This window comes from Chelmon rostratus, chromosome 2 (assembly GCF_017976325.1).
Source record: "Chelmon rostratus isolate fCheRos1 chromosome 2, fCheRos1.pri, whole genome shotgun sequence".
In the NCBI taxonomy this organism is placed as follows: domain Eukaryota; kingdom Metazoa; phylum Chordata; class Actinopteri; order Chaetodontiformes; family Chaetodontidae; genus Chelmon; species Chelmon rostratus.
In genome coordinates, this window is record NC_055659.1 from 7,710,226 (window position 1) to 7,998,583 (window position 288,358).

General features: G+C 43.1%; 5 protein-coding genes across 15 annotated transcripts; 1 reads left to right on the forward strand and 4 right to left on the reverse strand.

The window, feature by feature from the left end:
• Nucleotides 1-12,487: 12,487 nt before the first annotated feature.
• Nucleotides 12,488-21,376, reverse strand: im:7151449 (complement decay-accelerating factor). Of its 3 annotated transcripts, XM_041955904.1 has the most exons (14): nucleotides 21,221-21,368; nucleotides 20,219-20,452; nucleotides 18,399-18,584; nucleotides 18,223-18,322; nucleotides 17,687-17,757; nucleotides 17,275-17,457; nucleotides 15,970-16,005; nucleotides 15,723-15,815; nucleotides 15,491-15,562; nucleotides 14,090-14,128; nucleotides 13,963-14,004; nucleotides 13,821-13,872; nucleotides 13,068-13,143; nucleotides 12,488-12,805 (listed from the first exon to the last, which is right to left on the reverse strand). In XM_041955904.1, exons 2-13 carry the CDS (start codon nucleotides 20,385-20,387, stop codon nucleotides 13,086-13,088), a joined length of 1,101 nt encoding a protein of 366 aa, XP_041811838.1. In that variant the 5' UTR covers nucleotides 20,388-20,452; nucleotides 21,221-21,368; the 3' UTR covers nucleotides 12,488-12,805; nucleotides 13,068-13,085. The 3 variants fall into 3 exon arrangements, with proteins under 3 accessions (XP_041811838.1, XP_041811843.1, XP_041811847.1); XM_041955909.1 differs by lacking the exon at nucleotides 13,068-13,143 and having other exon boundaries at nucleotides 21,221-21,371; XM_041955913.1 differs by lacking the exons at nucleotides 15,723-15,815; nucleotides 15,970-16,005 and having other exon boundaries at nucleotides 21,221-21,376.
• A 2,638-nt stretch (nucleotides 21,377-24,014) lies between these two features.
• On the reverse strand, nucleotides 24,015-147,304 carry LOC121616852 (membrane-associated guanylate kinase, WW and PDZ domain-containing protein 3). Its single transcript, XM_041951683.1, has 21 exons — nucleotides 146,562-147,304; nucleotides 65,151-65,267; nucleotides 57,255-57,374; nucleotides 51,862-52,068; nucleotides 48,915-49,083; nucleotides 46,389-46,468; nucleotides 45,509-45,566; nucleotides 44,205-44,311; nucleotides 39,431-39,622; nucleotides 38,023-38,670; nucleotides 35,529-35,560; nucleotides 34,674-34,836; nucleotides 34,452-34,546; nucleotides 34,100-34,307; nucleotides 33,443-33,625; nucleotides 32,947-33,132; nucleotides 32,600-32,696; nucleotides 31,692-31,797; nucleotides 31,365-31,502; nucleotides 29,009-29,147; nucleotides 24,015-27,369 (listed from the first exon to the last, which is right to left on the reverse strand). The coding sequence occupies exons 1-21, from the start codon at nucleotides 146,866-146,868 to the stop codon at nucleotides 26,291-26,293; spliced, it is 4,431 nt and encodes a 1,476-aa protein (XP_041807617.1). The 5' UTR covers nucleotides 146,869-147,304; the 3' UTR covers nucleotides 24,015-26,290.
• Nucleotides 147,305-149,429: 2,125 nt separating this feature from the next.
• lrig2 (leucine-rich repeats and immunoglobulin-like domains 2) lies at nucleotides 149,430-166,761 on the reverse strand. Its single transcript, XM_041956269.1, has 18 exons — nucleotides 166,096-166,761; nucleotides 164,470-164,544; nucleotides 163,975-164,109; nucleotides 163,264-163,407; nucleotides 162,907-163,050; nucleotides 162,492-162,635; nucleotides 162,035-162,178; nucleotides 160,333-160,413; nucleotides 159,884-159,955; nucleotides 159,605-159,673; nucleotides 157,960-158,123; nucleotides 157,335-157,646; nucleotides 156,858-157,139; nucleotides 155,954-156,394; nucleotides 155,630-155,782; nucleotides 154,204-154,344; nucleotides 153,365-153,634; nucleotides 149,430-152,494 (listed from the first exon to the last, which is right to left on the reverse strand). Exons 1-18 carry the CDS (start codon nucleotides 166,293-166,295, stop codon nucleotides 152,262-152,264), a joined length of 3,204 nt encoding a protein of 1,067 aa, XP_041812203.1. The 5' UTR covers nucleotides 166,296-166,761; the 3' UTR covers nucleotides 149,430-152,261.
• Nucleotides 166,762-168,438: 1,677 nt separating this feature from the next.
• padi2 (peptidyl arginine deiminase, type II) lies at nucleotides 168,439-179,613 on the forward strand. Of its 2 annotated transcripts, none has more exons than XM_041953891.1 (16): nucleotides 168,439-168,743; nucleotides 171,174-171,345; nucleotides 171,907-171,976; nucleotides 172,206-172,267; nucleotides 172,709-172,826; nucleotides 173,245-173,397; nucleotides 173,513-173,706; nucleotides 174,916-175,019; nucleotides 175,297-175,408; nucleotides 175,869-175,976; nucleotides 176,244-176,395; nucleotides 176,528-176,675; nucleotides 176,846-176,939; nucleotides 177,023-177,102; nucleotides 177,841-177,981; nucleotides 178,098-179,612. In XM_041953891.1, the coding sequence occupies exons 1-16, from the start codon at nucleotides 168,589-168,591 to the stop codon at nucleotides 178,329-178,331; spliced, it is 2,097 nt and encodes a 698-aa protein (XP_041809825.1). In that variant the 5' UTR covers nucleotides 168,439-168,588; the 3' UTR covers nucleotides 178,332-179,612. The 2 variants fall into 2 exon arrangements, with proteins under 2 accessions (XP_041809825.1, XP_041809833.1); XM_041953899.1 differs by lacking the exon at nucleotides 168,439-168,743 and adding an exon at nucleotides 169,270-169,484 and having other exon boundaries at nucleotides 178,098-179,613.
• rap1gapb (RAP1 GTPase activating protein b) lies at nucleotides 178,598-237,931 on the reverse strand. Of its 8 annotated transcripts, none has more exons than XM_041953837.1 (25): nucleotides 237,628-237,931; nucleotides 227,381-227,416; nucleotides 211,222-211,315; nucleotides 203,517-203,552; nucleotides 201,385-201,432; nucleotides 198,513-198,551; nucleotides 198,202-198,387; nucleotides 197,668-197,771; nucleotides 194,772-194,850; nucleotides 194,632-194,685; nucleotides 194,449-194,532; nucleotides 194,255-194,355; nucleotides 193,635-193,764; nucleotides 190,418-190,573; nucleotides 190,170-190,241; nucleotides 189,981-190,067; nucleotides 189,504-189,656; nucleotides 187,787-187,918; nucleotides 185,446-185,555; nucleotides 183,518-183,634; nucleotides 182,564-182,675; nucleotides 182,027-182,126; nucleotides 181,474-181,583; nucleotides 180,890-180,937; nucleotides 178,598-180,796 (listed from the first exon to the last, which is right to left on the reverse strand). In XM_041953837.1, exons 1-24 carry the CDS (start codon nucleotides 237,669-237,671, stop codon nucleotides 180,929-180,931), a joined length of 2,193 nt encoding a protein of 730 aa, XP_041809771.1. In that variant the 5' UTR covers nucleotides 237,672-237,931; the 3' UTR covers nucleotides 178,598-180,796; nucleotides 180,890-180,928. The 8 variants fall into 8 exon arrangements, with proteins under 8 accessions (XP_041809771.1, XP_041809763.1, XP_041809754.1 ...); XM_041953829.1 differs by having other exon boundaries at nucleotides 181,474-181,580; nucleotides 182,564-182,693; XM_041953820.1 differs by having other exon boundaries at nucleotides 182,564-182,693.
• Between the last annotated feature and the right edge of the window lie 50,427 nt (nucleotides 237,932-288,358).

The window sequence follows — 288,358 nt, forward strand, 5'->3', positions numbered from 1 at the left end:
CCATAGGGGGTGCTGTTGAGTAACACAAGCCTTGGGCTGAATCATCTGCTGTGAAGGGATGTTGACATACAGGTATTCCTCCTCTCCCTCCTGAGGGCTCGCAGATTTTACTTTTCACCCCCTTTTGTACTGACGACATGAATAAATACAATGCGATCATTTCACCAAAATAAAATCTTCAAGCAGTCTCTAATCAAGTTGTAGTCTTGTAGTCCCCGAAGCGGCTGTTGCTGTGAGAGAGCCATTTAGCAGATTTGTTGTTGTAATGCACACCTGCCAGAGCACAATGGGACGCTGACACACCTGATGTGATAACACGGCTGCAGCTGACGCGCTCGCCGGCCTCTCGTACTTCCTAATGACCCTCGTGAAGGAGGGTGTGGCCTCCTGCTGCTTACCTGCCACAGGGACCGGAGACAAAGTGCCTCCTCGCCTCTCAGAGCTTCCGAGGTGAAAATCAGCCACACAGGAGGAGCAAACTCCTTACTGCCAAGTGGATTTGTTCGGTCAATTGGTGAATCAGCAGTAGACCTCATGAGGTGCTAAACCATTGGCAGGGAAATGGAACGAGGGAGAGAGAAGAGGAGGGGAGGGGAGGGGAGCTTTAGAAATTTAATTATGTGTACTGAATAGAAACTTGACTCTAGAGGGAATGTCACTATGGTAGTTTTAAAACAAACAGGTAAAGGTCATGGGAGGAAGTACAAGCAGATCACTGAAAGAGAGTCAGGGATGGCCTTAGAGCCAAGCCTTTGTGCTTATTTGCATTATTCCGAGAACCTGAAAACCCAAAACCTGCTCATCAGAATAGATTTACTGACTCTGAGTAATGTTTACCGTGTCTTCTGAGGCTGACCAGTAGAACAAGTGACCCACTTTCCCCGACAAGGAAACGTGACCTCAATAGTTATTTTGCAGGGAGGAGCGCTGCCTCTCAAGTCAAACAAACAGAAGAGCTCAGGACAAGTGGGCTAAATGCGATGCATTCAACCCAGTTTTATTCAGAGGTCTTGGAGAAATTTCACAATGATGCTGTTATTGAGTGCTAAAACAACAACAACAACAACAAAAAACAAGAACGAGCCCTGCTTTTTCAGCTGGGGCAAATGCAATTCAGCAGATGCTGTCGGGCCAAAGCTAGACGCAGCAAACAAGACTCCTGAGGAGAAGTGGTGAGAGTCTCCTGATGGATGTGTTTACAGCGGGGGGCCAGCATCACCTGTAGCCCACATAAGACTTCAGAGGAAACAGCGAGCGACCCACTGCCATTTAAAACCGATCCCTCCTACACACAGATTATAGAATAGGAGGTGGCACCGAGCCAAGAGATGACGGTGCTAAAATTAAACTCGGAGCACCGCTCACCTCGCTAGATGATGATGTATTAATAGACGAGTGTGAGGCAGCATTCATTCACAGGTATCATTAGCAGCTAGACACCTAACGTGCTGTAAGCTGCTGTGCTGAAAAGCAGAAGGTACCTCTCCTTACTGCCGGTATTAATTCCCTTGATATTTGTGCAGAGGTTCGCATTAACTCCTGCAGATATTTCTCTAAGATGAAACTGGACCGTCTTTGTCCAAAATGACAGCTAATCAGTGGAGAACATCAGCCAGCCTTTCTCTGTCTTCCTGGAAACCTGATCTGCTTCACGACCCTACAGCCGCATTTTAAATCTTTATGCACAGTTTAATCTCCAGTGATTTTACTCATAAAGCCGCCCCTGCTGCCAGCAAGACATCTGACACTTCCCAACAGGCAGAGCGGGAGCCAGGAGAGGGTGACAAAGTGTAAATCAAGTCTTACGTCGTGGCCTTCTCATCTATTTCCACCCACCGTGCTGCACACAGAACAAACAAAGTGTCAGGCTGATCTAAACACGTTAAGGCCCTCGCATCTCCGAACATTTCGCAATTTGCTGCTCCGAAGGGAAGATGATGCAACGGAGAAGGCAATATCCGAGCTATTACATGATCCAAACACAAATGGTACTTTTAGGACTTAGGAAATGAAGTCTTTGCCACCTTTGGCTTTAATTGGTCCAATCGAGTGTCATGTGATTTCACTCCTTCAATTGTAACACATGCATCCATACATCCCGGCATACTCTATTTATACCTACTGCGCATATGTACTGTACATCGTAACAAAACTTTATATGCTGCATAGAAATACAGTATTAACAACATTCGGAGAATTTTGAACCAGGGCGTTCTGTAGTTTTTCCCCGATCGCGCCGGCGTTGAGAGGTGGTTTAAAAACACATTACCTCGATGAGTTTGCCACTCTCACTCCTGATAAATTAGGACCTCTAATCTGTAAGAGGATTAACCACCTACCCTATTTGCACGTGCACGCATGCACACAACCCCACCCCCGACTGTTACGCACGCACACACACTGTGACACACAAACAGGCATTCAGTGTTCATTTTACGTCACCTGCTCTGATACGACCCAGCCGTCTGCTGAGCCTGATGCACGGTGGGATGTGTTATCTCATATTTGTAAACCAAATGGATGTTACATGTCTCTTAAATCAGAGACGTTAGATTTTTTTTTTCTGATTGATGAGTTATTTGCGTTCTTGCCTTTTGTTTAATTTCTTTTGCAGCAGCTGTTACTGCGTCCTGTTGCTAAAGATGGACGGTGCATAAAGTTCGATATTGTGGCCCTACATTAAACCAGTTCATTTATGTTTTGGTTTTAAAATGGGTTGATGCGCCTTTAACAAGCAGTAAACGGTCAGGTGACTAGGCAAAAAAAAAAAAAAGCTTTGATGCAGAAAGCAGCCTCTGCACACAATAGTCAGCGAAAGGAGCTCGTAGTAAAAAGAACAAGAGAGCAAGAGGGAGGTAGATGCAGAGTTCACAAATAGCAGCGTTACATGGGAGGAGTCAGGATAGCGGAAACAAGGAGAAGACGGATGAAAGCAGCCCTCATACTACGCTGTCTGCCCGAACACTTCCTGAAGCTGACTCTGTTGTCATGTAAATACTGGGAGTGCTTGTCGAAAACGAGGATATTTTAAGCCTTTTGTTAGGGTCAGAGCACACGTCCGTAAAACAGTGCCCATCATATGTGCCCAAATTTGATTATCAGTGGTGAAAATACAACCAATCAGGACTGTTGTTTTAGAATCCAAGACACTCAACTAGCGGTGAAGAGGATTAGCGAGTGACAGACAGGGAAATTGTCCCCGAAAGACACATGAAGGTTTTGGATTAGTTGCTACGTCACCTTTTCCCATCAACAGGACAGCAGCGTGAGACACTGACATGGCACTTAATGCCAGTCTTTTAATGCCAGACCTGCAAACAGAATCCAGTGAATTTTCCACATTAATCGTCTCGGTATGGTGCTGTCATTGCAAAAGATAGGAACAGTAATAGAGACAGAGAAAGTCTCGAATGAGCTCTCCGTAGACGTACTGTACTGCATGCCTCATAGGAATGGACAACAGGGGTTCACACCAATGAATCCTCACCTATTTTAGGATCTGTTTTTTTCCATCTTCAAACACAGTCAACCCCTCTTGGACCAGGAGCGGGACTGGATGCCTGAGGCAGACCCAGGAGAGGACACAATATCCTATTGTGCATTACAAAGAAGTCTACAGGGACATCTATTTTTCCCCAGTATGATTCATAGACAGGTTTTTGTTGGGGTTCATCTCTGGTGCCAGTCTGCTGCCGTGCCCTTTCTTACACTGAGATCTTGGTCATCTGATGCACGTCTACTGCAAGGAATTGAGATGCTGTGTCACTCTTAGGGGAGCTGGCCATGACTCAGTGGTTCTTCTCATTGGTCTCGGTGCCAGCGACGAGTCTGCGTCTTCCAGAGTTTCTGGTTGCTTCTCAGTCTCTCTTTGTCGGAAAGAGCTGTAACTCCAAGTTTTAAGGCAACAGTATCAGCTCAAATACCCATCAATCTATAGTTTAAAATATGCCGTGTTTGTAGCACATAATAGTCTTTGTAGTCAGTCAAATGTGGTTCTTGGAAATCTTTCCCTTCGCAGTGTGTGTGATAAAACAGGTGGGTATTCTGTTTCTCATTAAATAACCAAAAGTTGAGATGATGGTTATCAAACATTCTTTTATGCAATCTCAACACCAAAACCTAAACACGAAGGCAGCTTTTCAAACAGACTGCAGAGGTTTTCATCGGAAAAAGAAATCAGACTTCTCCATATCAGATAGCCATGACGAGAACAGATCTGCGGCCCAAAGAGTTGGAATTTGTTTTTATCTGCAAAAACAAATCGGTTACTCAGCTAACTGCCTGCGTAGCATTGTTGTACTGTCGTCCAGGCTAACATACCACTACCGTACCTTGTCTCAAACCCATGTTTCTTTGTCTTTAAAATATGGTTTGTGCAGATGATGGATCAGTATGGACGTCCTTTATCCTCTAAGACGTGTTCATCATTACAAAGCAAAGCAGCGAGTCTATTAAGCAGTTTGGCAAGACACTGGAAAAGAATATCTGTGTAATGGCAAATGAAATTAGTAGAAATTACATTATATTCCCTCACATAAATCAAATTTACCCTCTGATGAGATGACCCACATTTTATTGATAGTATTAGAATCAGTTAGTTGGTAAAATGCATGCAACATGTTGATTCATTTAGACAGCAATGTTTTGTTTTTTTTTCGCAGAAGGACGTGGCTTCCAAAAAGCGTTTTATCTAAAGGCATCCTCCCCAGGGAACTGGTTTCAGATGGTGTCTTAGAGTATAAAATCCCATCTAGCACCATTTGAAATCGGTGTTCTTGAGTGGGAACAGACTTCAGGAATGACAGCAGGGACACCCTCATTCACTGCAGTTTGCTGGCATTGTTTGCATCCAGATGTACGATACATTCAGTCATGAGTATATGAGGATATCCACTGATGATTCTGTGTCCACTGGTTCCCTGGATCAGTTCTCTGTACAGCTCACGCTCCAGTGATGAGAAGAGAAGACGGTTCTGGATGAGTCCAGTCTTCTGACCACCTGACCCACCTCCCCCTCTTACCAAGGCTGACCGTTTTCCTCTGGTGTTCAGAGTTTCCATCATGTCTAGCACCATTTGAAATCGGTTACAATGTGGAGGGACTATCAGCAAAGCCCAGCTGCACGATGCATTCCCCGAAAGTGCCAGAAGATGGCAGCATTGAACCGCCAGCCATGCTCTCATCCCAGGCACCAAGTTTTTACAATCACAGAGGAGGTGAAGTTTTAACTGGATGACCCCGATCTGCTTTTGTTTGAGTTCCCTTCTGTTGGTGTGTTTGCTTTTTTAAGAATTCAGTTTCTTCTTGAATCATCTGTGCAAGGTCCAGCCACAGTTATCTTGTACTTTTCTTCCAGGAACAGATGATAAAAGAGAGATTATCTAGTTAAATGCGTCACTACTACAGAAATTGTCTGTCCACCCCTTGCTGAGCAGTCAAATTCATGGGATTTTTTCCTGTATATGTAAATATTAAAATAGTTCAGAATTTTAGTAAATTAACACGTCCATACTGTGCTTCCTTTAATAAAGAAAAACTGGTATACTGGTACAGTATTTCATTTGTCTCATTGTGTCATTGAAGCAGTTTTGGCTTGGCCCTGGTGATGTTTTTTGGTTTTATTTTAAAATGAAATGGTTTTTGTGTGTTTGATATAACTACGCTAAAGTTCAGTATGCTTTTGAATTATTTAATTGTCTCCACCACGTCACCTCTGTTCGCAGACGGAGGCTGTTATTGAGCCTTTTCTAATTACAGCCTGTCACTTTCTCTGACACCAGATCACAGAGGCAATTCTTTTGAGTTTTTGTGCTTTAAGATGAAATTAATTATAGCATGTAATCTTTTAATACATGCCTGCCTGATTACATGGAGACTAGATGGGGAATTGGGGCCAAAGTCGGACTGAAAGAAATCAAGCATGTAGCTGTCAAGCCTATTACCCTCTGCATGACACATCTCTGGCATATATATTAATATAGTTGTCTTTTTGAATAAATTAGTGAAAATTCTTCATTAAAATTTATGAATGATTAACCCACATTGTCAAGGTTAACAGGAGGTTAACAGAAAAGGCAACTCTGCACCTCCGCTCAGTTGCCAGTTTAGGCAGACCAAGCAGTCTAATACAACAGTCTTGTAAATCATTAATAATAAATTTTATAACCGTCAAGAAGGTTAGAAACACCTCCCCCAGTGTCCCAGTATGTATTTTAACGTAAACATATGTGTAAATGACCAACAAAGTTAGAAGTATAGTCACTGTACCAGCAAAGTGCTATTTAGCTGATACTGTGAGATATGTGCTGTTTTGGCTGCGAATTACAGGTCTGCCATCCCTTACAGCAACATTTCACACTGTCGCGCCACCAGAAACTGTCTCCTTCTGCTCCTCTGACATTTTCTCCGACAAGACACCAACAGGTATCTGCTAGGTAGCGTCGGCCACCACAGCTTTTACTAATGACTCCCCGCCACCAGCTGACCTTCTCAAACAGAGGGACAAGTGTTGTGGAGCTTTATCAAAGCTAAACTGAAAAAGCTTAAAATACTGAAATGCTATAGCCTTGAAAGGGTTAGACATCTCCACCCCCAGCACCGGCTTATTTTTATCTGTGGCGTCTGCGAGAAGCCAACCTGGCGAGTGGCGGAGGCTATATTCATAGCGGAGAGTGTTGCTATATCAACAGCAAACAAGAACATACCCATTTGTCAACCTCTTTGATGTCATTTCACTTTGGAGTAAATGTGAGTCATAAGGAGTGTCTCAGTTCAGCATGACATCAGCAGCAGCATCATCAGTCCACCCGGCCCCGCTTTGACTGTGTTGTGGCAAGTTTGACTGGTATCTGTTTGACTGGTATTTTCCTTCGACCTCAGCAGATGTGGGAGGACGGCCGATAATTAAAATTACAGATTGGTCGCAGCAGACATGAAGATTAGAAGCACGGTTAGAATAAACAGAGGAAAAAATGAGTTTTGGAAGAGCAAGTTTGTTCTCTCAAAAATGAGAAGTAGAATTTCTAAGCATTAAACTACACCCTCTCTCTGCTCAGTACTCTCAGAAGTTGTGCTGCTACAGCTGTAATTGGTCTGGGATGACCAGTGGCGAACAGTATACCGGCTGGTGTTCGCAAACTTTATATTTTATACATTAATGAGCCAGTTTTCTGACTTCTTAACCTTCTCTACTTGTGCTCCTGTTAAGGTTGGACTATGCTTGAGTAGAGTTTGAGACAGCAATGCAGATTTCTTTCCTGGAAGGCTTTGAAAGAATGAATAAAAAAGGTTTGAGGGAGTTCAGATCCCCCTCGCTCCACACACCTGGTTGACACCTGTGTGAAAAAAGAGTGAGTATCAGGCTGATACTCCGCTTTTCTCAACTGTTGAAGTCGCTCCTCTATGCTGCTTTTGCCATTGTTCCATAACTGGCGCTTAAAGCTGAGGTGGCTGCAGTTAAGCAACATCGGGTAGTTTTAAAGTGACACTATGCTCCTCGAAAACCAGAACCAGCTCAACACTGACAGTCTGTTAATGCTGTTATTGCATGCCTGCATCACGGCTGTCAGCATAAGATCTGTCACTGAATGGACAGAGTTATTCAGATGATGTTCATTTTTTCTTTTACTGACGTCGGCTGCGAAATCAAAAATGATTATCCATATTGGCGAGGGTGCTTCCACTAAGAGCAGCTCTATTATAAGCGTGTAAACATTTAATTTGAGATCGCTGCCACACTGATGGTAGGGTGTTCACACGTAACATCTGTTTCTGGTCGAATGGCTTCAGTGGGAACCGTTTATGTCTTGTTTGTCTTAAGCTGAAAGACCTCCATCCGCCCTAGTCATGAGAACAACTTTAAAGAGGCCTTATAGTCTTTCTTTCTTGTTTTTCTTTTTTTCCCCTCACAGCAAGGTCTATTGTGCCATAACCACTCTCACCACATTGTGTGCAACCATGTCAGGGATGCAGGAAAATTACATAAACAAAGCTACATGTGCCACAGTGTGCGCTCCAGCCAGTTTACCAGGTTTACGCTGGCATGCCACATAAACATGAGTTAGCCTGAGTGTGTCTGTGTGGTTTTCTTGTTTATCTCGTGTGTAAAATTGCATCACTTCCTCTTAGACGACCCCCCCACACACACACACAGACACACACACACACACACACACACACACACACACACACACACACTGGTCAATGCTTACCCACATGGCCCGGAAAGGGATAAACAGGGGGGATTCACGCAGGGCTAATGGATGAATTTCCTCCTCTTTGTGACACACTACAAAGACTGACAAAGATCACCATCTTGAAGGGTTAATGTCATGGGAGCCAAATAAAAGTCCAGCTGTAATGCATTGCATTTGATTTAAAACTTCCTGACAGAGAATGATTTTTGACATTGAAATGATCAACATCAAATTTAGATGTGACACTTCAAGGAAACCTCCATAAATATCTGTAAATATGTAGCAACTGTCATAAAACTCACTTACATGCATTTGTAAGCACATTTAAGTGTTTTATCTTAATATTAATACATTTACAAACAATCAGTTAGTGAATGTTTTATGACACATACAAAGCCTATAGCTGTATTATTCATCCTTTTTAAGTGGCACAGTTTAAAGGGAGTTTGATATGTGCACAGACTCCAGTGATCGGAGAAGCATCAAGCATTAGATAAGCTGCAGGTCTTGTGGAAGGTTAAAACTTGTTGTGTTGCAGCTTACAGGAACAGATCAGACACCGAAACACATGGCGGGAACGTCGAAACTTTAACAACCTGGCAGAGGAACGACGGATAGATAAAGTAAGTAAATAAAGTACATGAGTGGCTGATGAGGGATTGAGGTGCAGGTGGGGAGATGAGGCTCGGGTGGCAGACTCGAGTGGCGGGATCTGGAGTGGAAAGAGAAAAGTCAGGTTCCCAGGGGGGGGCCGGGAAAGTGGAAATGTGGCTGAAGAGGGACAGGGAGGCAGAATTAGGAGGAATTTACTCAACTGAGGCTGACATCGTGACAATATCCTTACCAGCTAATTCACCACCTCCTGTCAGAATTAAACATTTTCACTCCCCATGAAGAATGTGTCCATTCAAAACATGTATTACATTTAATCTATGTGTACAAATGCTTAATGGGAGGAGCTGCAAGTCTTTATAATTGTGTGCATAAGTACCTAAAACGTGCATGCCGCTGCGTATACATCAAATGTTTAAACACGCTAAAACACGTGAACTAATGAAGGTCCACAGTTGTTTATACTGCAAAAGCATGTATAGAAATCGCTGCCACATGTTCTTTCAACAGCACTTAAAGCATGAAAGCTTTATGTTATGTCATGTTATGTGAGTACAAAGTAAACTCCTGTAATAGGATCCCCACAAAGAGGACGGACGGGTCTGTCATTACCATGTTCCTGTCCTTCACAAACAGGATGGCCACTCATGGAAGTTCAAGGGAAAACCAGCGGGTGCTGAGGAACATATTGCTGTTGTCATGTGAAAGCCTCTTATCTCCAATTTTGGTCATTTTCACACTTTTGAAATTGAAATTTTGGAATGACGGATTACACTGAAGAAAAGTTGGGTCTTATAAAAGCCTTTTCAGATACAGTTGGATACTTTTAAAAATACCAGAATGAACATGTTTTTCGGACAGTGATGATACAAGGCAGGATGGGTGTGGTGCTGTACTTGTGCAGTGGAAAAACAGAGTTTGAGAGAGGAGGGGGGATCAATGCTTCTGATTGTAGCAACTGGAAAACTTGCTGAGGCAGGGAGGACACCCAGCATATTTCCTACTGTCAGGATTTTTGCCTCTGCACATCCTGTGTTAGGCCACATGTGACGACGGACTGTGCAGGTGCAGTCGAGGACCAGTAAAGCTGGTTATTCAGGATAGTGTTATATAAAAAAAGGGTCATTAGTATCATATTAGCTCTTTATTAGTCATTATAAAGCACTCATTAATACCTCATTATAGGATTAGGGGTTTCCTTATTACAGTTAATAAGCATAGTAGTAGTTGTAGAACATGGTAATCAGAATAGGCATTAATAAGTGCTTTATAATGACTGTTAAATAGGCAATAAGCTACTAATATCCATGCTAACAAGCAGCTAATTAATGGTGAATGTGTGTACCTTAATATCAACATGGCTGTTATGGAGCCAGAGGGTGGTGTGTATCAAACAGGAAGAACTATTTGGATTGGATTATGATTTTATGGTCATGGACAGCGTGGTACAGACATTTAATCAGAGGCATTAATTCCTCCTCCACTTTCAAACATGTTTTCAATTGCTCAACTACGGGACCACACCCATCCTGGCCTCTTCTGCATCATCACTGAGATATGGTGCATCTCCTACACATCATTTCTTGTTCCAACTTGTTCTGACACTGAACAGCATTTAGTCTGAAAGGGATCAAATGGTCTATAAAAAGAGTTTTATCAGGCCCAAGAAACAGAGGATGATCTCTGCTGACTTTGGCAATATTCCGAATTTTCATTTAACGCCACCAAGAGGTTGACTTTTGTGGTTTTTATTGAAATGTCATGACAACTATTGGATGGATTGCTCTGAAATTCAGACATTTATGTCCTCCTCAGGATCAACTGTAACAACTTTAGTGATTCTTTTATTTATTTATTGCATTGTTAGCACCATCATAGCACCAAAAACCTGAAAAGACATTCACATCAGCTTCAGCTGTAGCTTGTGTTCAGTAATAATAACCAAATGTTAGCATGCTAACACGCTAAACTAAGATGCGTTAGCACTCAGTTCAAAGCACCAAAGCGCAGCCCCACAGAGCAGCTAGCAGCTACTTTTCAACATTCGCAGCCTGTCTGTGGTTGACAGCCTCAATCCCATTCATTCAAAACACAGTCACAAACACTGACTTTCACTTCCTTAAAAAAAAGCTACATCATTTCCCAAACTAGCTGGGCACTTTAAGCTGTTAGCAAATAATCAAGCTGGACTAAACTGTACTTTTGTGAGGAACTACTTTCTGCTGTGGATTTATCTCAAGACTCAGTATTTGCAGTGTGTGTGTATGTGTGCTTGCCTTAAAACAACAAAAGAAAAACATAGTTTTTTGTGGTTTTAAAGCAAAGTGTCATCTACTGCAACAGTGTGATCCAGTGCTGTGTTTTTAATAGTGTTTTGGGCAACAGCAGCTTTTCAGAAAATACTTGCTAGCAGGATTAATGCATTGTTGGTTTTGGACTTTTCTTGCTGACAAAAGAAAAATACAGAATATCACCAGATTTATCTTTTAAATCAAAAGTATTGATTTAAGTCCACAGACTAATGGATGTGGCTCCGACAGAAAAACAGAGCAGCGCCATAAAACCTTCTCTTTTTTTTTTCTTTTTCCAGGGCTGGGTTTGGAGGATGGTTGATGGCTCCTACAAATACCACCACTGTCTCTCTGAGAAAAACGGTAAACCCCTCCTCTCTGCTGTCCACATAACTGAGACAAATAACTACGATGATGAGTGCATATCCTGCTCACGGCCATGTTTTTCTCCTCCAGAGGATTTCGCAAGTTAATCAAAATATCCAGCCGAGGCCCCCCCCCCTTTTTTTAAAAGTTATAAAACTGAAATAAACTGTAAAACCAGACCAAAATGATTCACTGAAACTTGTGAATTCTTTTGAAGTAGACATAAGAAACCCTCTCTTCTGATCCCAAACAGGCACAGTTCAAGCCTTGTGGCATGACAGCAGACCAGAGTACAATGAAACAGTGGAACCACATTTTATTATGAGGCTTTTCTCTGTACTGGTCCACACCCCTGCCAGGATAATGATTGGTCCACTGCTGCCTGGTGAATGCAACCATTGAGTTTCTCCTTTAAGCAAAACTGTAAATAAAGTGCTTCAAAGGAAATTCCTCTGAATAAAGGCTTATCTCCTTTATGTCGCGTTGTGCCATGGAGCACAAAAATGACTTATACTGGACATCTTCTTTCCGATCTGGTCGCTACAGGTTAATATAAAACAGCCTCCACCACATATCAAATGAATGGTTAACAAGCTTGTTCAGGTTTGTGCTCCGGTGGCTTCACGAGCCCATTCAGTTACACTTTTCAAGGTCAGAAACATTTTGATCACTTTCCTGAGAATTTCCCCTCACGACTGATGTGCTAGCTCCTGTTACATGGTTCATTGATGGTAGGCGCTCTATTGGATTCTTTTCTCAGGAAAGAAGGTTTTCCATTATTCTGCACAGCTTACGAAAAGAGCCCCAGAACAATAGACAATGACGAAAAGAAAGTCAGGAGGCGAAGAATGCAGCTGATTGTATCTTTATCAGTCACCATTTCAGCCTGCAAGCCTGAATAAACCACATTGTGTGCCTCTTAAATCACCTTTTTCATGGCCCTGTCCTGACAAAACATTAGAAACACATAAACTTATGGCTTCAAGACTTCTCAAAAGCTCGAAATACTTCATAACACACGGCTTGAATGTTAAAGTGTTTATTCCAGTTTATAACATAAATAATGTACAAAATAATAATACTATAGTGGCATTAAATATTTACAGTTGTTAAAATAAAGTGGCAATAAAAAAATACATCATCTCAAAAAGTTCTTTTCATCATTGGATGTTCATTTAAATTATGATCCTTTTACGTCTGATTATCTGCTACTTGAAGTGCAATAACATTGAAGTGAGTTTATTCCCACACTGACTCAGAGAGGCGCTGCTACAGTTTGCTGGAACGTCCCTCCTGGTCACAGATGCTCTTTAACAGATAGGCCTGGTTCCGTTTGCAGAGCTGGTGTTACCGAGAGAAAAAAAACAGAACGGTTTAAGCGGAGCTTCATTCACACAGTAGTCCAAAAAAGAAAAAGAGCACACCATTCATGCTTTTTTGTCTTCAGTTGTAACATCTATTTCATGTTTCCACTTAAAAACTCTATGTTAGCTTAGTTTTAATAAGAAGTGAACACATAAACAATACTTCAGGATGGTTTTTAGAGGTATTTTGGCTGTTTTATGAGCTCTTGCTAACAGTAAATACACAGGAATTGAGGTACCTTAGTCAGGCAGGCAACCTAAAGATTTTGGAACTGTAATAACTCCGGCTTCAGGTCTTCTCTGGTGTCATATGAGCTATAGTGTCATCAAATAAGGAATTTGTGTCAGAATTGTGAATCATTTGTGGGTTAAAATTTTGATTAGTGCACCAAATGGTGTTTTATTGCATATTTAATTGGCATTCCGCAATGTTAGTGTTAGTCATTGCAGCTTTGAGAGAATAACGAGTTTTTATAAGCTCAATGCAATATGTGTAGCTTTCATATGATTACATATTTCATGGATTACAAATTAATTTCTCAACATTAATATCATATTGTTGTTTCTTGGTGAAGAGTGCCTTCATCTCTGCACATATAAAATATGTCCTCCTGTTTCTGCACGGGTTTGACTCCTTGCACATTTATTGCACTTCATTATTAAAGACATCCTGATTCATTCCGACCTGAGGGCAACTTTTTCCTGATGCTGATTTCTATGTCAAGGCCGGTTTTATTCAAAAATTTCCTGTTTCCGGAAACAAGGACATCTAGCATCTCCTTAAGCAATTCAAAAGCTGAAAAGCTGAATCTGAGTGTGATCTGCTGCAGAGCCACACATTACTGCACAGAAATATGTGCTATAATTGACCTGTGTGTTACTGTGCAATTAAGGGCAGAAAGTGCAAAGAATAAAAAGCAACAGGAGGATAAAAAGCATATTCAAGTATGAGTCATGCATTAAAGAGTTAAGAGTAAAATACTGGATCTCACCCTTTTCTCTTCAGCAGAAACTTGTGTAAAAAGAGAATTACTATGCAAACAACTGCAAAGAAAAAATTGATTTAATGCATCGTGTATTTCACTTCCAAAATTGAGTTTAAGTGTGAAGTGCAAAGAGAAAATTGTACATTACCTAAAGAAACGCATATCACACTGACTATAACAGGTATGTATCCTGAAAGACACACACAGAGTTAAATGCAGAACATGAAAAAGCACCCATGTTAGCATCTGGATAGGACTGGGGCTCAATAACTCACCGTTATCCTTGTTAGCATCTACAGCCTCGTTGTGCCTGTCTGCAAATATACAACAGTATGATTAGTCAGCAAACTAGTTCAACTGCCACGGACAACAGGACTGACTCAGACTACATCATCAGCTCATCCTCAGGTCTGAGCATCTCATTTACTGCCATTATGTGACAGACTTAAAGCTGATTACAGCATCCGTCTATTTGTCTTGCTGGTGTATGTTTTTGTATGTAGAAAAAGTTGCATGCAATGCTTTGAGCCCATTCATCTCAGTGTCTCCACGTCGGATCAGTGAAGGGAAGAAGCCCAAAAACATGAACTTATGTTAAGTGGGACAGGGACTAAAGGAGAGAGCATCACAATTCTCTTCAGTCAGTAAATTAAAGCCATTGTTATTTGCAAACAACAAAAACTCGGAGCAATAAGTTATAGTGTTAAAGGAGTAGTTTGACATTCTGGGAAATGTTTGTTCCCTTTCTGCTGGAGACTTAAAGAGGAGGAGTTTGATGCCACTCTCACTCTCACTCCCTAGTTAGCTTCTCTTAGCATGAGGACTGGGAGACACAGCTAGCCTGACAAAAACCCCTTTCCTGAAACTCACTAATTACACGTTGTATCTCATCTGTTTAATTCGTGTAAAAAAAAAGTGTAAAAACACAATTTCCCATTTTACAGGAGGGTTGTGTGCCGCATTACATCTTGGCTGCCAGCGGTGGCTTCCTGGAGTGTCAGGGCCAAGAAGAAGCCCAGCGCATTACTCCAATAAACGGCAAATTGTCAGTTTTACACTTCGGTGCATCTGCCAGAAAGCTAATAAGCCTTTTGAGGTGACTTTTTTAGTTCCAGTATTGCAGGAAATGTCTTAAAAGGCGACGAAAAAACTAAGAATCCCATTCAGTGAGCTACAGCATGAGCTCATGTGTATTGTAATATTAGCCAACCTGCCTGATGGTTGAGGGTCAGCTGTCCACACTGATGATACCTGCCATTCTCCTTGTAAATGGGTTTGTGTATCCGAGTGTAGCACAGGAGTCGCCTTATTTTTTCTATATTTTCCTCTGCTAACCATTACTTTCCTATTATGACCGGTTTCATAGTATTAAATCTATCATTTCACAAAATTTAGATTATATATTTTTCATCCCACAGTGAAAAACCTCTTTCTTCCCTCCACTGAAGCAACCAGGAAATTTAACTGAAACGCAAAACTCACAAAGTTAAGAAAAGTACATCATATCCAAACTGCAGCAGTGTGAGGATTGCTTTGGGAGGCATCTGCTCACGGGAGGCACAGTAAAAAATCCATGCAACAGAACTCGGTTACTAAACTGAAGCTTGTAATTGCGCAACTCCCAAATGGAAAAGACGATTTAAGCTCGACTGCTTTTTCATTAAATTGGTCGATACCTTGAAATGATGTTGTTGACGTTACGCTGGTTGTAGCGGCTTCCTCCTCGGCTGTCAGAATGCCTCTGCTACCTTTAAACAGAATGACCATAATGATTCTCGATTCAAGTTCGGACGGGATAAAAGTCGGCAATCTGATAATCCATTCACGCTGCCAAGAGCTGTGAGTGGAAGATTTCCAGCTGAATTACGCGCTGAAAGTCTCGCTTTGAGACATTTTTTTTTTCTGTACCTGGCGCTGAAGGTGAGGCGGCTGGTGTTGCAGTGGTTGTGAAAGGTGCATGAGCTGTGGGTGTGGCAGATGAATCTGTAGAAGTGGAGGCCTCTGTGACATGGAAAGTAATCATCATTGTCAAAATATAAAGGGATTCCTTGTGGTGAGGGAGATAAAGTAAAAATGACTGAATGTGTATCAGTTATTCCATTTAAATTCCTCAGCGTAAGAATATTTGAATGATGTCTGTTAAATATTTCTATACCTTGCGCTGGAGGCGTAGGTGTCGCTGTTAGCATTTCTGTTGAATAAGAACATGACTGAAGTCATCTGGGGTTAAAATAAATATCGCTCATCAGCCTCTTATGAGACTGTGGAGCATGCAAACAAATTTCATTTCACATGCAGAATGCACTAATGCTGTGATCGCAAATGACAGTTATGCATCAGTAATAGCACGAACGGGATGTATTTCCCACGCCAGCCTTGTGCTTTGTAATGTTTAACCATCCTCTTGAAGGAAACTATAATCGATACTTGTGTTATGTGACTACTGACCGATGACCACTTCTTTAAAGCGAGGTTGCTCTAAGGTCAAAACCCTTGTTACGCTGTTAATGAGAATATGAGCGTGGCAGTTAGTGCAGAAACTACTTAGGGTGAGACATTCACAGACATGAATGGCGATTAGGAAGAAGCTTGAAGGCTGCTTCACAAAAAGAGGTGGGAGAGGAGTGTGTGGCGGCGGGTTTAAGTGATGATGCTGCTCACTGCCAAGTGTCCTCGGTGACACCATAGCAACACCTACAGTATGTGCACTTTAATAGAACACACTTGGGTGCTTGAAAGCGTTCTTCGAACTAGCTACTGATCTTGCAGGATTGGAAAGTGATTACGTGACCACATCTGTGGTTTTGCATGTTTAAGCCTGTTCACTGCAAGTCTTGCACGTTCCATGACAGCATTTCAAAGCGGAACTGAGGTTTTCTGACTGATTTGTTGCAGGCAGGCAGCCAGTGTTTGGATTCTTCTTGCACTACACTATGAAAATCCACTTGCAGAGATTTTAAACTTGCTTAAAATGTGCCTCATTCGGGCATTCACAACTCACGGCCCGCTGATTTGTGAGGCTTGAGAGCGAGCAGCCGAGCAGCAATGTTTTTAATGACAGAAAATATGTAATTCAAGTGGTCTTGAGGTCTTGTTCTTGGTTTAATTTTCAGAAAACGTACCTCAGCTGCTATTCACTGTCTGACTCTCACATATTTGTCTGAATGTCCTTGAACACACCAACCTGGACAAGCTGCAAGCCGATTTTCATGTTGCAGTGAAATGAATGAATGAATGAAAGCAGCAGCTGCAGGAAAGACGGGAAATCTACCTACAAATTTACTGAATGGTTTGAAAATGGTCTGCAGTGATGCAAAACCTAATACAGGGGGATCAAACATGCAAAGCGACCCGTCTGGTCCTCAAATACTTCAACAATACTTGATATGCATTAAGCTTGGCCACCCCAGCCTGCATCATCATCAGCGAGAACAGAAAGCTGCTGCTGGATGGTGCTTACCTTTGCATTCAGGAGGCTGAGAATCGTATTCACCGGTCTCGCTGCACACAATGCTATCTTTCCCAACGAGGGTGTATCCTTCATCACAGGTGTAATTTATGATTTCTCCATACGCTGGGACATCCTCAGAATCCCACGAGCTTCTGCCATTGGCCACTTCAGCAGGCGTGTCACATGTCACAACTGAGGAATCAGACAAGCAGGTGTTTCACACGCATCTTTGAATCAGATCATCATAAGTGTGCTGCTTGCTGGCTGGCATAAAGAAGGGCTGCACTGCTGCCACGTAATAAAACAACTCATGCAACACAGGTCGTCTTTTGGAAAGAGCTTTTGTTGAAGAAATGTACCAAACAGTTGTTTTATTGCTTCTGGTTGCGGCTTCCAGATATACAAATAAAGAGACACTTACTTTGACACTTGGCTCTTCCACTCCACCCTGCCGTGTAGCACTGCTTGTAGCTCGACCCGCTAAGCTGGTAGCTGATGAGAGAAGAGGGAAAATAAAGCAGGGCTGTTTATTTAAGGAAGAATTAATGCTGTGGAGCCATGATTTTGCAATGCAACAGGGAGGTAATAATCATCTGTGAAACTTAATTCTTGCTGAGTTTAGTGAAGAGCTACATGTACGTATCAACAACAAGCTTCTAATCAGTGAAACCGTGACGCAACACTTTCTAGTCACGGCTCTATTTGTCTTTTTCTTTAGAAACCTTTTCCATTAGCGAATCCACCTTGACTGCAGTCGTATCCGTCTATTTGCAAGCAAGTCTGATGCACAACCGCTGCCAGTGCAGCAAAATGACTACATTGACTACTGAGGGCTCCCTGTGTGCTGTCACTGGACCTGCATCATGCCCACACTTGCTTCTCTAAATTTAAGACATTCATTTTCAGCCAGGTAGCGATTAAATGTGAAGACTTTAAACCTTTTTCATGTATACTCACCCTTTATCACAAACTACTCTTATTACGGCACCAAACAGAGTACCAGCACTGGTGTTAAAGCTCATATTCGGCTGAGATTTAGGGAGACCACAGTCCCTCTCTGCAATGGAAAAACAAAGAAGGTGACATTGATGCTGGACTCTCTCAGCGTTAAAATGAAAGCGACCAGGACTCACTTTGGCAGATGAGATCTGGTTCATTCCAGTTCCCGTCAATGCAGGTTGTAATCCCAGAGCCACTTTCTTTGTAATACCCGTTAGCACACTCTAAAGTGACGACAACGCCCTCTGGAAAATCGTTCATTAGGAGCGCTTCGTTGGTTAAGACAATGTTTCCTCTGCCCTGAGGTTTGGGACAGTCGGCTGGGGGGCAAAGAGACGAAGAGGCAAAATCAGCAGCAGCATCTTTGTGTTACGCAATCATCTGAAGATAATCCAGTCTCAGTCAGTAATACTGTAAACATGAACGCCTGTAATGTGATGAAATAATTAAATAAATAAAGCTAACTTCTAGATTTATGATTGTTTAATTAGCAGCATTATTATTGATTAATAAATCATTTAGTAATGTTACAGTCTGTCTTCTGTCCCACCCCTCCAGCCACATTGCCGTCTTCCATCCCTCCACCAGATGCCCTCTGTCTTTCCCTCCTTTCCCCATCACCTGATGCCCCACCCATCGACTCACCTGCTCCCACGTCCCTCATCAGCCCTGCAGGTACCTGATCTTCCCTGCCCACCTGCTCACCTTTCCTCACCCTCCTCATCAGTCCTCTGGATATGTAACCAGCATTTTCGTTCACCCCTAGCTGCGCTGCTAGTCTCTTGCTTTGTGATCTACCTGCTTAGCTGCCTTCCTGTTAGCTGTCAGCCTGCTTGCCTGGACCCGCCTATAAGGTGCATCATCAATAAGTCACTGAAGTTATCATGCTGCTTCCTTTGTCTGCGTCTGGGTCCTTCCCCTGCTGCCACTCTGCCTAAACAACTAATGCAACAACTAATGAATCACGGTTATCACCAAGTCATGAAGTCAGCAGTCACAAATGTCAATAAATCATTAATAAAGGGGTTTCAAGCCATCAAGCCGTCTGTACAACTTAAGTTGTTAATGAATGGTTTTCAGTCCAAGTAATTGGTTCAACCAGTGGAAGAGGTTTTCCATAACATATAAGGATCTATGAAACATTACTTACAAACAAATATTAAAGCGTGGCTTATTAAAAAATGGTGGCAAAAAAAAAGACAGCTCCTTCCTCCAAAAAGTACAGTCTACTGACACTGATATCTTCATAACTGATGGAACTGTCTTATCTCCAAGGAAATTACAGCAATATTTCTAAAACATTCAGATGCCTTTACAGGAGAAGATTTATCTCTTGTCTTGACAGTTCGTCTCACAAAAATAGTCCTGGAATATCCCTACAGAGGCCAAACTGGAGCGGCAGTGTTGGATTTACAGTTGGATTACAGTCTCACACGCTCAGTAGCCACTTCATCAGGCTCATCTGTTCAAGGAGTAGGTTTATTACAGAGGTCATAGTTAACGGTGATGTACCGGACTATACTGTACTGAAAGCTGTTTACATACAACACTAAAAAAAACATAAATAAATTAACATTTCTATGACACCATCAACAAAGACAGGATGTTATAGGCACCATAAAAGCAGACTTTATGGCAGGACAGTTGTGTGGATTATATTAGGCTTTATTGGTGTATCTAATAAAGTGGACAAAAAGTGTGTATTTATATTGATATGAATCGCATTGAAAATTGTTCATTTTTATGTTGATTTGGGGCTAAAACAGTCAAATTATTGTAAAAAAAAAAAAAAAAAGTTTTACAAAACGGGCGAGATTTTTGGATATAATATCACATTAAGCGACAGTTAACAGCAAATACAGCCTGGCTCTTCTCGCAGGGACTCTCATGTGACTTAGTACGCTGATAAATATTATCTCATTAAGCACATTGCCAGGCTGATGTTACCACTGACCTGTTGCCTTCACGACAAAGAGGCATAAGAGCAGCAGAGGTCTGACTCCTCGCCGTCCACAGGTGTCCAGTAAAACTTCCATGCCGGCCCGAAGTCGGAGAGAAAACATCCAGATCCTGAGTCGCTCCCGGTTTAACTTTCTCAGAGACACAACCCCACTGCCGGTCATCCGCAATCCTGAACGCACCACTACTAGCCAATTTGTCCGCGGTCAAGTTATCTTCAATATCCAGACTGACAGGAAGTGACAAAAGAATTACCTCCATAATAAAAGCACAGTCGTAATTAACACGATCATGACTAAAAGTACTATTAGTTGCATATAAGTTACATATAAAAGAAATTGTATGTGACAATACATATAATTGGTCAATTGCACTCCTAGTATAAATGAATTAAAAAAATATCATATATCTGCAAATATATTCCTATATTTAAAGGTAGGTATTTTCACTGACTTAGTTTTGTATATTTTAGTTGTTTTATTTCTTGTATTTATGTGTCACTTTAATTATTATATAGTTCAAGTGACTGTGCTTCTGTTAATGCTGCAATTTCTCACTTGAAAAATGAAAGGTACGACTTAGCTGTCGTCCGTGTCTTATTTTGGAAGGTGAAAAAGGAAGTGTCGCTTTTGAAACTGTCTGTCTTGACATTAATGTATTCCAGCGTCAGCGTAGACAACAGGCGCGGACAAAGGTTTCAGGGTGAACAAAGAGCAGTAAACACAGCACCTGCACTGGTAGATGGCAGTGTTGTCTTAATGGTCAGTAGATGAACACAAACTTCTGGTCTGTCCACCAGTTAGAGCAGCTCAGTTGTTCGACGTCAGAAGTGGGGATGTTTCCCCAAGCAACAGCAAAATAGTGGAAATCTAATGGGTGTGTCCTGGATTAAAGGGGGTATTCCCTCTCTGAGTCCCCAAAAAGGGGGAATCCTTTCTGTTATGACTCACACCCACAAGTTTGTAGAGTCTCACCAACAGAACATGGTAAAACTTACCTTAAACTACTTCCTTGACAGAGCCTGACTCACTTTTTGGGGTTTGGGTTATTGTCATGGATACTTTCCACAGTTTTCTTCAACAAGAGGGCTGTGCCTCATTGCCTCACACAGTCTGGGGTAAATTCCAAGGAACACCGCCACCCATTTTCAACCACAGACGTTTGTTGACAAGGGCCCCATCTCGCTCCTCCACCCTGAGTTGCCTGAGAAACCCACAGACACACAATCCTGGCAACAAAGAGCAAATAAAGTTTAGTAATCTGTAACTCTCTGTAGTGATTTTGAACAAGTGAAGAAACATCAGGATGGGGGATATTTTTGGTGATGCACATTACATCATTAAAAACTATAGGGTATTAAAGGAGTCTTGAGATCTTATTGGATTAGGTGCGGAAAACATCCCAGAATACTCAACTTGACGTAAAGCCAATAAAATGTGCCCTGTGGTGCACCCCGTGTCCTTTTAAGGCCTTTAAAAAACTGGCCTTAGCTGGTAACTAATGCTCGTTCACCAGGCAACTTCTCATGTTCAGAAGCCTCAAGAAATGTGGCACAGCCTGTGTTTCTTATCTCTCCAAACACCCTGTCCGAGTGAAAGATTAAGACACCTCCCTTCTCGACAAGCAGCCCAGAAGAATGCATCTGCTTCTCTTCATGTCTGATAATGGATGGAAAAAAGGTTAGCGCTGCTGCATAGTTCACCTGCCTTTGTCCTGCTCAGTCGTACCAAGGATGGGATGTATGAGCACACACATGCGGCATGTCTTCACACGCATATGTCTCTATGACATAACAGATGTTGTCGTACAAAAGACGTAATGATCTCTACAGAAATCAACTTCCAACAGAAACCCTAACCCAGACAACTATTACACCTAATCCTACAAAAATGTGTGCCCCTCTTAAACCATGTACATTGAACATGTCCCTGCAAATTGATGCCATCTAGTGGTGCAAAAGATGAACTACAATAAAAGCATCCGGATGCTCTTTCTAATAGGAACATTTTCATGTAACAATATACAGATCATGTGATTCAGTACTATTCTTAAGGTATCTGTCAAACTGTCATTATTAAGTACTGCATCAGTTTTAAACAGTAAAAATATGCTTTGCATATGTGTTGGGTGGTGAACGAACACCGGGTGAAGCAGTGCTGACTGTGCTGCAACTCTGAGTGACAGAAAATATTTATTCATGCCCATTTACATCTCTAACTTTCCATAAGTCTAAGCTATAGATATCAGCAACTGCTTATAACCTTCTTCGTAACTTTGCATTGATGCAAAGACAAAGATTGCTTTTTATCTTTCTCATAAAACATGACCCACGTCTGAGCTTTTGTTCCACATTCATTCTGCAGAATGTGACTGTTTTATGACAGAAAAAGCAATCAAAACATGTTTGGACAAGAGAATCTTAAAAGTCAGATCTTCTTCCTAGTACGTATTTCTAAAACCACCGGGAGTGTGACATTTCCTGAAAATAAATTATAGTGCAAGTTAAAAAAGAAGGTCAAAGACAATAGCTCTTCGCAGAACACTTACTTCCGCGATGAAATTGTCGGTACAATCCAGTTCTGCACATCATTTCATGCCTGTGGCTGAAATAGAACATTTGTAATATTCCAGCCATTTCTAAGCAATTTAGTCAATTATCCCACCATGTGCAATTACCAGTCGTTCTGTCGCCATTAAGGCAGCTCTTCCAAGACTGTATCAAGCTCTGAATGAGTGAGCAGGTCTCATCCAAACCAGAGCAAAGTCGCTAACATAATGAAGGTGCAGAGTCTTAGCAGTCGTTCCCATCAATAAAGCGTTCAAAACAACTGTTTCGACGCCCTTAACTGCCCTGCAGGAGCTGGTCAGTGTGGTGGCGTCACACGTCTCTCAGGTGTGAATCTCTACCTGCATGAATTTGATTTGATAAAGAGCTGCGCGAGATGCACGCACATCAAAACATTCCTGAAGCAAATGTTAGGAAGTTTAGAAAATTAATCTTTGGTCTGTTCCCCCGACAAGAGCTCTGCAAATGTTCAGAATTTCAAAGTAAACTTGGATGAGTCTTGATTCGAAGCTCCCTGCAGATAATCCAATTTTGACTTACAAATGTTTAAATCCCGCACAAGAGAGCAAATATGTGCTGCAGAGCCTTTGACAAACAGCTTTTAATTAATCTTTCACAGTTACACCTGTCTTGAGTCATTTCTAATTCAGTACGTGTGATTCCTTCATGTGTCTCAGCTGTAAGTAAAATATACAGTGGGGTACTTCACCAGATTTATATCTTATATAATCCTTCTATCACTCATGCGGCTGGAATTTCTTCGGGGATTTGAAGCCGGTCTGATAGTTTCATCTGGGCTCCGAGCGAATTTAATTTGTGTTCTCATTCCAAGTATGGCCCCATGATTCATCCCGTCTTCTGAAATATGGATATTTAATGGACACGACGCATACACATACATAAGATGCTTCTGAGCTTTCTCTTATAATTGAAAAATCATCTACTTTGTGCAGTCAAGCTCCCTTCGAGCCGTCGAGAAAAACAGTCGGCTACCATGACAACTGGAAATCTGCCATAGTAACAGTGGCTTATGATGCTTTGTCATATGAAAGGAAGTATTGTGTGAAACAAATGAATGTAAACATGGCACCTGAATGATTATTCCGTGGATTCTGACTGTTTTGGCGACACAATGTGATATCATACATAGAATAGCACGGTTTTAATTCAATTCTTATAATTCATGCGCATTTTACTTCCAGTACAAAAGGTCCAGAGGGTGTTTTCAGTAAAACTTTATTTTTCAGTGCATGAACGGAACACCATGTCAAGGTCATAGTCTATCCTTTTCAATCCATTTTTAAATATTTTCTCTTTTTTTTACATAAAAAAATAATGGAGCGATTTAATATACCTCTATTTTTTCCCCCAGAAAGAGCACTCAGCAAGTATTTATAAAGGTGCTGTACAATGTACAAACATTTACAACTACTGTTCCTACAGAATGTAGAAGATACCACAAGGATTGTTTGTCTAATGAAGCGATGCAAGGCCACAGTATGATACAGAGATGAGACACGAAACGGTCAAAATAAAAGCGTAAAGGAGTACGACAGTGCAGGGGACGAACAAAAGGGCCTTATCTGATTCACCAGACTGAACCGCCTGTACCTGACACTCAGGGTCGGGTTGACTCACTCAACCGACCAAACTATTGCACAAAAACCTACCACTGATTGGCTCAAAGCGCACGATCTAGTTATCTTTAACCTGAAAACTCCCTTATACAATCACAAGCTCTTGTCACAGTCATTCACAGACCTTAACCACCATTTCACTGTCCCTGATACTGACTTAATCACACGTTTGCTACTATACTGCGTTCCCTGAGCTCATCTGATTATGTCTTAATCTCATTAGCTATAGCTAGGTACTGTATGTTGAGTGTATTTCCTTTTCTCTCGATTTTTCAGCAGAAGCTTCAAAAATGTAGTAAAGTAACAGTGAAATTAGACTTTATCCTCATTTTTGACTCCTGCATCCGATTGTTTATCTGACATCCATCAGCTCAGCTTCCCTTAAAAATATGGAGGAAGGTGGGGTCTCTGTATACCTGTCTTACATCACCAGCATGCTCAATATCTCACTAAACCACCACATCGCTCCCTAAGCTCCATTATCCTTCAAGCTACCCGGGCACATAATCACACTGCAGGATTGACAAAATACATTTAAAACCCTCATTTTTCTTCTTTCAATAGGCAAAGGTAAAACCATCAGGGGCATGACTCAGACCTTGCACAGTATTATATAAATTGCCATTTTGGCCTTAAACGGTGAGTCTTTTAGAAAAAAAAAGAAACAGCTTTATAAAATAATAATAATTATTACAATAAAATGTTAATGCATTAGTAGCAAGTCAACATCACGAATTAAATACAACTTATGGTCATTCTGTTATGCTACAAGGGCAGATGCAGTGCAATGGAATTCAATAGATATTTGAAAGTTAGAATCTGCAAAACATGACACATTCAAATATATATATATCATATTTCACAATGAGACACGTTTTGAGCGATTGCAAACATTTGGTACAGCGGTTTGCACGCTACCTATACATTTCATGAACTACAAGATCCATGGTAATTCCTACCACTGAAGTACATCGGAAGAATGGTGAAAGCTCAAATAACATGGGACGAATCTTTGAAGTCTATATCAAAATGTGGAATGGCTTGGTACAGCTACATATACACATATCAATGTATTATCTCAATAAATTACACACAGCTTGGTTTATCATACACATGGTAAACAAGTTCTCAAACCACAAGTTTCTGGTCTTTTTAATGATGCTGTCTGTATGAAGGAGCCGTGTCTATAACCATAAGAACAGTCTAGAGTCCCCGGTAAAGTGAATGCTTGCTGGGTTGTATTAGAAATCGGCCTGGTGTTCAGAATGAGAATTATAAACAAGAAACAGGATCATCCTCAGTGATGTGCAGAACACATGCAGTAAAACAAACAGAAGGACCGACTGCATGCAGTTGAGCAAACTTTGAAGAAAAAGACGAGTCAGAATGTCCCACAATGAGACCGAGAGCAAAATTAAACCCGAGATGACAGTCACATGTGGTGTACACTACAGGCGAGAGCCTTTCTCCTTTTCTTTGCATATGGGTCATTGCATTGTAATGGGCGAAGCGCTGTTGGTAGTCGATGTTCCACAGGAGGCTCCCAGGATTGGCACATATTCACATTTCAGAATGTCTCGTCTGGCAAGGCCCCGAGCATGCTGCACATGCCCAAGTCCCACATCAAAGATGCCGAAGCAGCGGACAAGGCAGAGGGGAGTTGCTACACGCCACGTCTGATGTCACAGGACTCCCAAAAAAGACCTCGTCAAACGACGAATCTGGACATGGTCCGAAGGTTATAAAAGCGGCACCATGTTGCACTTCTCTGTTTTATGGAAGAACTCAGAAAAAAACACAATCCACTGAGGGCACTCTTAAATATTCCATGGCACAACTCAAGTCTGGGCAATTCAATATTCTATCACAAAGGCTCACGGAGGACCTCTGCCTGGGAGAGGATTTTGGCTGAGCTGGGCACTTTCCAAGGGCCGGGGCTAAGAGGTCCCTTGGGGCTCTGCGGGGTCCCTGGAACACTGTTCACAGAGGCCACACCGCCTTCCTTACTACTGACGTCTTTGGAGTAAGAAAAGGTGTCTTCCCGTCCTTTTGCCTCTCTTGGCGAAACCACAGAACCCTTTCGACTCCATTTATCTTTAAAAGACAGCAGCGATTCTCTTCTGTTGATAGCCTCGTTGCTCGCATTCCTGTCGTCCGCAGATTTCCCATGAGCGTCTCTCTGCCTTGAGTCTTTCTCGCTCTCTCTCTGTGAAGATGTCCTGTGGTGGCGAGACTCTGCCGCCGCCCTTCTTTTAAAACTTTCCTGCTCGCGGTCGGGCCTGCTCCTTTCTCCTCTCCCTTCCGTCTCCCTCCCTTGTGTGCATCGCCTCATCTCAAGATTCCCCGCTTTGCCATTTTTCTTTTCCTGATCCAAGCTTTCTCTGCTGGAAGAGTCTTTTAATCTCCTCTGGGGGCCTTGCTGATGCTCTGAGCGCTGCAGGGTCGAGGTCACTTGCTGTCCAGCTTGAGGACACTTCCTGGGGCTTGTGGGTCGTGTTGTTGTCTGTGTCTGAGGTGTCCTGCCCTTGCTCAGTGTTTCTTCCTGCGCCTGACTCTCAGTCTTTTTGGGAGTGTTATGTTGCTCTTTGGCTTTAGGAAATGTCTCCCCTGTTTTCTTTGGGCTGCTTAGCTCTCTGGAGTCCTTTGTGGGCCTGGTCCTCTTGTAGAAGTTCATATGCTCAAGGGAGGCGGGAGAGAGCCGTTCTACTTCCTTGTCCACCCACTCACCAATCTCCTCCACTGAGCTTAAACCCCTGCTGCGGGGCTTGAGGCCTTGTGGGGATGTGGTGCTCCAGCTGCGGGAGTGTTTGAGTTTGCTGGAGAAGGGAGAGGAAACGAAGATGGAAGCCCCAGTGGGATATGGAGAGGACAGGGGTGATGTGTCAGAGAAAAACACCTCTCTGGAATAGCTTGTGGGTGAAATGCGTTTTTGATCATGTTGACCTGCAAGAGAAGCACACAGTTTACACGGAGGCACAGTATGGACACACGGATATTAGATGTTCCACGCAAAACAAAGACATTTAGAGAAAGAAGCAAGAAAAAATATCAAATCATACTGTCATACTGAGAGATTAGCAGAGGGAAGGTAAGTGAGAAAGGCCAAAATTACCAAGGTAAAAGAGAAGAGGCCACTAAAAGCAGTGAAGATGTTAGTGTTGGTGCTCAGTGTAGTAGCACACAGTAGAAGAAGCTGTACTACCTGCATCAGGGGCAAGAGAGGAAGAGCCAAAAGGAAGAAGATGGTTAGATTAAATGAATACATAAAAAACTCAATAAAGAAAGTACATTCAAATCAATATGGGCCGGCTTTCCGAAATAGGCTCCATCAATTAACAAACGGATCATTATCGTTAGCTAGACATCAGGGCGATCTGTGGATTCAGTGTGTATTGAACCACTCAGCGTCCCCTCCTTGTTAACCAGTAAAGACTTTGAGGAAATAAAGCGAATCCAGTTGTAAGTAAACATTTATCAAACGTGACGGTTAAAACTTGATAGTAATTGACATGCTGTTAAACATTTTGTGAAATAGGCTTAGACGCTTAGAGTGAGATGAGAAGATTGATACCACTCTCATATTTCTGTGTGAATATGAAGCTACAGCCAAGAAATGGCTAGCTTAGCTTAGCATTTAGACAGGAAACAGGAGAAAACAGCTCGCAAAATCTGCCTACCAGCACCTATAAAGCTAAATAATAACAGGTTGTATCCTGTTAATTTGTACAGAAAACAAAGTGTAAAAATTACAAGTTGTGGTATTACGGCAGTTATGTGCCTGACTTTTTCTTGGTGGCGCAGTGATGTCTCGGAGCCTCGTTGAAAGACAACCAACCAGACCCCAGGAAGTCACTGTTCCGAGCCAAGAAACTGTCAGGCACATAACCCCTGTGAAAGACGACATGACATCTTCAACTTTAGAGGAGCTCGTTGGTTGATTTGGATACCTTGAGACATAGCCAGGTTCGCTGTTTCCTACTGCTTCCAGTCTTTATGCTAAGCTAAGCTAATAGTGCTAGTATATCAATCTTTTCGTCTAACTCTATATAAGTGTATTGCTCAAACATTTTCTTAAAAGAGTTGTGTGAAACTCTGTGTAAAACAATAAGAATAAGAACAGAATGCAATCATTTACAAAATCATGATACTATCACCTGTTACCAATCAACCTGTTCACCTGTTCACCAAACAGGTGTTTTTGGAGCGTTCCACAACTTTCCCAGTCTTTAGTCTCTCCCATCCCAACTTGATTGAAACATGTTGTTGCATCAAATTCAGAACAAGCAGATATTTGCAAAAATCAATGAAGTTGATGAGGTGAAACATTAAATATATTGTCTTTGTGCTGTTTTCAATTGAGTATATGTCAAACAGGATTAGCAAATGATCGCATTCTCTTTTACTTACGTTTTGCACAGGGCCCCAACGTTTTTGGAGTCAGGGTTGTAAATGTCATTTCTAAATCTGTTTATTGACAATCACAGATTGTTCAATTTGTAAATGTAATTTAGCTAACAATGAAAGTTCCCAAATCCTTCACATTGTACCAAGGTTGAATGAATTGTGTGCGCACAGTACTTACTGCCGTCTTGAGCCAGGCCTGCCCCTGGTCTCAGCAGCAGTACCACCTTATTTCCTCCAGCCTGGATCAGTTCAATAGCCCGAGTATGGGAAATGCCGCGTGCCGCCTCCCCGTTAATCTCCACTATCTCATCTCCAACCTGTCAGCAATACAGAAAATGCAATTATGAAACAGAGACACACCTTTCAAAGCTTAGCTCACGTCGCTGTGCATGCATACACACTTTCACTCAAACATACAGATGCGCATAATTAAAGAATCTGAATTTCATGCCACACACACGCGCCTGTCTTGTAATACCCTGGAGGTAGCATCTATTATTGGAGATGACAAAATAACTCAGGATAAAGCATGTAAACATGTCAGTTTGTTGGGATCTAATCAGTGTTGACATTCCTTTCCACCCTTGGATAGGCAAAGTCATGCCCAGAGACCACAGGCTGGCAAGCCGAAGACTGATTCTTGCTAGGAGCTTCAATTCTGTTCCCTCACTGCACCACCTTCCCTCTCATCCTGATCATAATAATAATAATGTGATAACTTAATCCCCGTGGGGAAAGCCTAATTTTGCTGAACCTTTTCCATAGACAGAAAAAGCACAGGGTCAGCTACAGTATGACCTTCCTGGAAATGGTCAGTGTCATAATTAAGGACACTAAAGACAGACTGAGGCTTGTTGACATGCATGGACGGATAGACAGTCAAGGATGCACAGCAGGTAAGAAACACATCCGACACACATCAAATCTGAGGCTGAAAGAGACTTCGAGACCATCTTCCAACTCTTTGTATTTGCTGTGTAGAGACTGAGCTTCGATTACTTTGCTAAATGAAAACAAAACAACTGCAAACACATTGTAGCTGAAAGCATCTGCAGTGCAACAGTGTAACTGGCAGTTATTGAAACACAATTCATTCGCTTAATCTCTGGTGCATTGAGCATGCTGCAACAGAAATTATATTTTTTCTGAATTACCTCTCCCCTTCATAAACTAGTAAATGTGCAGAATTAGATTTCAGCAGTGTAATGGTGTATATAATAGCACACCAAACTGTATCTAACGATATTGAGTGCAGCTAAATGAGCTTCCCAAGACTGCATTGACTTCTATTTAATCAAGCATCAGATATTTCTTGTTGGCTGAATGCCCTGCGGATGGCGATGTCTGCCTGTCGGTGACTTGGTCCGTCTTCGTCCATCCAAAACTTTCAGCTTGAGACATCTCAACATTACTGCTAATTGCTGGTGGGGAGTTCCAGGCATTTATCTTCTTGCAGCATCGTTCACACCTTGGGAGTCGTCGAGGTCACATGCGAGTTGTTGACCCACCTAACCAACAAGTGAGTCGTTAGGGTCACCAGAGTCGGGGTCTGAATGGGTGTTATGTGAGTCGTTAACCCAACCGGCCAAAATGCGAGTCGTTCCTGTGACCTCAACGACTCCCAAGGTGTGAACGATCCTGCATGAGGATAAATATCTTTGTCTCTCCACCAAAGTTAGCTAGAACTGAAGAAACCCCTTGAACGAGAGACAAAATTTGTTTTAGAACCTCAAGTAAGTCCAGTTATCCTTTCACGCACTTAGCAGTACAAAGACCTGGATGAATGAGAATCTGAACAGTGTGGATATTATCCACACAGAATAAATCCTATTGGTTTTGGTGACCTCTGACCTTTCTTGTAGCTCCACCACAATTTAATTTTTTTAAAAATTCCAAGTGCTTTCCTTTAGCTCAGCTGCACATACAAGATATGTCATAATCTGATATACCAATTTCAGTGTAATACACCGAGCACATTTATTAACCCTTTGGGATGATGACCTTAGATATTAATGACCCCATGACCTTTCTTTTAGCACCACCCTGAAGGCAAACTGCTATGATGCTAAGAATAACAAAATTAGCATTGCCATCCAACCCTGAGTGTTGTGGGATGTAACTACTAATGCAGCCTCAGCCTAAGAGCCACTGCTATTCCTTTACACATTTTTAGTCAGCATCATCTGGCCACAGCGCCAACACAGACTTTCCAAAGGTCAAAGTTATCATTGTCAACATTTTCTAACCAGATTAAAAAAAATGTAAGTATCAACAAGCACATCTTTAATGTCCCTCAGAGTATCTCGAACTATAGTCTCGTTCACGTCATTCCAGCAATGACAGACCTTTTTTAAAATCAGTACTTTGTTGAAGAAAATGCAGCAGCATGTTGTACACAAACAGAAAAGCATGTTTTGATATTGTTCTTCCCCAAGACAGAACACCCTTGTTCACACCCCATCCCACAGGCCTTGAGGAACCATTTCAAAGGTAGACCAAGAAAAAAAAAAGTTATAATAAAAGGAGTCACTCACATGGATTCTTCCGTCCAGCTGAGCAGGTCCATCCTCAGCCAGTCTCAGGATGTACAGGCCCATGTTGTACTCTGTTCCCCCTCGCAGACTAAAGCCAAAGCCTCTGGGACCCCTCTCTAACTCCACTGTCAGACACCCCTACACAGCGCGAAGATGACACTCATTAATACACTCACATAGAGACACACAAAGACAACACATATGCAGTACATTATATGTATTCATACGTGATATTTGAATAAAAACGTATGTGCATTATGTAAAAGCCTTGAGCAGATTCAGACAGCTGCTAACACACAGTGGAAGGAATAAGAGGATTATTCTTACCTGGTTGGGTCCTGTCACACACAGCGTTCCCTGCTCACTAAGCGAAAGAGTTTTGTGGTCGGACCAGTTGACTCCCTCCCTTTTCTCCTCCACGTCCAGGTTATAACTAAAACAAACAACAGATGTATTTCTCCAGTAAAACATGCTCTAAACAGCACGCTGCAGGCCACAAACCCAGAAAGCCATAATGGAAAACTTCCAACCTAATTTCATGCTAGATATTAAATGCGAGGAGGGAAGCTTTTTCACACTTGGATATTTAAATTTGAAAGCTGCATATGCTCTATACTGTACACATTATTATCTTACACACTATTATTATTATTCTCTCTGTTGAGAGCACACACACACACACACACACACGCTTTATATCATGTTTCTATTAGTTTTTTGTTTCAGGAGAGCATGTGTCAGGGCAGGTAGCAACATCATTGTATTAATAGCGCCATAACCGTGCTATAATGTCATTTAATTTTCAATTTCAGAGGAGTTTCTTGTTGCATTTCCTCTCTGCTTCAGTGTTCACTCTCCTCAGGCCAGAAGTGGGGGTGGAAGCAGTAAGTCAGAGCGCCAACAGTGAAGGAGTTGGCCAGATAGAAAAAAAAGCATAAAAAAGGCAGCGCAGTAATTCTCTCAGTATTGCCTAATGTAGCAAGTTTTAGAAATGTTTTGGTGACTTGTACTTTTAAGGCATTTGTTCCAGACGTTCCGAAACCTTAATTAACTTCTATAGGGTACTGACCCTGGGACAGCTGTGCACTGGGTCGGTGCAGTCAGAGTGTAGTTAGAGCTAAACTCTACCAGTATGCACAAGATGTTTGGACAGTTTCAAAGGCCATTTTCCCCTTCTGGCTGAAGGCTCTGACTTTGCTTTCATGCTTTTCTTTTGTGTGAGAGCAGATCCTTACCGTTCATCCTGCAGCGCTGACCTTTGCCCCATGGCTCTGTGCTGGAGAGCTGGACTCGCTTTAGCTGAACTGGCTCCAGATGGAGGGCCCTTGTATTCTAAAATACATTTGGATATTACAGCGATGAGTGTTAAAATGCCCATACAGTATACAGAATCCCATGTTTCGTACACGCTTTAACATAAAAAAAAATCAGCATTTAATTCTCTTTAACTACTGATACTAAAACATTCATATGTTCTTATTGCATACATGGTTGATTGCTTTGATTTCCTGGCAGAAAAAATCATCACAATAGCAACATACTACAATACTTAATGCAGACGTGGACACACAAAGACACCCACCGTCCTCTGGAACCACAGTGAGCGTGACAACACTGCCGGCATCCTTGATAAGCTGAACAATGTCATTGTGCGAGAGCTCAATGATGGAGCGCCCGTTGACCGCTGAGATACGATCTCCGACGTGCAGGAGGCCACAGCGGTCGGTGGGACTGCCTTCAATGATTCGGCCAATTTTGTGCGGAATAACTGAAACGGCAGATGTGAGGAGAAATGAGACATTGAGACCCCCACGGAGTGACTATTATGAAAACCTTGACATATATCTTATATAAGCCAACATAATGGTAGACCAGCAATACTGCTGTGTTCCTGTTTAACTAAAATCTATATTAATTCCTGCCATGATGCCAGAAAACCAGTGATCAATAAGTCTTTCTCTTACAGTCTTTGATGTGTGTACACTGCTGCATTTTCTTAATGATTTCATGAAAATCTGGATCAATCAGGTGTTCTGATATAAATTAGAGAAAAAAAAAAACGTTGACAAAACTCTAACCTCCATACGGCGGTTTACTCTTGGAGGTGAGGATGACAAAGCCGAAGCCTTCAGTGTCTTTACGGTGGAGCGTGATGTCGAAAGACTCGTGGTCCAGAGCGCTGGGCATCGGTAGGCGAGGTAGCTTGGGAGAGCCGTTCACCAGCACTGGAGCCATTTCCTGAGCCTCTTCCTCTGTCGCATCTGAAAACGAAAGGATACGGATGCTGATGGCTGGCGCGACTTTGTTTGTGTGGGTGGAGTTTCTGTGGGTTCGTGTACGAGAAATATGCAAACAAAAGTAATGAGGCGGTGTCTTGTGAGTGAGTCTTAGAAACAAAGTCACAGGGCAGCAGCATCGTCTCCAGAATGTGGATGCTGACGCTCTGTGCAAGGCCTCTACTCCCTGTTGTACACTTTCCTTTGGTTATATTGGTCTGTTTATAACCATCAAACTGCTGTTGCTTCTGTCAAGATACAAGTTGCATCACTTCCTGTGTGTGAGAGGATTTTTCTCAGGAAAGCCCGATGAGACACTGGGTGTTTCGAACAAGCTTTCATGATCTAGACACTCACTGTTACTATATCAGGAGACAGCCGAACATACCGCCCATTTAGCAATACAGCAGTGCCACAAACATCCACATTGTGTCAGGCGTTGTTCTGGTTGTTACTCACCTCTGTAGATGACCTTCCTGCGTACGGTCAACATTACTTGACCATTACGGGCGGCGTTGGTCATCAGATCCAGCACCTGCTTGTGCGAACGACCTTTCACCATCACACCATCGATGCCAATGAGCTCATCTCCCGCCCTCAGACGGCCATCCTTCTCTGCAGCTCCGTTCGGCACAATGGCCCCAATGTACACCTGGGGAAAGACGTTCTGATAGAGGGTTAGCACACTGGAGAACTGGCCATTGAAGACATGGAAAGACTAATAAAAATTAAGATTTCCACATCAACCGCCTTCTTAATAGAATCATCTTTACATAATAGAGATTAAAATATGCTTGCTATATATACTTACTGGCTGTTGTGGACCTTCTCCCCCCAGAACGCGGAAGCCAAAGCCCGTTTCAATGTCTCTCTTTAGAAAAACATCAATGTCTTTGGTGTGAGGCTCTGCAGATGAGTAACACTCTATCAGTATTGAGCTGGGGGGGGGGGGTCAAGGTTTCAAGTTGAACAGGACATAAGATTGAATTGCAAAGTTCTGAGAAGAAGTGATGGCGCGTGGGTGTAGACTTACGTCTGCTCTCCAGCAGGGCTTTGGACTTCAGGTACATCTCTGTGGCGTCTCGTTTGGGGGAGTCGGCGGAGCGCAGGGTGCTCGTGTTGGAGTGGTAAGGCAGGGCCTGGGGGGCTGAGTCTGTGCCGTCCAAAGTCTCTGTACTGGCCGTCATTTCCTGTCTCTGAGAGGAAATATATGCACAATCAACACCACCTACTGCTCTGAGCGTCATTATTTGCAATATAACTACAGTTCCAATCTCAGATTTTCAATCAATCACATATCCTTCGGTATTCAGCTATGAAGGACATATTTTAGTGATAATCTAAGCAGCTCATTATCCCAGACAAGTGGCTGAGCATCTAATGGTGACAGATGACCTAAAGCAATAAAGGTCACCTCACTGGCTCTCTTGGACTGTTTTTACTTTACATCCCTCCGACTATTTTGAAGGCTAAGCAGCGGAGGGATTTGAATGTAATATAGCATCCACGGGAGAAACCAAAGATTTACCCGTGGTTGTGACAGACCTATTCAGGCAGAAAGGGCAACTTCCTTATCTAAAACTGTTGTATTAATAATACCACCATATCTGAAGAGGCTCATCCATGCTTCATTACCGTTGCAATCCCCTGACAACAGCCCTAAGAATATGAATACTGAAAGGAAGTAATTAAGACCGTTTTTCAGAGCAAACAAAAGGAGGCGCCCAGAAACATAATCAATATTCAAATTTATTGCTATCATTTAATTCGATGCAACACAGGCTTACTGGTTAAGATGAAGGACAAAAAGCTTTGAAATTAAATTGCGGGATAGGTTCCCATGGGGCAACGATAGTGAGGAAAGAGCAAAAGATATGTTTTTACTCACAGGCTTTAGACTCTTCACAGGGGATGTTTGACCTATGGAGAGACATACAGAGACAACAGGAATGTGGGAAGAAATGCAGATATGAACTGGAACAACACAAAAATCACTGTACAAGCGTCCACCAGATGGCACTGCCTCTCTGACTGAGACACAGCAGCAGCGAGCATAAAAATAAACCAGTGAGCTGCTCTAAACTCAAGAGGTGTACTCACTAAAGAATGCTCCATTAGGGAATATACATCCATGTGCGATGAAAGATACATAGGGAATATAAAGGTAGTACATGTGCTGGAGTGCTGACTACATGGAAGCCCACTGCAGAGCTATGGAAGCGGGTGAAGGCATTAGAGATTCATGCATATAATTCAATGACCGATAATTCTCTTCCCTCTCTCTGTTCGTTTTACAGCACACCCACACGTTGCATCTCCAGCGCTCAGATTGTTCCCTACAGATCATCTCTTACAGCCCCCTCCTCCCCTCCACTGAACTCCCTGCATAAACTGGATTAACAAACACTCCTCTGGAGCCCGCAGCCATGTGGGGCCGGACCAACACTCGCCCTGATGAGGGGTTAATGGAGCCTGATGTAAAAGGGGAGACACAGCCGCATTTTTCCGCTTCGCTGCCGAATTCCCAGTCCGACGTTAGAGGCATCAAAGGGATGAAAGAAGTGCGCCGTGCACACACCTGAAACGCAGCACTGTTTTCCTTCCATCCTTTCTCTGAACTCTGCTTTTCGGTTTGGTGCGGGCCGCCACCATTCTCTCTCTCTCTCTCTCTCTCTCTCTCACACACACACACACACACACATAATACCCCTATAATTTTTTTGGGATATTACATAGACCATAGCCACTACTTGCCTAACCCTTATCCTAATCCTAACCCTAACCTTAACCCAAGTCTACACCCTAAAATCAAATGATTTACATTATGGGGACCCTCATAATTTGACTGTGTAAACAGAATTATGTCCCCACAATGTTAGTAATACACACACACACACACACCCCTTTTGGGGACTTTACAAAGACTTAATTAATTTCCTGAAGACTTACCCTAACCATAACTGCTACATACCTAACCATAACTCCAGTGTTCACTGTAAAATTTAATGATTTACATTACGGGGACTTGTGTTTTGTGGAAGGCCAGTCCCCACAATGTGAGTAATACACACAAACACACACATACGTGTTTCCATCACTTTTGGGGGCAACAGGGACAATACATAGACATAAACAATACATAGAATTACATTAATTTCTTGGAGACCCTGGCCGTAACCTAATCCTAATCCTCACCCTAACCTTAACCCAAGCCTTCACCCTAAAATTGAATGATTTATATTATGGGGACTTGCATTTTGTCCCCACAAGGAAGGAGAGTCCCCACAATGTCGCTGTGCAAACTCATTTATGTCACCAACAACGTGAATAATCCCCCCCACCACACACACACAGGATCCTATTCCAAGCCATCGGCCATTGTGTCTAATGAGGGTTAAAGCTGGCATTAGCTCTTCAGTTGGGCAGTTGGGCAGTCTGGGTGAGGCTGAGCCCAGTTCTGCTTTGACTGTGGGGTCATGCAGTGCGTCAGTGGAGCAGCACATGGTGATGGTGGCGCAGCAGCGAGGGTGAGCAGTGTGGGTGTTTGGGAGAGGAGAGAGGAGGGTTGGGGAGCAGCTATGGGGAGGAGGCCCCTGGGGACCTTCCCTCTATAGACATTTAGCCATGGCTCTTTAAGGGGCCATGGATGTAGAGGCATGCAGAAATCGCCTGCGCTCTGCTGATGATCAAAGCCAATCCGGGGTTCATCGACTTATGCAGTGAATCCCTGGGGCGGCTGGAGATGATGTAGGAGACATTTGAAGGGTGCATACCCTCCTCTCTCTCTCCCTTGGAATCAAGCACATCCCCACACTTATGTAATTCCTGCTCTCAGACTTGTAACAGGCTGCATTATGCCTCAACGGGAGTCATCACAAACAGAGGCGGGTTGAGTGGAGACACACAGGAGGGGTGTTTGAGAAATGCTCCAGATGCACAGTTTGTAAAGGAGCAACATGTGATGGCGGCTCGAGTCTGTATGCAACAGCTACTGAGGTGCGGGTGGATCTGTTCGGCTAAAAAAGGCAGCAGCCTCTATTGTGGTGACCTTACACAGACCGAAGACACAGTGGCATCACCCAGGCTTCTACAGAACAACAGTGTGTGGTCAGTCGATGCCCCCCAACCAGCCACAACAGCACCTCACCTCCTGTCAGTATCAGCACGCTGACCTCACCTCCCATGGGCACTGTTGAAATTGTATTGACAGCAACAGCAAATTACGTCACACAGGAGACGGCATCAAAGCACGAGAATAAAGGATAGAATAACATGGATACGCAGCCACTCAGCCGGCCAGATGAAAAGCTACACAGACAGACTGACAGGCGGTGAGTCGGCCAGACAAAATCCAGAGATGAGTTGTTCTTTCAGTCTCTCACCTCCTCGCAGCACGAGCACGTTGACCTCGCTGCCAACTGGCAGGTCTTTGAGAATGTCCACCACTTGGGCGTGGCTCAGCGTTTGGACATTTTGCCGGTTGATCTCCTTGATGACGTCTCCTTTCTGCAGGCCACGGCACCACTGGGCATCCAGGATCATCTTCACCTTCTGGCCCAGCGGGCAGTCAGCAATGGCGAACCCGAATCCCCCCGGCCCCTTGACCAGCAGCACGCTCACCAGCTCCGGCTGCAGCATCGCGGTCGCCACTTCGCCCCGCTCCCCCTGCCTCCCGTTGGGCACGGCCGCCACGACGGGCCGACCGCTGGCATCCGTCGTGACATAGTGGAGCTCCTGAGAGGAGCCGTGGAGGACGTCGCCTTTCACGAGCAGCGGCTGTCCGTTGATGAGGGGCACGGCCGTCACCACCTCGCCCCCGTGCAGGGCCTGCTGGGGCTGGGTGGCCGGCGGGGGAGGAGGAGGTGGGAGAGGGTCGTCGCTGTCTAGATCCACATCCGGAGGAAGCGGGTAGCCCCGGCAGAGAACCATGTCCACATACTGGTTGATGGGAATGGATTGGAACATCTGCACCACCTCTGGATGGGTTTTCCCCAGCACAGACATCCCGTTGATCTCAACAATCACATCACCTAAAACACAGAGAAAAGAAGGAGACAGGGGACGTTTCACTTCTAGAATTCAGACATCACTTCTCTATATTTCTTTGGAAAGCACTCATTCCTTCCTTTGTCACATAGATCCTTCCTCTAAAATGTCCCTTTCCTCTTCACTGCTCTCTCATTTTCATTTTGGCAGCTGCACCTCTTCCTTCTCCTTTATCTATAGCCTACCATTCATTCTTACTTTATCCCTGTCCCGCCTTCGCTCGCTCCAGTGCTGAACAGACCCAAACGCTCTCTGATACAACTACTCGGAGGGGGGACGGGTGTAGGTTTCTGTCGCACTGTACCCATCACGCACTCACACATGCACAGAGCTCACAGCTGTTGGTTTATGTAGACGGCCGCAAGGCAACAGCACAATCAGAAAGTAAAAAAAACAAAGATGCTAGATGGCTTCACACCCACCATAATCAGACTGTCTGCTATAAAACCATTCCCTTGACGGAGCTAGAGTTGTTGTTATTGCCTTGTTGAACTCAAGGGACAGTGTTAGGTTAAGTGAACACTATGGAGGTAAAATTAATACCTCCAGGTGCGTTGTTTTAGCACACTTGGTAGAAGTCGGCTGCAATATAATATTCTGTAATATTGCAGAAATTAGCGGCTATAAACTCATAGATCTTCCAGCCAGCTGAAGGAGATTTTAGTATCTGAACAGGAATAACCTCTCTACCTTGTCCACTTCTGTGGCGGAGATGTGTGTGCACGTGCAGAGGTTTTTGCTCACCAGAGGCCATCTTGTTGTCGTGGGCAGCGGGGCCGTCGCTGAGCACGTTTTTCACCTGCAGAAACTCGTCTGTGCGGTCGCCTCCGATGATGGTGAATCCAAATCCCTGGGAGCTCTTCTTCAGCGCTGTGTGGTACATCTCACCCTTCAGCTGGCTGGGGTCTGCAGTGAAGCCAGACGCAGCTCCCTTACCTGCAAACAAAGAGTGCATGTGAGCATAGGTGTGTAAAAAAGCGGGTGGAGAGAGAGGCGTAGAGAGAAAGCCTGAGTGAATGACAAGCTTTATGAAACACAAGTGCAAATCTCCAAACAGACCTCGGCATCAAACGCAGCAGCGCCGATTAATAAATTCATATCCCTCTTGAAAGACGGTAAAATCCATCCATGTCTACATTGAACCTCAATTATACGCATTATGTGCTGAGGATCAACATAGTAATTAGTCATTTCTAATTAACAGGCATGATGTACATGCCTAAAACTAGATAAACCCATCAACAGAGACCTTTTTGTACAACCTTGCTGAGAAAGGAGCACAAACAGACAGATGAAATGATATAAAATGTTAGCTTTGGATGCTAATTCACTTGCTAACTTTAATGTGCTTGCTCCTATTACAAAGCTATAGAGCAGAACACTGACAGAACACCTCTGACAGTGTCCAATTTAGCACAATGTCATCTGTTATCCCCTCCATACTGCAGTCAGCGGCTCAGAAAAAATGGGTTTGTCAGTGTGGACTTTTTATAACTTGAGTAAGGAACAACTTAAGGTCAGTGGCAACATCAATATGGACCTGCAGCTCGGCTGTGGCATACGCAATACACTAGATAACCAACTGTCAGGGTCACACTGCATTAAACTGAGCAGCTCCCCTATCTGGCATTACTGTGGTATCAGCACTTTAGATCATGGACACACCATTTTTCCCTTGCTGCCTGATGGTCTCTGGACCGGGCTACAGCTTCAGCTCAAAAACAGTAAAACTGAAGCCAGCCGCTGACAAACGATGCACATTCCTGCTCCTGTGCAGTACATCGAGAGAATGTGATGCGGCCGTCTGTCTCTGGGAAGCCAGAAGTATCACTGTATGTTTAGAAAACGGTCTGCCATCACTTTAAACAGGCTACCAGTTTCTTTTTATCTGAAGGTGAACGAACTGCACCAAAACAAGCCAAAAGAAAAATAAGCATCAAACATACTTACTTACTACTTCTGCTAAGTATTAATTATCATATCTGTGGGAATAAAAGATGTGAGGAGATACTGCTGTTGTTCAGAACATACAAGAGTAAAAAATAATTGCCTCTGTGCACCAGCTTTAGTGCGTGGTGCACTGAAGCCACCATGCCCTTAGCTCCTCAACATCCCCAAACTTTGTCTTCTCTTGACTTTGAGTGTGTCACACAAACGAAGCACCTCAAGCACCGACAGAGAAAAGCAGGCAGGCGAGAACGGGAGCAGGTGAGCGTCATGTAGCGCCCCCTGGTAATGCTGTTTATTTAGAGCCATTATGAATCTCCAGCAGAACCTGATATGCAGAGGGCAGTAAAGAGGCCCGGCAGCCTGTGAGAAGTGCTGGTGTGCAAGAAAAAGCCACGATACACCAAATAGTTACAGGTAAAAATGCTGGTTCTGTGTACAGGTGAGCGCTGGCAAACTTTAAGCACTGATAAAATATTAAATTAGCATTAATTCAGTAGATTTCAAACAATAATTTCTGGTAAAAATAACTAGAGGTGGCCTAAAATATTCATCAACAACAGTTAAAGGGCAAAGGTGGCGTTATTCTGTGTTTTCTTTTTGACTACAAATTCCATAAAAAGACCAAAACCAAGAATGCTTTAGTCTGTCCTCCAAAGCCCATTCACTCCTACTGAAGATGGAAATATGTGCAAAGGGCCAAAAAGGGTCATAGCTTCATTTATTTAAGACTTAGTAGCAAAACTTGCTCAAACAGGGGTGAATAGTGCATTCGCCAGGGACTCTTTTCAGCCACAATTGTCGCACTAATGACTATTTATGCCACCCGTATATGAATGTGGGATTGACTCAAAACATTGTCTGTGTGCATCGTAATGAAGGAACAAGTCACTCAGTGCAATGGTGTGGCTTACTCATGTGTTTTTAATGGTTTCTGGACAACAACTGAGGTCTATGCCCCACAGGAATAAGTGATATTAGGCTTGGGCTACACAGACAATACTTGTTAATGGCTTTTGCTGACAGAATTATAGAAAAGCAGCAACCTTATTCTTTAAGGTAAGGAAAAGTAAGAGTAGAAGCTCCCTGTGGTTAAATTTACACTTCCCATTTCTATGCGCCTTTTGAGATCTGCAGCTAAAATTGGATTTTAGGAGACTGCATCAATGTATGTGTGTGCCTCACCTGAAAATAGCTGCTCTGTGTACGTAAATCTAAAGCCGCAATCTGCCTCTTTATCTCTTTCTGATGCACACGCTGATTGAACAGCGACTTCCAGTATTTCCATATCTGCTCTTCAAAATCACAACAGCAGCTTTCTAGTTTGTCTGGAAAGTAACAACTGCACATTTTCCCTCTCATTTCCCTCAGTTTTAAAAACTGCAACTTTTGGAGCTGTGCGTGAGGAATTTAAATGCAGACACTCTCATACTATCAAACGGTTCAGCAGCCAGAAACATCCACTGCAGACAAGAACGGGTGTGAGTGAGTGTAACTTATCACAGTCGCTGCGGACTCCAGATGTCCACGCTGTCGCATGGATCAAGCGAAGCTCATTTACATAATCACATTCAAATTGCTTGATAAACTCAACATGGAATGTTTTTCCTTCGTCCACAGACTGAGTGCTGAAATAACCGTTTCACCGCACGTTTGTGTGTGAAGAAACAGACAGATGTAATGGAGTGAGAATGAAGCGGAGGGAGGAAATGAGTGTGGCGTGTGCGAGACTGCACTCGTGTGGGAGAGTCCAAGGAAGGTCTCTGTGCCAGTGTTTGTGGGTAGAGTTTGAAAGCCAGAGGCGGACGAATCCGTCGGCTCCACCGCATCAGAAAGCCACGCTTTTTGATTTCTCATGTGTGACTCAATTGCGCTGTAAATCTCAATGACATTATACGACATAATTGGGAAGACATCTTTCTTACTACATCAACGGAGCAACAAGGAGTGCAGAATCTAAAAACAATCGTCACCGCAAGGCCAAGAGTTGACAAAAAGGGAAAGTCCCAAGCATACAATGTACTCTCTGTACCTATCAGAGCAAAGCAGACCTGAACACGTGTCGGCACAATTAAGCCTGGTATGTTGGCTAACTGACAAAAACCACAGTACTGTCTCCTCTGCAGGTTTAGCTGCTGACTACAATGCAATAGTTAAATAAACACCATGAAATAAAAATGACAAAAGTGGGCATTTTGCAATAAAAATACTATGATGCAATAAAAATGATTTGTCAAGTAAAGCAGTGAAAATAAGAATGATCAAATACCATTTGATCAAAATGAGCTAGATTTAATAATTCATTGAATTATTCCACAACATGCGTGTGTTGGTTTATTTCCTGAATATCTGCACACACTGTATTCATATAGTGTATTTTTGCTTTAATAGTTGTAATTATCATGATAAAAAAACTTCTTGGGAAACTCATATCTTAGAAAACTGTGAAAATCTGAATTCTAGCCTGAGGTGTAACCGTTTGATGATGCTTTGGTTTCGTCATAGCAGCCGTCTGACAGCTCACTCGGTTGTGTAATCGGCAATCAGGGGGCGAGATGGCGGTTTCCTCTGTCCCCCCACACCTGAGCAGAGAAACGACTGATTATGCTTGGCCTCTCTGACGTGCTGTTCCACCAGCTGTTGCCACATGCACCGCTAAAAGCCGGCCTCCTCCCCTGCGTTCCCTCTCTCACTCCCTGAAACCCTGCCAGCGCTACAAGCCTGTCTATCTCCACTGCTGCGGCACTGTAATCTATTATACAGCCATTGTAATGAAAACATGCTTAATTCATAATGTTTATTGCAGGAGAAAAATGGCTTGTCAACCTAAAGAACAGACCATTACTGCAGCGCTGACAAAAACCTGCATTATATGAGCAAACTAGGGGGAAAAACGCTAATTCTGACAATCTATTATTGTTTGAGGCAACGAGAAGGTTGACACGTTCAGCTGACCTTGCATGAAAACGACGTCCGCTTTCTATTCCCAGAAAACAATATTCATCACGTCACAGTGACTGAGGGGAAAGGGTCGCCCTCTGCACAGAGCATAAGCCAAAGTAATTAAACTACAATTATATTTTAGACAATTAGCCGATGCTCATGTCCAGAGTGATTTACAGTGAGCACAGAAATAGAACAGGTTCAGAGAAAACCTTACACGACTCGTATAGAGCCAAAATACTCCTGTTGCTCCTGAATATCACACATAATAGAAGTACTAGATCAATTAATGAGATCATGAAAAGGAAAGAACGAGCACACAGACAGATTCATCGTTTTAGATGACGTCAGTCCGAGTGGAATTTCTTGTGGTGCTCTGTTTAGTCACAAAGCCCGTGGAAGTAATTATAGCCACACATGTACTAGCATGTCTTATAAACCCGAGAGAGACTTTAAAACCCACGAGAAAAGGTGCAGCGCCTCATGATGTTTTCAAAGGTCACTGTGTTCGAGCAGCAATGTGGCAGCTGCAAGTTGCAGAATCTCATTCCATGTTTCCTTTACTCGATTTATCTGCAGTTATGACATGCTGGAACAATCCAAACAGGATCTGCAGCGCTGCTGTTACCTTGGGAAGGTGCTGCGGCGGCTTGCTGGATCGCAGCCGTCTCCTGGCTCAGCTTCTTCTTTGCCTCCAGGACTGGGTTCTCAAACTGGGTTTTCTGGTTGATGTGGCTGCAACACAAAGAGGCTCAGATTTAAGAGACTTCTCACTGTGTGTATGTATACGCATGTACGTGTGCACGTGCGCACGCACACACACACACACACACACACACTTTTGACTTATTGAGCTTACTGCACCATTTTTCTGCAATTAATTATGTATGCACCTTCCCTATAAAGGAACCATGATTTTCTAATAGAGGGATGCTATAGTGGCGCCATTATAAATAAATTCATAAACACAGCATACATACAGTAAAGGCTGGCTTGCCTCCCCTTTATGTGGGGAAACTACTACGGCTTTTAGCAGTTTAATATTGTAGGAAATGAAGCTCCCGACTGCCAGCAACATCCTGTTCCTCTGCAACAAGGTAAACAGCCTGTTGTCCCCCTGGCATAAAACCACGGCCATTGTTTCATAGTGAGCTCATTTCAAGCTAAAACACTGGCAGCTACAGGCTCCATCTATATGCCATTGACTCTCCTTGTCCAAACAGCACGAGTTTCTCTCTCATGTCACTTCTTCCTAGGAGGGATCCTTCTGCAGTCTGAGCAATAAAACAACGCCAGCGTTCCCATTTTCTTTTCATCACAACAGATTGCTACCTCGCCTTCCAGCCCCCACTCTCCTCCCTCCATGTATTCTTGCTGAAAATCTCCCCACTTCTCTCTACTGCTGCTACGATGGCCGTGTTTCACTGATTTCCTGCCGGGGTGGTGAGCACAAAAAACACATTTTGCATGGACAAATTTGCAAACAATATGCGGAGACGTATATACAGACTCATGTTCTACTTGATACACATGCTTAGTACACAAACACTGGCAGAACGCTGCAAGAGAACAATCAGCGTCGTGTTCACATACAGGTCACTACAATGCAACCCGCAGAGGTTCATTTTGCCACCCACTGATAAACAATACAAAAATCCTGATCAGAATCCTCAACAGTTCTCCTCACACGAGATGAATAAAATGAGCCGTGTGCTACATCCATTTGTTTATTTTTAGACAGTATTGATTTATGCCGGTTCACTGCTAATGTACACTAAGCAGTGTAATATGCACTTGTGCTCTGATCCCTCTGGTGAAATGTGTTTGTGTTACATGCATCTGCGAGGTACAAGCGTGATAAAACAGTTTGCGCTGATGTTGGCAGCTGGAGCGCTCGGAAACTGCACGTATCAAGAAATCGATAAAACTTACTCAACATAGTATGTGCCATACTGCGGGTCATCAATTTCCTCCCAGCCGTAAGGTAATTCTGCAAAAGGAAAATAGTGTCATTGTGTCGTGGAAGGATGCAAATAGCGAGCGCACATGAAGATAACGGAACGGGAGAACGAAGCGGAAGAGCGGGCGCAATATTTAGTAGACAATCATCTGGGAGCTGTAACTCATTCAGCATGGTGGTGAGGTACAGCAGTAGTTACCAGTGTATTTTTTCCCCCCGACTGGGATGTTTAGCATAAGAGAGTAGCCATGAAAATAGGCTACAATAATTCAGTGAACATTTCTGTGGTTTCAACAAGCAGGCCGGCTGGGATGGCTGATGTACGTCACGCCCTGATGAACATATCAGGCAGAGGGAGAGAATAAAAGAGGGACAGAGAGAGAGAAAAGAGCTCTTCACGGACGACAGAGCTTTGGAGTTGCTTTTCAGAAGCAGCACACCAACTAGCTTTCTGTCCGCCTGTAAAAATCCATTAAAACCCAGCTGGAAGGGTCCCACTCTTTCAGCCGTGGCTGCTCTCTGTCTCTGCTTGCACTTAAGCCCACATTAGCATCCTGGGGATACAAAGGCACGTCTGGAATTACTTAAAGTATACCCCAGCTCTAGATTTCCGAAAAATTAGGCCACTTGACCGCGATGCCTCAGGTTACTCTTAGGTGACATGTCATTTCAAAGAGAAGTTACACAGTCATATTTTACCCTGGTTGGTTATTTAATTAAATGTGTGAAGTCATGTGCAGTGATGGATCATGTAATGTGGGCATATACAATAGAGGTATGCCCTTATGTAAATGGAGCTATAATTAATGGAATATCTGCATGCTTGAGTAGACCAGCTGCGTAGTGCAGTACCTCCGTCCTCACACTTCTCAGGGGGCTTCGCCTTCTTTGCCAAGCGGGGGTCCAACCACGTGGTCGTCTTGGTGTTGTGGCTGCGGAGCACAAACAGCAGCCTGTGAGTATCAACAATAACGACCTGTGCCAGCAGAGAAACCGCTGCTGAGGCACAAGTAGCCAACAAAAGGACAAACGACAACCTCGCTCCGCCGTGCAGCGTGCCCTCGTGCATCAGGGTTACTGCATTCATCAGCAAACATCTAATCCATCGGTTTACGTTCAGCTGTCACTTTACCATGTTCATGGTTAGGTGGCTGTTTCAGAGGGGAGAGAAAACCCCTCTGAATGTGAAACACGACAAACTTGTTTACCCTCAAATGTGTTAAACAACTGGGGTGTGTAATCAGGAGGAAAATCACAATGGTCTTCTGATATCTTCAGAGACAAGAGGCTTGGAGCCAAATATGAATAATAACACACTGGCTTGCACTCACACACACACGTGCACGTATGCACATACACATAAATGCCTCTGAGAGAGGTCTGTTTACTCGATTGTTCTAAAATCAAAGTATTGATTGGTTTAGCGAGAGAGCTCTGCTTGTCTTTATGTTAGGTAAACAACTGTGGGAGTCACTGGGTAATAAATCTGAGCATTTCTGCCATCCTGAAGCTCTGAGCTTTATTTAAAGGGTTAGCTCCGGGTTTTTGAAGTGGGGTTGTGTGAGGTACTTATCCATCGTCAGTGTATTATCTGCAGTAGATTGCGGTTGGCACGCCTGTGTTTGGACAAGCGGACAGGAGTGCCGGCGCTGAGGCTAAGCAATGCACTGCTGTGGACGGGGGCAGCAGCAAAACGTATTTAGCTACCTTAAAAAAGGCCCACGAGAAAAAAATCAATAATCCGACGGGGACCTGAAGCCCTCTTCAAAGCCACCAGACTCCTTTGACGAAAGCAGTTGCTGCACTACTGCTGTCTCGATTGGTCAATTCGTTCGTGTTATGCTGTTTAGTTCGGACCAAAACTAACATGTTAAAACACCAAAGTTAAATAATAGCACGCATAAACTGACCAAGCGAGGCAGCGGGAGACCAGCAGTGAGGTAAAGATATAACAGCTTCAGTCCCCAGCCAGAAAGGGATGTCTGATGGGAAGATGAAGCAGTGACAATATTCTAAATATAAGTTACACAAACTGATATGAACTGTTTCTAGGCATTCTTATAGGTGCCCTAAATACAATTTGCTGCTGCCCCCATCTACTGCCATACATTGCTCAGCTTCTGTGCCAATACTCCTGTCTCTCCAAACCCCAAACTATCCCTTTAAGCGCGGCGCCTCAAATCATTTAAACTCCTGTCTGTCAAGTCTGTAATCATGAGAGTATCAGTATTTGTACATCTTATCCAGTTCACTCTTTCTTTCTCTTGTATTTGAACATGGTGTTTTTGAAGTGCCATTTTTTAAATCATTCAGTGATGAGACATGATGCGCATTGTGGATCGCAAACCCATCATTACACATCCAGGATCAAACCTAACCCCACTGCTGGGCTGATTAGATGCTGACAGAAACATTTATCTGTGTTTCATTATGCATAAAGGAGACAGCGGTAAATACAATGCTGTGTGACATCAAATATACACACAACACTTTCATTTTTAACATCACATCTTGCAACACACCTCGCTGCAGTTGTAAGACGGCCTAATTAACAACAAGTAACAACACTCAAGTCGTCAGCTGCCCCAAATTTCAACTGTGATCATCCAGCATACAGACTGTGGGACACCTAATCAAGATATATCATATTTACATGCAGCCTCCTTTTACTGTTTCAGCTTCTGTTATTCTATATTTTCTTCAAAACCCCAAACCCAGTGACACTAAATCAACAGCTCACAAAAATATTGTTTAATTCATACAAGAAAATGCTAAATAATTTCCTACAATACTTTTACTCAAACAGAAGTCATTTCCATTTTTTGAGGACTATTTCCAGCGGCAGATTAAAAAACATTATTTGCACGAACATGTATTATTTAGTATGTTTAGGTCTGACACGTTCAAAGTATGACTGAGCTTTCCACCCAGTGCACTGCTGTGGCTCACTGATGTGTTTTTAATAGTCTTCGGCAACCGGCTGCCAGGGTTTGACCACACCAACACACTCCAGTGCAACAGTCCTGCATTTAATCCTACCTTCAGGAAGGTTATAATGTTCATTTTAAGTTTAGGTAGTTTTAGAGAGGTCTTGATTGAACTAAATGATCATTCTGTAGGATGTACCTTGTGCTGCAAGGTGTTTCTATTATTTTGTCCACCCCATTTCCATCAATAAGGCTATGCTATATAAAAACAGAAATACTTCTCTGAAAATGCAGTATGGTTCAACAGCATAAACAGCTGAGATAAGCCTCATACTGGAGGAGGATGGAACCACAGTTCAGTTGACGCTCACCAATTAGCCTGACTAATTAGCTGACTAATTGTTTCAGCCTTAAATGGTCACATGACCTGTGGGTCGTGTCCTTCACTCACTCTATGAAGTAGACCATGCCGGTCTCAGTATAAGCCATCTCCCAGTTAAGGGGCAGAGGCTCCAGGCTGTCATCGCGGGGAAGAGAGCTCCACGTGCGGAAGTCCATGGTGCTGCTGGACTGGGTGTAGCTGGGCACCGCTTTCCTCCAGTCTGCCCCCTCTTTGTGGTCTGGATAGTGAGAGAGAGAGAGAGAGAGAGCAGTTAAAGGGTGACAACTGGGGGAGAAAACAGAGCAGAGCGGAAGGTTAGCCTGCAGAGACACCTCTGCCTTCCTGTTCTGCTGCTGCTGCAGGCGAGTGGAGGGAGAGCCCATGTCACTCACAGGATTTGCATGAGAGTGATTGTGAGCATGTGTTTGCCAAAGGGCTGTTTTGCATTTGCATGTGCACACAGTGTTAATGCTTATACCAATGCGTATATGTACCTTCCCTTTGGCTTGCAATGATAGAGCCAGGGATTCACAACAGAGAGGGCCATTTGAGCCCCGAGGCAGCTTCTTTATGATAATACTTCACTGCTGCTCTTCACATATATACACTGCATTTGTAGACACTCCCCTTTAATGAGAAACCGCTCTACAATGAACACGAAACATGCTACAAAGGCCCTGCTAATTCACTTAGCACTTCATGGCTTCCCTCAGAAGATGGTTTTAAAGGGATGAAACACAAGTGCTTTTCATCCCTTTCTTTTTTATGTGGCGCTAACCTCCTCACAACAGAGGATGATGCCAAAAGATATTACGCACACCACAAAAAAGCATTTCTGGGGGATGTGTTTCCTGATCATGGCGCCTGAATTTTAGATTGAATACATAATTGCTCAAAAATCAAACCACAGAGCCCCTTCAGCAGCATCAACGCGTTAGTTATTTGCAGCATCTAAAACACACGTTCCTCTTTCGCCTCGCTGATCAAAAACACACACGTGCTTCGTATTTAAAGGCACAAACAGAAAATGCATGCGTGTTAAAAGATGTTGTATGTGCTCTAGCATTGTAAACACTTGGGGAACCAGCCTGAGGGCAGAGCCTGAAGGAGAGCTGAGGTCCTCAGGTTCACAGCACGGTGAGGGCCCACTGCATAATACCAGTCAGATGGGTTAAAGAGGGACAGGAGGGGAGTGGGGAGGAGGGTGTGTGATAAGGACAGTCTGAGCAAAGATGGGGGAAAGCTGCAGTCAAGAGTTCAGAGACTTAGAGCTCACATTTTCCATTAACCTCTTTTTTCATTCGACCATAACTCTGCCCATCTATGGCTGGTCTGAGACTGCGCTGCCACAGCTGTGGGCTGCAGCTGAGCAGTCATTTGTGACTGGTTTCTTTCCATAAAAAGAACTCCTGGATGTCTGGGCATCGGTTTGTGTTTGATTTCAATATGACAGAGCGGTTGGGTAAACAGACTTTGGATTTATGTGAATCCTTTGTACAGCTGAGCAAGCAGTGTTTGAGCCGTGACTGTCAAAACAATGTTTCATTCTGTAAAAAAAACAAAAAAAAAACCCAAACAATTTCAGCTTGGCCTTGCCTCGATGTTAACCCTGTTCCCTTACTACAAAAACCAGGTATGGTGCACAGTATGTGACCTATTTCTGCTGCAGGGCTGCTCTCCTTGTGAGCATTAAGGACAGATTTGTTCCTCAGAGGGATGATGAGTTGTCCTGATTGATCACGTACACAGTGTCCTGCTCTCTGGATGAGACTTTCTCAAGGTGACCTGCGGTACATTATATTAGAAGGTAACAGAAGCGGCACTGCCAGCGGAAGATTTATCAACAGTGTAGCCAGCGCATTTGAATATGTATGCAAATACTGCCGCTTTGGAGACAGCATGCCAACCATGCACAGTCTCTAAATGTGGCTTCAGAGCAGATCAGATTCACCAAAATTCACATAATAAGAATAAGAATAAATTGTGGTATCAAGCCATCCAGATATGTTACGTTTCATTTGCTCAGGTTTTGAGATATAAGTGTTGACAGTGAGGTCTGCAGATTATCGTCAGAAGAGCTGCAGCTCCCCATTACTTTCATTACTGTCTAATCTGCTGATTATTTTCTCACCATTTAATGCAAGGCAAGAAAAAAGCAACAAATCCTTACAGTACAGAGGCTTGGACCATTAACAGACGGGCACTTTTGCTTGAAAAATGAGAAGCGATTAACTGATTTATCAAAATTGTTGCCAATTAATTTTTTGTTGCTGTTGAATTTTGTGGGACCTAGAGGTCTTCATGGGATTGCTTGGCTACTAGTAAACTACTGTTCTCTCTCTATTGGGGTCAACTGCTTTTGGAGTGGATCTAGTTATCGTTGGGATCTGACGGTCTTTGGTTATGTTTCTTCATTTGGAAACTCATTTAAGCAGGTCCAGACGGGGTTTCATGGTTTTTGTTTCAGAGCGGGTCTAAAATACTGGATCCCGTCTACTGATGGCACCACAAACAAAATTCCGCCCCCTGTATTGAGACGGATACAGAGAGAGATACTTAAAAACCTGGAGAAACAAACCATAACTTCCTGCATTGCTTAATATCAGTGGTAAGTTTCAGTAATATGTTTGGTCAAACACAAAAAGTGAGTTTTTAAGATTTTGCAAAAGTAGTTACAATTTCAAATCAAACAAATCTCCTTCACCTGGAAAGCAGTTTTTTTTTTTTTTTGCACCACTTGATGTGCATGTACAAAATACTGCAACCCCGACTCAGGAGGGTGTAGTCAAACCATCTTTTAATGCCGTTTTATGTGACACATTGAGATGTGCATGGTACTGTAGTGTCCTCAAACACCCTCTGAGCCCATCGAACAATCTGCAACAAGCCGAAGTCTCACAACAGAAACAGACAGTGACACTGACCTAATGTGGCAATTCCACAACTAAAGGACAAACAGAGTGTAGTCGAATCTCCGTTATTTAACATGACATTCTGTGCTTTGACATTTACTGACCAGGCAATCCATTGACCAGCGGTGGCCTCTCATCATCATCTTCCTCCTCGGGGACCGCGCTGTCCTTCCTGTCCATCTTACTGACTGAGGTGGTGCGTTTCCTGGGGACCTCGCCACCGTAGTCTTCATCAAACAGCACCTGATCCACCAGGTCAGGCTGCACCAGGTTGGGCTCCGCCGGAGGCTTCGGGGTCCCGTAGTAGTTACCTTAGAGAGTGAAAGATGGGAGGATGAGAGGCTTACTGATAACATAATGCGACCGCAGACAGATGAAGAGCCGCAGAAAAGGAGTGCAGGCCAACATGAAAGACACAAGTACAGCAGTGTGCCATAATATGTACAATTTCAATGCATGTTAAGTGAGGAGGGGAGACACAGTCAAAGATCACCCGCCACGTCGAACATCACTCCAGTTCACCGCATTCAAATCAAAAATTAAATCTCTAAATGTCACACACCGGCACTCGACTTTGACTATTTACAAGTTTCGGCGGTCTGCTTCGTCTGCATGATCTTCACGTCTCTTAACCCCCTGCTTTGTTTCCCCTCGTTAACTGTACCACAGGCCTGTCATGACTCATGTAACATTAAAATCACTTCACTTGAAATTTGCCAGCAACTAATTACACTGATCACTGAATACAGCAATTATCTATCTCTCAGCTTGCTTTTCTTGCTAATGAAGAAAAACCTTGTGTTACGGATTATAAATATTCAGAGGGATAACAGCGCACCGTAAAGAGAGGGGGATAGAGTGCAAAACTTTGTTAAATTATTTGCTCATTTGGCTCAGGGGATGATCTATCTATGTACGGCTGGTGAGCAGTATGTGGAACTCAATTTAGGCGTAGAATGACTAATTATTCAACCTCTATTAGGATTATAAATAATGGTTACACTAATTTCCATCCCTACCATTTATTATGATTATTTGTTCACTAAATGCTGCTCCGTCGGATGTGTTTTCGCAATAATATCAATCCACTTGTTAGGTCAAATATTTACTCGCTTTTTTACAATAAGAGATCATCAGATTGAGCCGACTCAGCTAAATCATGATTTATAATTAGATTAATTAAAGAAAGGGGAGAGATACCGCTGGGAAATGGGGATTTTCAGCGATTTAATTAGCCTCCATAAACTTGAGCTTATTTTCATTTGGACCCAGCTGCGTACGGGACCATTGTGTTGCGAACCTTTGATGTACTTAAGCGTGAACATGCAGACATCACAAATGCAGTACTGTAAGAGCAGCATTTATCAGCTCCAGATCTTTTTATAGCTTGGTACAAAGAGGGAAAGCTGACAACGGCGTGCATGCCAGGGAAAACAGAGGGCTCTGAGGAACACATCACAGTCATTCCTGCAGCTTTATGGGACGACGCGGCAGCACCACCGAGTTCGCCCGTCTCGAGCACGGCCTCGTCTCGGTGCCAGCTACAATAAACAGCAAACTGGGTTAATGCAGCTATGCTCGTCTTCGTCAAAGCGGCGGGAATGTTGGGGAGGAGAAGGAGGCAGGATGAAAGCCTGAACCCCCCCCTCCCACCCACCCCCATCGCTCCACTCTGTGTTTACTAAGCGACACACATCCGCATTTGTCAAAGATGGCTTCATTAACAGGGGTGGCACAACGATAGCAAGGAAAGATTGGGTCTGCTGGCTAATCCCCGCCTGTCTCCTGCCACACGCTGACATTCATCAGCCAGACGCTACCCCTGTGATTAATTACTTACAAACATGTCTCTTGGCCCCTGATAAATGTGTGTCGCAGATATAGAGGTGTGTGAAAGCGGCGCGTCAGTGAAGATTTGTGGCACCATTTGCTATTATAAATGAAGGGAAGCCTCATAAGCTGATGAGCAGAGGAGCTTGTCCGACGCTACTTGTGATCCTCGTGTCATGGGGTTGATGAGCCAGGAAGAATGAGCCTCCTCTCTCAAAGTGCGTCCAAGCAATTTCATGGCTAGCGGTAATGAAAAGACTCCTGTTGTCAAGGGCACTATGCATAAGCTACACAAGGTCAGGAGCATACTTTCATCTTGCCAAGATCCCGTACTGACAGTGTGACACAGTCACACAACCGCCCGCCCACCACACATTGCTACTAATTCATGAATTCTGCACTCACATTCACATCCAATTTAATCTCCAGGTCTGTTTTCCTTCCTCGTTAAAATCCGACTCATTATCACAATAGGGATCCCAAAACAACAGATTTAAAGTGGATCTCGATTTGGCTGAGTCGTGCTGTCCCCGGTTGCAGATTAAAGATGTCATTTGTCAGAAAAAAAAACCCTCCTCTCTACGTACAGAATTTTATTTTCCTGGCAGCTGTCCCTCCAGGGTTGCACTTTACTGCACTGGACTATTCAGTTCTTGTTTGGCTGCTCTGTTCTGCTCTCAGAGAGTGACCCAACCTGAACCTCAGAGGCGCCGAGACTGAGCGGGGACCAAAAGCCCAGGAAGACTCGCCCTCAGCGCCTGCCGCAGATGGCTGATGTGTCTGCTTGGCAGGCAACCTGGGACCCTCCGGAGAAACACGGAGCAGCCAGCATGTACTCTACCAATCATACAGAGCCCACACAAACAGCCTCACCCTGGCGAGTGTGCATGTGTGTTGAGTCCTGACCTCCAATCAGCCTTTTCTTCAGAGGAGGAGGGGGATAAACACACTCGTGGACGGCAGGAAGATTGATAAAAGAGTTGAGGAGAGGGCGTTTAAGTTGAAATTATGTGCACAAAGCATTAAATAACTCCCACATATTTTCTAGGTAGAGAAAAAACATTATACATGACCCATTAACATAATGAGTATTCAGGCAAGTCATTTGGGACTATTAGTGAGACCATTATGATTAGCTAAGAATCCCATTAGCTCAGTACCTTGAGCACAACTCACTGACTGTACACGCATGAACTGAAGGTAACTCATGGGCTCTTCACAGAAGGACTATAACCCACATGACCTATACAAGAGGATGCCTGTCCTTGTTTATTTTCCTGTTTTTAAAGAAAAAAAAAAGACTGCACTTCAAGCACAACCAAGTGGAGTAAATCCCAGTCCTCAATCCAATTACTCCCAGCTCCTCTTTGACTTCACTGTGCTGCTGAGAGATCAACACTCTCTGCCACGGCAGCCATGCAGCACTTGTGCTGACTGGGTTTTAGGGGAAGGGGAGGGGTGGGGGCAGCTGCTATCACAGTGTTCAGTTCTCTCTCTCAGGGAAAGCGTACTGAAACGTCCAACTTTTGAGAAGCTAATCCACGCATCTGCGCGCAGCCAAGGCGGCCCTGCTTCCACTGCAAAGGGGGTTTCCAGGGGGAGCCGAAGAGCTCAGCGCGCCTCTATATCCACTCTCTCACTCCATTATATGCTCTTCCTCAGTACGCTCTCCATTTCTCCCTCCCTGCCCACGGTCAACCTCTCGATAAAAGGTGTAAATCCCACCTGGCTTTGGCTCAAAGACGAAGGACAGCTCGTGGGCGACTTGGCAGCTCCTGAAACCTGATCTTGGAGTTCTTAGATGATCTATCCCGACACAAGGAGGGACGGGATTTGTTCAGTGTGCACTGCTAAGCAGGAGTGTGTTCATACAGTAGGTGTGTGTATCGACGTCTGTGTGTGTGTCTAATATCATTGCTGCCAACTTTATATGAGGATGAGGGGTGAGGGAGGGGTACTGACAACTTATCACAGGAATCAGAGACTGTTGGAAGAACCTCCTTCAACAGGCAGCCAGCACAGGTTAAAACACACTTCACCGTCCATACATGCACAAACACATACACGCAGAAACACACTTTTCTCGGCCATTGGGACATTTCTCTCTGGATTAGGGTTTGACTCCATCTTGAAATTATATGGAAGCAAAAGACGCAGCTGAGTGTGAATGGGAGGACGGTGCAGGGCCAGAGGTTGGCCCCAAAGCGTTTACAAAAATCCTCTCCCATTCCACAGCAGCCTGGATTTGCAGTAAGAAAGAATGAGCTTAAAGAGAACGGGAAGATTATCATGTTATTGCCATAATCATTGCGCAACATGAGAGAAATCCTCCATTCCAATCCCCTCACAACACAAATGCACTGCGACCGTCTGACTTTCCAGGACCTCTCAATGCAGGGCGAGTGCTTACGCTCCATTGTAGAATAAGGTGTTAGAAATGGTAAATACTTCCGCTGAAATATCTCTTGCTGTGTAAACACCTTACTGGAAAGAACATGTGCTTGCTATTGCAAAATATCAGTCGCCACTGACATGTCTACTGTAGCCAGGTGCTGCCAAATGAACATTCACAAAAGCGTCATTTTGTGAGAGCGAGGAGAGGAGAGGAGCGGAGAGGAGAGGAGAGGGGGAGGTCGGGCTCTTTAAATAGCTCTAAAAGTTCAAATTTTGGATGCTTGTGATGAGCCAAAGCTTGCCGGTTGTGTCTGCGAGAGGAGAGAGGGAGGGGGAGAGGAGGAGGCTGGTTTATCCCATGAATAAAGCATGACTTGAGAGTGAGAACACAAGTGATGTGTGACTGTGCAGCCAGCCGGTGGGATCAGCAGGTTGACTGGTTTACATAAGGTCACCATCAGGTGCTACGGCTGCTTGCAAGCTCACGCTCTGTTATGCGAATATCTACTGTACATTAGCAAGAATGGATAAAGATACGGTGGAGGGATTTCAGAGAGGAGAAACAGGTGCTTCATTTAGAACATTTTTAAATGCTGACTCTATAATGACTGGATTTTTTGGGGGGGAATTTCATGCTACTTGAAAGGCAACAAGTAGGGCCTGTTCTTTCCTTTTTTGTTGCATGCATGAAGATGTAGTTAGCAGCTCTTTTACATTTGCAAATCAAAATATGACCACGATGGTGGCTACAGCCTCGTTATTCACTGTTTAGCTCACTAACTGTTTGAATGCCTGCAATAAAAAGAGACATGTGCACCTGCAGACCACATCTGTCATTATCTGCTGGTTATTTCTGGTTCTGAAAAGCTTGCTGGTATTTGCTCTTTGATAAACTTACGGTTTATTTTAATCCCTGCTGACAACAGAGGTTCCGCCCTTGTCCTGATTTCTACAGCATTTCCATTTCCATTGAAGCACTGCATATTTCCCTCAGCGGCTGAGTCCACACACAGCGTGGAGAAACTGAACAGTTCATCTACACGGCTGCAGGTATCGCTGCTAATCTGGCTGTCACCTCCAACAAGTCTTTAATCATGTTTCACTGATCAATACATTTCATCCCACTTGTCACATTTCACTAAGGCAGGCTGTAAGTCATAATGACTGTGAATATCGAGCTAACACTCACTCCATTATAGCCAGCTGTCAGCGTGAATAGCGTACCAAAACGCATGCAGGTTTCTCATATCAGTCACACTGTGGTGAGACCTACCATCATAGGTCCCACTCTCCAGGAGAAGTCCACTCTCCTCCAGGATCCGGAAGTCTCCGACACTGATGAAGTTGTAGTCCACTCCCGGCACCTCCCCGTCTCGAGGAAGCCGTGTGGTGCCTGGAAGAAAACAAAAAGAGAAATTCATAAACAAAACCTGCTTTAGATAAGAGACGCAAGTGTGGACAAGTGTAGATATGACAGAACTGCAGAAAATGTCGCCGTTGGGTGGCGTTAACGTTTGAGAATCTAAGAAACAGGCTGTCTTTCAGATAATGACGTTACGTCATGCAACATGTTTGAAAGGACAAGTTCTGAACTGAAACACTTTCAAGGTTTTGGCACAACAAAAGCAAAACCGCTCAACTTGAGTTGTTTATCAAACACATTCTTCCTCCCTTCCAGTGCAGCAACGAGATGTGTGATCAGCTTGTCAATGAAAGGATTTATTTCAACGCATGTGTGCATATTTGACCACCACCTCTAACTGATACAGAGGATTCAGTTTGGAAGTGTTGTCGTGATGCACCTCTGCACAAGACTGCAGCATTTTTCAAGGGTGGCGATCTCATTTTGGAACGAAAGCCCAAAAAGACCTTGGTGGCATCCTGTGAAAGATGGATAATTGATGAAGGACTGTGGAGCACTGAGGGGTGTAATTCATTTAATCCTCTATGAGCAACTACAGCTTCTGCTAACAGGTTATTATTGGGAGGTCCCTGATGTACTGGCTACAGCTGAAATGAAGCAAACAGCTGAGTAAATCAGGGATTTGAAATATGATGGAAGCAATGGCTTGTGTAACCTCCTGGTGGGGTTTAGGTCCACTCAGTCCCACAGTGTGCTGCATCAATGCAAATGACAGGAGGCCATTCGGAGTGCAGATTCTGCTCCTGTGGTGAAGCCACAGTCCATTTCAATGCTGATGGGAAGCTTTTTTCCTTTCACGGCGAATATCCACAAGGCACAAATGGACACCACATGATTACATTAGCATGAGGATTATGTAAACCATATTCCATGAATAAATAAATACGACTGCGCCACTATTGCACTCAAGGCTAATTAGGTGGCGTGTCACCAAACTTGTAAACTCCATAGAAATAACCCCAGCTGAATGGGAGGCAGTGCAGCATTATTTATTGCATTGGAGGCTGAACAAAGTGCACAGCATGAACCAATCATCACTGCTACATTCCATGGCAATCTCTGTCACCTAAATTTACTGTCACCCACGGTTAGGGTGCTGATTCATCCTTTAGATCAGAATCCATTTCAGGGTCGCGGAGACAATGGGGTGAGGGTAAGAGGGAGTCTGAGAAACACCCGGGTAGACCACCAGCCTATAGCGGGGGCTGCCACGGTCATTTACATTCATAAAAACAGCCGATTTAAAATTTCAAATCAACCTGACTCCGGCGTCGGAGGAAATGAGAGCACACTGCAGCAGCACGGAGAGGAGCTGACATTATCAACTGAAGCCAGGAATGTCTTGTTACGAGATGAGTCAGAAGCAGACTCTGTAATAGGATCAGAGTTTAATGACTGATCAGTCTTTCACACATTAAAACAATGGAACAACAGCATCAGTGTTTCTTATTAATTACGCGTTAAGATCGCTTGCTGATCTGTTCGATAACCGGATACATACTGTGTTGGACTGAAACAACGTTAAGTAGCGCATTACTCTACAGCTACGATGGGCTCTCATTGAAATACGTTGTTGCATCTTCTTAGTAGAATTCTTGACACTTGTAGAGTCTCTGTGCCAATTAGCAGTGAAGCCGCCGTGCAGACTGCGGTGGCCCAATGGCCTATTAAATAGCTTTATGTTGCCATTCCCTTTTGTTTTTCCACTCTTATATTTTCTCGCTTAATTGGGCTGTGACAGCTTCCCTGCACCCGAGCAGAGGAGTAAAAGCACAGTTTGAAAAAGGAAAAAAAACAAAACAAAACATCAGAGCAGCTTCCTTCCGCAGCGCGCCTTGTACCGCAGTTTATGTTACCAAAAGCAGTTGACATTGCATCGCGTGTGAGAATGCCAGACTCTGATGCTTCTCATTACTAACTTGCCTGCTCGCCGTCGCTGGCTTTGGTCACTCAGAAATGTCCCCTGCAGACCAATTACTTGAGCCACAGTTATGTATCTCCCCGGGCCATCATCCCGGATGTCACACTGATACATACCACAAGCCTCCTATTGTGGATCGGTCACCTACAATATAATGAGGGCTTGCTGAGCTTTGAGGGCACATTCGAGTAAAAGCAGCGGATCTTTCAGAGCCGGACTTTGTAACGTCACGCCGTACTTTCCATTTCAATGCAAGCGCTGACACTCAAAAAACCTGTTGGAGGCAGGTCTTTCAAACAAAGTGTACATTGATGTCAGCGTATGTGGGAAAAGGTGCGGCCGATACGCTGGAGTTAATTAAGCCAGACAGCAACAGAGGAATGTGGATGTGGAGCAGCTTCATCAAAGAAAAAAGGCTTTGTGCCAGAATACAAAGTTAAACACAGCGTTGGTGAATACGACAGGGGATGTATTTGGGTTGTGCAGTCCTGGGAAAGGAGGACATGTAACAGCATTAGGAATATCTCAACATTTTGGAAAATAATAGCTTTTTTGCTGAGAGATGGATCAGGGGATAGCCCTCTCAAGTCTCAACAGCAAATATGTAGCTACAGTTAGCAACCTGTTAGCTTATCTTAGCATGTGGACAAGAAACAAGACAAAATCTGCCTACCAGCACCTTTAAAGCTCACTGATTAACACATTATGCTGTATCTTTCTTTAATCCATGCAAAAAAAAAAGTATAAAAAAGGAAATTCAGAGTTTCTGCAGGTTGCCTGGCAACCTCACAATGACGTCAAGACTTCAGTAAGCCACTAAGTGCTCTGCAAGGAAGGAGACTGTTACAAAACCCCTCATATAAACCAAAACTTGACATTATTTTACGTTTCAGTTTTAGTACAGATAAGCAAACAAGATATGTGCTAATTAGTCGGCTTTAGAGGTGCATGTTTCTGTTTCCTCCTTTTTCCAGTCTTTATGCTAAGCTAAGCTAACCCGCTGCTGGCTGTAGCTTTGTATTTACTGGACAGACAAGAGTCTGTACGTCTTGTCTTGGGAAAAAAAATGTCAGACTGTTCCTTTATTTTTTGGGCCATGCACAGCATTTGAAGCCACTGTGTTCACATGTGTCTGTCTCTCCCGGACCGAAAACAAATTGTCACTTTAGTCTTGCAAGGTCTCACCCGTGTGCACTGCTGAGACCTATTTTTCAAACCAACTGGACTGAGAGGACGTCACAATGGGAATATCAGAGGTAGTCAGTCTAGAATGGCAGGCCATACATTTAACATGGTGATATTGCGCATGTTTGGTTTTTTTTGTTGGTACAAGAAGAAAAGAGATGGCTTTGCGGTTGAAATGGTGAGAAAGAAAGAGGGGACAAGAGAGGAAAGAGGATCATTACAAAGCCAAAGCCTTTTGGTCCTTTTGTAGAGTGTTCGCTTTGAAGACACTGCGGCAAGCTCTGTCATATACGTAGCTTACTCTACTGTTGTCATGCCGGGAAAAGCATAGCTATTAACATTTAACAAAAAATACAAAACAACTTATGCATCAACATTCTACCATTATTCTTTTATCCTGAAATATAATAATAACTGAGGAGCAGAGGGAGCAGAGGGAGAAGAAGGAACCTGCAGCTGAAATGAAGAGGCAGAAAGATCACAGCTGTATGTGTACCAGCTCATCCCTGCATTTCTGGGCACGTGCACCTACACTGTACATCAGTGCAGTGTGTGTGTGTGTGTGTGTGTGTGTGTGTGTGTGTGTGTGTGCAGGAGTGACGCTGACAGTTTGTGTGAGATCAAACTCTTTCTGCCCATCTCTGATCTCAGCAGGGTGTCCCAAGGACTGCTTGTGACCCGGAGCTCTTAGAGAAATCCTCCTCCTTTTGTCCTCTCCGGAGCTCTTGAGAGCCTCCACCAGCGTTTTCGTAAAAGTCCAAATGAGATGAAGGCCAGCCCGAGACCCAGTGAAGGAGACTCTGGGATTTACCACACACAGACAGTAAAGACCTTGCTCTCTTTGCCTCCCTGCTCCTCACTTTCTCTCCTATCCCTCCATGGCAGACCAACCTCACTGCCCGTCTTTCTTTCGTTTTAATTTGAACATTCCTGTTTCAGGTTTCGTAACTGGCCTAAAAGTAGATATTAATACCTTCATTCTGGCCGCAGAGTGCTGTGGCTCAGCACTCTGACCCTGTGGTGTTGATCAGATCAGCTGCACTTGTATGTGAGTACAGCAGTGTGGCTGGTGGTTAAGTAAAGTGGACCTTTGGCGCAGTGACACAAACGGCCTCTGCTAATCCTCTTGCCGTCTGTGTGATTGTCACACACATTTTATTCTATAAATCCACCCTCAGATATGCTTATTTATAAGCAATACATGACGTTCAACACATTCGAGAAATGGCTATGTATTGTAATTTGTAATTTTGCGGCGTGCCACCGCTCCCTCTGCTGCCATGTGTACTTCTACCTCAAGTATTGATTTCCCACAATGAGAAAATAACTTCTCAAGTTTCTTCGCCAAAAAAGATGAGGAGTCGAGCATGTACGGCACGTTCGGAGGGTGAAGCTGCGAGAGCAAAACAACAGCGGTAAGAGCAGGAGACAGAGGGAGTTTTGGGAGTTGAGAAAAAGCAACAGACAAGCCCATTACTCAACAAGCAGCTTGTCTTGTGTCTGCATTGTGCTGTGGTCCACTGTGGTTAATGTCAGTTTGGCCAGTTGTCTGCAGGAGGAAGTGTAATACAAAAAACACCTTTAAATGCATGTAGATGTTACATTTTTATTACAAAAGCAGAACTGATGCCCACATGCAGCTGATGTTTGGATTTCAAACTTAGCATGTTTGAAGTATTCAACATATTTAGGAGAAAATATAGACACGCTGCATGTTAATGTGATTTGTTAGGGTTCAGCTCAGAGTTCAGACCAACAACTGCTCTGGATCAGTTAAGATCGACACAGCAGATATATAGGCACCTGCTAAATGGTTTAATGCATAAGAACTTGGCACCTGTCGAAGGCCACTTCAAACAAGATACTAAATAATTAACGACTGCTGCTCACTATACTCTTTACGATCTTGGGCTAAAGCTACTCGCTGCCATTAGCTAGTTAGCTCAGTTAGCCGTGCAACCAGTAGCCTTATTAGCTCAGTCTGTCCCGACTGAGAGCTCAGAGCTCCGGGGCCTTGTTGGTGTTTACACTGCAGGCAAAGAAACCGGCTCAACAGCCTCCCGGCGAACACAACCGGATCAGCACCGAACACTAAGAGCCTCAGAGGCCGGCAGAGGCCGGTTTGACGACAGGGCCTCCGTCCGGGACTCCGATTCCAGGGACGATGAAGACATGACAGGCTGAACTATTGATCAAGAGAGCAGTAAGAGAAAGGTCGCTCATCAGCAGCCTCTAAAGCCGGAACATTTTCCCATTTAACTCGGAAAACCAAACTAATGTCTATTCATAAAAGCACATTTCAAATTTTTCCCATTTTTAGAATTGACGTGGAAACAAAATCAACTCATAAATATGAAGAAATCTGCAAACAGAAAGGAAAACGTGGCTAAACCAAGTAAAGAAAAAGGCAGGCGAGGGTAATTGAAACAGAGGAAGAGTGAAAGTGAAACAGAGAGGGTGAAGGATGGGAGACTGAAAGCCAGCGAGTGAATGATGGAGGTGCCGTCACTGTGCGAGTCCTGGCCTCTTGCTCATTAAGACAGTAATTCAAGCTGGGGATTAGAGAGTCAGACTCATGCAGCGAGCCTACTGGCTGCTGATGATGAATGGTGGTTACGGGCCGTAAAACCTCAACGACCGCCGCTATTGTACATGAAGAAAAAACAGAAAGCCATGTTCCCAGCGGTAGTGAAGATCGGGGTGTGTGTACAGGTGAACGGAAAGCAGCGTGGAGGAGAGAGAGTGGCTGAGAATGACAGGTTGCAGTGTCCTTGGAAGAGAAATTACTGATGCATGGGTTTTGTAAAACGCTATAATCATCCTCCGTCCATCTACTGTAGCTGACCTGAGATAGGCGGCGTGAACTCAACTACCCAGGAAATAGCAACGCTCAGAAGTGCCGGGTATATGAAGGGAAGAGAGAGCGAATAACCGCCTAGTGACACTGAAAGAGACAAAGGGGGGAAGAAGAAGGAGAAGGAAAATAAGTGGTGGGGCAGGGGGCTGTGAGAAAGTTCCTCCACCTCCAAGATGAAAACAAACAAACAAACAAACAAATTAAATATACATGAAAGGTAAGCAGCTTACTTCCTGAAAAATGTCACACTTGTGCATTCAAGTCTCCTCTGAACAAGCAACTTCCAGCCCTCGGGGGGTAGAGAGCAGAGATGCTGCTTGTTTGTGACAGTGCTGTGCCTAAGAGTCTGTCATCGCCTCAGGAGGAGTCGCTCTGCATGTGACTAAAACCTTGACTACACTCAATTACGGCGCTCCTCCGAGCGGAGTCACTCGTCAACGGGACGTGGTAAATATTTAGGCCAAAATATCTGCGCGAACATCGTCGCAGTTTCAGAATTACAGACACGGCGCCAGTCACGTCTCCTGTTGATGCAATTTCACGTCCACGCGTCACCTGGTGCTTCCCAAACGCAGCGCAGTGGCTCTTTAAAACATCAAGTGGCATCACTTTAGGAGGGAATTCAGCTGGTTGTTCAGCCCCCTATAATAAATTACCTTTTTAATTTGATAATCATCTTTTTGTGTGTGAATTACAGCAGGAGCACAGAGATGCTATTTACTCGAAAGACATCTGCACTTCTAAATTTGGACGCATTTGCACCATTGTGGCGAATAACCTGCATTTCTGCAACCCACACAAACATCAATCAGGATATTAATTTGCACCTTTAATGTACTAACAGCCTTATCACTCTAATTCTGGTAATTTTTATGCTTTCACTTAAAAGATTACAATATCCAAGCCTATAAAACCCTTTGAGCAACCCAAAAAGAAAAAAATTAAAGGAAATAAAGTGGCGTCAGACAAAAAATGCTTCTTTTTTGCTCTTGGAATGTGACATTTTACAGCTACAAGGTTTATGTCTGCATGGTGACATCAGTAACATTTCCACTCTTTGCAGTGATAAAGGGCGCTATTTCATTCAGATTATTAGATCAACAGCTGTTTTGCAATGATAAAAAGGGGGCAATCAATGGGCGTTTCCATTAAATATGAATTACAGTTGCTCTGAAAATGTACACAGCTGCTGTTCTTTGCGGCGGTTCTTGGCAGTGCACGGTACCAACCTTTTTATTTACCACTTCATTACTGATTTCAGCAAAGAATAATAGTTGGTGTCGGCCCCGCTGAGCAGAACGTCAGCGAGGGAAGGCAGAGCAGCAGTGGGACAACGAAAGGTTATTTATGGAAAGAATATGACTTTGATCACTGCGATGATAGCATACAGAAGTAAATAAGTTACATGGGGGTTAGAGAGATGTCCTTGGTCGGGTTGCTATGGTGACACTGAAGTGTGCGTGTTTTGTAAAATGTGCGACAGAGGGCTGTGAGAGGGTGACAATGTGCGAGTGCAGTAAGTGTGTGTGTGTGTGTGTGTGTGTGTGTGTGTGTGTGTGTGGTATAAGGGAGGGAACACATTAATCTGTTTCCAGTGGTTTGGATTTCCAGCTGTGTGACGCACACAGAACATCCTCATTGTTCCCATAAGGTGCTTCAGATAAAAGCATATATGTACTGAAAGTAGGCCATGCTGTGCATTCCTGGTTGTCTTTGTGCTTGCAGGTGCTTGTCAGCGCAGTGAATGAGAGTTAACATATGCAGTCCTGTGCGATGCACTCACAGGGGATGGTGCGCAGGTAGAGGTTGTCCCGTATGATCTGTTGGAGCTTGTGGTCCAGCGAGCCCTTCTGAAACTGCAGACTGAGGTAGTGACGCAGGTCCGTGTTCAATACTTTACCTGCAACAACAGAAGCAGAGGCATGAAGGGTCAATAAAAGCATAGTGGTGGTCTCTGTGAAGGGTTTAGGTCTAAAAGGACATCTATCCAAGTGACATGCACCCTCCCAAAGTAATCAATACCACAGCATAGATTAAACTACTGTTGTACGTAGCCCTTGATAGCACAGATGTGTCACTTCATGCAGTTTCACAGATATTGAGTGCTTAATAGCATATATTATATATGTATAATTATTTATATATAAAATAATTATATTCAGCTACATTCAGTTCAATACAAAGTTAGCCTTTCCAAGGGGGCATGTTAAAGGCTGTGCAAACAAAAGTAGAGAATAAAAGCCACATATTAAGTACAAATGGGTAAACTACAGGTGCATTACAAGAAAAAGGGTTTTATTCTTTTAAAGTTCAGAGTTCAGCAGTCAGTTTTAGTATGCCACAGTTATCCAGTGTTAAAATCCATCACCATGCTGACCTAAAAATGTCTGTGAGACCCCCTCACAGCCTTTCTGATGAACTCAAAGTGGTCAGAATATATATTTTTAGATTTCATATATTTCAGACAAGGTTTTCCACAGCATTACACATCAGTATACTGTGTATATGTACAGTGTGTATGACCACCTGTTATTTCCAGCTAAGTCCTTAAATCCTTGTTGATTTACTTTTTAATCACTGAGGGTCAAGTCTGATCTCTTCTGTTAAATCCACTTCAATCATTAAAGGTAAATGGAGATTTAGGGTAGGAGAGAGGTTACAGAGGGATATTTGGCCTAGAAATACTTCAAATGTGGGGTTGAAAAAAGAGCATGACGCTGTATTGGACTGCTTTTCTGATTATTTTGCATTCTGAGTGAAGACAGCTTGTCAAAAATTAAGGAACAAACTGGACTGAATTCATCGTCATCACCGCCTCAGTTCATCTGAAGCAACAAATCTGAAATCCAAACTGCTAAGTGACAGCTGATGGATGCCATGCTCACGCTCCACTGCTGCTACAGTTTCAACAAGCCTCAAAAACTTTTCACCAAAGATGCGCAATGCCACAACCCTCAAAAGTGAGGCGCCGGAGATTTTCATGAGAAAATCTGAAAAGATTTCGCCTTTGCTCTCAACTCCCAGAAGCCTTTGTAAAAACAAAGGAAGTTCATGCAAAGTTTGAGGCAGAGGAAGACTTCAGACTCGTCATACACAAGCAGGGAAAAAAAGTTTTTCTCTGAAAGAACATGATGAGGAGTTTGGAAAACAGGAAGAGATCTTCGGTGTCTGCCTGCCCTCAGCTCCAGCGTGAGCCTCATCTCTTGACAGAAAGGGGAGAGTCGGCTTTGAAACAGTCTGACAACAGAGAAGTAATCACTTTTTTCCCCATTTCTCCCCCCTATTCTCTCTCCGTCTCTCTTCCCCTCTCTGTTCATACACAGACCAAACTCTGCTCAGCATGAATCGTCTCTGCATTGCTATGAATACCAATCAGCAGGACTAAAGATGAGATCTTGCTACTGTAGAAGTACTGTATGTGCTAATAGAGAGGGGAGATGTACTCCACTACAGAGGCGCGATAGAATAATGATGAGCTGTGGGAATATTCCAGCGAGCTTTCTCAACCCTCAAATCCTCTCTTCCTGCTCCGCTCATGACAGAAACCAACACGGGCCATTATTGTGACGCTGCAGCAATCCGACTATTTTGCGCTCTAAACTTGCTCTCGCTTCAGGTTTTGGAGGCTGTTGTTGACTCACATCAAAATGCCCCTCATGTCCACAGTCCTCGCTGCCATCTGACACTGTTTTAGGAGCCGTCATCCCGGCGGGCCTGGCTTTTCAGAATAAAGGTTGCATGTTCTCCGTCTGCCTCTCCAAAGAGGGCTGCATCACAGCTGGTCTAACAGACAAACAGACTGAGGCTGGGGAACCAAGGCCCAATCTGGCAACTCTATCTCAAAACTGTCCCAGAATATCCCTTTTTGTTCAAATTCAGCTTGCGCACGAGGGATTTAATAGGGAAAAAAGGTCGTCCCGACAAACTACATGTGCCCCATATGCTTTATGGAGGCTTGTGACGCAGCATCCAAAGGAGGATTCAACACAGTTTGAAATCAGTCAATCAATAAAATCCTCATGCCAACTTCTTGGCAATTACATTAAACAATAAAAAAGAGACATCTAACATTGTGTGGTTGTGTCTTGCAGCATGTAAGCATATAGCACATAGCATATAGTCAATATGTCAAAAATAAAAGCACCAAAGCTAAGCGTACAGTAGCTAAGACCCTTCAAATACACTTTCTGGTTCACTTTTCGTATTGATGCAGATGCTTCAGGCTCAGATTCGAGGTAGACGACTCACAAAGTATCAAATCCGGAGCTGTGTGACGGGAGGGAAGACGCGACTAGTCAGAAATTTAGCACCTGCCACGCCACTGGAGCTGAAATCGGATGGTTGCTCTTTGATCTTGGATCTTTTCTCCCAGATGAGCCGTCTTTTTGTTTTTTCCCCCCAAAGTTCTAGAAATGTCTTTTTTTTAAGCTGTTTTCCTTGTTTTCTTAAAGAGCTCGGGCTGGGTCAGAATCACTGATGCTGAGGGCCTTTAAAGCCCATTGAGACGTTGCATCCGAGGGCTTTGGGGTTCACAAATAAACTTGATCTGACGAGTTTTTCATCCTCTCCTGTTCTCATAATCTCCCTGAGCACGAGCGGTTCACATCAGATACCGCTCTACATATTGAACCCGTAATTGTGGACAAAAACTTTACATTCGCAGTGATGAAACTCGCTCTTTTGATGATGAAAGAATGATAACATCTTCTTGCAGGAGTTGAGTGCTCTCTGTAGCTCACACACACACACACACACACACACACACAACGTGCCTCAACAATCAGTGGGCAGCAGGCCTCGGCAGTGGATGTTTGTTGGTGTACAGTCGAGCCACCAGGTGTGGACAGTGTGTCCCACTGTGAGACAGTATGGCAAGCATGCTCAGTCACACTTCACTGGATAAATAAAAGAAAAAAATGCATGCACACACACACACACACACACACAAAGAGCCACATACTGCTCTGATCTGTTCATTGCGGTACATGAGTGCTACAGTGTGGTCTTTGTGGCTTCCTGGGTCCTGTCAGAGGCTGTTAGTGAGGCTGTCACATCAGAGCTCCTCATTCCTCCTTCCCACAGATAACGCCGCTGTTGTAGCAGGCCTCATTTTTCTGTGATGAGGACTCAATGGGCTCTATTGTGCCCAATCAGCCATCCACTCACTTGTAGGTTATTTCTCTACAGCCAGCCGGGGAGACGAGCACACCGTAACCGTCAAAAATCACAACGGCGGAAATTTGGTCTCATTTCTGTCACATTTCTTTACAAAATTCTCTAAGTTTCTCAACTTTCACGATTTCTATTTCATTTTATTCATGTCATTCCCACCACGCTGCAGCCGGTGAGAAGGCAGGAAATTTCCCGTCATTTGTATCATGAGCTGTATCCTCAGGCTTCCTCAGAATTGGATGAGACTAATCAAACTGATTCCGTTAAATTAAGCTGTTGCTGCTCCTCCGGAGACCCCCCGCTCCCCTCTGCTATGCATGAGGCGATGGCAGAGGATGTGTCAGAGAAGAACAAGGTCACCCAGGGGAATCCATCGGCAGCGTGCTGCCATTTCACCTAGCATCAGCAGTGCTCCCGCTCTCAAAAACTGGAGGCTCGGCGAGAATATCTGCAGCGACGGAAGCTGTGGCTGGCACCCCAGCGAAGCAACAGACTGTTAGCGTCCTCACTTAGACCAACACCTCACTCAGAAGCCACAGAATTAGATTAACACTCCGAGCTCCAGACAGAACTCTCTCACACGAGCACATGTTGTGCATCTGAGACTCGTTCTGCTGCTTGTATGTCACTAAAAAATGCACTGATTCACTTTGCGAAACTGTTCATGTGAGATCATAAATTTGAAAACAGGTCATGTCACTTCTAAACTGAAGCACTGATATCACTGCTAGCAATAAGGAACGGGGGAAAAAAAATCTACTACCAGTTATGTTAATTTGTTGAGTGGTGCTCCAACTTTTCTTCAATGTGCCTCATCTACTTCTAAATCAGCTTTTTGCTAAAATTCCCAGAACTGATGGAGAAGATGTGCTGTTTTGAGTTTGTAATATCACTTTATCTTATAGCTGCAAATCAATTTGAATTGCATTCATCACAACTGCACTTTCTAACCAATTATCTAATTCTGATGCAATCACTGGATTGCAAGTTAGAGGTTTTCTGATGAGACAAGTAAAAATACATTTATGCCCCAGCGTGAGCCGCCGAGGAATACAAGTCTTAAAGGAGGAGGTCAACATTTCGTGAAACATGCTTTTTTGCTTTCTTGCTGAGAGTTAAATGAGAAGTTAGATACAGCCTCCAACTGTAAGGTTATGATGAAGCTACGGCAAGCAGCCACTTCTCTTATAGTAGCTTAGCAGAAAGACAGGAAACAGGTGGAGGCAGCGAGCCTGGGCCTGTCTGAAAGCATCTACCAGCACCTCTAAAGCCCACTTATTAACACATTATAGTGTTGTTTGTTAAATCTGTACAAATAAAGAAGCGTGTGGTTTAAAAAGAGGTCTTTATGCTAAGCTAAGCTAACCGTGTGCCGGCTGTAACTTCATATTCACTGTACATACATGAGAGTGGCATCAATCTTCTCACCTCACTCTCAGCAACCAAGCAAATGAGCATACTTTTGTTGAAGTAGACCTTGAAGCAGCACGGCCGCGTATGGAATTTTTCCTTCTTTCCTCTTTTGTGGATCTTTTTCTAAACACAGTGAAACGTGAGCAAACAAACGCCGGGTGTCTACTGCGACATTTCATCCTGAGGCATTCTCCCCGAGGCAGGTGGGACGTCTACTGGGAGGTCATTATCTCTCTTGTCTGACTGTCAGCTAATTAACAGTCCTCTGAATAGGGAATATGTCATCAGGTCTGTTCCCTCACACCTTTCTCAGTGCGCTGGGCCATCTCATCGAGGCACCGAAGGCAGGAATTCTACATATTTCACCCGAAGACGTTTGAAAAGTCACAGCGTGCACATGTGCTGTGTGCTTGGGCGTGTGTGTGCAAAAGACTGCAATCTCTGTTCCTCACATGTAACACGTTTATTTGACTGAACCCCCTGCTTTCTTTTTTTCTTCTTTAATAGACACTCATGGGACTTCCAGGCACTCGCTACATACGGCATGTTTTGATCCAAAGATCTTTACTGTGTAACAAGAGGATCATTTTGAACGGATCTGTCAGATTTCACTTTACAAAAGGATAAGTTGCTTTGTTATTTACTTTTAAGAGCAGCTGGTTGTATCACTTCTTAACCCTTAAACCTCTCTGACCTACAAGTGGGTCAGGCATTATGAGCTTAGAGTGCGCCGTGCAGCTGAACATCAACAAGTCCAGCAAAACTTGTCCTTCGTAATCGCCCACCAAAATGACCGATCTCAGGCTCAATAACAACCGTGAAGGGTTAGAGAAAGATCATGGTCTGGGTTAAGTAATTATGATTGTGGTTGTGGTTGAAAGAAACCGATGTTGACTGTAAATAGGAAACGAGAAGAGGGCAGCGGTCGCCGCTCTGGCTCCATAGCAACGTCACAGTACTTCCTCGTTTGCTTCCGATAGACAAGCGTCGTAACTCCTGCGGCCACTAGAGGGCTTTGTCATGTTTTCTGGGCTGATGTTGTCACATTTCTTGCAAGGATAGTCTGTGAATATGGTTCAAACCCACAGAACTTTATTTCAAAGTCCTAAAGTTTCCAAAGACACCAAGTGTGTCAGGCTGAATTGTGGGAAAATGTGAATAAAAAATGATGAAAACAGGGAGTCTTGAATACTGAAACTATACAAATTTGTCAACCGTAAGAGATATTTCCATTCTGTTTACAGAATGGTAGACTTCCCTTTAATAACTCTATGGGCTGAATGGTGGACAGAGTTGCAAATCAGTGAGCGGGATTGATTTATAGCAATACTGGATCTTTTATTGGATTGTTAAAAATACCCAGTTCTGTTTCCACACACACAGCTGGAAAATCTGAGCTAAATCATCTGATAACTATTGCAGAAACACTGATATGATGCATTTGAAACGAACAAATTATACATATCTGCTCTGCAGTAATGGACAATGCCAACATTTAATTCTGGCGGCTGGGCTGCACCACAACCCGGCTCAAGTCTCGACGAAAGAGGCGAGACCACACATGAAGCCTCAGTAAAAATAGGAATATTCTACATAACAGAAGAGAACTAAACACAAATTTAACATAATCAAACAGCGTGGAAGCCAGGGGAGAGGAAAAGAGCGGCTGAATGACTTATATAGCAGCCAGTCAGTGCAGGTGAGCTGAATATCCCTGATGATCCATCTCAACCCATCAGATATCTGCAGGGGGAGAGCAGGAAGTCCAAAGCTTTCTCACAATGTTGTGATGTTGAAGTTATAATTAGGTGATCGGCCAACCCTCGCTTGTATAACTAAGTGGAAGAGGCTGATATACTGTCATAAACAACAAATTAAAACAACAACACAAACAAAATAACTGAAAACCAATGCATTTTGTAAGTAATCATCATAAATATGTAACCCGAGCACTGCAAAGCATTACCCAGAGCAACAGGGCAGCCATCTTTGCAGTTTTTTTTTTTTTTTTTTTTGGGTGTTTGTTTTTTTGGCCTCTTTGTACGTTTCTGGTTTTCTGCTTCCTCCACATTCTGAGATTTTACCCCGAGGTGTTTCTTACACTCTGTGCTTTTGAATCCCTCTCTGTAATGCTCTGCTTCACCCCGCACTCACAGGCAGACAGATGCTACTGTAGCCCCCCCCCCCTCAGTCTTGTCCTCCCTCTACATCCATCATGTGGTTTGTGACAGGTCACCAACATCCTCCTCATCAGGCTCTCCTCTTCCCCTGTGGCACTCAGTCAAACGACGGCCCTCTAAGGCCCCAACACCTGCAAGACCTCTGCTTTGCTTCCTCTCATCACTCTCCCGGCCTGACAGCAGCGACCCCCCCCTCTCCCTCCACCACCCACCTCCATCCTGCTCTAAGCTTGCTGCTTCCTGTGGCCATTTTAGGGGACAAAATTGCCCAGGGGCACCTTTGAGTGGCAAGGTTACAGCAGGGCGTCCGCTCCATTTTTCAGACAGCTGTATGCGAGGCCGGGATCACGGGGCATCTCGCTGACTCTGCTGAGAGAGGCGAAGAGTGTGAGTGTTGTGCCATAAGCCTGGCTTATAATCTCACACCTCATGCAGTACCGTCAGATGAATTCTCTTCACTTATATAACTGGCACGGCAAGTGTTACTACGGCTGGAGGATCGTGCATTAGAGGAGCGGAGCGGCTCGCCTGATGGGCCGCTGCGTAGCCGTGTTTTCAGTCTGTCTGCTCGGCTGGCTGGCTACAGAGCTATGCAAAGTTAAACAGGCAGTGGTCTCACGCGCCCAAGCCTCCCTGTCTGCACACTCTGTCATTTCACCTCGTTTTAGTGGCCGCGGCCAGAGGTCTGGCGTAAGCAGCTTAAAAGGATGAGCTAAAAGAGAGAGGGAGGGAAAAACAACAAGACAAAATAAAAAATCCACAAAGGTGATGAGATTTGTGTTTTTGATGCTGGCGTGACTTCAGCAAATTAAAGTATTATGAGGTAATTATTTCTGAGGCCAGACAGCGTGCAGGCAGAGAGTGTGTGTACTGTTGCACCTTTAAATACAGTATTACTCCAGACTGTGTGTCCACAAACCTGCAACATCTTGGAGTGAAAATAATCTGGAATTAACAGCAGTGTGTGACTGGTTCTAGCAAAGTCAGATGTTTTAATTATGCAATAAGTGTTTATTCTCCTTTAAATCCCTTTCCACCAACACTGTAAGCCATATGTGCATACGTCAGAGCCACAGCCCCCGCCCGCTATAAAGACTACAAATATTCCTTCATATGATCATAGCATGACACATTTTCCAGCCCACTGATCTAACAAGTACACATGAAACATCTGCCTCCGCATTAAAGTTAACTAACCATATGTTCCCTTCTCCTGTCCGCTGTCCCCCCCCTCTCTCCATCCATCACCACTCAGGAGATGGAGGCATGACCTTCCTCCTGTAAGGTAAAGGCGAGATCAGCCCAACTCAGCAGAACTGCAGGGGCGGGGGTGGGCTGGGGTGTGCGAATTAACAGCAGCATCAACAGCAGGAGTGCCAGCACCGCTGCGATAATGCGAGGGGAGAGAAGAAGCCCCGGTCCCAGAGAGACGGTGAGACGGCGGGGAGGAGGGAAAGGAAGGAGGCAGAAGAGGTGGGGAGAGGAAGGAGGAGCGTTGCCCTGCAGGTGCTGACTCATGCTGTTGCTCTATTTTGCGCTGCCTTTTGCGTACCTCCACTTTCTTGTTCTCAAACCGTCAGACTCCACTTCTAGTTCTCTCTTTTTTTTGCTGTCTCATGCTCCTCCAGCCTGGCTCTTCTTCATTTCACGTCTCTTCCTCGGCTCTCTCTGTAATGAGCAGTCTACGGCCCATGCCTCTGTTCTATCATTAATGTGGTCTGTGCAGAGTGAGACAGCTGGAGAATGAACTCACAGCCACAGACGCACAAACACACGCACGCATTTTGCATCCCATGTGGGTCCCCACTTAGCATCTGGCTCAGACAACATGTCTGCAAAACCTCATAATAAGAGAGCATTTATCCATCCAACCGAAGTTTGCACCACACTGATAGTCAAATCTGAACTTTGCGCTCCCTCGCTGTGTGTGAAAGTGATAATTACAGATACCTCACACCCCCAACAAGTAAATCAGATGATTTTTTTTTATCAGCTGGTGACAATATTGGGGAAAACTAGCAACAAAGAAAGCAAAATAATATTTTCATACATTTCCCATTACTTTGTGCAAATTAACTACAGCCATGCCAGTGGCTCTTTGAGGCTGATGATTTAGCTCGACTTATGCTTTGAGCTAAATGCCATCATCGGCATGCTCGCAATCAAAATGCTAACATGCTTGTATTTAGGTGTTCACCACGAGCCCAAGTATTTAAGCATGTGTAAATGATCCGCGGGTGGCGCTGGATGAAAAATCAAAAATCATCAGTGTAATCAGCTAACGGTTATTTCCTCCTGAGGGGGACACGATCGTCTGTGGCAAATTTAATTGGGACATTTCACTCAAAACCATGCAAACCTCATGGTGGCGCTAGAGGAAGGGTCACCAAAATCAGCGTCAGTCAGTAGGATTCATCCTCTGGGCAACATGAATGTCTGTGCAGAATTTCCTTGCAGTTTATCAAATAGTTGTTAAGATATTAAGACAGATATAAGTAGACCACAGATTTAAAAAACACAGATTTCACATGCATGAGGAGCAGACTCATACTTTAGATTTGACAGACATGTTTGATCAACATGCATCGCCAGTTTTTTTTTTTCTCCAGTCAAAAATCTGTTCATCTTGTACTTTACATGTTGTTTTGATTTCTGAATAATCTTGCTAAGCTGAATCTTGACAGCCTCTCTGGCATCAGCGCACTCTTGTTTATTTATTGTTCCCAAATGAATCAGATCCATTCAGCGTTTTATTCCAGTGCACACTGCTCCCTGCAGTTATGCACGCCCTCCCGGCTTTGTGCACACACGGTCTGGAACCACTACTAGCCCCCTCTCTCCACTCTTACCTGTCTTACATGCAAAACTAAATCTGGCACAAATGCATGCAAACACTTCCTGCTGGAGAGGAACGCATTTTCAAGTTATATCTAAAAAAAAAACAAGTGTGACTCAAGTGAGCTGTGTTGTTCGGGCGCTTGTGGGAGGGTCTGTCTAATCCCCAGCTTGTTGTCAAATCTTGTTTCCATAAAAGTGAAGTCATGTTTTTTGTGGAGCAAGAACTCGGCCAGACGTACTCAATTATTGAGAGCGGGAGAAAACAGTAAGACAGGGAACGTATTAGCCACTGAAATGAGGTAGAAGCCGACCAACATGCTCAGGCGGTCGAACACGAGACAAAACCCTGGTTCCTAATCTCCCACCACCACTTACATCTGCCTCAGACCTGATGGCAGAGTCTGTTTTTCTCTTTAAAATGTCACGCCAAGGCACTGTAAACACAAGTATCTCACAATGTACGCTGGGAAACACACTTGCCGGCACTCTAAGTGGGAAATGCAGCTACCTGAAAGAGGCTCTACAAAGGATTGCTTCAAAAACTGTTTACTGTGTAACAAATTCTGTGCATTATTTCAACTACAGAGCTCATCAGGCATTCCGTTTGATGTTTAATGAGTGTACAATGGGCAAAAAAGGCTGAGTCATCCTTAGCCGGCGACTGCTGCCGGGTGACGTATTCTGCGGTTTTGCCATTAATCCCACCAGCCGTCAGGGAATGATGAGACATATGGGCTATCGCAGTCATCTTCCTCAATGGCGGCAGATAGGAGCGAGACGACAAAGTGCTCGTTAATTCAGGCCGTCGCGGGGCAGAGGACGGGAATCAGGGAAATCTCTGGCTCACGGTTTTCTCTGTTTCTGTCTCTCTGTGAGGCGTTTAAGTGACTGACAGCTTGACAGAGGAGGATCATATTATTAATTCAACAACACGCGCACCCAGGCAAAGATAGGCTTGAAATAGAACTGTAATTGTTGCTGTGGTGATGAGATGTGCTAGCCTTGTTGTTTTCAGACAGCAGCCTCCTCGCCAGATTTTGCAGAGGAAGAAAGCGAAAGAGAGCAAGATGGGGTGTGTGTGCGTGTGTGTGTGTGTGTGTGTGTGTGTGTGCCAGAGCAGAGACAGTGAGAATTTGTGTGCCGCTCAGCACTCTCTAGTCCTCCATTATGTAGATTTTTACAGTATGCTATCATTAAAAGTAACTTCCCAAGGACTGGACTGAAGGACAAGTCAATCTGAATGTGTTTGTCATCATACAAAGACTCAACAAAAGGGGCAGCTCAGCGCCTAATTCTACTCTCCGGGCTAAGAATCCTCTTCCACTTTCTCTTTTATCATCTCGTGGAAGGCAAAGGCATTTCCGTGCCGCCTGAAATGCCAGTCCATCGCCTCCAATACCATGCATTTTATTGCTGAGTGAGCAAAGAGCACCCTGGGGGCAACGGGGCATCTTATGAAAGTGCATTGTGTTAAGAGAGCATCACACACACATACGTTTCGCCTCTTACACGCAGATACACACACTCCCACCCAACTACAGCGCCGTTGCCCAACAGTCCTCAGCAGTGATTATATCCATCAGTTCCGACACACGCTCAGGTATTTCTGACATAAAACATTTTTGAAGTATGTTAAATTTAAAGGAAAAGCCTGCTCTTCCATCTTTTCATCAAATCCATCACACTCAAATGTTCCACTGATAAAAAACACAAAAACAAAACAGCAGATGCTTCAAGTCTTTTTTTGCTTGCAGCCTCTTAAACAAACACTAATGTCAACTGTTTCTGAGATACCTAATTAAAGTAAAGCCCTAAACTGTAAAAATGCACAGTACAAAAAACAAATGTTAGAGAGAAGTCAGAAAAACAATTTTACTTTTCTTACTTCAAATCCTGCTAATCCTATGATACCTCACATTCACCTAATCCCAAACCTCAGGTCGAGAATTTATAGAGGACAAAAGCAGCTCTGCCACTGTGCAACGTATATGACAGCAAATGCACCACATAAGTGTCTTGCTAGAGCACTGACTGCAGGACTGTAGGGTGTAGGTGTGTCAAAATAAGATTTATGTTTAGATCATATACAGAAGCCAATAAAATCTGATTCTGACAGAACACAAAGTTGCACCCACGACAGTAGACGATGCTTAAAGGTGGAGTTATAAAAGGTGGATGCTTCACACGTGCCTTTGACCCAGGAGCACTGAAGAGTAATACAATCGCCACAGTTTCAAGGTGCTTCAAGGCTCCCAAGATTAGTTAGTGTCACCAGCTCTGAAATATGGTGAGACGCTCCCCTCCTGTTCCTGAGTTATGCTGCTGAACAACGTGTTTTTGCAGAATAATCTGATGTCACAGTGACACTTTTGGATAAAAAATGTCATTTATGTGAAATCACATAATCACATAAGCCAAAATCGTGACCTTTGACCACCAAAAACAGTTCATCCTGGAGTCCAAGTGAACTGTTGTAAAAGATGTGAAGAAATCATCATGTTCACAACAACGAGACAGACGGATAACCCGGAAACACGACGCCTCGGGCCACGGCTGCTGCCGCGGCGGAAGAAAAGTGGATCTTCTTGAACATCTGTACATATAATGTTCTGCAGATGTGTGCATTCAGCAAATGCAGCGTACAGTGCAGCTGAAGGAGCACTGAGGTGAGAAGTTCATGATGAGATATCCAGAGGATAATGATGGCAATTCCAATAACTCGCCTCGCTCACTGCACACCCACTCGCTCACTGTGCAGAATCTTAATCCTGGACTCTAATCCTGCTGACTGAGAGGACCCAGAGAGCCATTTATAACAATGCAAGTAATAAAAAGGACAGTACACAATACATCCCTGCAGTGTTTATGACAGGACACCCCGATTACATCAGCTCTGACACCAGGAAAATAACTAAAGTGCAACACAGCTTTATGCAAAGCCTTGTTGGTTTATGTTATAAGATGCCATTAAGTCTCTGCATCAATGTCCGCTTAATGCATATTTATGTCCACAGCAATGAAAGCATTTTGCTGTCTGATTCCATTCTCAGTCTTCCACACAGATTATGATGATGCTTTTATTCAGACCTTGACCTGCTGCACTGCAAACGGATGAACGACGTGTCGGCACTGTGCCAGGATATTACACTGACAAAGAGAAAAGGTGACGGAGGAATTTCATCACAGGTGAAAACAGTCAGCTGATTAGAGGTGCGTTTGTGTATCTGCAGCCGGGGATTAGCTGCTCGCCCCCATCATGAGGCTGTATTGGCTATAACTACCATTTACAGCGAGGGGGTCTGCAGGGAAGTGGTTGGAAACAGAACCTAATTGGCAAAAGGCTGAGGGAGTTTGAGGGATTGCAGGATTTGGGTGCTGAAGGATAGAGACTCTGTTGGTGGCTCTCTGAAAAATTGTTTCTGTCAACCAAAAAGCAGCCACAGGAGCTGTGACTGTGCTAGACTACCTCGATTCCTCTGGCCAGAAATGCTGCTTATATATAATGCATGTACTGTATGTATTCAGGTAGGAACACAACTTAACTGTACTCCCTAGAGACTGTGCAGAAAAAGGATAATTTTAGGTTTTTGTACTTAGGGATCTTAGTGGCACAGAAAATTTAACATTATACCCCGGTCACGGGTTAAAGCTACTGTCTAAAGTATCATGTATCTCCAAAATACCAACTTTTGTGACAGCTTTTAAATCTGTACTTCACGAAAGCACTTAAAAATGACCAAATGTGGGTTTCACTGGATAGCGATGATATGGAGGGTCCTTAAGGAGGGCTAATCCATTAAACATTTTTATAATGAGAAATAAAAAAATATATTTTCTTATTAAACTCTGGTGGCATGGAGTGTGGAGGTTTTGTTTGGCCAGATTGTAAGACATCAGTCTCTGAGCCTCCCTCTCTGCCTGCACCTCAGTACAATGGAGGTGAATGGAATTCTACTAGTGCTGCTTACATAACTGAAAAAATTTCATACAAAGAGCGTCGCAGTTCAGAACCACTTTCTGCAGAATAAAAATCTCCTGTTAAATTCTTGATGCAAGGTTTGTGAAATATACTGAAAAAAAGATGAAAACTTGAAAAACTTAAATTCTATTCATCTTCATTGTATATTGGCAGCAGCAGAAATCTCTGACATAGACATCAAAACCTGCTTCTGCTTTACGAAAATGCAAAGTTTTTTATTGCTTTAGTTTTATCATTTGACTGATTTGGCTTTTTGTCATTTGTATTTTCATCGCCATGTTTAACTGAGCTTCCTGTTTGTGTTTCTTGGTGTTCAGAATCTTTTTCCTGTGTTTTTGTTTTGTTTAATCGGCTAAATTGTAAATGAGATCTCCACTTCAATGTATTTTCAAATTAAAATAAAAAGGTTGAATGAATAAATGAATGAATGAATAAAACATGAATAAAATTGTAAAAACTGTCCAACACAATTTCCCAGAGCTGAAGGTGACGCTTTCAGATTGCTTATATAACAGTCCAAAACCCAAATACATTCACTTTGCTATTATATAAGACTACCAAAAGCAGCAAATGTGTCATTTTTTCTTAAAAAAGGACTCAACTAATCAACGACACACACACACACACACACACACACACACACACACACACACACACACACACACACACACACACTATACATATCCACACTGTGTATGCATATTTTTTTTTCCTTTTGGTGATTTGGCTGACCTAACAGAAAGCAGGAGAAGAGAAGAACCAGAGGGAGAAGAGCGAGAGTGGAGGCAAAAAACAAAAAGACTACAAATGTCTGTAGGATGTCGGGCTGACTCGCTCCGCTCATGTGACCGAGGGGGAGCCAAAGAGGAAGGAGTGGCCAGTGAAGTAGAGAGCCTGCTGCAGAGGCCGAGGGATTTCTGCCAGTTGTGTTGACACTTAACTGGGCGAGAAGTCAATGGAGACAAGCATGGAGGGTAAGCTTTGACATGTCTGTGGCTTAGGGGAAAGTTAGCTCTCAGACACACTCCAATGCGGTCAGGACAGAAGGGGGAGTGAGTCAGCACAGCCTGGAGCTGAGTGGAGGAGGAGGCAACACGTGAGGAGGGCAGGAGAGGAGAACTTGTTAGCGGCGGCCGGGGATGTTGACAGTTCGCATGACGACCCCGTGACAACCTGGCTCAGGTGTGTGCCGTGACCTGTTCATAATCCCACGTAGGCTGTTCACATGAAAAGCTCAGATGCAAACAGACGTATAACGAAGCTCTGGCGTCCCAGCAGGCTCAGAATGATATCCGACTGTGATAAAAATCGCAGATCAAAAACACATTTTTGGCAAAGAGTCTCCAAAATCTGAGAGAACTCTCAAAGAGCTGCGATAAAGATGTCTGGGACGGAATATTTTACTGTGCATCAATAAACTTTATTATCAAATATGAGAATAATAGTAAATAGAAAAGGACAGTAAATGTTTAATAGTAAATGTCACTAGAATTTAAACAGCTGAAGAAAAATAGAAGCCAAATATCCAAACGATGTATCCCATAAAATATTTATTACCGCATTTTACTGCAAATTCTTCTGGCATAATTGCAGCTCATGTCAATACAGCCAACATTCAGATTTTCCATTAGAGCTTAATCTGTTTCTTAGACTAATTAATTAATCAAGAATCTATAAACTGTCAGAGAATAAAGAAACAAACGCTCATCTGTCTTCAAACTGCTTGTTTTGTTGTTTTTACTAACCATTTGGCTCAATGAAATCATTCATGCTGATATATATACATACATATATATAGATATATATATATTCATGCATCTGCCCATACACATGCACACAAAATCTCTACACAAAGCACAGATGAGGTGGTTTGCAGCAGCGGTCTGTGAAGTAGAAACAATGTGTTTTCATAACCTCTCTAAACCAGTGGCTGTGCACAAGACACCGGATTCTATTTTTTCTCCCCCATTTGCACATGGCCCAGTTCAAAAAGCATGCAAATCCATTGCGGTGTGAATCCCTTCTCTGTAGTCCACGGTGAAATCTGCGACGGATACATTGATTCTGGAAGACAGACAACCTCAGGTATGTGCGCGGAGTTGAAAGCAGCAGGGGAAAAAAAAAAGAGAGAGAGACCACATCTTCCTGCAGACAAATTATGTAACAGACAGACTATGGTATCCAAACCTGAGGAGTCAAACCTGAAAGGCATTTCAGGCAGGATGTCTGCTGAGCAAGTGGATCATGATGTAACGTGATGAATCTCCGGGGAGACACGGAGTAAGGATGTTAGGGTCTGCCGCTTTTCAGACAGCAACCTGTACCGCAGCAGGGTTGCATGACAAACATGGCGCACAGGCTCACATGCATGCAAACACGTCCACGTCTGCATAACCACATGCAAATGTTACGAATGCAAAAATATATTTATTTAGAGGTTGATATAATGGGCAGTTTTAACCATAATGGTCGTTATTCATGTACACTTTCAAAAGAAGTGCTCACACAAAATTGATCAACATTTTCAGACAGATTTTACCTCTTTTATTGTATTCTGTTTTTTAACTGATTGTTGTTTTTTTAAATCACAATTGGTTGTTGCCTTGGCAACAATCACTCCACCTCAGGTCCATATTAAAAAAAATATACTATAATCCAATAATTTTTCCACTTTACATACAGCACATCTCAACCTTTTCAGAGACTCGATTCAAACTAAATAATATTATATACAAAACAATAAATGGAAACTACTGATCATTTGTAAAGACTGATAAAAACAAACATTGATCATATATATATATATTAAACATATATTCTAAAGCTTATATCTGCAGAAATCTTCAGGAACAGCTGATTTACAGCCGTAGCCCTCGCACAATGCAAACATACATACTCCACACAAGCGCACACACCTTCCTGGTACCATAGCTGTGGTGCACAGAGGGCAGACAGAAAAGCCTCGATCCTGATTTGCTCCAAAACCTTGGACCTTTCCAATAATCGTACCCAGACAAGCGCTCGACACCCAGGATGATCACAGCTCTAATCCCCATACTCATGTGGGGTAAAGCTACCAATTGTTGCTGTAGAGTAATTGCTCTGCATAGTAATTATCCTCCATAAACACTGTTGCTACATGCCCCCCTGAAGAACCAGCTGTAATTATTTCCTTTGAAAGGGAATTTTTCATTGCCTTAAATTAAACCACTTAGCGGATGGTAACTTTTAAGGTTTTGCAGTTGTGTAATGAGGGGATATTCTTGTTAAATGGAGCCTCGGCAGGCTTCCCTTTGAAAGGGTGGTATTGGTTAGAAGGAGTGTGGGAGAGAAAGAGAAAGAGGGAGAGATTATGGGAGGGTGGGAGGGATGGCTGTAGGCAAAGAAGTGGAAAGTTTATCGTCATTTCAAGGTTATGTTGCATCCTATCCACCTGTGATGCTTCATTGACCACACCGCTCTTCATGGGCTATAAACAACAAACTAACAATTGCCTGCTGGCCACACAACCACACACACACAAACACACATATGCACGCACACCTGTATTAACACACACACACACACACACACACATACACACACACACACACCTGTATATACACACTAATTCTTCCCTCTAATGTGTTCTGCAGCAAATCTCCGCGGCAGCATGACGCATGTTGACACCTCTATATAAATTATGAAAGCACAGACCAAATCATGCATTACTCTCTGTCTAGCTCGAACAAAAGCACACTGAGGCCACCTTCAAGCAATCCAATGGTGAATTAAAAAGCGAGGATAAATCAAGCTGTCAAAGATTTTGCATCGACCTGCAAACTGCCAGATTAAAATGGTCTCTGTGCCTACAAAAGCTTTGCCAATAGTCTCTAGACAGCTCTGCCACCCACTCTCTGCGGTTGAACAGCACCGCCTGGACCACAGGACCCACCCCTCCACATGAAGCGAGAGCACACCACCCCAAATTATTGATTGAATTATGCTGTTTGAGGATGTTATTTATCTCCACCGATATCCACGAGGAAAAACCATAAGGGGTTTTGGAGGACAATGATTAATTTAATCAAGTGTGAGTGAACTTTCTCCAAAAATCATGCCGCTCCGACAGATAATCCGCTTTCCCTGAAACGTTTCCAACAGGATTAGCCCCCGAGGGAAGCCTGGATGCATTTTACAGGGGAGAAAGGGAGAGAGAGGGAAAGCAAGAGACGGAGAAAAGAAATAAACGGAGAAATGAAGACACAGACAGGGAGATACAGAGAGGAGAAAGAAATAGAATAGAAAATAGAGAAATACAGCAAGACAGCAGATGAAGATGGAGGGCGATGCAGGGAGGCAAAATACAGGGAAAGGTTTGAGAATAAGATACAGGGGAAGAAGCAAGACATGTTGGAAAAAGGAAAAAATCCAAATATATCAGTGTCAAGGTAGATTAGTTTCAGTTTTTAAGGAGCAGAGATAAAGTAAAAGGGATTGAGAAGGAACGCTGGACAAGCATGCATGAAGTCATAATCTGGATGTGAATAAGCAACACAATTTCATATATACACCTATATGTATATATATATATATGAGTATATATATACATATATGTATGTATGTATGTTGATATATGTGTGTACGTGTTTATGTATATATATGTGTGTATGTGTATATATATATGTCTCTGTGTGTATGTGTGTATGTATATGTGCATAGATGCACGTGTATGTCTCTGTGTGTGTACATGTATATGTGTGTATATGTATGTGTGTATGTGAGCATATGCATTTGTGTGTATTTATGTGTGTATATGTATGTGCATGCGTGTGTATGTATATGTATACATATGTGTGTATGTATTTGTGTATGTCTGTGTGTGTGTGAGTGTATGTGCATTTGCGTGTGTGTATCATCTAGGTGCACAATTTTTCATGTCTCGAGCAGTTTGCAAAAACATTTTCATAAAACCTTGTTGAATTAAAAAAGAACGCTTTACAATATGAAAAGATTCAGATTCAAGATTCAAGATTCAAGAGTCTTTATTGTCATTGCACATGTCAATGAAATTTTCATTGCAACCCCCATGTTAGATGGTAAGAAAGATAAGACTAGAAAGAGTGAATACAATTAAGATAACTACAATAAAATAAAATAAACCAACATGCAATAAAAAAAAATATGCGTGAAGCAATTAAAAATATAACAGAATGAAAATATACTTAGGCAATAAAATATACTAAACAATAAACAATAAAATATGGAAGTGAAATGTGCAAACAGAATAAAATATACAAGCAGAATAAAATATAAAATATACACAGTGAAATGTTCCGACAGAATAAAATATGCCAATGAAACTGAAATGTGCTGATATACTAAAATGTATATAAGGAGGCAGATCTTAAAATTTCCTGAAAAGCTGACATTTTGAAAATGTTATTTTTTCATCTTGCAGCAACATTACGTTCCACAGCCCAGAAGCTGCAGGAAAAGAGATGAAACGAAACCATATTATTAAATAATATTCAAAAATCCACAATTGTAGGCAAATATCCACGGAGCGCTTATAGGCAAATGATCTCCAGGAAAAAAAAAAAAATGCAGCATAAATCAGAACTGAAATAGATCGAGTGGTGGAGCTGAGCTGAGAGTCTTTACGGCAGCTTCAGGAGCAGCTTGTATGGTGCAAGGTGTCCTGACTGCTCACCATACGAGCTGAGAGGTTTGATGAATGCAGGATTTCTGAATTGCGTTGCAATCTCGAGAATCTCTCGGAGCACACGCGGCTCTCCAAAGACCGCCTCTGGCCTGATAATTCAACTTCCTATTTAAAATCTATGTTGTGCCAAGCTCGAGGTTACAACTGCCAATGGGGCGGCGCTGAGCCGCACTGAAAGCTGTAGCCTTTGATTAAGCACCTCTATTCCAAGCCTAATGCCCTGGCCCTGAATTATTCACTGAGTTGGTGGAGAGGGGTTGTGCATGCTACAAGCTTGCTAAGTGTGTTAGCCTAAAAAAACATAATGCAATAAAGCTCATCCATGCATAATGGATGGAAGACTGAGGCTGGGTGCTCTCTGTCGTGGGAAGACAGAATTAGAGAGAGGGGATCAGAGGGAGGCAGCTCAATGCCGACGTTGCCAAATCGGCGTCCTCCCATGCCAGGGCACTCTCCGGCCACAACCCCTCCCCTCCTATCTACCGCTTTCTATTTCTATCCATCCAGCAGAGCTTTAGCACAGCTTCTTTCAATTTGAAGGGAAATGACAAGTGGAGGACATCGCTACACAAAGAATTAGAAAGTCAACAAGGGTCACAGACGAGTGAATGCAGCTCAGGAAGTGATTACGCTGAGGATTTTTTTTTTTTTTTTCAAATTTGTTTGAGCTCTTTAGCCACCTTAAGCAAGACCATAATGAATTTTGCTGGTTATAATTAATTCAAACACACTAAGATAATGATCTCTGAGTCACATGATTGCATGCAGAGTATTGTGCAATCAACACCACTCTGGTTTTAGCATGCCTGCACGGCTCTCCCTCTTCGCAATTAAGTGAAAGGGGAACTGACTGTCCCTGGGGTGTTGCATGTCATACAGGCTCATTTATCACTTACGAGTGTAGCATCGCTTTAAAAGTCCAATTCACACCTTCAGAATCTATCACTCTCACTGCGAAGGCTTCGCAGGCCTAAAATATTCAAGGTTACACAGTCGTGAAGGAGAAATTCGATGCGCGCCTCCAATTCAGCCTCCATACTGATATTCTGGGTGTGTGGGATCCAAGAACACATTTTCCCCGACTCATATGACTAATCAACTTTAAATCTCAAACCTTAATTTCATCTCGTTCATTTGACCGAACATATTTCAGGGTGAAGGCGAGAGGGAGGGACGGCAATGCTAGACGCTGGGAATCTCAAGCCCCGCCAGGCAGAGCTCCGAGCAGATAAGGCTCGTTCCAAAAAACAAGTCATCTGGAGGTTTGCTACCGGTGAATGTTGAAAAACAGAATGAGGATGAAGAGTTCTCATGTTTCCTGTTGGTTCCATTTAGCTTCGTGAGCTGGGATCTGGCAACCAAGGTTGGAGGAGTGTGTGATTTGCATCTTGCTGAGTTTGTGAGGAGGCAGCATGTTGTGTTAATAAGCCAAAAGAAGCAGAGCGCTACTCAGTATGCTCCTCGCATACTTTATTTTACCAAAAAAATAAAAAAGTTGGTCTCCACTTCGAGCTCTAGCGTAGTCGTAGCTGCTGCTGTTCTGCAGGGACCAGCTCATAAGCGCAACTTTTATTTCCACGATTGGACAACGCGTTTGATGCAAGCGTCCTTCGGCACGATACTCCATCGCTGGAGAGGAAGATGGAAAATGTATAAATTTAAAACGTGTATGTCCTTTTCCAGCCTAATTCCTACAAAAATAAACGTTCTGAAAGCGGTGTAAAATGGTTAAGAGACCCATTTTGTCTGAGTCAGAAACCAGTCCCCACTTCCAGTCTGAAGGTCGGCTAGAAAAAGGAAAAAGAGAGTTTTATGTGAACAGATACAGTGTGTAAATAAACTGCTAAAACCAAGCAGAGTGCTGTTAAGCATGCATAAGCCCTCTGAATTAGTCTTCCTGATCTGCCTTGGATGACAGCCGTTTGCGCAGGCAGAATACGATATGAGAGCATATCACTACAACACAGACTGTTCCCTTATGTCAACTCTTCCCTCTCCGCACAAAAAGCCAACTCTGGGGTTATTCAGTCATCATTCGACACCGCCACTAACATGCAAACTGTGACACGGAAGCGATGGGGCTGTGGCTGAATGATTTTCGGGGCATTGTTCAGGGGGGAGCGATGAGCCGCTGTTATCAAGGCATCCCGTCCCTTCAGTGTTTGTCTTCGATGTTATAACAGTAAATCTCCTCCGAGGCACTTCAGAGCTCTCCTGCTCGGCCCATTCTGCTCAGCACCGGCAGAATGCAAATGGCTTCAGGATTCATTAGACATCACGTCTCATAAACCAGACCTCTGTCTTTTTACAGCTGACTAACCATTGATGGTGCAGCATTAAAAACATCCAGTAAACCCCCTTATAAATATAAAATAAAAGGGGGAAAGTGGAAGCAAATATTGAACGCGAGGCACTGTTAAAATCAAATATCCACACCGTCTTCCTGTGTATTTGTCAGGCTTATAAATAAAATAGATTATTGGCACTTGAAATTACAGTTTGTCACCCTGCAGTGGTTCCAACAACAAACACAGACTAGCTAACAATAAAACCAAATGAGTCAGTGCTACTGAGTGGAGACATTGTTGGATTGAAGCGTCTCCCGGCACTCTTTCAGCAGGGACGAGAGGGGAGTAGGAGGGAGAACAGACCGGCTGAGTTCAGAGCAAAAGACCACCCGTGTTTCGCCCACTGTGGCGCTGATGCTGGCAGACAGATGGGGTTGCCACGGTGGCTGATGTGTGTCACCGACACTTGCGGGTGTGTGGTATTGGAAGCTGGTACGTGATGCTGGTCTGCAGCTTGGGGGCTGAGGAGTCACAAACGCACAGATTTGGGTCAGTCTTTGTGCGTATTTATCTGCGCGCATCTTCCCCATGTATGCACGCAGTGTGTGTGTGCAATCTGAACATGTGGCCTTTGCATGCCGTTGTCCTCATGAGCGTGTGTGTAAATCATGGCCTGCTACAGGGCCGTGACACAGCTTGTCATCTTGTCACAGCAAGAGCCCGGCTGCTCTCTGAGAAAATAGCTGTGGGAGAAGAAACAAGATGTCATGGTTTAGCAAATATTTACTCCCTGCGCTATCAGTCAGATGCAGATTCACAGAGGAGAACGGAAGGAAGAGCATTTCTTTTAAACTTCCTGCTTATCTTGCACTTTAACCATTTAAAAAGACTGACATTCTGTGCAATGTGTCAGGAGCGAGGCATAATTAAAGTGTATCTAGAGTGGCGATCCATTAAGATGATAGCGGGCAATCTCGCAGCCAGCAGGTGATGTGGTCAAAGCAATTGACCTGAGATTATTGAGGTGTGATACAGCAAGGGCCTGACAGCCGGCTGGAAAAGGAAAAGGTCCCCAGCAGAGACAGGCTGTCGTCCTGTTAGTGTTTACTGTGTTCATTAAAAAAGGTCTCTCTTCACGGTCTAGTGGTGATAAAGCAACATGGGCGACAAGATGTGTATGTGTGTGTGTGTGTGTGTGTGTGTGTGTGTGTGTGTGTGTGTGTGTGTTGGGGGCATGACAGGGCAGAGCGAAACAGTGAAAACAACTGAGAGAAGACGACTTGTTTACTCTAACACTGTGTCATCATCTGTGAATGTGTGGTTGTGAGAAAGAGGCCGACAGAGAAACTGACACTGGGAGGAAAAAGAGGCTTTGAATGTGAGCACATGAAGCAGGTCTGAAGCGGTTGATCATACCGTACTGGCCAGAACATAATACGTTTTTTTTTCTCAAAATTACATTTGTCATCATATTGCATTTAACGACAACCCAGCGGCATATGTTCCCTTTGAATGGTGCCAGCTCTCGTGCTGCAGTGTGAGCCTGAGAGTCGTTGATATGGGATAAAAATGGGTTTGTAGAATCATGATCAAAATCTCCATCGACTGTGTGTTTGCACTGAATGTCAGACTGCCCCTACAGGCAGGGCAGGGTATCGTTCAAAGTACCAGTACTGATCCTTTGGCTTTACCAATTTTTGATTATCAAATCATTAAAGCACTAAAATCACAAGAATAAAAAAGGAGGAAGCATCCTAGGAGCAGCTGGAGAAACTGCTTTTCCTCTGCGCACACAGTCAACCGGGATAACAGTAAAGGGCATCAATACGTCATTGTAGCATCTAGTCTGCCTGATCCAACATGACGTTTCCGGTATTGGGAAATAGTGGCAGAGTGAGACCTCTTACTTTCTAGTGCTTAAGAACAGCTAACCTCTGTAGCCACAGAAATGAATCATGAAGGTGTGAAAAACACCAAAAAACCTGCTACATCCTCCCAATCTGTTCCAAGACCTGGACAGAGGAATGCTTGAGTGTGACAACAACAACAACAACAAAATGAATAAAGCAAAGCGTATGAGCAGAGCTGATGTTCAGCTACAAGCTCTGAAAATGACCAAACAGCTCGTTTAAAGGATAACTTTCGTTTTTTACAACCTGGACCTTATTTGTAGCATTAAATACGCCCATTTACTCACCCAGACAACTTTGGTGGCATTTGGAGTCGTTTTGAAGAAATTAGCCCCAGTGGAGCGGCGCATATATCCGTATAATGCAAGTACTCGGGGCACCCATGCGCAGCCTCTATATAACGCATAATCTGGGCCGAGACTCGTTCATATTCCAATATTTTGTTATGATATGCTGGTGCTATTCCCCTCTGAGCCCGTGGTGGCATGTTATCAACATCCGGCGTCTCTAGACAACTACCTCTGACGTGGATGATGTTAAGGCTTTAATGCTGATCCTCTTCAATGTAGTGAAACTGACATGAATGAATGAATTGAATTGTAGTTACGTTGTAGTTGTATATTTCTTGCTCATTTCATTTGAATAGATGCCCTGAGTTTTGCAGTTGTGACGGAGATGTGAAAGCTACTGTGTACTTTCGGCGTTCAGGTACGGTCAGTGTTACAAACAACAACTGCTGTTGAGGTCTAACAAATGTGTTGAACACATTTCTTTCCCTACAAAGAGAGTTTTTTTTTTATTCGTGAAAAGTCTAAAAGTAGATGCTGCAAAAAAGGGATTTTCATGTGTGATTAGAGGAATGTGTGTGTGTGTTCGCTGGTCGTTGTTAGGGATCCATAGTCAGAAACAACCCATCACACCTATGCAGCAAACAGCAAGAGAAAATTATACTCTTTCAATAAATTAGTGAATCAATTTCAATAATAAAAACCATAACTCATAAAAAGACACCCCTCGGCTTTATTTGTGTATGTGTACAGCTTTGTACGTTGCTGTGTTGTAATATATACTAAACAGATCTTCACACCATCATGATAAAACAATATCTTGAGAATATTTTGCCCGCAGCACATAATAACTCATCGCAGGTTTTTGATGTGAGCAGTAGTGAAGGCTTTTTTCTCGCTAGTGCAACGATTCAAATGTTTGAACAGAGGTGCCAGGTTTGTGCCGAGCTGCGCATGAGGCTGATCGAGCCCGAGGCCGACTTTGGAGAAGAAGCTGAAGGTGTGAGCGACAGGCTGCTATACTGTTACAGACATGAGCTCTGTCCCTCTGCTGCCCGATGCGCCCCTCCTGTTGGCGCTGCGGCACGGCGCGCGCACACACACACACATAAGTGGTCGAGCCCCCGAGCTGCTGCCAGAAAACATAGCGGCGGAGGAAGCAGGAGGAGATGACAGCAGAAGAAAGGAGTAAAGGACGACAAGACTGTCTGTCAAGCTTCAGCATCCTCCCACCCCCTCCGGACTGTTTGCTCTCACCATGACCGCAAACAACCTCCCCTTCCCTTAAAGCCTCTGCTCCTCCTTTACGCCGTGACCTTCTATCTCCAGCCACCTTCTCCACAGCCAGGCACATGCGTAGCTCCACGGCGGCCGATGGAGCGTCTCTGTGCGATAGTGAAGCGTCTGGAAAGCGGGGATATTGAACCGCTCGGCTTTCTCACTGTAACCAAAGCGCTTTAATGGAATTCACTACGACCGGCTACTCTGGCTGGATTGCCAGCGTTAATGCCTGGCAGTAAATCACATTCATTGTCTACGCACTTGTGCAGTGAATGATGGGGAAGTCATAGAGAAGGAGTGGTCGGCCTTGTCGTGGCCCAGAGGTAATGCTTTCAAACTGGCTTCTTACTTGAGAGTCTCTTATCTGAAATAATCTTCCCAAATTGGCAGTTAGCAGCTTACCTCTGCGATGTGCGCCACAGCATATCCTGAAGTTTATTCCTCCCCGCATGCCTTAAAGGAACTCGGCACTGCCAACATAACACTGACGTCACCACGTGTCCACTAGCAAACCCCTACAGTGTTCCGCTGTCATTCATTTGGTTTCCTGCTGCTGACCTATCTCCTCATATTAAATGATGTCTGCTGCTGTAGCACGCTGCTCTCAGCAGCACCAGCTGGCAGCTAAGCCAAAAACCCACAGCGCTCCACTGTTTATCGTAGTATTTCAGCATAAATGTAGCCAAATCCCCTCGACCCCTCCTTGAAAGTCAAAACCAATTCGGCATTCTACAGTAGCACTCATCCTCTGAGACAGACGATAAATCACGGCAGCGAAGCATGCAGTACAACAAAGGACTGCAGTGCTGCACTTTAACCCAACCCAGTCACAAAGCGGCTCGCGGTGCTGCAGCCGGCCTCCTCCCTCCCTCGCTCGCGTTTGATTACAGGCAGAGAAACTTATGGGCAAGAGCTTGATCATCATCTTCTGAAAAGGCCGAACATCCCTCCTTCCCTCCTCCTCCTTCACTCCTCTCTCCTCCATCCTTTCCACCTCTAAAGCCCTTTACTCCCCTCCATTACACTAATAAGGCTAATCACCCCTCCGGCTGGTGCAGCCATGGGCCTGGGAGAACATGTCAGCAAGGGGAGATCAATGGACTACATCAAAGGGCTGGAGCAGCACACAAACCACCCCAGCACAGGGCCCGAGAGATAAGGCTGCTGCTCCCCTACATTTTTCATGAGATTATCCACTACTGTTCTGTTCTTGCCTGTGGTTTGAGTGCGGGGCGCTTTTAATGAGCTGGGCAGCACCAGATACTAACGCTGACGGCGATATCCAACATCTTGGAACCACGCTCGTGCAAACACGATAACTCACACGTGCACCGGATCGGACATGCACATGTGGCCGTGCAAACGCCAGCGCATGCATGGTTGATGCAGCGCGGCTGAGGAACTGCACCCAAACACCCACGCAAGCACAGCCGTGTAGTTATTTCTACAGATGCATTAGAGGTTCATCCATAATAGATTAGTTGCTAATTAGGGGATAGTTTGCCGGTGCTAAAGTAATGTTGAGGACAGAGAGAGGACTTGGAGTACATCGCTTTGCCAGCTAGCTCAGCAGCTCGCTTCCTCACTTTGCTCTTCCTGGAGGCCAAGCAGGGTGCTAGCTCAGCCTCCTCGGAGGAGCCGGCTGGCTGAGGAGCTGAGACGAGTCCAGAGGGCCCCGAAGAAGGAGGATGTGAACGAGAGGCTGGTTTCCTTCAGTTAAGGGGAAGGAATGAGGGAATAAAAGAAACGCTTAAGCTCTCGCTCAGCAAAGTCTCCAAGAGGAGCAGGGATGAATATGTATGAGGAGATTTGTAAGGGAGGTGACCTTTAAGGCCGACTAAGGTGTTAACTGGCTGATGCTGGCTGATGCTGGCTGAAATGGGCTGGGACCCCCGGCCTTCACGTTCCACATGACATTTTCCGTGCCGGTGGACAAAATAACATCCATTCTGCAGAAGACAGAAAGAGTTATCTGAGGCTTATGGCAAGTCACAAAAACAACAAGCGCTTTACACAGGTTTTACGTTGCCGTCGTGGTGCTCGCTATAAAACTAGAATGATGCAACGTTGCTCTGTCTAGACAGCCTATCACTTCAGCGTGAAGCGCCAACGTTTTTAAAGTAGCTTTCTGAGTACTGTACACGCAGGTTGTGTTTGGCACGCTGAGCTCTCAATCAATTACACCTGTCTGCCTGAGAACACAGAGGACGGTATAGATAAAAGCTGAGAGAAAATCATTTTCTCCCCAAAAACATCTCTGCTACACAAGCTGATCGGGCTCACAGCTGAGGTATCGACGCACTCCAAACAACATTTATCACAACGCGAGCATCAAACTTCGAACAAAGGGATGCAATAACACTGCGTGATTTTCTTTCTAATTAAGCAGACTTGGGGAGACATAAAGAGCGTGCAATGTATTCTCAATAATGCACCAGATTTGCCTAAACATCTCTTTCCAGTGAATCGAGCCAATAAAACTTGCAGAATGGAGACTAAGCTGTTTATACAAACAATACTTCATTATGAAACTATATATCAAACCTCATGTGGTGCTACTGAGGTAGAAAACGGGCACAAATTAGCAGCATTACATTAGGTGCATTTATGTATATGCCATATTAGATCTCTATTTGTCTTCATACACTGTTGCATTGGATGTACTGGCAGCCTAAAAGCTAAACAAGCACCTGAAAAACTCTGCAGTGAAAAGAAAAATATAAATAAAAATCATGAAACATAAACCAGCAGTCGCAGCAGCAGAGGGAGAATGAATGTCAATGCTGAAGTTTCTTTCTCTGTAATGTTTTATTTTTATTTCTTAACAATCCCGCAGCATCGCCGAGGGAGCCAACCTTTAATAGACCACTATAGGAAGTTTTCAACAGGCTCCCTCACTTTCTTTTCCAGCCCTTTGAATTTCCACGACTGCAACGCGCACGCAGTAATTAGATGCATTTTAATTGAGCTCCTCGCCTACACTGTAACATTAAACGAATCCTCCTGCATTTTGATAACAGGTGAGAACGTCTTGCTACAACAGAATCGGAGTCAACACACGCTGGTTCCTGCTCAGGTGGAATAGCTGCTGGGTGAACTTGAGAAAAGAGCTGCATAAAGTCACATAGCACGTATTCAGCAGTGCCTGCAGGCTTTTTCTAACAATACTACAAAGTGTTTTGACAGAGAAAAATCATTGAACAGTGGATTGTCACTGGGTGATGACATGTGTTTGAGATATCTTTTACTTTCTCCACCACTTCTCATAATGAGAGACACTTTAACCATTTAAGAATTCATCCGCATATGGACCAGGACAGCTTATCAGTATTTGTGAATGAAAGAATCTTTAGCTTTAAAACTAAACTGAGGACTTAAGCCGAGTGGTGCTCGTCGTTAACACTGCTTTCTGAGTCGCTTACAGGATATTTAAGACCTTGTACGATGGCTCGTCGAGTTTCAAACGGTCTCTCTCAGGTGGACTTAAACTGAGCAGCTCGATGGTGCTGGGGTGGATCAGTCCATGGAGCCCAAACACACTAAACTTTGCATGCCAAAAAAGCATCGACGCAAGGTTGAAAGAGCGTCTTATGACTACACCCAAGTGCGGAGTCAGACCTGCCACACAGGCAACAACAGCCGGCTGTGAAGTGGTGCTGGCTGAGTCAAGAAAGAGTGTCAGTCTGGGTGTAGTTGGTCTTAAAGGGGTGCATTTATCACTGGGTGCAGCTATCCTGCACAGCACTGCACTTGAGGAATGGCAGTCGCTATATGAATGCAGGTGTGCCTGCTGGTTGTAAATCAATTAAACAGCCGCTTAACAGCAGCTGAAAATCTTGTTTTGTGCTTTAACTTTCTCACCTTGCTGCAGTGATCCTGAAGGGTACTCCAGGGTGTGTCAGTGCATCCCTGCCATCGCTGTCGGCCGTGGTTACAGGTGCAACAAAAGCGCACTTCAGAGCGTGCCCAGCAGTGGAGCAGGGTGCCACAGGTACAACAGAAGCATAGCTTTTAATGCTGGTATTAAGCGACTTTTTAAGGTTATGAATCAAAATCTTGTAGTTTGAATTTATGCAGATGCTGGTAGAAAATGTACGTAGAAGCATGCGCAACACAAGTGGACTTCATTTAAACTAATGTGTACAGTGTGTGACAGCTTTCTTATCCTCTTTATGTTTGTGTAATTTAGTGTAAATATTGCTTTTAAGCTTCATTTCTGACAAGGCCTTTCTTTAAAAAGGGATATTTTAAGATTTATTCTGAGCAGGACTTGTACATGGTTAAATAAAGGAAAAAAGAACAGTCATGTTTCTACAGAAATACACTTGTTTGCGATCTTGGGATCTGGGAACACTCGCAAGTCCAGCTCCGCTCCAACACTGAAACTTATTTTATCGTCCTAGTAGCGTCAGTTTGTGCATTAAACACGTGGGGAAAAAATGCAGACACTGTGACATTTGCTGCATTATGGAGAGCTTCCAGTTTTATAGGATGATGAAACGCGGTGCTAAAAAGTGGAAAGTGTGTCAGTCTGTGTCATTCAAACATCAAATAAGTAAAATAAGGTGAGCTGCCGGAATGCAGAACAGTTCAGCTAAAATGTCTTAAAGGAAACAAATTTTCTGCCATAATATCACAAGAGTAAACTACATGGTAGTAGTAACATAATATGTGGCCCTAGTCTGTCCTCCTTTGGCCCTTTCGTTGTCTCTCGCTTCTTCTTAAACACACACACACACAGGCTGCAATGTGCTGCACCACAACACCACAGTGCCTTAAAAGGTAATGCCTTCTCTGTGATGTCTCTTCGACTCAGCCCCGTATATCTGTGATTTCCAGCAACTCGTTTCATGTGAAAATGGAGCCTGTCAAATCAGAGCTTAATACCCTGTCCTCCCTCCACCCCTGGAGAATCCGCGCCTGGAAACCAGAAACAAGCGCCGACCATTGGTCAGGACTAAAACATGGAACACGCTAGACAACGGTATCACCACATCTCCACGGAGAGACACACAAAAGCATCTGCACCCGTCTGCATGCGAACACCAGCCCAAACTCGGAGCTGTTCGGCTGCAGCTCGCTCTTTGTGGTAATTGAAAAACATTTCTCGTAGTGGGGATAGAATCCCAACTCATTTTCTGTGACTTAAGTTAAATGTGAATCTATTATTTTCTCACTCTGGAAGCATGACCTACTTATTCTCACACACACACACACACACACTCACACATGTGCACGCACACGCACACACAAGTGCACTTCTAACTGCCACTACAGTGAGGCGTGCCGTTGCTGTGCGTGTGTGTGCGTCACCTGTAGAGTGATGTTTTCCCATCTGTGAGAAGTGAGAACAAGTACATGCATGCCGCCCCCGTTTCTCTGCGCTCTCTGGGAGGTATGCAGCTGCTGCAAGGCCTCTCTTGGGACTAATAGACATGCACACACACACACACACACACACACACACACACACACATACCCATACACCCACACAACACACACACATATATAAGGGTACAAAACAAGCTCCAAATATTGCCATCAAAGCTTTCTTGCTTGCCTGTCACAGACATTTTCCTTCATTATGATGAATTCAGAGCTTCCTCACGACTGACAATGAACTGAATAAAAGAGGAAGAGAGGAGAAATTCAAAGTGAATTTCTTTCTTTGACCTCAGAACCCAAAAGGAGCCCTAGCACACCACAGAGCCGTGCATGTAGCGTAATATAAAACATCATTAATGAAGACAGAGCTCTTTAATTTAGGGTTGGCGTTTAATTGAAAAAAAAATCAATCAGCAGGTAAAATCCCCTTGTCACTGATTCGACAGATGATTATTTTGAGAGGGTGATTAATGCACATTGAGGTTTAATAAGCACATTCTGTGCATGTGACAGCATGTGACACTGACAGTCCCGCTTAATTTAATACTCGCCACCTGAGCGCTGTGGGGTATTAGACGAGTGAAAGAGAGAGGGAGTGAATGTACAGTATGCATGTGTGTGGCGCCGACGCTCCACACTCTTCTTTTGTGATTGCTACCTGCAGTCCTACACTCCTACACCCTCTCATTTCCTGCCATCTCTATCTCCTTTTCAGCCCCCACCCTCACACCCCCCTCCCCCCTTCTCTCTAAGCAGCGGCCCGTGACATTATCCATCCAGTACAACTCTCCCCACAGGAGAGCCATATCGGCTGCCTGTCTCCACAGGGACTCCATTACTTTTTCGCTGAATGTCTCCGACAAATGGAGAAATGACAAGAACAAAATGTGTGGTGTCTATTTGTGCTAAGCAAAAAAAATCAGAAAAGGCGAGCACCGTCGTGGCTGACTAAACTGAAACAGCACCGCTCGCACTAACCTCATAACTAACAAGCAACGAACCCTGCAAATTCACAAATGTGCCGCCGAACACTCGCAGGTCTCGGTGCACTTTTATTGTTTTGGCAGCATCACCACAGGGAATGACAGTGGCTGCATAAAGAGGTTACGGTCAGCTGACATCTGGCAAGAGGTCATTCCTGTTGACTAGACCCAGAACAACCTCCGAGCTCAAACCTTCACAGCAGCGGAATAATGTTGTCTGCTGGCTGTGGGGCGGGCAGAACCAGACACTGGGGTTCGGTGAGCTAAAGCACGTCAGAAGGAAGTGGTGTGCGCGTTTCCTGTGGAGACAGTCGCCTTAGGCTACGTTCACACTAATACATTTTCATTTTAAAACACAGTTTTAAAATGAAAACAACCTCCATCCAGACGAGTGTTTTAGCAGCGTATCAGAGAACATTTCCATCCAGATTACACGCCTGAAAACACATTTAACACGACCATTCGCATACACTGGGCACGTCCTGGCGTAGAAAACAAGGTCAGCAGCAGCTGTTATTCCTTATCTGTGTTGAATTAACTGCTGGTAGTCAGATATGCAGCGCACAGGATGACGTCATTTGATGTCTTACAGTCACATGATGGGGACCTGACGAATCAGGGTAGTAGACGTCATGACTGATGATGTGGTTTGTCCGCATCATCATTTCCGTTCCAGGGGTTCTACAGCTTGGACGTTTGGAAACTTAGCAAAAGTACTGTGCTTCAAAATGAAAACATATCAGTGTGGATGCAGCCACCCTGGATGACGTCAGGGTGAACCACTGACCACCTGAAGAGATGTTTAGAAGACTGTATTTGGATTTTGCCACATCATAGCCGGGACAATCCAAATGTTTGCAAAAACCAGGAGCAGCAAGACGACTGTGATTGGATGAGATACCTGTCAGTCAAAGAAAGATGCAATGAAACTTTTTTCTCTTTCTATCCATAACAGCTGAAATTGTGAAAATCTCCTTTATTTTCTGGACAGATGTCTGCTGTCTCCTTCAGTCTCTTAACTCAAGTGTAACATTTAGGTTGATGTATTAGTAATGGAGGACAAGTCCTGAGAAAACTCCAGATGTGGCTGTGGGTTTTTAGTTTCTTTTTCTGCTACACTCTCAAAGTTAACATTACATCAACCCAGAAACACCGAAGCAAACCGTGTTCCAAACAATGCAAACCCACAGAATGTATCAGCTTATATTCAAATCAAGATCTCAGGGTTTCCAATGATGACGAATTGTATGTTAATGTTGCATTATTGGATTAAAGATGGCGCCTATAGATTTTTTTCATTTTTGATGACAGAAAAACCATGGCATCTAGTGTTTGAGTGTTTCACTCAATTTAAACAACAAATTCCCTCAGTGAAGTACAGAACAAGGAGAGACGGACTCTACTTCAAGTAAGACTTTTAAACATGCTTCTGAATCAAGGACCATCAGCCAAAATGGATATTAGAAAATAAAAAAAAATCTAATCTACAAGCGGTGACAAATTACCACACGCCAAAATAGTTCCACTGGCACAAAACAGGTTTCTAGCATGTAATTTCCCTGCATCATTAAACCGTGCTGATATAAAATCAGTCCAGCACATAGACAGAACACAGTGAGCAGCCTTCAGTGTCTCCACGGCTGTAAAAGCTGCACGAATGTACGGCTGCATATTTGTGGTCTTGCACCTCCCAGACAGCATTATTTTCATGTCAGGATAAGCCAGTCAGAATTCTCCTCTCTATTAGGCGAGCCATTTTCATAATTAGTACAAGTGTATAAAAGATATTAGATGAGTAATGTGACTGGGTGAAGAGATAATTATTAATCATGACACTCCCAGTTCACCTTTTCGCACACTAGTTCTGGTTCTTCTGCTGGTTGTTGTAATTAAGGCATTAAAATAGAGCTCTTACAACTTGATGCTGCACATGCCGACGTGAGACTTGACAGCATTTGCTGCTGGTAGGAAGTTATTAATGTTCAGATAAGATAAAGAGTAAGATTTTGTTTTCTAATTCTAGAGCAAATTAAACATAAAATTTCCACCAAGACAAACATAAAGATAAGAGACATTAACATAAACTTATAGCCAGGAACACAGTGTGTATACACCATACACAGTATAGTCGAGTCATTAGAGGACCAGCAGCTTAAGGCACTTCTGCGTTGGCTGCGATATAATGTAGATGGATGGCCCACTGTCCCTGCGGTTGTTATGATGCAGGGCAGGGTTACAGCCTGTTGTCTCTGAACTGACCAACACATTCTTCACCGTCTGATTCTTCACAGGCAGAGGATGCGTTGGATTTCACACAGCGCACACAGTTCCTCCCTATAGCAGATGTCTATGGAGATAGTGAGACTCACTCCATCTGCCGGAATAAATGGAGTGCTACTGTAGTGATGAATGTCTGTGTGTGCATGGACGTTTATTCTAGTCTTATTTCATACAACCTGACGGACTGAGCGTGCACACGTCTGCAAGAGCAGCCTCACGACCTCACATCTTAAATCGGTTTCCATCCAAATTTGAAATTCAGCATCGTAATGGGTGACGTCCGAGGCCTGTATCTAAAGGCTGCATGTCATGTTATGACACAATCTTGCTCCCCGATGACAGTCTGTCTCTCATGCTGTGGCGTGTCTCGGCAGCCGAGGACTGCAGCCTAATGGGTGCTCCTGTCACCTGCCTGCTGCTGCTTCTGCTCTCCGGCTGCTCGTATGGAGAAACGCGATGAAACGAAGGCGGCACAGAACAAAATCTGTCGGCTCCAGCTAACCACAAAGAGGATCACGCCCACCGTCGTCGCCCGTTCTCAGACAGACAAAAGTTCCCTTGGCACATTTTCAAAGCGAGTGCGGTCAAAGATGAGCAACGTGTGAAGTAAATAAGCGGATTTTTACTAAAAGGAAGCAGCTGCAGTAAGGAGGTAAAAAGTACCAGCTGGTTTAACTGTGATTCACTTCATTGCGCACATCACTGAGAACGTGCACACAGAAAACAAAACAAAACAAAAAAAACTGTGCCACTTACAAGTTTGAGACTGTACATGAAACACAAATGCATGGGAGATGAGCTCTGCTGTTGCCCACCCCCAGATTCCCCTTCTTCCTCTCAGAAAGAGGGAGAGAGAGAGAATACAGAGTCAACTTTAAGTAGGTCATTTTTTTTCAGGAGAATATGAAGTGATGAACTTACAAGAACCCTGTTGTGCGATAGTTGGGAGGAGGACAGCACAGGCGTATTGATCACCCCTCTGTGTCATTCTGAATGTAATCCTCAGTGATTTACATGGAAAGTCAGGCTTATGTGTTTTCATGTGATTTCAGAGGCAGAGGTGGATGATAGCATTTTCAATAACACAGGTTCTGGAGTCGTCGACACAGAAAAGCCCCGCGGCTGAGAAAGAGCATTCCTCGGAGCACCCGGGGGACCGAGTCCTTATTGGCTGGTGTATGAAAGAAGCCCAGAATGTGCTTTATGACTGTTCCCTCTAACCAGGTTAATACTGCCTTGACTGATGCCAGCAATTAAAGCCATATCTAACATTTATTATTACACAGTGGCGACCTCTCCCTGGCCCTCTCCACGTCTTACCTCTGATTCAGTATTTCTGAAACAGATGTATCTGATGTAGAATGACCGTTATCTGTCTGGACAACTCACACATTAAGGGCAGAAAGTTCACTGGCATCTACAGAAGCATCATCTGCACACTGTAGCCTGAAGGAACGGCTGCTATAGAGCTCAGTATGAAGCCTGATCATCTGGTACTGGGCCTCTATTCAATTCACTTGATCTTGCTGAGGTTAGTTTGTGTTACATACAAGTTTGATTCTAAAAAAGTTGGGACGCTGTGTAAAGCATCAATAAATACAGAATGCAATCACTTGCAAATGAACGGTGTTTATCGATGGTTTTACTGAGCCCATGTATTAATCTCCTTTATCCAATCATGTGTTCAAAAAGTAGTGAACTCGCTCCATCCTTGCTTGTGAACCACTGAGCCTTTCCAGGAAGCTCCATTCACACCCAATCATGATGCTGTCACCTGTTACCAATCAACCTGTTTACCTGTGGAATGATCCAAACAGGTGTTTTTGGAGCGTTCCACAACTTTCCAAGTCTTTTGTTGCTCCTGTCCCAACTTGTCTGAAACGTGTTGCTGCTGTCACATTCAGAATAAGCAGATATTTACAAAAATCAATGAAGCTGATGAGATAAAACATCAAATAAAGTGTCTTTTTTTCAATTGGCCGTACGTCAAAAAGGATTAGCAAGATATCACATTCTGTTTTATTGATGTTTGACACAGCGTCACAACTTGTTTGGAATTAAGGTATGTATGAACTGGCACATATTTCTTTAACAGGTGTTTTAAAGGTAAAAATGAAGGTTTAAAGGGAAAGAAGAAAGAGCTGGTCACTTTACATAAGTGAATCATAACTGCTTGCCTTTCATCTGTGCTGGCAGGGAGCTGTGCAGCGTTGGTCTCCAGCTAACACTTCTTGAGCGCATGCTGTGCCGTTTTAGAGGTAGCAGCTAGCAACGATTTTCATTTTCAATTCATCTGTCATTATTTTTTGAATTGGTCTAAAAATATCTGATAATAATCACACGATTCATGCATTATTCTTTCTTGAACAGTTTCAAGGTGGCATTATTATAGATGTTGTAAAGACAACCGGATCGCATTTTGTTGTCCCCAGAGCCACAACCACCATCAGCACAGGATACACTGCGGTTCTTTCAAAATTTATTTGAAGAAACAATCAATAAGCAATCAATCAATAACATAGTATTTGTTCGTGCAAACAAGTGACTACAGCAGGGGTTGGCGTTGGGGTGGAGGGGGGAGCTGGAGAAAACAGTCGAAAAAATGTTAGTACATTCATTCATTTAGTCTATAACGATACGAGACATGACAGCAGGCAGAAATTCTTTAGTTTGTGGTGACAAAAGCGAGCTGGGTTGGTTTCACGTCATTTCACGTTAAATTGAAAGACACTGCAGAACGGAAAGCGTGATAACATATTTCCTGTCCGTTGATTTCCATATAGATCGATCCAGTCAGCCTGACTTCGTACCATAAATCGAGCCTTGATTTTCCAGGAGATTGTACCCGATGGCAGACAAAGTTGCAGAGCGAAAGCGAGGTTTACGGGGAACAAAACCAAACGCAGATGGTGTCATTATTCTACAGCCATTACACAACGCAGTCGACGTGTACTTCATAATGATGAGTTTAAGAAAAAAACGTCCGTTGCCAGTTTAACTTCCTGTCAAATCATCCAGGATTTTGCAGCCTTTTTTTGAACGCTTAAAGAAACGCTGAAAGGTGATGATGGCCTGGTTACCATGGCACAAACTACCTGCTTCACCTAAAAATCTCCACACTGTTGATGGGGTCATGGCCTGGAGTGATGAGGAAAATGAAACACAGAATAAGGCCAATATGATTACCACAAAAACAGCCTATAAAGTTATATATTTAGCTTTTTCAACAATCAAGTCATTTTCCTCACAGCGTGACAGCAAATGGATCAAGGCTCCGAGGTTGGGAAGTTTGTTGGCGTCCATTGGTTCCCACCAATTTCAGTACAATACAAAAACCAACTCACGACTCCTCCCCCAAGTCACAATAATGTAACACTGGCAAACCCACCTGATGGACGACACAATTCAAGCAGCTACAATAATTAACCTTCATGCTTTATTGAAATGAATGCAAACCAGAAGGTGGCAAGCAGGTGAGGACAATCAAAAATGTAGAGCACTGGTCTGCCAAATGGTTTGCTGTGATAAACACTGTGTGTGAAAACCCCTGCTATGGCCCTTTCAATTCTTTTTATTCAAGAACAGGGTTTTCATTGTGCTCATGCAACCGATCTTCTGCACAGTAGAGCATGTAAACACCAACATAATCCCTGTCTTGTAACACCAAAGAATAGTTCACTATTGATAGTCGGTGATGCTGTCGGTGTGAGAGCGAGGGTGGGAGTGACTGCATAAATGAGCGAGTGTGAGCATCGGCATTAAAGAGGAGGAATGAGAGAAGCAGGCAGAAGGAAGTGAGGGAGACAGCTAACAGGGAGCGACAGCACATACGCCTGCTGCTCAGAGCTCAGTCCATTGAAAAAGATATATCTTTCTTTCAGAGGGAAGCTGCAGGATGCCAGCCTTGTTAGCCAGACAGGCGGCAGGCTGCATCCCAGCAGCCCCTGTTGCATATTCATTCAGTCTGATTAATGGATCCTAATTCTGTGGGTGTTGTGTCTCTTGATATGTTTGCAGGCTTTCTTACAAGTGTGCAGAGATGCAAGGATGTGCATCTGGTTCATTCAGTGATCCGGGGGAGGGAAGCTGGATCCACATTCCGCACTCGCAGCTAACCACAAAATCAATGTGGTTTTCCTGTGCACACACGCTTGAAGAACTGTGCGGTTTCAATTGCGATTTTTTTTTTTTTATAGAATTCTAATATCATTACAGCCTGCAGTGTTTTCACCTCAAAGAAAAACTTCTCAGGCTCATTACACCAAGTTTTACAAAGCTCCCAGCGATCACACAACACCAGAGTCTTTGCTCAGCTTTAATGCCTCATACACAATATTTCTTTTCGAGTCGTTTGGATTATTGCTCATGATTTTTGGTGAAAAAAAAAACCCAAAACATTTTGACACTTTGTCTAAGAAGTGATTTTTGGAAATGGTTTTAAAACGATGAAAGGATTTGTTAGCTTTCACACTGAACTAATATTTGACAGCACATCACATTGTGACACTGTCCCAAAAATATCTGTGAGAAAACTGTTTAATTGCAGGATGTGATTTGTTTCATTACTCCATCAAACCAGTGTACAACATGCCATTTCCTGCACTCCAGCAGGAATCGTACTGACTGAGCAGAGAGTATATCCCTCCGTTGCCGTACTTTCATTGTCATTCCCGACTCGCAAATGAGACCAGTTAGTCACAGACAAGTGAGCCAGAAGAAAAAGCGTTTTCCAAACAATAATGTGTGTAATGTCACTGTATTCTGGCCCAGCGCCAACCTCAGCAGCACCAAACGCCAAGCTAACACCACACACCAGCCGTTACAAACAGCTAACCGTTCAGTTTTATTTATATTTGTCTCAGGACACTTTCTGTACCGAGCAGGTCACTCTTCATCTACAGAAATCCAACAATCCCCCACATGAGCGAGCACTTGGCAACAGTAGCGAGGAAAAACTTCCTTTCAACAGAAACCTTGAGCAGAACCAGGCTCTGGGTGGGCGGCCATCTGCCTCCACTGGTTGGTTACAAGGGTCGAGGGGTAGGGAGAGGGACAGGGATGCACAGCGATGGCAGTAACAATGAAAAATATAATAACAGACATTTGACTAATAATAAAATTATATGTGATATATGGTGTGTAGCATGTATAGCATAGTCTATAAGTATATGATATTTTATGTACATATTATTAACAGAAAGTATACGTACAATATAACAACACTATGAATCTAATAATAATGGAAATATGACTAAGCAGCTTCGACTATGCCCGAGCATCAAAGCTAATTAGTAAGATAAAAAGTCTCTGCTGGGGGAGGACAGAGTTCAGCCAGGCTCCTGCAGTGTTAGGTGTGCTTTGGGTGTGTTGGTGCACCGCGAGACACAACAAGCTCCTGTCGGTTCACCTCTCAGCTGCACCGGCAGCAGCTGACTTGCCTGCACGGACCTCCACTCGTTCAAATCTTGTCCCAGCTGCATTATCACCAGCACATCAAATTAGTGTCAAAAAGCAGTTTAATCACAGATGGGCTCAAAGTTTGTACACCAATTCTGGTGACCTGTCACACTCCAGCTCCCTCCTAGTCCCTTTTTGGTGTGAAAAACGTGTTGCGCAAGTGACCCTGTGACAGGAACAAAGAGTCTTCTGGGCAGGGGCCCAGCCCTCTCTTTATTGCTGCGCTTCCCTGGTGCATCTACAGGTTTGTTCCTGCTCCTTGAGCCTGTGCCAAGGGTTGAACGTAGCACGAGCACGTCGCGGCTAAATCGGATGCAGCTACGCATTTCAAGCCAGCAGCTGCCTTTTGTAGCCGTGCCCGGCGTCATGCGGCGCATCAACAACCTGCGAGGAGCTCGCAGCCTGCCAGGCTTCAGAGCGGGAACCTGGGCACGGCAGACGTGTCAGGGAGGCAGCTGACGGATGGGCTGTTGTTTCAGGCATGTGGCGTCTAGCAGACCTTACCCTGCTACTCTGTCGCTCTTTTGGGCTTTGCACCGCACAAGCATCCAAAACAGACAAAAACGCTAAGCAGTCAGGCTTTCTTTAAGACTCCCCGAGGTGGAGGGGTGGTGGAGGGGTACATTTGTTTATTAAACCGAGCACCGTTTTTCCACCCGAAAAGGTAAACAATTGCTATGCTTCACGAGGGAGTGGCAAACGCTGTATAAAAAGCAGCAGATAAAAAGAGTGCGAGAGAGATTGAGAAACACAAAGAGAGAGAGAGTGCGTGAGAAAAGAGGAGGAGAGGATGTCACTAAAGGACACACGGAGTGAGTGACAAAACCTTATTGGATTTATTTGTCTTGCTCGGCTTCTCAGATGAATCTCATTTATTGTGGCTGACAGCGAGGGAAGCACACATCAAAGAGGAGCCCGGCGCAGACAAATGTCTTTTTCTTTATAATGAACGAGAAGCAGGTCCCCTTGTGGAAACACTGAAGCCAAACAGATATAGAGCAAAGGCAACGCATTCACAAAATCAGACTAATCGATCCTTATAGCATTAGATTTTCCTCATTAGTAGTCTCTCTTTACATGAGCTGAAGATTAAAAAAAACAAAAAACAAACAGATCAACTGCTACACAGACATCAAAGCTTTTGCACCTCGACTGTGGATGTTCGAGAGACTGTCAATCAAAATGGTGCTATACCTTTCTCACTGCATTGCATTCATATTTCCTAGACACCAAAGAATACACTGCGTGAAAGATAAACTCTAAGCTAAGATCAGGCTTTCCTGTCTCAAAAGTCTGATGGCCTCCGGGCTCCGGGGATCAGCTGAAGACTTTCTTTGTATGGATGGTTCATGTAGCGTTGACATGCAAACACTTAAACCAAGATAAATTGAGTTAGCGCACTTTGCACTCAGCTCAGATCCGTGAGAAGAATCCATAAACGCTGACAGGAACTCACCGTCAGAAATATTGTCTAAAGTGTCTAAAAAACACTTGAGAAAGAACAGGTAAAAAATGCTTAACAGCAACCAGAGGATCGAGTGTTTATAACTTCAGTAAACCCTCTTGAAAGGGGGGCAACGGAAAAAACAAGAGGAGATGAAGAATGGAATATTGAGACAGTATTTGGGAGACGTGATCCCCAAACAGCTGGCGATGAACTAGCGTTTGTTTTCTGTCCTGTTATGCGGCGGAGGAAGCAGATTGTCCTTGAAGACTCAACATAAATCAACAATCGGCAGCAGAAGCAAGCAGCCAGCCCCTGGGTCTGCCAGGGAAAGCATAAACTTAATTAAGTCCCATCTTACAAGGTGTGTGTGCACTGGGAAGCCTGTAATGAAAGCCTAATGCTGGCCACAAATTGGTCCAACAAGCAGCTAAAACAGATTCCTGACAAGGCACTCATACTGGCCCAGTGGGGGACCGGAGGATCTTGAGGCTAATATAAAGAGATGGGACATTAAGGAACATAGTCCAACATGTCCTCTCAGACCTAAAGCTGGGTTCTGTTATACAGACACAGCTACAACTGGTGCTATGTAGAGTGTGAATAGACAAAGAATACAGTGATTGGAGATGGTGAATGGGTTAAAAATAATAATAATAATAAAAAAAACATCACTCAGGCCTCATGATATTAATCTATTAAAGGCATTTTCTGAAATTGATACCAGTAAATATTCTAGACCACATTTAGAGGGTAGTGCAATAAGCTGTGTTCCACCATTATGAATATTATCAAACAAAACTCTAACATCTATAATTTAAAAACTTCAGTTTTGTCTTTGATTTATTTGAAATTCTTAAGTTAGGAAAAAAAAAACATGCCCATTATCCTGACTAGAGCTGCAGCTAATGATCATCTTTATTTTTTATCATTCTATTCTTTATCAACATACGTCTTTCTAATTCTTCAAAATCCAGAGATACTCAACTAATTTTTTATTTACATTTAAGAAGTAGTGCATGAGATAAGATAATCCTTCATCAATCCCACAGAGGGGAAGTTTGCAGTGTTACAGCAGCAAAGGGGAAAGTGCAACAGTCACTCACATTTGAAAAAAAAAAACCTCACATTTGATAAGCTTGAAACAGATAATATGTGAATTTTCTTGGTAAATTAAAAGGCTTAAATGATTAACTGATAATCAAAATTAGTTTTTTTCACATGACTAACCAATGATTCAGCACTAGATCAAATCATCATGACAGACTTCCACTACAAAAGGGTCTACAAATGGTGACACTGAACTGTCCCCCCACCCGACCAGTCATGCATCTACAGTGATAGAACAGAAGTCCTCCATTACTGGGACAGGCAGCTTGAGGTCGGGTCAAAGTCAACAAGCTGTTTAATTCAACCAAAAGGATCTAAATTATGTATTCAGTAATGGTGACACTGCTTGTAGCTTCTTCTAAGAGAAAAATATTTAAATGTTGGCTGACTGATGATGATGATGATAATGCTTTGCTGCTAGGAATGAAGTCTTGGGAGCAACATCACCATCAACTGTATAAGGGTCTGGTCTTCCAGGCAATAGCCAGTGTCACAATAACTCGACCCACCTTATCTCCTGGGTGGACAGTGGACAAGCCAGGCAGAGCCATTTTTGATGTACAGACCTCCTCCAGTGACAATCCAGGCACCTTAAACAATTCAATTCACCTTACAGTGTGAGCACATTCAGCTTACTGTAACCATAAAGACCGGCTCTGCATCTGCTTCCACCGCCACCTCAGAACAAGCTGAGCGAAGCCGGTGCCAGTGTCGAACCATTAGCTGAATTACGTTTCGGCGGTATTTGAACCCTGGGCGAGAGGCGACGTGGCTCATCACACAAACAAGCACGAGCAACACGGGCATAAACAAGTGAGAGCCAGGCTCCAAGAATGCAGCCTTGCAACAATTAGTCGAGGAAAAACAGCATCCAGACTTACCGCACAACAAAACCTATGCCTCTGGGACACACTGAGACACGAGCACCAAGCAACAACAACTTTCAGTAAAATACACTGTGGTAAACATGTGGTTTGGCCAAAGAATAACTCACCCTTCCCAGTGCCATTATAAAAGTTTAATTTTGCCCTCAATGCGCAGAAACTTGCAGACAGTGGAGTCCGCTCACATGAACGCAGCCTAAACAAAATCTGTCGGGACTAAAGCTCCTGCAGAACCACGAGCTGCACGTTTAACTCCAACAGGAAGACTTCCCAGAGTGCACGCAAGCATCCTCACAAAGCCTCCAATGACGCTTTGCGACTGAAGCTTTCGGTAACCAGTAACCGAAAACGGCAATTAACCCTCTAGCCATCGTGCCTTTGATTTGACCCACCGCTGCTCAGGTAAAGTTCATTCCATCTGTCAGCTGTTCATATTAAGTCCAAATCCATAACACCTGCCATTTATCGATTTACCGGGTGTAGTTAAGCTTTCCTTTTCCCTTGTGTGCCTCGTGCAGTGTTTCCTGTGCAGTAGTAGTAAATGTGTGTGCGGTGAAACTGGACTGTTTTCTTGTGCTTGGAAATTGAACCACTAAATTGTAAAAGACCTGCTCTTGCGCATAGTAATCAAGATTATTAATTCTAACAATACCAGGAAATAATAACCATCAGCCTCTCTTGTCTCACCAGCAATGAGGGCCATCTTTTTATGTGAGCTCTCAGAGGAATTCCCTCGCTCAATGAATCATTTCGTATTTGAGTTATGTATTATAATTATCCATAATTCCACTTCAAGCAATTTTATCACGTGAATTATAGTAAATTCTTAAGCAGGCACTATGAAGAACTGCTAAACCATCATCATCATCATCATCATCAAACCACAAAGCTGTTTAAGGACTGATTTCCTCCACAGGACTAAACTGGACCAACACTGTGATAATCATTTTAGTGTAACTCTCCACATACGGTACAGGCACATCTGCACAGTGAGAATTCTGCAGTAATGCTGTCGAGCAATGACATCATTTTGAATCAATAGCTTCAATAATTTCCGACCGTACACTCCCAGCTCCAGCAAACAGGATCCGAACGTCACTTTGCATCATTTGACTGAATATGTGGCACTGAGGTTAAAACATTTCTAGCTTTACTATCAGCCAATAGACGTGTTTGATAGCAAAGATGTTCTGATAATCATAGTCATCATTACAAGAGACATGTTAGGCCTTTTTTGTTTGAATTTAAAGAAAATGTATGATATCAGGCTGTAAGTAGCCACACATACTGTTATTATGGTAATCCCTATCAAGTATTTTTGCTATAAAGACATTCAAAGCATGCACATTCTGCACATTCGTTATAAATCTATTTAAAATATGTGTATATTACAGCACATGCCCATATATATAATGTACATACAGTATGTCCCTGCAGATCTGTGTGAGCTTCACACGGTTCTTTTCAAACTGTCGTAATCCTCTCACATATTGCACTGATATCCCCATAATTATACAATATTTTAATTATTTCATAATACTTAAGATACTTTTAATGCGCACATAACTACTTACATTAACATCTTAAACAGTTGAAAATGCATAAAGCGTGCCACATTTAATTAATTCCTATTTATATTCCCAAAAGTTTCATCTGTCGTCTTATAATTAGCAAGTGATGTACACACACAGAATTATGCCGACAAGTAATTAACAGTTAAGAAATGTATAAGGACGCCTCGACAAGTTTCCTCTGACTTACACTTGCACTTTTAAACTCTGCATTTTTCTAATAAACGTTGGCAGCTTAAATGATGCTCATGTAAGTGTGATAAGGCTGCGGTTACCATGGTAACAACACACTTCCTCAGATGTGGAACGGAAGGAAGAGGCACGTCCCAGTGTATGATAGGAACCTCCTATGGTAAAAGAAGAGCAGCTAATATAGACGCGTAATAACACTGACATGTTGATTAATGTGCGGATAATGCGAGACACAAAAAGCTGGAACATTGAGTGTAGCTGTGACTGAAATGTTCATTTAAATGATGATTTTAGCAATGGTAAAGAATCGGCTTGCTGGGTCTCATATATTAAATCAATGCTCGTCTTCAATGCGAATATTAGGAGTTGTTCATTTTATTGGATATAGGCATATTAGCCGTTAAATAAATATTCTATGCACTGAACAATTGAGCTTTAGCACCTTATTTTACAGTACAGTGCATATATAAAGAAGTCTCATGAACTCAAGTCTTTTTCAAGCCTTATTCAAAAGGGATTTCTTTGCACCTGAAAAAAATGAGACATGCAGAGTAGTAAAAGTCCTTGTGTATTACTATAAGCACTGGAATCTTGTACAAAGCATTGCTGGCATTTCAGTTTACCTTCTCTAATAGGCTGAGTGGTCTCTGCCAGTTACCATTGGCAACATGTAGTCTTGCTCTCTGCTCTGAGTCTTGATTGTTGCCCAAACGTGTTTAGTTTCTCTTTTTTTCCATGAAAAAACTGCATCCCTCCATGGCGTCCCACCCACCTCTGTTGCCAGATTAAATCACGAAATGATTGTGCTTGACAACTTGGCTATGACATGTTAATTGTGGGTATGCAGGGAGACAAATAACACAGGCTGAAACAAATACGGGTAAATAAGGAAAACTTTTTAAAAAGTTAATGGCGTGAGTTTGAGTGGAATTCGACAGGCCTTATCTAGGTTTTACAAATACATTTTTCTTCTTTTTCACAGGAATCAGCACAGCTGCTTAAATGTATTATGATGCAACAGTTTTGGAAGGATTAAGAGATGCCCAGGAGACAGACCCAGGGAGGCAGAAAGTGGTAACAATGGAAGAACCTCACTGTGAACTCGACTATCGTTTGCTACGACATTGATAAGAGGCATTAAAGTGGCGTCACTTTGGCAGGAGCTCTGAGGGAAGGCCGAGAGAGAAGGACTTCAGGAAATCCTGCTTCCAATCTGATGCTAGTTGCCTTTTCATCTCAGCTGAAATAGAGCACAGCTACCTGCCCATCTCTGTTGTCAGATGGATAGAAGTCTAATGATGCAGATAACTCACTGGCGGAGTCCTTTGCTTACTTTAATGAAGCCAAAGATCTGCAGCTCTTCAGCCCCTTCGCAACAAGGGTGCCAGATGATTAACACCTCCTATGAGAGCTCAATCAATTAAAAAGATGAGAAAGAAAGCTAGATTCATGCTTAATCGTGCGGGTAGGTGACGATAAACAGATCTTTAAAGCCCTCGTATGATGAGCTGGAGGTGAAGAGGAGATATTCCGCGTGGTGTCCGTAGGCTCTTATCTGGGCTGATTAGATTGAAAGCCAAAGGCAGCACACTCTGGAAAGTGCTGTTGACAAGTGCCTTAATAGCTTCAACGAGTACTTAGTCAGACCTGCTGGCCGAGAGAATGATTAGCGATGATGATGGTTTGCTGCCTGACATTGCAATAACTTCAAATGTAAGGGCAGGGGATGCAGAGGAGCTTCATTAGAAACAGGAGTGGGAGATCACAGTATATCTCTAAGTGATTGGTGGCGACAGGACTCGGGGCTGAAAATTGAAGAGTATGCTCTTTGCAAAACACATGTATTAATAATTGATGGGGAAACCAAGAGCATGTTTATAGAGGTAGACCCAACAGTGAATACAGCCGCACATTTTCGAGGAAATAAAATAGTTCAGAGAAGGATTTGTGCAAAGCAGTTCCCGGGCTCAGTGAAACAGCATCCCCGTATCTTCACACTGGAAATTGACAAACTGTCTAGATTCGCTTGTGTTCAGCCGTCTTTTCTGCGTGATGTCTGGTATTTGCCACTCAAGTCTATTTCTGCTTCATCTCCAGCACTCAGAAGAAACAGCAAGACGTACATGACAGTGCAGACATCCCGCTATAATTTGTATAGACATAATGCATGTCTGGAAAGAGTTTAACATGCATGTGGGGTGAACTTCAGTTGATGTTCTGCGTGCTGCTACTGTCTGCACAGACTGTAATCTTTCTGTATTCATATTGTGGTATTTCTTTCCCCTCACAGCTTAATTCAGAAGTTTGCAGTAAGTCCCAAACTAAAGCTGTTTTCCTTTACCACAAGTTAAACTTTTCCTTTCATATCCCCCTGAATAAATGATTTGCCTTAATTAAACTTGCTGACCAAAATAGGCTGTCACATCTAACTTCTAATGAAATGTTCCAGCTAAAGTGTTGCCAAGTAAATGGGCCTTTTAGCAGGTTGTTTTCCAAGCACAATTATGGTAAGGAGAAATTTGGCTAAGCTGTGACGCTAACCTTTGGACGGCCTGTTCACAAATTATTTCTCAGACTCATTGTGCATTACTCAGTCTTCTGGCACCTGTAGTTTTACCGAAGAGGGAAACACTTACAGCTGTTTGCAAAGCCAGTCACTGTGGCAACAGCAGAGCTCAGCTGCACCTGTGCTATTCGTAAGGCGATGCTTTTCCCAGGAAGTATAACAACATCCATTTCTGGTTCTAGCATTCACATGAACGCATCCTCGCACATGCCCACACACACAAAGAGCTGTCAGCCTGACAAGTCCTCGCTGACACAGTTTCCATATGCCCAGTGGTCTCACAGGAGGATTTCTGCCTCTGGCCAGCTCAACACGGACAAGGGGAGTTCCTTTTTCTCCCCACGCAGCCCAGCAGTCGCTGATCGCCTCTGCTTAATGAGATTATGCCCAGCTCCTGGAACATCTACTCAAGAGGAGATGGGACCAATTAGTCTGCTGCCTGCCCCAAAGAGAGACAATCACCATAGCTCTGATGTTATTACTTGAGTGTGTCAGCACTCACACAAGTAATAACAAACACGTCTAAGAAAAGGGGAACAAGAGCTTGTTAACGATGTGATTGGTCAGTTTGGTCAAGGTTGCCGTAGAGAGAACTCAGTCCTGTTTCTGTTGATGTAATAAAAGGCTGTGCAAAGACACTCTGCTCTTAAGCAGAGTCTCAACCTGGCCTCACAAAAGAGCCAAATACTGAAAAAAAAATGCTCTTTTCTTAGACCTGTGGAGCATTCACGTTTAAAGTAGTACAATAAAAGAAACCCTGGTTCACCAATGCTGACTTGACAAGTCAGCAACAGGGGATCTTTGTGAATACAGGTATTTCTCGGCTACCACACCACTGCCAAGGACAGTATTTTCTGGAAACCCACCTTAAGCTGATCATAGTGGGATAACACTAAAGGAAACTAAAGGAATAAATGAGTGGTTCAACAGTCCATTGTCTGACCCAGGCGCTGCTAGATCAATATTGCAGCAGCATCACCCACAACTGTGAGATGTCACTGTGAAACAAGAGGTCAGAAGCGAGTATATGGCTGGACCGTGTGGTCTGTGCGCTCCTGAGGATGTGACTGAGGACTGTTCGCACCTTTTCATTTTGATAGAACAATGGTCAATGGGAAACTCCGCAAAATTAACTGACCAACGGCGTAACACACTCAGTGACAGACAGAAAAAAAGCAAAGCAACGTGTGAGGGCTTGAAAAAAAAGTCGAATGTGTCACAGTGAAATGTTCCTGTTTCTGCTTAAAGTAAAATCAATGACTGCATGTATCAGGGCTTGAACACAACCAATGTAAGAGATATTGAAATCTGGTTATTTGCTTACTTAGCATGAGTTCATGCAGTTTCTGTGTATTATCTGTGTTACAAAGGCATACAATTAGCTTAGCATATAGAATAGGAGCAGTGACTGGTTGTAGAGCAAGTAGCAGAGATGCTGCAACAAATCAGCATAAACCTCCCTCTAAAACCAAATGTTGTCATTTTTACATTTCTGACCGTATACAGATTAAACACACCAGATTCATTAGGCTAATTTGTGAAATTAAGAGGTGCTGCTAGGTAGATTTTTGAACTTTTGAGAGGACAATGCTTGGGGTTTCCTCTGCCTTCATTATTTATGCTAAGCTAAGCTAACCACATCCTGTCCTAAATCCAGTTCAATGCTCAATGTGAGAGTGAGAGTGGAATCAATCTTCACATTTAACTGTCAGAAAGGTCGTGAATAAGCGTCTTTTGCAAAATGTCCCTTTCACTACAAACCCCTCCATGGGAGAGGTAGCCTCACAAGCTAGCAGGAGCTCATCTGCTTTCACAATGTGAGCTTTCGCCTTGCTAACCAGGAAGTTCAGAGCATTTCGAAAATCCGGTCTCAGACTATAATTGCTCATGTTTAACCACAACCACAATCTTTCCCTAAGCTTAACCAAGTAGTTTTAGTTACCTTGGTATTATTGCAGGATTATGATTAATATCCTACACTGCACAAAAAAAAGAGTTGGGAAAGTGATACAAATGTGCAGGTTTTAACTTGAAATAGGAAAGACGACTGGTATCAGATCAGTATATGAGGCACCCTGAGCACTGGAATCAGTATTAGGGGAGAAAGAGTGCAACAGGTGCATCAACATCTTGCTCTTAAACGCTCCTGTGAGCTGTGTGAGGTTTTATGTTTACCGTGTGTGCCGGCACTCAGTCACTCCTGCACGAGTACTGAACAAATGCTGCACAAAAGAGATTCTTTAATTTGTTTGCTGGAGCCTCTTCAATACACATTTCACCTCCACAAATACTGCTTCCTCTTCACATGCCTCGCTCGCATAATTCGGCGTGACTTTTGAGCAGATTGGTGCCTCATACATAAAGATCGGACAAACAAAGCCACATCAGTCGCGAGGCAATTAGCGAATCATTGAGCATTTTGAATCAAATAGGTAGCAGCAATCAATGCTGTAATTGAAAAAGTTTCCAAAGTGCCTCGTGCCTTTCTCTTGACGAAGACAGATTTGGGTGGCTCTTTCACACAGATAAGCTCCTGTTTGAAGTATTGAAATGTTTTCGGACAAACACCGCAAAGCTTTTCAATTCCGGTTTTGTTGAGTAACCAAGCTGAAACAAAGAGATCACTATAAAGAGAAGTGGATGTGATGGATGAGATAGAAACGCAAAGACCGAGAGAGCAAAAGTCATCAGGATGTGTGCATGTGAGACAAAAGGAGAATAAAGATCCCTCCGATCAAAGAGCTAAAGAGCTGAAGCAGAATATTAGTGACCGACTCCATCATTCACTCACAGCTCCGTCATAACTCCACACTCAAATAACTCTGTCAGACTGAATTACAGCCCAGTGATCAATACCCTCTGTTCTGATACACGTTATTTGGGATAAAGAGCTGGCTTTCAGGAGATTTGTGGAACAAAAGGCTGTGGCTCCTCAAATAATCAGCCAATAATCCCTCCTAAGTATTGGTAGCACGTGGAGAATCAATCACAGCCTGAACAAGCCGGGACAGAGTTTGTGGAGGATTATTTATTCTCCTAATTGATCGATCAGCTTGTGCGGCTGTCAGGACACCTGTGGCCTGGCGCTCTGCCGCGGCGAGCATGTCCAGGCTCCTGCAGAGATTCAATCTCAAAACTGCGCCTCCAGAAAGATGCACCGCGTGGACGCCAAAGCAGAGATACGCAGGGGGTGTGGAGGGAGTGTGTGTTGGTGCGTGTCTCATGCATTTTTGATTAATCCAAGTATGGAGGGAGACTGTGCACGCACCTGTTTTGTGTAAAGTCTTCTTCTTTATGTGATTATATGACTTATTGTGAGAAGCATAAGGACCAGGGCGTGTTCAGAGCGCCGTCACTCACGCTCCTCATCCAGTTTGTCTATCTGTGTCTTGTTACTCCAGCGCCTCTAACTGCCCAAAGGCTTTGCTGAATAGCTGATACGGGCTCTGAGCAGGGCCGTGTCTGGCTTCGGCTTAACGGGGCATATCTCTGCCTGCTCGTCTTTGACCACAGACAGCACTCACTGGCCCAGTCTAAGAGCCAGGCCAGCTGCTCTATTCTGAGCCGCATGCATGGATAGTCTGTCTGGAGGAGACAGATAGCCTGACACAACACCGCCACTGCTGCCGCCGCTGCCTCTGTGACGTACGCGAGCAGAGAGCTGCCGGAATTATGAACAGAGTCGGCTGCATTCATCCCAGATTCTGTCAGAAAGCGAGACTGACAGGAATAATGGCAAATGAAAAATTCTGTTCATAGCATTCATAAAGCTTGTTTTGTTTTTATACACCACAGCAGGTCTTCAAATTTTATATTTATTTCCTAAAATCTCCCCGCATTTAAACTGCATCATTGCATAAATGAGGAAAAAAGTCAGTTGCATAAAGGGAGAGAGAAATTAATATTTTATATTTTTTTGGGGGTTTTAACGCGGAGCACCCTGACTGTGTGCCAATGAGTCAGAGCGCCATTGTTTTTCTATGTAGGCAAAGGGATGCTGTGAATGCAAATACAAGTCAAATCTCTTCATTTTAACTGTATTTGCATGAAGCGGTGCCAGAACCGCTCTGTTATGTACAGCGACGGTGACGCTGACAGCCACACAGCAGCAACAAAATGTGAGTTTTCTAGCTACTGTCTCCTTCTTATCTACAAGTGCGACTCATTCTGCACTTTGGCTCCCCGAACGAGCCACCACGCACACATCCAACAGGGCGTGAATGTTCCGGAAGGGCCAGATCCAGAGCTAGTCATCTTTAGCAAAATGTCAAGATGGGTTTAGACATCAAACAACGTGGTCCTCATATTCTTCAATAGCACTGCTAATGAAATGTTGTTTGATAAGGGTGCTGATCCACGACCAGCTAGCAGTATTACTTCAGTCTTGCACGAGAGCGCCACGCGTTATAATCGGCGAGGGGACGCATTTTTCAAACAGTCTTTAGCGGTAAAACAAATGTTTATTGTGTGATCGCTGCACACAGCAGCAGCAGAGACTGAACAGCAGTGGGGGTTTCTGTGTATAAACCTATTCTATCAGTAATCTTTAAGTATTGATTCACTCACTGCTTATGCGTTTCCTTGGCGTGTACAACTGCTAACAAATCACTGCCTCTCCTTGGCTCGTGAGCTACAGCTGCGGCAGAAGTTTGTTTACATTGTGTCTTGGTGGCCCTCCCGGCTCAGCTGTCAATCAAACACACAGTCTGGCCCAGCCATACAGAAGCTTAGAGAAGGCACATTTCTGATTGATCTCCAAATATCCTTTCCTTTAATGATGAAAAATATAAACAATACATTTGAAAATTGCAGTATTGGCTGGACAGGTGGTGAATTTTGCCTTCCCCTTCACACCCTGCTTGATTCTAACATCGGCTTCCCAGGCTTGCTCAGCTGTCATCCCTTTTAGCTGCTCCGGACGACAGAAATGTCTAAAATATGATGTAATAAATGTTTGAGAGCCTCTCAGTTTAGGTGGTTACGCTCTCTGTGCTTTGCTGCTCCTGTGGTGTTTTCAGCCGTGTGCTGTTTGTTTGATGGAGCTGTTATTCTGCTCTTATGGAGCCGGTCTGGTGTCTAAACATTTCTGTGAGTGTCTTCGTCCTGTAGGGCACATTGGGTATCTATGGCAACCGCAGCAGGGACAGGAACACGGCGTTTTTTTAGCTACGTTTGAGGACACCATTAAAGGAGATGTAGCCCTGAAAACAAAGAGGCTATTACACTCCTCTGCACCCCACTTTCTCTGTGTGGGGACATGTGTTATGGTATCATGAGGCGATTATGAGATGTTATCCATTCTTGAGTGCATTAGGATGTTTCTGTGCTCTCTGTTGAATGCAAACACGCTCTTGTTCTCGGATATTAATAATTTGGTCTCAGATGATTTACAGTTCCCTGCTTCTGTCCTGTCAAATTTAGCCAAAGTGCAACATTTTGGCTTTGGGTCAAACACTGAGGAGGGATGCAGTAATATTTAGCACAAACAAAATGTTTTCCATCCTCACTCTTAAGATACTGCAGCCAGAGTAAAGAGGTTTTCCAGCTAAAAGCTGGTCACTGTAACCAATCCGAGCAAATCTCCTCTTATGGTATTAAGACGTTAACTTAGGAGCCAGCTACTCCGGGATGTTATCATGGGATAAGCAGATTATAGCCCCGAATATCCTTATGTGCATTAAAGCATGCACCGTACAAGGTGGTTATTTTCATGATGCAATTTCTTCCAGCTGAAACTGTCATCAGACCAATCGCTGCAGCACAGCTGTGTGTTTCTCCTCACTTGAAGCTAATTTCCTTAAGATTATTAGAAAAGAAGGAGCTTCCTTGATTACCCCACGCAACAAATCATACAACAAAATTAGATTTAAATCAGTTAGTGCAGCAAGACATCCTGAACAGATGCTCAAGAGAGCTTAATGCAGCTCGACACGGGGAAGGAAAACTCATATCGCCTGTTTCATTGTGTGTTTTTGTATTAAAGGGAGGAAGAAGGGGAAAGTTTTTTCTTTTTCACACACTTTGACACTAAACAGGCGGGACAAGGCCCATCAAAACCCCGTGTGCTGCCGGTGACGGGGGGAAGGAAGTCGAGTGTGGAAGTGACAGGTGTTTAGCTTTGACTAGCGAGGCTCAAAAGTTGGACAGAGCCCTCAGGACATGTACGTGGCCTCCTCCCCTACATCAAGAGGAGTGCTGACACAGAGATAACGAGGAGAAAAGCTGACCTCAGAGATACGGCTCCAAAAAAACAAACATCAAAGGAGTCATATTGATAAAAATGAAAGAAGGAAACGGCGGCACGGCAGATGCAGAGTAAACGTGACACCTGCTGATTCAGGGAGCAGCCGCGACGATCCCTGAGCGTTTTCTGACCTGCATCGATTTACCCGCCATCTTTCAGCCGGAGCATCTTCTGCTGAGTGAGATCACGTCTTTACGGCTTCCATTAGCCTCATTTTGCTTTCGTGCACAAGAGTGGTTTCATTTCCTGTTTAGTTTCAGCTTGCAGGTTGTTCAAACTGTTATCTAACAACAGTTTTTTTCTCAAAAACTGCACACACGACCTACGGCTGCCTTTGAATGGAAATTGTATGGACTGATTATATTGATTCATGACATCATGATGAACTCTGAGCTGAAAAATAAAACATAATTTGCAGGGTTTGACATCTACAGATTATCCGTGCGAGTGTCTGTGTGTTACTCCAGCAAAGATGAAGCCATGTTGTATGGTGCAAGTTCTGCGGTAATGATGTAATTATTTTTAATATGGAAACATTGTGGGAATTGCCTCGTTAAAGTGTTAATATTCACATTTCTTTTATTGTATGAAGACAACATTTTTCTTTCATTTTTTAAACAAACACATATTTCTTAATTAGACCTCAGGGTTATATAATATCTCGAAACAGTTCTTTTTTTTTTTTAGGAAAACACTGCTTTGGAGGATTAATTGAGGAAAAGATTTTTTAAATAAAAGCCATTTGTGACGGAGATTATAGTTTTTATGAGTCAAACTTTGCCGTAACTTTATTGCTATATTAAACACTTCTCTCACTTTTTTTCTCACAAGAGTTTAGTAAAGACTAATGAAGGTAAACTAAAAAAATACAACAACATCTACTAAACACCAACATGAAATAAAACAGACTCAGTCACAGGGTTGAAACTAACTGAATAAATACACAACAGATAACAGACAAATAAAACAACAACAACAAAACACTCCAAAGGCTTCATGATTTTAAAGGAGTAGTTCGCATTTGATCAGAGCGGTTGATCCTCACCAATAACTGATTTTTGGCACTGTATATAGTTTGGATTTTCACCTTAAAGTTTCGTCTTATCTTATCTTTGAAGTCTATCTTCAAACAATACTCAAATGCTCATAATGATTATGGGCAAATTTAAGTCAGTGTGGTTTTGGCACAATATTCCCTCCTTGTGTTACCAGCCCTCCAACACTGGACTAAAAAGACTTTGGCAGAAACACACTTGATATGACCGAATCGACTGCTAAGGCCTCATTTTAGCCTCGTTCTCCGCCGGTACGTCTGCCTCCAGAGCTGCAGCTACGATTATTATTATTATCATCATTGATGCCATTACCATTACTTAATCTCTAAGTGGAACGTGCATTTTGCAGCTCGCTCGCTCTCTCTCTCTCTCTCTCTCCCCAAGTGCTGGGAATTGTGGGTCTCTGTAAATGATATTATAAAGAGTACAGGCTAGACTCTCTCTATATGAAAAGTGCCCTGAAATAACTTCTATTATGAGTTAGTGCTATACAAATAAAAGTGACTTGACTTGAACATTGGAGAGCGTCTTTGCACAGAATGAGGACTGTGAGTTTTGTCCTCCTTACCTCTCACGCTGGAACCATCACCGTCAGTGTGAACCAGAATAAACAATGACAGCAACTAATAACTCTCTCAATGTACATTTGGGAGGATTGTTTGAAGACAGACTTGGAAACATGTCAACCTTTAAGTGTTGTGTAAAAGTCTGTAGTTAGTGGTTGGAGATAATAGCGGTAGGAAATTCCTGCTAGGTATAAATTGTTCGTGTTTCTGCATCGTCATGTTTAATTTACTCTTTCTGCTACTCTGCTCAGCATGTGAGGAGGTTCAGACTGTCTAGTCGTAAAGATAATGATGGAGACTGGGTTCTGTTATTTGAGTGAGATAGCTAAGAAGATCCATGCAAACCTCTATTTGTGACCTTGTTTTCTGGGGTTTAACTAAAGTGTTGGAAACCATGCACAGTTGTGTGGGGTCTGTTTCCTGCTACCAGTTATTGTGAACAAACACATTCATAGTAAGACCACAGTAGTCTCTAGAAGCAGATATCTGTATACGGATGCAGAATCTGCAGGCAAGCGACAAGACTTCAAGATCAGAAGCTTCCTGGTTAGTAGTCCGAGCAGTACTGGCCAATCATGTTTGAGCAGGCTTTGGTTGCATGCAGGTAAACGATCCGTGTGGAGAGCAAAAGAGGTAGGCAAGAGTTGAAACGCAATGTCAGAACTCATCAGCTATTGTCAAATATCTATCCAGCTATCCGTTTATAGATATTAGCTGAAATGTCGAGTTGCCATGCAGTTTGCTAGTTGCTAATCGGACTGTAAACGCTGACTGGCGCACAGAGCAGGAAGTCCTGGCCCGGATTCAAGATTCAAGATTCAAGATTCAAGATTGTCTTTATTGTCATTGAGCATAACATATCAATGAAATTTGTATTGCAATCTGTCTACCTGGATATCTGTCATCCAGGTACATTGACCCCGAAACAATCGCCAAACAGAGACAAATTCAATTATACAAACACTACTTTTGCAATAAACACACACACACACACACACACACACACACACACCTCTGAGGCTCCTACATAAGCACTGAAACCACCTCTGATCATTCTTCTCCAACACTGACTGATGAGCTCTTCAAAAGAGATTTGCCAAATCTCAGCTCATCTTTCACAGCTGAGAAATCAGCCGGCAGGTTCAAATCTTCTATATTTAACCATAAATTGGTGGTGATACAGCAGCTGGAATATAGATGGTGACACCGCCGTTGTTATCCGTGGTACATTTTAATGAGTGCCCTGCTGCCTGTGTAATCATCCCTTTAATCGGCCCCACAGCATTTATGGGGTGGAATTTAAGACATTTAGTTTGTGAAGAAGCTCAGCCGGGTTCTTCCTCTAAGGCCCCCAGTTTTGCACTTGCCATCTGAAAAACACACACACACACACTCTATTCTGTATCTCCCATTCTTCCATCCATTCTTCCTTAATCATCTCTCTTCATGGATCTTTCCTCGCCATGCCCAGAGGCCTCCGCCATCTTTACGGATCATCCGATCCTTCATCAGTCTGTGACCGGCCTCTGTGCGAGAGGGCGGTGCAGCTTGATTGATCGGAATTACTTGACAATTTTTTATTTAGTAATAGCTCTGTTGATATGGACAAACTAGTCACATCCTTGTGGGAGACAAAAGAATAGAAGAAAAAAAAACATCTCAATTGCTCTAAATAACAGCTTATCCCTTCTGGGGTTGTTTCTGTGTTAGTGTGAGGGATGTGGAACAGATCTGTAATGGTATGAATGGTGCAGTAACACAATGCATAATGGAAACCGTTTACTGCCTCAGTTTGATAACTAAAATTAGGACTGCAACTCATGATTATTTTCCACCAATGATTGACCTGTTAATATTGAGCCTTAACTGATTCATCATTTAGTGTGTAAAATGTCAGGAAATGCTGACAAACCGCCATCACAGTTTCCCATAGACCAGGAATACATCTTCAAATGTTTTGTTTGATTAACTGTCCCGAAACAAAAGATTTACTATCAATTAACAATTATAAAAACAGAGAGAGGCGGCAAATCCAGCATTTGAAAGCAACATTTCACATCTTTGCTGGTTAAATGATCAAAATAGTTGTACATTTTTTGAAGCTCGACTAATCAATTAATCATCTGATCATTTCAGCACCCAGAAAAAAATGCTCTCAGATATCAAACAATCCTATTTTATGTACAGATAAATCTGCTCAAAAAGCTTTCATCTTGTATTTCATCTCTTAAAGTCTCTTAAAAAAAAACAAATAAAAACATGCGACTTCACTGCTCACCAATAAAACTAAACTCGGATCGGAAATCTCTTAAATGAAGTGAGTTGAACCAGATGGTTGAATTGCCTTAATTGACTAATTTTAAAAACTGCCAATGTATTACAAAACAAAACAGCTGAAGCTGCACTGAAAGCAGGTGACGTACAGTAATGTCACCCAGTTCTTGCACATTAAGAGCAGTTATAGTCTAGAACCGAATCCAGAGGAGACGTTCGGGATCGTTTGCCGTTCCCGGTGACAGCCGGTGACAGAGGCAGCAGGTTGCTTTGGTGAAGGTGGAGACACCCTCCTCCTTACCCTCCTTCTGAAGGCGCGTACAAGAAGAACAGGTGAGCGCGGAGGAAAGGGGAAGGTTTGGCAGCTGGGGTCCTAGCAGTCTTTTCAGGCATTCATTATTTAGCCCGTCTAAAAATACATCAGAGGCTGCCTCCCTTCCAGCACATGGCGCATCTGAATTTCACAGCATCCTGCTCGCAGCCACTCAATCTGATCTGAGGAGCTGCTTGATCTACTGTACATCAAGGTAACGCCTGTGCGCGCACACACACACACACACATAAAATGTCACAGATGCACAAAGACACATGGAGGCCTTTCATTAAAAAAGCAGCAGACAGAAGACACACTCACGCTGATATTTTTACTATGAATTGCTATAAAGACGTTCAAAAACACAATCTATTGCACAAGCCTGCTAATTTACACCAACAGCACAGCAAGGTGGCAGTAATTTGTACACAAGCAAGCAGAGCTCACAACACCTCAAGAAAATCAGCTAAGTGAACCAGATATGCCTCACAGGCAGCGTCCTCCTAACACCACGTATCCCTGATGAGCTTCACATGCTTCCTCCTGTTAGGAAGGCTTCTGCGTCCTGGGCTTGTAATGTAAGACGCAGTCCATGAAATCAAACATCTAACGGGTCACAGATTGGACAGCGCTCATTGTTAATTGCATCGGGGAGAGAATGTCAACTTAATTATTTCAGCCGAAGCTGGAAATGATTCCTTGCAAATCTATTAGGCACGTATGCTATGCGAGTCATGTACTGAGTCTCACAAGTCAATAAGCAGAGAGTCCGCCAGGACAGATGAGTAGCTCTAACAGGCCAGCTGTGATTTAGATGGCCAGATTATGATGGTAAAACATTAAATCTGGTCTAATTAAGGCTGGACTTTGGTGTATTACTGAACTGAGTTGATATATATCTCACATATTTAAAGAAAATTTATACCTACTTCTGTTCTAATCAATGAACTGGAATGCCTGTTAATTCATCTTGACAAAAAACATATTTAGAGCTGCAACTAAAGATCATATTGATTGATCACTCTGTTATTTGTTTTGATTAACCGAATAATCATTTGGTCTATAAAGTGACAGAAAGTGTCCGACCAACAGCCCAAAACTAAAAGCACATTTCAGAGGCTTGACGGAGCATTTTGCTTTTAAAGAAAACAACATATACGACATAATTCTGAATGATTGAAAGGGAAATGATTCCACATGAAAGGGCGTTGACTGAAGTCATCCAATCATCCGTCGAGAGTGAGAAGTAACCGGCTAGTGATTTTCATTTTGGTGCGATTGACTCCAAGATCTTCAATCAGCTCGAGCTCCAATTGAACCAGTTCCGTGTTCGAGGGTGAAGTAAACAGATCAATTCTGCGTTTAAGCACTCGACGGGAGAAAGCCCTCTCAGGAGCCAAACAAAAATCACAATCCATCTCACGAGGCGGAGGCTCCGTCAAGCACAGGCCTGACACTATATGCAAATTGATCATTTCACAGGTCTCTGTGCAGAAAGAGCAACGAACGGTGCGTATCAGCGCAAGTGCTCCTGTCTTCTGGCCTGCATGCACGCACGGGCGAAACTCAAAACTGCATGCCTAGGAGGAAATCCTGATATATGCATTTATCACAAAACTCAGCCCTATTCAGTAAAAAACGCTGCACAACAATTGCAGCCATGCCCCAGTTACAAGCAGGGACTGATGGGAACACAGCTTTGAGGGAGGGAAAAGTATTGGCATGGGAGAAGGGACCAGGGATGGGAAAAGCAGACTACTTCAAAGACTGAATGTGAGCCGGTGGCTCAAAGCATGCTGATTGTACGTGACGTGAAATCTACAGCGGGATCTTAGCAGCCTGACAGAGCAGATGGAAATGAGATTTTTCATCACTGAAGGATATATCTGATAACTAACAAACTTTGAGAGAAATATCCTCGCTGTGAAGAACTCTGCTGAGGCTGCCGTTTGAGATAGCATTTCATGATGTATGCATGTAAAATAGGTCATAGACGTTAAATGTTCCTCGCAGATCTGTTTGGAGCAGGAAGGACGCAGTTTTCTGCTGCAGAACAATTCAGACTGCAGCAAGTTAAGATATTAAACTAACAAAGAAGAAGAAGAATTTAAAAAGGGGCATCGAGCACTTCCTCTTCTTCATCGATACCTTCTAGCTGCTTCCAGGTTGTGGAATTTTGCAAAGGCAGAAATCTCAACATCTGGCGAGACAGTGTTAGTGTTTGATAATCATCAGGGTTAAGATCAAACAGTTTGGAGTCAGTTTCAAGTTAACTCAAACTCTTATCTGTATTACTTTTTGAGTTCTCTGAATCTGAGTTTTAAAAAAAAATCAAGTTACTTATAACTTTCGAGCAGCTTCATCTGAAAAGATCTGATATAAGATTTAAAAGTCTCATCTGATCTCATTTCATACTGGATCCAGATTTGATAAAATGCAATCAAACCCCAATCCTCCACTTCACACATACGTACGTGTACGTACCATCTTCTGCTTTGAAAACGCACCTTTCACTGAGATATTTAGATTCAGGTTTACAGCCACATGCTGTGATTGTCCACATTTCTCGGAGTACATTTGTTCCCATCATTATCGGAAACCTTCAATGCAGCTACAAAGTGGTCTATAAATAACGAGCTACACATATTTTCAAACACAAATTCACTCAGATGCTGAACTACTGAGCTGTGTTTGATTTTTTTTAACGTATGCGCTCGGAGTAGCGCAGAAATACTCCTGACTGCTGACCTGAACGTGTGTGTGATGGAGTCACCTCCATCTCTGTCAAACATCAAGGGAAAACCTAAAGCTTTCAGATGGAAGATCTCACTCTGACAGCGGAAACACACACACATCTAAATGTGCATACATAGGCACGGCATTATATAACTGACTATTTTAGCCCTTATCATAAGCTGATTCTAATTCAGAACTTTTGATCGTAAGGAAGCTGTCGTACATGAATTACCATGTTAATAACCTCACCCTAACCCTCCAGCATAATGCATTAATAACTGTTTTACATTGACTAATAAAGAGCTAATATGCATGCTAGTAAGCGACTAGTTAATGGTGAATATGAACACCTTAATACAAAGTGTGGCCAACCTTTTTTAAAAATACACATTGTTCCTATAACACAGCATTTCACTAATTTCTGTCACGAAAACTTTTTTTTTTAAAAACATACACTTTAGAAAAGCACACAGCTAAAACAACCTAAGAGCTAATAGAGCAATGGCCAAGTGGCTGGGAGAATTTGTCAAAAAAAAAGAGCTATGTATGATTGTTAATAATTAAGAAAATAAAAACAGAGAGACTACAAAAAGTTCCTAAAACTCTCTGATGAAAACTCTCTCCTCAAATTCATCCAAATCGCTCGCTTTACATGAAATTCCTGCAGTTACTGCGTTCACTATTTGTGTTAATGTAGTTTATTGGTTTTTATGCACTGAATATGATATTCCCTGGCTGCTCCTGAGCACACAAGCACATGAACACACAGGGCTGCTGACACGTTATGGTAAACAACACGCCTTGGATCTGGAAATACCGGCTCAGAGAGGAGCAGCAACTAGCCAGAGGTGGCTCATATCCTTCCTCTAAATCAACAGTGAGGCAGGCACATCCAGTTATCCACCTCTGCTTTCTACTCGAGCAACAAGAGTGGTGCACTCCCGTCCAGCTCTGCAGCAGACAATGGACTATTTATCTAAAGCCTCTCTTTCTGTCAGCTCCCGGGACACATGCGGGCATGTTCATTCACCCACCTACACACACACACACACACACACACACACACACACACACACACACACGCACACAGCTCTTAACTCCATCTATGTAAGCACAATGTAAGCATGCATTAAGGGCTACGAGTAAAAAAATAAATAAAAAAGAAATACAGTTTTCCTCTTTACAGGCAATGCTTGAGTGATCTACTCCTTGACTCGGGGGCAAGTGGTTCAACACAGACACATACCTTAGCACAGCTCCCCATGGCAATGCAAGAGTGTTTGTGTGTGTGTGTGTGCGTGAGGACAATGGATATGTGTACAGTCTGTGTGTCCTCACGCACTTGTCTGTGGAAGAGCCAGATGGGCAAAAAGAGACGAACAGAGCCAAGTAAAAAAAAAAAAGGATGGTAGCAAAAGAGAAGAAGAAGAAGAGGGGAAATGGGGAGAGAGGGCACTTGGAGCGGAAATGCTTCAGTGCCTCTGCGGCCTGCCACCTCATATCACGGAGCATCCGCTGACAGATGAATGCAGGAGAGCCCAATAATAGAAATGCTTGGGCATAAACGCCCGGATGAAGGGGAGGAGCTCCTGCGTGCGAGCTGATGCGTAAGGATGGCGCGGGGTAGCCAGGGGTCAGCCGTCTCAGCGACGGCTACCCATCACACGGGCTGATGCGAACAAGTAAAAACCTGTGTGAGGTCTGATTTATCGCAGCGAGACTGGTTTACTTTTTGGTTTCGTAGGGCACGCTTCAGCACTGTTACCATGGAAACATGTACCTTGAGTCTAGACTTATTATTCAAGATGGCCAATTTTACCCTTTTAGCATGTTTCTGTTGTTGTGCCTGTGATTTGTTTCTAAATGTGTTGCAACTGCCAAGAGTCATAAACAAAGTGTTTCTAAGAAATGGAGATCTGATGTGAGAGCAGCTGACAAGCCCACGTTACCAAAATGTCTTTGACCTGGCAACAGCTTTCAGAAGACTCCATGATCACACTGCCTGTTCTATCAAATCATGACAACAAGAGCACCTGACGTGAGTATCTGTATGTCTGTTCATGTAAAGGATGGATGGCCTACCATGCACTCGATTTATGGTCAAAGGGCTCACTTAACTTTTTTTTTTGCTCCTATCCCACAATACCACGTGCAATCCAGTATTTATCTTTATCATCTATTTGTGTATTAATGGATTTTTAAGTCCTTGTGCTTATACCGCTGCAGTGGTGAAACATCTGTCAGACGTGAACTTAACGTCTAGAAAATAAACCCTGCCACAAAAAGGTTCCCTCCTAAACCACATCAGGAGTTTTACATAATCTATGCAGAAGAGTCAAAAATGAAGGACGTTGTACTGGAGTCCTACATGACACAGCTGCACAGTGCGTCATTACGCCACAGAATATCTACATTAAAATTGGAAAATAAATTCATATATGTTTGACTGTTAGTTTGCAAAACAAAAAAAAACATGTTAGCAGTCAGTGTTGTCATCATTTTTGACCACAGGCAGTATAAAGCATGGATGTAGTCTCCGTGACGTCACCCGTAGGCTTCCGAAGAGCCACTGTGAAGCTCAGGGTTCTGGTTAAACAGGTGGAGCCTGGGTGGAGCTGAGGCGGGTCGATGCCATGCCCATAATAATCCATATCTTTAAGCCTGTTGTTATGAAAAAGCTATAAAGACCAAAACAGTTTTTTGTACCAGGCTGTAAGCATGTGTATTTCTGCTGTAAAGCTGTTTTAATATGGGAGTCTATGGGGATTGACTTGCTTTTGGAGCCAGCCTCAAGTGGTCATTCGAGGAACTGCAGTTTTTGGCCCCTTGGGTATGACCAGCAGCTAATGGTGGATAATACTACTAATGTTATGGATCCATATGGTTGTATAACACATATTACAGTGTGTGTTTGCTGACTTCATGACTTCTCTCTACTGGTGCTACCGCTTCATGCTACATTTTATCATTATCCTTCCATTATGGCCACGGTGACGGTGCGTTCAGCAGAAGCTACACAGACTTCCCTTAAGAACATTCATCACAGACTTCCTTCCCACGATGAATCCTTTCACATGTTTGAGCCCTGGCGTTCATTTCCTCACACTATAATCTCTCAAAGGTTTAACGACATTTATATTCCAAGAAAGGCCGTCTGCAGAACTTCTATGTTTGATCTAAGCTATCAGAGTGTAGTCAAAGTATAAATTACACACATTCATGTACACTCCTCCCTGCTTTTTAGATTTTTTTCCCCCCTCTTTCCCCACTTTTCATGTAATAATCCACATTTTTTTTAAAATGCAGTGTAATGTAGCGTGGGGCAGGGTGGGGTTAGCGTTTCAGGGAAAGCTGACGTAAATTGAAAGCAGGTAGGGGTAATAGGCTGCAGGGATTCTTCCCATGTCTGTGTAAAGCTATTATAATAGGCGTCAAAGTGAAAGGAGCGATAAGAGGGCATTGGCTGCTGCTGGAAAATGAAATCCAGCTCTATGGCAGCAACAATTGCTTTTTCAGACGTAAACTGGAAGCCTCACAGTGTGAAATCCACGACCACAATATGACTGTGGCATCTGCACAGCCTGCTGAATGGCCCTCCAAACACATCAAAATTGTGATGTTTTGGGAAACTATATTGTTTGGAGGCTTTTAACATGTTTGTTTGAGAGGAAGATGCTGCTGCAGGGATTTAAAGCTGTTGTAGGAGGGTGCAGTTCAAATGTGAAGCTGGGGATCATCATTGGTGTGGCTGGGCGGATCTGAATACCGATGTCTTAATCACTGGCTTTACAGAACAGGATGATTCAACCCATCCTGTGCACAAAGGCAGGCAGGGCCTTGCACTGGCAGGTTGCTCCCCTCCACACCTGTGGTTCAGACACGTATCAGGGTAAAGGGTCAAAAAAACAAATCCAATCTATTTATCCACACCTGCTTCTCCGTTCTGCCCAGTTAAAAAAGTGTTTCCCCAAGACCTCGATCATATTAATGATATGAAGAGATCGGACATGAATGCAGCGAAAACAGCGAAGGCGCAGACGTCATCCGGCATCTCTCAGCCACATACATGCAAATGTGCAGACGCGTCCTCTCACATATGAACATTAGAATTGACAAATAGCCCGAGGCCAACTCTGTCCTCAACGTTGCAAGTCATATGTAGTGTCAGGTTGGACTTCATGTCCTGGAGGGGAGATGAAAAGTAATGCGATCGCTCATCCATGTCCTGGTCAACAACATGCGTAAAATGTCGGACTTTATAAAAAGGTATGTTTGTCAAAGCTGCATATCTTCAAAAGAATGCATAAAACACAGTGCGTGAGGCTAAATATACTTGTGCACATTGCGTGCATGTTCATATTCTATGTGCACTTAGAACATTTTGTTTGAATTGTAATATCACGTCATGCAGGACCAGAGCGAACAATAAAAAATGCAAATATGGTGAAATTTAATTTGAGTCGGACTTGAAGAACTCAATGGAAGCTGCTACCTTCTTTATCCTCCTCAAAATCATAGATCTTACAATGCTAATGTTTCAAACTGTGAAATAGTCTGGCAAATATTAAAAGAGGAGATTTCTCCCAATGTGAATTACTACCTTGACTGAGGCTTTGTCGATGAATATACAACGCGCATTACATTATGTACAGAGAAGTTTTTTTTTCCCTCAGCGGCTTACCAGCCAGACCATGAAATGAATTAATTTAATAGCTTTTTTCTTTCCCTTTTAAAGGTCAGCAACGCAATTAAATCAACTCCCATATATCCACCCTTGTCCTGAGAGAGACAGATAAATAAAAAGCAGGCGGCAACTGTGCTTGTCCAAAGGTGCCACTGGTTCCACTGGTTCTCATCAAGAAGCGTCCTCTCCGTCGAGGTGCAGCCACATGAATTCCACGCATGCCACAGAGGTGTGTTCGGTCTGCCTGCAGCACGTAAACCTTAGCCTACACATCAGCCTGACAAGCACTCGTGTCGTCCTCTAGTCCCATAATCCCGAGCTCCTTTCTGGCCTGTCGATAAGCCTGTCACAGTGAGCAACGTCCCTGTCAGGCAGCCGATGTCTGGCTGGACGGGTGAATGGACAGATGGAGGGATGGATGGATGGATGGATAAGTGGATATATTCGTCTGTGTTCCTCCGTTAGGCCCCTCCTGTGCAACAGCAATCCAGTCTATTTACACAGATCAATTTTTGTTTCTGTGTGCCAGAGTAACAAAATTGCTTTGGTGCATGGCTGTGAGCCTGGGACATTGCGTGAGAGAGCTTGCCAAACGGACTATTTTCCAGGGCTGCATTGTTCTTTCAATTTTGCATCCTTTTACTGTTAATACAATCTAAAAATTCAAACGGCAGAGGTCCTTCCTGGGCATCTGACTCACGAATAAAGAAATATATATCTGTGATGCTGGGCCATAAATGGGATTTTTATCAATACAAAAATTGGATTTTCTATTCCCCCTCAAAAATCTCCCCCAAAGCAAAATGTTTTGTTTTGACGCTTGAGAAGTTTCAAATGAAAAAAATGTGCTTGAAAATCAGTCTAGTGGTGGATTTTTGCATCTCCCGACACAGCCAACATACAAACTGCATACAAGTGAGCTGGAGATTTTATAATTAATTTGGTCTGCAGAGGCACAGACAACAATGCTGTAATTTTAAGCACATTTATAAGAACGCTGTCAGACAATAGGCAGCAGGATTCCTCAAGATGAGCTGCTGTTGTGTTTTGACAAGTGAGGGAAAATATGAGCTTTCCAACTCATTCTTTTTTGTTAATTGGATATCATATGAAGTGTAAAATACAATAGAGAGAAGAGTCTGTAATTTGTGATTTACTAGCACGCGAGATTATATTTCCCTTAAGTTAATAACGTGCAAAATAATATCCCCATAAGTGATTCTATGCATTATTGAAAATGACAGCACCAAACAAACAAGGAAAGGATGGGTATGAACATCCATCTCGCAATATTGGACGAGGCTAAAAATGTCATTTTCATCAGCTTTTTCATTCCGTATTTTTAAATTAACTTTGAGAAGTGCCGTCTCTGCTGGCCTAAGCATTAGTGTACCCAGTGAAACCTTTGCTGTTTCATTAACTGTTCAAATGTCAACCCGCAGACAGCCACAATCGCATCCACCATAATAAAATTAATATCGCTAATGTCAGACTTTGATGGTAATTTCAAAGCAGAAACACTTATCGTCCTACACAAATTACCTGCAAATAAACCTCAGCTTGATGGACGGCCGGACCGCCCTTTTCCCACTTCTAGCTTCACCTCGTCCAGCCCAGCAGCTCTGCGCGCGCGTCTGTGCGCACATGCGAGTGTGTCTTTTTGGATTTGTTTGCAGGTACGTTCATGTGTGGGTGAATGCCAGTGGCAGGGCTGCTCAGCCAGGTATAAAAACAGCCATCCAGACAGACCGGGGCTCGGGGTCAGAGTCAGCCATGTCAAAACACAAACTGGCTGAGTCTGTAATGAATCAGAGGAGAGAACATAATGCCACACTGCATCATCTGGCCTGAAGCGCCAAAGCACAGCCCCAACCCCTGTTTGAAATCTCACAAATCTGTCGAGATGGTATAACCATGTTAGAGGTTCCGCAAAGTTCAGCTTTTGCCAGAAAAAGTCGAGATTTTATGTTTTTTAATAAAAACTTTACGTTTTTCACAGATATTTTTACAGATATTTGTTGCATGTGTGTTTATTTTCTTATTCATTGGGGAGAAAACAGTCATACTTACTGCCGTCAAACCAGCTGATTAGTTTACTGACAAAGAGAGAAATTTCATCAGCAATTTTTAAAGAAAGATGTAAAAAGTGATGATAGTAAACTCTAAAGTGTTGGAGTGTTTGAAGATGTCACCTTAGATTTAAGGAAATTGTCGGAATTTTGTTTTCTGACATTAAATCAACCGAAATGTTAAACATTTAATCAACATAAAAATTTGCACATGAATTCTTGAGAAAATGTTTCATTGCATCCCTAAAAAACCTTTAATTTCGAGGCACCTGGTGTTCTGTTATACACTCCACATCAATTCACACAACGAGGATCTGTGTTGGCTTTAAAATGGAGCTCGGATCTCCAACTAAATACAGCAGCAACGCATGTGACGCAACATAACTCCTCACTAAACTCCTCTGCAGCACAACAGGCCTCAACTTGCACAGAAGGCATGAGGTCAGACGAAAGTAAAGAAACACAGGCAGAGTCAACAGATCTGTATCAAAATTTCAGAGGTAAAACCGCAATTGGTGAACGCATCACTGGCGTTGCGTATGAAATTGCAGACACAGACCGAAGTGCAACAGAGCAGAGAACAGCAAGTCCTTGAACAATGGGAGGAGAGCGTACGAGTGTTCAGTTTTATTGGCCACTTTGCAGCTCAGACAGGATAAAAGCCCGTCAGCGGCACCTGCTCGTATGAGCACACAAACATGTTTTAATTTAGAGGCCGCTGACGCTGACGTGCAGCCGCAATCAACGCATGCACGCAACAGACATTTTATATTTAGCGCAAGCTATATGAACTCCAGTAAGTCTGAAATGCAGACGAATCAAAGAAGCCGTATTCCAGTGTGAGAAACACACTTCAAAGCACTTCACATATTGTACGCACACGAAAGGGAGGCAGCAGCAGCAGTCTGGTGTCAAACTGGATTTTAATTGATGGCTGTCTCTCTTTTAATCCACAATAAGGAAACTTTTTCAAAGGCTCATTGTAGGATTTTACCTCAGAAACACACTTTTATGTTGCTTGCTTTCATGTTGAGTTCGAGAACAAATAAATAGTGTAGGTTTTTTTAACCTGTTTTACTGGATTATAGGAATTTGTTTGCATCAGCGCAGATCCTTTGGATGTCAGCTGTTGTTTATCTCCTTACTTTGAGATGCACTTTTTAAAAATTGTAAATACCTGACTCATCATTGTACCTTGCATGCTGAGGCCACTCTGCTTCTCTGGACATGCGAAGACTTAGTCACTGCAATATCATTATTTATAAAGGCCACTTTAGGGAAGCTTCCTTCATATTTATGAGTCTGAATTAGTCAGAAATGTGGAGCTCAAGATAGCCTGAGTACCAGGATTCATTGTTGATGACAGTCGTTAAAGCTTAAACACAGTAAGAACGCTTCCATGATCCTCACGTCGAGAAATGGACAGACTGTTTGCTTTTAATGCAGCTATATCACAGCTCTTTCTACTCTGTACATCTGTTGTTTAACATTTTATTTATTATGTCAGTATGCAACTGTCAGCGTCGCTGCCGTGCTGTGAAGAAGTGTTCCGAGCTGCATTATCATGATGTCACCTCAATGTAAATGCACAACCTTGGAAGATTTTTTTCTTTCAAATCACTAAAATGAGCAAAAAGTCTAACAAAGGAAGCTCATGATCATCATAATGAACCAATAAAGAATGAAGTCTTTATACATAAGAAATGAATCGCAGCTTAACACTGCATTTCAAACTGCCTGCAAAGAACTGACCTCAAAGAAATGAGTTTTATCACAGCAGTTGTCTGTGAAAATTAGTATTTATATTTCACCATTACCTAAATTAACAGCATCAAAGCATCATGAACACCTAACAAAAGAAAGAATAAGATAATCCACTACAAGATTCATAATTAATATAAAACCAAATTAAATGCACATCGCTAGCGGCAGCATAAGACCAGAAATGAGCACAGACAGCAATGACAGGGTCCGCCATGAAGCCAGCTAGCAACCTCGTAACGTTAGCTGACTGATATTTGCCAAACACACAAACTCTGACTGAAAAAAGCCAAGACATGGACTCACATCATGTATATTAGCACGCACAGCAAATCTTTTTAATCTGAAGAAGTGTAGCTGTAATTCCCGGCATCTGCACTCTCAAAACCTTTGGTTTCCGAGCTGCCAACATTTCACATTTAAGTGCAGGTTTGCGGCCCAAACGTGTTTATTTGCTCAAAAAGCCATCCTGAAGACGTGGTGGGACTGTTGGCAGGCGAGTTCGCTCATGAAATGCTGAGAAGCAGCAGGTGTTGCGGTATTTCAGCAGAGCTAGATCCGAGTAGGCAGAGCGTTGTTGGATTTAAAACCGACTGCTGGATATATATGTTGCAGCTGGTACAGAATGCCAGATGTGGTGTGTGTGTGTATGTGTGTAGCAGCACATAATTGAAGAGACGAATTACCAATGCCCCTTTATGACTTCATTATTTTTGTGTGACAGGCCGAAAATGCATTTGTGAATTGTTCAGAAATCCTAATTAGTCTGCTGGGGTAATCAAATAGTTATTTCTTAAATATGTGCTTCGCATCGAGAACAAAAATGAACGGGAAATAGCCGAAGCTCTGCTGCTTCCAGTACATTTTCTGTATGTTGGACGCCTGCGAATCAGACAGTGAGCTGCTCCAGCACCAGCTGCCACCACTCAACTCTGGCTGCAACTCTCACAAGCTGCTGTGAAGTCAGATGTCTTTTTGGGAGGGGGTGGCGAGAGAGGCTAAAAATCATAATGAGCGTGATGCTAATCAGCACGAGCCACTCCACATCTTGATTTTGTTTATCTTAATTAATCAATGGTAAAACGTGTGCAATACGCAATCTGATATAAACACACTTCATGCTTTCTACTCTGTGTAACTATGAAGGACATTACCATTCTAAATCACATCGGCTGATGCCAATGTGACACTGGAAATAAAGACAATTGGGTGAATAATGGGATCTGTAAATAGTAAATGGCTACATTTATACAGCGCTTTTATCAAAGGCCTTTTAAAAGGTTTTTGCTGCTCATTCATGCAGACGCTCACATACTGAGCCACTGTGCAGGATGCTGGCCTGACCATTGAGAGCAATTCGCCCTTGTCAATTTGCTCTTGGTGCTGGGCCACAGCCACCCATGGTTCAGTAATGCCAAGTCTGAAGTCTCAAGAGAAAGGTTTGATGACAGCCGTCAACTGTAAAATTTAGTGTAGATGCTGAATTCTGTGTCGCAAATGCTTAAAAGCTGCCGCACAGCCCTGGTAAGTGGAAAGCTATCACATGCGTTCCTCTTCCTGAACACCACAACTGTATATTACACAACAGAGTTAACCACAGCTGTTAACAACCGCGGCTCGTCCATCTGTCCGTTCCCTGATGCCCTCTCTTCATCAGTCGGGACGACCGTGTGAAGCCGTCTGTAATCAGATTAGGCAGTGACTGGGTGACTGGGGCTTCTGCATCCGCCCATCACTCCATCCCACTGTTAGCAACATCTGCGTCATGTGGGGAACCATGTGCAGAGACGGATTAATGTGCTGATGCGTGTGTGTGTGTGTGTGTGTGTGTAAGAGACTGTAAGCATTACAGCTCTCCATTTACAGGTTTCTGTGTCGCCTACCGAATTAAGAAGACTCCTTGTTCAGGATGTGATATAACACACACATCCATGCAGACACACTTCAGTCACCCTGCGCCTAATACAGGCGACACTGGGATTCCTGCAAGAGGAAACCACCAGTTGTCGGTGGTGTATTATTAATTAATTCATCATCGTATCAAACGGAGGCAATAATAAATAATTTGTGATGATAAGCAAACAAGAAGAGATTAGATTGACAAAACACTGCTGCATAAACTGTGTTATTACAGGGGAGGCTTAAAGAAGGTATCGCATTGATGCATTTTCAACAGAAAATGAAGGAAAATATCATACTTTATCAACCAGCCTAACCCAAAGAGGAGGATGCAAATTACATAAGGGGGAGAGTGGAGAAGAGAAGAGAAGAGCTGAATATGGTCATACCTCTGTAGATTTAGCACAGACTCGACACTGTGTCCCTTGCTTCGGTGTCATTTATCATTGTGTCATTCCTGAATCAGAATCTAACAGGTCTAATCTAACAGCCTCTCTTTCTGGGGCAGTATGTTACAGCGGAAGCGGCGCAAAGTCAAAGTCGAGCCAAATGCACTTAGATTATCTCCCTCTTGACAGAGAAGCACAGAAGAGGGCGCATCCTTACGATTAGGTGCGCTGAGATAACCCCGACACGCAGGGCGCCTCTTGCTGTGCAGCCTCTGGGAGCAGACATGCGCGCTCCTCACCTGGTTAAGGGCTCCGCAGTCACTCATATCCCGCCTGCCGCAGCCGGGCCTGATCCATCCTGTCTCAACCCTAATGTCTCATTGGCATTCAGTCACACGCCTGCAGCAAACGGCGAGTGGAAGGCTTGGCGCTAGCTCGCCGCTATTAAGATTCTACAAAGCCAGCCGTTCCCCTGCCGCCACAAGCACACAGCGAATCACACAGCCAAGGAATAATAAAAGAGCCGGGGAAGGGATGAGCGTAACAGCTGGGCCAGCCAGTCACACAGCCAAGACACAGAGACAGGAAGAAGATTTTGGTTTAAAGTGTGAAAGCCCTTCTATTCATAAAGTTTACGAGGAGGGCAGCGTGGCTCGCTGTTCACACTGCAGTATCAGATAATGAAAATTATACACTTCAAGCGGCTCAATCACCAGAGCCAACACATAATCGCACTGGCCCCAGTCGCCCCCTCCATCCCCCCCCCCCTGTCATCTGCAAAAACCACACCGTGACCACTTCATGATGAGCCGTATTACTGGCAAGCCTCCCATCATGAACCACAGAGAGGCAGCACCCCACCGGCCCGTCGCCCCTGCCTGTTTATGTCTGCCTATCAACATCCCCCCAGAATCCTAAGCTGCTTGCTAATCACCCTTTGAAAGAGCAGACTAATTCAGATGTCAAGGCCCATTACCTGTGAGCTGTCTAGAGGTGACCCGAGCCCCTATCTTGCAGCGATAAACACCAGTTGGAGGATAATGCACATCTGGATAATAGGAAAGTGGGTAGTGGCACGCCGGCCAAGTGTGCAATCACCGAACGCAGCTGAAGGGGGGTGTGGGGGGGACAATGGCGTGTAGCGATCATTGTTGCATAAAGATAACGTCCTTCATGACAGCGCTGGGTCAGTCAGCCGCCGTATGGCTGCTGTGCCTCCGGTAAAATAAACAAGACTCTCAGACTGAGGAGTGACTCCTCACCAGCCGTCCCCTCCAATCTGCTCCGAGACACTGACAGAGACGATGCTCAACCGAAAGACGACCCACGCCTCCCCAATTCTCCATCACATGTACAGGATGTGACTGATGCACATCCTGAGGAGCGAGGCAGCGGGAACAGAAGACGGAGGAGAAGAAAATCACACTCGGGACGAACGCTCGTGTTGTAGCTGTATCACATATAAACGTCTTTTGGGGATTTTGAGCTCCTGTTATGATCCTATTTGGACGATTACATATTTAGGGATTTCTGCGGTTTCCGGGGGATAAAATGATAACACTGAATCAATTTTTATGATACAACCAGCTACAGGTTGGCTGTATGCTGGGTATCTGGACATCCACTGTGTGGAAATATAATGTGCTTAGAAAAGCGTGTTGAATGACACATGTGTGTCAGAGGGAGAGAACAGGCAGATATCTCACAATTGTAGCGATGCTCAGAGAAAAGCAGAGCTCTCCACAAAGCAGGCAGAAAGAATAGTAGATAATAGGGGCAAACAGGATGCAGGTCAAAGCAAAAATAACCACTTTCCATACCCATTAGCCTCCTCCTCCTCGTCTATTCAGTCAGCAGTGAAGCCCACCCCCAACTGCAAATTTCCCTCCACCGTTACAGCCCTGTATATGACTGAAATGTTTTTATGAACCCTTAATAAATACATATTTACTGGGCCAGGATTAGAATTAGCCATTATATTGCAGTACGAGCGCTAACAGGCATTTAGGACAACAACGCAGTCTTTAATTGGAACAGGGACTGAAGGCAGTGAGGAACTAAAATCCCCCAGAACCTCCCTCTGATAAAATATATATATATATATATGTATGACCCAGAGGAAATTCAACATACTATAAACACCCAAATGCTTTTGTATGCTTTATGACCAATGTAACTGTAAGCTGCTATAGATGATGCAATTAGAGGGTAAATTCTCCCATGCTGAGGATGCAGCTCCCCATTATGGGCTTTTTCCATGCAGTGTATGGTTAGTTGGAGAGATCAGGGTGTTTGCTTGTACTGGTACGACTCCTCCATCCCCTCATCATCTCCCCTCTGTCTGACTCTCTCTCTCTCAGACACAGACACATACACACACACACCGCTCATTAAACACTGCCACTATGACCTGTGTCCACCACACTCAGCTCCCAGGGGTGTGTGATCACCCTTATGTGCCCCGAAGCCTGACCAAAACACCTTGCCATGACAAAGTAATTTACGACGCGAGGCCAAAAATCAAGGTTTATCACACAGCTTCCAGTCAGCCCTCACGCTGTCGAAGATCCACAATTGAATGTTTATTTTTATCCTCTAAACAGACTTCTTTTCTTTCTATAGGTGGCCTTAGGATTAATGACATGAAGGATTTCCTCCCAGTTCAGTGAATACAAACAGGAGTGTGAAGGATAAACCATTTACATTTTGCCAAAGCAAACAAGCAGACCTGATTATAGAAAGATACGGCGTTGGACGAAAAGGCGTTATTGCTTATCAGAAAATGCTGCTCCAACTTTCTTACACTGGTTGTTTGTAATGTGCTGAAATCAACTAGAACTCACTGTTTACCAGCTACTTTACCCGCATCCACATCACTGGATATGAGCCTAGCCGACATCCGTGAAGCGTAACTGCACATACATTTCACATCTACGGGGCAATCATCACGAAACGCACTCATCATCACTTTCGAAATGTACAGCTCCGGCTCCAAACCGTCTCATTAAGCATGCTGTTTACGATGCAGTCGTCGCAGGTGCTGCTGGAGTGTGCGAGAAGAGCAGCGCCAATTTGATTAAAGTGGGAATAATGACAGCGTGCTGGGGAGGGGGAGTCACGCTATGCTTTTTGACTGTATGCTACCGCTTTACTCCAGTATCACGCACATGCACACACAGACACACACATGCACATGAGTGGAGTATCCGCCTCTAGTATTGATGAATTATTGAGGACTTGGAGCAGGGATGGGAGCAACTTTACGCTCGTTTGTTTTGTAGTCGCGTTACGCCTCCTCCCACTGAAGTCCCCCCTCCTCCTCTGCCCCCACAAACACACTGCGAGGCATTAGAGAGTGGGCGCTCAACTAGAGTGCTATGGGATGCTGGCAGCTTCTGCTTTGCAGCAGTGTTACGGGGAAACCGGTGCAGTGTTGCAACAACAATATAACATGTCACTGAACCCGATATCTGATTTCACCAAAAAGAAAGCTAAGAGCTATTTCTGATGTAGGTCAACATATTTTATGAAATTTAATACAATAAACTGACTCCTTTTAATCATTATGTTGGAAATTGCTCCACAGCCATTAAATTGCCAACTGCCTGTATGTATTTTATAATTATGTGTCAAGATGAACATTTTGCACAGTGTACTTTTAGACCTGTGTGTGTGTGTACATGTGCAACTACCTTTTTGGGAACGAATTTGAGGTTTAGACATTTTGGCTGGTCCTCGCTTTCAGACAGGCCTTCAAAGGGCTGCTCAAGGGTTCAGACTTGGTTTAAAGGTTTAGGTTAGGCTCAGGGTTGGGGTGGGATTAGGCGTTGAGTTGTGATGGTTAAGGTTATGGTTAGTGGCTGGGGAATGTATTTTGTTAGCTGGCATCCTCACAAGCATAAGAGTACAAACGTGTGCGTGTGTGTGTGGTAAGACAGCAGCACTTCACTACAAGTCTGACAGCTGCCTCAGGCACATACAGGAGAGGCTTGATGAGAGTCACAGAGGACAAACAAGCTGTATATCAACAAAATGCTTTGTAGGATGATATGGCACAAGGTCAAACAGATACAAAAAGCATGGAGTGGTTTCAAAGAAGTAAATAAAAAGGACAGAAAATAGACATATCCTCCTTTCCATCTAGTTAAAAGTATTTAAAAAGTGCGAGCCACCCAGGTTTTTAGGGCACCTGAAGGCTTTTAATCACAAAGGTACTTTTTCATTGGATTTGGTTAAAGGCCTCACACTTCGAGAGCGACAACGCGAGCGTCACAAGAGCGACAACAGAAGATCGAAATCGCCGCCGCAGCATTACGTCTGTCTGATTCAAAGTGAACAGGGGCGGGAGCGTGGAGAGAGACAGCCATGAAAGTCAGTCAGACATTAATGAGGCGAGGTCAGGAGGTTGAGAACAGCGACAGAACAACACTCCTGCTAATTGTCGTGCTCCGGTGCTGTGGCAACTGTCTTGGATTTATGGTTTGACAGTCTTGCTTCAAGTGTCCCTGTGCAGCACGAGCAAACCCTCGGTGGCTGACGAATGCGGTGGCGTGCCAGCGGCCCGGCGGTGTTAACAAAACAGGGCGGCTCGCGATCGAGTGTTTGCTGCTGTGCTGCTCCTCTCGAACGCTGTGCGGGGTTAAGTATCCTGACTGTCAAATCATCAGCGCCTGCTTGGAGTAAGCTTTAAGAGTGGTGCTTCCCAAGAGTGATGGTGGCCCTTCATCGGCACTGTTCTTTAGAATGGATGTAACACTCTTCATCATATAAAAGTGTGTATTATTTTAATGCTTTTAGCCACGCGAGAGGTGTGGTTCCAGGGATCGTAATGTCGGTATGCTGGTCCATCCCTTCGGCCCAGTTTTTAATGGATTGCCATGAAATTTCGTACAAGTGTTCATGGTTCCCAGATGATGCATCTTTATGACTCTTGTGCTCCATTGACTCCTCTATTAGCGCCACCAACAGGTCAAACTTTTAACTTACACTGTGAAATATGTCTTCCAGATGGAGTGGCACAGCATTTTGCACCAATATTCATGGTGCCCAGGGGATGAACCCTACTGACTTTGATGATCCACTGACTCCAGCACCACCACGAGGTTGACAGTTGTAGTTTTGAGTGAAATGCAACACATACAATCATGTCCCTCTATGAATGTACAGTAACAACTTTGGTGACCTCTTATGTTTCTTCTAGCGTCAAAATTATTTGCAAAACTTCCTATCAGATGCATCTCCACGATGACAGAACTAGCCACTGATAGACAGTTTGATACATGTGAAAGCTCTACTGAGTTGTGATTTTTTTTGTCAAATCATAGCAAGAATGTGGCTTGACCTATCCAACTCTCTGCAAACAATATAACCTTAACATTATTGCTGATTTTCAAAAACAGTATTTTAGACTTTTCACATTTCTGTTAACTGGTTTCCAGCTAGCCGTTCAGTACGAGAACCAACTTGCAAAGACCTAAAACTTGTTTGAGTGAAGTCATCCATTGCACGAGCTTTCCACTGGGCGCGTATCCCTGCCGTCGCGTACGTTAGGTGTATTTGCTTCGTCCTCCACGTGTCTCCAATCCCCACCCGTCGTGTTTGAGAAGCAGAGCGTTCGGCCTGCTGAGCTTTGTCGTGTTTATTTGGTCATTTTTTCTTAATTATTGCGCTCCTACCACGGATAAGCAGGCTGGAGTAAAATGGTTTCTTTTGTTGTCTGTTTTAATTGTGTTTATTGTTGATGTACGATCAGAAGTCTGCACAGGGTGTTCTATTTACAAAATTTACTGGATTCTCCACACCGCTCCAGGGTCTGACTTCCTGTCTGGCTTGATCTGCTCTGTGCAGATTGACATGTCGTCCGTCAAAGATAGACTCGGCACGTATTCTCCGTGGCTTCTGGGATGCTTCTGAAATGGAGACGCTACCTGCCTGCTGGAAATTCACTCACTGACACTAACTAGCGACCAGCTCTGTCATACGAGTCGCGGACGGAACAGGGATACTACACACCCGGTGGAATTTAGCGATTAGAGTCCATCATTCTGCTTTTACTGTTGTTTAAGTGTTTTTGTGGAAATGCTTTATTGCCACAGTGACAACATGACGTGGCATCTGCTGTGACGGATTAAATGAGAGTTTCTGCACAGTGATTTTTGAATTGCAGTGAAAGTACCCGAAAACAGTAGAGCGATCTAAAACACTACAGAATGCCTCAGAAAATGGTCAGCAGCAAAATGGAGTGTAGTACATACTTCCAGTTAATGGGCTGAAATGTGCCAACACACACCAGTGCGGTCCTTTAAGCTCTTCCATATAGGAGCACATCAGAGCTGTGGTGTTTCAGCAAAGACAGCAGGAGAAGAGTGACTGACGCAACATTCTGCTTATATTTCACGTGAGTGCCAAGTTTCATTTTTATTTTCTGTGTTACCCACATTTTAACTTATTAATGAGGCACATGAGATTCCTCCACCACCTATAGTTCATTGTGTGCATATAATGATTTTTTCTACCTATTTGTTTATAAGCCTTTATGCAGCCAGCTGGCATCAATGAATGTTTTCTCCAAAGGACGCCTGGCCTAGACAGCAGCATCAAGACAGTTGCAGACAACATACAGTAACATGCATACTCGGCAACAGTGCGATTAAAATTACAAAGAGGTGCTACATAGCAACAAAAGCACCAAACAGTCAACAATCCAATAACAGAGCAGCAGACAAAACATGGCTGTTGTCTTATTGAATCTGCAAAAAAAAAAAGTCTCATAACTGCTTTAAAATCACTAAGAGCTCATTTAGCCTTAAATTAGCTCGTCTGTTATGAGTTCCGTGCCAAAGGAGCGGTGTATGTGATGGCTCTCCTGCTCCATTCGGCTGATTGTCAGAAACATCTCTAAGGCGAGAACAGATGTCTCTAGTTATTTGACCAGGCTCTCTGGGCTGCAGTATTCCCACTCTCAATCTCTCAATCCCCCCCTCTTTTTTTGCAGCCGACTGCAAATCTCTTCGCGGCGACAAAGCATCGCCTGTCAAGAGGATGATTCCATTGAGAGGCACTTCCTGATATGAGAGGTGCATTAATGTGATTAACCCACACTCACTATTGCTGTTTGATACAGGGGCTTAGGGGCTCATGTCAGTCTGTATTCTTCTCTATTGGCATGATCAGCAGGTAATGGAAAATACGCTGACGTGTGAGCAGAAGCCGGCAACTCACACTGTAATCTCGAGAAAACTGTTATCAATGGCCAAACCCGCTGCTGCTTCATACAAACTCCATTATGCAATCTGATCTTTAAATTTCAAAGATAATTAAGAGCAAAAACTGCCTACGAGACTCAGCATGTTACAGAAACAGATGAATTATGCCATTCTGCAGACTGAATATGTTCTCATTATCACACCAATGATTATCAACAATTAAAATTAATAAAGATAAAATGACTACCTTCCAGTCAGAATGCTGCGATTCCGACTCCCCGGCAGTGTTTGAGCATTTAAATGACTTTCGTTTAAACACACCTGCAATCTGGTGACTATTAGATTTCAAGACTATATTAAATATCATAAAAGTAATTCCAACGGTGTGACTGAGGCATAAAGAGCTGCAGAAGCAGGGCACATCAATAATAAAACAGAGGGGGCTTGTATGCATGTGTTTCATACGTTCACACGGCTCATATTAATCATCTAAAAGAGAGCTTTTTGCACCGGCTCCACTGTGTGCTGCACTGAGAAATTATTCATTTGATGTCAGAGTCATCATCCATTCAGCTGCATATAAATGGCTACAGGTTGTACGTATGTTTTGATTGCACAGTGATTGAAGCTGCAAACATATAGGAGGCACAGCAGAAAATAACTGAGCGGCGGAAAGAAAATTCTGGGATGCCATTCACGAAGCTTTTCATCAGGCATCCTTTCCGATCCGTAGCTGGGGGTACTGGCAGAAATAGATTCCTGCACCGAGCACCGAGCTCCGAGCTTTTAATAGAGGCATCTCCCAGCTTAATCAAAGATACCAGGAAAATGGGCTCATCCACCTCACGGTACATTGTGAAATCTCGGCGCAGGCTTAGTGCGAACTTCTTCATTTCAAAGCAGCAGAAGGGTATGCATGTGAGGATGTATGCATGCGAGAGAGGACTCTTGGCTCTCCCTGGAGAACATGTGATGCACCAGAAGCAGCAATAGAAAAGAAGTGAAGTGCTGAGCGCAACTCCTTCAGCTCACACTCCTTTCGATCAATGGCTGAGACAGATAATAGCCTCCATAGAGGCTCGCATTTTGCATTCTGTCTCTCTCTACCCTCGCCTCAAATCCCCATTTTTGCTTTTGCATCTCTGCACTCTCTCCATCTCTACCCTCCTAGCTCCACCCCAGCTGTCAGCAGTAGTAGCGGCGGCAGCAGCAGCAGCAGCATGGGAAGCCCACCAGCTCCAGAGGGCAAGGCAGGCAGAGCACAGGAGGATCTTGGGAAGAGCACAGGAGAACATCTGGTAGACCCTTGGAGCCTGTCCGTCGCTGCCGGCCGCCGTCATGTCATCGCGGCTTCCTGGTAACAGCTGATCCTCCAGGCCCGCTGCCTCCATCAGAGTGGAGAAAATCCACTCGCTAACTCAATTATGCAAGAGGTGTGAATTAAACATGAGGCTACCACACAGGAATGTATACACACAGCGCAGACACATATGCGCTATACGTAATCATACAATATAACAACCCCATCTGTATGCTGATGCCAGAGGGGCTTTGCGAGGCCTTTTCGCGAGCAGAACACTGAAGAGCTGATGCACGCCGGTTGTGACCTTACACATGACTCAAAGGGAATATGGACATATAGGCCAGACTGCTAAAAGTGACGGTGAAGAAATGGGCGATGAGGAATTTCGCCATCTTCGCCACCTATTACTTCCCTGTGAGCTGTAAAGAGCAAAAACAGCCTCGCGTGGGAGTTAAGCCTGGAGCCAAAGGCAGAGCCGATTTTCTCCCCATCTCTCTTTATGTCTCTCTCCCCATGCTTCTCTCTCTCCTTCTGTTTCTTTAGTGTGTGTCTCTCTCTCCCCCACTCTGTCGTTCCTCCATGCCCTTTATTAATCATCCTTGGTTAGTGGGGCAGAGAGCGTGGTGTTAGGAGCTCCTGGGAGTGTAGAGCCATGAAATACACACACACACACCTTCGTGCGCATGCACACTAATGGGCACCGGTCTCATAAATCTAGGCAAACATTCTTCCATTCATCTCTTGTTTGCTTATAAAAGATATAAAAATCGTTAGAATATTAATAAGAATGCTCCCAGGAACACACACACTGACACACACCATAAGCACACATGTGCACACACACACACACACAGCTGATCTTCAGGGATCCTGCTGGGTCTCAGCTGCTGCTGCTGCTGCTGCTGCTGCTGATGTAACCTTTGGAAGAGTCTCACTTGTTGTTTAGAGATTCCAGCTCCAGCAGACAAGCAAAGTAAGACCATCTTCCTCACTGATGAACACACAACTGTAACTCCAGCCCCAGCAGAAACCCTTCACCTGAGGACCTCAGCTTGGGTCCGAAGCAGCATGCTGGAGAGCAGCAGGATCACAGAGCCATCGCAGCTATTAGACCTCATTATGGGAGTGCTCAGATGCTGCAGCCAGCATCCTTGGAGAGCTGGATGCAGGAGGATGAGACAACGAGACGCAACCCAGCTAACCACTCCGGCTACTGTGGCCAATGGCAGCAGAGTAGCTTGAATAATGGAGGATGTAATTAGCCGTTATTTCTATGCATGTAAGTGCACTTAGCCTGGGTGGCTCCAACTGGGCTACATGCCATTATTACCATTATCACTATTTGATCTCCCTGACAAAGTGGTGAGAGAATCGTCCAAGTAGATGTCATAGGACAGTATAGGATGTTTACAGTAGAAGTCTGGGTTATCATTTTGGAAGTGTGCAAGGATGTAAACTCACTTTATTCAGCTTTTTGTTCTATTTTGCAGTGGTTTGGTCAACTTTACTGACATGTGCAGATCCACATATCACAGGGAGACATACAAACCTAATGGAATTTATATTAGGGGGAGTTTAAGAATAATTCCTTAATGTTATTCGGCTAGAAATTGGTGGATGATTGTCTGGAGATGATCCCAGACTTGCAGTAATACCTATGTATCATCATTTGTGTATCATCATGAGGGTTGCTGTGTTTTGTGCATGCCACACACACATATATAAATTACAAACAGAGCTCAGGTGAGGCAGAACAGGGAGCAGGGACGCACCTGGTTTGACCGTCTTCAAGCGAATCGGCTCCCGAAAGTGGCGTATGACAGCCAGGGTGTCACGGTTTGTAAGTCCACTGACGGGCGTCCCGTTCACCTCCAGCAAGACGTCCCCGTAGTAGGGCAGCTTCCCGACGTGGCACACCAGCACGTCCAGCTTCATCTGGCCCAGGTAGGGGAACTGTCCCAGCTCTGCTCCTCCGAGGACCTCCACCACGGAGCCAAAGTCCCCCAGGTTTCCCCATGACACCGCGCACTCCACCACTTTACTGGACCAGTGTTTCTTCTTCTTCAGTGTTCTGGACATGGTTACTCCCTTTCTCGAACAACTAACGATCGAACCGGTTGCAGTCGCCTCGGTTTGCTGCTGTTAAATGAACGCGAAGTGACGCGGCCTGATGAACCCTCCTGAGTTATTCTCCCGACCAGCTGGGGATTTCATCTTCCTGACATGGACGAGGCTGGTTTTCACCCGTGGATCTGCCGCTGAGCTCGGTCATCCCACGGGCTTATGCTCCGGTGTGCGCGCAGTTGCCTGGGTTGCAATAATTCCAAGCGCTCCTTGTGCGTAAAACAGGAGAGTTGATAGCGGCGAGATGGTCAAAAGGGGAGAAAATCAGGTTTTGTGCTCTCCATCGCTACTCTGGAAACGCATCCGCGCTTTGCTTCGTCTCCGGCGGAGCCTCCCGACGCCAAGTAGTCAAAACAAAACGTAAACAGAGAGGATTTTACTCACGCGGCGATGGATTGTGGAGTGTCTGTCGCTGAAATGTAGTGCGTCAACGAGAAATCCCTCATACCTGTGGGCAGGCGGAGAAGAGACGGGCGCCAGCGATCACCGGTAGGCGGTTTACGCAGTTGAGATCCAGCCCACGGTGACTGAGCTGACAGACATCTGCGAGCGTTTGTCTGCTACAGGTTTGAACACACCTGGCGCCGCCAGGAGAGATGTTGCCAAGCTCCGAAACGCCCCTTTTTACGCTCAGCGGCAGCAGCGGTTTCTACACGCGCGTGTTGGCTCCATCCTCCGGTGTGCCGTGGTACTAAATAATAAAAAAGAAAAAAGCACCAGTCAAGCAATGTTCTCTGTAACTTACTGTCATTTCAGTCCTACTCTGAAACGCAGAACCAATGTTTGTCTGCATTTTTTTAACAATTAAGGTAAGTGCTTGGCAAAGTAAGCGTAACGCACAAGACTAACTAAAAACACACGGAGCGTGTAATCCTGACATCAAGCGTGTAAAACAAATCACACCTAATTAGGACGCTTAATTTGTACAGAGTGAGGTAAGTGTGCTGATCCAAATAAGCGTCTCCACAGCGCCACCTACCGACACCATCGGAGAGATCCAGTCGATTTCCTGCTCCAGTTCATCACTCCCTGAGGTCTCTGATTTACACTCGTACCTACATACCATCACGCTTGACTGCGTCCCACTGCGTTTACCCATGCGTGACCGTGGAGATGCTTCTGAACCGACTTAATCGTTAATTAACGCTACAGCTTTGTTTTCTAATTGTTTAGACAGAAAATGCTTGCAGTCGCCTCGCCGCGGCGTCCATGCATAAATCACCACGATTTAAGTAGGTTTAGTGCTGAAAACCTGACCTTTTATTCAAGGGGAAACTCGGCTCCCACCTACATGCGAGGCCCGCACGTTTCATGGCCCGCGTGCACGCGAGCCGCGCGTCCGTGTCAACCTGTTCGTGAGGTGGAACAGCTCCTTTGTCTTCCAAACGCTGGTTGCATGACAAAATGTTTTTTTTTTCTGATGCTGGATGAAACATGCAGGGTGATGCAAAACTGAAGTGGTGTTTAAGTGTAGCTGTGGAAGTTAATTAAGCTTCGTAAATGTCACTTCATCTCTGGGGATTAGCAGCCGTGTTTCACAGCGTGTTATAAATGATGCACAGTTTGCTTTTTATGCCAAAACCTCTCCAATACAGCGTGATGGATTTTTGACAATTTGGGCGCGCCGACTCACAGGACAGTCATATGTCAGCCTCATGTGGTTAAGTTAATTAACGTTTTGACTGGAAGCAGGGAACACACCTTCTGCAGTGTTCATGAAGCAGCAGTAGTTTCTGTGATGCATTAGAAGTCTGTGTTTAAATAGTGTTGCCACCCTGGACATTGTGCTGAATAATTCATCGCCTCCAAGAGGATGATTAACAATGCTGCCATGTCTTTGATGGGGAGCGGGGGTCCAAACAAACTGCACACTTTAAAAGGCTGAAGCACTCTCCGATTCAACTCCTATCCAGTGTTCCCGAGGATTCTACTGGATTTATGGAGGAAGGACTTTTAAAAAAAAAAAAAAAAAAAAAAAAAAAAAGGTCTTTTCCTTAATGTCAAGACTGATCATGGGCTAACGGTTTTTTAAGGCCCACATTAGCCGGCTTTGTGTTGGCTTGACATGACTAAATCCAGATTATAGATGGCTTGGCCTTTTAAATCGTTCCATGGTGCGCCCAGAAATCATGTTGTGGTTAAGACCCCTGCGCCTGGAATTACATGTAACCTAAAATCAAATCCTGCAAGGACGCCTTCTCTCGTTTTTCCTCAAGCCCTCCAAGTATCAGTAAAGGCAGATGCCCTCACAGAAATCTGGAACAATTACTTGATAAAGCATTGATAGATGATTATTTTGGCTAATCTTACAGGAACTATGCCAAATTTGCTTGTTCTTGCCAAAAAATGTGAGCATTTCCTGCCTTTCTCCGTTATATATCATCATTAATTGAACACCTTTGGGTTCTGGACAAACCAAACACTTCAAATATGTCCCCTTGGTGAAGAAAATAAGCAACATCTCACACGTTACAGAAAATAATCCTATTTATAGGTAACTGAAGTGTTAATGCAGACATTCATTCCAAACCAATTTACCAGAATTCATGTTTAATGTTTGAGTAATGGCTACGTAACAAAAAGGCTCTTTAGACATGCTTTACAGAATGTACAGGCAAACAAGGTCCAAAAATACTATTGAAAACAAAATGCAAAACTTCAACAATACAAAAAAAGCAGCATTGGATATTGCCAGAGCAGTTACTGCTAAAGTTTGGTATAAAGTCATAAAGGACGTTTGGAGAATAAAACAATACAAATGCACATTATGTCACACTGTGTCACCACAAAATATTGAACAGCGAATCGATGTAGGCCCCCCCGACATGTAGCTCAATTACGATGACTTATCACCGCAAGTTTCCATTTAAATTTCTCAATTGCTCGAAAAGGGGCATGAAATTGACCTTGGCCAACAATCAGGAAACATAAAGAAACGACAAAAATCTGCTTCCAGTGAAGCAAGGAGTGTGTCAAAACACGGAGGAAGTCCGAAAAGTCATGTTGGTTTTAGTCTGCGCTTGGAAACTAATACCAGCTGGTCATCAACTTTCTAGGTTAACGTCAAATTCAGAGGGAAAGGATTGGAATGTGCTGTTCTGGCAATCAAAGGCAAGCATGATTCACAAAATCTGAAAGTTAAAATCAAAGGAGTGACTGACAGGCAGCTCGTACCTGCACGTACCGCTGAGGAGGTGGAGATGCGCCGTTATCATTTGCAGCTCAACACGCATGTAGTCCATGTGGACTTATTACTGATAAAAAGTACAACAATCTGTATCTAACACTTAGTGACATCCCATTGAAAACACAGCCTCACACATTTTCACTGCAGATGAACTTCTCAGCATTACTGATTGTGTCTGAACTCAGTGCCCTCGAACACTCAGTGCACCACGACAAAAGAGGGAGAAAAGAACGTGGACTCCTTTCTCGGTCAAAAAGAAATGCAGCAGGACTGATCATCAGCATGACGGAAATGACAACGGCAAAAACAAACTTCCAGATATGTCGTCAAACATATCCATGAAGAGTGAGTATGAGATACACTCAGCTGAAGGCTTATGAGGTACAACTAGCTACAGCAGTCTAATGCAGAGAGGTGCATTTGTCAGTTTAACCCAATACGATTTAACGATAAAACTACATCCTCCAAAATGAGTTGAATCAACATCTCTCTCAAATAATAATAATAAAAAATTACAACCTTCATGAAGGTAGGAGTTATTGCACAACTGTTGGATTAGGCTGCATTGCTTTTAGCTCGTTGTACCTAATAAACAGGCAACTGAGTGTCATTTGCTCAATACAATGAACAAATATGACTTTTCTGAGAGTCATAAAACAAAGCCAATCACATCTGAGCAACAAGTGCAATAATAAGAGGATTTTTTAAGGATGAACCAAGAGCACAGTCCTTTACATGACAGGGCATTTTCATTTTCAAAACCTCAAAGCAATTTCATAGCTGACATTTTGAGACAGTACAGTTTGCTGAAGCTGGCAGCTGTTTGAATGCGGTCTTTTAGTGTATGAGGAAAACAGCGTCCCTTTCCCACGGAAACATGTTCCTCTTGTTACCTGAACAAACGGGTAAAAACTTAAGGGGACAATAAGCTTAAAATTACTGCAGCATTCGTCTCGAACCTCTCTGTAAATGGTCTAGTAGGACATGGAATTCAATAGATTACTATCCTTATGTACACACACGTATAAAATAATACAATACATTCTCATTTTTCACAGTCCCAAGTAAAAACCTAGGCTTAATCAATAGCTACAGAAGGATCGCGAAGCTCTTGAGATAAAACTGTGATGATAAATCCTCACAATGTAAAACGGCATGCACACTGCATAATAAAGTTTACCACCGTTAAATTAAGTGCCTGTAAGTTATGAGAAAAGGGAAAACAAATCAGTGCATACTGTACATATAACCCAGAATGTCACCTTGATCGAGGTTACTGAGAATGCTTGTTTAAAAAGGCCATCCAATAGACAACCACTGGAAAATAGTCAGCAAAACCATGATTGTCACATGTGCAAAAAAAAAAACTGTACGCTTTCTCCCCAAACTGCTCAACATTACGAAGACATGAAATGAAGGAATAAACAATTGCATTTGACAAAGGACAAAAACAAGATCAGATAAAGATGATATAGGATATATTCATATATATTCATAATATACACCACATTTTGGTGTCACTGTCTCTGGGATTTGCATAACAGGATACCAGATAGCATAGTTTTGAGTCAGTCGGGATGCCTGCGGGAACGTGGGACGTCTGTTTTTAATGTTCTTTCCTATATTAACAACCACAAACTGCTGGTCAGGGACATGGACTGTCCCCTGTTTAAACCCCTCTTTTCCTTATTTGGGAATAGGTGGTTTGTAATTTCTACCAAAGTCAAACAGGCTGCCCTAACAGGTGTCTGTACCAGGAATGATGAGACAAAATTCAGTCCCACGGCAGCAGGGACGCAGGAGAGAGCTCGTAAAGACTCGACCATGTCTCGGCATCCGACATGGCTCTTTAAAGCATACATTCATAGCTCTCTCTACAAAGAGAACAAGGAGGAGTGGAGGATGTGGGAGAAAGGGGTCCTGCAGAGGTGGAGGTGTCAAGGAGAAGGTCACTTTAATCACCGGTCCATTCCTCCAGCCTGACACAGCAGTCTTTCCACAGTGGAGAACGTTAGCATGTCCTCTTGAGTGAAAGGGGAATGTAAACGTACAAGAGAGCATCTTTGGCAGAATGTGAGGAGTCTCTTTGGAGGTAGTGGGTGAAGGGGAGGGGGTGCAGCAATGAGGAATCAGAGGCAGAACGTGGGTGGAGTGTAAGGACCTATGTGGGAGCAGGATGCTCCTGAGGGTTAGTCCTATTAGAGGCACTTCTGTGGTCCTGTGTGCATTGGCTGGGGAAACAGTCCACCTCTGCTTCACTCTGCTCCTCTGGCCCGTCAGCAGTGGAACTCAGAGGAGGTGTCCTGTGTACAGTCACTGGGTGCTGGGAGGCGCTTGGTTGGGGTTTCGAGGATGGGTCTTCCCCTTCTCCCCAGAAGGACCTGCTGAGAGACTCTGCAAAGACATCACAACACAATACTTAGACACTAGCACATTATACAACTGATTCCCTATCACATATTTCTATAGCAATCACTGCTTATACTATTAAGTAATGTATCAAGTAAAATTTACAATTATCTGGTTCAAGCTTCTTAAATGTGAGGATTTGCAGCTTTTCATTCGTTTTTATCCATGAATACCTTTAGATTTTGGAGTTGGTTGGACAAAACAAGCAATTTGAAGATTATCCTCAAAACTTGTGATTGCTCTTTTTCATTGTGTGACAGTTTAAAGAATAAAAAAAAATCAAAAAGGATTGATAGATTAATCGGCCGAGAAAATAATAATTAATTGCAGCCCTAGATGTTCTGGTATAAGACACATAAGCCACATTTAAGCAGTTGGTTTTCAGGATGTTTACATGCTGAGCTGACTTTCACACGACTGTTTCTCATCTAATCTCAAAAGAAAATATAATGTTGGCTGTAGTCTGCAAGCACTGAACAACTGCCATAACAAGCCCTACGTATCCAAACAGATCATAACTGGAAGATCAACATCTCTAATAAATACAATTTTGTGAGTTTACCATTTCACTTGGAAATTTCTCATCTGTAAAATACAGGCTTCAGTAAATCAATGACATCAAATACCATATATAAAAGGTAAGCCAAGAGCAAATCTGCCTGAGCATCTGCAAGATTTCTAACAGCCAAAGGAGAGGAAAATATTTACAGAATCCAAAAGGGTTTTTTTTCTTTTCCATCAGCTGCAGGATGGTGAAAATTCAACGTGTTACCCAAAAAACACCTCAGCAGGCACGACATGATAGCTTGCAAACAGACAACAAGAAAAGGTGGAATTTCTGTTTCCAGGTCTCACCATTAGCGTAGTGCTCCGGGGGAGTGTGGCTGCTCAACCTTTTATCGTGTGAGGTGAGAAAGATGGACGAGTCCTGGTTGCTAATGAGGCTCTCCAGTGCGGGGTCCTCGTGCTGGGCATGCTCGCTGAAGCCCTCCTTCAGGCCCGGAAGAGTCTTGTCCAGCGGGTCGTCCTCCCCCAGATAGGCGTAGGGGCAGTACTCCCGTGTGCGAGAGTAGATGTTGGCGTTGTCGTAGCAGTCGGAGCAGATGACCAGCGGACCTGCACCACCTGGAGAGACGGAGTAACGTCTTGATAAGTGTCCATATGTTTGTTTGTTTTCAAGCCTGTTCCAGACCTTGGTTTCATTTGGAGACTCAGTCAGGACGAGTATGCTGACAGTAGCTGAGAAAAGGCCTTAATCGCCTGATTACTGACGATTATTCTCACCACTTATTTATTATATGTGAAACATTTATAATCTATATTCATTTGTTTCAGAATAGAAGAAATAGTTTTTCTGTTTTTCAAGCACCTTTTGAAATGCATCCATATCATATGCATCCATCAACTAATCTTATCAAAACCCTGACAAATAATTTAGTGTAAGAGGTGTTTTCTCTTATTCGATTGGCTCTAATGTAAAATTAAAAAGAAATGAAAACATATACACTCATATATATGGAAAAATCTTAATAAAACACCATAACAAGAAAGACATAGAGATATAGTTTCAAAATCCCTTAGACATGGGGGAAAAAAATCTGAAAAACGTGACTACCACGAATGCAAAAAAAAAAAATCAAATCCTTTACAAACAAATAAAACCACATAACTGCTTGTGTGCAGACGACACTCACCTGTGGGGAGTCCGGCCAGTCCCTCGCGGGGCTCTCCAGGGTGAAAGCTGCTGCGGCCATTGAACAGAGAGCCAACCCTGCAGTGCAGCATGCCATTCCCCTCAGTTTCCATCTCGCTGCCCGTGTCTCCATAACACACACCTGGGACATACACAATAATTAGTCAGTGTCTTATTTCTGCAAGGATGGAGAGTCCAAAACCTTTGAATCCGGCAAAGCACATCTGACAAGCTGTACTTTACTAATAACATTTATTTAAAGAAATGTTTTAACTTGTTTTTCATGTCAGAAGTGATTTTACAGGCAGCGGGGGACGTGGTAGTGTGTCTTTGTGTAATCCTGTGATCTTTGTGAAGCTGACATGACAAACCTTCTTTTCTTTTGATCACAATGCTGAAACAACCCAAACCATGAGATAAAAACTCACAAGAATATAATGTTAAAATAGAAATATGATCCATAATAAGCAGATATTAGTAAGTCAGTCTCTGGGACTTTACGTCTAATCAAAAGTCACTACATTGTAAACTAATGAATAATTGACTGCTAGAGGTACACCATCAGTACCAATTGTTAAAATATTAACTAACTAAGAAAAGACACTGTATACTTTATATAATATTAACCCTATGAAACTGGACCCCTGCCCCGAGCTGGCTGCAGCAGACTGTTGTTTCCATAATCCTGTTTCAATCAATCTAAAGTAAAAAACATAAAATGTAGAGCATTCATTCTTTTTGCAGCGGAAAGCTAAGGCTTTCATGTCACCATGTTGTACGCATGTGATAATGTTACATCACATTACATGATGTGCAATTCGCGGTGGTGCCGTGAAGTGGTGCGAGGAGCACAGAAGCACGTTGATTTTTATCAGTCATTGTGGTTTATGGACCTACAGATTCTGCACAGATTTTACAGATATGAAGCACGTTAAGAGAATGTAGGAAATGACATCACTATAAGCAAAAATACAAATGTAGGCACTGGAGAAATTGCAGATGAAACAGAATGCCTTCTCACTCAAATGAGCATATCTCAAAAAAATGTGCATCGTTCAAATAACTTATTGAGTGTCAGATGTGAAGATAATTTAAGACATGACATCAGAATCAGCAAAAATATCAATGTCGGCGATGGCGGACAATTTCTATTTCAGAGTTCAACCGGTTAATAAAAGCTGCAGGAGGCATCAACGCTGTCAGTGATGACAGCAGAGATGAATTTTTATGTGAGTACTTTGAGTGCTTATGCAAGAAACCAACACTTATTATATCAAGATCATGACATAATTTTCTTGTCATTGTGACAAATCAAAAGTTGTTACATAGATATCCCAAAATTATTATTCCCGTTGACGAGAAAACAAAAAGGAAAAATAACGACAAACATGGTGGAATTCACCAAATCTAAAAGAAAGATTGCTCACCATCTGTGCCCTTATGGACGTATCCATTTGAGAGAGGAGGCATGAGCTGCTGGTGGCTGCCAGCCTCAGAGTTACTGTAGCCTTCCTGCGGCTCTGACAAAGTACCCTGAGAGGACAGGTAGCTGGGGATGTCTGCTGGCAAATTCATCTCATCTGGAACAGACAGAGGCACATTTTGTTATACGGTATCGAGTTCAGTGAGACAGTCTTCACCTCACAGCAAAGTGACGTCCTCGTAGTCACATTTCACGGTTTACCAACAGCCATATCGACCGAGTGAAGCTTCAAATGTAAAATCACAGATGGTTATGTGTAAGTGCTGACCTGTGTTGGTGATACTGTAGTCCTCGCTCTTCCTGCGCATGTGATAGATGACAATGACCCAGACCAGCGAGGTTCCAACCACACAACACACCACCACAATCACCACGATGCCCACGGTGGTCCAGCCGTCCTGGTCGTATCCCGTGCCGGTGTCACAGTTCGGCGAGGGCGACACGCTCAGGTAGATGTGGCCACGTTCTGTTCCCAGAGTATTAGACATGATGCACGTGTATTTCCCAGCATCAGCGGGACCAGCGTCAACTATGATAAGGAGCTGGTTGGCTGCAGCAAAGAAGTGGCGCTCGGTGAGCACCAGAGGGCCGTCATCTTTGGTCCAGTTGAGACGAGGGGCTGGGCTGCCTCCAGCGATACACTGAAGCACGGCAGTTTCACCACGGGCCACCGTTCGGTCTTCCAGCGGGCGCATGAAGGATGGAGTTTCTGGAAGAGAAGAGAAGTCATCGATTTTTGATTTAATAAGGATTACCCCTGTGGTATTCGTGTCAAATTGTTACAATGGATGTGTCTGAGGTCAGGTTTGTTATTGTAATTTAGTGCTAATGTTTAAGCTTTGATCACAAACTTTGACCAAGTTATTGATAATAAACCAGCACACAGCTTAGATAATATCCCAGAGGCACGGTTATTAAGAAGTGTAATCGAACAGTTGTGTCAGAGGTGCTCCATCAAGCCAGATTTAAGTATTCTCCATGGCCATGCTATAATAAGCTTTGCATTTCCATCATCATTAGTTAAAATTACTGAGGAAGAAACACAAAAACAAGGATGTGTAATGAGTGACAGCCATAAATGAGCAGCCAATTTCAGCAGTAGTGACTCAGATGAAGTGACCCAGTAGTAAAAACATCAGTAATATGCTCTGTTACTCAGGTGGGTGACTCACCCAGGACGGTGAGAGTAGCGTTTGCAGACAGGCTGCCAGCAGCATTTTGAGCCGTGCAGCTGTACACTCCCATGTCTTCTGTCTTCACGTTAGCGATGAAGAAGATGTCGTCATCTGGCATCACATGCATCCTGCGCTCTCGGGCAGCAGGGAAGTCAGTGCCTCCATCCTTCTGCCAAGCAATTTGGGGTGATGGATGGCCCTCGGCAGCACACTCCAGCCTGGCCATGGTCCCGGTCCGGATCGTCAGATCCATGGGGGTCTTAAGAAAGGACGGCAGCTCTGAAAGATGGGACGGAAAGTCAAGGGTGGGAGAAAGACATAGATCAGAGCTCAAACAGCGATAAACCTGAGGGTTCAGTCATCTTAAATTTACTGCAGAGTAAATCTAAACAATAAAACTACTGTATATACAAGAAACAGAACTCAGTGTTGAACTGGCAGTCATCAGTCACGTCCACTGACAAACATCCTCACCATTGACAGTGAGCTTGGCCCTGTTGGAATAGTTGGAGCCGAAGTGATTGGAGACCACGCACTGGTAGCGCCCCTCATCGGTGAAGTTGACGTTGAGCAGGTGAAGCACAGTGATGTAGATCAGCTCTCCCTCCTGGTAGCGGGCGTAGTTTTGCACCTCTGCGTCATACAGCACCTCCCCGTCCTTTCGCCAAGCTGTGGTCATCGGTGAATCGCTGCTGCTGGACGCTACGCAGCTCAGAGTCACGTTGTTGCCCCGCAGTGCCACAGACGTCTCCGGGTGAGTTGTGATATGAGGCTTGGGAAAATCATCTGTGGAGGAGCAGTGAAAGGAGGTGTGAAACAGCATTTTACATGTTCATGACCATCAATCCATCAGGACCAAGCAGCAGTATTTCCCAAACTGGTCCACACGTTTTGTTTATGAAACCCTTAAACAGAATTCAAGTGAAATACTGTGCTGCGGTGTGAAACTCCAATAATCCACTATACATTTCAGTGATTTCAAAACATCCCAAAACAAAAACTTGAAGCCTTTTCCTGGATTAAGGCAACAAACATTTTCCACTGTGCTCACTTGACATCAATATGGGATCAAACTGGGAACAGAGAGAATTGGACTGACCACAAACAAACTCGTCTGGGCTGATGGACAGGACGTCGCGACCAAGAAGGCTGGCAGGATGAGCACAGATAGCGGAGACAGACTGCTGGAACTGGCTGTCCGTCAGCCAAGGCCCCAGCCACTGCATGTGGCAGTCACACAGCAGGCTGCTCGTGTTCAGGATACTGAGAACAGAAAGGTAATGAAGGAAGATCAGCTGGATTCATCAAACTGCTGTAGAGATAAAAGGATGAGACGAACCCACTGAACAAATGAACATGAATTTGAGATTTTCCAGCTTGTTTGTGAACATTTCAGGAAGTGATTTATGGTTTGTACTTTTAGAAAGGCAAACTTGCATTTACTTGTTTGAAATGAAGGTTCAATTTACCTGAATATATGAAGAGGGCTGTTACTTACTGTAACATAAAGGTAAGTCCAGAGCAGCATGAGTAACTGAGCAACAGCGAGCAAGAGCAGCTGTATTTTTTACACCAAATATAATGCAAACAGAGCTCCGCTGGCTCTGTAACAATGAGTGACATTTCTTGTTAAAACAGCCTTGTTCATCTAAACCTCCAGACAGTGAGCTTCTAAAACTTGAATGCAACCTGAGGCTAATTTTGTACCAGTTCAGATTAAAGTACAATCCCACCAGACAACTAAAACACAAACACAACACAAAACAAACAATGATACCACATAAAACCACTGCGAATGATCAAATTCTGTAGATAGAAAGGAGTCATTTCATTAGCTTAAAGGCATAACCACTATTCAAGGTACACACCATCTTTTCAAAGCAGTCAGCAAGAGACATCAAAAAGTCAACCAACCGCAAATGCAGCTTAAATTATCTGAAGACAGGAAAATCGATTCATTCCTAACAACGCCTCAAGAACCATGTTTTAATATGCTTTATCCTAAAATAAATCTTAATTACAAGGGTGTTGCCATTATGTTGCTCCAGCTAAGTTATCAGGCAAAACCACTTTATCCTCTCTGTAAGCAAATAGTGCTATATTCTATTAAAGCAGCACACTAATTAATAACAGGATATGACTGCCGTCATGATACACTTTCTGAGTTTGGCAGCTGCTGGGGCATTTCGTTAGCCACTGTTTGAGGGACACTCCTAAAATCGGACGCTCAAAAAGGCAAGAGACTTAACATTTCCACCGTCTTTCCTGTCAGGCAGGAGAGACCGCCGTTCTACTGAAGCGGACGATGACACCGAAGCTCAAAAGCTCAATCGGAAACCTCTGATCGTCCAACTGAGCCAATACATGCGTGGTTTTGGGAAAGACAACAGTCTACTGACTCAGCAGTTAGGCCTACACGTATTTTAAAAACCTCATCACCAAAAAATAAAAAAAACACGGAAGGCACAAAAACATTAAGTCATATCTATTCTATTCATGACTAAAGCTACTAAGTCAACAATTTGTCACATTTCAGTGGTAATCACCTTCTTCATACGGCTGTATAATGCCAATTTAAAATGTTAGTTAAATCCTTTAATTACACACCGTTACTTAATCATTACAATTACTTTTTAATGAAAGCAATAACAATAGATCAGCCCAAGTAACAATATTAACACAGGGAAAAGCCGGCTTCCAAATGTGCTTATGAGAGCTGTAAGATTCATTGTGTGTCTACTCACAACACTTTGAGCTTCGTATGGGACAACGCCTCGGGGTGTATCGACATGATGCCATTCTTGCTGAGGTCCCTGCGGAGGGGACAGAAATATGGATCAGACACACCTATGATGCGATTGGATCAAAATGGCATCCCATTTCACAAGCATAAGACAACAACAGCAGCACGGTGGTAATAAAAGCCTCCTGCTATCTTTAATCATTCAGCAATAACATCAGATCCTTCTGAGACGCGAGCAGATCGGTGTTGACAAACAACAGTGTGCAGTGGATTTACTCACAGGTGCTCCAGCTCCTCCAGGCCCTCGAACGCTTTCTTCGTGATTGATTTGATTTTGTTCCGCTGAAGGATTCTGAAAAATAAAAAGACTTCAAATGATGGTCTGTAAGACCCGCTGCTGGGTAACATTTTGTTGCACACTGGAACCAGTGTGTCAGCAGCTTTTCATTAAGGCTAAATTAAGACATTTGATTAGCCTTTCAATGCAAACTTGAGGAACAATTTCACAGCATGATAAAGTCTGTAAAGTACAAACGGACCAATGTGAATAAAGCTACATTCTCAACTGAAAATGTTGTATACAATCTAATCTCTGGAGCGCAGGTACATAATTTAAGATGCACCTGCTAAATGTAAGACATTTTACAAACATTTGTTACATATTAAATCAAAATCTGTCTATATTCCCATCTATCTATACGTATATGTGTACAATCTGAGTGTCCTCACAGTGTGTTCAGCTTCTTCATTCCATCAAACACACCAATGGAGTCTTCAATGGCCCAGGAGATTTCATTATTGCGGATATCTCTGAAAAACAAGGAGTTATATTTTAGATATTAAACACTTTCAGCGGGGCTGGAGATGTAAAGACTCCTCATGCACATATTTTTGTTTTTAAAGACCACAGAGAGGGCACGTTATCTCCACTGTGGCTGTCAGCGGCAGTGACTCTCAGTTAGGAGACTAACACTCCGAGACAGCATACTTCCACAGCGTGTCACAGTTCGCTTCCCTCCAGTTCTGATGAGGGGAAATTAATTGGCTCTGTTTAGCACTGGGACAGTTCACGGGTCCACTGGAAACCCAGAGAGAGGCCTCGTGTTTACAGGATGGGTCAGGGGCTCTTTTGTTTCTCTTTCCTCATGCCTGGCCACCTCTGAAAGAACTTCAGCACTCTCCAATTCTCCTCTCCCATGAAAGCTCCCAGGATGGTCAAGCTCTCAAATATGACCCCTGTCTCCCCTTACAGCTCAGTGGCTTAAGCAGAATATTGTGTCTCAGTACGTTTTACCCCACAGATGAAGAAGACATACTTGCTCAACTAGGCTGATATTCTGAATCACAGGTTCAAAGCTTTTGTGGCGGTGTTAATATGATTAACAACTTTCATGTAATATCCTGCAAGCACACACATTTGTGAATGGAAAATGGCGAAAGCAGCAGACTTTTACCAAATTTGTACCAAGTAATGTATTTTCTGGCACTGAAATAGGGCGTATAAATGTAGTAACACATTATGTAACGTATAGCTCCTATTAACTTGATGCACAGAGCAGTGTGCAATGTTTAATGGTATTCAACACCCTAGAAAGCACGTCCCAATTTTTCTCTCTGACGAAACCAGAGCTGCTGAGTTATTTGCCGTTATGCTCAGCAGACACTGAAATACTGAGCATAATACACGTTGGTATTATTTTATCCCTGCTTAACAAAATATTAAACAGCAAACAAACTCAAATCCCAGAGCAGGAGTCTTCTTGCTCTACCCACACTGACAAAGGATCCAGTTAAACTTGATCTCTTGCCCTTTAGCTCAGCTGCAGTGTGAAGATCAGTCCACTCTCTCGCCCACACAGTATTACAACAACCCTCCACACAGGACATGGTTCACCTGGTCGACATGGATTACTGCCTCTCAAATATTCCATTTGGGAATCTGTCATTTAACACGTGTTTTCACGCGCTAATAATGCTTTAAAAACTCTATTTCATGTTTCAACTCATTTGAAATCAGCGTGATGCTCGCAGTGACTGGCAGGACAGAGGACACAAAACCAAGAGAACAGGATTCTATGTAAATTACACATTGGGTGGTTGTCATAAGACTAAGCAGATGACTATTGACAAGCAGGATTAGAATGCAACAAAGACTGTATTACAGGATGCGGACCTAAAATACTGACCTTTTCCACTGTTTGTTTATCTAAACCACTTAGGATTACTTGGGAAGTATATTCAAGACAGGACAAGAGCTACACACTTACAGTGAAACAATCAGACCTACTGTAGTTAGCAGCCTTCGTGAGAGTGCACGGAGCCGAGAACAAGTCAGAACCTTGTTATATTTTGCATGATAAGCTTCATTACACTTCTAAAGATCAAATATGTAACACAGATTTTTGACATTTATTCAAGATGTAGCACTTACAGGGTGCGCAGGCTTGCCAAGCCACTGAATACTCCCTCTCCCAAATGGCTGATGGAGTTTTCTCCCAGGTTCAGGCTCTCCAGGAGACCCAGTCCCACGAAAGCAGTCTCCTCGAGTCTAGTCAGATGATTGAAGGACAAGTCTCTGCACAAAGCAACCACAAATAGGATCAAGATTAGTTCAAACAAATTCCATATCAACAGCAGTCTTGTATGTTTATGTAAACTCCACATTTAAGGATGAAACTCCAAAATGAGACATTTCCAGAACATTGTTAAAAACGTATACAGCACATCCGCCGGAGGCGAGACAGCACTGAATCAGCTCAAGACACCCAACAGAACTGCAGCAAGATAACAATAACTGCTCTGAGCACACATAATGAATTTCAGAGGCAGGGGCTGATGAAAGAAAGTGAGGACTCTTAGGATTTTAGCTATGCAGCAAACACACTCACAGTTCCTCCAGCTTTTGGCAAAACTCCCAGGCGTCTGGTCGGATGATGCCGACAGCATTCTGGCTGACCCGCAGGACACGCAGCATGCGCAGACCATACAGCCAACCTTTGTTGACCTCGGTTAGGTTATTGTGCTCCAGCTCTCTGAGACACAGATGGGAAAAAGAAAATTAATACAAACGACTCAGTGCATAAAATTGATTTATTTTTATTGCAAGTCTGCTTGAGTGAATGTGGCTAACATGACCAGAAGTTTGTTTAGGAAAAACACAGAGTAAGTTATGAGGGTTTTTGCTGCCTTGTTGTTTTACCCACCTACCTCTGTGCATTAACAGATCAATCTATAACTATTTGAAAAGGCTAAGCTGTATACAATGTTGAAAGTGTTAAAGGAGAGTTTGAAGTGTGTCCTCACAGTTCTTCAATGTTGTTGAGCCCAAAAAAGGCTCCATCCATGAGCTTAGTGATGCCGTTCCTCTGCATCTTCAGTGACCTCAGCGAGTCCATCCCTTTGAATGTCAGGCTGTCCACGATCTTGATCTTGTTGCGCTTCATTTCACTGCAAAGACAGCAAGCAGGTTTTTTTCCCCAACCAAGTGCAGTCATACACTCACAGAAAAAACGACAACAGGGCCAATGGAATATTTCTAAATTGGATTTACACCAACTTCAGCCAACTGCTTAAGTCAGAGATACGGAACTAAAATTGATTTGCCTGCTGTTCAAGTTTCTGACTAATGATTTTAATTTTGCACTTGCATATGATACTCACAGGAACTGAAGCTGTGGAAGTTTGAAGACTTTGGATGGCAGCACAGCTAATCTGTTCCTGTTCAGCTTCAGCACCAGCAGGGTGCTGGAGATGTTTTCAAAGCAGCCGGGCTCGAGGACACTGATCTTGTTATTACTCAAATTCCTACGAGATAAAAAAAGCATTAGAAAAACATTAGAGCCAGAATCAGGAAGGAAAATGTTTGCTCTCTGGCTATACTTATTGCAGATGTGATACAGATGGAGATGCCACAAAGCCAGTTGGTTTACAACAAGGTGTTTTCTTACCACAAACAAACGGATCAAAACAAAACAAAACATCTTCAGAGCTTTGGCGTAATAAACATACTTGAAATATCTTACACAGTGTGGTACTGCTTTGTTTTAAAATGAGCTCTGTAATACTTTGAACAGCCATAAAGGCTGCGTCATCTTACTATGGTATTATACAAAGTGTATTCTGCCTTCTTATACAACTATTTACTCTACAAATACTTGTTCTAAAATTAACCTGGTTTATAACTGCCATTATTAGATTTCTTCCTGAACATTGTCTATTATCATACAAAATATTAGTGCAGTATTGTACAGCATTGGTAGATGTATGCACTCTCTTAATTTATTTTACATTCAACCTGTATTACCAGGCAGAAAATGTGTTGTTGGGGAAAAGGGTTAAATGGTGATGAGTGAAAGAACCATGTTTGCTTACAGATACTTCAGCTGCATGGAGGGGAAGGATCCAACTTTGAGCTCAGAGATGGAGTTGGATGTCAGGTCCAGCGTCTCCAAGGAAACGTATGGCTGTAGCTGATGCATCAACAGTTCTGTGATCCGATTGTGGACCCTGAATCATAGAAAAATGATCAAGTATTAGTTTTCGAAGTCGTAATGACAATGATTACCAAGACTAACTATATCTATGGCATACTTAAATCATATCAACATAAGGAACGACTCATATGTGTTGCTTTGCACCGTGAGCAACAAAAGACAATACCTAATGGCACCTTACAAAAGGCTTTGGTGTCAGTATAGAAGACGCAGTTTAAATGGTTTTAAATAAATGACAACAGTACAGACAGATAATATCTGTCTTTAACATAAATGGAGGATTAGTTTTACATTAATGTAATCAAGGCTTATTTTAAGTTTATTGAAGCAGTGACAGGGAGGTAAGAAAACCTGAAGGGGATTCTATACTTACAATGACAGCGAGGTGATATTTGAGGACGCATCTCCCAGAAAGGGAAGAACAGTCAGCTCATTGTGATTCATGGTGCTGAAATGAAAATCAACAGAACATTAGTATCACATCAAAAAAGAGGCAGAGAAAATCTGCTGTGGAGTGACTGAAATTGGCTCATTTAATCATCATCATGGACTGTGCTACTCTTTCCAAACATACTAGAGATTCTGAGCAATTTCCTCAAGTCCACCACAGCTTGATATTTCCCTTCAGTCACCAGTTTATTAGGCTCACCTGGCTAAAACTAATAACATTCAATACAACAGCACAGCAGCAATAGCTACCATCATGAAGATTTTAATGCTCTTTTCTTTTTTAGAGAAGTGAGGATTGACTTGATGTCATTTTGGAGACTAATCTTGGTGCTGTTGAACTGAAGGTGTTACTACTATTTTATACAGCATTAATAACGGCAGACTAAACATGAGAAAGAATACAATAAAAATCAACAGCACCACAAACTACAACCTTCAAAGTGAACATAAGCATGAGTCTCTCTGGAGCAGTTTCAATGAAAACTGGACATGATAACATTCATGTAGGTAGGATTTACTCCATGTACTAGATTACATTGGTCTTAACATTTAATAAAGCACACACACGCTTGCCTAACTGAATCTCAGAATATACAATTTCGTATATTTTTTAGATGTTGTTGGTATATTTTATTGTTTTAGGTATATTTTATTGTTTTAGTATATTTTTATTGTCTTGGTATATTTTATTGTTTTAGTATATTTTTATTGTCTTGGTATATTTTATTTCTGCTATATTTTCTTTTTTATTGCATTTATGCATATTTTTACTGCATGTTAGTTTATTTTATTCCCTTATCTTTACTTTATTTTATTATCTTTCTTATTATCTACATGGGGTTGCAATGCAAATTTCGTTGACATGCTCAATGACAAAGGATTCTTGAATCTTGAATCTTAGCGACGTGCACCTGAAAAACTGAAAATTGAGGGTAAATTTGGGATAATAACACATTCACATGTTATACAGTGGCTGGATTTGGGCTCCAACTAACAATTTGTTCAATGTCGACTACTTTCTCAATTAATTGATAAGTTGTTTGGTCAAAAAACCAAACATGGTAAAAAAAAAAACAAACGTCCATCTGTGTTTTCCAAAGCACAAGATGACATCCTCACATGTCTTACTTTGTCCACAACTCAAAGATATTCTGTTTACTGTCACTGAAGAGTGAACAACAAGAAATATTCATATTTAAGAAGATAATTTTGCCTTTTTTTCCTTAAGATTACTGAAACCGATTAACAGATTATTAAAGTAGTTGCCAATTAATTTCAAGGCCAACAACTAATAGATTAATCATTGCAGCTCTAACCTGGGCAAATTAGTTTGGATGCGCAGTTCAGTATTTGATGTTTTCACAATGAAAACAATGAAAATACGCATATAGTTTACGTCTGAGAACGAACCACAACACAAACACAAGCTTATCAAGTGAGGGACAAGTGGATAAACACGTCTAAATGGGGTTTCTTGGTTTGTTATGGTGCAACAAATCAGTGCTGTGCTAACTTCAACTCATTTGTGTCTATCCGGTTGTGTACTCACACTTGAGTTGTCCCATCTGGTAGGTCCAGGGGAGCCGTCGACAGCCTTTTCCTGTTGCAGTCCAGAATATGGACCTCATCTTGTCCTTTGGAACACGAGCAGGGAACAGGACAAGCCCCGAGAGCCCAGGCAGTCAAACTCAACAGCATGAAGACAAGGGCCGACGGAATGGTCCAACCATCCGCCATTTTAAATGACATCCTACTGAAGGCTACGTAGCTACGTGGCTAACTCGCTAAACTAGCACGTTAAAGTAAACAGTTAGAAAATCACCAACAGATTGTTCTTGCACCTTCATATCAGTCAAGCGACCACATACTTCAAGTTCACGGTGCCATGATTCCAGGCGGAACTGTAAAATACAGTTTTTTTCCAACTTGCTTGAGGCATCCCAGCAGAGATTTCTCCCCTTCTTCCCAGTGCCTGGAATTCCTTCCGCTCCAATCTGGACACCCTCCCGGAGTGGCTAACGCTAGCTCACTGCTGAGGTGAACTGGTCCCACAAATGCACCGCTTTTCACCAGGCGACATCGGTTTAGCTCCACGCCTGGTTCGCTTCTGATTATGTTGAACCAAACGGAATATTATCCTGACAGTTCACAATGCAGTGACGGTAATTTTCTCCGTCTTTCTTTCCAGAAAGAACAACAAAGCGCCTTGAGTTGATGACATAGGATATCCTCTATCCCGCCCCTTTCTAGCAAGCTTCCAGGGATTCTATTGGTCCGTGCTTAAGCTTGTCAAATATTTGCAACGATTTGATTGGTCTTCAGTCCAATATGTTGTTGTGGTAGCCCCTACTGTACACATGAAAAAGTTTTTCAAAACTGCTCTTGTATGAGTATTTCTCATCCTTGTGGTTATTGCTGTCAATTTCCGCTTTGCCTTCTGAGAGTTTCACGTCGTATTATGTAGTTTTTATAGTGAAGTCTCTACGGGTAATTTCACATGTACAAAAAGCGCGTTTAAATGTTATTTTTTGAAATCTCCATTTTACATAACAAACCCAAAATGCCCCTACAGAAGTCGTACACAGGTGACTAATTACAACATGTGCCTAGAGGATGTGTTATGAGCTTTAATTGTATTTTCAGAAATACCTGTATTAATAATATTGTACTATAGTAAGCTTTTTTTATACAGTTATACAGTACCTTTCAAAACAAAGTTACAACGCGCTTCTAATGGGAAATAAAACATTTTAGGACATCAATTAATAAAAGCAGGCAAATAAAGTAGATAAAATGAAGTGGAATGAAATACAGCACGATAAAATACGATAATAGAATGAAATATAATAAAAACAACATATGGCAGATTAGACAAAATTACAAATTGGGGTTCTTAAGAATTTAGTGTATCGTAAAAAGCATTATTGTTATTGCTTATTGATTTGTTTTCTAATGTTTGTGTTGTTATGTTTCTCATTGGATAGTATGTTTTAATTAGTGACTCCTGAGGTCAAACTGGGGTTTTAAGGTCTGTTAAAGTATGTTACATATTTCATTCATGTTATTGAAGTCTTCACAGCTGCAGTGTGATTTATGTATGCGCTAAGTAATATTAACATAATGTTTTTGCCTCCAGTGGTGGAATGTAACCAAGTGTATTTAAAATGACTGTTCTTAATGCACTTGAACTTTACGTGAGTCATTTTTTACATGCCACTTTCACTGTACTTTTTACTTCACTTTACTAATTACTTGCTACCTTACGATTAAGCATATTAAGTGCTTATAAAATATGTTTTATTATAGTCTACAAGCCTACAAGTACAGCTGAAACAATTAGCCAATCAGTTAATACTCTTTTTTGGTGCAAAATCATTTTCTGGTTTTAGCTTCACAAATGTGAGGATTTGCTAAGAACAATTTTCATTTACTATTTGATCATTTTGAGGTTTGGGCTATTTGTTGGAAGTATTGTAAAGGAGTTGCTTTGGGCTTGTAGTAGCCAACTACAACAGTAAATTCCTGTTTCTGAATAAATACATGAGTAATAGTATGAAGGTTACATGGGACATTTTCCTGCGTTGAGTACTTTACTTTTTAATATTTCAAGTACATTTTCCTGAATATACTAACATACTTAGACTTTTGTCACATGTTAACTTGTAACACAGTATTTTTACAGTGTGGAGGGCTTTTTTTTTTTTTTTTTTTTTTTTTTTTTACTGCTTTTACTAAAGTAAAGGATGTATACCTCCTCCACCACTGTTTGCCCCTCCCTCACAGACAACATGTGAAGTGGCCGCCAGTGGACAAACAAGTTTCCGCATCACTCTCCTCAGAATATTTGGACGACAGAACAGAAGCATTTCCTGTTCAGTGCCCAATCCCAAATCACAAGTGCTGCCAAAAAACTGCGTGTACTTGCCTAAAGGGCAGACACTGTCTCTCCTGTCTCAGATTACAAAAAGGAGTCACATTCCAGCAATAATAGGCTGCCGCCCTGTAAACCCTCCACCACTCCGATCCAAAACTACAGCCAAACATGTTCCAGCAACTTTCCCAAACCGAGGGACCTGCTTTCTTACACAAGAGGAGAAAAGTGACCTCAGATTATCTTCGGACATGCCGCCTGGACACGGAAAAGCCGCACAGACTTCTGCATGTTCTTGGCACTACTTTGGAGGCAAACCTGAACAGGTAAGGTGAAATGCGCTGTCGATTGGATGAGAGGCCCTGAACGCAAACAGCACATGCTGCATGGCATTAATGATGATAAGCCTTATCGGCTTCACATCGATTAATTTAGCGCTCTCATTCCGCTGCGTGCAGCCTTGGAGATATTAAGTATCTCCTGCGTAAAAACTGCATCGTGCGCCTTTTCACTGCTGCGCATGCGTGCGCTCATATAATTATAACAGTAAACTACACTCTGTATAGTGATCTGATACACAAAACTATCACAGTATTGTTAGGCCGTGATGAACTATGAGCCAGAAGTGTTTTTTCCTCTCATGGTTAGAAATACGACCCTTTCTTTAAATAAGTAAAGACAAATCACCTGAGGCGGTACTGACGAGAGGAGTAAACACAGAGAGGGACAAAAGCGAAAGAGAGATAGGGGACGGGGGCGGGGGGGTTGTTGTCAGTTGGCAGCCGGCTGACCAATCAGCGACCACGGAGGCTTTAACCTTCTGTACCTGCAGCCTTCATAATCGCCTGTTGCAGCTCATTGTTTGAGACCAGACCAGTCGGCCTGTGCGTCTTCGCCTCCTGATAACGGAGCAATCGCAGGACGTTCACGGTCCAAACCAGTCTGACTGCTGCTCACCCCCGGAGGACAGCAGCCATGATTCACCCCAGGACTCTCAGAGTAGATTATGACAAGACAACAAAGGTTTTGTGCGTGGTCGGATCGGAGCTTAATGTCAACCTGAACAGGTAGGGTTTCGCCCCACCTGTTGCCATTTGAAATACACGCTCACACATGTTTGTTGTGAGTGTGTCACACTTATATTCTTGTCTGAAGATCTTTATTTCTATTCAGAAAAAAAATCCCTTTTCCTTCTGGAAATTTAAATTTAAGTATAATTCATGTCTCTCATTTCTTATTTGTAATACTATGAAGTGATCACTAGACAACAGTTAGCATCCAGAGCCAAGATTTTAGATTTTCTATTGTTATTTATTTTAAAACTAACATTTTCATGTCATGTGCTCAGTTACCAGTTTATTTGGCACACCTATTTGAAATTAGCACAATATACTGCAGCAGTCCTGCAATAAATTTTAAAGTTTATGATGTTCAGTTTTTGTTGAAGCTGTTTTGGTGTAGTATTGGTTCGTCTTTATGGTCATTTGGACTATGGACCTGAACTGGCAGCCGAGTGTATAATAATGCCATTGTTAACCCACATCAGCAGAGCTGTGGGCAGGATGTCACTTGTGTGCAGATCCTGGCATCGGCAGCCCCAGTGGTCCATTGTTCACTGGGGAGAATCAACAGTCCTCTGTTGTTGCTGTCCAGCAGGAGACACTTTGTTGTCCCGAAGAAATGTAGGCTATGCTTTCTGCCAAATGCCAGCCTACACGACACGGCAGACGGAGCCTGAACTACCGACTGGGCAGAGTTATTGACTGGCACACGGCCCTCATGCCAGGATGCTCAATGGATTGTCCAAAGATGAAAGTCTGATAAGATTTGACAAGATTCACTTGTTTTTCTTGATCCATCTTAAAACAAGACTTATTGATGGCTGTAATCATTCCCTCTGTCCGTTTTGTCCTTCGTTTTGGACGATACTGACTTGATTTGACAAACTTGCGTCCCCCATCACTCACACTAGAGTGACATTAGGAAGGGATGCATTCAGAGCCTCCCACAGGGGGTACAGCTGCAGCAACTGATAAATCTTTCAGTGTGCATGCTGCATGGTCGCATGAGTATTGTTTAAGAAGACAGACTTTAAAGAGCATTGACCAGTTTGGACAAATCATTTAATGCTCCTTTAATATCAGCTTTTCCCAAATAAATCTGTGCTAATGACATTACCACAAAATAGCTGACCTGAGATCAAGTGGTACTATAGTAATAACAATAAACTTTTCTTTACATTGTTGTAAAGCACTTTACAAAGTTAAATGTGAGAATATCAGGTGTCTCGGTGCTCAGGCAGAATGCAGACATGTCCTGTCCTGTGACACGAAAAGCTCCAGTTTCCATAGAATAATTCCTGAGGGCATCCATCGCTTCAATCAGGCTCTGCAAGTGAGGCGTGATACCACCCGCTGCTCCAGTTCTTTATTCTGCCACTTTTAACATCCTCTGCAGTTTCTATCTGCAGCTTCCTGTCACTTTTCATCACGCCATCCTAACTGGTTATTTTAATGAAACCGGCAGTATGTGTTTAAACCACTTTGCTAGCTTTGCTGTCTTCCACACAATAAAGAAATAGACTGACTAACTGTGTATCATGACTGCAGCTGCTGCTTTGCTTTGCCACCCGCTAGGACATTTGAGCTTGTGCCTCGCCCGCACACACGCTCTTCCTCACTCCTCACCCATACTGTATGCTTAATAAAGCATGTCTGTGTTGTGTAAACAAGCTGATGCGTTTCTCTTGGTCTCAGGAGTGCCCCTCCCGGCTCCAAGTTCTTTTCCGTGAAGTGCACTTCCAGCGTTCAGTACAGCATCAGCCCCCTGCCCCAGGAGACATCCCACCTCGCTCCCACCCCTCTCAATGGAAACTCGCTGCTACTCATCAGCATGAGCCACGCTAGTCATTCTGAAAATGACAGCAAGGTAAAGCAGAACAGAAGTGCACGACGCTGATGTCGTGAAGCAGTAGGTCATGATTCTTGATGTCCGAGAAAATGCACACAAAGGAAGATGATTCAGGTTCATGTGAAAACACTCATGATTTATCAGCATTCACATGAAGGACTTTTCTTTGGCAACAAGCGTTCTGCAATTTCCAGGAAACAGTGTGACAGTGTTTTTGGAACAATTTTTAAAAATTGCATGCCAGATAGTGATTATTTGTTCGTTTCAGAGCCTGAAATCAAACTGCTAAACCCCCCAAACCTCTGAATTCTGCGCTGAACTGTCTGCAGTCATTGGAGGAATTTTATGATTTAGAGTTTGTCTAGAAATATATCAAGGTCAAGCTCACTCTCCTTGCTGCATTTGTGCCTTTTCACCTCTTCTTTAATGATTTATCGCTTTTTTCAGATAATCAGAGGCAATATTCCACACGGAACAGAACTCAAGGCCTTTTTGTTTTGCAGTGCACAGAGCAACTCATAATTTTCATTCACGCTTCATGCTAACATTGTCAAATGACATGTGACTCTGTTTTTTAAGCTGTCTGTGTGGTACTATGGGGAGAATAAAGAGGTTCTGGGGAAAGCGCTCCTGCACCTGACAGCTGTTGGTAAGTTAAAGTGCAATAAAACAGCATGCATTTTACATAAGAAATCAACAGAGCTTTGATGGTGTGTTTAATGCTCATCAAAATCCAAACATGACTCATATACTTCCTGGAACAGATCTATGTTTGGGTCTTTTGAACATAACACCTGTATTGTGATATGAACCGCTCTCTGGAATATTTTGGACATGCAAAGGCACCCTGTGATTAACACAATGCGTCTGTCATGCAGAGATCTCTCTGGATGTGGATGCTGATAGAGACGGCGTTGTGGAGAAAAACAACCCTAATAAGGTGAGCTCAGATGTGTCAGTTTTAGATGGCAGTGCAAAGTCTGACAACTAATGAAGGAGATGTTTTCTCTTCTTTCCACTTCCTGATAAACAACAGCATGCCGAGTGCAACAAACTGAACAGGCTTCTATTTATGGGATAGACTAGATTAATCATCAATCAATCAAGTGTTCCTGCTTCCGATTTAGACTTCAGAACACGTCAAGCAGACTGTGTTTAAGATAATTTCTCTGTTTTTGAGAGTTTTGCCTCGACATGTTGTTGAACTTTCACTTTATTTAACTTTCTCACCTGATTTTTGATCAGAGGCAAAATCTTTCCATGAATGTGTTTTCATCTATTTGTGTTTCAGCAGTTTGCATGTAAAAAAAGAGGCAGAAGTGTTTCAAAAAGAGTGAGTGAATGAAATTTGTGCACTTCTGATTTGCTGAAAACTCGTCAGGGATCCTGGAAATGGGGCTGTAATGGGCATGGAGCCGTCCTGCTGGTCAACTGTGACTCAGAGCGGACCTACTGGAAGAAACCAGACAACGAGCAGGACGCCGTCTCCAGGGTGTCAGGTAAAATAGCTCTGCTTCTCGTTCGCCAGTCAAACCTCTCTTTCCTCCCTCTGTACGGCTTGTTTTTTCCCGGCCGCCACTCGTATTTGCTTTTGCAAAGTCAGCAGATTAAAGAGGCGATATGGTCAATCAGTTTGATAAAACTGCAAACCTAGAGACCTCCGTGTGGGTGTGCAAGGCGGGCTGGTAAACAAGGCCTCTCAGATGACTTTGCAGTAGACAAACCAGTAGAGCTGAAATTCGATCGTAAAAACAGGCGCTCATTCATTATGTGTGCTTATTACCTGCCTGTGCTCAGAGTGAAGTGTAAAGAAAGTCACTCAAGCACATTCGTCACATACTGTAGCTGTTGCATGTCAAAACCAAGGGCCGAGCAGCACAACGAACAACATTAACGTGACTCTTTGTGGACGCACAGATCTGAAGGACATGTCTGTCATGGTGCTGCGGACCAGAGGCCCGACCAAGCTGCCAGAGGGCTACAAGCTCACCATGCACATCTCTCAGGGTGACGCAGAGAGCATCAGAGTCTTCAGGTCCAGATCCAATGACCCGGTGAAAAATAGCCTGTGTGAGTAAAGATGAGAGGTGTGAAAGCCCCAGAACACATGACGTAGCTTGCTATGGTTTTTTCCCCAACCCAGCGCCTCAGTGTTTCAGCCTTGTCTATGGTGTTCTTACTTCAGCAGAAAGATTCTTCTATAAATACTTTGTGAAAGACTATCCACTGGTTCTGAGCAGCGAGGTCCTGTCCCAGGAGGTGCCTTACATCGGAGGTGCAGCGGAGATGGACTTCTATGTGGAGGGTCTCAGGTTTCCTGACAAAGACTTCGATGGGCTCATCAGCATCAACCTCAGTCTGTTGGAGCCCATTTCTGCAGTAAGATCTGCAACATGTTCACAGTTGTTTCATCTCCTGTCATGAGTTCATTAGGTTGTTGGATCATCTTTTTTTACTCTAAATATTATGTCATACAGTTTGATGAAATTGTTAAGAGTTTCCAACAACATCTCCTTCCCAACAAAGCCAGTGGGTGGACCTTGTAGTCAAACCACGATTTGCACAGCCAAGAATGAACTTTCATGCTTAACATCAACAAAACTGAGCTTGGTAGACTTTATGAACTGAAGTGAATTTGTTACTAGCAAACAAAGATTAAGTTTAGATTATTTTTTTTCTTGAATTAGATATTTATTTGGTCAAATTGTTTGTAAGGTTAAATATTTTGAGTCATGGATCACAGACAGACATGAGCAGAAAATACAACCTGATCCTAAAAAAGTTGGGACGCTGTGTAAGACGTACAGAATGCAATCATCTGCAAACAAGGAGATGTTTTCTCTTCTTTTCTCTTCCTGGTAAACAACAGCATGCCAGGTGAACAACTGAACAGGTTTCTATTTATGGAATAAACTCAGAGCTGCAGATTAATCATTTTAAGGCTTCCTATTTAGATTTCAGAGCTTGTCATGCTGTCGACTCTGCATACGATCATTTCTCTGAATATGAGAAAGGAGGCTGTTTCAGAGACCGTTCGAGCTTTGCCTCAACATGTTGTTGAACTTTCACTCGATTTAACTTTTCTCATCTGATTTTTGCAGAGATGTTTTTTCCACAGTCAAGAGTGAACAAACCTGAACTTGTTTACTTCAGTCAAATTACTTGTGAAATTGAATTTATTCAGTCATATTAAATCCCAAACAGACGTGAAGAGAGTGTATAACCTGATTCCAAAGAAGCTGGGACGTTGTGTAAAACCTAAATAAAAACAGCTGCCAATCAGCCTGTTTACCTGTGGAATGTTCCAAACAGGTATTTCTGGAGCATTCCACAACTTTCCCAGTCTTTACTTGCTCCTGTCCCAACTTGTTTGAAACATGTTGCTGCATGAAATTAAGAATAAGCAGGTTTTTACAAAAATCAATGATGAGGTCAAACCTTAAATATATTGTCTTTGTCCTGTTGAGTATACGTCAGAAAGGATTAGTAAACGATCACATTCTGTTTCATTGATGTTTTGCGCAGCGTTTTTTGGACTCGGGGTTGCGGCTGACACTGCTCAGCAGCCTCTCTCTCGTGTTTTGACAGGGTCTACCCGAGACGCCCATTTTCACAGACAAAGTCGTGTTCCGAGTGGCGCCGTGGATCATGACACCCAACACCCTGGAGCCTGTCGAGGTGTTTGTCTGCAGGTAAGAGCAGCCGGATGAACAATAAAGACGAGAAAAGATGCATCAACGACATGTTGCAGTGTTACACATTCACATGTAAGCGATGATTCACAGCAATGCAACATCTGTGTGTCTACCTGTTTTATTTGTTTTAACCAAAATAATTTGGATAGCAATTTTTTATATTGGTGGAATTTTAAGATACTAAAACCAGATGAATTTGCATTTTGAAATGACAAGAAAATTGCGAAATATTGCTCTGTGTAGACTTCTTGTGTGCATGATGTCACCCTCTCAGCACATCCGACAACTACCAGTTCCTTAAAGGAATGAAGAACCTTGTTGCAAAGAGCGGCTACAAGCTGAAGATCTGCCATGAGTATTTGAACAGAGGAGATCGCTGGATGCAGGTCAGAAAACACGCCTTCATTTACACGTCACCTGTCGTCAGCAATAATATGATGTTTGATTGTCACTCACTTCTGTACTGATTATGGGAAGCCCTTCAGTGGTTTCTGTGGCCGGAGGTTGTTTTTAGGAAGCATCTTTTTCTGAGAATGAGACAAGTCAGTAACCCGCGACTACAGTAACAGTGTTTCGTAATTATTCCCACATGATGAAACTAAACAGGAAGAAAGAATTACAGTACAGAACAGACAGTATGGTCTTACGTCAGAAGATCTTACACATCATGAGACAGAAAAGCAAAAAAGGAAAAGTTCACATTTACATGAAACATTCACACAGAAAAAACAATTGGATTTTTTTTTTCAAGTTTACAGTGAAATTATTGTTGTTATTAAAAATCCTCCGATAAAGCTAAAGTAGATAGAAAGTAGAAATATAACTCGTATTCCATCTGTTTTTCAGGATGAGCTGGAGTTCGGCTACATCGACTCGCCTCACCAGCGGTTTCCTGTAGTTCTGGATTCCCCTCGAGATGGAAAACTCCAGGACTTTCCATATAATGAACTACTGGTGAGACGGGGATTCAGATTTCTCTTCTCGAGTGTTTGGAGATACAAAATGCTTTGGAGGGAAATGTCTACGCGTTCACCTTAAATCTGTGTTAACAGCATGAACGTCATCACATCTGGTTTTGTAGTAGTTTTGAAACCTGCAGTACACCTGCACTGGAGAACACACTTTTCAGCAAACTAGGGGTGCAGCAGTTAAACTTTAAAGTACTTTCATATGTCCTGAAACGTGTCTGGAGGGGATCTTTGACCACCTTCATGCCCTCAGGGCCCTGACTTTGGCTACGTGACGAGGGTGGCCGAGAGAAAAGACGTGAGCAGTCTGGACTCGTTCGGCAACCTGGAGGTTAGTCCTGCCGTCACTGTGAATGGGAAGAACTACCCGCTGGGCAGAATCCTCATCGGAGTGGCCTTCCCTACGTGAGTTGGTGCACATCCAGAGATGAGACTTGAGCACGTGATGAATGCATCCAGTTCACTGTCGTAGGGCAGCACAGTAAACAGGACGTGTGGTTGAAGGTTCGTGAACGTGCTTGCGTCTCTTTCCTGAAGGGCAACTAAAGGACGGAACATGACCAAAGTGGTTCAAGACTTCCTGTGGGCTCAGAAGGTTCAGGAGCCCATTGCCTTGTTTTCTGACTGGCTCCTTGTCGGCCACATAGATGAATTCATGACTTTCGTTCCAGCACCTGACAGAAAGGTAAATCCTCCGGTGTAAACCGCTGAACTGAAATATCAGCCTGTTAGATGACAGGAAGCTGTGAGCCGTCACAGGTTGATCCTGACATGCTGTTATGTACATTGTGGGATTGTGTCAACTCTCAGGATCAGAGGCGGTGTTATCTTTGTCCCTTGTGTTTCTGTGCACAGGGCTTCCGGCTGCTGCTGGCCAGCCCGGACGCAGCCTACAAACTATTCAGAGGCTTACAGAGAGACGGACACGGACAAGCCAAGCTGTTCGAGGGTAAGACCGCCTTTAACAATGCTATCTGTGGAAAATCTGCTCAAACTCAACACTTATCATTCTGTAAAACGCTTCCAAAAAAGGTGTGGAAGATGAGGACCCAATATCAGTGGACAAGATACTTGCTGATGACAGTCTCCAAGCTGAAAATAACTACGTGCAGGTGAGTGAGAGCAACCTGGAGAGGTACTGTAATCTGCGCTGTATGGCCAAAGGTGTGTGGACAGCCTTTAGCTGCTGCAGGTGGGTAGTGTCTGGGTGCTGTGGCATTAGGATTTCCCTTCATTGGAACATCATTGGAGTGTTCTCCAGGAATCCAGACACACAATGATCCATCCATCAGACGTTTCCACTGCGAGCCCAGTGGCGGTGTGCTTCACACCACCCCAGCCAACATTTGGCATTGTTGATCATCATCTTGCACGCCGCCGCTCGCCCGTCTGTCCTCAGACATTACCAAGTTCCAAACAAATGTGCTTAAGCATGTTCTGTGAGCTCAGCCTACAGCTTCACGTCGAGCTGTTTCTCCTGCCACATGTTTGCACTTCGCTATAACAGCAGGACGAAACCAGAGGGCAGACATTTGACAAACTGATGATGATGGAGACACACTGAAAGTTACAGAGCTCTTCAGTCTGACCCAGTGGAGATAGCATTCCTGTATGCTTGATCTTATGGATCTTTAAGCAATGGGTGTGCTAATAAGACTGTCCACATAGTTTTGGCCGTATAGCGGTTTGCAGCAGAAGTTGCCTGTAGCCTCTTTTGCATTGTCTCAAGCACTTTGTAATCTTGGTTTTTAGAATTGCTTTACTATAAAGAGACAAACCAAAGTTAGTTTAGAGTTTAAAAACTTAAAACTGCGAAGGACGATGTGTTCTTACCGGCTGCTCTCTTCCAGAGCTGCATCGACTGGAACAGGGATGTACTGAAGAGAGAGCTGGGCCTGGATGACGAGGACATCATCGACCTGCCAATCCTCTTCAAGTTAGAGGGGGAGGAGGAGGACGAGTACAGAGCGGCAGCTTATTACCCGGACATGGTGTGTTCAGCTGTACTTAGCCATGATCATTTTCCAATTGAAGAGGCATAAAATCCCTCGCCTAGGAGCTGACAGCACTACTGCGAGTCTCATGAGGCGTCTCGTCTGTTTTCCAGGTGAACATGATCGTCTTGGGGAAAAACCTCGGCATCCCGAAGCCCTTTGGCCCCAAAGTGAACGGACGCTGCGCCCTGGAGGCTGAGATGTGCTCCCTGATGGAGGGCCTGGGCCTCAGCTGCACGTTCATCGACGACTTCGCCTCCTACCACAAGCTGCTGGGAGAGGTGCACTGTGGCTCCAACGTCCGCAGGGAGCCGTTTGACTTCAAGTGGTGGAACCTGGAGGTGTGAACGAAAGCTGAGCAGCGGACGGAGGTGGCTTAAAGAGGCAGAAAGACGGGTTGCTTCCAGAACACCAGATCTTTTAGGAGAGCAATAGCTCCTTGGGCTTTAGGTTGGAAGAGGTATTTTTCTTGTCAAAGCCTTACATTATCTCTGTGTCTTAAAATCATGACATGCTTATTTTTTCCTAATAATGCACGCCTCATTTTCGAATTCAAATACTTGCGCGGTAACCATGGTGAAGGAAGATTTACCCCAGGGGCCTGATCTATTTTATGCATCTTCATCTTTATTAAACATTTTTCTCGGCTTTATTTACAAAAAGGATGAAAAGCAATATTTACAAACAAGTCTTTTGAACAAGGGCTTAAGCAGACTGTCGACAAGAACAGAAATACAATCATTTGAATCGAGCACATAGAGGATTCACTCCCAATCTTGTTGTGGTTCGGACCGGCTGTTGGCGTACAGTGCAAGCACAGTTAGATGAATGGTACCACGCAGTGATGTGCTATAACAATACAGAGCCACAAGAGGGCGTACTTCAACTACTCAAGCATTTCCAAAGTCCAGAGGAAAATCATTTGAAATCACATCTTTACGTGAATCAGTTTTAAAGGCTGTAATACACAAATATGTAATCATTACAGAAAATCTCTGTCTGTATTTTTTATGACATTTTTCTGTCGAGCCAAATGCATAATGTGACTTTGTTCAGAGTGATTTGCAGCTATAAACAGCTTTATGGATACAGTAAGTAGGTTGTTTTGCATTTGGTCCAGTGTCTTAAACCTTTTGTACTTTCACAAACTATAAATGCTGTCATTAATTCACCAGAGACAATAACTCCCGTGTCCACTTCAGTCACATCACTGAAATAAAACAGCTCAGCTCAAACCGTAGCCGTTCATTCCCTCCTGACAGACTGAAGACAGGACAAAGCTTCTTCCTTTAGACTCACCTTCACTGTGGTCAGGAGTCAACACAGTATCGCCATTCATTGGAGCAGATATGTACAAATAAATACATATTTGCCTAGTTTTACATTCAGTTGCCAGCTGGCAACACAGACCCTCCATCAGAGCAGCTCACGACACAATCGTTAGAAAGGCAACTTCAAGACGAGTCACAGTGTAATTCTTCTTCAGCAACAAATCAGGTTTTTTTAAAAGGTCAGCGTTTCGAAACAACCAAAATCGTAGTGCTTGGGTCACGCAGATATATTACATTTTACAAATAACGTAGGAAACTGGCATTTGGCTCTCTATCAGCAATGTGCACTGCATCTGGAGATGTTGGCTGGTTTTTCAATAAAACACAAATCACAGGGACGACACCTCTATGTCACGCATGGCACCACTGTACAGAGGAGAGGTTTTTGGCAAGCAGATTTACACCATGCACAGTACTGTTGTACACACATTCGTACACAGACTTCAAATCAACAAGTGGTGTGTGACAACGAGTGTTTGGAGACAAAGGTTTAAACAGAAGTACCTTGAAGTGTGGGCTGAGGATGCATGTTGCTGGTTGGGGCACTACAGCAGTTTTTCTCTAATCATAAAGCATCAATAGAGATAAAATATTTCTTTTTTTTTCTACAGGCTCACAATTTCATTTTGAATTGAAATATTGCAATGCCTTTTCTGTGGTATGTTCCACCCACCGGGGAGGAAGGCGGCTCGTGCTGTAACAGCCACCAACTACAGCATCACAGAAGTACCCTCCATCAAAAACAGGACAGATTTACCGAAGCTGCCGTAAAACACGACAAATATCCACTGCAGAATAGAAGAAGAAGAAGAATAGATCATCAATAAAACACAAAAAGTGGCCCGACAGACAGCCACGCACACACACACACACACACACACACACACACACACACACACACACCCGGTACATCAAAGTTTAACCCATGTACGATATCACAGTGGGATGTGAGGTTGACATTAAAAAAACATTTTCCTCTGTAGTGCAACTCTCCCCTCTATAGACCCACTGTTTCACAAGCCAAACCCCACATGTTTGATCGGTCTCCAGTTCTTCCACCAATCTTTCAGCTGAAAGACTAAAATCCTGATCTTTAAAAGAGGACACACAACCCTTGAGTGTTTACAGTCAGAATTCAGAGCTTACTGGCCTGAAGAGTGAGCAGGCAGCCACTGTTACTCTGCTAAGCCGGCTGACAGGTGACAGTCTGCAGCGATGCTGCGCGGGAGTGGAGGCCTCGTTTCCTTTGCCTTGAGCTTTCAAGGAGGGTTCCACATGGAGCTGGAATGAGGGCAATAGGTAGGTGCATGTCCGTGGAGCTGGGTGTCTGTCATGACAGGCAGCAGATCCACGCCACACATACAAAGGATATGTCAGTCTCTTAATCTGGCTTCTAACTCTGCTCCTCTTCTGCATCGGGAGGGGGGGGGGGTCACATGCCCTTGGCCTGTTTTTGGCAAAAGATGCCTCTTATGGGAATGCTGAAAACAAGGAAGAGACGTGGGATTGAAGTAAAAGAGAAGCAGGTAAATGAGGGGTGAACATTTCAGAAGAAAGTCAACAATATGTCAAACCTGAAGATGGACATCGATGTAGTGATCACAGGAGTGTGGCTAACAGTTCTGCAAACAGACATGGGCACAGTTAATATCCACAACTACAGAACCACTGGGTGGATTAGAATGGCATTTTTTTTTACAGATGTTCATCCTCCACAGAACATGTGTCCTATTGACTTTTCCTCTAGCGCCACCCGGAGGTTCACATTTGTGCTTTAGGCTGAAATGTTACTATATGTTAGCACGCTAGCACACCTATCTAAGATGATGACCACATTAACTGCTGAACATCAGTGCGTTAGCATTCTGAGGATTTTAGCATGGTGATGTTAGCATTTAGCTCAAAGCAGTCAGAGTGCAGCCTCACACACTCTTATTGATCTACTGTTTTGTCAATAAAATGTAGAAATATGACCCATCACGAATTCCCAGAACTCGATGTGACATCTTCAAAACCTATTTGTGCTATTTGGTCTTTCTACTCAGCAAGTGACTTCAGCAATAAATCAGAGGAAACATTCTCTCCAGTGACTTTGTAAAACATGGAGCAAGACCATCTGAGTGTCATCTAATGACTGATGCCAAGCAGTCCGTCTCACCGGTGAGAACTTGTGCTCCTGCGAGGGACGCTCCGTCTTGGGCTGGCTGTCTGTCCCTTTCGGCTCTGATGCCTTCACGCTGTCCGCTTGCTGCTGAAGATGAGAGGCTGCTGGGAGGGAGGCGACAGATGTGTGGCTGTCATGGTTAATAAGCTCAAGCATACAATGCTGCCAGCTGTTCTAGCCGAGAAAGGATAAGCATGCAAAAGATTAATGGTTCAGAGTGAGTCATTAGTGACAGGAAAAAAAAAAAGCAGATCGTGCAGCTTAACAGAAGTTGTGTGGGAATCACACATAAGTTTGCAAGGCTGCACTTCTCAGGCATGCTTCATTCATTTAAGAGGAGTTTGCTAATTCATGCAGACTTGGCCTTTGTGTGTGTGTGTGTGTGTGTGGTGTGGAAGCAGACAGTGTTATTCTTACATGTGTCCTATCTAGATTTTCCCCAGATACTCTAGATGTATGAAACAGTTGACTTTTGCAACTTGCCCGCTTCTCGCCCCTTCAGGCTATCACTGACCCAGTAATATGAGCCCTTTTCTCCCAAACTCACCTGGAAAACTTCCCTGGCTGGTACTGCACGCACTTTCCTCCGCTGCAGAGTTGTACACAAATGAGTCTCTCTTGAGTGGTGTAACACAAGACACACTTTCCTGTGGGAGGGGGACAGGAAGTTAGAAATATTTCCCCTTTTTCTTTAACGACAATGTATTACAAGGACAAGAAAGACAGTGTGATTGTTTGCACTAGTCTTCTTTGGCTTTTTATGTAGTTGCAAAATGTTGCAAGTGGAAGAAATGGGTAAACACATTAATATGTATTACTTTGCAATATATTTTGAGACCTGCTATTACTGGGATATAATGAAATCCAGTCCTTCTCACATCCTTTGTTTCAATCGTTCAGGTAACAGCAAACAGCTTATAAAAAAACAAGATTATTTTTCCCCACAGTAAAAGTGAAACAAATGTTAATGGAACCACAAATGTGTCATCAGCCGTGAGAAGCTGCCTGCTGCTCTCGTTTTGGGGAAGTGACCTAAATGTGCGAACCTTCATCATGTGTTACCACTCAGCCTGTCTCCACCCACCAGTCCAGTGTCGTACTCCTCCTCTGCCTCGTGCTCCTCCACCACGCTGGCAAAGCTGCTGGCATTGGAGGAGGAGCGGGAAAGGTCCTGAGCCTCTGGGATGGACGCTGCCCTGCAACACATTGCCAAACTGCACACCTGGGTCACTCTGACCACACACACGCCTGTGTTTTCCACGTGCTGAATTTATGAGGGTGGCACAATCACAATATTTTTGCATTTATTGCTTTTCCTTCCAAACGTCTAATTAATCCATTATCTTCATTTCACAGCGCCCCAGGTAGCACTGTCAAGCTAAGTGACAGCAGTTTCGTCGCCTCTGCGCCAGGTAATGGAACCTTTTAGGCTGTTTTGAAGTTAACTTTAAATTAGCTCTATGGCAATATGTACCGAAACTTGCAGTATACCACAATATCTTTGACATACCGACGACAAACAAATGAGTTCAAGTGCAGCCTTTGAGACGAGTTAAAACACATTTCAGGCTGTATCTTACCAATACTATATTATATAATCTCATATCAGCTTTAGCACATGCATGTTTTCATCACACCTAAATGTGCTCTTCCTTATTAAGACTGCAAAAAAATCCAGTATTGTGTACACACTGTTTGTTGTCTTTTGTCTCAACTACACACCTGCGTGCAGGTGCCTCCTCCAGAATGAGAGGACAGTGTTGAATTCACAAGCCGTGCAGTTGGACCAACAATAACCAGATATGGATGGTGTGAAGTGGATAGTGTGAATTTGGTGGCTTGTTTCATTAAAATTGCTAGAGAGGCGACTAACGACTAATGCTAGGAGGGTAATCGTCCGTGTAATAGAGTTGCTGTGCCAGTCTACAGTATATAAATGCATTCCCTCTCCACTCATCAAAGGGATCAATCATCATATATATTCTCTCAACATGTGCAAATATAATGCAGTATACTATTGAATTAAAGCAATAGTCACCTGTTCTTAGTGGCAGGAAATTCTGGAGAGCTGTGATTGGAGGAGTTGTCTGATTTGTTTTCCTGTGAAAAGTGGCTGCTGTCCGGTGTCCTCTGGGTGCTGGGAGACACCTCCCGGCTTCAGGACAGGGATGGAGATTGACACATGACAATATTTTAAGTTGCTTATTTTATATGGTAAGACATGAGACAACGTGCTGCTGAATTTATAACACATTCATATTATCTGACGATCTGAGCAAGTGGCCCTTTAACTACCACAAACCACTGTTTCGATATTGTTGGTGTTTTTTCCTCATCGAAGTAACGAACTAAAACAAATATTACACAAAATGAAGGGCCCCACAATGACGAATGGCAAGTGTCAGGTCCTGGGCTGATTGTGTGGGTTTCTCCAAGTGCGCCTGCTTCTTCTTGCTGCTGCAGATTTATATCCCACTGAGTAAAGTGGAATATGAATCGGAGGATGCGTTGATTGATAAATACACCCTCCGCCAGTCATCAGTTATCGGTTTCATAGCTCTGAAACAGCTGGGCCGATCACAGAGAAGCCTGACAACAACAGCTCGACAAATGGAAAGACGTTTCTGCAGGAAATCATGTTGCTGTCTGGAGGGTGCAGAGCAGAAATCCCCAGACTGGCAGTGAAGCTGCACCAGAAACAGATGTAGTTCTGCGACACCTATTCTGATAAGTCTAACCTGTCTCCCCTGTTTGTTCCTCTCCTCACATCTGTGCACCGTGCGCTCTGCACAGGCCACCAAAACATCACACAGATGGGCAAAGCGAATTTCAAGGTCATGAAAATCACAAACTGTCAGAGCGCTGCTTGCTGTTGTGCCACCACGAAAAACAGAGCCCAAGGCCTCACACACAGTAACACTTCAATTAGCATTCAAGCATAAATCAGCAGGAGGCTGTTATGAATCATCTGTTGAGTTGTTGCAACCCAGAAATCATGCAAAGTATTAGTTTTGCTATTCCAAACACAGCAAAACAAATACATGAAGGCACTGATAACAAGTGTTGGGACTAACTCTATTACTTTTGGCAGTAACTAGTACTCTAACTTACTGTCTTTTTAAATTAGGTAGCAAAATTACTGTTACTGAAAAGTTACTTGCAACTATGTAAACTTTTCGGCCCCCTGCAGAGACGTGAAGTCTAAACTTTCTCACATGCGGATATGTTTAGAGATGCATGGTGTTGGCGGACAGTTCAAGGTTCTTCAGGTAGAGACAGTCTCACTCCTTCTATTTAGTCAAGCAGAAAGAGCTCTAAGCTTCAGTCCACTGTGAAAAACAGTCATTCTAAGCACCTGGATAAGCAACGTGCCCGCATGAAGCTAGTTTCTAAACACCCGAGCACATCCAAAGTCATTCAGGCCACTTCACCCGAGCAACTGAGGCTGGATTTGAATCATTCAGCTCTGACTCCTGTGACCCAGGAACAAGCTAACAAACTAACAGCACGGTCTGCTGCAGAAAAATAAGCAGCTTCTCTCTCAGGTCGAGCCACCCGCATTCAGGCAGCTGGTTAGCAGGACGCCCTGTTCAGCTGACCCACAAATGACCGGAAAACCTGGACAGTGAATATGCAAAAATGGAAAATGAGCTAAAGAAAATGTTGGAGGGGCTGAACCAGCAGATATCTGATGCACAACAAAAGCAGAGATGAAAGCTGTGGGCACATTACCAATGACGGCATTTCAAAGTAGACATTAGAAAAGTAACAAAAAAGTGATTTATGCCAATTAGTAGTTTTTTAATGAGGTAACTAGTAACTGTAAGTATGTAACTGATTTTTCTGTGGCCAACCCATAAGAACGTGTGTCTTCTAATGACTGAATGTCCTTGCTTCCATCTGTTGCAACACTATTCTCTCCTCACTACCCACTCCCTGCTGACCAGCTCGGCTCTCTCCTCTCACCTCCTCTCTTGGACCTCCTGGATGTTCTCGATGCCAATGGCGCTGCTGCGACGGGAGCTGAAGGGTCCAGACTTTTTCCTGGTTGGGCTTTTCCCAGGAATGATCAGTGACTGACAGTGGGTAGGGAGAGCAGAGTCAGACACACGCGATGGGGATCGTTTAACCATTTCACAACCACAGCATGAATTGGATACAGTATGTGGCACGGTCGGCTACTCAAGTGAAAGCTATTTATATGTAGAACTGATGGCTGGATAAATGGATAAATCCTGAGATAATTTAATAACACATTGGGAAATATGTTATATAGAAGTGGGCTTCAGGCAGGAGTTGATTTACATTCTCTTATCTTGACTCTTGTGTCTGATGAAAAACATTTTTATCATCTTTCCACCTTCAAAGCTTCCTGTTCTATTTGTTTTAATTTTATTTTAAGAGCTGGGGCCAGACTGTGGAGTTTACTTCAAATTTCAAAATGTCTGGTAAACACTTCTGATTTAATATCCAGTATGATTCATCAATGAGTGGCTGTGTATGAGAACATCAGTGGGAGTCTGTTTACAATCTCCTTTTCTGAGTTTCATACTTTCCTCTAACAGTGTTTAAGAACAAACTTTAAAGTAGAATGAAGTGCATGAAGCCCTGAGGTCTGCTGCAAGAGAATGCAAAACATAAATCAAGAAAATGCAATGACCTGAAATAAAATCTTCTACCTGTAAAAACTATTCACATCACATTACAGGAAAGATTAATACTGAGATAAATGAGCTATAACAGCCTTCAGTCTGTGATGGATCATTCCCTTTCATAATCAGCTACAATATGAATGAATGGCATTATAATTGAAACAATAACCAAACAAATGTCATCATAAATTACTACACCTTTATATCTTCAGAGCTCTCACTGAACTGAAACAGGCACATTTTAAACTATAAGCTACTAATTGTACACTTATATTATGAAAGAACAATAGCAAAGTAGAGACCAGAGACAAAACTTGGTAAAGAAGAAGGGATAAATATGAACATGAACCTCTTCTATTGTTCCTATCCCTATGGCACTGCCTCGGCGTCCATATTTACTGGGACTTTTCCCTGGAACAAGCAATGACTGAGCCACACAAGACAGGGCGAGGGGAGCATAGAGAGAGAAAGAGAGAACACGATAGATTGAAAAAGCAAGAAGGGGAAGGAAAAAGAAAACAACACATCATAAGATCCCATGCGCACAGCACAAAGAATTTAAACAGCAAGGTGCAAGAGAGCTTGAAAAGGAGCTTGTAGCATGACTTAATAGACAAAGGACAGTATTGAGGAAATAGTAAGAAGCTGCTTAGAGCAAAAGCAGACTGGGGTCCAACAGAGGAGGGCACGGCAGGAGATGGAGTGCCACTGAGGTAGCAGGCATGTTGGCGGCTTCTGCCCTGAGGGGTACAGGCCTGTTAAGTGATGCATTCAGAAGGAGTAAAAGGGCAAAGAGGGCTGACAAAATCCAAAGGGGAAGCTTTTAGAAAAGTTAGTCCTTTCAGAAATGCGGTTAATTCAGCTCCGATTCAAAATACCACCGGGAACCGAATCCCGAACTGCGACGAATATCAAAAGACTTGAAACATAATCAACCCCATCTATGAAAGAGACACAAACAGGACAGCGTGCAGTGTGCTGTCCTTGTATTTATGGCTTGTGCCATGCATACTCCGCAGCCACACATGCACATACACAAGGCTGCATAGAGAGGCCGTAGCATTAACAGGAAGAAACAGTCATGACAAAAGCACAGTAAGGAGGGAGGGAGTCTGGGTAGTCATACAGCTGCTACTCTGAGCTCACTTCAAGACTCAGGATAGAGACTACACCGGGGCTCACGAGCAATCAGACTCATCTTGCATTGAGAGGCAAATCATCCCACAATGGATTCCCTATTTTCAACATTGTCCTACACATCTAGCTATCACTCTATGTGCTGATGAGGATCGTCTCAACGGATGAGAAGGAATGAAATGCTGACATGAGTTATGCTGTTAAAGAAAAAAAGCTGGTCATTAAGAGGAACATTATGAGCTGTAAATGGAAAAATTCATTGAAAGCCGCTTTAGTATAAAGCAAGAGTGAATTTAAAATGTCAGGAATGCTTTGATGGTAACATACTGATGGAAGTAAAGTGCTACAATGTGCCAACAGGAGTAATTTTCTTAAGTGCTACTTAGAAGAAAGAATAGGGGTTAGAGCAGTTTGTATGTGTGTATATGCACTATTCTGTGAGTGATGGAAATATACTGTATCCTCAATGTGTTATATGTGTTAAGTGGGCATCATGTGAACCAAAATGGGCTACTTACAATCCCTGGGGTTTTGGGGCTCTCTGCGGGATTGTGGGTAAAGCTGCCACTGTGACTAGTGGAGACTGTGTGTGACTTCTTGTTACTGAGGCCCATGGCGTCCATAGACTGGCTTCTGCTGCGGATGACCCGCTACAGAGAGAAACGAGGAGACACCGTCAGTGGATCCACTTTGATATTACGTGGAAACGCAACACACTGACCGATTTGTCAAAGCATTACACACCACATATACGTGAGTCTGCACTCAAGCTAACTCCATATTTAGTCAGTTTCAAAAAGTTGATCAATATCTGCATATTAGTAAATTGTTTGGTAATACAGAGATTAGTTCTGTGTATAAGGTGCAAAGAATGTGTGTTTTAATTATATTGGATATTCTCAAAATTTGGTGGCAATTGGCCTTTTTCAGAGAAGGCATTTTGAAATGTCAGGATAGTAAAAGCAGAGGTGTAAATAATAAAATTAGCGATGGCTGAATTCCATTTAGCTGGCTCTCTGTCACACTGTCACAGCACACCGGGACACTTGAATAGAAGAGAGCCATCATTAAAGTTATTAGCAACACCTCCAACTTTAACGAAGGTCAAAATGTCCTATGATATAATATAACTGCATCTATTTTAAAGAATCCGAAGGCACTAATGTGCTTATTCAGTACGGGCCCGTGTGCACATGAGTGGTTTGTGCTTACATGCGCCTATGCATGTTTGTATGCAGGACTCTTTTCTAACACCTAGGGGCAGTGCAGTCAAGAGGCAGGCGGGAGAGGCTGCGTGAATGAAATGTAGGTTCACAGAAGGTCGAGGAGAGTGTAGGCTTTGTGGTGCAGGAGGCTGGAGCCGCATCAGTCGCCATGTAACGCGGGAACATCTATAGCGGGGTTTTGTGTCATGGGAGGGGACGGTGAGGCGCAGTGTAAACAGGGGCGCCGGTGAGAGAAAGCGGGAGAGACAGCAGCACAGCAGACTCTACACAGTTAGACAGAGGTGGGGAGAGAGAGAGACCAAAATCTTTGCAGATGTAGTTTGTGGAGGTGTGAGGGAGAGGAAGAGAGGCAGCGTGATGGCTCTTGAACGGCAGGACTGTGGGCAAGAGTACATTCATACAGAGACGGTATGAAGAAGGGATGGCTCCAAAGAGACAGCTGAGAGTGGAGGAAGGTGGATACGTATATTTCTCTGAAGTCGCATGGAAATGCAGAAAAGATGGCCGGGAACTACAGAGACAAAGGAGGAGAACAGCGAGGGACTGCTGCCCATGGGGAGACATGCAAACTGTATCATCAGCCCCCTAATGAGGGCTCATTAAATCGTTCATCAGGCACACACAATCACAGCTCCCACCGCCGTGCCTCAGCGGCTAGGCTACGCTCCACCACCCTAATGGTCATTGATGGAGCTCTCTCAGTCAGAGCAGGGAAGTGCCTTTCATACACAACAGGACACTCCTCAGCCTCAAAACCACACCATCACGTGAAAACACACCGAGTCGCAGCCATGTGAGGAAATCAAATGCCACAGGACTGGTCCTTTGAGATACGGCGAATTTTCTATGCTTTGTTTTCTCATGTGTGAATACCCAGAATCCCAGCCAAGAGACAGGGGAGGGGGAAAAAAAGCATCCTAAAAGTTTCTCCAGTCATAACCATTCTCTCTCATGCATGTGGAGTTGCAGATTAACGGCGCGCCTCGTCAAATGAGTGATGGCGCTGTACCTTAAAGGATTCAAAGAAGCCTCCTCCACCTCCTCCTCCCCCACCGGCCCCGTTCTCCAGCTTATCTTCGTCTCCACCCAGGCCCATCATGGACTGGCTGTTTATGTGCAGCTCCTCGTACAGAGTCTCCAGCAGGGCTGACCGTGTGCGCTCCTGACAACATCGACACAGGTACTAACAGTGAGTTTGAAATCCAAAATTCAGGTTAGTTCATTACAAATTTAGCGATATGGGTGAAACGTATATGATAGCACGACATCAGGACGACAGACATCAGCACTAGAGCTTGTTTATATTGTGGCTGTTGTTCGAAACGGGTTGGACGATAAATCTATGTTGTCAGAAATCACTTCCTATCAAGAATACAGCCACCAGGATGAAGACCTGTGCAAACTGGCGTGCTCATGTGTGCGCACATGCATATACAAACAGGCATTCACAGCTCTACGGCACAGTTTGGATTGCAACTCATCTCACCTCCAGCTTGGCAAACTTCTCAGCCTTGTAGCAGGCGTACTCGGCATTGATGAGCTTGGTGAAGAGGAACTCATGGAACTCGAGGCCCTGAGGAAGGGAAATGCAGAGACGGAAAGGCGCAGAGAGCGAAGGTTTACGATGACTGCTTGTAAAGGGTAATGGAGTTTATGAGTTTGTGTGACTGTTGACCTTTTTGAAGATGGCAGGGTCAGGCAGAGCGGGCCCAAAGAAAGGTACATCATCCCGCGCCGTCACAGACACCTGAAGGAGAGAGCAGGTGAGCACAGTGTATGATACACTGATAAATGATACACACGCCACTTTTTAAGGCTGCACAGTAGAATAAAAGCTCATGAATAATGAATGAGTGAATCTAAAATGGGCTTCACTGCTGGTCAGACATTCTCGATACTGTATTGGCTCTCCTTGAAGCAAACCTTGTAGGTGACATTGTCCGTGCACGCATTCTCCACCTGCACCACCACATACGCATGCAGGAAGTTGGACTGGATCATGTCTGGTACAAAGGGCGTGTTCTCCTCCTGGAACACGATGGCTACGATGTCGTTGCCTATGTGCCTCTTCCTCTGCAGCTGGAGGGAACAGATGAACAAAACTAGCAACAGCGGAAACATCTTAAATAGCCAGTTAGAGAATCAGAAACAGAGGCCCATCACAGAATCACCCCCAGGACTGGCACTGAAAGACTGACTGAGGATAAATACAGTCCCCACAAAGAGGTGGACTTTGATCCAAGAGTTTAACCTCTTTCCTTGGATGTATGACACAACTACCAGCCAAAAAAGTCTTACGTCCTCTGTCTCCTGAAGCTTGTGCTAAGGATGCAATACACTGAAAAATCAATACCTGAATTTATTACACAAATGAAATACATGCAGGAGAAATAGTACTCATAGACAACAGTAAATTCACTTTATCTGTTTTTTTAATGTAGTGATGACCAGGCTGGAATAATTCAGGCCCAAGCTTTCAAAGGAGGGTGATGGTGTGGAAATTTATTCATCTGAATACCTGTGGAGGCACTGCAAAGTCAAACAAACAAAAAAAAAAAAAACAGGTTTGTGATTGTGCAGATGGCTGTCAGCCACCCATATCATCGCTGCTGAGTAGCTGCTTGTTGCCCAAAAGCTTAAAAGTTGCCAAAAGGACACTGGTGCACTTGGAGGACAGACTGACTGTGCCAAAGTATTAAATTCTTATCCAAGCAATATCCTTTAAAGAGCTGGGTGTTGCCAAGCATGCGGGACACCTACAGTACCTCCTTTGCTGGAATATGAATCTACATTGTCACCTCCTTGCCTTTTGCTTGCAACTCTAATTTAGGCAGCTTGCAAGCTGTCAGAGAAGATATGACTTGTTAAAAACTGTCGCTGAAATGCTTTTCTTTCAGCAAACTGTAAAATACTCCACGATCATAGTGGGCATCAAAATGTCAAAATACATTCTGCTCAGCCCTCCAAACTGGAGATACATTCTTATCATTATGACACCGTGACCCGAATCATTTCACAGCATGCGAGTGGAAGCAGATACGTCAGATTTTGCAAGCAGATGCAGTTCAGTGACAAACATAAATGCTTAGTCAGACGTGGGAAAAAAAAAAGACCCAGCCCCCATGTTCCACCTCAGTAGCCTCACCATCATGATATGAGGGGCGTAGCAGGATGTGTTGATTAGCCTCCATCAGCCTTTGGACTATTTAACAATAAAGTGCAGACTTTTAATGAAGCCACTTCACACCTGTTGCTATTAGATGCAGCGTAGCAGCTGTAGTGTTAGCTGGGGCCGCAATAAAATGTCTCAAGAGTTGACCAGTTGTGTGCACAGTAAACATTTACTCTAGGACTTACAAATGATTCTTTCCTAATTATCGGTCTTGCTTTGCAGCCAGTCCGGTAAAGACACACATGAGAACAATCAACCATCTGTTTCAGGCGCTGGCAAGTTTTCACAATTTGCTGAAAAGTTCAAAGGGAAAGCATCTAAAACCCAAAGCTTCATTCATTAAATATGCACAAATGCTGCAGACTTTTATCCTTCATAGAAAAAAAGCTGCTAATTCCCCTTGTAATTGCTTGATATTTGAATGCAGCACTTCTAAAAACAAGTTTAAGAGCAAAATAATAGCCAGTTAGAGAAAACTGAGATCTCAATTTGATAAAAAAAAAAAAAAAAAGAATGGGCAAGTGAAGTCCTTGGTGTGGGAAACATTCAGACCACATTTGATGTATTTAAAGATGAAATTTGAGTTATAGTATCTGTTAATATGTATTTCTAAGAGGGCTGCAGTGAAGGCTGAGAGGATGTGGCTGCAGAGCCAGGGCAGCCAGGTTACTACTGCATCATCCCTGAGCTTATTAGCTGTCAGCTGTAATATTTACTCACACAGAGGCTTCCTGAACCCAGATGATAACATTCATCCCTCCGCTCTCTCTGTGCAGATGGACTGCCAGGCTGAAGCACCAACACGGCCAGTTAGACACTTAACAACAACCTCAGCAAGTGTGGGGCTGGATTGAGATGCCTGACACCTGTTAATACCGTATATCCGCTCAGATCAGATCACATGCAGTCAGGTGTGGCTCCATTAATTCTGCGCTTTCTCCCCCCTGAAATAACGCTGTGTTACTACGGCTGCACCTTGCCTCCCTCTCTTGAGTCCCCTCATGAATCATCCCATGTGGGTGTTGTTTATGGCCTCGTTTCTCTTCATGCCTCTGCAATATGGACAGTCTGCGCAGGGTTACTGCGGTAACAAAGTTCAAACCACTCTAAGAGTCGGTGACGAACGGCTGAATGCAACGTGGCAACAAAGAGATGAAAGTCTCCAGCCACAAACCAACGGCAGCGATACTTCAATGTCAGTGCAGGACACTACAAATGTGGTGGAGCCTCAGAAAAATGATGTTTCTGTTGGACAGCAGGGTAAGTGAGGACATCAAACCTGCAAACCTAAACAAACTGACTGCTTAGCAGATGCTTATCGCTATCTGTGCTGCACTTGTGAAAAAAATAGAGGGATAGTTCGGCATTTTGGGGAATAAGTTTATTTCACTTTGACTGACAGAGAGTCAGATGAATAGATTAACGCCACCCTCATGTTGGCACATCAAATACGGAGGAACCATCAGAAGCCAGGTAGCTTTGCTTAGCACTCGCTAGCCTGGCTAGCCTGGCTCTGTCCACAGATAACGAAATCCTCCTACCAGCAACACTAAAGCTCACTAATTAATCACTAATTGGTTTTAGCACAGATTAAACAAACAACATATAAACTGTTAATTAGTGAGTTAAAAGGTGCTGGTACACAAAGTCCCTCTTTTCAGTGTTTGTGTTAAATTGGCAGTAGCTCCATCTTTACCATACAGACATAAGAGTTGCATTAATCTTCTCATCGAAATCAGAAATGTCAAACTGTTCCTTTAACCACTGATTTTTTTCTTCACATTCAAATGACTGGTCTTAAGTTAAAAGACCTTCATTTGGATCTTACAGCTCTGACCCATGAGCTGCAGCACTCTGACACGTGGAGGAGTCACAAGGAGAGGCCTTTACAAATCAATTAGTGAAGTGAACTGCCCTGAAAAGACAAATTAGCTACCCTGACAATTAATCATTGGAATGTCACTATACCTGCTGTGAGTCTCCCTCTGTGTAAGGCAGCTTGGTGGACACGTGGAACATAATCTCCTTATTATGGAAACTTGTGTAGACGGATTCTGTCCCCGTCTGCCCGTGAGTGACATCGAGCCCACCCCGAAACCTGGAGAATAAAAGGAGGAGAAGAGGGGGAAATTTAAGAGCAGAGGAGAGGAAAAGAAGAGCGAATTTAAACAAAAAAAAAAAAAGAAAGAAAGCAGAAGATTAGAAAAGAAAGTGCAGTAACGGTGAAGAGAGAATTGAAGTGAACAGCTGACAGGAGGACAGAAGAGAGACAAACAAAGCGGCGTAAGGAGTGGAACATAAGAGCGTGCTCTCAGAGCACCCGGTCCATCCACGCTCATCCATCATTGAGGGAATGCCAAGGGCACTCCTTCTGCCTGCTCAATCACAATGTCGGCAACACTACAAATATCAGGACACTCTAAATCCCCTTTTCAGGCATTCATTTAAAGCAAACTGAGATCTGTAGCGAGGTGATTGATGGTCTGCCTCTGACAGACGTGAGCCGGAGTGCGACTGAGAATTAAACCAATCTGCTCAAATCTGCTGCTGAGAAAACGCGAAGAAATTGAACTGAAAAGAGTCCGAACCCTTTGAAGTCATGAAGCTCGATCTTGTGGCCCAGAAACTCCAGGAACTCAACAAAGGCAGGACTTTCTTCCATGTTCCCAAACAGCTCCTCCTCTGATGTCTGCATGGAGGATGCAAAGGACATTTTCAGTTTCAGAGTGACACATGACTTCAAAAGCAAGGATGAGCAGCGGTATCTCTGAAGCACACTCACCTGGGCAAACTTTTGATAAATAACCCCAAACTTGAAGTTGTTGCTGATCACATGCTCATCAAAGGTGACAATGAGCCTTGATGCCTGCGGACGAGAGAGTAGAAAGTTTCCGGTCAGGTTCTCGGGGATGGTGGTGTTGGTGGATGGCAGGTAGTCTGAGAGGCAGTGATATCTGGTGCCTACCTTTGGGTAGAGGACAGGATAAAACCGATCCACATTCACTTCTTCGCAAACAAGCTGGAAGTGAAAAAAGCACATTCAGTTTTCCTCATTTTAAACACACACCGAAATACAGCTTTTTGACTACATGTTCTGTGCGATACCTTGGCCATCTGAACCACATTGGGGAACTCGGTAAGGCAGGAAATGGGAATCACGTCATGGTAGGTTTTTAGCTTTGTGCTGAAAGGCAAACAGTTTGAGTCAAGTCAAAATGCTCACTGTTCATTCTCTAATCCAAAGCAAGCTCCTGCTTTAATGATTTCTGTCTTTGATCCTTAGTATCCATGCAAGGGAAGCGCCAGCTCAAAGGGAACCTGTGCTGTAGATGCTGTGTAAAACTGGGCGCATAATGGTCTTTATCTGTGAGAGCCGAGGTGCCTGGTAGACGGATAAATGTGCATCGTTACTTTTTTGCAACCATTGATCTTAGTGAGATAATTACAGATACTTATAATTTCTTAATAATTGCTGAAATTTACTCGCCAACTTGAGCTCTGGGTGCTTGCTAATCGTCCCTGCACACACTCAACACACCTATCTGTGAAACATAAGTCATGCAGTAGTTGGTGAGTGTATTGACCTACGCAGGATCACACCACATTTCTTCACATGCTGAAGCTGTGTGCATGGAGCTGGAGTACACACACACTCCAGCTATTTAAAGAGTTTGGAGGGTGGTGTCTTTTTTTAAACCTTTCCAAAGACCAAAGCGTAAGCGCAAAAGGATAAGGAACGGTTTGAGATGTGTGTTTAACTGTGATCTCCAGCATGTCCGGCTAACTACCTTACAGTGGAAACCCAGTGTTGCTTCCAAGGCTGAGGGACACATCATTAACTAACTGCTCCATTGACAACATGAAAATCCACTGTGCAGCATTTCCTGTGTGGAAGCTGGTGCTGGATGCTATCAGAGGTTGCTGAGTTTTACTAGAGATAATGTTAATTTGCCAAACAAATACATCTTTCAGTCCTCATTTTAAAAGTTTTTTTCTCTGGTAACATTACAAGTGAAAACATGCTGTTAAATAAAATAAAACAGGAACAAATGTGAAATCTAAGAAGCCGAGTAGGGTTTACATCAGAACAAACAACACACTAATTTCAGATTTTATCATACTTACTTTATAGTTCTATCAAGCTTTACACTGCAACACCACAACAATGCAGTTTCTTTATTATAAACTGGTGAAGATGCTGGCTTTTTGCCTGGGACACTGGCAGCTAGTGAGTAGCCATCAAATGCATATTCAAGAACCTTTTAACAAGTTCCTCCTTTTAAAGTTACTCAGCTGGAAACATTACCCAGCCAGAGGCAGCATTTTCAACCAACCCATGGCTAACATTAGCTTAATTAGAAACAAAAAACAACGATTTCCAGCTAGAAGTGAGAAGCTTGCTTTTGTCTCCCTCTGTGTCAAATCAAGGACCCAGTTTTGGAAAATTCAGCGTTGTTAATCTGGCACCATTAAGGGGAGCGGGGTTTAGCGAGTCCTAACAACCTGTAATCCATATGTAGGTTTTTACAGCCGGCATTAACAGTAAAATAAAAAGAGATGATGACTTCTCTCTTACACATGCTTTAAATGTACCTGTGACTACACTAACTGAGGTGATTGAGTTTGACTGGGGTGATGGGGTGGCTGTGGGTGGTGCACACCCAGTGGAAAACGTCTCTATGTGAAAAATGTTGTGGGCTGAGTGACTGTTACCGCGTGCCGTGCTCATCCGCTCTGAAGCGCCATTAACAAAGAGGGACTGCTGCTATTAAAATCCGGAGAGGAGCCTCTCGGCTGCTAAAATTAATTCGCAGGTTAGATGGTGCGCCGAGTTCTGCTCCTCTCCCCCTCGTCTGTCTTTGGCAGAACGTGAAGGAGTAGATTTCCGTGAGTGAGCACGGGTTTGGGCGATGGAGGCGTTACACTTGTACAACAGAGATGAATAGTGCACTGATTGTTATGTACTTTGTGGCACAGACGTCTAAGTCAACATTTACACTGAAAAGCTTCAGTGTTTGTGCTGTAAAACAAAAACATTTTAAAACTTTTATTTATGCCCATGCAACTCCTAGAACATAAATAACACAAATCGCTAATGAACTCTGATTTTTGTGAAGGCAGAACCTCGTCCAAGTCTGGTGGTGGTATCATTATTCTAGAAGATTAATTGAATGATTTAAGTAGTTTTATTGATAATAGTACTTATTTATTTAATAAAATACAAGAATAAATCTATTTCTGGGGTATTTATTGTTAGATAGCTGCATGTTAGGTGAAAAGGTTATTTTTTCATCTCACTGTGACTTGCAGCACGTGTCCACCTAACCAGGTGCTATGAAGCCCTTCCTTATATGAAATTTATAATAAAAAAGACATTTCAGAAACAAAATATTACAAATGAACAAAAGGTCATTTTGCAATCCTGCGACAATAGCGAAGCTTGGACACTTTCTGACTGCGTGAAATAGGCAGCAGATGTCTGAAATTGTACTTAATTGAAGTTGAAATTGGTGAGAAAATGTATTGGGTGCCTTCTGACAGCAGAGGCATGCCTCCCCTCAGCACTGCCTATTGTCAGGAATCCAGCTGGAAAGTACATTTTAAAATTCATCACTAAGGCAACCTGTGAAAAAAACGAGATGCTCTTCTTCTTCTGTGTCATTCTTGCTCAACTTCACACTATTCTTGAGCAAAAGAACCCCCAATAATCTATCCGGAACAGCCAAGTCATGTGTGAAAATACTCTATATGGAGTGGTTCTGTGAGGAAATGCCAAACCCACAGCATTACATGGATATTCGGAAAAGGCTTGTTGCAGGTTCAATGTGAGAAAAAGGTCACAACAGAAAGAAAGACAAAAAAGGGAAAACTGAGTAAAGGCAAAGAACAAATTGCGAGGAGAGAACTGTGATTAAGAAGAAATGAGTGAGGGGGAAAAAAGCACACAAGGGAGAGAAAACAGGTCAGATATAAAGATGTAAAGATGATAGAAAAATTGTACCGAAGCATCAAGCGCAGATGCTCTTGATCCCCAATGACATCGTACTTCATAGAAAAGACCAAGTGGCCCAGGGCAGCATCCATGGTGTAATAATTAAAGTGTTCCTGAGGGCAGATAAGCAGAAGAGACTTTAATGCGAGAAAAAATACTCCTCCAGCAACTGACAGTGGGTGACATAATAATAAAACATGCTATGATAAATTAGAAATGGAGAGGGGCAGAGAGAATAACAGTCTTTTAATGAGGGAAAGTAGTGGAGCTGCCCTAGAGGGAAAGGCGTGAAACAAGGTGCAGTCTATCAACTTTTACAAATCTTATTTTGAACACGCTGCTGAGGCGTATAACAGATGTGCTGTATTTACAAGTAGGCAATTTATTTCACAGTTTAGAGTCGTATAGCAGCCGCTCGTTTTTAGTTTTTTTGTTATAGTTTCAAAGGGAACAGCTGTATATTTTAAGAGGCTAATCAATCCAGATCAATACTTTTTGCTGTTTTGTGATGCATCATACCAGACCCTTTCTTCCCAGCCTTACCTTGCCCATGAACTGCTTCCTGTAGATCTTAGCGGTGCTGTTTGTCTCCAGCTTGATGTGGGAGGTAGGACCAGGGGGCTGGTCAGCCTCTGGTGGGTCTTTAGGCTCGTGATTGGTCCCCTCGATCCAGTAGCCTCCAAACTGGGGCAATAGGATGAGTGGGAAAGGGCTAGTGCGCCCCAGAACCTGACAACGATGGACAATAATAATGTAAAGAGTATTGATTAGCAACTAAGAGTTGGATTGCTGCATTGCGCGCTGCATTGCTTTCGATGTTTGCGAGTTATTCGTGCAGAGTACACTGTATGTACCTCATGAACGCTGGGATAAGGGATGTAGTCCTCTTCTGTCTGCAGGGAGGGAAACAAATATGAGTCAAACTGACAAACAGCCGCTTCTAGTCACACCCTCAGTTTTGGTTCTTTGAGGAAAATAACAATGAGCATAAACACTGTGACAGAATATTAACTACAGCAGCATCCAGAGCTACAGTTTTCAGGGTTACTTCTCTTATCCTGCAAAAATGACAGAGGCCACATTGGCAGCCTTTCTGACAAATGTCTTACATCCCTCTCTTTTAAATCCATAGTCCTTTTTTGTCAGCAACGAACAGCCATCTGACGCCTCTATCTATAATTTGCTAAAAGTTCAAACAATTTATACCCGTCAAAGACTGGGTGCCAAAACCTCTTGTTTTTGGCATGAAAAAGCAACAATGACTTGACCTTTAACTTTGAAACAGATAGTGACTTGGACCCTGCTGGATAGGCATGTGCTGGTGTCAAAGGAGCTTATTTTCAGTTACTGCATGCAATGCAAACATCTCTCATTTTACTCTCTGCTGTTCTTTCTTTGCACTCCTCCTGAAACCATTTTGTGACCTCATGCTGCAATTTACTTCTTTGACGAAGCCACTTTCCCTCAATTTCAGACAGTGATTTTTTTTCCCCAAGCACGGCGAGCAGAGCATGCCCGGGGTTGTTCCATGACGAGCTGTAGGCAGTTTGCGCAACCGTGAGGCGGTACTAGAGGAAAAAATCAATCAAAATTACTTGAGACCAATAACGTTGACCTTGTGGTGGTGCTAGAAAAAGTCAGGGGATCACTAACATCAGTAGGTTACATCATCTGGGGACCATTTCAAGAGAATTAATTCAATAATCCGTCAGATAGTTCATTTAGGGCCAAAGTGGTGAATTGACTGACCAACTATCAGGTCGATATTGCCCTCCATAGAGCCGCTAGCACCGATTAAAATGCTGGGTCTGGGATCTTTGCTATCTGTGCAGGGTCTGGGTCTGTAGGAGCTGAGCCCATTTGTGCTAATAAAGGGGAGTCTAACTAATGCAAGACACAATAATATTTTAGACCATGCAAAGTGTGCTTCCAACTTAATGGCGACAGTTTACAGACGGCCCTTTCTTCTGTTAACGACAGCAGCACAAAGCCCTCGACCCCAGCTAACACCTCTGTGATGACCTGTAAAACCAGCCGAGAGCCAGGCCTTAACGCCAATCATCGGTGTCCAACCTCACTCATGTTCTTGTGGCTGAATGGAAAAATAATCCCCAAAGCTAGTTTCAAGTGGAACTTTCCCCTTCAATGCTTTAGTCACGTTTCAGACTTTTGGTACCCTTGAAACCCGTACCTAAACACATGTACCTAAACCCAAGACCTGTTTGGTGTTTCTACCACAAACAGTACTCTTTAATGTAGGCGGGCTTGTTGTTACCTTTGGGACTAACCCCCTTCACTTTTCCAGCAGGCTGGGAAACAACAGACGAGACCTGTCTTGTTCTTTAGAAGCTGCAGCAATTATTAACTGACACGCTGCAACCTTCACTGTACTGTGAGCTCCGCAACTCTTGCAACCACAAGAACACAATGGAAGACATTGAATGTTTCATGTTCTGTCTCCTCTGTATGTGGTTGAGAAAAGGCTGCAGGCGGCAGGACAAAAGACAGCTGGAGAAAACAGGAGAGTTTGGAAATCCTGATGACGAGAGCCGAATCTCTCTGGTCTGCAGTGTCTCATGCCACCTTTAAGGCCCAGTGTGTGAGGCACCTCAACAGAGGGGTGATGAAGAAGAGGATTTCTTTTGACAATAGAAATGCAAAAATAGACGTTGTTACAACTGTGGTTGTATAGTTCTGAGTAGCTGTGTGTTTTCCCTGTTCGCTCTGTGTGCTTCCTTTTTAAGTGCCTACTTACTATGCAAATGTCTCTGCACCATACCCCGAGTCGGATTGGCGGACATAGGAGGAACACCTTTCATAAAGCGGATCAGATGGGCGGAGCCATTCTTTGCTGAGTCAACGCATACACACCGATCAAACCGGCGTTTCCCTTTGTCTAAGTTCAACCAGTGTATTGGGCAAGTGGAGTGAGCCACGACTTTGTGTTCAACCAATTTTTCTCCTGTTTTTGTTAGAAAGGGAGGTTAGAATTTGTAATTCATTTCGATCTTTTTATTTTGCTAGGAAAGTGGTAAACTCCCTGAAAGTATAGCATGGTTTTGTTTGTTTTTTTGTCTTTGTCTTAGGACTCACTCCTAGATTAATTTGGATTTGTTTTGTTCACCTCTGTGTCCCAAAAAAAAAGTAACTACTGTTATAAATAAAATTATTAATTGTATTGTGAAAACGCGCTTAGCGTGACTGTGTGAGACCGGTGAAGGATGGCAAATTCATGTTACGTTCAGGTACCTCTAGGCTGTGTGGAACAGACGTTCTAATGTGGAACCAACTGAACTGAACCGAACTGCTTGGTGAGAGCGTGACTTACGCTTTATAGAGGCTTTTCTTCAAACTCCGAAACCACATTAAACATATTAAAGGGTAGCCAAAACCTCACCAAGACACCTGATTGTTGTCACAGCAGTAAATGGTTTCCCTGTACCTTCTTTCAGCTGATCACCATCTATTGTACGCCATTTCTACCTTGTCTTAACACCTCCTGCTGAGAGTATCTCCCAGTCTTCAATGCCAACTGCATTAGCCTGTCTAGGTAATAGGACAGCTTAGGATTTTGCAGGTCTAGTCCCCGTCGAGTTCCTAACTCAGCCGGTGAGCACCCTAAAGCCTGTCTGACAGCAGATAAGGAAAGGTTTAGAACTGTGCCATTACGGATGCTTTACCAGGCCCTGGTCTATATATGAGGCGATGTGTGGATTTGTGACTCACTTTGAGGGGGGGAGGGAGGGGGCATCTTTGCTCATCCATTCTGAAACCCTGTAGAGAAGAGAGAGAGAAAAAAAATGATATTTAGAGGGAGCAGGTGAAATATCTCAGACATGTGAAAAAATAAAGGAAAAGAGACACATGGAACATTTTTCATTGTCAAGTTCCATTAAATTTCTTGTGCAACAGCGTAGTGTGAAATAATTCTGTGTGACAACAATTGGCGTTTACATAACACGAGCTCAATCACCAGATGGGCAACAGAAAGAGGAAGTGAAGAGGAGGGCTGGATATCTTGGCGGGAGAAAAAAGATAAGCATGAGTCCACGAGAACAGGGAAGGTGTTTCTATCAAGCCATGCTGCAGATATCATTGACCATAATTCCACTAAAGGGCAAAAACATGCCAAAATAGGGCTTCCCATCCACTCTATCTATCCTTATTCTGCTGACTCTACTGACTACTGAAAGCACAGTTCCCAAAGCACAAAGAGAGATGAGTAATGAAGCGCTCCTGATCCGTGACCCCTTTATATGGAATACCCTGCAGCATGATTTGAAATGTATCAAATTAGATTTTTTTAGGGCTAAGGAAGATGAATTAAACGAAAATTGGAAATGCTTTCATTAAATTTGTTCTTTGAAGACCGGTCCAGTGTTTCAGTTTCTCTTTCCCTCCTTCATTCTCTTTACTTTTTGTTGGAGAAAATGCATTGCAAATAATTACGCTGTGGAAAAAAAACGAATAAAACCAGAATGCAATCATTTGCAAACCAATTGTGTTTACAGAGTAACAGTTAATGAAATGTTCCCGAGCCCATGTAGTAACATCCTTTATCCAATCATGTGTTCACAAAGTAGTGAACCTCGCTCCATCCTTATTTGTGAACGACAGAGCCTTTCCAGGATGCTCCTTTCATACCCAATCATGATACTATCACCTGTTACCAATCAACCTGTTTAACTGTGGAATGATCCAAACAGGTGTTTTTGGAGCGTTCCACAACTTTCCCAGTCTGTTGTTGCTCCTGTCCCAACTTGTTTGTTGCTGGCATTAAATTCAGAACAAGCAGATATTTTAAAAAATCAATTAAGTTGATTGTAAGTTGATGTAAAACATTAAAGATATTGTCTTTGTACAGGTTTATGTGTATTATGTGTCCCAGCTTTTTTGGAATCGGGGTTGTTTGCAACTCAGGAGTGTCCCTAGTAGCTCAGAGAGACTTTACAGTTAAAATGAATGCATCACTAATACATATCATCATGCCTAACATGGCTTTTACACATGTGATTCTTCTTGGTTCCAGCAGTAAATCTTCTGAAAGATGTTGCTGTTTGAGCCTCTCCAGTGTTTCACATATTCTAGACCTTTAGAACTTTTTTTTTTTAAATACAATCTAGGTTTCCACCTAAGATATTATCATAGCAGACTGTGCAGATTAAAGAATTCTCAATGTTTAAAATTAAAATTGACCCTGAAAACAGCAAAGGCCAAACTAAAAGGTCAGTTTCAGAAGGTCTTTGACCACTGAGGAGAGCAAAATAACTTTGGTGAGTTCACAGAATGAACACACATGAATCTAAGTTTAAAAAAAGCAACTGAATTATGATTCAGTCAAAAGGGAAAATTTGTGGATGTCTAGAGGATTCTCAGGATCTACTGCTCTTGCTTCTGCTTAGTGTAACGAGCTGAACATCACCAGCTTCAAACAAACTACATTCCTACAAATCCACCTCAGCAAACTGAAAAACATAACAACATTTGGCAAATCTGGTGACACAGAAACAACGACACAGCTGTGAAGAGAAAGCACAAGAGGCTCTCTTCAGCACATTCAGAGGCATTAGGTTTCTGAAGGCAGCCTACGGCTACCACACCTGCAAAAGCTTAAAAAACACATAAACGGCAAAGAGAGGGACACATGGACATACATACAAGTGCTGCAGAAGCAGGGTTGTGATCCAGAATACGAAAAGAGCAGGAAAAGCAGAGAAACAGGAGTGTCAAAACAGACGAAAATGCAAGTTTTATGTCCAGAAATTCTGAGGATGCCCTTTGATTAAAGCGTGGGAGGAAGAACGGACGAGTTTGGACAGCGAGGACACAAGGCGGAGCCTGGGGACCACTTACAGTACCTGCATCCTCTCGATCATGGCAAACAGGTCCGAGGTCTGCGGAGGAGAGTTGACACAGATCCAGAAAGGTACATGGGTTTGACTGCGGTGGTGATATGCTTTCCCTGCTGTCCTCGCCAATCATTCATCCTTTATCTCCACTCACTGTGAAAGCTGGCTGTGCAGTCTCAAGACACAAGATCCCCTGTTGGAATCTCTGACAGCGCCTAATTCTTTATTTCAGTATGACACTGATCCCTATTGCATCCCCCACCTCACTTGACGCCAGCATCACTGAGGCTCCATTCAACTCCAGGAGAATCGTTCCTCCACACTTGAAGACAAACACACTGTAAACAAATAACTCTCAGGGGGAAAAGAGCCTCAAAGCTCCACAGTGCTTCTCCCTGTTGCTACAGCCAACAGCTCATCTGACTGCCTGCAATGGCCAAACTAGCTGGACGACTGTGCTATAATTTTGGTGTCTAAAGCACACAGTCGGATGAATGTGTGAATGAGACACACTTAGCCTATCAAGTAACAGCCAGATAGGGAGTGTACAAGGCAGGAAATAAAAATAAATTGGCATGAATTGCCTGGCAACTGGGCTTCATGTCAACTGTGGTATAATGTTGATGTTTTGTAATCAACATATGTCCAGGTGGTGGACTGATACAAGTGCTGCTCATTGCATAAAGAGGCTTAAATTCAGCCACTTGGTTTATAATTACACCGCCGTGCACTGCTGCAGAACATAATTCAGCCTTTTGTCCAATTAGCAGAGGTTTTGGTACAGGTTAAAGCAGAGGAAAACACCCCGAGGCTTGCGTTTCTCATCTGCAGAGGCCATGTTATAAATGTTAAGCAGCCCCAACCTGAGATGAAGAGGGATTGCAGCAGCCCTGACGGCGCTGCTTGTTGTGGGGTGAGCCCTCTGTTCACCATGTAACACAAGTGGACTGAAGTGCCAAGTTGATGTTTCCACATGACAGCTTAAATTTACTGAGGGGCACTGCAGGGCTTGCAAAACACACACACACACACACACACACAAAACCACAGGAAAGCGTATAAACATTTACACACATGCATGTACTAAAACATGCTAACTTACACAAACCACCACCCAATAAAAGCACACTCACACAAACACGCACACACACACCTGACCCAGGCTTAGTAAAGCCAAAGGTCCATTGTTGCATGTGAAAGTAAACAGCGCCATATGATATTCAGGGAGACACTGATCTCCTGACTGCAGAACAAACATCAGCAAACATTGTCTTATGCTGACCAGATTATCAGTGAACCACACACAGACTGAATTTCTCCTGAGAAGGAAAGAAAGCAGCGCACTCCTGGACTGAGTGCAGCAGAGTGTGAAACATAGCTATGTATGTCCTCATAAAAATGGCATAATTACAGATTTAAAATTATTTTGCTTGTCATTATCAGGTTTCAAACAGACAAAGGTGAGTGCTATGGGAAGTTTCTCCCCATATACAAACACAGTTGATTCTGTCCTCATGGGGTTAAAAAACAGATCCTATAGGGGAGTGGAGCATGTATCTATCTGAGTAACGTACAAAATCTACTGTTCTGCAGCACCAAGCAGACATACATCTGTCTCTGAGCTACCTTAAGAACGAAACAAGCAACAATAACTAGAGCGAGAAGAATCTCTCACTTCCAGCAAGTGAAAAATACTCACATCACTGAGGCATCGTCTCTTGAGAAAAGGCTTACTGGGGGGACTGCTGAGCAGTCCGTCCAGTGAGGCATTCTTAGCTATCCGGAGCTCAGTCATCATTCCACAAGTACGAATGCAGGCAAGCTGACAAGAGCGAGGGTGTTGATGTCACTGTCAGCCACAAGGAGAAAGGCGAGATTGACAAAGACACTTCACACTCGCTGTCGCTCAGGCAATAAACTAGGACGGAAAACTCGATAGGTGTCCATCAGAATCCATACATCGGTGCGTGCGAGCTAAAAGCACTTGCTGTAATTTGAGAGTATCAATTCCCTTCCTTCCCTTTTTTCATGCGCCCTCCCATAGACTGACACAGCTGTTCAGTAGGAAGTAGGAGGACGGGAGGAACAATGTTTCTCCCCTCCCTGTGTGCTCTGCACAGCTATATTCTCTTTTTAATGCACACACACACACACACATGCATGTGGATTCACAAAAGCCTGCATAGTTCTCTTTTTTTGTATCACAATATGAGACTATTGTCTTCCTCTTTTCTTTCATCTCACATTTCTCAAGCCTCCCTCTCAAAACCATTTCTCCTCTGCTCAACGCAGAGAGGCAGACAGAAACATGAAAACAGGACATTTATTTCACCTCTAACGTAATAAAGGAGAAACAAGGAATTGCCATACATTTAATGTTTACAGCACAACCTGAGATGTAGGTTAATTATATATCTTCAGTCCTCATATAGATTAAAAGTGCTGACCGCGAGCTTCTATTTCTGCAGAAGTGATCACACGACCCTTTTCTTGCTGCGGTTACTTTACAATCACTGCTTGCTTGGATAAAGAAGCCATCCTTAACGGATGGGAAAGTTAGTAAGTGAGTCGTCCTGTCTGGGGACTCTACATGGGAACGCAGCAGGCATCATCCTCTTGGTGAGAAAGCAACAATGTGAAAGCTGGAAGTGTTATCACTTCCACCAGGGGACATGTGTGAGACAGGCGAGCAGCCCAGTTCCCTGCGTGTGCAGACGCCACAGCCCGGTGGAGGGCTTAGCCAACCACGGCACCTCCGAAATCATCTGCGCATAGTTAAGCACAAGTATGACATGAGAGCGGTGGAAGACGGGGGGACGAACGCAGGGATAACAAGACGAAGGAAGCACTGCGGGATGAGATGAGATGAGAGCTGTTGGCCTGTGAAAGTCTTTTCTCTGCAGCCTTCTCCATCAGGCCAACATCAGATATCAACAAACACTGACCTACTTCTAAAAAAAAAAAAAAAAAAAATACTGCTGAAAGCTTTCAAGAGGACAGTTTCTCCCCATATATATATATACCACCTGCGCTTATTTCACTTGAGGAAAATCAGTGGGATGGTGGAGAATTTGCATAGTTTGAATAAAAAGTGCACAAAATATGTGTTTTATATGAACAGAAGTAACTTCGAGCCGTAATCCTCAGGTTACAGTTCATCACTGGTGATCTTTTCACTCAGGTCTAGACTGCCTTTAGCTGAATGCCAAACTGGGATTTGAGAGGATTCACAGATGACAGCTGAATACTAATTACATACTTGCCTGATAATCATGCAAAATTGTTACACGATAGCAAAATATGAGGGCGATATTAATTACTACTCAGACTCACACTATGAGAACTGACATTGTTTCGGTTATAAAGCATACTGATAGCGAAGCTGTGCTGGTGAGTGCGACATTTCAGCTCAAGCTGTTCGGAAAACCAACCCGCTGTCGTAGAACCCTGCTCGGTGGTGGTGACTGCAATATGTGCTGAGATCTGATGGAACAATATGTACTGAAGGAGATCAGCAAGGAACAAGCGAAAAGAATCACGTGTTTGACAGGTCTTTGCTGGACTTTCAGACCTTCAATCTTTTACGCAGCTCACGTTTCAAGACAATATGGAGCCTCTGCAGTGAATACCCTATAACTGTTTGGATGCCTGAGGGGCAACTCTTCTTCTCTGAGTTGATTAAGGGCAATTGCAATGTTTGTTCACGTATAAGAAAGAGGAGGCGGGAGTGCAGTGGGGAGCGTGTAAATGGCTGACTGATTAATCGATCGACTTGGCTGAACGGCTGAGTAGCGAGTCAAAGCACGATATGTGAGTGAATACATATGAGGGGTATTAATATCCATGCACCCTGCAGTCCACACCTTTCTCCTTAGTCTGCGAGCTGAGGAGCAAAAGCTCAGATTCCAGCATTTCTCTGACTCCTCACAACCACAGCCCCATTTGAATTTCCACAGACAAATTGTCAATGATTTGCAGCCAAAGCAATATCCCCACGCCTACTCTCTCCCCACCCGCAATTTATGCTCTGTGAGCCGGCCGCGTCCTCAAAGGCAATACAGTAAAATGGAAAACTAAACTTCAAAGAGAGTCAATCAATGGGCACAGAAGCCTATCATTTCAGCCAGAGAGAATCCATCGGGGTCCATTCATCAGGTCTGGCTCCAGAGACTAGTCTGACCTTGCTGTGGCCACTGGGGCCTGGGGGACACCGATGGAGCTCACGCAGATGGCCCCCCCTCCACCCTATCAGTGCCTCAGAGGAGCTGGTTGATTGCCACAGAGCTGGAGGTCTACAGAGCTGCTGCTGCTGGGCTTTCCGCGTGGTGAGGCCGAGCTCCACGCTGCCTTCACTCCGGCAAAAGCAGAGATCAATCAGCGAAGACAAAGAGGCACCGTAACCCTCCCAATAACACAGAACGTCTCTTGCATTTTTTATTAACATCTGCTGGGCATTTGTATGTGTGATGCATTATTATCACTAACCGCCTTATCTGGGACTTCAGGAAGCAAAAACATTGAACTTCCAGCATAAAGATGCTGAATCCATTAGTACCCCTTTATTACTGCTCAACAAGGTGAGCATGTTAATGAAATCATTAAAACAGTACTCATTTATTCACACAGAGTACATCAAGTACATTGTGTCCAACTCACAAAGGAAAGTTTAAAAAAACAGATCAGTGTTGATGCAGGAGAACCAGAGACGTCCTCTTTTTGTATTCCAAGCATTCCTCTTCCTCTGTCAAAACCCGGCGCTTATATTACCCACAAGGCACCAGCAGTTCACTCGGAGATTCAGGTGCGCTGTGCCAGTAGCGGCTCGGGCTGCTAGCCTCAAGCAGAGGTGAGGAGCGGGCTACAGAGGTCTTGTAAGCTCACCTCTTTCTAACTGCACACCCGCAGATTTTATTTCACTTTCACACTTGTAGCCTTCAGCCAAGTGACATCACTTGAGGCAGTTCCTGAGCCTCTGTGCAGCTCTCTCTGCAGCCACAGGGCTTTTTATAACCTTTTTTCACATGTTCAGTAGCGCTCCCAAAGACCTGTAAACAGACTTTCATGTGTAAATTGCTGGAGCAAACCAACCGAACGCTGGAGCTTTTGTGATAATCGAACATGAAGCACATGTGTGGATCCAAGTGTGTGGGCGAATCGGTGGCTTCGTTAAAAAAGGGACTCCTGTATTTTAGTCAGACTTGGAGATGACAACGCAAAAAACCTTCAGGTCATCAGCTCTGGTCACTTGGTTATAACACATTGAAGCCAGGTGTCTGACTAGAAAAGGTGCAAAGTTAAACGTTACAGCTTCACACTGAGTAGGAACAGATCTCTTTAGCTACGTCTGTGTGCAAAGGTTCCACTGCAACTTCCAGAGCAACATCAGTGGATTAGTACAATGTGTGTGCGATGAAAACACCATCGCAGCACCTTTTCAGTATGTCAAATGCAGTATAAGCATAAGCTCTGCGATTTCAGGTTGTCTTAACTCAGTTTACGGCAGTTCTGTTCTATTCACAAACTCTTGGCTGAATTACTTAAACAGCTTTTAACTTCGACCACTGGCTTTTTCTACAGCAGTAAAACTGCAAAGTGTTGCCGTCTTGTTTAAGCGCTTGGTTTTACCAGCCCTATTGTGTCCAACCAATAACCTTAATATGCACTGCAGAATTCCTGCCACTACAAACACATGGTGAATTTTGGCACTTGCTACAAAAACCTGGCTAAAAATCTTACTTTTTTTGCATATAATTGTTTTTACAAAAGAAAATAATGAGCTGAACATAACAAATTATGTAAATGAGAAAACTTCTCACCTGGAGACACGGAAACAACATTTAAAAAACAAATTTATCCCTGCAAGTCTATTCTGTGCAGCTCTATATATCACAAGAGATTATTAATCCCTTGCAAATTGTATTTCCACTGCATGTGCGACAAAAATAACGTCAATGTGCCTCCTATGGTATGTACAGTATTAGAACTGCTGCAGATCTATATTCGTCCCAGAAGCCTGTGACAGAGGGCGTAAACTCTTCCATCAGAGGAGGCAACAGTCTGCCAACAGCCACCGGGGGTGTAGGGCATTAGAGACACTTTCCACCTGCGTTCAACAGCTAAAGAATATGATGAGCAACAAATCCTATAAAATGACCAAAACCAACAGTGTGTTTGTCTGTCTCTCAATTCTTTCTGAACTCCTCCTAGATGTTGGTGGCACGTGTTCCTACTGAAGGCAGACAATTCTCAAAACTGACACAAACATACAATTTAATTCTCTTTTAATAATGTAAGTATCTAAAAAGATAAGATGGGTGCTTCAGTTTTTAGTAAACATCACTAAAACTAGAGTAAATAAGGGGGTTCCACTTTTAGACACAAACTAAATGGATTCAGAACTTGGCATGTATGGTCCCACGTTCCTTCATACATGTTCACTGACAACGTGGCTCACTGATGTGTGAATAGTTTTTGGACACAGCTGTGGTCTATGGCACAGAGGAATAAGAGCTAAACAGTCAATACAATATTGTTAACAATAAGTAAATTATAGGTTACAATCAGACTAAACCTTTAAATAAACAACTTAGGATATGAGTCACAATAGGAATAACTGATTCCCACTGTTGTCTATGTCATCCATTAGTGAACTATAAAGACTGACCTCTGACAGACCTTTTAACAGCAAACATTTTGAGTTGTCATAACATGAAATGCAAAAAGTTGTGACTCTGTAAAACAGCATTGGTTTTACAAAGTGTTCCTGAGTTCCTAACATCCTTTATCCAATCATGTGTTCACAAAGTGGTGAACCTCGCTCCATCCTCACTTGTGAACCACTGAGCCTTTCCAGGATGCTCCTTTCATACCCAATCATGATACTATCACCTGTTACCAATCAACCTGTTTACCTGTGGAATGATCCAAACAGGTGTTTTTGGACCGTTTCACAACTTCCCCAGTCTGTTGTTGCTCCTGTCCAAACTTGTTTGAAACATGTTGCTGCATCAAATTCAGAACAAACAGATATTTACAAAAATCAATGAAGTTGATGAGGTGAAACATTAAATCTATTGTCTTTGTTCTGTTTTCAATTATGTATCACAAAAGATTAGCAAATTATCACCTCCTGCACCGGTTATGGTTTCCACAGCATCTCAGCTTTTTTGGAATCAGGTTGTCCGACGAGTCACATTAATAATAGTTCAAGTATACCAGCAAGCCATGCTAGTGATTTTGCTTGCCATAATCATTGATTTGCTTGATTTGTCTTACTCAGACTCCTGAAGCCTCATACTAACTTCAGATACATTTTGGGTGTATTTTTGCACAAAGGAGGACTGTGGATTTTATCCTCCATCACTTCCATTGGAGGCGCATTAGAATGAGATCTCCTCAAGGCCAGTATAAACAGGAGGAATGATTCCAGCAAGCAAAACCTGTTTCAATATTTGCATGGGCACCTGACTATTGTGACTCCATCCTTTAATTACATGCGTGCATTTACTGTTATGATGTGCCCAAATGTGTGCTGTGAAAAAGCCCAAGTGTGTGAAAAATTGTGAAGATCATTCTTTGGTTTCAGGCCCGTTGAAATTCTCAGTTTCACATTCATCGGATCAGATCCTTGGCACCGTCTCCGTGTCTGATTCCAGCGACTGCGCCGGATTCAAACCTGAACAGAGAGCCGCAGCAGTTCGAAGTCTTGTGTTACCTTTGAAAGTGAGGGAAGAGGAAATGGAGGGTGGGGGTGCGCTAGCGAGGGCTCTACTTCATCAGAGATACGAGGAATCCTTCCATCTTGTTTCCTGTGAGTCAGAGAGGACGGAGGGGTGGGAGGAGGGAGAGAGAGAGAGAGAGAGGTTATGGCCTTGAGCTGAGTTTCTCATTTAAGACACAGGAGCGGAGGAAAATGTCTGTATCACAGTTGGCAAAGACGGTCATTCAGCTCTTACTACAGCGAGCAGCGTGTTATTATTACACCACTGTCCAGAGAGTGTTTCTTTATACAGCAGTAATACATTGTGTGTGTCCATTGTGGAGAGCTTCCTCGCAGTTTCTTGCCTTCACATCAGCGAGGATGGCGGAGATGAGTGCGATTTGAGGCGAGATTGTGAAACGGCAGAGATCAGGAGAGCTGCACAGAGGAAGGAGGAAGTGTAGAAACGAGGGAGAACAAAGTGAAAATTGATACAAGCGGAAGAAGAAAGGACCCTCAGCTTTCATCTCTTAACCCGCCGCCCTCGCCTCTTTTTCTCTGTTCCTTCCGGCCCCTTCTCCTCTCCGTGTGATTGGAGTGCATTACTAGTATGACCAGGATTCTGGTCACAGCATATTACCTAGCACTTTGTCTCACACAGCAGTCAGCTGCCAGAACTGGCCGCCCGTCTGTGCATGCAGCCTGTTATGAACCTGCAGCGGAGGACTCTCGCAAGCAACGCTGCTTAGGAGCAAAAGAAACACAGAACAACAGCCCAATCTCATTTCTTGGTGAGAATGGAGTGAGAATTGGTGGAGACTTGTACACACAGGCTCACATATTTCCTCCGTTCTGCTATCTTGGTGCACACCGCAGTGGTTTAAAGGTGGAGGGGCTGAAATAAGCTCATTTACAGAGCGGTCTTTCTTCTGCAAACAGTCTATTACTAGATATTGCAGCTCTCTCTATCTGAAAATGCCTTGCTTCTTATAGCTGGGAAGAATCTATAAGTCTGAGTAAACACTTTTTATGACAACAGACTGCTGACCTGGAGTTGAGGTTGGGAAATGTATTTGTAACATAGCAGGAACACTGTTCTGTGTTGCCTCTGATCTCTGCTGAAACCTGGGAAATGATTGAATGAGGCCGTCAGATCTTTCTTGCAGCATCCTCAGCTTCTCAGAACTGACATTTCTCCAGAGAGTGAACTTTGTTACATCTTTCATATAATGCAGCCGGAACACAATGAAAATGTGATGTCAAATGCTGCTTCGAGCCAAGAACGATGCATGGAAATCTGCCCACAAAGAGCAGGCTTACTGGGCCTGTTTAGTCACAAATCTGCCTACTGTGGACTGAGGTGACACCTTGTTTAAATGTCCCATGGGAGCAGTTAGTTAGGGTACCAAGGTCACAAGTCAAATCTGAAACAAGCAGTTATTATCCCACGAATTAACAGGGTGTATTTGTTTTAGGTCTGCACATATAAAAGACTGTTCCTTTAAATTCATGTTTCTTGCACAGTGGATATAAGCACCTGCCCACTGATTCAGCATGCAGACTGCTAGCCCAAACTTCCCATGAGGGACTAACCATATCCATAATGTAAGGCAAAGCACAAAGGTGCAAATATATATTGATTAGGAAAACTCCACAGACAGAAAGATGAGGCTGCCTAACAGTCGGCCACTTTCACTACTGACGGCACGCTTGGTGCCTCTCATCACAGAAGACGAATACATTTTTTTGTGGTATGTGCTTGCGTGCTCGTGTGCGCCTGTTTCTACCGTCACCGCTTTAATTGACAAGGCAGATAACAGAAATATCTGGTGAGGGAGTAAATGCTAAGCCTGACTCAGCGAGAGATTTCTGGCTGGCATATTCTGACGTTCACAGCGGGCACACGTTATCAAATACCACCATCCTGACATATGGCATGATGATACTGCATGATATGGATTTATTGAGTCTCAAGTCAAAGAGGAATATACAGTCATTCATCATCTTCTGCTAAGCCACTGAGATGCAGTAGGTGAAATTATTGGCATGCAAAGAGCACAAAGAAAATCCAAACTGTGCTGCACAGGCTGGACTAATGTAATTATTACGAGGGTTTATCTGTCAGGTGTGATCTCTCATGTGTGATTAAAAGCGGTCGAACTGTGAGTTCATGAATCTTGGCCTGCAGAATCCTGGTACAAATCCTATTGCATTATGAATTAATAGTAACACAATGAAGTAATAAATCTATTCTAGCTCATAAAACATGTTCTGTAGCGTTAAAGAGGTTGACAAGCTTTTGCTTTCTCTGCATCCTCCTACTTTTTCTGTCATTTTTGAATCATCAGTTCCCAATGCGATGTGGCCTGGGGGGATTCCGAATTGGAAATCAATCATTGTTTATTTCAGTGTTATCACTTACATTAATAACACAACTAACATACATTGGACAAGCTAAAATCTCAGAAAAGGCATAAGGCCCTAATAATCGTATGCATATTACAGGAAAAGCACATTTTCTTCTCGCCTTATATAAATAACCAACTGTTTTGTTTTGTTGCGCCGAATTAAATGGGCTGGTGTGTCCTAATGAGCTCTGGACCCGGTGACTGGCACAGGTCGGTCCTGCGCAGAGCAGAGCAGCGGCCAGGTGGCGGGGTCACGGTGTCACGTCGGCAGACTGACTGGCACGCTGGAGGCACATCCCAAGCAACACTTATCTGGCCAGCTTAAACAATGAGTTCGCCAGTTGCCAAGCTGCTCACACATGATGCCAGGTGAAAAGTTCATCCTTGCAATCCTTCGGATGTCACGTTTTCCCTCCTTCGCTCTTGCCAAAGTGAATAAAAGATCCATCTGCGTTTATGGGCCGAGTGTGAGGTCCTGTGATTTGTGGTTTATGTTTTTTCTGACCATGCCTTCATCCTGCTGGTACTAGCACCTCTTGCTCTGTGGTAGATGCTCTGTGCACAAAGCTCAGTATTTTTCTCTCCACATTGTGGGTGACTTCTTGTTCCAGCTGCCGTCGTATAAATGTGTGTCACCTAGCAACATTACCTATCCCTGGAATCACTGAAAGATGTTACATTTGAAAAACAAGCCCAAAACCAACAATACGATGAATGTTGGCACAAAATTAGAGAACGCTACAGCTCCTATTACCCAACTCCATCTCCTCCATGTCAGGAGAGTATTCGGGAGATTATATTTTAAATGATGACCTCTAAGTGTCCAAGAATACCATTTGATCCTTTGCTGAATAATACATATACCATAGATTACACTGATGAAAGATGAATGAGAAGGTACAAGGTGACTGACTTAAAACGTTTCATTTCAAAATGGCTTATGCACTCATGGATTGTAAAAGCAGTACATTATGTTAAAGAAGAATGACCTGACTCAGTTTAATATAGATGGTTTTTACATTTCAGGTTCTCATCATGCTGCTAATCACCAACAGTGGCTAAAAATAGCTTATTCTAAAGTGCTCCCATGAAGCAGCAGAGCTAACTATTCACCGGGGACAAATGGGTATCTTTGCTATTTATCTCGCTAAACCGGTGAGCAAATCTCCAAAATAACTGCCATTCTCCTCCAAGCTCTCTTTCCCAGCTGGATTATGATGCTCCTCGTGATAGAATCATATTTTTATGTTTATTTCTGGCGGAAGAAAGTTTCTAAAGCCACAAAGGATTCTGAAACTGAAATCCTACAATTAATCCAATGTGTTGCCAGCAGCTGCCTCCGCAGACTGCGGGGTCATGAGCTCCGATAAGAATTTCAGCTTTCTGTAGCCCAATGGTGGTTCAGGCTGAGCAGCACCTGCAAATACAAACGAGCTGGGCATCGCTGGATGCGCCGCAAACTGAATTTTAAACACACATTTGAGTCGGATGCTTCTGTGCTGTGATGGTGCAGTTACAGAGTGGAGAGGGTCAAGGTCAGTCAGATACAGCAGAGCAGCTGAGCCATTATTTTGCATGTCAGGGGTCAATGCACGTATCAACTACACAATCTGTGCTGTCCATTAAATATGGAGGTAGGTGTTCTAACCTCCAGATCCAGTAAGTGACTAGTTTGGATTGTTGACAAAGCTTTAAAAAAAATATTTTTTGCAAGTTTTACTATACTTTTGCTTACCTTCTGAGGACAAAACAAAACAAAATAGCAACAGATGTGTTCTGCCTTGTGGATAATCAATGCTTAGTCACGACTAATTATCCTGAGCACACTGTTGATCACAGCAAAAGTGCAGTTTTATTATTATCTTATTTAGAGATGGGCATACTGTGTTTTACCATCCAATCCTTTGTAATGTGTTGGCTGTAATGTTTGATAAGTGGTTGCTTAAATTATAATGTACAACTAAATATGACAATAATTGCATTGACTTTGCACCACACTAGTTAGTGGACAGAAACGTGTTTGCCTCACAAAGTCTAACTGCAGTGAGCTGAAAATCAGGCCTATCAGCATGTTCCAGTGAGATATTCATCACTGCAGCAGAGAAAAACAATCACTGGCTCCCAAAAAGACATGTTATGAAACCAAATAACTGAAATGTTGAAAAAGAAGAGACAGAGAATTACGAGGCTTATATAAAGGCCCATCTCGAAGGCTTATCAGCAAAAATCTACAATGGTTCTAGTGCAGTAAATACTGGTGACCCCAGGCTACATAAGGCTGAACATGCATGTGTGCCAGCTCAACAGATGCATTGGCAAACAAAAGATAGCCACGGGCACTGCAGGAAGAGTCAGATATCAGTGGACTGAGTGCTGCTATGGTGCAGTAACCTTGTCTATTAATGGCAGGGCAAACTCCTTTGCAACAACCAAACGGGCTTCAGCACACAAGCCCTCCTCAGCAAGAAGACTTTGGGGCATATTGTGTTCATAAAAAGATCTGAAGTGCCATCCAGTGCTTTGTCACTGTATCTCAAATGGGTTTCCTGTGAGGATATCTGCTGAGGAAAAACAAACTTAAATCACACAGAGCGTCATAATGATCCAGCTACCCAATTCTGTTAAACCCAACTAATGACAGTAAGTCAGTGATTGGCTTGTGATTGGGTAATTACAGGTCTGACAGGGTAGGAAGATTTCTTTCATAAAAGATTTTTAGGTAAGATAGCCCAATATAACCCCTCAACAAAAACAGCAGAAGAACAGGAAGTGCTGCAGCACCCATCTGGTAAATCAGTCGGTTACGACAAGCCACCAGTCAGTCAGCAACAATACTGTTCTGTCAAGGTTAATTGCAGCCTGTTGGCTGTAGCTGCTGTTCAAAAGGCTGAACTGAAAAGAAGAAATGATCCCTTTGTATCTGGGACTCATCCAAATCTGGGATCGTGTTATTCTTGCTTTGCTTACACCAAATTTCCTGGGTGTGCAGCTGTTACTAGCTAATATGATAAAGGGTCGTCATCATCATCATCACCACCACCACCATCATTATCATCAGTCAGTTCCTCCCTCGATGTCACCAAAAGAAAAATCCTGTTACAGGAGTGAACTGGAGCCTGGCTCTGGCCCAAGAGCAAACTTCGCAGATATTTTGGCACATTTTCTTCTTGATAATTGACGCAAAATTCAAATGTAGCCCAACCGAATGTGACAGCTCGGAGCAATCTGAGACGAGAATGTTATTTTCCAAGTCATCTGAACTGGAGCAGCTCCAGGTTTTGCCTTTCAGTGGCATTATAGATTAAATTCCTGCTCTGGGGTTGAGCTCCTGAGACACTGAACACAAACAATATTTGAATCCCGCTTTTGCTTTAAGAGTAGCGGCTCGTTCGGCTGTATCTTTCCTTCTGCCAGCGCCATACACACACACTGAAAGACAAGCACACAGGCAGTCCGAGAGAGGCGAGTACACATGAACCCCTGAGCTTTGCAGGTCCACTTAGTGGAGAGCTACTAATCTAATCAAGTGCAGCAGCTAATGCACAATGAAAGCAGACTCATTTACTCGAGATGCCAGTCGGCCGCTTCCTGCTTGGATAACGGAGAAAGGAGGGACACGGAGAGAAAGTTCAGGGTCTCGAGTGTCAAAGGATGAAGAGATCAGGACAGATCAGCCGCAGGCTACACAACAGGCAGACTCTTCTTCAGCTGCGCGCATCACATATGTCCATTTATCTCTCTTATCTCCCTTTTATTGACTTGCGTTCCTTCTTTCTCAGTTTATCCGCCTTTCAACAGTTTCTCCCTACCAGCGCAGTGTCATCTCTGTCCAAGCTTACCTGTCTGTAGCGCTGCCTCACTTGCAGCTCAAGTCTCTCCTCCTCAACAACTTGGTGCTCCTGTATGTATCGCTCCCTCCGTGTGTCTGACTCAGCCTCTCTATCCTCCAACACCTGCTGTCGGAGATCAGCCTCTCCTCTGTCAGATGATGCTGAGAGCAGCCCTCCCTCTATCCTCCCTTCCCGTCCGACCCTCCCTGTTTTTCTCTCTTCCCCTTCCTCACATCCACGCGGGCGTTTAACAGGCTGTTTTACTCAGAGACGAGCACAAACGCTCCCGTCTCTCTATATCTCCTGCTCTCCAGTCCGATGTCTCCCCTTTGTTTGCTTTCCATCTCCGCTGTCTTTTCCCTTGATCTGTCTCTGACAGAGAGCTGCCCGTCCAAGCCGTGGGTGTTGCTTTGCTTATTTGCCTCAGCGAGTCTGGCTGTTAACAACAGATTCTGCTCATTCGATAGGACAAAATTCTGTGGCCGGATGTAGGCTTGAAAGCAAAGTTTTCACAAAACATTAGAGACGAGGACATTACCTCATCTGAAAGGCGACATCAAATCTCTGTGTTCTATTATCGGCCTCACTCTGACAGCTTGTTCCAACATCATAAAACCTCTTCAGCAGAAATTAGCCTAACCATCCCATTGTCCATTTGACACATTAGTGGCGGGCAGTTAGCTGAAAAGCTCTCAAACGCTGCAGGTTTTGTAGCGTGCTCTCACATAATGGAGAAAATCACTTGCTCAACCCACAGAGGAGTAAACACCGGTCAGTGTAGTACGAGTAGTCACATTTTCCTAATCCTCATGAATAAGACAATACAAGACATCACCACATTTTACGCAGACAGTCACAACAAAGTAGTCTTGCATAAAAGACATTCACCGGATTTCACTGGACGTCCACCTCTCCGCACCAAAAATAGTACAGCATCTACAAGTAAGCTTTTAAATCTCGAATTACTTTATCATCCAGCTCATAGGTGCTGCTGCAACAAACAGGAGTTTCAGATTAAAACAATGATTCAGAATACGGCTCAACTTTCTAACACTCGTTGCATGTTTATCCCATAAATATGCTACTCTATGCAAGCGGAAACAAAAGCTGTAAAAGATCTGTGCGTAATAAATGACCCATGGCTTTACCAAACGTGCTCCGGCTTTCGGAAAACAGCGTCCGAGAAGCTCACTCTCCAGAATCGGATGTGCATCCTCCCTCCTCCTGCATCTTTGCTCTGAAGCATCACCTTTGATTTAGCTGCTTGCCAGGGCTGCAGTCGTAGTTCTAACGAGCGCATCGAGCTGCAGAACATGTAATGTTAGTGCCAATCGATAAGCCCGGCTTCAGGCCCTGAAACTAACCCATAAGGGAAAGTGAGCCAAGCCTTATGGCGGCATGTTGGCTCGTCCACACCCTCATGTGTGTATAATGTTACAGGTAGCCCAGAGCTAGCTTAAGCACACACACTCTCACACACACAAGCCACTACACCACCATGAAAGGAACACACAAAACCTGTTTCCTTTCCATTTACTACTCAGGAGGTTCTGGGTTACATCGGATAACCAAGCCTACATTGTGGTTTTCCAGTGCAGGTCTCAGGTAAGGATGAAAGAGGATCCTTGCTTACACAGAGCAGAGCAAACCGGAGTCAAACCAGGTCAGGAGGAGGTTGATTAAACAAATGATCAGTCTTTTATTCCAAGTGAGTACCTTGGAATTCAGAGTTGTCAAGTTAATCAGATGGCGTGCAATTGCAAGAGCAATTGTATGTGGGTCACGCTGAGACTCTTGTGACTATTTTTTTTTCCATTTCTCATTTCATTAGTTTCAGCCCCCTCTCTGACTCTGTCTCTCATTGTAACTGTCTGCTTCCCACTCTGTTCACAGTCCTCTCCCGAGGCAGCTGAGACTAAATTTAAACACTTACACACCACCAAACTGCAGAGAATACTTTGAGAAAATGAATCAGTAACACCTACATTTGACAGACATCACATATGTGAGGACGACAAAACATGCTTAAGCCCCCCTCCTTGGGGGTAGCGGCAGTCCCTACAGCCTTACCCGGAGCTTTCTGCAGTTTTTAATTCTTCTGTTCCACTCATTTACAGTACTTTAAGTATGAGTGATGTTATTTGAACTTTAGTGACAGTAGCTCAAATCTTTGCAAAACTGCCTCCGCAGTTGCTGCTCCAGTGAAGTCAACGGTCAAAACTTGTGTCAGTACTCCGTTAAAAATATAAACAAATGTCTGCCAAATGTCTTGCAGCTCAGTGGATCGATGAAACCTTTAAAGGAGTAATATGTAACATTAAAATGTCTAAAACCAGCCAGACCTTTGTTACAATTTTGTTGAGTTGTGTACTTAGATTTTCCAAAATGTTCAAACACAGAAATCTGTAAGTTTATTTATGGTAACGGTGCGTTTCATTTGCTATAGCTTTAGGGAAAACAAGTGAAACACCAGACGATACTCATGACGGAGCACGATTATTCATGTTCATCAGCAATGGTGGCTTTTAACAACAACAACTCCCATCATCCCACACTACTTCACGTCGTAATCAAACTACAGAAATTACAAGAATTACTTGATCATACACATTTGTTTGGTTTCAGTTTCAGGCAGTGGAATCAGATCTGGGATTTGGGACTCCCCCCTGCTGTCAAAATTTCTAACCTTGTGGGTCAACAGGTAAGATGGAAGCTGGACGGGAGTCTTTTTGACTTTTGTTCACAAGTTCTGTTCTACAGCTTTTCCTCTATAAAGTGGGATGAGGTTGATACAAGAGCCAATCCTGTTTCACATGTCATGTGTGCATCAAGTTGTATGAAGCTGTGTGCATATGCAGGCCAGTACTGACCACAAAAAACAACAAGAGCTGCAGAAACAGTAGTTTAATTTGAATCATGCATGCACATGAGGAAGCACATTCATGTGCACAAGCATGTGGTGACATATTTTACATCCTGCAGTTGATTTCGCGCTACGCTGCTGGACTACAACGGGTGGTGGTAACACCCCAACAACAACAGGGAATAAGAAGGCTGCTAGCAAGCGAACATGGATACAAACAAAACAGGATTTGAAATCTTCTTTGCCAATGTTTTATTTGGAGGGTTTTGGACTTAACACAATACACATGGTGTGCTTTGGTGAGTAATACTGAATGTAAACATAACTTTTGTCTCTGAGAAAAATGGGATCCTTTAAACTAGTGCAGGAAAAGAGGAACAAGATCAAAATTGGAATTATCATGTGTGGCTTTCGGGTGTGAGCCCTCATTCCCCTCACGGTTTGAAAGAGGGAGAGGAAGCAGTTCTTCAACACAACAGTGTTGTCAGCACTCCCAGAGTCCTGCTGGCTCTTATAATTACCTTGTGTTTGGGTGGCCCTCTCTATTGATTTTGGCAGTGATAAACCTGGACCCAAGCTGAGTGTGAAACCACAGGACCGTCAGTGGGGCAGGTAGCATATGGAAGAGTCGCTGTGGCTCATCCACAGTTCACCAACACAGCAATTCCCTCACTTCCTGGTTGCATTCAGGTATTATCTTTTGCTCTTATTTGTATCTAATTGAGGTGGATCCACTAAATCAAGACTCATATTTATGTTAAATTTAAATAGAAAAACGATACAGAAAAAAAAATGTGTCACTATGTAATCCCAACACAGCCTCGACCCGATCCCAGCATGCAGAACAGGTCGCCAGTCACAAAGGCTTGCACATTGAAACAAACACGATCACATTCACACCCGTGGGAATCGAGAACTCTAAATTGCAGGTAGGTGGTTGCTGAATAAAATGCCCTAGAAAACATGCTTCTGTAAAAATCACTTTTTCTAAGCACGGCCTCATTAAAAAGCACTAAAAATGATCAAAAAGAAGAGTTTGTTTTGACATAATTTGATGGCCAGAAAAAAATTGATTGGGAGCTAAACTGAGCCTGCTGGCTGCACTATAGAGGTAACACTAAGAACTACTTCAGTTTTCTTCTGAACAAACCTGACTCCAGGGAATACCAAAGTACATTTACATATTCATATATATCAATTTAACAACACACATAAACAGCTAACATAAGCTGCATTTTATAGCCTTAATACACTTTTTCAAATTATTTCTCAGTATGTAAAGACAACCTTTCCCAGGATTAACATTTTGGAAAATAAATTCCTGACAGCACTTTCTCATCCTGAGTTGATTGAACAGCGAGAGGATAGAACCTAACCCCACACTGCAGTGTTTCTGAGTGCCCCGGTGACTAATGGGCTGATTAGAGTCATTATGTGGACATGCAGGGCTGTCAGCAGCTGCTCCAGGTGGGCACGGCGGCTGCTGCGCGAGGAGCACAAAAAGGAGAAGAAAATAACAACACAGGTGACCTCAAGCACAGAACGAGAAGACGCTAATGAAGAGTAACAGCTGAATAAGAAGTGTTGGAAAATAGTAATGTTGAAGCATAAAACCAGCAGACACCCTGGATAATTAAAGGGTGTCTCGTTAACAGTCTTGATACAGTGAAGTGTGTTCATGGCTTTGTCGGGAAGCAGCAACAATGGTTTATGAGCCATACTGTAACTGTCATTTGGAAATCTCATCAGCAAACATCACATTGTCTTCACCGTTTTCCAGACAAAAGCAAGTGACACTCATGGAAATTAGCTGCCAAACATGTACTCGACGGCATTAATTGCATATACGACATAGCACAACTGTGATGAATGATAGTTCTATTTAAGAGCAGCATCCTTGAAGTGAACAACACATGCCTGAGCGAAACAATTGTACCGTACCATATGAGTGATGCATCATTTCCTCCATCGTTATCCTCCTTTGCTCTCTGTCATCCTACTCAGTGAGGTATGCACAGTGCCTAACTGCAGAGTCTCCTGAACTGGGATGTAATAGAGCTTGATTACACGGAGTCGACCTCCTGATAATGTTAAATGGCTACAACTGCAAGCAACATTACCCCTCTCAATAAGTCTGAGCTTTTCAATTAAATAGCTGAATATGTCTATATAAGTGGGGAGGTTAATGAAGCGCAGCCAGGAGGAATATGCAGTTGGTCCTTGTGCGCGTGCTGAAATATCAGTGTTTTAATAATGTGTATATAAATGGGGAAACATCTGTCTTAAAACTGATCATTATGATCTGATTAAAAGTGTAGCAAGAGGGTGGACAGTATTACAAAAAGCTCCTAAAATTCATGGCTCATTCCTCGTGTATCATCACAGCTGCAGTCCAGCGTGTTTTTAACTGAACAGGTGCACCGAGTAACAGTCGAACCCCATCTGCCAAAATAACCTCCAACACCACTTCTTTGCGACTGTGCCCTCTGCACAACCTGCAGAAGCAGACCTTATTGCAACTGCATTGGGTCATAATGTTTTCCCCTGTGAACTCACTGAGAGCTGGACACACCCGTCTGGATCGCAGCAGGGGTCTCTTTCCTGCCTGGTTTTGATGCAGCTGAAATAGCACACAGCCAGTCTATCGACTAAACAAGGATTATCGCCTCGCGGTCCTCTGCCTCCACCAGCCAGTCAAGAAGCCGTTTATATCAAAGACTGTCCAGACTCGGATAATATATGTATTGAAGGAATTTAATAAAAGGTGTATTTTTTGCCAAAATGGAAGTTACCACTGTATTTACAGGTATGATTCCAGTTTATAAACATGACCTATTCACCTCAGACTATTTGGGCTGATAGAGAGCTTTAGTGCATGGTGCAACGACAATCACCTGAAGCTCAACATCAACACTGCTGCAAGAAGCTAGAAAGTCCAAAACATGGATGCTTCACACACATCTTCAAACCTGCAGCACAGATGATCTATACAATCAGCACAGTCTCATGGTGGACACTCAAAATTAGTGTCACCATTTCGGTATCTGACCAAATGTGAAATACGCTCACATTCTGCCCTTCTGTTCCTGAGTTATGGTGTTAAATAATGGGCACAAAAGTGCTTTTGCGGAACATGATGATGTTTATGAGTATGATGTATGAGTTCTTATGGCCATATGGAGTTACGGCCAAAAACCTGAAATCTCTGAGATCTCAGTGACCTTTGACCACCAAAATATAATCCATTCATCCTTGAGTCCAAGTGAACATCTGTGAGAAACTTGGAGAAGTTCCCTCGAGGTGTTCCTGAGATATCCTGTTCACGAGAATTGGACAGACGGACAACCCGAAAACATAAAGCCTCCAGCTTCGGCTGTCACCTGCGCAGAGGTATAAACAGCTAAAGCCACAGTGCTTTTTACCCAAAATAAAACTCAGCTTCTCTGCAAACCATTCCTAGAGACACCATTGTAAATAATACTGTGCACACACATATAAATACAATAAGCATGGCATTCCAGGCCTGCAAGAAGTAGCTCTGCAATGCAGTCAGTGGAAATTAGCCAATTTTAATTGGACATTAGGCCTGCATATTGTAATACTTAGACATCTAAATTCTCTTAAAAGAAACTGAACTGACAGCCATGCAAACATGATCACTCACTCCCAGCGTGAGCTTTGATAAACACGTGTGATTTATGGATCGGACTGACACTTCGTGACGTGAGAAAAACAATAAGTTAACAGTGGGGTGGGGACCAGGGGACTGAAGTTGCCTGAATGAAATTCGGTCATGCTAATTCCAGGCGAAGGCTTTGGCTCTTAATTGATATCATCAGTAGAATCCACTTCAATCAGTGTAGATGAAGGGGTAGACGAGATCAGAAGAGGCTGAAATAAACTGTGCGGAACAACAGATGGTCCAGCTAAACGGCAGTCCGGTCTCATAGAAGAACATAGCTTGCTGAACCCTAAAAAGAACAGGGTCTGACGTGATCCACTGAGTTCCACAGCTTTTCTACAATGAGGGGTTTTAGAAACATCGACATGGTTAAAAAATTATTTAAAGGAGGTGACCTCGTGCACCATGTATGCTATGTCATGAAGGGAATGAAAGTGCGTGGGTGGGCTTTCATTGCACAGTGGTGCCCAGTGCTAAACCTGAAGCCCTGAGATATTCAAGCAGCAGGGTTAGACCCTGTGTTGCCAGGCTAAGACTGCGCAGGACTGATTCAGTGAACATTACAATTAATTCAGTTTGATGCATCATGCAGATCTCTGTCCAGCTGAACATCCATGAGATGAGATGGAGCATCATCCAGGCTGGTCGGGAGGCAAAATGGGGTACAACACAATATTCGGAAGGCTTGCCTGATATTTTATTCGCATTTTGTGTAGTTTTTCCATCATGAATGTTGAATGTAAACAGTTTGTTTGCCCTCCTGACAGTCAAACCATGCCCTGGCTCAGCACACGAGCCTCGATCTGCCCATTGAGCTCCAGTTGGCTACTCTCCTATCCTGTTTGCTTTCTCCTCACGACACTGACTCCTATATTAGGAGGGAGAGCGGCCATTAACGGCAATCTGAGGAGGCACAGATGCCCAATTAGAGGCCTCTTAGCCCCACTCTCTCATCGTTCAACACTGAGGACCACTTCATTACCACCCGGCTCCTCGCGTCAGTCAAAAGGCTGCTCAGACTCGTGGCCCCGGAGCTGCTGGCGGGAGATGGCTGCAAGGCAACCCGCAAACCTCCAGCTGTGCACAAACGTAATATATCACATCATCTTAGAGAGGAGCCTCTTGAGGGGTGTCCTGCACCAAGCAAGTTAATTAAGATATGATTTTAATTTATAGTTTGACTACAATACCAATTCTGATCAAGTTGTTCCACTTAATTTGCTGCATCTCTAGACAGTCATTTTAATTGTAATATGCTATTTGAACGCTTTCCCCCATAAGAGCAGGATCCAGTTGCTAAGGAAAAAAAAATTCCACATCCAGAAAGACAATTTTTGCAGAAATGCCATGGCATTTATTCAGGCCTATTTACTGCAGCATAGCAGGAGCTTTAGACTGAGGCAGATAAGCACCACCATTATCGAGAGCAATCAAGTTAATGAGTGTTTAATTGGGAACACCATGCTGTGAGCAGTTTAGCACAGTAAAATAAGTGTGTTCCCACCTTTCGTGAAGAGCACCCCCTTGTCCAAATGATTCAGGGCTACTCAAGTCACATCAGCGCAAACAGAGAGCGTTTGCGTGCCAGGGCGAGATGATGGAGACAGTTGTGTTTGGAAAGAGTGACAGTCAAGTGTGGGCACTGACACGCGCACACACACACACACACACACACACACACACACCTGGCTGGTTGAGGATAAAGCTGTGATCGATTTGAGGCAGTGGCACATGGCAGGTGATCCAGAAAAGCCTTTTTTTAATGACCGACATTGTTGTGCATATCAGCGACATGGTGCTGTTCATAACACAACAGCTGTATGAGAGGCCACGCACGCACACACACACACATACACCCCTATGGACAAAACTGAGACATTAAGTATAATTAAGTCATAAACCTCTTCTGAAGTGATCCAGTGAGGTACGATGCTGGAACAAAACCTGCCAGATTTGGGGAAAAATAAACTCCTCAAGAAATCTGTCCCAGGGTGAAAGAAAAGAATGATTCAATACTAAGTATGCTGCTGATACTTCGGCTTTTTAATCTAAGTGCAGCCTGAGATTGATGGAATACACAATTGGCATAATGACTCAGTGATTATAACCAGAGAGCTGTGCTGTGGATAGCCAACAACTGCACAGCCCAGCCCCGAGGTGCCATCATCATGCGCTGCGGACCTGCTTGCAAGCCGAATCCGCGTGATGAAATTCAGCGGGCGTGCGAGGGTGTATTCTCCGCTGATGAGCCTGAGTCATCCTCGCACCTTCAATTTTCCCCTTTCCAGTGTACCGTCCCTTTGGCCTTTGCACGCTCATTGTGACTCAAGTCTGCAGGCCATTTGATGTATAATGATGAAGAAACACAAAAGAATGCACTCTGTTGCTTTATGATACGCAGGCATACAAGCAAATCAACTCAAGGATGTCTGGTGTCATGAAAAACAGAAATATTCTGCTGAAGACAGATGTTAAATCCAGCACATAGCCAGTGTTCATGATGACACCTGAGTAGTCGACATCTTACTATAACGCAATAATATTAGCATCAATAAACTCTCACAAAACTATAAAAATCACGACAAAAAGCACAACAAAGAAGTGAGTTTATTACTCCACTTGAACATCAATGGAATATTTCAACTCTTTATCCGTCTTAAAGTGGTGCTATCAGTCTTTCCGTGGCTCTTGAAGTTCTCAAAGGCGTGTACCCGACATGACCAGCTGGTATTTACAGCCACACATTCCCCTCCCCGTGCTGTGAGACTACCTGCCGAGCAGGGAACATTACAAGCTCCACCATCTCCATTTGGATCGAAAGCAGATGTCCAAATCCATAAGAGTAGACGGATTTTCTAGGTGAGAAAATAATTTTTTATGCACGATTATTGCAAGATAAAGACCAGCCTTCACCTTTTTTTTAAACTATAACTTCATATCATATTGTCTCCACAAAAAAAGGCACATTTTGAGAATATTCAAGTGAAGAAGCAACTGACTAAGCACTGAACTGATGGACAAATCAAAGCCGACTTCTGCGCCCCTCTTGCTGAGTCAACAGGCTGTGAAAGTATGGAAAATGTCTTGTTTATTGCCGCAGCGCGGAACAGAGGGATGGAGCAGATAGGCCACAAGAATGCTGACATATGGTGCAATCTTAACTCTTCATACAGAATGTAGGATTGCGCTTGTCCGTGATGTTCTAGTTTCTGATTGAAGTTTGATATCTTATCAAAACTGGGGTTGGTCATGCGGAATGGGAAAAGAGTCTTGCAGCCTCCATCTCAAAAACTTCAACAGTTGGAAATGCAACAATCGGGAAGAGAGCAGTCAAGCATGAAACACAGTTCTCTGATGCATAATGTTGTTCTTAAATAAGGAGAAGACTCACCACAGAGTTCTGGTCCTGGAGAAGCTCTTGTCAACTCTAGAGAGAAACAAAGTGACAGTAGATTGATTAGATAGATTATGTTACTCATGCATTGAAATGCCCATGTGTTACCATGTTTAACGGTAAAACTACACGCATGCTGAAACAAAGGACTGGCGAGCACAAGAGCGCCATCAGACGCAATGATGTGAACTACCCCGTTTTCACACCGCATCTCCTCTCTTTGATTTCAGCGCATTGAACGAGTGCGAAGAGGGGGAGATATGGAGAGAAAGATCCACCAAAGGGAGCTTTTATGGATCGACACTTGAGATACACTTCACCCTGCGGGCCTCGACGAGGATTCTGATGTGAGTGTTATGCTGTAATCCAACATGTTTCTTCTCTTCATTTCTAATGCAGAGTGTGGGGTCTGTGGTTCACGATGGCTCCCCTTTTTATTTTTCTTTGGAGATATTTGTTTTTTCGTATAGATCTGTGGATCTCTGATCAACCCTCTCAAAGCTTCCATTTGCTGTGATGACATTGTATAAGGAGCTTCTGATTGTGTATAATTTTTCTATATTTTTCTATATTCACTGTGTTCCGTTTATCTGCATCATAGTACATTCAATAAAAACTACAATTACCAAGAGGGGGAGCTTCTACCGCCAGGCTGTGCACAGGTGTTCTGCATACCTGCCTGTCCACTGTTGCCTCATGTTAGCTCTGATGAAGGTTTGATAGAACGAAAGCTCAAAATAAAGTGAAACCCTGCATGGATCATGCAAGTGTGCAGAGATCTCTTCTATCAGTCTGAGTCAACAGTTGCCTTATTAAAGATATATCCCATACAGAGCAGTGCTAGCTTTCATTTGAAGTTGAATTGAAGAATTGAAGTCTGATAAATGGTAGATCAATATTCACGCTCCTTAAAGTTCTGTTTGCTCTCCACCACCTCCTGAGGGAAACATCTGGCTCTTTAGCTGCTAAATCGCCCACTGTGTTCACCAGCTAGGTGCTAACTGTTTGTCTACCAATTATTGATGGGCAGGAGCTGGAAAAGATGGTGATGAGGCTGAATCAAAAGTTTTGGGCTATGAAACAATTACCAAAAAGATGATGAACACCCCATAGAGCTCAGAGGACCCGCAGAGTCGGGTAATAATTCTCTGTCACCACAGACAAAACCTTTGACGATACACATGGTGATTTGATCCATAATGCAATAATATTGGTGAGAACGGATTTTAAGTTTGCAACAACGAATACCACAATGTGCCTCTATGAAGCCAGATGAAGATGATCCACATCGCCTCCCTCCATTGCTCCCTTTTCTTCCCTCCACTTCCTTTATCTCCTCCTCTGCCTGCCAGCTTCTTGCTAAGTACATTCAGGGTGGGATTGTCTTGAAGATGGGAAGGGGCCGCTGGCAGATGTGCCGCGCAGGCAGCCAGACAAACTGCTGCAGTCTAGAAACGTCTGAACGGGGCGGTGGCCAAATAGTGCAGGTTTCATGAAAAGCAAAGTCAAATACTGGATATGATTTAAAAAAAAAGGGTATCAGGCAAGAAAGCGGACAAAGCATGGGAAGATTTGTAAAAGGACTTCATTACAGGAATTGTGGGTTGATATGATTAATGACAGAGAAAGATAAAGTGTGTGCGCTCATATGTAAAACTAACTGTGCAGAGAGAGAGGAAGAGAGGGAAAAGGACATGACAGAGAGAACAGAGTGGATTGGTTGTTTGCATACAAATGACGCGGGGCAAGTTCTTCCACCTGGATCAATCTCTGAGGCAACACCACAAGTAGACAGCGGTTGTGGACGATCAATCTACCGATAATCAGCGCTTATCCCTTCCCCTCCAGGACCAATCAAATAAATACCATTGTCATCCTACGCCAACATGCTCACAGGCAGTCGCTCCGTTCATCAGCAGAACAACAAAACCAAAACAACATAAGGTTAACTGAAGCCATTTTCCTGACAGCCTGCTTCAAACGAAGAAAAAGCAACTGAAATTTGTCTTTTGAAGTGTAGTATGCAATAGCAATGTGTCGGGGAGACTCAGTTTCAGCTCCATGTGGGTCATCGGAGTCAATTTACTACCTCAGAGAAACATCTCAGCCTCATCCTGTCCAAGATTTCCCCAGAAGTAAATTTTATTTAAAGTGTAATGACGATGGGGGTGACAAGACTAATATTTTAACTTTCCATTCAAACTGCATTTTGTCACCATTATCTGTTGACTTTGACAAAGAGACACTGTATTGATTATTCCTTTACTCAGTCTCATAAAACAAAAAATAACTTTTAAAATGATAAATGAGATTTCCTGCAATGTCACAAACCATTTACATAATAGTTACCCAAGGAGAGTCTGGAGTAAGGGATGCGTTCAGAGGCAACACTTAGTGCACATCTCGTGATTTACTATCACCTTCATAAAATATTCATGCAACGGCATCATGTCCAGTTTTAAAATGATTTATTTATGTCCGGGAGAGTTTGGGATTTATGAGAAAAAGTGCACGGTCTGGTTCTACTGAAGAGCAGCTTCTGTGCTGTAGCTCGAACACGACCCCTTCACATGTTCAGAAACTGAAATCAAACCCAGACACACAGCTCCACCTCATCACCCCGACACATTTTTCTGATATTTTCTGCTATCGATTAGTCTGCCTATTATTTTCACGTTTGATTGTTTTGTCTGTGAAATAAATGAATTCAGATTTAAAGGGCCACCCCTACTGATTTACACATGAACTTCAGTTCACTTATCACACTGTGAACAGTAAACCTGTTTAAAACATTTACATCATCGGAAACAACATCTGCGGTTCTGGAGGGAACTTAAACAGGATGAAAAAATAACCACGGTGACGTGAGCTCAGCTTGGACTTGGTACCAAAACAAACCTGCATCACAAACTGTGCTGGGATGGAATGAAATGGGTGCTTAGGAGGAAAGGAGGCCCTAATGAAAGATGCTATGAAGTTGCATTTTGGAAATGTAGAACCGTTGTTGGAGTTTAACCCATACGAGGAACAAAAATTCCCAAACATTACAGAAGTGTAATACTAAACTACTGGAGGACCCCTTCGAGTTTATGGAGCACTGGGTGAATAGTCAGTAGCATGCCCACACCACCGGGTGGCAGAATAGAGCCAAGTGGTCACACCAGGGCAGATACATGTCCGTGTGTGTGTGCGTGTCTTCACACTGATATCCCCGTTTCTGCCAGCTCTATGGCTCACCAGCCCGTTGCCACCTCTAGCTCTGTCTTGCTGCTCACCCCCCTGTCAGTCCTCACCCCTGTCTCTCCTCCCCCGTCTCCAATTTCAGTAGTTGTGTCTGTTGTAAAAATACTGGCTAAAAGTGTATGAGAGAGGACGGGATGATGTAAGAAAGTGAAACAGTATCACTGCGGTGTGTCTGACATCAAACATGTTATTTAATAAACCCTCTGCGGTGCACGCTCTTCGCTCTTTGTTCTGCCATTAGACGCGGCTCACCTTTGCGCACAGCTGTAAAATATATTTGGCATGCAAACAGTGACATTACGCGTGTTGCTGGTGACGGCTCTGCTGTTTTGTTCTGTTTGTTTGCCCAGTGTTGAGAATGGAAATATGAGTTTGCCAGTCAGCGATGCGGTTGGTGATTATCCCCCTGCTGACACAGGCAACGCACTGTTTTGGTGTTAACAGTCGGGGTTGAGACACCAACACATAAACAGCTACGCCTCCATCCACTGTGGAGGCATGTGACACTCAAGGAAGGGCACGCAAATAGGTAGAAGGTAACAATATGGGCGTAGCTGTTACAATAATTCATAGCCATTTTACCATAGATCTTATATATGTATATATATACATACATTTAATAATAAGACGTTAAAAACAAGATGCGAATCATCTCACTTTCAGAGCCAACTGTCTCTATGTCCTTACAAGCAGCTTAATTATCCTCCAGTGTATGAGATCATCTGATTTTAAATGAGTTGAAGTAACCTTGGTGAGGTAGATACCGCAATTGATTATGCTTTGTATCATAATTACAAATCTTTTGATTGAGTTTCACGTGGATTTCAGAGGCAGCGGTCCACAGCGCGCTTCCAGGAAAAGAGACAATAGAAAATTGAGCCATTCAGGCAGAAAGCTCTGTGAATTACGTTGAATGTGAGAATCAATATGAGATGCCACTAAATGAATTCAGATTCGGAGTGGGAGGACGAGGCAGCGTTAGCATTCAGAGCAAGCTTGTCAAGAGCACTTCAATAATTATTCCAAATCAGCACTCCTTCTCTGTCAGGCTGTTGGGATCTGTTAAGTTCACAACAGGGGTTCAAACACATACAGTAGCAGTGAAGTCCTGCTTTTCCTATTTATCATGCAGTCCACTCGCAGCCGGTTTATGCACTGTGCGGACCTACCGAGATGGCAGTGAACCAGAAATTCACCAGCTAATTTAATTTTCGAGCAGCCATCAAACTTTTTAGAATAATTGTACTAAACTGTATGCTGCTTTAGTGGAAGCGACAAGCAAACCCTTGAGGGGAAAGAAGGCTGCGTTGGGCTGGTCGCTGGGGGAAGATGCAGCCTGGCAGCGTCCAGATAATTCAAATAGTCAACATTTTAATCGTTTCAAAATCATGCGAATAGCTGAATTCATCAATATGATATCTGGCCAGAACATTTACAGGAGAAAATCTACCTTTAAACGAAAATAAGAGTTGGTGGTGGTGAGGGAACAGGAACGAAAGAGACATCAAAAGAAATAGCAGCAGTTTTTGTAAAAATCCAAAAATGTTGTGTTCTTTGTTAAATGGCACAGTCAAACTGCACCAAGAGCTCAATGTGAGAAACACAGGTGTGTGTGTGTCTGTGTGTGTGCGTCCAAATAGCACTGACAGGACACAGAGAGGAAAATCCCTCTTGATGTGGTTGCTTTGTTTATTTATAGACAGCGAACGATCCATTAAAAGCCTTTTGAGCCTTCATCAGTACTTTGCAAGTAGTAGAACGTGTGTTTATTTTTTACTTATTTTGCCTTAGAGATGCACATGCCACCATTAGCCCTGTGCTCTCATCTAATCCAGGAAACCATAGACCTTCAATCAGTGCCATCGACCAAATAAGTGGATGTGACAACAAGCAGCGAGCTGAAAACAATCTTAATCTGAAGTTAAATTTCTTGCATGAATTCATTGTTATGCTTGGCGCCAGTCTGAACGTGCAAGCTGCAGACTCTGCCTATGATATGCCGAGAGCAGAGGTCGATTAGGAAAACAAATCTGTAATGGATGAGCAAAAAAAGGGCTTGGAAGACAAAACTGAGCAGCGAAAAAAGGGCATGTCAATCAGCTTCTTTCTGAACATCTTGGGTTGTTTCACATGGCGCTGTATTTGTGTTTTTTGGTGTGAAGTGGGTGGGGCTGAGCTGGAAAAAGGTGATGTCACATAATTCAATGCAACAATCGGGATTTATTGATATTTAAGTCAGGAGACTGTCAATCAAATCTCATTAGACCATGCCCGCACAGTCCTCCGGAAACAGATCAATTGAGTTTTCAAGGTTGAATCTCTCAGGAAATAATACCCAAAAATGTTTTTCTCAACTTTGAGGTTGCTTATTTAGTTGTGAATATTTAACGTTATAAAGAAATTCCGGAATTTTGAAGCCAAGTTTTCGGAGTCTTGGAGCAAAAGACAGCATCTCTCATTTAATGCATCGGTATAATTATGCAGATTGAGGCTCAAAAAAATGATTAATCTGCTGATCCTTTTCTCAATTAATGGCTGGTTTCTATGATGAACGAAACATCAAAAAACACTTTTTCACTGAGGCAAAGGGGATGTTATCAAGTGTCTTGTTTTGCCTGACAGTCCCAAACCTGAAGATATTCAGTTTATAATACATAAAACGGAGAAAATCAGCATCCCCTCACATCTGAGAAGCTGGCATTTTGACTTAAAAACTGACCTATACAGTTAATCGACTATCAGAATGGCTGCTAATTCATTTTCTGTTGCTCACCCAATTGATTAAACGACTAATCACTGCAGCTCTAATGCAGACATCTACAACCACCCCAAAAGGATCAAAGCCACGAACAACAAAACACACACTGCTGAACAGGTACAACGCCTGAAAGAAAAGGTGCACTGGGTGCACAACTGCTTCATCCTCCTCCTCAACACCACCATCAGGTAGGTATAATACCTGCGGGGGAAGCTGAGCAGTGGGTTATGCGCACAATCCTATAATCCTTCACTTGGCTGAACAGTTGTTAGTTGTCTTCAGGCTTAAAGCTGACTTTGCTCACCAGCAGGGAACCAGCCGGCTGTAATTTTAAGCCTGTGAAACCACCGGCATCATCGACCGGCTTTCTCTAAATCTTTACCAACACAACCTAAAAACTCAAAATGGACAAGTCGCGCATACCAAATAAGGCCTTTAAACCCGTGTAAGGGCGTTTATGGTTTCAAGAAATAGTTTACTGATATCAACATAGGCAACAATGTTAAAAATAGCTGCTCAGTAAGAATCAATAAAAATAACACACATCCAAGTGTCCAAGAGGATGGATGCTGGATCAAAGAAGTATATAGCAGAGTTGAAATAAAAACATCTGCACAACAAGTGGGAGGGATTTTAATGGAAGTGATGAACAAGATGGTCGTCTGACTTCTGAAACTATTTGTGGTACATGATCTGGGTATATATACTGTTCATTTCCTTTGTATACAATGTGATTTTTTTTTTTTAATGTAACTGTGGAATCGGCATCTGTGCTTAATACTGAAATCTACAACTTGCAACAGGTGTGCCGTGTCACGTGTGCTTGTAATATGCATTTAGTACATTAGATTAGATTAGATAAGACTTCATTAATCTCACAATGGAGAAATCCACATCGGACAGCTACTCAGACTCTGGCTTTTCTGGAGTACTTTCTTATAGAGGGAACATGATTTGTGTATTCACTGTCGTTTCCTTTATGTGTCTTTTGTATATATGTAGTCTTGATATTTTCATCAGTCAGCATATGCTTTATTTGAAATGTATTTTCTTACTACTACTTAATTGTTTGCAATGGGTGTGATATGTCACGTGATGTAATGTATGTATGTTAAGATGGGAATTCTTTGCATCTATCAGAAGTCTGAGGAAGAGCGTTTTGCTCAAAATGTCACCAGCATTAAAATCCTTCCAACGGGAGCTACTTGCCGTGCAGAACTATTTGTTTCAACTCTGCAAAAAAAAAAAAGCTGCTCAACCATCTATGCCTTTTAAATAGTTTTGCCTCCTTCACATAATTGCCCGCTCTGAATTTACATGGTGTAAAAAGAATGTGGAATCAACAAAGAAGCTGGCACAGGAGACAGCAACATCATGCTCAAATGTGGCACAGTTTCCAGCTCTTGACTTTTTTTTAGCTCATCCGTTTTTGTTTGCAGCTTCGTACCAAGAGCCACGTTATCATCTGCTGAAGGCAATTCGAATTAAATTGCATGCGGAAATTATGCGGCAACAAAATAACGTCTTCAAGAACAAATCCCAAAATGAGTGTAGGCCGGTAATTTGATGGTCCAAGTCTGGGCTTCGTCAATTTCTGTTTGAGAATCCCTTCCCTGTTGCTCATTAGGCATTAATTTCCCCGGAGAGACTCCTTTACGACAACAAGGCTTTTAACAACAGGGACACATTTTATTGACTGCAAACAAACCAAATATGTTAGCCACCTTAAAAAAAAAAAGCTTATTTCTTTTCTTGACACAAACATGCCAGGTCATCTCAGACAGCTGCACGAGAATCCTGAGAATCAGAGATTAGAGGAGCAGGTCTGTGACTGGAAGGTTAACAGATCTGGATCATAGATGGAGGGGAAGATTTGGGGCAACATAAACGAATATGGAACACAGTCCCTCAACAGGCAAGATACCAAACCATCAGTGTGTTCCAGTCGAGCTGCTTTGGGGACAAGCTGCTGGCTGTGTGAGCAAGGACAGGCTTTTCTCAGCCATGCAGTCTATTCATTTGAAAACTGATGTAAATAACATTTGGCATCATTTTCTATGATTTAGCAGGAGGTCATAGATCGCTGTGGTGCTATAAACATGTTGTGACTACATCGCTGTAACTGATGGGGAATACCGTAAATTTCAGTTGATTGTTGGGGTATACCTGAGCTGAGATTCTCACAGCATCTGCGACTTGAGGTTAAACAGCCTGATCTGATACGATAACAGGCATAATCCGTCCAAACATCACTGCGGATGAAACAAAAAATTCCCTGCATGATGTCTTTGAGGAGCCTCATTCAACCAGGTCAAGGTCCATGTGAGTGCTTTAAAAGGCAACTGGACTTGCCTGACATTTCGCCTCCGATCCAGGAGGCTTCTTCAGTTCTAACTGACTGGTGGGGAGTCCCCGGCATTGAGCCTCCTGCAGGATTAGAAGTGAAGAAGCCTCTTGGATGAGAGGTGAAACATCTACAACCTGTTGTCTTTAAAAGCACTGAGAAGTCTCTGCATGATGTTCCAACTTAAAAATGTATTCCTCTAGAGGCAAATAACGAGAAAGTCCAAGCACCTCAACAACCAGAAATCTTTGTTCTGCGAGACGCTTCCTCCACTTACGGAATTTTTATAGGACAAAATAGTGCTTACACTTAATACAGCTTCAGTGGCCCTTACTGCCCCTCCATTCAAACTCACAGACACATCACTGATGCGTAGTTCAATATATTTTCTGTGAGAAGCGAACACCTCCATTTAACCAGAGTCACATCTGGTGGACCTGAACCGTCTGACACCTAATAGTCGAGTGCACGTTACTCATCAGTTGCTTACGACAGCCTGGATTCTTCAGTGAGGAAAAACCCTCTCATGCATAGTGGAGATTCATCTCGCAGGTCTGGAGGCTTGTGATACAGTTGAATGCCTCAACTGACTCAACCAGTCAATCATTTAGTTTATACATGCATAAATAAAAGACCTGTCCTTTGCTAATTTGCAGTGATGTTGCGACAAAGGTCCAGACTATGACCTGAAACCAAGAAACAATAATAAAATACAACTTTTCAGGAGTTTTACACAGAAACTCTAAAGTTAAAATGTACCTTTTTTTTCACTACTATTCCTAGAATCTCATTGCACAACTTCGTAACAAATTGGTTGCTGCTGTTCCAAAAATACAGTTTTTCGTGCCCTACATAGCTCTTGCTTACTTGCTATTGGTTGGCGGTATCTGCCTGTGCACTCAGGCTAGCTTTCAACCTGACTCCTACCACAGAAATGTCAAACTGAGCCTCATGAGTGCTTTCCAGGCAGACTTGGCAGAGCCCACGAGCAGCAAAACACAATAGTTAAAGTAATTTCATTGCCTCATGAATTCTAATGCTCGTAAACCAAAGTGTTTCCCCATCTCAAAGATTCACATTCTGACTGCGACAAAATCATCAAACGCATGTGAGTGATGATTTTGACAAGACTGTGGCGACACAAAGCCGCATCCTTCCTCTGTCACTCCCTCCTATTAATCATGCTGATTCAACTTATTCACCGTCACCGAAGAGAAGATCCAGTTTTATTTCCCAATAACTCAATATTACCAGCGTTTATTTGTCTTTCTGAGAATGACAGACCGCTTTGCTTGATGATGAACGACCGGCGCTGCGTTTTTAATATGTTTGTTTCCCCCAAAAGACATTAGCACGCCGGAGGTAATACAAAAGTCCCCTCATGTCTTGATCATTTTGGATAACTTTATTTACCACTAATGGGCTGACTAATTCCCTCAATACTACCAGAGGTTTTGCAGCACTCAGTGTGATAAATTTAGGTTATTTTGTTGAGCAGTCTGCACAGTTTGACCAGCAGCTTCTGACAAGTCTTTAAAAAAACAAGCTGGAACAGGTCACCGTGACCGAGACACGCAACCGGCACAACCTCCCTTTGCGGCTTCACAGATTAATGCACTGATCTCATTATTTTAGCATCTCAGCAGCAATTCACCATTAACGGTCAAAGCTGTAAGTCAGTGAATGACCTTGTCTAGAGTCTTCTAGTTCTGCAGTTGTTGAGCAGGTGCAATGAAAGCCCCCGAGCAGCCTCGCACCTTCCTCCCCCCGCTCCTCCGTGACACAGTCGGATGGGTTAGGAACAGGATGCAACAGGTACGCGAGCACTGCCACATACACAAAGCTGGCAAACTCCCACATCACTGTGCACGCAGGGAGATTAATCCTCCATTATCTTACCCTCCGTAAGCTCCAAACGTGAAACTCCTTTTCCTCTGAGGCATCCTGCTGAGCGGCTGATGAGGCTTCCCAGCTGAGTGCAGGATATCAGAGCAGTTTACAGCACCGGGCTAAAGAATAACAGCCATACCTTCCTGCTTTTTTATCCCAGTTTGTGTCTCTCCTCTCTTTCCACACCTCTAACTCTTTCTCTCCTCCTACTTGTCTCAGCCCTCACCGAGTGTGTGTGTGTGTGTGTGTGTGTGCGTGTGTGTGTTCTGTCTGAGAGTATATTATGTGTGTACGCATCTCGGCCCTCCCTCCTTGTGTCTCCTTTGTGCTCTCTGACTAAGTAGCTCCTATCTCTGCCAGATTAAGAGGAAGGTGCGTCCGGCTGTCCTGTTGTCCTGGAAACCAACAGGACTGTTGCTCAGACTCTAGCTTTCTCATTTCCAGCAGGAAGAGGGCACAAAATACTGACATTTCCTACCCGTGACCCCTGAAGGCAACTTCCCCCTGCAGCTCAAGTGATTCTCATGATGTGAATCACAAAAGCTCTTTGCTCAACAGTGGGCCTTTGTTCACATAACTGTAGTTCAGGGCTGTAGGTAACAAATACTTTCATCACTGATTAATGTGCCAATTATTTTCTCGAGTAATCATTTTGTCTATTTGAAATCAAATCATGAAAAATGCTGTTTTTCACACGCATCGGTGATGTATTCAAATGTTTTATTTGACACTGTAAACCTCAAGGATATTTAGTTCACTGCGGGAAATGATTTTAAGAAAGTTGGGATGCTGTGTCCAACATACGTAAAACAGAATGTGATTATTTCTTAATCATGTTTGGCATATACTCAACTGAAAACAATACAAGGACAATATATTTAATGTTTCACCTCATCAGCTTCATTGATTTTTCTAAATATCTGCTTGTTCTGAATATGATGCAGCGACAAGTTGGGACAGGAGCAACAACAGACTGGGAAAGTTGTGGAACGCTCCAAAAACACCTGTTTGAAACATTCCACAGGTAAACAGGTTGATTGGTAACAGGTGATAGTATCATGATTGGGTATGAAAGGAGCATCCTGGAAAGGCTCAGTCGATTACAAGCGAGGATGGAACGAGGTTCAACACTTTGTGAACATATGATTAGATAAAGAATGTTACTGCATGGACTCAGGAGCACTTTGTAAAACTGTTGTCAGTACACACTGCATTTAGTTTTTACTCATGTTTTACACAGCGTCCCAACTTTTCGAGAATGGGGGTTTTACAAAACCCTCACATTTGAGAAGCTGCCATTTTTACTCACTAAAACAATTCATCAAAATAGTTGCTGATTAGTTTTATACTGATCCACTATTAATCCGAATACGATTAATCCAGTGATTTGCCTTTTTTCAAACACAACATAGTATATGCATTTTGAAAATGACAAAGGATTCAACATCAAAGTCAAACATCTACTGGCACGGCACGACAGAGGCAGCAGTCTCTAAACTTAAATAATGTGACAGCTTAATCGTTAAGCTACCTTTTAGACCTCTGTAGATATGAAGTGGAATGCTGCCCATGTTCAGGATTTGATATACTTCCTCATCTACCCTTTGGGAGGGTTCAGTGATCTGGCAGAAAGTTTGCATTGCACTGGAACTGCAATGCCAAGGTGCGACGCCAGCTTATGTCAGTGACTAGCAGACATGATTGGCTGCTCTCTAAATGGAAAAGCAATTTTGTCCAAGAATATCTCAGTTTGCTATCAAATTACCTGGTTCACATCTTAGATGACAACTCCCACCGAAGTGGATTTGCACCGAAAAGAGGTCAAGCCAAATTATCCGATGTTCGCAAGTCTCTCCTGTTACTTGACCTATTTGAACCTGGTGATTCCGGCTCTACAACCGACAGCCAAAGCCTCTGCGGTGACCACAGCAGCTCTTGAACTTACAAAATAGATCAAATGGAGAGACCTGTCAAAGTGACACCTGCATCAGGGTGTGTGGAAAGTCATATCTTTGTCGATCTGCTGGCAGAGCACATGTCTGCTTATAGTCAAACAAGAGGACAATCTTACATCTCCTCTGATATCGCCTCCCTCTTGTCTCTTCTCATTTTCTTTCCTCTCCATTTCACCACTCTCCCCCCTCTGCTCTTTTCTCCTTTCATGTCCTACCTCTGCCTCTGGCGGCCTCCTCCCCTGCCTGTCTTATATACTGTTTATCTGAGTAAATTATTTAGTTTTCTGCTATGATGAGACCCCATGTCCTTCTCTGCCCTGTATGGTTCAAGAGCATTGATTGTCCTCTTCTCCCCCGACGCATCAGCCTTAATGTTGGGGTGCCCTGATGACTCCCCAGTCGACCTTTAGTGATTCTATTAGGTCTGACTGGATTCTGGCCAGACATGTGCTGTAAATCAAATCGGGAGCTAGAGGACACACACAGGAATTTGTCATCCACAGTGTCCTCACCAAGGTCCTTCAGCTCCTTTATTGATTGATATTTGCAGTGATTGTCCTGCACTGATGCTTTGCTGTTTGACTATTCTGTGTCGCCAATAGAAACAACCAATCATCCATCACGAAAATGGACCGAAACAGCTGTTTGGGGAGCACAAACGTGATTGTAAGATGAAGTGACAGCGCCGCAGAAAAAGAGCAACATACGATAGGAGAATATTGTATTATCTGATATATTTGGGTCACGACCTCGGGGCTAACGTCAAATATATTTGAGCCTGAATGCAGCAGCCGTTGAGAGTCTCCTCTCAGCAGAGGTGTTTCAGCCTCTTGTTTGTTTGTTGTAAAGCTGGAGCATTCAGACTTTATTATTTATGTGTCTGTGTATGTCTTTTACATACATTTGATGTTTATTGTATCTGCCAGCTTTTTCTACAGATGTGTTTAACTGGAAAAGTATTCTAGTGTAGTTGAATAGTCTGGTCCACAGGCAATGTGCATCCTCCTCCAGTCAGCCTGCCCCGGTTCTTCGGCCGACAGTGACACTGAAATGTCTGTAACAGAATGATTCTCCAGACCCAGGCTTCTGCTGACAAACTTGTTATTGTCGCTACAGTAATGTATTTTCAAGAGCTCTTTTCACCGTAGCTTTTCTTTTTCGTGTGCCTCAAAAGATGTCCTTCATGAGGATGTGGAAAGAGAGGGGAAAAAAAAGCTATTTACCCAGAGTGATTTGTGCGAGGCAGGTGAAAGTGAAAGGGCAGTTTGGTGTAATTAGTCTATGTCTGCAGGTTTCATTGGAGGGACGTGGCAGGCTGGTTGGAGTGCTCTTTTAAAGCAGGTCAGCCTTGACTCTGAAGACTTGACTGGTGACAGGGGGAGGCGGACGGTGATGGGAGGCTGCCCTCTGTGGGATGGGGTTCAGTCCACCCTGAAACACTGCTGTCGCAGGGATAGATATATACTTTACTAACAAATCACCTCTAGAGTTAGAGACAGCTCCAACACCAAGTAAAGGAGTTTGAGAGATGCAACTACAAACTGATAAGGAGGATGTAAGAATATGGAGACTGAAATAATAATTGCAGAGACATAATTGTTAAAAAGCAACCGATATATGCAGGAACTTGATTAATTATTATGGGTAGAAGAAAAAAAAGCACAGATTTTCTTGTCTACAATTGACCAAGGCAGGAAGATATAGACAAAACACACACAGCCATGTGGTTCACACACCTCGACATCTCTGCATTTACAGATTTCTGCTTCGATCCACTCCCTGAATACATCAGACATACTTCTAGTTGAGCACACACTCGTCTATACAGCAGCCGTCCAAACATCCACACTCTCTTCAGGCGAGTGTAGTCGGCAAACCTTCACATGCAGCAACAGCTCTTCGTCTGTGGGCTTTAAGGGCTAAGGAGCACATTGCACAGTTACAGTACAGGCCCCTCCCTGTGGGAACAGCAAAGCGGGACACAGACACATAAAATATTTACCAGGTGTGTGCACAACTACACCCCTGACAAGATCGCAAGGACAACATGCTCTGCCTCAGCGGCCTAAAACGCCCACAATCATGTTTTCATGTCTTGAACTTTCTGCTGGATAAAATTCACTTTTTCTTTGCTTCAAACAGCACCATCTTTTTTTAAGTGTGACATCTTTGAAGTGCTAAGATAATAGTTCACAAATTATCAGCAAGGAATAAAATATTAAAGTAATGACTCTCAAATGACTTTGACTGTGTTTTAAAGGCTGATTAAGAGCATTCTCCAACTTTCCAATGCAGAAACAGCGCAACATATTCACCGCTTCCTAAGACGCTGAATAATCAACATGCTCACTGTATTCAGGGTTTTATGTAAGAATGGCAAGCAAGAAAGAGGAGGCCAAATGAGAAGGAAAGCAAAAGAATAATGAAGTTGTCTTGGAGCAACACTACCCCTCGCTGTTAGCCAGAGGAACTACTTTTCATCCTCTCAAGCTGCTGAGTGTCTCAGGGGCTGTTTGAGAGCTCTGTTTGACACAGGCAACTCTGAATTTTAAGCAGATAGACTCCGTTCCCTTTCAAGCAACAGAGCGTACCGCCTATGATGAGTTTCACAGCAGAGAGAAAAGAGAGTGGGAGAGACGCACTAGGCCCCGAACAAAGCATCGAGATTTTATCTCCTTTTATCTTCATGCCACTGTCCATTATTCCATTTCAGGTTTGTGCACGCGTTACTGGTCAGCACAGTTACAAGGTCATGGAGCAGAGACGGGCTCTGCAGAGGCAGCCGCTGTTCCGTAACCAAATGCAACAAATGAGATTCTCTCTCTCTGCCACAAATTGCAAGAGCGAGATTATCGGGGGTGCTGACATTGTATAACTCGCTCATCAAAGACAGACAGATTCCAGCAGGAACTCGGGAGACTATTCTTGTCCTCCATCACCCCAGCCCCTCCAGATCTGAATGTCATGAATTTCACAACTCCTCTCCAGGCCATGATAACGGAGGAGGAGGAGGGAGGTGGGGGCGTCGCAGAAAGAAAAATTAGGGAGATTGAGAGACGGGGAAAAGAGGAGGGAAGAAAGAGGGTGTGTGTCTGAGATGTGAATATATATAGGTTGAGTAGGCATGATGGGACCCTGTTCCCTTTGTTTCTATTTCATCTGTCTTTATAAACCCCATTTACAGTCAAGAGTAGCATGTTGGAGAAGAGACAAAGAAGAAATATGAAGACACAAATCACACCAACAGAGTGGGAGAATCTGTGAAAGCGCCCCGAGAGCAATGTAGAGTGAGGGCAGAGCGTAGCGATTTCCAGCGCCGCTACACACACACACACACACACACACACACACAATCCCACTGAAAACCCCCAGCAGGACACGTAATCTCACCCTCTGGGGTGAAAACCAGCAGTAGTAGCCCATTAGAACAAATAAAAGAGAGATGTTTGGCGAGGGAGGGAGAAAGCAAGCTTATTTTTCATGTAACAACTCCTGAGTCAAGCAGGAGGAGAGAAACCCCCGGGGGCCACATCCTTGGATTAATGACTTTGCAGACAGAGGAGCAGCAGAGACTCAGTTAGGGGCTGACTTTGATTTATCCACATGAGAAGGCAAGACAGGGACCAAGAGGAGGCAGGGAGAGATTTCTAATCGCGCAGCCTCATCAAAATAATCATTCAATCAGACCTCACGGCCTGTCCACTGTCAACAAACTCCATCTGACCTGCACTGGCTGTTTGGAGCCCTCTTCTCGGCATCCGGCATCAGATAAAAAGTTCGAACGCTTCGAGAAACTTACAGTTCAACAAGATGTGGCTGTGAATACAAAACGGAGGTCGTTAATGCAAAGCTGTCCATCCGAGGAGAGGGTTTTGTTTGTTTCTTCTCATCTTGGCATGCATGGATTCGACACTTAATTGGGGACTGGTAAATGCAAATGACGTTTGGCTATTGCAAATAACTGACTTTACACCATCATATTGTCTCTATGCGTTTCCTGAATATTGTAGCATTAAAAAGCTTGCTCGCTCTTTCAAAATGGACTAAATGAATGAGTCAGTTTTTTTAAATTGTATGTTTCTAGTAATTTTCACAGAAAATGCCTTCTACCACAAATGCCAAACATTCCCTAGTCCCAGCATCTCTATGTGAGGATTTATGGCTTTTCTTTGTCCAATGTGATCATAAACTCAGTATCTTTTGTTGTTCGGAAGCTATTTGACGACTATTTGATGACAACATCAATCTACGCAGTTTTCTGAGGTGTTTTCGGCCGGATGATTAATGAATGAATAGAGAACCTGCACTTTGAAGGAGTTATCTGAGTTTATCACTCCTCCTCTTTGTTCTGGCACCAAACTGATCCTTTCCGAGTGTGGGAAACTTGGCACTAAAAAGACTGAAACTAGAAGATGCTCACTTGATGTGAGAAACCTCAGACTGTGGAGGACTGGGATGGGCTGAAGGTTGCGTTTTAGCACAGAACGTGGACTGTAGATGTTGTTCATCAGCTCTTCTATAGTCACTTTACCAAAAAGATGACTCTGGGGCCAGTGTGGAGAAAAGAATAAAACTTACTGTTCTATGACAGACTTGAAAAAATGTGAGCACATCCTTTCTTACTTCTACTCTCTAAAATCAGAAGAGTTTGGGGGCTTTTTGTTTGTTTGAGTCGTTGGTTTTATCCTAATGAACTTGAGCTCAGCGGCTTCTTTCCAGGCAGCAGCCATTTCAAATGATGTGTCCTTGAGTCAAACAGCTAATTGTTGTGATATGTTTATTTGAAACTGTCTAGAAAACAATGGGGATTTTTAACCTCACCAGAAGCCAATTTAAAAAAAAACTATTTGCTAAATCTCTTAAATTTACAACGACTGTCTTTTAACCCTTTTTCACACTTTGGCGCATCGGGCAAAAGCACAACTTTGACGCATTATACCTTTTCAGTTGACATGGAGACCTTGTTAGCAAACAGTTTGACATAAAATGTAAGTTTAGCAGCCCGTTTTTAGTCATCACTGACCCCTGAGGGAAGAATCTGGCTCCTTAGCTGTTAAATGCTCCTCTGTGTTCACCAGCTAGTTTCTAACTTTGCTGTTTGGTGTTGGGCATGTGGTATACCACCCCCGGCTAATCTGCTGCAGCCTGCAAAACCAAAACAATGAGCTTAACGGTGCCATAAAGTTCCGCAGACCTGAAAGGAACTGAGGTCGTTGATTATCATCCACGAGTAATCATGTGATCCATTGTTAATATAAAAGCATTGATTATAGAAATTTTACAAAAGTGGCTATAAGAATAAGAAGTGGCTTTTTCCACAAAACAGTATTTCTACAAATTACAGCTCTGAGATATGAGTGAAACAGCTGGTAAAGGCGAGAGAATGTGATTTGAGGCACAGTCCCAGTGTGCAGAGGGATCTGTGTGTTCACGCCGCTCCACGGCTCTTGGCAATAGCCTTCGACTTTAGTTGCGGCATCAAAGGGCAAAACAGCTCTTTCATTTGCCTTTGTTCCCACTGTGGCATTTCACCAAATCTGACAGCGTTGGCACTGTCCAATCCCTGCTGTGGCCCTGACCCTTTGAGGGCCCCCAGACTCCAGCTGGGTATTGCTAAGCTTGCTCCTATGAGGAGACGACTTGCTGTGACACACTCTCCGGGACGCTTATCAATTAGAGGTCTGAAAACCCAACATGAGTCACAGGACTGCTCCGAGAGGGTCACGAACATACTGTATGTGCCTCGAATCATTTCCATAGGACATTCAATTATTAGAAAAACAGCAGATAAAGATGATGGCAAATGTTATTTATCAATCAGGTTTTTTATTAATATAATAAAAAGCTTCAAATGTCAGCTGTACTTTCTATTTGGAAAGGAAAAGGAAAACAGCTGACCATGACAAAACTCCATTTGTTATAACAGATTTGTTATACAAATCCGAAACATGAAATCTATTGCTCAAGGAAATGTGATTTCACTCAATACATAAATTTGAACACTGACAACAGGTTTCATTGCTCATAAATGTCTAACAACGGGCAGCCTGGTGCCAGCGGCTATAAATAACTCAGAAACACAGATGTCCATCTGGGCCTTGTATGATAAAGCAATAAACAATATTTTTGCTCTGAACATTACTCAAGTCCAATTCTGCCCTCAAAGCTGCTTTATCAGATCCTGTTCCAAAATAGCACCCAAACTCAGCAGCACTGATGCACTCCTAACACACACACACGCATGCAAGTGCATGGAGAGAGAGAAAGAGGCGTGTCATAGGTCTGGGTCATTTTCCATTTCTTATAAACAGTATTCAAGTCAGGAATGAAAACCCCCGTCTCTATCCAACCTTTCAGACCGGAACAAAAGCCTATTCAGGATGTCTGTGTTTTAGAATGATGGATGACGGCCAACAGAAGGTCACATCAAAGACAAGGGAGGGGGAGAAATGCAGGATTACATTAAATTTAATGCATCTTTGGTGACTTGGTCACTGAATAAAAGAGCAGTGTTTAAGAGTATGCAATCATAGCTGCTGTGTACCAAGAAGCTCTGTGCATGGAAGCAATTCCACGACTCTGTAATGCTTATCCATAGATCACACACAAAGGGTTAAATACACATGAACATATATGGTCGGTATGGTACATCCCTCAGAGAGTCAATACACAAGTAAGATACGATTAATATCTCTGGCAGCTTGCTATTAAGCACTAAAATCCTTGGAATGAATGCTTACAGTTTCATTCATACTTGTTTGGTAGGACACACTGTCATTCACAATAACTAATTTTTATGATCTGCTCCTGTGGAGCACCCCAAGGCTCTGTCTGAGGGCCACTGTTTCTCTCATTGTACATGTTCATACTTTGCAACATCCTTCAATCCATGAATTTAAATTTATATTTTTGTGCTGATGACAGATTTATATTTACGCCCTGCCTGGAGCAACATATCCTCCACATGAAACAGCAAAATATGTTGTTTGTCCATATCATCTAGAACCACACATAGAAGCGATCGTCAGAACATAATTATCAGAATAATCAGTTTGCCCATTTCTAACACAGTTCTTATTCATGCATTCATCTCATCTAGACTTCATAACTGTAACTTGCTCTTTTCAGGTGCTCTGCAATGCAGCCGCGACAATTCTAGAACAAAGAAAAAAAATTACACATAATACTGAGTCCGCCCTCACTTCACTGGCTCCCAATTTCAACTAGGTCGGACAACAAAATGCTATTTGTCACCTGCAAAATTTCTCATGGATTAATGCCTCCTTACTTGGCAGAACACCTTAGACCTCACATTCCCCCACATACATACAGACCCCAACGTACAGACTACGTCATTAATCCAAAGTGTAAAGGACCAGCGTGTCGGATTTATTGGCATCTAGCGGTGGGGTTGCAAATTGCAAGCAACTAAATGCCCCCTCGCCTCATACTCCCCTACGATGGCTGCTAATACAGTGAAAAACCGAAAAGGAGCTCTCTATAGTCAGTGTTTGGTTTGTCCATTCTGGGCTTCTGTAGAAACATTGTGGACACTGTGGTAGAGGACCTGCTCCTTCTGTACATATAAATAGCTCATTCTAAGGTAACGAAGACCGGTGCTTATTTTCAGGTGATTATACACCAATGAAAACGTAATTCGGAATATAATATTACATTTCTGCCAGTAGAACCCCCTAAATCCTCCCCACTGGACCTTTAATAAGAAATCAAACACTTGGCACTGGCAGAGCTTTTTCTTGCTGTGCTCCACTGCTGTGGAATACTTCACCAATCACTGGGGAAAACATCATAGCAACTCTGATGCTGTGAGTAGATGAAAACCTACTTATTTTCCTTCTCCTATGACTAAATCATATATCTACTACCCTGTTGTATATTTATAGCCATGTAGCCATGACCATATATTTGTATTTTTTACATTTTATAGTTATCTTCTCTGTCTGCAATTGTCTTCTTTCCCTTTAATGAAGTGACACTATATGATCATGCATAAACTTAGTTCCATTTTAAATCTTGCAAAGCCTGAATAAAAATCATAATAATGTCATGTTCCCCACAGAGAACTCTTCTTTCCTCTTGCCCTCCCCAGAGAGGTCAGAGTATCACTGTACATTACACTGTGATTTAGCAACTTTCTCTCAGTATTTGTTTTAACTTGCCCTCATCAGATTCACCTTGGCACTTACACTCCAGGGGAAACCACTCGGCCTTTTAAATTCTAATACATTATTCGGGAAACGCGAGTAGAGACTCCTTGAGTAAGCATGAATAAAGCAAGAATCCTTGAACACCATCATCTCGCCTAGAATACATTATGATTATTTGGGATTTTCCATGCATGGATCCATAGTAGAAGAAAAGGGAATGTACAGAAGCAAATAACTTAGATTTATATTATTTACTTGCTTAAAGTGTTTTTTTTTTCAAATGCTCCATTTGGACTAAAGCTTCAGCACATAATTGGCTACTTGAGTAATGTACAGTATGATGCTGGACATCATCAAGGAAAGTCAAGTAAAGTCGGTAGGTGACTCATTAAACCCACCCAGTGTCTTGTTCAAGGACACGTCAGCAGGAGGGATATGTCCAGTGGAGGGACTTATCTCTGCTCCTGGACACCTTACTTCTCAACTAATATTAAATCCGATGATTCCAGTCCTTCTAGGAAGCAGCAGCGATGCTGTGTTCAAATGATCCTCAGTACGAGTTTATCTCTATTCCTTTGATTTTTCATTTCATTTAATTTCATTCTTTTTTATTTGCTTATAGCGTGGCTCAAGATGACGCAAAGTTCTGCAACCAGCCTATCAGGAAAGCCCTGAAAGATAATACATAAGACAAAAATGAGTGGGTAATTTTAGAGCTGGCAATATTCCTCAAAGAAGCCATAACACTGCATAGTGGAACCTAAAATGACTTTAACTCAGGGCCACGGAGGGGCCCCGTGGGCTGCCAGGCAATACTGGTAAATTATCAGAGTGATCCCTTTCACCACCACAAGGCTTTATTAAACATTGTGTGGGAGAAGTGAAGTTTTATTGTCATGGGCACAATGGGCAAATTTTGGTCAGAATAAGATAAGAGAATAAAGAATTAGCACGGGGGATTTTCCGTAATTACTTTTCACTGAAAAACTGAAGAGTCTAATCTGTGATGGTAGTGCATGACACACCTTTTTTCCAAATCTGACAATTTCATGACTGACATGGGGTAACTATCACAAGACCATCAATGTATTAAGTGATTGTAATAACTATTATCATGCTGAAAAAAAACTGCAGGTACAGTGTGTGTATGTGGATGAAAAAGCCTGTGAATAGATGGCGTCCGTGTGAATTAGAAACGATAAGATAAAAGTTAAACACATCGTGTTTGAACATTTCTTATCACCCTTTACTGAGTCACAGCACAAGCAAGAGTTTGAACAACCAGACTGCACTTCAGTTATTTCAGCGTTTGCTGCAGATAAGTTAAGCAAACAGCCACATTAGGTAGATTACAGCCTGGATGGGGAATATAATGACCTGTTCATCGTATGCAATGAAGACAGTCATCAAACAAGCTGCATAAGTTCCCACGACATTAGGGTAAACATTTTGCGAAAGTTCCTACTGCAAGATTACACTTCTTTTCATTTGTTTTGGACATTTTCTGAGCACTATTGCAGCCACACTGTACTCTGAAGTGCTGTATACTAGTAAAGGCATAGATTCATATTGTCTGTCTGTCCAACCGAATATCTAATGCGATGGTTTCTATGCATTGTATAGGCCCTGTTGTCCTTCTAACAGCTGCATTTCACCACCATGAACTGATCTACTGTTGAGTGATTTATACCAAGTGTGACAATAGAATAAGCTGCAGTGCCTTGATCACCAGCATTTCACAGAGTACATACATCACAAGTCTAAAAACTGTGAGATACAGACGCTATTAAACCCACGAAGTGAGTATGAACAAGGTCATTTGCTTAATATGCAATGTGTTTTTCCAGTTATCGGTCCAAAGTATCCTTATAGCATCCAGAGATCACGTTTACAGATCATTCTTAATGATACTTTGAACTTCATAAATAGGATAATAAAGAATATCTTTTTACTTGTTGCTCTAAATTGATTCGAATCGTTGAATCAGTGAGAAGCAAACACTATTGTCGGGCACACATAACTCACATTATAATGCGTCACAGACCAAATTGTGGTTGCTAAAGTATGTGAATGGTTTGCTAATTATTATTGTCAACAGAGAGAATAAACCAAATAAACTGATCCCAACTATTACCCAAGGCTACCAGCTGCTATGTAGAAATAAAGCGCTGAAAATAATAAATGAAACCATGTGGCAAAGGAAGCTCGGAGAGAAACTGACAGAAGGCACAAGCCTGCACCAGGAAGCAAATCATTCATTTACATGCCACCAGGCAAAACCTGACTAGCAATAGCAAATCACTCTGGTGGCAAAAGAGCAGCTACGAGAATGTCACAAAGCTAATTGCCCGGAAGAAGAAATCAATACCGAAGTTGCTGATCTGATTGATGATTTAAGTTTTAAACCAGGAGCATATGTTCACGGTAATGCAGCCAAAATGTGTCGCGTTTACACCGAGCAACAAGACTTTTTGTGAGATGCTTACAAAAGGTGAACTAGCAACTATTGTTCCGATTGGGAAATGGTGAACGTGATGCACCCACTCAGCAGAATATTGTCCTCTACACAGTGAGGAGGCTCGCTGGGCTGTACCGGCCAGTAGTCACAGCGCTGTCAAACCTAGATGTTAGAATAAAACCACATCTGGGTTATGTTCTATTAAAGCTAACCCAGTGCCGCCACGTTTAGCTGTATGTTTCCTGTCAAACGTGGGATTCTAGAGGGAACGAAGGTGACCGTGCACCGAGGAAAGCGACCCAGAAGATGCAACACGCCCCTTTTTGACAGCCTCATCTGTCATTTCAGGCTAGGAGCTGCTGGACCCTCTGCTACCGCTGCTTACTGCATCATTCCTCGACCCAAGGTTCAGAAAACTTGACTTCCTCACAGCGGGCGTGAGAGACAACCTACCACTGAGGAACGCAAAGAACAGTCTGCAAATACAAATACATGAAGTGCTGGATGTACCGTACTGTTAGAGTCATAACTCTGCACACAGGAGCTCCCAAGAGGACACCACCGAGCGTGAAGTAGCTGCTTCCTCTGCAGAGCCAACCATCAGTATGTACATCACTCATCAGTCAAGTCAGTTGGGAAAATGTGTCAATAACGCCCCGACACATCTGTCACTTAAAGGATTTTATAGAAAGGAAGAATATGAATAAACCATCTGAGATTCAAACTGAAAGAGAGAAGTGCTGTCATGTCTGCTAATTATCTGCATGACACTTTATAACATAATGACACGATGTTTGCTCAAAACATACAAGGTGCTGGATGACCTCAGATCTATGTCTCAACAAACTGTCGTCCGACGTTGATTTAATGATAACGGTTTAATACATCAGCACTTGATATTTCTTTTCTCATGCTGGCTCACTTCTATGTTGTCCTTATTAATGAGAGTGTGACTAGTGTGACTAATTACACAGGATTCAGACAACGAAGTGTATGATATATGATGAAATATATAATATCCAAAAAAAAAAAAAATGAATATTGATCATTGGTGTATTTTCCAGCCCCAGAACAGCTGTGTTCCTGCTCGTTCAGGTAGCACAGATTTATATGAGAAAGGTTTTAACTGCAATCCACAATTCTTTAAGGTCTAATTAAAATATTCAGCTGGGTTGAACTAACCTGACATGTCAGATGGTTCGTTGCACAGAACCATCTGGAAAGTCGTCCATGGAACTTAAAAAAATACTCTGTCTAAAATACCATCTGTCTATCAACATCTATCACAGGCTAACTACAACCAACCACGTCAATTAACGAGTGCAAAACTCTTACCAAAGTCAGTTCTGATATCACTGATGCTTCAGCAGCATCAATGCTAACCTCCTCAGGGGAAATCATTGTTGATTTTCAATTAACAGTCGTGCTGTCTTCACACCTAAACAATAGCTGCCTGTAGTAGTAGTAGTAGTAGTAGTTTCTTATAGGATGCTAATTGGTCAGAATGCCTGGGGTGATTTTCCCTGTGGTCAGTGGTGATGGAGAGGCAGATCCTGCATTGAACTGCGGGTCTCTTCCATCTTGTTAAGCATGGCCATTCTATGAAAAAGACCAAGAAGTTGTTTTGATGTAACGCAGCCTTGGCGTTCTTCACAGGTGACAGTTTCTGCACTCTGAAACCTGAGCTGACTGTAAGCCAAGTCATGAATTAATCAACCTGAAGTGCACAGGCAACCAATACAGATTGCTTTTCTGTTTACTGAAGTGGCTTTCATTACCCTGACTGTCGATAACACAAGGATAGAGGCACTCAGCTGCAGTATTGGAAGTGATGGGGAACTTGAAAAGTTGTGAAAGCTCTGCATACAGCACAGCACATGGTTGCAGCACAGGGTGAGAGACTGATAGCTGGGTTTATATGACCATGATTACCGTCTTTGCCCATGTGTCATACACAAAAACAAGTGGTTTGCATGGCAAGTGTATTACAGCTATACATCAACTCAGATAAAAACAACAGAGGCGACAGAATGTAAATCAAAATGTCATCAGCACGTAGAAATCAAACCCCAAAGTCTCAACTCAAATAAACCGATCTCAGCTTCTCCTCCTTCAGCAGCGACATTTTTCTTCTCCACTCAAGAATAATTTTGTCCAGACATTTCATGAAAGGGTCTGAAGATTGCTACGACGCAGCAGGAGACTGGATTAGTTCTTTCACTGGAAATGAAAATGGCCAAACTGAGAGATCTGTGCTTTGTGGAGATTGATGCGTCCTTCGGTGCAGAGCATAGATACGCTTCTGCGATGCTTCTGAAACTTGGATGTCACGCGCCTGGTGGAAATTAGTAAGTCAACGTTGACTTTCAGTTCACGTGGGACACAGGCAGTGGTCTCCTGAGCAAAAGTCCTGTTTGTTTGACCCGTCCATCCAACCCACCCTCCTCTATATACAGACGTTCTTGCTCTTTTTACCACGTCACCTGACTTCCTCTTCTATTACTACGATAAACAGACCTATGGGTCGTTCAGCTGCATTCAGCAGTATGTGCTGCCCCTTGCTGAGGAAACACGAAGGAAACGTAATGGACTTCACTAACTTCCATATAAGTATACTGTCAAAAGTTGTGGTTCAGTGTGTTTAAACTCTTGTCTTAAATGCAAAAGCCAATTCCGAAAGAAATGAGACAGTGCATGTGACAAAAGGTATAGAAAATCCCCAGATAAATGCAGTGTATACAGGGTTAGGCCGTGTTTCCTCTTTAATTAACCACTGAACAGGTGGCCACTGAACTAAAACCTCTAAAACCTCACATCTTTGTCAAGGTAATTCCAGTGTGGTAGCACAGAGTCTGTATAAAGACAGCAGGGTTTAAAGGGCTGCTCGCTGCTGGCTGCCTCTGTAGCTGACTCCATGCAGAGGCAATAATCTCAACAAATACCAGTCACAGCCACAGGAAGTGACCTGGAGCGCTCCCACCACATGGCAGCCTGCCACGCACCGAGTGGCAATAAAACACCATGTGTTTTATTTCCTCTTCACATCAGTGTTTTTCTTCCCGCAGGGTAGGTGACAGAATATAAGCTTGAATTCTATTTTCATTTTTCGCTGTCTGTAAGATGTTGTACTGGCCATCTGGCGTACTGCGACAAATATCAGTGGGCCGCTGCATCGGTGGGCTGGTGGACCGTCAAATCCAGGAAGTTTTTAAAGTAAAGTCTGTCTCTTCACCAGCCCTCTCTGTGTGCTCATGATAAAAATGAAAACTGATGAAAAATGCAAAACTACTAATAACTCTGGCCCCAGCAGATAAGTCATTTCTTTCCCAGTATACCCCTGGATCAGGGTAATGATATGCGTAAATGATTATTGGCCTACCTGTAAGCTGTCAAGCTGTATGTTCCTCTTCCCAGCCGTTCCTGTGTACATAGAGAACAGACATGTTAATTAATTCTGAAAAATACTGCAGATATATGTCCAGATTTCCACTGACAGCAGCGGAAAAAACACTTGACGAACCAACAAAGAAACATATTCCATTTTCCAGAAAGCACAGGTAGCTTAGCGCTGGCTACAGCTGAATGCACCTATCCACCACCAAACAGATTTCAGAGCCAATACTCCCCATTTTATAACAATTAACGGCATATTTATTTGTGAGTGTGATGTACAGTGAATCACATCTTATACACTCCACTGAAAACATTATTATACTTTGCATTGGCTTGAATTTGAGTGATTTGTTGACTTAAATATGACACACATCCCCGAGCAGATTAACCACCCACCCCAAGCCTGTGTACACTGAATTTAACTGGCAGCTGCAGGAACACACATCATGAATATCAATTATTACTAAAGTGGAGCTGTGAAAATTAGCAGGGCGGTTCTATTGTGTAGGTTAATGGAAACTCAGACAGCCTTTTTAACTGTAGGGTTAATGCCAGTACTAAGCCACCGTGACAATTCTGTCCTTGAGCTTGAATAATAAATTGAAAATGTGTGTGGGCCCATATGATTGGTTGGAAATATGCATGAAACACTGGATTTATTGAAAGAGAAAAAGCAAGCAAATAAGGCCATAAAGCAAAACAAATTATTCTTTCCAAAACATTGCATTTATGCATGAGGAGTTTTGCTAAATTTGACATCAATCATTTGAGGAAGAAGAGGAAGCATGCTGTATTTAAATCACATCTCGAACATCGGTGTCATGATGTATCTTCAGGTAGAGTACCTCTTTACTGAATAACAGCCATAGCATTTTTTTATTTACATAATGCATATTGGAGGCATGCCCCTGAACTGAAGCATCAGTATGCAGTGTGGGCTATATTATCACCTTGTTTTATCGGTGCATTTGATCGTACTTCGTTGAGTTTTGATCGGCTCCCGATTGCTATATTGTTTTGCTGTAGTTTGTTGCTAATCTCAACACCTCCTGCATCTGTGTCACATCCTTTTCCCTCTTTCCCTCTTCACTGAAACATCTGAAGGAAATATTAATTTTAATTAGCAACTGGAAATATTGTGCGTTTTTCTCAGTGACTGTGTTTACATGCACACTCATATTCCACTGTTACTCCAAATGTGACAATATTCCGAATTTGATACGGCTCATGTGAACAACATATTCTGGACGTATGTTCCAAATTAGGCCTTAATCTGAATGGACCACTTTCCAATTAAGACATACATTATTTCATTATTCAGCACTGTTTAGTTGTTAGTCAGCTCTGTGAGTTACACTTTTCATGGCTGGGGTTCACATGCATCAATACTCAAAAGAAAAGCCCACACTTCTGGCTGGAAGGAGAAACTCGTTGAAACTTATGAAAGACTTTGATATCAACAGGTTTTTGGACATGTGCAAATACTGCAACGCTGACCTTTTCAAGAAGGTGGGCAAGAGGGAGGCTGTGTTTGTTAGTCGGAGTATTCACAGCTCCACGGCTTCATCAGCCATGTAAACAGCTGAGTAGAAATATTGTCTGAAATAGGTTATAAACCAGAATATTTTGTGCATGCAAACTTAGACATTGTCATTGACAATCCCATCACAAATCCCAAGTGATCCTGCAAATTTCCCCTTAGACTGATATAGCTTTTTCCTCTCCACTGCTTTCCAAAAACTATGAAAAAAACATAAATGAAAACGAATTTCCTCCATTACAATGACCATGCATACTGTAGTTTATATTCAGTACACATACAGTGGTCTGCTACCAAATGCATAATAACCCGCAGCTGAAAATAGTCCCCAACAAATACAAACTTCTTCTCTTTGAGTGACGTTTGCTGAAAACTACAGTGCCTGGCTGTTTTAGGAAATTACTTTTGCTTTTTTGAGAGATGTCAACTGTTTGTAACCTGCTTTTAAAGATTTATGTCTTGAATCAGAATCAATGTGCTGGAAGCTGAGTGCCACAGACAGGGCGTGGGAGCTGGGATGTACTGAGAGACAAAAGACACTGTGGGTTTTTATCTTTCTGTGGATTGTTTTTTGCCGTCGCAAAGAATATAAAATGACACCAGTTTCATCCTTCAAAGAACAAACTCAGAAATGGGCATCAGTGGTTTTTCCTTCTTTTATTTGAAACCTGGTCATTTTAGCAGCTTTTCATTTTGGCACCTGGAAAAGCCAAAGTATGAAAGTTTTCGGAGGTGGTGGTTAGCCACATCATCACCTAAACCTAGAGAGCTGATGAAATAGTCTCTGGGGATGCAGTTTACCGAATGGTCTGGCCTCAAAGTGCCGGCTCAATTGACTGACTTTTTTGAGACTAAAATCAGGGTTTTTTTGGACTTTTGAGTCCATAGTGACGACGGCAGTAAAATAACCTAAATTTTAACAGATGAATCTGTGTTTTACTTCCAATCCACGATTGAACCCATTTCCATAATGCATGTCAAGGTTTACATGAATTAATATTCCATGAACACCTCAGGCACTAGGCCTAATTTCAGCCAGCACAGCCATTATCATTATCACCACCATCAATACAATATCTGATGTGCTCACTAATCCTAATTAAGAGTAGGAGGTGGAGCTAATCAGCCAGCCCAGTTATCTTAATTCACCTATTCCGCTGAGGAGAAAATGGAGAACGAATGACCATAATTGAGCCGACCGCATCTGTAATCACAATGTCTTGATGAGAGAAATGGGATAAACTGATGCAGCACGGTTTCAGGTGGAGGAAGAGCACGATAAATGATTTAAATATGAATCGTCTGAACATAAAGCAGAAAACAAATTGAGTAATAACGGCAAAGTGAACCCACATGACTGCGGTTATTATGGAACATGAGCGACTCTGAGGCAGCCTTGATCTTGATAAAAGAATGAATTCAGAAGTCTCATCTTATTTGCATTTTGTTTGAGCTCTATATAAAGTCTGGTATCCAGCAGCTTGCAGAAGACAAACACACACCCCACCGTGCAGCTATGGGAGGAGTGGTCAATATAAAAAAAACTCAGCTTTTCTACTGACACCTCTGCATACATCTGGTGCACAGAGCCTGTTTGCATAAGCAGCTCACCTCCACACGGTGTTAAAATAGCTTGGTCCTATTGGATTTCTCCCTCTGCTCTAACATGGCAGAAAAGAAAACGTGCAGAGATCAATACCTCAGCAGCATCAAAACTTGGCTTTGTACGCTGATGGCTTTAGCGGAAAGAAGAGGGAACATGAGAGATTTTCTTCATCAAACAAATCAGGAACTCAATCAAAAGAGGATGAATTAAGACTCACAATGAAGGAAATTCACGCCCGCGGGGGAAGCTGCTTTAAAGAGATTCAGGCATCTGAGAGCAAAGTGGTATTTTACTCTTTTTACTCATACAAAACAGCTTCAGATGCAGCAAGTAATTACTCAGTGTGAGGACCGAAGCGTTGCTCAGTCAGCGCTACACCTGTCAGGTGTTCAGCATGTGGGATGTTTGGGGGTAACGTCTCAGTTTTCTCTTATTATCTTTAGTGTCATTCACGGCAAGACTCTGTGTCATATTGAGGTAAACGCTACAGCAATCATAACACAGCTCTTGGTTGCTTCTCTTCAACTTCCTGCAAAAATAAGTCTCCTGCCGACTTGACAGCAGGGTCAGTACAGTATGTTATTCATGAAGTTATGAAACCCAGCCGTAAACTTCTCCACAACAACGCCTGTACTAATGCAAAAAGCTCTCAGAAAACACCGCTCACTCAGTCCGGTTTAGCGGAAAGATGCTCTCACACAGAAGCATCTCCACGGATCGAAGGATGGAGAGCATCCCAAACGCCCCAACTTCTCCTAAGCTCCACTGCAAACATATCATAGTATGTGTGCACCTGTCTGTTTGACACAAGCAAACCAAAAGCTCTGACACCACTGAGAACAAAATGAAAACAAATTAAAAGCTAACAAGCTGCAATGTGTCAATAAATATTGGATTACTGAATATATGCAGCAGTTAAGACGCTGGAAGTGCTTAATTAGAATAAAAAAGCCTATCTAACAATTTGTGGTACTGCACCTTGTCTAACGTCCCCTGGGGATTGACAAAATTAACAATAACAGAAATAAAAGCACGTTGCAGGGAAGATGTGTCTGAGAGCTGTAGGAGTGGAAAACATTTGGAGGATGAGGGGGAGAAACAACGAGTAGCCGGAAGGCAGAAAATGAAAACATGGAGCGTGTTGAAGCAAAGAAAGTCGCCACAAATATATATATGCTCATATTTGCAGAATACAGGACCTGACGGGGATGTTTTGTGGAAAAAATGATTCAAAGAAAAGTGACTTGATACTGCTTTTCTATTCAGGTACTGAATGACACGACAGCATCAGTCATTTAACGCGACAGACTGCTGCTCGTCAAACCCACAGCCATTTTTGTTTCGCTTTTTTTAAACATGACCACCATCGTTCCCTAATCTTAACCATGTTTTCATTCTTGTAAACGTGACGACGAAGCTCCGCTAACCTTAACGGAGCAATCCTTCCTCCTCCCTGAACCTAACCAAGTCGTTTCTGTGACTGAGCCAGACGCAACCACAGCACCGTCACATCGTGAAGCAGATTCAGTCCTCAGCAGTGCTCTCTAACCATTTTAGAGGGCACAGACAAAGACGGTGGTCAGATCAAAAAAAGCTTCATGAAAAAAAACTTAATGGTCTAGAGGACAAACAGCGTTTTCTGTCATTAAATTTGTTTTGAGTTGTTGAGAATATTGTTCCAAACTATGAAAGTAAGACACCTCTAAGGCTAAAAACTATATTTTCAAGGTGAGTTTGTGGAATGAAAACAGAGAGGGACAGCATCTACAAGGGCTGTCACTTTTTATTTGAAATTCTTGCTACTGTTTCAAATGTGGGAAAACAGAAAAAATGAACTTGCGATGACCTTTTAAAATTTCAAATAAAGTGTGCATGATAGGCTGAGCCTTGCACTCCAGCAGGGGCGATCTGTGTGACCTGTTGCCTTCTGCAAATGAGGTTATTGTTGTTCTCTTTACTGTCGAACAGATGATCCTCGCATCAAACCGTCAAAGCATTTCCGACATCTCAAGTGGAAAAAAAGTGGATAAGTTAAAGCTGCTCATCTGATCAGAATCCAAATGCCGAACTGAACATTTCCCGCCAGTCCGATACACACAGTTTATAGTTGTGATTGTCGTGTTTCAGTCAAATCACCTCCCAGAGGAACAAATCACAGCCAAGACCAGCCTCGAGGCTCACACTGTGCAACAAACAGTGACAATACCCTATCAGGAGAGCAGAAAAATATAAAAAATAAATTGTTCTGCTATAACTCAGGCCTCAACTGGCACCTTCCTGATGTAAACGCTGCTCCTTGCAGTCATAGGTAAGGGTGTACCTGCTGTGCAGACAGACAAACTCCTCATTACTGCATTATTGCATTTCCCTGCCCTTTTTGCTCTCCGGGGAGCAGGAAGAAAAAATGTTGCTTATCCCACTGACATTTCACAACAGCATGCTCTCTGCATGGCTGCGTGTGAGCGAGCATGAGAAGCGAGTGTATGTGTGTCGAGTGGCGGTGGGGTTGTAGTTGAGGCGGAACTGTTGCTCTTCGTGATCTGCAAGTACTCCACAAGAATAAATATACCGTGTGTAAACAGCAACATCGCAAGCAGCCAGTGCATTGATAAAGAAATCACAATCTAAATACCCCTGATGGCTCCTGTATACTGAATGCTAATAAGATTTCCTGCAATCCTGTTTGTGATTGCAACCTTGCTGCGAGTCTTGTTAAACCAGATCTCCCCACTGGGCTTTTGGGATTGTGGATAGAGCCGCCTGTGACCCTGCATACATGCATTATGTATTTTGAAAGCCTGATCATTAGTGGATTTGCTTTTACCGGAAAGGTTTTCACAAAAAAGCCAAAACACACGTGTCCACTGCCGATCCACAATCTGCTTTTCTGTGGCAGAGAAAAAGTAATGGCAGAGAAACTGCGAAGTAAGAGATGATTTTTGGGGATGCAGCAGGATGAAGGCAAACATGTCATCGTCGTCATGAGGTCTGACTCATGTCTCCTGCAGGCTTGTAAGCGATGCACTGAGGTCCAAGCTCTCCCAACCTCACATTTCCAGCTCTCGTTACGTCATAGCGCCGCATCACCAGACTGTCTGGCCCTGGCCTGGATGTAGCATTCGTTCTCCAGACATTTTATTACATCTGACAGGCTCAGGTTTACATAAAAAGAGGGCTCAGATTTACACCACTGGCTTCTTTTCAATATTTTCCAATAATCACTGCACTACTGTGGCTTTGGCAGAGCTTCCACCGGCAGACGCACCCTGTGAAAAATATCTGCCTCAAGTGATTCTGCCTCACATCCAGACATCTTTTCTGACAAGAGAAAAAAAGATTGGTGAGATAATGTCACTTGTTCCAAGTGCAGTTGTCCCTTGTCTTTGTGTCAGGGAAACAAGAATTTCCGGGTCTTTAAATAGGACGAGACATATCACTGCATTACAACCTAGAACACAACACTTGATTCTGGAGGATTCCTGAAACATACACGGTTGACCCATGAAATCAGTTAGCAGCGATCGTCTAGCTGGTCAATGCTAACTCTAAACCTAACTAAACCTCAACTTGATGCAGACCAGTACAACATGTGTCCAACTGGTGATTATCAAACCAGCTTCAGCCTGGAGTTTTACCTGCAGTGCAGCAGTGATGCATGGATTGTGATTGATTGTGTTGTTTGTTACTACTTTATAAAAACTCTAAAGATTTTCCTTTCCCCGACATCTTGACATGTTGCTCTGATTACTGCAAAGTGAACGTACAGTTTTACCGACCAATCCGTCACCTGCTAAGCTGAATCTGACGGATCCTGACACATCTCTTCTTGTTATCAGCTTCTTTATTAGATGACGCCTTAAAAAAATAAATACGTGGCCTGTGTGATGTTGTGCCACTGCTCATCTTCCCTAAAGCTTAATAAGTCTAACATTGAAATGTCAGAATTTCTTCTGACATCTGCGTTAATTTAAAGTGAGGCAGGGTGGCTGAACTATAAAAGGCTGTTTGAAACCCTGTATTTGAAGACACTGTCAGAAAAGTAAGAAATCTGACTTTCAAAAATGCCTTTTGTGTCGCCTGTAAGGAGTTTTTCTCCTGAGAAAAGACAGCCATGCCCCAAATGTCATTGGGCATTTACAGCCAATTAGAATTAAGCGATTTCTTGTTTCCCTGGCAATATGACCAACAAGTCACAGTGACACATTTGACCATCTGAGAGTACCAGTGACAGGCATACTGGACCTTCATCGTCACCTGGTTAAGGCACCAAAACTACTTGGTTAGGTGGAGGGAAAGATCACAGTTTCAGCTAAACTTTGCTGTTACACATGTTTTATTCCATCAATTCATCATTATGAGTAAACTCTGACTTGACATGAACAGCAGTCTCCTGGGTGATAGCCCTGTGTTTGTTTGACCCATCCATCCATCCACTCCTCCTACGTCACCTGACTTCCTCTTTTGCTCCTGTCATAATTACTACAGCCACTAGAGGTCGCAACCCAACGATAAACGTAATCATGGGACGTAACAACCTGTTTGCACGGACGACCAATGCAGCCGTTTTTCTGATGCGATTGTTGTTTCAAAGCACGTCCTCCTGGCTAATGTCAAACGTTTGAGCTGTTGATTTCAGCCTTTTTAAAAATGTCTCAATTCTCAACAGCTTCTGTTTGGAAAATTGCAGCAACGCTGCTTTGGCTGGTTGATTGTAATCTCTGAAATTATTTTACTGAGTGCTTTTCTCTGTTGATTTTTAGTTATCAATCAGAAAGATTAAACACCGTGTATAATTCTAGAGCAGCACAATCACTAACAGACAATGACAGAGCACCTGTCATACCGCCTTTGTATACTTCTCATTTTTGTTCACTGCCAATGAATTCAGGGAGGCTGAGTGGGTGCCCTGCATTATGAACAAAATAAATCCATAGATTAATACTGCATGAATGAATAATAATGGAGACATTGGTGCCCCGCAGGTTAGCGTTTGGGCACCCCAGCAAGGACTTGATGTCTTCTTGCCGTCCTGTCAGTGTGTGTGTTTATGCATGTGTGTGTGTGGAGTCAGAGGTGGCTGTCATTACACTATTTAATTACAGAGGTGCCGAGGTCCTCATGCCGCATGAGTAATGGAGGGCATTGTGCAGCCAGTGTTGCCCGTCAGCCCCAGAGCGCATGATGACTCTCATCAGTAAACTCCCTGCCCCCTGACCTTTCAACAGTTGCAGACTCATCAATTCCCCTTTCTCCCCTTCAACTGACACACAGCACAAGAGGCTACTCTTTGTTTGCATAGCAGGTAATGTCGAGAAGGGCTGCAAAGGATTTCACTTAAGCGATCCTGTCTAATCAATGAACACTGTACTGCTCTCAGCATGAAGGAGTGCATCGATTTAGTAATGAATCAAGTGTCTAACTCCTGCCGCCGTTTTGTCTCCTGATATCCCAGTGCAAATATAACACAGTGCAGACAGTGACAAACATGCAGATAACGACCAAATTCTGCAGTTCTTGTCGGCTCTACTGGGTAATGAATTGTCTTTCAGCTCATTGTTATGGTTAACGGCCCATAACTATACTGTACTTATACTATTATTATATATTTGGATCAGTCTGATAAAAACTCAGATGGACACAGTTCACAACTAGCCAGTGAACATGGCAGAGCATTTAGCTGCTAAAGAGCCGGATATTTTCCTCCAAAAGTTGTTAAAGTTTGTCTGTGTCTCCTAAATGTACAACTGCTTGTTTACATGTTCGCAAGGACTGTATAAGGCACTAATAAGTCAGTGTTGAGTTTATAGCTCGTTGTGTTTCCCCCAAGTAGACAAACAATCAATTAAAGAAGATTTAAAACGCAACTTAAGACCAGCTGTGAATCTTGTTTTTGCTGACCTCCAGTGGTTTAACGTCTCAGCTCGCTACAGTGATAAATTACTGTACTTTAAGGTACACAGTGAAATCTCATTTAAGCACACCAAGCTGTTCACGGCAAACAGTGTCGTCACAGGGGCGATAAACATCTTCCCGTTTACTGACACAAACACTACGTTCATGTTTATATTCATGTTATACACCACTAGAGAGTTAAGATTCACGATCTCGATTGATGCAAACCATTTCAAGATACAATCACAACAGGAGGAGCTGCCAACAGCAGATAAACAACTGTTTTTAAAATTGAGGCACCATTAAGGCAACTCACCAATTACCTCTCTTGGTGATCCACAGATCGATAACACTTTGACAAAAACGGTCTGATAACAGCGACAAAGATCCACATGATCCACTGCAGTAAAAATATTCAGTCCAAATAATAATAATCCACAGAAAAGATTTTTCCCTTTTCAAATTAGCAGACGATGTGCTTGTCTTCTGCTTGTCTTCTGTGTTTTCCACGATAAAACTTCCGGAAACAGACCGACATTTTCTTGTCCCCATTTACTTGGTGGAGTCTCAGTTTTCAAATGACATCTGACTTGACCCAATCACAATCTGCCATATGAAGCCTAGCAACCAGAGAAGTCAATAGCAGTCAAAGTTTAACAGAAGTACCTCCTTCCCTCCCCATGTGAAGAGGGAGGGAGAGAGCCACAGTCGATTTTGTAGATGGTCGATGTTTGGAATAATAAAATAAAATCTGAGCACGTCGATAAATCACTTTAGTGAAAACTTCTACTTCAGTGTGTTTAAACTTCTATGACTCAATGCCAGTAGCACTTACAGTGATTCTGACTGTTGGGGTAAAATTTAAGAGTGTTACCATTCAAACGAGATCAAAACTATGTAGTCTTGTAGTCCAAATTGTTCAAGAACAGCTATCAATTTTTTTCCAAGCAGCTGCCACTAGGGGGTGCTGCTTGGAAAAAAGCAGCCCCCTACTTCCTCTGCCTATTGTTAGGTCTCAATGAAAGACCCTGAATATAGCGAATAGTTTGAGTAGAGATATTGTAATTGTTGTTAAGATACAAAATGTAGACTACCAACTGCATTTCACAGCTAAAAAGAAAAAAAAAGATTATTACAGAAACAATACAAGCCAATCCTGCAAACCACTGCCTTGGTACAGCATGCATGTAGGTTTGACAGTTTTTATAAATATAGAGGATAAGGAATTTGTCATCCTCCGCCCCAGCTCAAAACCCCAGGCAGCTAATGTTTGTGTTATTTAAAGGCTTCCACTGAGACCGTATGTTTCATAACCACTTTAGGATGGCAAATCATTGTTCACGTTCTAAATTGTGATAAACATGTGTGAGAAATAAATGAGTAGTCATTATGATAATTTCAAACACATCTGTCATTTTCTATTCTCTAGCTGCCATTGTTCCTGAAGTCCACACTGTTTTAGTCCGTTTTTTAATGCAATAACACCCAGGAGTTCAAACCAGGGCTACTGTTGCTCGAAGCTCACGAATCTTTTGTGCTGTGTAATTTTGCACCTCGCTTACTTTTACCTTCACAGAAAAATCATTTGAGATAGCAAGAACATATTTCAGCATGTAAATGGTGAAAACCTGAAAGACAGAGACAGCATTTCCACACACCTCCACACTACTGTGTATTCAACAGTAAATACTGCTGCAGCCCCGCAATTATAATGGCACTGAACTGTCTCCAATTTAATCCAGTACATTTCAACAGCACAACAAACCTACGGCCTCCAAAATTACCATAGATTTCACCATAACGAATGAGCACCTTTCATAATCTCAATGAAAACTGACAAGCATATGACAAGAATATGACAAGCTTCATAAAGGCTGGATTTATTCCTGCACTGAGTAGCTACAGTTGGCGTTCCTCAAAAACAAATCGATATGCATTTAAATGATGCTGCACAAGAAAGACACCATCCAAAAGTGGATGGAGAATTGTCAGACAGAGGCTGAAACACATTTCTCCCTTCAAACAGCTTGCAGAGAGATAGAATCTAAATCGAACCAAGAACACAAACCATTTAAGACAGATGAAAAACTGAGTAAAGAATGTTTACCATATAAGTAAAATGTCAACAGTGGTTGAAATGCGATCACACACAGACGAGTATCTGAAATTGACTTACAAGTAGGTTTTCATGTAGTTCAAGTAATTCTTTTTCTTTGCAGTTGAATTGCAGGCTATATGCATGGAGCCCTTCTTGATTTTATGTTTACTTGTAATCAAACATAATCGTTACTAAAGGGCTTTAAAGGGGATATTGTGTCTGTTATTCCTGTTATTAGCCTGCAGTCACAGATTATGGGCTAGGCTATGCAATGACGGTAGTGTCAATATATACAGAGACAGACGTACTGGAGCCAACATGCCCTCTGGACAATATATCCAACATGCACCAGGAATCGCAAAGGGTTTTTCATTGTTAGTAATACAAAAGTACTCTAACAAGTTATTTTTTTTCAAAGTTTTCTCAAAGCTTTGTCTTTATGCTGCTCGTTTAAGGCCAACAGAGGGGGAAGTCTCTTTGTACTTACAGCTCACCTCACATCAAATCTCCTAGTCTCACCTTTAAGCGCATCATGTCATCGTTTTAAGCAAATCACCTTAAAGCCTCTGAATTGAGACCTCAAGGATTCAGAGCAGTGAAGCAGCTCATCCTGTCAGTCATGTTAGCTTAAGCAGCAACACGGCAGAGCTGTCATTACATGTTAGACATCATGTTGTCATCATTACCAGAACTGTCCAACTATAGCAACTGTTATCAGTAAACATGGCGCCAATTTTTAATGTTATTATGTTCGAATATTATTGAGTATATCACAAATGTAATATCTTAATAAGTGAGATAAATTGATTGCATTATTGCAGTATTTCACCTGATTCAATTAATGTAGAAATGATATATAGAAGTTAAGATGTGGGACACTCAAAGCCTATGTAGGCCTCATATACAAGCCTCTAGTTTAATGTATAGAAAATAAGCTCTATTGCACAGACTATTTACTACTATATGACATCACAATTAAACAGTAGCTCACATGTGACTTTTCTCGATTTTCTAATTCTTTCAGGACAAAATAAACAACTAATGAACAAACAAGCAATAGCATTGCCAACAGAAAGGAAGATAGAGGTTTCAAGTGGTCTGTGACCCAGACTGAACATTGTGCACAATCACTGTTAACATACTGTAGTTATCACTTATGGTTTCAGGTCTTAGCTATTGAGACAATGAATTGCTGCTTCTTGTGTTTCATACATGCCCGAGACCGCTCCTCTAAAGCTCTCCACAAAATGTCTCACATAAATTGAAATCTGGCTTCCTCTGCGAGCATCTGGGCTGATGCTCCTCAGGAGGACGGAGGAGGAGGCGATTCGGCTGCCTGTGATTCAGGATGAAACCTCATATCCATTTTGCAGCTGAGAATGTGAAGACGGAGGGATTTGTTGAACTCAGAAAAATGTGAGGGTGTGATAATGTGCTGCATGACGCCTTGTCCTGGCAAACAGGAATGTAATGAAAGCAGAGGAATTTTTGATAACGTGCTCTGTCTCTGTCCGGGTGCTGATACCTGAAGGATAATGGATTCCATGTTGCTGTGACCCACACTGGAAAGGCTATCAAAGAACAAATCAGTGGCTCAAGGAAAAACAAATAGTGTCCTTCCGAAAACGCTTATCTCAGACCCGCGTTTGGGAGAGTGCAAAGTTGGCTGGTAGGCATTCACTACATATGCAGACAAAAACAGCCTTTCTATTATTGGAAGAGAGAACTGATCGGACTGGTCGAGTGCTTCTATCTGGCAATAAAGCAGTTACATGAAATGGGATCTCTGGTAGCACCACAGAATACCAATCAAGTTTCCTGTTTATAATGGCTCAGAGTGCCTCTGTTTCTCAGGTTTATAGCACCATGAACTGCCTGCCATGAGCTGCACAGGCAGAGAAACAGTTCCACACAAAGACATAAAAAAGGATGAAAAGAGGAAATAATAGAAAACAAATGTGGCATCAGGATCAAAAAGTTGTATAAAAAGCATCTATATGAAGAATATATAGAATCCTCTATATGAAGATTACAATAAAGCAATTCTGTTGCCATTAAATGTTTGTACTTTTGAGCACTTGTTTTCTTTCTTACCCCATCTGTTCATTCATCTGCACTGTATATCATTATTTCATAATTCATGTAGTGCAGAAGCAAATGGATGAAAGAAAAGGATTAAAGAAGCAGGGATGAAACAAAACATCAAAAAATAAAGTGAGAAATACATCTGTGCAAGCTGGAAAAAACAAGGAGACTGCGGTCAAAGAAACAATATCATAAACCACATAAGGAAAGGAAGAGCTAACCTTTCCGGTAATCTTTTTTATTATTGCATTTCCTAAGTGAATATAAATTCACTGCTTTCCTCAGAAGGGGAGGAGAGACATTTGTGTAAAAATAGGAACAAATAAAGCCATTAGCGATAAGCAGTGATTTGTGATGACACTGAACCTGCGTTTTCAGTAGAGCAACAAAGCTGCACAGCTGGCTAATATAATGGAGTCACACTCATTCGCCTAATGAGGGTCAATTAAGTGTAGGTGTCTGTAATTGTGGAAACAAGTGGGCAACAGTTTCAAGGCAGACAACTTCTAATGCTCCCAGTCTCATATTCTCTTCACTTGGCTGCATTTATGTAAATATCAAACTAGTTTGCTAGAGAAAAAACAGGAAACTTGTGCACACCCCTACCACTCAGTGGGCTACCTCAAAGCAACATCATGCAAGAATTGGCACCCATACAGTTCAATTCACTCTTACACCACTGTCACATCAAGGTGATTTACAGCCGCTCCAACCAGGCCTCTGATGTGGATTTTACGGATAAAATATTGTCTGGTTTTCCCTCTGATGTCCTCCTGCCGCTCTGCCTCACCTCCCTGTGATTTCCAGAGTTTCCTGATAGCTTTACCACCCACTGCTGCTAACTGTAGCTGCTATCAGCTAGTTAGCTCCGCTAGCCATGCAGCTAGCGGCTCTATTAGCTGTCTCTCCCAGCCACAGCGCTCCTCGCCAGCCTTCCCCACTGTGTCTCCCTCCCCCTGATCCTGAAAACCTCCTCCTGGTGGTCCAAGAAGCTCCTGTGCTAGCTGTGAACACAAACATTCAACACTCAGCGCTCCAAGCTCCAGACCAGCAAGAGTCAGCTAACAGGACCACTAGCTGCACGGCTAACTGAGCTAACTAGCTAACAGGAGCTACAGTTAGCAGCAGCTATCAGTCACTTAGCAACAAGTAAAGCTCCACTAGGTTATTTTCTCTGTAAAATGCTATCCAGCTTGATGAAAATTAGTGAATAAAGTTATAAAGTTTTTGTGCAGTAATCAGTGAGGCCTCTAGCGACATCTATTGTTTGTCCAACCTCATTTTTGTCTCATTCGTGGTCTGATAAACAAACTGTAGCTGTCATATTTTGCAGGACCTGTGTGAACGTGGAGTAGGTTTGAGAGATGATAGAAACGCGGCGAGAATACCAAGCTAGCTTCTTCTTAGCTCAAGATCCACAGTTGGTGGCGTGTGACGTAGTATCAGAAAGCGTCACGCCTCCTCTGGCGAGAGGACGTGCATGTTCAAAATCCAAGTTACATAGTGCAAGAACAGACGTTCAGGGTGTGGAGTGTGAATGAAAGAGGCACCATTTTCTCTATTACAAGTCAGTGTAGCATCAAAATGCATTTGAAGCTGTTATTTCCACGTGAAATAGAGTCTGTCTCTCCTGTTCGACAGGCCATTTCACAGCCGTTTTCCACTTGTTCACCAAATGACCTCAGACTGCCCACCACCTGACCGCCCCAACCCTCCATACACCTGTTCCCACTTCCCTCACCATCATGCAGTTGCGTGGCCTTGCTCGCCCTCCTCCTCACCAGCATCTTATTTCCTCGTCAGCCCTGCAGATATACTTAACCGGCCCATTCCCACTCTCTCATCTTATCCTCGTTGCTTTGATGGCTTCTTGCTTCGTGCTTATAACCGTAATGTTAACCTGGACCTTTACCCAGCTACCTGCACGCTTGTTACCCAGTATGAGATCTGATGGGAGATGAGGGCAGATGACATCCTCCTACTTATCAAAATGACCAAAATGCATCTCCTTTGTTAACCTGTCATCTCCAGCAGCACAGAGAGTGTGGGGGCAGAGGTCTTGTTTGGCTGAATATGTTAGTGTAGTCTGCCTGACTCATTGGTACTTTATCTGACTGAGAGATATGTAAGCTAGACTCTATGACCCCGACCGTGGCTCTGAACTATCAGCAGTTTGACTGTGTACTAATGGATCCGTGATGCTGTCCGTGGTGCTGAAGTAGCAGACAGATGTTTACTTGTGCCTTTTTCTCTCTGTCTGTCGGTTTCATCTTGGATCAATCATCTCTAAACCTTGTACAATAAAAACTCTATGGAGCAGAGTCACCTTCATTATCAAAGTGACAGGTAGCAACATGAAAGAGCACGAGGATCATAGAGACACACTGCTGCCTCTTCCTATCATCATTCTGTAAAATACACCCCCAGACTGAGCCACCTCTGGCACAAAATGTTTCAGGATAGACATGACCGGAGATGTAGTTTTTACTTTTAGGTTGGAATTAGTATTTAGCATCCTGTCTACCTGCCAGCCCCCCTGCACCAGCCAGTAAGTGGTTTAAAGATGCCAGATGCATCTTTAAACCACTGAAATCAAACTGGGTCCTTCCACTCTGCCCACTGCTGTGACGTGTTGAACAAATGTTTTCATTTTGTTGTGTCATTCTGTCCAAACTTAAAACACAATGTCATTTTAGGTTTCTAATCTTTAACCAAGCCTTTGATTGCTCAAGTTTGACGATTTGAACTTTATATCTCTACTGTACACACTTGCTGTATCCAGTTAGCATCAAATCCCACTTTAGTTGCTGACATTTCTGTTTCAGACAGATTCAGTCATTTGCAATAGAAATATTTACAACCTAGTATATTTTAGAGAACCTAGCAGTTAGCTAGCTAACATAAGCTATTAGCTTAAACATTTTTTTTTTGCTAAGTCTTAGCTTAGTTTTTTAAGATAATGCTAGGCTAGCTGCCGCTGCCTACCAACACTCCCTCCATATTTCAGTGATGGCTGTAAACATGGATAAAGGTTGTTGCGACATGCATGACTTTCTAAAACATCGCTTTTTAAGGTAATGCATGATTAAGCTTCATGGCCATCAAAATATGCACAGACCATTTATCTTGCATGATATTTACAAACTAAATTGTTGCTTATTGCAAAAGTCGTGCTCAGTGCAAAGTAAAATCTGTTGCATGCATGATGAGGCAACTTTATTTTTTAATCAAATGCCAGGCCTTTACAGGAGACATTCTGACGTGTCACAGTAAGAAAAGCACAGGTTTAATAGTAATATGAATGGTCTGTATTCAGTACACTATGGTAAAATTGAAAATAACTCAATTGTTGACCACAGAGAGCTATTAATCAATATTCCACACAAACACTGTTAACCTGCTGCATGTCTATCTGCAAATTGTCTCATCAGCTGTTGTCAACTGTGCACACTATCAAAATGTAACTGGAAAAAAGAGACATAAAATGTGCTTCTAAGGCCATTTGTGAAGAGCAGGGTGCCCGATGATGGTGCAAAATATCCATCAACGTCTTCAGAACAGCACACGGTGCTTTTTCAAAAATGCATTACATCTGGGCGAGAAAATTACTGGATGTTGATTGTTCAAAACTGTCAGTCAGTGATGTTCGTGCATTTGTTACAGTCCGTGTCAGCAGCTTTTGTCCTTGCACAAAAGCGAGATGGCTTTTTTCTGAGGCAGACGGGCCATTTTGTTGCACCTTACAATGTACAAGTGGCAGGAAAGCTACAAACTGGCCTGTTCACATTTCTTTCGGAGTGCTGTGAAGCAATGCATTTCCTGCTGGGCAAAAGTGGCATTGATCCTCCTTTAGCCCAGCAGCAAGAGGTTCTTTCAGGGTAATCAATGAGGGAACTCATTAATCATTACTGTAAGGTAAACAGCAGTTTGTTTTGCTATTGTTCACTATTTTGTTTATCTTCAGGCAAAGGCAAACACAGACGATAGCCTTAACTGACCAAAAACTGACTAAAACCTACACAGGTTCATGGTCTCTGTGCCCAACAGGGGCTACATGCATGCAAACATGACGTGACATGAAAACCAACATGTCCCATTCACACTTACAGGAGCTTTACAGTCACAGCTGCACAGTTTTCTCTTAATTCCACTTGTCTCTCATTTTGGCGTCTAGCTGCACACACAAAAATATTCCCTTTCATCTTTTCAGCCTTCGTGAAAATCAATGTCGGGCGACAGGAGGAGGTAAACTGTGGGATCTGTTTGATTCAATGTAGGATGAGTCAACCTGAGAATCAAAAATGTTGCATGTGTGTGTGCAGAAAGGCACATACGTGTGTGTGTGTGTGTGTGTAGCATGTGGGCGTGTGATCGGAGGTAAGGCACTTGTTGGCCATAAAAACCCGAATGTTCAGATATATCTACATCTTACAGGTGACGTCCAACATAGTTATTAGTTTAATCCACAATACATTTTTGATCCAAGTGGTCTCTTTTTGTGTCAATGTATAATAAGGAGGAAAGTTTCTGTTCTTATGCCCAGCACAAATAAATCTACAGTCACTGCCTTTTCATCGAATTACCAAACATCCATGAGAAATACTGGATTTATGCTAACGTTTTGGTTTGCAAACACTTTTGGCTCTACGTTCTCACACAGAAACAATCTGACGCAGCGTATTCCTCAAGCTTCACCTCTTAACTGGAAACCTGTATCCTGAGACAGACTTTGGATCAGCCCACATTTCTTTCAGGTACATTCAGAAAAGCTGATATATATACAGTTATATCTATTGAAGACAAACAGAAGCAAAACAGAAGAAAACCTACAGTGAGTACTTTAAGATTTTGGATGTACATTAGTGCAGAGCGAGAATATCTGTTTGATTGGGTAATTAAGCTAAATGCGGCTTCGCAGGCAGACTCTGGCATGTCTTCCAGTCCCGTTCAAGGTTTCCTGTGCAATCATGAAGACTAGAAAATAAGAGACAAACGGCAAAAAAAAAAAAAAAAAACTTGGTGTCTCTTATGAATAATGCAGGAATCCCTCCAGCTAGTCATTAACAACAGGCACCCTTCCTAACCGATTCATCAGAATCAGGCTTCTGAGAGTCTTAAATTTTGATCTTTATTAATTGCATCCTTAACCTGCCAATCTGTGTTATTTCTAAATGTCAGAGCACAGTGACACTTTGACAGACTAACCTCACGTTCCAGCAGATAAGCACATACATGTAATTGCGTTTTATTGCTACAGTACTGTGATTATATGAATGTCTTGTGAAGCTAAGTGCACTTTTATTATTTAATATCATGTTTTTACAGCCATAAGAGTTACTTTTTTAAACAGACAATGAAGGTATAAGTGTCAGCATTCCTTGGTCGTGGGTCATTCAAATGATATTTTCGTAGGATGTTCAGTAGGCTGCATTCAGCATGTTTACTGTCCAAATGTGTCGAGGTGTATGAAACATCCACAAGGTGAATGTTAAACTAGGCTAATGCCCGTGCAAGAGAGCCTGAAAGCTTTAAGATTCCTGGAAACACATTATCAGAGCCACTTAAATTAAAGCATGTCAATAGAGGAGCAGCAGCATATCCGCTGCAACATTAGCAGGAAGAACAAAAGAGAGGCTGCAGACAGCGGAACAAATTTAAGCTCTCATTCAAGCAAAAAGGTTTGGTTTTGATAAATGAATCCATTTGCTTTTGCGGCAGAAAAAGTGTTTGCCGTCTGAATTTGTGCATCAGCTTGTTTTGTGTGCACACTAAGTGCCACAGAATGAGAGTGAAAATGAATGAGTTGCTCTGGTAATGTTATGTAATCCTTTGGATGAAAGGCCAAATGCATTGATTTTACTGTTTGGCAAAACAGAAAGCACACAGAAATTAGCTTCGGCTGTCCAGTAGTTTCCAAAACATCCCTCTAAATGTTGCTGATAAAATTGCTCCTTGTGAGAACAGCGCTGGCATCATCTTGACCACAAGCAGTGGTTATTTTCAGGCGGTAACTTCAGGGTTAATGTAACGTTCGTGGCTTTCTTTTCATGAGGAAAAGCAGATTACAAACATGAGGCATGAAGCAACAAGCTATTTGGGACTCAGTGCTTTTCGGGCTCTCAAAATATATATATATTCTGCTCTGCTCTCTTTTTTAATGTCCCCATCAGCGGTTGGAATTCTTACTGGGGCATTTTTACTGAGCTGCCATAACTAAAAGATGTCTGAATGTGGCAAAAGATGTGTGCAAATAAATGAGCTCAAGGGAGGATGGTTTGAATTGACCACAGAACTATTAACCTCTATCATGAACAGATGATAGACTCTCAGCTATTCCCATTCGCTCTTGTTTAATCATGAAGGTGTTGTTGTTGTCTTTAAATTATTGGAGATGAAGTTCGAGGTTCTGTTGATAGTTCTCTATGACATCTACTATTCATCCAACTCCTCTTCAGTAAACACCTCAATAGACCAGAGGCTATATTTAAAGAGAGTCTAATGGTAATTGGCTGCATTATTGCACTGTGCACTTTGCCTCTCAGCCACCCATTCACACACACTGGGCTACCATAAATGTGCTGGCCTAAGCATCACTTGTCTTGCCCAATGACACTTAGACAGGGATGGAGATTGAACCACCAACCCTGCTGTGATTAACGCACAGCCCAGTCTACCTCCTGAGCCACAGCCACAGTCCATGATCCAGGAGGTTCTGCAGAAGAAGAGAGCAGCTTTGAGATTCAGTAAAGGTGATGGAGCAGTGCGCAGCGGGGTTAAGGTGTATGCCCGCAGGCTGCTGGGCGTCCAGCACACCCACGACAAGGGCTGCGCCCCTGACTGTGGAGGCCGTCATTGTTATGCAGACACGTGTTCCCCAAATGGACTATGGAAGCCATCACATTAATTCTAATTCAACTGCTCGTTCTTCTTCATTTTCCGCTCCAGCTTAGTGTCAGTAGTCTCCAATGAACAATCAGATACCAACATAAAAAAACACATTCACTTCCACATACTCACACAGGAGCTGCTAAGCACTCCAGCAGCTGCTGAATGCCTTGCTCAGAGGCACAACTGACTATTTCCCCGCAAAGATTTTCCACAGATGGGGGTCAAAACCGAAGACTTCAAAACAAAAGCCAATTTGTGCAACCAGCAGGCCGCCCGTTTAATTGGATATACAGTGGTGATATCTCACAAATGGAGGATGACAATTAAAACGGGAAACGGGAGAAGAGGGATCTCTCAATATGTGCTCCTATAAGATCCTCTGCAATGAGCTGAGCAGAAAATTAAAATAGGAAAAAAAAAGAGTGATTGATAGTTTAATCAGGATTGCCTCTGCATGATATAAATTAAATGCACTTTCCTACATTAAGCAAGTTATTCATGGATTGCTGATTGGAAAGTGGGGATTTACTGACAAAGGCTGAATTAATTACACATCAGATGTTTAATTAGGCTGCTGCGGTAACTGTAAGTAATCATATAATCTTTAAAAAAAGAATTAAATATTCACACTGTGTTGGCGCAGCTTTCTTTTCTAACTGCCTCCTTCTTTGTCATGTGTTCAAGCAGAGCACGCGTGAGATTTATTGAGATTGCCAGAGAACGAACTCCAGCGTGAATCCGGTTGTTAATTGGGTTTGGACCACGCGGAACAACGCGAGATTACGCTCACGGAGCAATAACAATTCCGCCTGAATGGCTGCTTTAAAAAAAGTTACCTTCTCTTACCTTTTTTGGAGAATTATGAGCGGCGATGAGTGTGGACGCGCTTCCTCACTGCTGCTATGAGGATGAGAGCAACAAAAGGACCCAAGTGGTTTAAAAAATGTGCAGAAGCTGAAGGGAGGAAATTACTATTATTGTCGCATAGATGGAACAAAAAAAAGAAGGTTTGAGCTGCTGTCCCTGTGCAGCAGCCTGCTGGAGGCAGCAGAGTGGAGAGGTGAGCGGATGTTCAGCCAAATCCTCGGCACGTATCAGCCCGCATCTGATGCTCAAGTCTCTCTTTTCCTTTCTTTTAAATCGAACATGCTGTCACCGTCATGTGACCATTCCCCACCGTCCAATGCGCTCCTCTTACTACTCCTCCAGCCACACACGCCAAATAATGCTGCAGCTTACTATGCAGCTTTTAACAGCTGGGGGGCAAAAATGCACGTCCGCCCTACATACTTTGCATAAAACTGGCTGCTGTGAATGCATGGCAAGCAAAAAGCAGCGTGGAATAATTATGAGGGGCTTTAAGGACATCCGCTCATTTTCCCACTGTGCATAATGTAGTGAGAGGGTTGCTTAGACGAGAAACCAAAAACTGAACATCTCTCATTGAAGTTCAGGGAAATGTGCTTTTTTTTTACGCAATCACACACTTTTCCCTTTTCCTCCTGCTTGATGCAACCCACCTGCCTCCATCACACCATCCCCTTTGATATCCTCATCCATCTCTCGTGTCATACTGTGTCCATCAGCGATTTGTGTTTGGATGTATTTCGCTTCAGGTGATACTGATGTGAGGGTTTGATGACTACGCCTGTGGTAAACCGCGTGAATCCAGCCAGTGAAATTATGAATCCCACCGGCGTAATGGGTAAAAGTGCTGTTACCGGCCCACTAAAGCAGAAAGTTGGATTTCCATGTATGATTAAGGAATGGTTATGTTTGAGGATGAACCTTGAGACGGCTGTGCGTGATAAAAAGAGTAAGATCCAAAAAACTCTTCAACAGGTGTCGGACCAGTTGTTTTTAGCCGCTTCAGAAAATAGCTCAACGGCTGCGGAATGGATTCCCATCAAACTTCAGACGTTCATGATCCCCAGAGTTTTAAACTATTTTGAACTATAATGTTTAGTGCTAATTAAAAAATGAAAGAAAAAACACTCTGCTAAAAAAAAATCATCATGTTAGCATTGTCACTGTTAGCTTTAAGCTCAAAGCACCGCTGTGCCTGATGTGGCTGCAGACACTTGGTCTTGTTTGCCTGTGTTAATGGTCAGAGATGATTTGGGTTAGTTCGGTCTCGGTGTGTTCGAGGGATCCAGGAAGGATTTCCATCTCCATCTGCAGAGATGACCCTGCAGCCTCTTGTCCACCTAGATAGTGAGCAGAGTGCAGCCACGCTCTATAAGTGACAGGCAGCTATTAAAGTTTAAAGCATGCATGCATGTTCATTTCACCTCATAATACAAGAGCGTTTGATGTACAACCAGAAACTGATATTTATCCCCCCCTTTTACCATGAATTAGGCTAATTTAATGACAGACATGACATTAGATTATGACTGTCTGTGCAAAGTTCACTTTTTGGCCTGTGTGTTGTGGTAGAGGAGAGATCAAGCAGTATCTAAAACAGAAAATCCTCTGGGGGAGAATAGAAGTTCCATAAATTTCACTGATCCAGATTGGTACTGGTGCCGAAATGACTCGGGCGTCTGCCATGATGTGACCGATCCACATTAAATACGAAGTCTTTGGCAATGTCATTCTAAAATTCAATGTTTCTGCTGTCAGTTACATTCACTGAGTCACAATATGGCAGCTGACTCAGACTTAATCACTACAGTAATCCCTGGACTCAAGCTACCTTACGTAAAAATGATCCCAGTGAGTTTCACACAGGGAAATGTACAGATTTTAAATGAGGAAAAAGAGAGGACTGATATCAGATCTGCATTCTGTATCAATGGATACAAGGGGTCCAGGTACTGGGACTGCTGTTTCATGGCACTCTCAGTGTTATCTGTTATGCACAAGTAAAAACTTACCTTATGGTGGCGCTCGACCAAAGGCCAGTGGATCATCAAAATCATTACCAATCATTCTCTTGATTGACGAATGTCCAAAGTGAAGGTGGTCAGTTCTTGTTGAAACATTATGCTCTGGATCAGTGCTGGACAAACAGGCTGACATCTCCATCCTGAAGCAGCTCTGTCTCCTGAATTACATTTATACACAGCTAATTAGCAGCAACACATGAGTTTTGAGGGAATGCTGACCAAATTACATTCTGCAGTGACACAATGAGGAAATGTTAATTAATGTACCAGGTAAGTTGCAAAAATGCCCTTAAAAGTATTAGATTTGTTCTCCACCAAATCTAATAAAGATCTACTTGTCTCTTTTTCTGGTTATGTTTAGGCACTGGCAGCACTTGGTTAGGGAAAGTTCATGGCCTGACAGGGCCACCTGAATGCTGAAGCTTAAGTTTTTTGTTCTCACAAAAAAGTGAGATGGCTCTTCATTGGCTGAAACACGAGATGGGAGGAGACTGTCAGCGTTTTATTGGTTCGGTGAGTTCAGGTAACGTGGGACAGATTTTCATCAGACAATCAGCTGATCAACTGATTTTGAGTTGTTGCCCTGATGCTTTGTGCCGCTAAACAATGGTTCGGATTGGTCTGATATCATCAGAGTGGACATGGACTGTCTTTACAGGAAGTGCAAACACATGGTTAGTTGTGTAACGTTCTCCTTCTCAATAATCAGGCCGTTAATGGAATTGAAATTAGGTAACAACCTGTAGTTTTATATCACTGTCCCACATTACCTGAACATGTTAGCTAATGTGGGACAGCACTGTTCAGGTAAAGTGGGACACAGTGTTGTGCTTTATTTATGCTATGAGACTGAAATATAATTAGCTGTCATCAGCATGCCTGTAAGCCACACTGCACACATGAGTCCTGCCACAACCCCTACAATCTATATTGAATTACATGATTAATTGTTTCTTGTTTGATAAAAGCTTTTGCATCAAAAATGCCGCAAAGCGGCCTGTTTAGCATGAAAATAGCTTCAGATGATATATAGAAGCATCACTGGAGTGAGTGAACAGTTTTTTTTTTGCAAGTCTGCTGGAGCATCTACAAAAGTGCCACACATTACCTGAATTCACCCTTCTTGTTTCTTATGTGTCAAACATCTACACCTCCGCATCACTCGTACAGCTCACGCCAACACGTGGTACCGGAGACAAAATCTTTGCTTTCTTTCGCAGCCGAACCCTGGAACCTTTAGCGAGAGCAGTACAGTGGCACCAGCGGCTCGTATCTATTTTTCAAAGATGAATTAAAAAGCCAGAAAAAGTGGGGGGGGGGGGGGGGGGGATCCTCTGTTGACTGTCTCTTCTATAATGTATGCCAAACAGCCTGCAGCAGCTGAGCATCTCTTGTGTAACAGCATTATCTGGATGCATTTTAATGAGGAGGGTATTACCTCGGCCTCCAAACCTCACTGTTTGTGGCCCCACCTCCGCTGCTGGATGAGGCCCGGGGCCCTCTTTGTAAACTCCCAAGCCAGAGTCTGGGAGGTGATTGTTGTCTTGCTGTTTAGTGTATAGATTGCATGCTTTTAGCATCAGAACAGTCCACTTTAATGCACTGCTGTGTACGAAAGAGACACGACACTCTTCCTGCTAGTGGCTGCAGACATCTCTGGATGATTTAATGACGAGTCTTCTTTTGTTCCCTGTTTCCTGATACTCTTTTCCACTCGCTGTTCGTCCGTGCCGTTGTCCTCTCTTCTTTTCTTTATCTTCATTTTCTGGTTGATATCCAACCCGCCTCCCGCAGTTTCTGTCTGAGGTTGACCACTGATTGTCAATAACAGCAAAATCAATACAGGGCTCGGGTTAGCAGCAGATCATCTCAGCCTCCTCTTTGCCCTCCAGGTGTTTTTGAACACCATTAGAGATTTGATTCATTCACCTCCACTGGAATAACTATCTTCTTGACCACAGCGTCTTTTCTGAGCAAGGACAGAACAATCCTCTCTGTGGTGTTGCCTGTGTAAACGTGCTGACATATATTTCTCCTTCCTCCCACACTATGACCTCCTAACCCTGACCTCCATCCAGTCCATCTGTTTTACATTTCTGCTGCCCTGTAAGAAGCTGACACATGTCTTTGTTTAAGCAGTCACTACACTCAGAGAGAGAAAAGTCCTTATCAGACCTAGATTAGTATTACCAGCTGATAATGCTTTCACCTTGTGAGTCTGTGTCTGTCATCGTGGCAAAACGTGGTCCTTGAGACGCCTACAGTAGTGAGAGCTAGCGCAGAAGCAGTTTTGAGTGTTTTGCCTGGTGTTTGTGTTTCTGTGGTGTTTATATGTCTGTGCAAGATGCAGTCACGAAACTTTACAGGTGCATACTTGGTATCAAAATGAAGGCAGAGTTCAAAGATGGCTGAGGTCCAACTCATGAGCAGTGAGTACTCTGCTGCTCTTTAAGCTCTACTGGTTTAAAGAGTCCAAACACCTGCAAGATCACTTACTGTGATAGCACTTTTTGGAACATCTTGGTACTTCCTTGTATGGTTATTGCTGCTGTTACATTTCATTTGTATGTATAGCAGCAGAACTTGTAGTGTCTTCAGTTTTATTGTGTTTTTTTATTGAACTTATGTTCATGTTTTCTCTGCTTGCTGCAACAACGTCCCTCTTGTAGGATCTGAACTGAATCTGAAGGAGATGCACAAAATAACATGAACACAATGGAGTGCATTTCAGTATCATATACAATCAATGGGAAGTTTACATTGTTCAGCCTTTGTGGAGACAGAGACAGAGAGGTGCAAGAGAAGCTTAACTCCTGTGTTCATACAGCATGAAGTCCTGCCAGTCTGAGCCCAAACATTCACCAAATTGATATTGAGTTTTTCGAACACCTCAAGCCTATTGAAAGCAATTCAGCCATCTCTTATGACTCAATTGTCATTAGCTTGGAGCTTATTAGATTTCTGCGGCCTGGGAAAATTCAATTTCAGAAATCACAGTAAGACATTCAGAGCACGGGCCGTGGTTATGGATGTCTTCGGCTGGAAGTTGCCTAAGGAGACAGACACTCCATCACAATAATAGTCCAGTTAGTCTGGAGTTTAACTGCACTTACAGCTTAAACGTATGTTTTAAACATGGTGTTAAGGTTGCCCTTTGTATGGTTTTATGGATTATTAGACACAGTCTTGTATAATTTAAAGAAACGGATGTACTTTAATCATAATTTGTCTATTTATCACCTCAGGTAGTGATACTGAGAAACTATGTAATGGCGAAAGCTAATTATCATTATGGGTTTGTCGTTATATAATGATGTCCCAGCTGACTCAGAGCCAATTCAGTAATCATCATTTGCCCATCTTTATGTGAAACAGGAATGCTGGCTGTTCAGAGAGTGCTGTGCAGTGTTTTCTGCGAGCAGGCTGTAGTCAGGCAGAGTTGAGCATTGAAATCAGTGAACAATCTGCAGACCGGGCCTGCTTTCGAGAGGGCTGAGCGAGGACACAGTCTGCCTGTCGGGAGAAGGGCATCAAGGCTGCCTAATAGATCTGTATTCATTATTCAGACCTTGGCTCCACACTGCACAGAAATCTTGCCGGGAAATGTCAACATGTGCCATGTGCCTGTAGCGAGCTGCGCTGTCATTTCATTTTAGAGAAATGTCTAATGAAAGGATGTTTTTCTGCTTTAGCGTCATGTAGAACAAGTAGTTTTTCACACAGGTTTGCAATGTGATCCACAGAACACAATTTTTACACCGCATATCCTAGTCACTATTACATAATTTAATATATAATGCATCAGTCAATTAATATAGTTTCAAGAGTAAAATTTAAAAATATTGTTGCTTTCATGTTGAAAGTTGAAAAGATAAGAAGTAGTTTGACATCTTGTGAAATTTAGAATGACACCACTCTTGCATCTGTCATTTTTAATCTGGGGGTAAAGACAGACAGTTAGCTTAGCTTAGCACAAATGCTGAGAACAGAAATCCACCTGCCAGCACCTCCAGTGCTCACTAATCAAAATGTTGTATCTTATTAATCCATACAAAGCCTGAAGCATTAAAGCTAGGGCCGCAACTAACATTTGTCTTCATTATCAACTAATCTGCCAAGTGTTTTCTCATTCAATTAAGATCGTTTTGGTCTGTAAAATGTCAGAAAATAGTAGAAAACATCCCATCACAGAGGCCAGGCTGACATGTCTTCAGATGTCATATTAACCCCAAATGCTAACGTTGGTATGTTAACATGTTAACAATGATAATGCTACAATGCTAATGTTTAGCAGGTATAATGTTAGCAGTGTTTACCACCCAATGTTAGTCTCAAAATTTTGACCTGATGATGGTGCTAGAGAAAAGCAATAGAAACGTTCCGAGAAAGATGTTTGTGTGTTTTGCACATTGATTACAAGAGAAAAGCTGCAAATACCAACAGTAGAGAAAGTAGTTGCATTTTTATTATTTTCTGTTAATAAACCAGGTACAATGTGTTCAGTGGTGAGCTTTAGAGGTGCTGATTTTTTTTTTTTTTTTTACCATTGGAAAGAGAGAGGGTGCCTGTTTCCATCTGTTTCCAGTTTGTATGCTAAGCTAAGCTAACCATATTCAACAGATATATGAGAAAAGTCTATCTTTTCACCTAACCCTCGGCAAGAAAGTGATCAGTGTATTTCCCCAAATGTGGAACTATTCCTTTAAGAGGCTTTCAATAACTCTTCAAATGGTAAAAAAAAATTTGCTTTGACACTTATGAGATTTTTTCTGCCATGTCTAACAGAAACCTTTCACCTCACCTCCCAGTTCACATTTTAAAGACGTCCGCACACTAAGGAACCACTACCGATTCATTTTAGTGACCTAATTCAGAGCTGCGCTGTTCACGAGCCTTATCTAATGAGGACAAATCCTCTTATCCTGGTAAATCGGAGATGCAAGTGGGCGTCATGATTCTCCATGAGTCGGGTCCAGGCGCTCCCGTGAACCATTATTTCCCACTCGACGCTGCTAGCTTCAGTGCAAATAGACTCTCTACATGAGTCAGGATGCACTTGCATTTCAGAATGAGAGACAGCATGACCCGGAGGATGGTGAGCGTCCAAACGCGGGCTGCGATTGTTGCACGCTGGCTTTTCAATAGTTGTCAAGAGCAGCGCGGGCGCCTCTCTGCATGCGCTCTCATTGGTTTGTGTCACCCCGTTTCAAAGCCGTCGTGTCTGTTTGTTGATGGATGTGTCGTCGCTAAGTAGAATACGCATATGCTGTCACTGGAAAACATCCTCTTTAAAAAGCCTTTTCATTTCATAAATCAAAAGTAATTACTCATTCTTCCCATTATTCATGCCAGCATGTGTAGTGCCATTGACTTTCCTCTCTATGTGAGTCACGATTTATTCACGTATAAGAGTGGGAGACTGCACACCGCTGGAGGAGGACTGATGACAAAATTTTATGTGTGCAGGCTTTTCAATAAGGGCTGGTGCAATAACTGCATGTGCTTCCATCACTTTATGCGCTATCTGCTGTTTGGAAAAGCACTTCAGACATCTACTGTATCTGTGAGAGAGGCCTTTTCACAGTTTTGCAAGAGCTCAAATCATCTGTGAATCAGTAAGTATTCGGTTTTACCCTCAGGAGCAGTACATGTTTGTCTACTTTTTGCACCAAGAAGACATAAAGAGGCATTTTCAGGACTGTTTTGTCTCTGCTGTGAACGCAAGAAATGGCTAATTTGCAGCCATAATTATGTTGGTGTGGTTGAGATGGAATTCATCAGGCCTCAGCTATTTTTCTTTCTACCTCAGGCGTATCAGTGGTGCTTGCAGGGCTTTATGCAGTGTTTCTTTTTTCTCCATGAGGCTGTTTGTTGTCAGTAAAGGTGATTTGCCTCTGCTGAGATGCACGTGCAAATTGATTTGTCTTTGAAGGTGCTTTAATTTAAGCTGCACATGATGCTGACATGTGGGTGATGTTCTTTAGGATAGACAATAGAGGCTGAGAAATCACGTAGGAGGCGTGCACGTTCGAGAGCACGATTGAGCCCGTCAATAACATGCCCGTGGCAAAGTACATGCTCCTTATCTGCAGACAGAAATGAAAAAAAAAAGGTTATCTGCACCGCCTCACCCTCTGATGTGGGAGATGTTCGGGATTCTCAGGTGAAATTTTACCCCGCTGGAGCTCATCCAAAAGGAGCGCAGTCACGAAACATCTGTGCAGTCTCCTGCTTGATGGTTTCAGTAGATTTCAAAGGTTGTTCTCAGATATGTTATCTCCACTTGTCTGCAGTGGCGCAGAAGCAGCACCCTTATCCTTTTCTCTGGGGGCGACATGGCTGGGTGATTTGTGACTGCTGGTGTGTGCCTCAAGCTCCATTGAGCCTGGGATCAATATAACCCAGTTTAATCTCAGCGGCTGGCGTAATAAGACAGAGCATTACTGTTGGATGCCTGTGAGAAAAGAGCTTCCACCATCCACTGCACCCAAACCCCCCTCAGTGATTGAAATCTGCAGAGAACCAGACCAGGTGGGAGGAGGGAAACGCTGCGTGTGTGTTGGTGTGTGCGTGGGAAGGTGCGCACGAGCATTGTTTGTTGGGATAATGAGCTCAGGTGTGAACGTGAGGCTGTTCGTCGACCCAAATTGAGTGAAGACGCTGGAACTGTGTGGGGCACCATAACTCATCCTAATCTCGCAATAGATTACGGTTGTTTGCACAGAGATGATTCCGATTTCAACTCTGAATTTGATTTACTAACCGCCCGCTGCGGTGCCCGTAAGTCAACCGCAGGTCGTGAGCAGGCGAGATACCTCTCGCTAAGAGAAAGACTAATATTTGTTCCTCTGTTTATGTGCCGACTGTTAATCCGCAGTTTATTTCAACACTGCGAAAAGAGAAACATACGATGAAATATCTTAATTTAAGGCGATATATGCTTGTTTTGTATATAAATCTTCATACCAGGCAGTTATTGTGTGAGAGCATTTTAAGTGTTTTCAAGGTTTTTTGTCCTTGATTATGTTAATATAATAATATTGTATTCTATTTATAACTGATTAACTTAATGCTTGAAGCCAGAACTGTGAAGCTCAACACTGAGTACAAACCTGCTTTGCGGAGAATTTCTTTGCATCCAGACAAATATGCTTGTTTTTAATGTGGCTGCACATTAGAGGATGTGGCTTTGAGACTAGATTTTTTTTTACTTGTTTGAAATTTTCTCATTCTGTTGGTTTTTTGCTTGTTTTTGAGAGCTAAGTTTTTGCAGCGCACCATCAGGCGGCGGCACCTTGTCCGTCCCCAGCGCTCCTGTAACTGCTGGCCTCTCAGAGCACATACAGTACAGGTTCATCTGTTGAGGTGGATTATTTGTGGGGAACATCCATCACACATGTACCACAGGAGTTATTGATCCGGTGAGATGACATGGGTCAGGAAGACACGGTTTGTTTGCACAGATGATTGGAGGCAGTGAGAACCTGCAGTTCGGAGGCGGTGTGTGGTCATGGTTATGATGTTGCCGTGTGTCAGATAACACACTGTAAACCTTCGGCTTTGTCTTTTTCACACACCTTTACTGATTTGTCAGTAAAATCTGATCACACCACAGCCCTGGTGCAGCAGATTAACTCGATTAATTACACACTAACAATGTTTTCTCTGAACTTGGGCTATAATTGTGGCTAACTTAGTCATGATGTATTCAAGTTTTCAAGGGTTTTTAAGATGCACTTTCAGACCTGCAGCTATGACAACTCTTTCACTTGCAAAGTAGTTTTATCACATTGATGCTTGATTCGAAGTGACATTTTATTATTCGCTGAAATTTTGAAGTTAGATGCCAGCGGCACGGCCAACCAGCCAGATCAACTGTTAACCCCAATTTACATAACATCAGAGCATAGAGAGAGTGTGCAGCCGGGGCTCTTCCTCCACATCAGGAACATTGCGTTTGTTCAGGCAGCCTCAGCCCTGAAACCTCGCTTGCATTAGCTGATCAGCATCAGCTGCTTCATTCATGCTTCACCAGCTGCTTTGAACTTGGCACTTGTCACCTTTACTCTTTTCTGCAACTTTACTATAAATTCTAAATTCTTTGGTATAAGCATATCTGACATAAAGGTGAATATATTTCAAATATTTAAAAAGATGACAGCTTGTCTGCTTTTGTGTTTCTCCCAGTCATTCATTCACGGTGAAGGCAGAGCAGTGGATCACCTCGCTCTCATCCCGCTTTCTCTAAGTTCCTGCCGCAGTCCAAAGCTCTTTCAATGGACTTCTCACCCAAAGTATGCTGGGATAGCCTCCAGCCATATGTGACAGTAAGAATAAGCAGCAATGGAAGCTGTAACGCTGCGTTCCTTTTTGACTTAGTCTGATGTATATTAATAAATAGCAGTAAGCAGTGTAATGACGGATGATACAGTGCAACGTCCCAACGGAGCCACACAGAAGCGCCGAAGATGATTCACCCGTTGTATTTAAATGTGTCTCTTTATCTTCACTCCAATTCACTTTGCATATATCAACCGACTGCACACTCTAGTGTGTGTGAGTGTGTGTGTGTGTGAGAGAGAGAGAGAGACTTTGCACACAACAATTTAAAAGAGAAGGACTGTGCTTTGCAGAGCAGCTGATTTAGTGGATATCGGTAATTAGTTTGCAAAAGAGACTTTGGTTAATTGCAGCTTTCTTTCTTGGTTCCTGTTTCTTAAAATGAGATGCAAATAACGTTGGTGCGCCTGTGTGTGTGTGTGTGTGTGTGACTGTGATTTGTAGGTTTATTATGTTGCCCGTTCAGTGTGCAGCTCTACATCACCACATTAGTCTGTGCACTTAAAATCCAAAAGGCAGACGACGCAGGATTAAAAGCAGATGTTTCTAATCATTGCATCAGTTGTGACAACCCTTTGTTTCGGCTCGTGTGCCTTTTTGCTCACAGTATGGCAGGTTATGTTCCAGGCTGCCTACAGGTGGAGTAAACGTCAGGCTCGTCAGTGGAGATGTGGCACACCTGCACCACCTGACTCACCTGTATTTAAGATGGCTGTGGACTATGTTCTGGTGGACACCCCAGCTCTTCGAATGTCCTCTATTGTTTGATTCTTGCTTTTACACACAGCTCTTCATGTGCTCATCCATACACTCTTGGCAGCACTGATATGACTGATTTCCCTGTTCCGTTGATGTTGTGTTTATTTGTAGTTTGGTAACTGAACATTTTGAAAGTTTAGTTGATTTTACTTAGGTTGCATTTCGTTTTGCATCATATTTGCATTTAGCTGATGCTCTCATCCAAAGAGCTTCCACTGAGGGAACCGGCAGAATACATTTTCTAAACTACCTAAGATGCCATCTGCTACTCTTACTGTTAGCATGTTGCATGTAAATTACGCTTTACCTGAGTTCAAGGTTTGGATATGGGCAGCCTTATCCAGTTTGTCATGGTGACTCCCTCTGAATTCAGGTGGTTCCTCCGCCGTCACCTCAGGACCTGAAGTTCCCGTGTGGTCTTTTCCATTGTGGAGTGCTGCACCAGTGAATATGCAGCGCTGGCTGAGCTGTACTACAAGCCCACTGTGGGTCCACTGGGATCGAGGCTTGTGGGGTGGAGGATGGGAATCCAGGGCTCGCTGTGGTGGAGCTATTGAATTATTCATCTCCCCCCACCATCCCTGCCTCCGTTCCTCTCTGCAGTGCATCCACTGAGACCTCCATAACAGTGTGAATGAACAATCTTTCTCTCCCCTTCACTAAATCTTAAATGGGTGCTCTCTGTTGGTTTTTGCAGCGATTCATACGGAAGCAGCTGCGAGATACAGCCATCACCATATCCCAAAACATTACAGGTGCTGAAGTTGGACTGACGTTATGCCAAAACTTGAGCACAAATAGCCTCCAGGGGTTATTTTACCTTCCTTATTTTGAAAGTAGGGCATACAGCTGTGTTCATTTTAAAGCTGTAAAGGTAAGACAAACACTGAAAACTCTCGTGGAAGCAGACACGGCGAGTTCACATGCAGACAAACAAGCACGCACACACTCAAGACCGACCCATCTTTGCTGAGAGGTAGTGTTAAACAGTGGCCGAGCGATGCTGTGTATAAAGAAGAGCTTCTAAATTTGTCTGACCTTAGATACTGTGGAGAAAATGGATCTGCTCGAGGGAACACTTGTACTTGTTCCTTCTCATCAGCCTCCTTCAAAATGTCAAATTTGCCTCTCACCTCGCAGACACAAAGCCTCCACTGTACATCTCCAGCAGCTCGGTACAAGGCCGGCTAATGAGAATTAGGATTGCTCTTCATTAGTATTCACGGGAGTCAACGGAAGGCGACCTGCAGGCTACTGTTTCTCATGCTGAGTTTTCCACAAGTGACAGACAGACAGACACAGTGATTTGTAACTGTAGGAACTAACTCATTGGAAAATGCACATAACAGGCAAAGATAATCTGCATAACAGTAATGGCACATGGATAAAACGAGGACTTCCCATTGCAAGCTTTCAGTACGTAGTCTGAAGTGTGCAGAGTGACACTAACACCGCAGGTTCCCATCATGTTCCTCTCTCCAGCTCCTGCCTCCAAATGAAAAGTATGAAGCAGTGTGTGCGGGCTGCGCCTCCTGCTGTGTTTTCAATGCATCATAATTTCCTCCACGTCGCCTTTACTAGAACACCTCATGTCCATGCGACTGCGGCTCCCTCCCCCAAACAACTGCAGCCTCCTGCTGCTTTTGTGTCCACTTCACCTCCTCGCAGTTCACACACTAATGCCCCGCCGCTGTCCGGCTGTTTGCTCCCGACGCCTCTCGCCGTCTCTCCTTCTGTCTTTATCTCAAGGTTCATTTCTCTGTCATGTTGCTCGCACTGTGTCAGTCCTGAATGTCTCAAGCTGTCACAGTTTGTCACGGTTGATGTGCAGTGTCGGAAATAATTACTGAAGACACAAAATGAATAGCGGCATGTTCTCGGGCCATGTCGTACTCCCTCTCCCCGTCTCTCTTCTTCCAGTGCAGAGGTCAATAAGGTACACTGAGCTCTGACAGTAAAGAGTGAGTTTCAGCCTCTGTTTTAATGTTTTAATACATATATAGTGTTAATTTCATTTAACTATTGCTAAATTTGATTGTCAACAACTTTTTTTTTACATGACCAAGACGACAGGACACCAGCATCATTAAACAACTGGTGACACATTAACTGTATCAACATGAAATATTGTCGACAAAAAGTGTGGTTTAGCGGTGCAAGCACGTGACCTTGAGACTGGCTGGATGGATTCTCGGCTCTTGTGGTTTTGTGAATCCAGCTGCCTGAAAAGCTGCATCCTTAAGCATTTAACCTGTGTTTTTCAGCAGATAACAGCAAGTTAAATTCTTATGTGAAATAAGTCTACTAGACTCAATTAGTTTGTTTCTAACATAAGACCGAAATACCCAGTGAACTCAAGTTTGAAGAAGAAAAACAGAATCAGGTTGAATAAATAAGATAAAACTAACAAGTAAGTCTGACGCATTAAGACTAAACAAAGAGAAATAACTACAAAATTAACACTATTAATTAGGATTTGGGGATTAATGATTTATCATCACCATGAATCTGAACGTATTCCCTCAGTTTGCTTTGTTGATGCTTACAGAAATATTTTGACATTATGGGAAACAGCCTGATTCTCTCTGTCCAAAACGAAAATCTGCCTAGCAGCACCACTAACACTCACTAATTAACACGTTGCACCGCCTTTGTTTAATTTGCACA

Excerpts from the sequence above, each read along its gene's own strand:
- im:7151449 (XM_041955904.1), bottom strand. The coding sequence starts at position 20,387 with ATGACCGGCAGTGGGGTTGTGTCTCTGAGAAAGTTAAACCGGGAGCGA. Across the intron at positions 16,006-17,274 it reads TCAGCCTCCTGAATGCAAAG|AAATGCTAACAGCGACACCT; the intron begins GTAAGCACCATC and ends CTTATTCAACAG. Across the intron at positions 13,873-13,962 it reads TGTGATATGCGTTTCTTTAG|TTGTTTGCATAGTAATTCTC; the intron begins GTAATGTACAAT and ends TTTTCTTTGCAG.
- LOC121616852 (XM_041951683.1), bottom strand. The coding sequence starts at position 146,868 with ATGTCCAGAACACTGAAGAAGAAGAAACACTGGTCCAGTAAAGTGGTG. Across the intron at positions 52,069-57,254 it reads GGAGAGTGGGACCTATGATG|GTAACTACTACGGGACCCCG; the intron begins GTAGGTCTCACC and ends TCACTCTCTAAG. Across the intron at positions 32,697-32,946 it reads CACTGTGGTTCCAGAGGACG|AATACAAGGGCCCTCCATCT; the intron begins GTGGGTGTCTTT and ends AATGTATTTTAG.
- lrig2 (XM_041956269.1), bottom strand. The coding sequence starts at position 166,295 with ATGTCATTTAAAATGGCGGATGGTTGGACCATTCCGTCGGCCCTTGTC. Across the intron at positions 158,124-159,604 it reads CATACGAAGCTCAAAGTGTT|TATCCTGAACACGAGCAGCC; the intron begins GTGAGTAGACAC and ends TTCTGTTCTCAG. Across the intron at positions 157,647-157,959 it reads CCCAGACGAGTTTGTTTGTG|ATGATTTTCCCAAGCCTCAT; the intron begins GTCAGTCCAATT and ends GCTCCTCCACAG.
- padi2 (XM_041953891.1), top strand. The coding sequence starts at position 168,589 with ATGTTCCAGCAACTTTCCCAAACCGAGGGACCTGCTTTCTTACACAAG. Across the intron at positions 175,020-175,296 it reads GTCGAGGTGTTTGTCTGCAG|CACATCCGACAACTACCAGT; the intron begins GTAAGAGCAGCC and ends TCACCCTCTCAG. Across the intron at positions 177,982-178,097 it reads CAGCTTATTACCCGGACATG|GTGAACATGATCGTCTTGGG; the intron begins GTGTGTTCAGCT and ends TCTGTTTTCCAG.
- rap1gapb (XM_041953820.1), bottom strand. The coding sequence starts at position 237,671 with ATGCCTCAGAGGAAAAGGAGTTTCACGTTTGGAGCTTACGGAGG. Across the intron at positions 194,686-194,771 it reads ATGTGGTTCAGATGGCCAAG|CTTGTTTGCGAAGAAGTGAA; the intron begins GTATCGCACAGA and ends TTTCACTTCCAG. Across the intron at positions 181,584-182,026 it reads CAGCCAGGGAAGTTTTCCAG|CAGCCTCTCATCTTCAGCAG; the intron begins GTGAGTTTGGGA and ends CCTCCCTCCCAG.